Here is a 261,170-nt window from a genome sequence, read left to right on the forward strand (position 1 = left end):
AATGCTGGAATAACTCAGCAGGTCAGGCAGCATCACTGGAGGACATGGATAGGTGATGTTGCGGGTCGGGACCCTTCTGCTGACTCAGACTCAATGCTGAACCATCACCTATCCATGTTAAGTTCATAAATGATAGGAGCAGAATTAGGCCATTCTGCCCATCGTCTACAACGCCATTCAATCATGGCTGATTTATCAATCCCTCCTAATCCCATTCTCCTGCCTTCTCCCCATAACCCCTGACACCCCCTGACAGATGTTCTCCAGAGATGCTGCCTAACTCATTGAGTTACTTCAGCGCTTTGTGTTATTTTGTTTATTACTTCTCCAAATCTTTCTAACCTGGCTTTCCAACACGGTTACATTTTGGGGGTTACATACATCCAACATTACACATACATAACTTTCAACACATCTTCACCCTGGTACACACCTGCACTTCGTAAGCTGAAACAGACTGGTCGCCGACTTGAGCGACTCACAAAGAAATCATCTCTCACAGTCCACCATGAAGCTTACAAACTCCACCTCACTGACTACAAAGATGCCCTCATTGCTGCAAAATCTGCCTACCTCTCCTCCATATTCACCGACCCCTGCCTAAACCACAGAACCCTCTTCTCCACAGTGGGCAACCTCCTCAAGCCTCGAGCCAACACTCTCCCTACCTCTACTCCGGTTCTCTGCAACTCATTCCTCCATTTTTTCGTTGATAAAATCAGCACCATCTATCAATCTTTATCCCCTGTACCCGACTCCCAGCATCTACTCCACCACCTACCAAGGCCTCTCCTTTCAACATCTTCACTGACCTCCTTACCCCTCCTCCACACTGCTTCCTCTCCCAGTTTGACCTGGTCACCCCTACTGAAATCTCTAAACTCATCAGCTCTTCCAAACCCACTACCTGCTCCCTCGACCCTCTGCCCACTCCCCTGCTGAAGTCCTGCCTCCCCGTTCTCTGCCCCTACCTCACTAATCTCTTCAACTCCTCATTGTCCCAAGGAATTGTCCCCTCCGCTTTCAAAACTGCTGCTGTCACACCAATCTTAAAGAAACCTGGTCTTGATCTCTCCTCTCTCATTAACTACCGCCCAATCTCAAACCTCCCCTTTCTTTCAAAAACCCTGGAGCGTATCGTTGCGTCACAACTTCATTCCCACCTCCTTGCGTATAACCTACTTGAACCCTTCCAATCTGGCTTTCGCCCCCTCCATAGCACAGAAACTGCTCTCCTCAAAGTCCTCAACGACCTCCTCACCTCTGCTGACACTGGTTCCCTCAACATCCTCATCCTCCTCGACCTGAGCGCAGCCTTCGATACAGTGAACCATAACATCCTGCTCACCAGACTCAAAGACCTCGGCATTGAAGGTTCTGCACTCAGCTGGCTCCGTTCCTACCTTTCCAACAGATCCCACTTCATCTCTCTCCATAACCACAACTCTGCTACAGCCACAGTCACTCAAGGCGTTCCCCAAGGCTCCGTACTCGGCCCCCTCCTCTTCATCATCTACATCCTCCCCCTTGGTCAGATACTCCGCCACTTCAACCTGGACTTCCACTGTTACGCCGATGACACCCAGATCTACCTCGGCACCAAATCCCCCCACAACCCCCCCCCCCCCCCTCCTCTCCCATATCAACTCCTGTTTGTCAGCTATAAAAACCTGGATGCAACATAACTTCCTCAAACTCAACAGCGATAAAACAGAATTCCTCCTCATAGGCTCCAAATCCACACTCAGCAAAATCAATAACCCCACTCTCACCATCGACGGCACCACTGTCTCGCCATCTCCCCAGGCCCGCAACCTTGGCGTGATCTTTGATTCCACCCTCTCCCTTGAGCCTCACATCCGCCATGTCATTAAAACCTCCTTCTTTCATCTCCGCAACATCGCCAAACTCAGACCCTCTCTCACACCGCCTGCTGCTGAAAGACTCATCCATGCCTTCATCTCCTCCCGACTGGACTATTGCAACTCACTTCTCCTTGGCATCAGCTCCACCTACATCAACCGACTCCAACTGGTCCAGAACGCAGCCGCCCGACTCATCACCCACACCAAATCCTGGCATCACATCACTCCAGTCCTCAAACAACTTCACTGGCTTCCCATCTCCCACCGGATCACCTACAAAATCCTGGTCCTCACCTACAAAGCCCTCTACCATCTGGCCCACCCATATCTCACTGACCTCCTCTCCCCCTACCAACCCTCACGGTCCCTCAGATCCACATCAGCCGGTCTCCTCTCCATCCACAAGCCCAACCTCCGCAGTTTTGGGGACAGAGCCTTCTCCAGGGCAGCTCTCAGGCTCTGGAACTCCCTCCCCCAACTGATCCGCAATTCCGTGTCCCTCACCATCTTCCAGTCCTGCCTCAAGACCCATCTCTTCACCTCTGCCTATCCTTAGCCCCACGTCCCCCTCCCTTTTCATCTGTGCTTGAATTGCCTCATATTGTGTTTTGAACTGAATTCTGTCTTTAATTTGTATACTAGTCATGTCTCTACTATTTATTTCATTCCCCTTACATGTTTTTCCTCTACTTGCTAAATTTTTGTAAGGTGTCCTTGAGACTCTTGAAAGGCGCCCATAAATAAAATTTATTATTATTATTATTATACATACATACATACATACATACATACATACATACATACATACATACATACATACATACATACTTACATACATACATACATACATACATACAGACATACATACAGACATACAGACATACATACATACATACATACATACATACATACATACATACATACATACATACATACTTACATACATACAGACACACATACATACATACATACATACATACATACATACATACATACATACATACATACATACATACATTCATAATAAAGACCTGGTGTTGAACTAATGAAAGTAGCTTCAGTGCAGATTAACGTCAATAACTCTGTTGTTGCTTTTCTAGGCTCCATCTTGTCCAAGAGCTCTCAAGCAGTTATTGCTCAAAATTTGCCTCTGGTGAGATTTTCAACCGGTGGTCAGAACCATGGTTGGCATAATCTGTTCACAGTCGTGGCTCGAATCAAATATTATTTAAAGATCAGATACAGCTCTCCAAAACACAATGGCAGTCTGCTGGTCAGCATCAAATGAGCCCTAAGTAGCGGTGAAGTCTGAAGGGGGGTTATTACCAGAAACATCACCCACCCTTTTTCTCCAGAGATGCTGCCTGACCCGCTGAGTTACTGAGACAGTGACACAACGATTCATTGCCTTGATGACCATTTAATTCTTCACAGAAACTCCTCTGTGGATCAGCATCACATGATATAATAACACTGCCCATTGATTCTGCACTCTCGCTCCCCTGGGGGTAATCGTATTTTAGAAACTGTGTACCTTGTATACAAGCCTTGTCATTGCTGTCATTCGATCCAAGGAATTATATTTATACTGAACACTGGACTTACCCAATCCTTTCACAGCTAATTGAGTTATTTGAGGTTTGATTGTTGTTATAATGAAGGCAGCAACATTCACACTGTAAGTTCATGTAAATAGCACTGTGATTGTGATTGGATCATCTGCCATAGTGTTCTTGGTTAAGCGAGAATTACGACACGAAACACCTAGTTTATAAGATCATAAGTGATAGGAGCAGAATTAGGCCATTCGGCCCATCAAGTCTACTCTGCCATTCAATCATAGCTAATCTATCTTTCCCTCTTAACCCCATTCTCCTGCCTTCTCCCCATAAGCCCTGACACCCGTACCAATCAAGAATCTATCCATCTCTGCCTTAAAAATATCCACAGACTTGGCCTCCACAGCCCTCCGTGGGTCCCGATAAGGACAATTCTTGTGTTTTGTGCAGCAAAGCAAAGTTGTGGAAGTTCTGTGGTGGCGCAGCTGGTAGAGCTGCTGCCGCACTGTGCCAGGGACCCGGATCCGATCCTGATCTCGGGTGCTGTGTGTGGAGTTTCCACGTTCTCCCTATGACTGTGTGGGTTTCCTCCAGGTGCTCCAGATTCCACCCACACATCCCAAAGACGTGTGGGTTTGTTGGTTACTTGGCCTCTGGAAAAAAGTACCCCTAATGTGCAGTGAGTGGATGCGGAAGTGGGATAACGTAGAACTAACGTGAACGGGTGATCATTGTGAACGGGTGAAGCAAAGCAAGAATTTCATTGTCCTATACAGGGACACATGACAATAAACTCACTTGAACTTGAACTTGAACTTGAACTTGATTGGCATGGACCTAGTGTGCCAAAAGGCTTGTTTCCATGCTTTATCTTTAAACTAAACTAAAAAAGTTCTGTGCTTATCTGCCAACAGGACAGACATGGAGTAAAGGAAAATAAAACACCTTGTGCTGGAGGAACTCAGCAGATACGACGGTATTTAGGGAGGAAATGGACAGGTGACGATTCAGGTCAGCACCTTTCTTCATACTTCATACAGTCTGAAGAAGGGTCCTGACCCAAAATGTCACCTTTCCATTCCCTCCCCAGATGCTGCCTGACTTTTTGTGTTCCTCCAACACTTGTGAATCGGGAAATCCCAAAGGCAAGACGCCAGGTTTGGCCCAGAATCGAGCCTGGGGGATAAAATGAGAACAAAAAACTTGTTGAACAAGGTTGAAAAGTTAAAAGGGAAATCTGTTCCACCAACGCCAAACTGTCCTACTGAGTGGTGGTTAAAAATAAAGTTTATCACCAGCAACTGGTCTAGTGACATATAATTCTCTTCAAACAGTTTGTAGGGTTGTTAAGAGGGGCTATTTAGCAACTCATGCAAACTCAGTAATAGATCCAAAAGTTCCATTGGGAAGTGTTACGGAACTTAACGTGACTTGCATGAGTTATTTTGCTAGTTGTGGCTTCGCTTCACTCTCGCCTTCAATTTGCTTCCTTTGCCAGCTCGCAAAACAGCAAAGGTTCAACACGCCAGCCTTGAGCGTTTACTGTAACAAATAAAAAACTTGGAACTGATTTTGTTTCCCCCTTTGCCAGCTCACGTCACGGAGATCGACTATTGTGAATGGCCAACTCCGCCGAGACAAAGAAAGGAATTTAATTTAATGAGAATCTGGTCAGTTTCTCAGCCATGGCTTGTGAAATATGATTACAAATAGTAATACATTCACCTACTTGTCAGCAGATCTTTGAGATGCTTCAGAGTCTTGTTTTAATTAAAATGTGCAAAGTAATTAAGCCTCGAGCAGTAATTGAGTCAAGCAGAGAGGGTGTCACATTAAGATCAGCCCATACAGTGAAAGCCCCAAGGGTACTTCAATGATATAATTAATTTTAATGTATATATTTAGTATACATACACACCAACCAGCTCAGTAACTTATCCTGCGGAATCCCGACAAATATGTCTAATAGCATCTTATCTCTTTCCCACACTGTAACATAATCCGCAGTCAACGTTAATCAAACTTCAAGCTATTTCGTGATAACTCAATATTATTGACACATAATTTTCATCAATGAATTGACCAGTGTGCAACCCTTGCGGAACACTACATGTACCAGCAAATGCCTTAGTGCAGACAGGAACGCGATAGCCAGCATGGACATGGTGGGCCGAAAGGCCCCTTTCCGTCTTTTGTGACTCTGTGGACCTCACCCGCTAAAAAACGACAATTGCAGAAAAAAACAGAAGACAGATATACACAAAAAAAATGTAAGAAAGAACAAAATAGATTGCCCAAAGGGTGTCCTTTACTTAAAGAATACTTTTCAAAGAGGACTTTACGAAGAGTGCAACAAGATGGTCCATGCAAGAATGGTTGGAAGTCATCCTTCCCCTATGATACTGTTTGTAGCAACTTTATAAAGGTATTTTAAACTCAAATCAGCAGTTACACTTTAGGTAAGGTGTTTTAGGGCAGATAAATGAAATCAAGATTCCAATCAGCGATGATTTAGTTGAAAAAGTGTGAGGGACTGATGAGCTCATTTTACATCCGCTAGAAAATGCTTCTCTGCCCCTCATATTCCACTTGGGTAGATTGGGTTCTGAGTAAAAGCAATTATACAGGTGCTCCGATGCTCCAGAGGAGACAATGCGTTATTGAAGAAGGGTCTTGGACCTGAAAAATCACCCATTCCTTCTCTCCAGAGATGCTGCCTATCCCGCTGAGTTACTCCAGCTTTTTGTGTCTATCACCAAGTTATTCCAACCTCTCCTCACAGCTACCACCCTCTAATCCGGGCAGTATTCTGGTAAATCCTTTCTGCAACGGTCCTCCTATTCCTACCCTCACTAATGTATGGCACAGGGAATAATCCTAGGATTTCAACCCTAGAGTTTCTGTTTTTTAACCTCGCGCCTCACTCCCTATATTCCATTTGCAGATCTTTCACCTCCCTTCCTGCTGATGGCGTTGGTACTGATAAGGATCGCAACCTTTGACTGCTCGCCCTCCCCTCTAGGAATGTCCTGTGCCCTCTCAGAGACATCCTGACACCAGGGAGGCCTAACATCATCCTGGAGTCTCGCCCACAGCCCCCTGACCATAAACCCCCTCACATAGACCATTCCCTCCCTGCTGCACAACAGAGCCAGTCGTGGTGCCACCAGTCGTTCCCCTGAGAGACCATCTCCCCCCCCCCCACCCCTATTTGCATCTAAACAGTACGCTTGTTAGAGAGGGGAATAGTGAAAGAGGACTGTCCTTCCCTCTCCCGGCGGCCACCTATCCATCCTTCTGAACCTGTTATGCGACCACCACACCGAAACTCCTACCATAACACTTTCAGCTTCCTCAATATGTCCAACAGCTACTCCAACCAATCTTAAGAGGTGTAGCAACTGGGGAAACTTTCTGCAGACATAGTCGCCAGGGGCAACTGATTTAGTTTAGTTTAGTTCAGAGATAAAGCGTGGAAACAGGTCCTTCAGCCCACCAAGTCCGTGCCAACCAATACACGAGTACACTAGTTATCCTGGTACTACACTAGTTATCCTGCTAGACCCGTACACTAGTTATCCTAGTACTACACTAGTAATCCTGCTAGACCCGTACACTAGTTATCCTAGTACTACACTAGTAATCCTGAGTTCTCCCTAGTACTACACTAGTAATCCTGCTAGACCTGTACACTAGTTATCCGAGTTTTGCATCCTACATACCAGGGGCAATTTACAGAACCCAATTAACCTACAAACCTGCACGTCTGTGGAATGTGGGCAGAAACCAGAGCACCGGGAGAAGACCCACACAGTCACAGGGAGAACGTGCAAACTTCGTACAGACAGCACCCGTAGTCAGGATCAAACCCGGGTCTTTGTCGCTGAAAGGCAGCAACTCTATTTTCATCTAGTTTCATCTATATTTTCAATTCAATGGACCCTTAGCAGTTCATAACATTCCAAACCCTACCAACAATTATTTAGATATTCTGCATTGTTCATGATGTGGGTTGGGGAGTGGGCCTATGAAAAGTTTGCAGGTTTCTGTGAAGGCTACCTGCATAGTATTATGAATAGTTTTGTTGAAAATGCAGGTATGTGTTGAAAGAGTGTGCTCATGGCTAACTTACAGTCAAATCTATCGAAGAACTGGAACAAATGTGTGTGCTTATCAAACTGTTAAAACACCAACTCCCCAAAGCCTTCTGCCAATTTGCAATTGAATGTTAATTCAGAGCAGAACGATGGGTTTGACTGATATAACTAAACTGGTATAACAGAGCAGACTCAGAGTGTGACCTTGACTGACACTAAGCGTAGTCTCGGCGACCGTTTAGCCAAACACTTACACTCGGTCCCCCAAGGCCTACTGGATCTCCCGGTTGCTAACCATATTAACTCATCTTCCCATTCTCATACTGACCTTTCTGGCCTGCGCCTCTACCATTGCCAGAGTGAGGCAACATATAAACTGGAGGAACAGCCCCTCGTATTCTACTTGGGTGACTAACAACCCAATGATATGAACATTGAATTCTCCAATTTTAAATAATTACAAACAACCCCACCCTTTCCTTTGACCCCAACCCCCCACAATCCCTCTTCCCCTTCTTTTCCCCATCCCTGTGCCCCACCTGAACTTGCACCTATTTCTCCCCTCCCCATTCGCCATCCACCTATATTCCTTCATCTAGCTTCACAATGTGCTTCTCTTCAATCCTTTTGTCTCACACCTTCTGTCTTTTCATCTCTGGCCTTTGTCCAATCTTCTGCCGATCACAATCCCCTCTCACCTGTATCTATTATCTGCCAGGCTTTGTCCTTCCAGCTTTCTTCCCCACCCCACCCTACAATCAGTCTGAAGAAGTTCCCGACCCAAAACATCAGCTATCCATGTTCTCCAGAGATGCTGCATGATCTGCTGAGTTACTCCAGCACTTTGTGTCTTTTTTTCTTCAGTGTGTAACTCTCCCTGGTTTTGATCACAATGGAATCCTGTTGTGAGTCCCTCAAAGTAAGTTTTCTAAAAGGGAAATGATAAAACATGAATGAGTTTCTTCGAATGAACTGATTTATGTCAATTTGAATCTTTTTTGAAGTATTGATGAAATCATAGATCATTATGGCTCGGTCCGTCTGAAATTGCTGCAGGTTGTTGATGTGCACATGGCTTTCTGAATAGCCTCGCACACATTAATATTTGAACAACAAATCCAAGCGAGCAAAGAAACAATGTTATGTGAGCGTGTGGTAATATGCTCCATGGACAGGCTGTGGGAACGTGGGCAGTCAAGTCTGCCAGTGCTTATCAGAATCATCTAATGTCCTTGTGGATCCAAACCATAACGAATGAAGAGTCGGAACCCTCCCTCCAACTAAAAGTCTGAAGACGGGTTCCAGCCTGAAACATCACTCATCTTTTTTTCCCAGAGATGCTGCCTGACCCGCTGAGTTACTCCAGCAACCTTGTGTCGATCTTTGGCATAAACCAGCATCTGCGAAATGACCCGAAACGTCATCTATTCCTTTTCTCCAGAGGTGCTGGCTGACCCGCTGAGTTACTCCAGCATTTTGTGTCTATATTGGGTGTAAACCAGCATTTGCAGTTTCTTCCCACACATTTTGTCTGCAGTTTCTTCCTAAACATAATGAATGAACCAAGATCAGACAATGCGAGATACACCCAGCAGGTCAGGCAACATCTGCAGTAAGAGGAACAGAGTTAACATAACAGGACGTGTTTCTTTACAAAGTGAGTGGGTGCCTGGAGGCAGATAGGACAGTGGCATTTTGGATCGGTGCGTGGATATGCAGGGAATGGAGGGCAGGGGGAGATTAGTTTAGCTTGGCATCATGTTTTGCGTGGACATTGCGGAACGCAGGGCCTGTGCCTGTGCATCCATTATTGGAGAGACAGCATGCATCGCCGGAGCACCATCACCCGGCGAGAACATCGGGCGCCGTGGCGGCGACTGTGGAGGCCTCAATAGGCCCGACTCTGGGAGGACAAGAGGATGGGGACTGGACTTTGTGCCTTCCCCCACAGTGTTTTGGTGTTGAACTTCTTGAATGCTATGTTGTATTTTTATTAGTGTGCTGCAAGGACATCTGAATTTCCCCTGAATAAGGGGATTAATAAAGTTAATCTAATCTAATCTAATCTAATCTAATCTTCAGCCGCTTTCAAGCGAAGAAGTGATGCAGAGATAAATAACGAACCTGTATAATTGTTTTACTCAGAACCCAATGCGTTGTTATACAGTAAGACAGTGTTATTTATAATTTTTGTGACCTACATTGCAATGGTTGGAATGCTTCTTCACCTGGGGCTGGTGGGTTCAGTTCCACAAGTATTGGTGGCTTGAAGGACACCTCCTTCGTCATTCCAGCTTGCGACCTTTGTCATTGTCATTAACTGCAGGGCGTATCCCATCTGATCCTCAACAACCGCACCCATGTAAACCCTTGCGGCAAAATACCTGGGGGCACAAGTTCATATTGCAGTTCTGCCAGGTTGCACTTTGGCTCATGTTGCTACACTCACCACAGACCAGGGACTGCACCGTGGTGGTACAGAGCGAATGTTTTCATGTGTCACAAGTTTGCCTTTGCTTCGACTTTCATTCGCAAGATCTGTGTATTGCGGAATTTACTCCCCAACCCTAAATCCTCTTGAGTAGGTGGTGAGCTGCATTCTTGAACCATCCTTGTCTTCCAGGAGAATGTAATCCCATGATGTTGTTGGGTAAAAGGTTCCAGGGTACAGATGCAGCAATGCTAGGAGAACATAACAAATATGGTTTCAAGTCAGGGGTCATGGAGTCATGGAAACAGGCCTTTTGACCCAACTTCACCACTCCGACCAAGATGCCCCATCCACACTAGTCCCACCTACCCGTGCTTGACCCATAGCTCTCTAAACCTTTCCTATCCATGTACCTGTTCAAATGTCTTTTACATGTAGTAATAATACCTGCTTTAACTACCTCAGCAGCTTGTAAAAAAGTTACCCCTCAGGTTCCCATTAAATTTTACCCCGCTCATCTTCGACCTATATCCTCTGGTTCTCGATTCCCCTTCTCTGGGCAAAAGACGCCGTGCATTTACCTGATCTATTCCCCTCATGGTCTTGTCCACCTCAATACGATCACCCCTCATTCTCCTGTGCTACAAGGAATAAAGTCCTAGCCTGCTCACCCTCTCCCTGTAGCTCTGGCCCTCGAGTCCTGACAACATCCTCAGACCAGGCACACCTTGTGGTGTGAACTTGTAAGCGGTGGCCTTCACATGCACCTGCTGCTCGTGTCCCATGGTAGAGGAATACATTCGGAAAACCTTTGTGGTTCCCTGCATTGCCCCACTTCAATGTAAATTACCACGGGGAAAAAAGATGGGTGTGAAGAGGGAGCTGCAGATCAGTGTCACTCATGTCATGATTCATGCTTTTGTAGTTACGCCCATTTGCTTTTACAGCACTGCTCCCTGCCTGTTTTCACTTAGAATTAGTTCAAGTTCAAGTTCAAGTGAGTTTATTGTCATGTGTCCCTGTATAGGACAATGAAATTCTTGCTTTGCTTAAGCACACAGAAAATAGTAGGCATTTACTACAAAACAGATAAATGTGTCCATATACCATGATATAAATATATACACACATGAATAAATAAACTGGTAGTGCAAATAACAGAAAGTGGTTGCTAATAATCAGAGTTTTGTCCGAGCCAGGTTTAATAGCCTGATGGCTGAGGGGAAGTAGCTATTCCTGAACCTGGTTGTTGCAGTCTTCAGGCTCCTGTACCTTCTACCTGAAGGTAGCAGGGAGATGAGTGTGTGGCCAGGATGGTGTGGGTCTTTGATGATACTGCCAGCCTTTTTGAGGCAGCGACTGCGATAAATCCCCTCGATGGAAGGAAGGTCAGAGCCGATGATGGACTGGGCAGTGTTTATTACTTTTTGTAGTCTTTTCCTCTCCAGGGCGCTCAAATTGCCGAACCAAGCCACGATGCAACCGGTCAGCATGCTCTCGACTGTGCACCTGTAGAAGTTAGAGAGAGTCTTCCTTGACAATCCGACTCTCCGTAATCTTCTCAGGAAGTAGAGGCGCTGATGTGCTTTTTTGATAATTGCGTTAGTGTTCTCGGACCAGGAAAGATCTTCAGAGATGTGCACGCCCAGGAATTTGAAGTTCTTGACCCTTTCAACCATCGACCTGTTGATATAAATGGGGCTGTGGGTCCCCCTCCTACTCCTTCCAAAGTCCACAATCAGTTCCTTGGTTTTGCTGGTGTTGAGGGCCAGGTTATTGCGCTGGCACCATATGGACAGTTGCTCGATCTCCCTTCTATATTCTGACTCATCCCCATCAGTGATACGCCCCACAATAGTGGTGTCGTCAGCGAACTTGATGATGGAGTTCGCACTGTGGTTCGCTACGCAGTCATGGGTATAGAGTGAGTACAGCAGGGGGCTAGAGGCACGCGCTAGCATGCAGTTATCTATGCTATGTCTTTGGACCTTTATCATAGTGTAAGGCTTCAGTTATTAATACAGCCGAAACACACCGGGAGCTGAATCAACTGTCGAGTATATTCAGGACTGAGAATAAGGGGGAACAAGGGTTAATATAATTGGAATGGAATGCAGCTCAGGTAGTAGATATTTTTGACTGATAGAACAACGCTCCAGGAGCCAAATGACCTACTTCTGCTCCGATGTATAATGTTCTTATTTATATGTGTTCAGAGGGTGGGAGTAATAACCCCTGAAGAGACTTCGACTGAAGCCGGAGCAAAAAGAGGCAGCAGCAGAATGGTACTTAGAAAATTGACTGAGGACAGTACAGCACAGGAACAGGCCCTTCGGCCCATCAAGTCTGGGGCCGACATGGTGCCAAGTTAAACAAATCCGTTCTGCTTGCACGTGATCCATATCCCTCCATTCCCTGCACATTCATGTGCCTATCTAAAAACTTCCTAAACATCACTATCGTATCTACTTCCCCTGCCACCCCTGGCAGCACATTCCAGGCACCAACACTCTCTGTGTAAAATACTTGCCCTGCACATTTCCTTGAGACTTTTTACCACTTATCTTCAATATATGCTTCATATACTTAACATTTCCACCCTGAAAGAATGGCTCTGACTGTCTACCCTATCTATGCCCCTCATAATTGTATTTAATTCTATCAGGTGTCCCCTCAATATCCAACTCTCCAGAGAAAACAATCCAACTTTGTCCAACCTCTTCTTGTAACTAATAGCCTCTAATCCCGGCAGCATTCTGGTAAACCTCTTCCGCATTCTCTCCAAAACGTCCACATCTTCCCAGTGCAACAATATTAAGCCATGGGCATTTTTGGGAAGAATGGATCATAGCAATGGAGGGAATTGAGAACAAAAACTGGAAGTTTGGAAGATAACCTGCTGAGGCACTGAATGCCATTGGAAGCCATAAGACCATAGACAAAGGAGTAGAATTATGCCATTGTCCATCAGGTCTACTCTGCCATTCAATGGCTGATTTACCTTTCCATTCCATCCCCCATTCTCTTGCCTTCCCTCCGTGATCTTTGATGCCCTTACTAATCAAGAATCTTTCTGCTTTAAAAATACCCAATGATTTGGTCTCAGCAGCTGCCTGTGGCAATGAATTCCACATATTCACCACCCTCTGGCTAAATAAATTCCTACTCATCTCCATTGGAAAGGTACATCATTTTATTCTGAAGCTGTGCCCTCTGGTCCTAGATTCTCCCACAACTGGAAACATCTTCTCAACACCCACTATTTTCATTATTCGGTAGATTACAATCAGATCTAAACTCATCCTTCTAAACTCCAGCGAGGCAGGTCCAGAGCTATCAAACGCTCCTCATATATTAACCCAATCATTCCCAGGATCACTCTCATAAACTTCCTCTGGACCCTCACCAACGCCAGCACATCCGTCCCCAGCCGAGGAACCTGGGGTTGACATCAGGGCCAGATTCACTGCGTGAAGATATTGACTACAAAGTGCTGGAGTAACTCAGCAGGTCAGGCAGCATCTCTTGAGAACATGGATAGGTGACATTTCGGTCGAGACCCTTCTTCAAACTTCTGGACCTTTTTATTTACTGGTGGCGACCCTTTCCCCCATCTCCAACATTCCCCCTCCTCTTGGACTCCCCGGCTCAGTCTTCTACCCACTAGGATCAGCCGGCGTGACATCAACCATCTTGACTCTCTACTCCCCTCAGACAGCCTACTTTGATGATATAGGGTGCAGCTTTGGGAATGAACTGAGGCTGTGGGAGTCTGATGAACAGGGATCAGCGGGAGTGAAAATGGGGGAGCCAACCGGTAATTACCCCGTACACTAACGCTAGCCTACGCACTGGTGACAATTTACAATTTTACTGAAGCCAATTAACATACAAGCTTGTACTTCTTTGGAGTAAGGAAGGAAACTGGAGCAGCCGGAGAAAATCCATGCGGTCACAGAGAGAGCGTACAACTCCATACAGACAGCACCTGCAGTCAGGATCGAACCCGGGTCTCTGGCACTGTAAAGGCAGCAACTCTACCACTGCACCACTGTGCTACCCACTAGGCAGCATAGATGGGTCTCCTCAGATTCAGATTCAGATTCAATTTTAATTGGCATCCTTGGCATCCTCTCCAGTACAATCACACCCTTCCTGCTATAAAATTGACAGCAATACCTGGATAATGATGCAAGGCTCCTTTTCATGGTTCATCCCGAACAGCTCCGTAAGAGGACTCCCTGATTTACGGGTTGTTCACAGGGATACATTCAGGGACAGACATCAGGTGCTGCTGGAAGACCATCAGCTTGGTGAAAGATGTTCTTTGTTCTGCCTCACAGCAGAGTGAGATGTCATTCAGGGAATGTTGCCAACTGCCCCATTCCAGACTGTGGGAGCACGTGCTAAGGGACTCGCTGAAACTTGGTGCAGCTCTGTGGGGGAGGACCACAATCTAGGATCCGTCCGCTGCTGGACATTGAGAGGCAGAGTCCGGTGCGGACATCCTTCAAATAATGGAAGGGATATCATGCCAGGGGGGCCACAGAGTGGCAAGGGCTTGGTTTAAAGATAGTTGTGAACACAACTGAATATGACACAAATTACTGTGTAGACGCTGAGAATGTCTGAAGAGTTTTTACACTGTTCTTGTTTTGTATATATTTTTTATTCTGAATAAAGTTTATTTTGGGGGAAAAAAATCCCCTTAATAGAAGGTCCAAGTCAACAGAACAAATACGAATCTGAATCATAGACTGGAGTTGTGGCTAATGCAGATTTTTTTGGGATTCCACTTCACGATGCCAGCACATGCCTGTCATTTGGTGAACAGGAACACAGAAAATACTAACTTCAGACAACATATTAATCTGGGCAAATTTCAGTTTCTGCCATCCAATCCGAGGTGAGCAGTTCAACAAAGTTTGTAACATTTCACTCGCTACACATTTATCCCAATTAATGTGAAATTATATTCAGTCAGCAAGAATAATGGAGGCAACCATCAAAATAAAACACAAATGATAAATCATAAAGCCTTCGTGGATTTGTCTATTTTGGATGAAATCACCAAATTGTTGATGCTCCAATTCAAAGATATGATTATACTTTATTCTTTCAGGGAGAATGGAATCATTAAAGCAATTTGTTGCAAATGACTATTACTTTGCAGCAGAACAACTGATGCATTGTTTTGTGACAGGGAAGAACAGAACTGCAGCATCTAGTGTGACTCAGATATCTCTCTTACAATAAATACATCAGGGGTATTTACTCTTTGACAGTTAAAAAGTAGAAGTCAACTGAAGTGGTTGTTTTGATCTTCTTACTGAACCAGGTGTCCGACAAAAGTCTTTTCTACTGATATTTTAATCTTTCAAAAAACAGGCATACTGCCTTAACAGTGAAAGCACTAGCACTGTTTCAATACAAATATTGTATGGAAAAAGATCAAAATCACAAGCACAATTTGAAAAGTAAATCCAAGCTATTCAGTTTTATTCTTTACTGCAATTATCCTACCCACTGCTTTGTTGACAATTTTAGCTTAAGTCAAAGGCATCGATTTTTGTTTATCATGGCAGCGTGACATAAAAGAATCCTACTTGTTTCTTGTACAAAAAGGCTGCTCCTAGCAGATACCATCTAAGGAATGCTTGGCATTTTCCTTCAGTATTAAACAGTCTGCTGGATTCCATTGGGTTTTAGCATTAAAACGTTATTGTCCTCAAGAACTCTGTGTCCTTTCCTGTTGAATCCACTATCACATGATAAATTACACAATAAAACAAACAAAATCAAAGAGAATTTGTTAGCATACCAGAAAGGCTCTTTATCTTCAATGAAGAATGTTACCAGTGAAGAACTAGTATAGAGTTGTTTGGGTGTTTGGTGTTAAGACAGATGCGCACAGCGCATGTGATAGTATGCAGAGTTTTGCACTGTCTTTGTATTGTATGCAACTCTCTAGTTGGTGATAGTATGGTTCAAGTCGCCTTATAAGAGCTGGAAAGAAACGCTCTGAATCTGGGGGTGTGCGTTTTCACACTTCTGTTCTGCTTGATGGGAGAGGAGAGAAGAGGGAGTGACTAGCGTGTGTCTCGTCCTTGACAATGCTGGTGGCCTTGCCGAGGCAACGTGAAGTGTAGATGGAGTAAATGGAATGGATGTTGGTTTGCGTGATGTTCTACCCACAGGCAGGTACAATAACAACATTTAAAAGGCATTTGGACAGCTCCATTGATAGGCAAGGTTCAGAGGTCTATAGGTCAAACACGGACAAATTAGACTAGCTCTGATGGACATCTTGGTCGGCATGGACATGTTGGGCCGAATGACTCTATGACCTTGCTGGGCATTCCCCCCCATATATTTTCATTAAGGTCTGTTGTGATATGTTCATATTAACTATTTCCCCAGAGTTGATGCTAATATAACCCAGCCCATCGGATGACTCATTGACAACAGTAAATTGAAGCAAGAGTTCAGTGAATGATGTGGGATCAATTATATGGTGTTCAGTGAATTTTCTTTTAATTCTGCTTGATATGTGGTTTTAAAAGGCATTCATTACTTACATGTACCGTGAAATTGCATGTAAATGAATTTTGAAAGGCATGACCACCGGTGAATCTGACTGTCAGATGGAGCAGTAGGCCTTAAATTATTTTGACAGAAGAGATTCTGACTGAGGAATTTGGCCAAAACATGTTTTGGCTCATTGGTGAAGATTGTTCTGGGGTGTGTTTACTTAGACAAGATATGGAGGAAGAACTGAGAGTTAAGGCACTACCTAAACTAAAGGATGTGCTTCAAGATACTGTGGTTATACTGTTATGCGGTCAAAACCACTGGAAAATAATCTTTATTTCCATTAATTGTAGTAATATGCAGAGGTCAATTTATGAGGGGATTACAGCTTAAAGTACAAATGCATTTATTATACATGGAAAGAAAGACCCATTAGCTGCCATTAAATTATACCTGTGGGATGGTTCAGCTTGGTACAATGTGATAAGGTCATGTAATAGGAGCAGAATTAGGCCATTCAGACCATCAAATCTACTCTGCCATTCAGTTATGGCTGATCTATCTCTTCTTCCTAACCCCATTCTCCTGCCTTCTCCCCATAACCATTGACACCTGCATTGGTCAAGAATAGTAAGATTAAACGAGAACTTAGCAGTTTGAAGTTTGATCTGTATTTTATGAGGAGTTACGATGAGGGATTACGTGAAGAAGCCCGCCAGGACGCATGCGTGTCATTCTTCAAAGCAGCGGTGTGAAATCACAGATAACTGTAATGACTAAACATAGTAAGATTAGAGAAGAGATACCAGTTGAGTATATGATCAAGGGTGGGAGCGGAGGGCACGTAATCCCTCATCGTAACTCCTCATAAAATACAGATCAAACTTCAAACTGGTAAGTTCTCGTTTAATCTTACTATTTTACTTCGGAGTCACGTGAGTGACTACGTGAAGATTTTAAAGCTCTGTGATTTCATGCCGTGGAAACGAGTCCATGCATCACGTCTGCCTTGATGACTGTAGGAGGAATTGTGTTAACATACTTTGGACATGAATTCGACATTGAAATCATAAAATTTATGAACACAAAATTATAACCCCTTTTTATGGGTTTAAATTAATTTACAGAACTTAAAATTGTTTCTGCAAACGTTCCATGTTTCATTACTGGTTTGTTTTAAAATAGTTGGAACGTTTTTTCCCCTGACCATCCTGCTGCCTTGAGGATTTGGTCCATTGGTACATCCAACTGTATCGCTGCCGATGTAGCTGCAGCCCTGGTGGAATGAGATTTTAAAATATTAGTATCCACCCCAGCCTGTGTTAGCACCTGTTTCAGCCATCTTGAGATGGTCTGGACCATCACTCTTTTGTGTGGTTGCTTGTGGCTGACCAGAAGTGCCTTCTCATTGCCTCTTATGATTTTCATTTTCTCCATGTATAACGACAAATTTCTTACTATACAGAGACGGTCATCTGTTGGGTATGACCTAAATTGTATATTGAGGCCTGCTGATCCCTGTCTGTTCTGCTTTACTAATTCATAGATATGAAATGTAATATTTTCAGTTGAGGAAGTCATGTTGTCCAGTCTTAGTTTATGCAGTGACTGTACCCTCTGTGCCGTGACCAATGCCATTAGCATGACTGTTTTTAATGTCAGTCTGTGTAGGGACTGTGGTCACCTCGTATAGGCACTGCATCTTTTAAATCGATGCTGGCCATGAAGTAACCTTTGGAAATTAATTGTTTAGCAGTAACAAAGGTTTCCATTTTGAAGTGAATATATTGTACAAATATATTCAATTTTGTCAGGTCTATGATGATGCGACAACCACCATCTTTTTTGTTTTTGGTAAATATATTGGACACAAATTCTAATGGTTCGTGTTGAGTTTGCTCAATTACACCTTTTACGTAAAGCCGCTCCAGTTCAGCTTGCGCTTCTGATTTTTCTTTATCAGAAAGCACGAACATTCGGTTCGGTATATGTTGAACTGGAGGGCTGTACTTGTGTATAAACTCTATTGTATATCCCTGGATATTGCTTAAGATGTAAGTATCGGTTGTTAACATGCTCCATGCATTCAGAAAAGAGTGTAATCTCCCACCAACCTCCATGCTCCCTGTATTTTGTAGGGAACCAGACCCACCTACCTCCATAGTTACCAGTGGCAGGTTTACTTCTTTTTGTAGATTCTTCGCTGCTGTTGTTGCGCTGGTGTCTGGATTTGTGGTTTGGTTGGCGTTGGAGGTCCGCGCATCTTCCAAGAAGGCCGGCCTGGGCCATGGCCTAAAAAAGACTTATGTTTTGAGTACCGGGCCTTCGAGCTTTCACCAGTCATTCTTGTTCTGCTGGTGGGTGCGTAGGGTGCTGTCTTTGGCTGTAGTGGGTTTTTGATGGAGTCCCTTTCATCCACTGTGCGTGCAAATGCTGTTATCCCTGCTGTTAGGAGTTTCAATACTTTTTGTAATTTGACGTCCATACTTCTGACTCCTATTCCAATGTGTTTCCATATACAGGTGTTTACTATTGGAACATTCAGGGATATGCAGTTGCCCGGTGCCAGGTGTCTTGATGTGGTGTCCAGTACAGCCTGTTCTTGTAACTGGTTTAGAGACATATAGTCTATACTGGCAGCTTCAGAATCTATCTATCTCAGCCTTAAAAAATTCTATTGACGGCCTCCACAGCCTTCTGTGGCAGAGAATTCCACAGATTCGCCACCCCCTGAAGAAATGTCTCCTCGTTTCCTTCCTAAAGTAACTTCCGTTAATTTTGAGGCTAGGACCTCTCGTCCTAGACTCTCCCACTAGTGGAAACATCCACTCTATCCAAGCCTTTATTATTTAGTAAGTTTCAATGAAGTCTCCACTCATCCTTCTTAACTCCAGCAAGTACAGGCCCAATTCTGTCAAACGCTCATCATATGTTTACCCACTCATTCCTGGGATCATTCTTGTAAACCTCCTCTGGACCCTCTCCAGAGCCAGCACATCCTTCCTCAGATATGGTGCCCAAAATTATTCACAATACTCCAAATGAGGCCTATCCTACACATACTAAAGACATTTTACAATTTTACCAAGCCAATTACCTACAAACCTGTTTAAGAAGGAACTGCAGATGCTGGAAAATTGAAGGTAGACAAAAATGCTGGAGAAACTCAGCGGGTGAGGCAGCATTTATGGAGCGAAGGAAATAGGCAACGTTTCGGGGTCGAAACCCTTCTTCAGACTCTTTTGGAGGGAAGGGGGAATCACAGAGGGGGGTGCAGTTAGAGAGGAGGCCGTTAAACTGTCTTCGGAGGGAGGAGGAGAACTTCTTCAAAGTAGGCATACCTTGAGAAGATTTCGCAGTGGAGTAGACATAATGTTTAAGAAGGAACTGCAGTCTGAAGAAGGGTTTCGACACGAAACATTGCCTTTTTCCTTCGCTCCATAGATGCTGCCTCACCCGCTGAGTTTCTCCAGCATTTTTGTCAACCTACAAACCTGTATGGCTTTAAAGTGAATTTGTTTGCATCTTAGTTGAGTCTGAGATATTGAGAAATATTCCTTTCATTTCAAATGTGGAAGCAATTTTTCTCAAGATCAGAATCTCATTAAAGCTAAATGATTAAAGCTCATGCCCACTAACTAAAGCCAAAAAATTGGGTTAGGAAGCCTTTAATCGACTTGAATTGGTGTCAAATGCAAGCATTTGAAGTTTAGCTGCCTGTTCGCTGTAACTGAACTGATGCCTGATGTTATTAAACTGTGACGCGCTAAATATGCTGACTCACAAACTGTTCATAATACTTGCCATGTAATGGAATATGATTGTAACAAATGCAATGTTACCCGCAGCCTGCGACAGTAATTGCACCACAATAACCTTTGCCCCATTTTAGTTGTCTTTTAAGTAAAGCGTATATTGGAATACTGAGTGAATGTCGTGCTACGATCGTTAGGCATGAAGTAGAGAGGTGAAGATGATGAAGTTGAACAGAAAGGGTGGAAATGGAGGAAAATAACAGCCGGGGAGTGGTGGCAATTTTTGTTAATAGTGAAGAGCCCAGATATGTAACAGGGAAAAGAAATTGTGTCAGTAGCAGAAGCTATATCAACCTGCAAAACTAAGAAAATTATCCACAAAATCTGGTGGGTGAAGAAGTGTTACTTTGAGTCGTAGTCATACAGCATGGAAACAGGACCTTCAGCCCAACATGCCCCATCTATGCATGTCCCATCTGCCTGCATTTGGCCCAATTCCATGCATCCCCTTCCTATCCATGTATCTGTCCAAATTATTTTAAATGTTGTTATTGTTTGTGAGAAGACCTGTGCCCTCTAATTATTAATTTCCCTACCCTTGGGAAAAGGCTGTGTATTAATCCCATCTAAATCTTCATGATATTATGCACCTCTTTAAAATGACTCCTCGTGTGCTCCAAGGAAAAGCCTGCCCAAACTCTCCCTGTAATGCAGGTCACATGAGTCTTGGCAACATCCTCGTAAAGCTCTTCTGCACTTTTTCCCAACTTGATGACATCTTTCCTACAGCAGGAACACAATACTCCAATGCCTTGTACAACTGCAACCTCCCAACTGCTATACTCAATTTCAATGGACAATAGACAATAGACAATAGGTGCAGGAGTAGGCCATTTGGCCCTTCGAGCCAGCACCACCATTCAATGTGATCATGGCTGGTCATCCCCAATCAGTACCCTGTTCCTGCCTTCTTCCCATATCCCCTGACTGATTTCCTAACTGATGAACACCAATGTACCAAAAGCCTTGTTCATCACCCAGTCCACTTCTGATGCCACTTTCAGCGAGCTATGTGCATGTACTCCTAGGTACCTTTGTTCTATAACACCACCTTGTTTTCCCTGGAGCGAAGGAGGCTGTGGAATGACCTGATAAATGTATAAAGGATTACGCAAAGCATGGTTTTGATGGGTTGTCATTTTTTTGTTCCTACAGTAGGGATATTTTAAAAAATGATGGCGTACGTTTAAGATGCGACAAAGGAGTCTTAAAGATACCATCACCACGTTTGAGAGGCTTTTAGACAAGCACTTAAAGAAGCAAGGCGTAGAAGGATACAGTCCTAGTGCGAGCAAATGAGATTAGTGTAGGTGGGCAAAGAGGTCAGCGTGGACGTGATGTGCTGAAGAATCTGTTTCTGTGCTGTCCGGCTTTCTGGCAGGAGCTGCACAAATGCTTCTTATAGACAAATAGATAATGTGCGTCATTGGCATTTTCTGTGACTTCTATTTTTAATGTGTTTAGAAAAAAGATTGTTGTAAGCATAGCTATTTTGGTTTTGAGTGGGATGATTATTTTTCCGAGAGATTTCAATTATTCCCCTGCAGACAGCACCTCCACAGATTTTCTCAAAATTCCCAGTGTCCGATCTTTGCCTCGATCCGATGATAACAAGCGCACATTTGACACCACTGAATACAAACCTGCTCTTTTATTCCGCCATTTTTGTTATCTCCTCCCAACATGTGCCTTTATTGTTACTCTTGTGACCTTTCTGACTCGGTGTAGAATGTGATACATTCCAATACAACAAAGGGTCCCGACCTGAAAAGTCACCCCTCCTTTTCCTCCAGAGATGCTGCCTGACCCACTGAGTTACTCCAGCACTTTGTGTTTATCTTCAGTTACTAGGTCATCCCTCCCTTATCAAACACATTTCTCCATCATCATCTTGTGAAATGACCGTTCCTGCACCATTCTGGATATGGTGTTCATTCCATTGATAATGCATCACTTCCACGTGTCAACACATCTCATCATCCTTGTATCTCTTGGGTGGTCTTCTCCGATGTTTGGGTCTGGCCATGCCGCTGTCTCTGCTGGTACTGGTTTCTGATCTGTCACATTCTGCTCCATCAGTTCATCAGTTTTGTGTATTCCTGGCTCATCACGTTGGCAACCACGGGTCTGATCCCACATCGCCTCAACGTCAAGCTGCAGCATTCCTGGACTATCACAAAGGTGATACTTTTCCACATATGCAGTGTTTCTGTCCTATGTGACTCCTTCTGGCGACTGGACTGTCACCTTATTCCCTTGTCTGGACACCACTGTGTATAGTTATGGAAGGTAGGGTGCGTCCATCTCTCCATGCCAGCACCTCATCTCCTGGCATCACATCTGATGGTCTGGCACCTCGTCTCCTGTCTACATAGAACTTTGATGCCCCTTTCTTTTCTGTGTCATGATCTCTCACTTCTTGATCATTTGCCATGTCACTAACCCATGGTATCTTGTTCCGGATTTTCATTCCAAACAGCATTTCTGACGGACACTTCCCTGTTGTGCTGTGTGATGTAACTAGTATATGCTGCTACATATGACAAGAGGATCTCCCTCCAATCCTTGTCTTCTGCTTGGGCAATTCTCATCCTCTTCTCTAGAGATTGTTTCTGACGTTCGACTTCTCCATTAGCTTGCGGCCACTTTGGTGTGACTTTGCGATGGTAGACACCTGTTCCAACTACACAATCCTCGTCGCCAATGACAAATCTTTGCCTCGAACCGATTATAATAAATGCACATTCAACACTACTGAATGCAAACCTGCTCTTTTATTCCATCATTTTTGTTATCTCCTCCCAACATGTGCTTTATTGTTACTCTTGTGACCTTTCTGACTCGATGTAACATGGGAAACATCCCCATCAAACATCAGTTACTTTGACACCCAGCACCGCCTCGCTGCAACCCCACGGTTTTACTTCCCAAATTTGGCCACAAATAGTAGCACATCCCCTGTAAGCATCACAGGCTGAAATTATGCAGCAGCAATCAGAGTCATGGAGTCATGGAGTCATGGAGTCATACAGCATTGAGAACGGTCCTTTAACCCAACGACATCGTTCCGACCAAGTGCCAAATGTGATTGTTCAAAGAGTGACTAATGTATTGACTGTCAACATGTAAAAAGTAGTTTGAGTTAGCATGAACTGTGCATGCTCACCTACCTGATGTAAATATTACTGTGTAGAAATATATTCTACAAAATTATTATTATGTATTTTTCTGGAACAAAAGTGCGAAGAGCACGACTGGCTGTAGCTTTACAAAGAGCTGGCCAGATTTCAACTACTTCAAAGGCTTCCTGTGCTGTAATGACTGCATGATTTCAACCTCCCTCTCACACACAGAGATGAAAATTGTCCTATTATAAATCCATTGTGCTTGGTATTAATAACTTAATTTCACATATTCCATCATTAAAAATCAGCACATTGTACATTCAAGACAGCCAGTCAGTCAGTCCTAAGACTGGTGGTGGGTGTATGGAACGAGTTTCCAGAGGAGATAGTTAAGGCATGTACTATAACATTTAAACAGCATTTGGACAGGTTCTTGGATGGCAAATATTTAGAGGAATATGGGCCTAACGTGGATAGTTAGATGGGGCATCATGGTCAGCATAGGCAAGGTGGGCCGAAGGCCCTGGTTCTGTGTTTTGTGACTCTATGATTGTAACAGGCGTTCGGGCACCTTTGCTGTAGTAAATGACTTCCTACATTAATTCCTTCTTGAGTTCATTACTTTACTGGTCGTGTCTGCACATTATGTGAGATAAAACATTCGACAGATTTCCTTCAGATCACTTTCTCCTCCCGCAATGCAGTTTTGTGAGAAGCCTTGTTTACTTGCATTCATGAAAGTTCCTGCCAATAACACAGGGCTTAGAAACAACAAATACCTCCACTGCTCAACACCTTCTTCAGCTTGTTGCAACAAGTGGTGGAACTCCCACAAACGAAGGAGGCTGCAGAAAGTGGTAGACATGCCCAGTCCATCATGGGTGTTGACCTCCCCATTATCAATGGGATCAATGGGTTCTGCCTCAAGATGTTCTACTTAATATTATCAAAGACTCACACCGCCTTGGAGATGCTCTCATCTCGCTGCTACCATCTGGAAGAAAGTCTAGGAACTTGAGAACTGGTGCCTCCAGATACAAGAACAGCTTCTTCCTCATCAATGATCATGTTTTTGAACCTATTTAATCCTAATCAGCACTAAACTACTATGGACTTTGTTTTACTGAAGTTGCACCTTGTACTTTGATTGTACTATTATAATCTGCTTTACCTCATATAACTGATGTTTTATAGTATATTCATGTGTTGTGGTGTTGTGTTAATAGGCCTGTAAAGCTGCAGCAAGCACGAGTTTCATTGTTCCAGTCCCAGTGCACTTGACAGAAAAACACTCCTGACTCAATATTACTGCCCAGATTTGAAGGCTGACATGTTATGCTATCTTGTCTTTTACTGGTCTACCTGGCATTTGACCACCAGCCTAGTCTTTTGCTCAAATATCACATCACACATGAGCACCACTACTCTCTTGCCCCGGCATATAAGGCTGCAGGCCATGTGCAAGAAGATGGGTGTAATCCAGATGGGTGCCCACTAGTCGGCTAGGATGCGGTGGGCTGAATGGCCAGTTTTCCATGCTGTATGGCTCCATGACCCTCCAGCCACAAAATTAATGCTCAAAATTTAGGCCATCAAATAGCACCAGAAATGGAAAGCATTTTGCTTCCGAAAGCACTAAGGAGCACAATTACTTGCCACATTTTCCTTCCATGCCCTTTGATTACTGAATTAAACACTAATACATTTTCACCTAATTTATCAAGTATTCAATATCATTGTTTTCTGGAATATTCACTTTGGGATTCCCAGTATGTCAGGGCAGTTAATAATAGGGATTTTTATGTTAAATACTTCACTGTTGCAGTTATCTGCTCAGATTCCCTTCTGTCTCTCTAATAGTCTGGTTGTCTGTTTTATGCGGAAATTGACTACCACCATGTTGTATTTTTTGGCTTGTTTTGCAGGAGTGTTACAATCTATTGATTGAGACTGAATTTCTGCGTTTGAATCTTGCATTTGTTTCTCTAATCTTTTTGAGGGTAGGCCAGTCAAATGTGGGGTGTTAATTCTTTCATTGTTCACGTCTTTTATGCTATGATTGGTAAAGCCCAAACTAAATCTGACAAAAGTCGCCTGGCTACAATCAGTTCAACTTCTCTTCAAGTACTTTGTTGGTTCCTCTCCTTAATTAAAAGCACAAATCCAAACTGAAGAAGACAGAAGTGACATATTTGTCAGCTTGTTGCTATCTAACTGCCTTCTGTTTCTGTCATTGGCTCTTAAAAAGCCTCCTTGCAAATGCTTGCAGAAGATTGTCAACACCGAGATGCTGGATATCTCCTGAAAGGAAATGTTAATAACAAAAGGCTCATTGCTTGTGATCTCAGGAAAGGATTTGCCTGCTATGCATTCCAATCATCCTTCATTTGGCAATGGCACTAATGAGCAATAGTTTTATGTTAGAAAAGCTTCTAATCAAAAATATCTATAAATTTGCATTCTTAGCAAATTTGTTTCATTATTGCAAGCATGAAAATGAGCAATGTCCAGAGTGGAATGCAATTCAATGCTATTGAATCTTGCTACTTTGGAAACTCAACTGGGCACTTCTAGTTGGAAGCTGATCTTGTGCTGAAGAGGTTGAGTGGTGTGATTCCCACAAAGCATTCCCTGGCAGGGTTGCCTGTGAACGTGGACAACATTGCTCTGTGCTGCATCTGGCATTGGGCACTCTTGGGACAATTACAGTATGTTTTAATGGACTCCCAGCATATGAAGTTCCATTCTACATACTCACCTCCTCTCCTTTGGACATGCCATGCCACTGTCCCCAAACATGGAACCCAGTAATCTCACCCTCCACTCCTTGTTTTCCCTGCCTCTGGCTCAGACTCTCTGGTGGGAACAGAGAACAGAGAATAGTTTAGCACAGGAACATTCCCGTTGTCCCATAATGTTCGTGCCGGTCATGATGCCAATTTCAACTACACACCTGTCTGCACATTTTCAATATACCTCTATTCCATGCATGTTCATGTATTTGTCTAAATGTCTCTTAAACGTTGCTAACAGTAGTATTTTAAGTTGTACAAACTTAGTCTGCCATGCGCTACTCTCATACTAATTCAAGTCAAAAGACAAGAGTGACACAAAGTGCTGGAGTAACTCAGCGGGTCAAGCAACATCTTAGAAGAAGATGGATAGACAATGTTTTAGGTCAGAACCTTTCTTCAGCTTTCTTCCTCTTTCTTCATGAAGAAAGAGCCCGACCCAAAACGTCACCTATCCGTGTTCTCCAGAAACACAATCAGAACCCCCGAGTTACTCTATAACTTGTGTCTTTCCTTGGTATCCAGCCCTTGTTTCTACAAGAGTCAAGAGTGTTTAATTGTCATGAGTATCGAAACCGAACAATGAAATTCTTATTTGCAGCAGAATGCATCAGAAGCAAACCAGCGTGGCTTTTAGGATGAAATAAAGATGTACAGCAAGTGGTTTACTCTCCCTCTCTGATTTATAATAACAAAGGTGGATAAGCTTTTTCCATTGAGAGTAGGGAAGATTCAAACAAGAGGACATGACTTGAGAATTAAGGGACAGAAGTTTAGGGGTAACATGAGGGGGAACTTCTTTACTCAGAGAGAGGTAGCTGTGTGGAATGAGCTTCCAGTGGAAGTGGTGGAGGCAGGTACAGTGGCTTGCAAAAGTATTCATACCCCTTGAACTTTTCCACATTTTGTCACGTTACAACCACAAACGTAACTGTATTTTATTGGGAATTTATGTGATATACCAACACAAAGTGGCGCATAATTGTGAAGAGGAAGGAAAATGATACATGGTTTTCAATTATTTTACAAATAAAAAACTAAAAAGTGTGGCGTGCAAAAGTATTCAGCCCCCTTTACTCTGATACCCCTAAATATAATCCAGTGCAACCAATTGCCTTCAGAAGTCACCTAAATAGTAAATAGAGCCCACTTGTGTGTAATCTAATCTCAGTATAAATACAGCTGTTCTGTGAAGGCCTCAGAGGTTTGTTAGAGAACATTAGTGAACAAACAGCATCATGAAGCCCAAGGAACACACCAGACAAGTCAGGGATAAAGTTGTGGAGAAGCTTAAAGCAGGGTTAGGTTATAAAAAAATATTCCAAGCTTTGAACATCTCACGGAGCACTGTTCAATCCATCATCCGAAAATGGAAAGAGTATGGCACAACTGCAAACCTACCAAGACATGGCCGTCCACCTAAACTGACAGGCCGGGCAAGGAGAGCATTGATCAGAGAAGCAGCCAAGAGGCCCATGGTAACTCTGGAGGAGCTGCAGAGATCCACAGCTCAGGTGGGAGAATCTGTCCACAGGACAACTATTAGTCGTGCACTCCACAAATCGGGCCTTTATGGAAGAGTGGCAAGAAGAAAGCCATTGTTTGCCACAAGCCATGTGGGGGACACAGCAAACATGTGGAGGAAGGTGCTCTGGTCAGATGAGACCAAAATTGAAGATTTTGGCCTAAATGCAAAACGCTATGTGTGGCGGAAAACTAACACTGCACATCACCCTGAACACACCATCCCCACTGTGAAACATGGTGGTGGCAGCATCATGCTGTGGGGATGCTTTTCTTCAGCAGGGACAGGGAAGCTGGTCAGAGTTGATGGGAAGATGGATGGAGCCAAATACAGGGCAATCTTGGAAGAAAACCTGTTAGAGTCTCCAAAAGATTGAGACTGGGGCGGAGGTTCACCTTCCAGCAGGACAACAACCCTAAACATACAGCCAGAGCTACAATGGAATGGTTTAGATCAAAGCATATTCATGTGTTAGTATGGCCCAGTCAAAGTCCAGACCTAAATCCAATTGAGAATCTCTGGCAAGACTTGAAAATTGCTGTTCACAGACGCTCTCCATCCAATCTGATTGAGCTTGAGCTATTTTGCAAAGAAGAATGAGCAAAAATTTCAGTCTCTAGATGTGCAAAGCTGGTAGAGACATACCCCAAAAGACTTGCAGCTGTAATTGCAGCGAAAGGTGGTTCTACAAAGTATTGACTCAGGGGGTCTGAATACTTTTGCACGCCACATTTTTCAGTTTTTTATTTGTAAAAAAATTTGAAAACCATGTATCATTTTCCTTCCACTTCACAATTATGCACCACTTTGTGTTGGTCTATCACATAAAATCCCAATAAAATACATTTACGTTTGTGGTTGTAATGTGACAAAATGTGGAAAAGTTCAAGGGGTATGAAAACTTTTGCAAGCCACTGTATATGGACAGGAAAGGAATGGAGGGTTATGATCTGAGTGCAGGTAATGGGACTAGGGGAAAATAAGTGTTCGGCATGGACTTGAAGGGCCAAGGTGGCCTGTTTCCATGCTGTAATTGTTATATGGTTATATGGTTATAAAGGTTATTGCAGTAACCTCCAATGCTAATCTCACACCATCCCCTGCCCAATGACTTTTCATTCCTGGCCAAGACCCAATTTGACCCGTGACCATTAACAAGGACCCCAATCCAACCATGATCAATGCTCCCATCTGACCCCTGATTCAATCTTGACCCCCATTCCATGTCCCAATTCGCACCCCATGGAGTTATCCACCAATGAGTACGTTATTTTTCTTGCAATCAGAACACGTATAAGTTTTATAAAATACACATCTCATGCTGAGATTGGGGTAGCATCTGCTTGACAACTAATATCGTTTGACCAAACAGGAACATCATATATAAATTGTTACTAAGTTGAGGAAAGCACGTATCTTTTCCAAGCAAATTACATTTAAAACACACACACTCCAGACTTGATCAAAAGTTTACATGTCTTTAACAAATCTTATTCTGTTCTTATTATTTTGAGTCAAATTATGAACAAGTTTTTTTCCCTCAAAACTGTGTTCTTCAGCTTAATTATTGTACACTTGAGCATTGTGGTGACATTTTATGCCGGGGCTGAACACTGCATTGAGAGCAACAGTGAAGCCCTTGTCCCACTTAAGCGATTTTTCAGTGACTAAGCTGTTTTCACATGGCCACGGGATGATGCCTGTTGGTCATGAGTAGTCTTCTCAAGTCGCCTAAAGAGTTGTAACTTTTTTCTGGTCACCGCTGGATTTTGAAATGTTCAAAACTTTTTGACGACTGTGGGCTTGACGTGTCTTGTCTTCTCCTGTCATAGGTGCTGTCTTAGGTTGTCGCCAGGATGACGCAAGTTGTCGCCAGGTGACGTTGGTTGTCTCCGGGTGCTGACTTCGGTGAATTCTATTGGCGGCTTCCTACGTCAACCTACATCAACAGGCGACAGGTACCGGCGACTGAATAGTCTTGACTTGTCCCCGACAGGGACGTTGCTTGTCGTGGGTGGACGTAGGTGACTTTGGTTGTCGTAGGTTGTTGCCTGTGTGGTTGTAAGTTGTTGTAGGTATGGTCGTAGGTGGACGTCCTAATGGGACGCCGGTTGTCGGTAGCTTGTCCTAGATTGACGTCGACTAGGTTGTCGTAAGGGGGTCCAGTCGCTGCTTTTTCGGCAACCAGTTACAACTGTGGCAGTCGCCGGCAGACACTGAGGCCCTTGAGCCTCACAATCCTCACCACTGTCATGGTGCGAATTGAGCAGATGGAAATGGGATTAATGGGATAGCTCCCAGGAAGCAGAAGGGATCTGATGGGCCAAATGATCTCCATGCAAACGATTATTAGTTACAGACAAGAAATTGCAGGAATTGGCACAACTGCGATTAAACGTAGCACGCTGGAGGTTGCAGCCTGAATTGCTCAACTCTTCCAAAGGGCGGCACAGTGGTGCAACAAGGTGGCACAGTAGTACAGCGGTAGAAGGTACACAAAATTGCTGGGGAAACTCAGCGGGTGCAGCAGCATCTATGGAGCGAAGGAAATAGGCGACGTTTCGGGCCAAAACCCTTCTTCAGACTTCAGACTTCTTCTACAGCAGTAGAGTTGTGCCTTACAATGCCAAAGACTCAGGTGTCAATCCTGACTACGGCTGCTGCCTGTGCAGTGTTTGCACGTTCTCCCTGGGACTGCATGGGTTTTCTCCGGGTGCTCCAATTTCCTCCCACATTCCAAAGACGTGCCGGTTTATAGGTTAATTTGCTTCTGTAAATTGCCCCGTGTGTAGGATGCGAAAGAGGGAAAACATGGAACTAGTGTATGTTTAGGAGGAAATAAAGATGTACAACAAGTGGTTCACTCTCCCTCTCTGATTTATAAGAACAAAGGTTATTGCAGTAACCTCCAATGCTAATCTCCCACCATCCCCTGCCCAATGACTTTTCATTCCTGGCCAAGACCCAATTTGACCCGTGACCATTAACAAGGACCCCAATCCAACCATGATCAATGCTCCTATCTGACCCCTGATTCAACCTGACCCCAGGACTCGGTGGGCGATGGGCCTATTTCCTAATTCCCACTTAGGCAACTTTTTAGGTGACTGCGGGCGACTATGCAGTCACCACATGTTCGCAGGTGGTTGCCGGGGAGTCGCCTTCATGGTCGCGAGGGGTTCCGCATTCTGGGAACTGGTCGCTTCGTCATTATGGTCACCGCGAATTTAGCGGCGACCAGAATGAAGCCGCCATGGAGAGTAGCAAGATTTCTCGTGCCGTAGGTGGGTCGCCAGGAGGTCAAAGGTTTTCGTAGGCTCCCGTAGGTTGTAGCCGGTGCTGACCGGTGAATTCCATTGGCTCATTGGGGGAAAATAAATGTAAGCAGTAGTTTTCAGAACCAAGGATAAATGTTAAATGTTCGCCAAGTTTCGCAGCCGTGTGTCTCTGGCTTCTTAAAAGTTGTCTCCACTCCATCTTCCCCCTCACCCCACCTCTTTTAAAGTACTTACCATACACTGTGCTTTAGCCATCTTAATTACAGCGCCAACCTTCCTGTTCATCGCGATGTGTGCCTGTATCACCTTGGCTTTGCACCGTGTGAATTTCACTCAGACAGCGCACCCCCCGCTTGCCCTTTCCCCTGCCTGCATAACGGACTGGTGAAGGAAGCGATGTGTGTGTGTGTGTGTTCCACTCTGACAGTCGCCGTTCCAGTTGCCGGTTTTTCAGGCGACTGCCGGCAACGTAACAGTCGCCTGAAAAATCGCCTAAGTGGGACAGGCCCATAACTGTAGCACTGGACTAGAAAACTAACAGTATTCTGAGAAGCATTTTCAATCTGAAATGTTAACTCTGTTTCTCTGTCCACAGATGCTGAGTGTTTTCAAGCATTTTCTGATTTTATTTCAGTTTACCAGCATCTGATGGCTCTATTTTTTTTAATTTTCAATCCCTTTTCCTCGACCTTGTGGATAGATTTGACATTGGAAAGTCAATTAAAACAATTGACACTCCAATTGTGGAGTGTGAAGTTACAGCTGTTATTAACTAAGTACATTGGAACTGATGTGGAATCAGAGATGATTCTCTCACCATATACAGATTTTCATGGTACTGGAACTAATAAATCAGGTTCAATAATTTATGACTTGCTCTGTCTGAATTATTGCCAAATATCTCCCTAAAGAGGAAATTTCACGTTTAGGAACCAGTGCTGCAGATTTCTGTTTTCAAATGGTTGCTTTGGGAGCTTATATTCTATCTTTTGATCCTCTTGTATTTTCCTTTCAGCCCTGATATAAATTGATGTTCCTTGATTCAGGGCTCTGGTCATTTCAGTTAAGATTTTGCAAACTGATAGGAGGAAACCCAAATGATTGCTTTCTTTGCTCACATATGCCACAGCGTAGTCCCATTCGATCTACACTTGCTTATAGTAAGTCCCCACTAAGCTCTGTGGAACAAAGGTGGCACGTTGGCGCAGCGGTAGAGTTGCAGCCTTACAGCACCAGAGACCCGAGTTCGATCCTGACTACGGGTACTGTCTGTTTGCCGTTGGTACGTTCTCCCCCGCGACCTGTATGAGTTTTCTCCGGGAACTCCTGTTTCCTCCCACACTCCAAAGATGTACAGGTTTGTTGGCTAATTGGTAAATTTGTGAATTGTGTGGAGAATAGTGTTATGCCCCTGTCCCACTTAGGAAACCTGATCGGAAACCTCCGGAGACTTTGCGCCCCACCCAAGGTTTCTGTGCGGTTCCCGGAGGTTTTTGTCAGTCTCCCTACCTGCTTCCACTACCTGCAACCTCCGGCAACCACCTGCAACCTCTGGGAACCGCACGGAAACCTTGGGTGGGGCGCAAAGTCTCCAGAGGTTTCCGTTCAGGTTTCCTAAGTGGGACAGGGGCTTAAGTGTGCAGGGATTGCTGGTTGGCATGGACTTGGAGGGTCGTGGGGCTTGTTTCCACAATTTATCTCTAAACTAAACTAAAAAAAAACTTGCACGATGATGAATGGCGTATGCCACAAGTTATAGAGAGGCAAGTGCTGGCCAATTGTGGTCTTCATCTGCATTATTCTTGATGTACGTGAGCATCTCTGCCTGACTGAGTCTCAATATGTTTCATTACTGGAAATGATGTACTTCCTCTTCACAGTCTTGCCAGTAGAAATGTTACCCCGTCCCCATTTGACAATACCTCTCTGAACACTATATTCTCCTTTGAAATAATTCGTCCATTATATCATTACTTCATGTGTATAATTATACAGAGAGACAAAATATTTAAAAGCGTGATACAATTTCATAGGCTGAATGGGAATAAGTTTCCGATTTAGGTCTCCGAACCCGGGAATCATCGTACTCAAAAGGCAGAATTAGAATTTCCTTTTCTTTGTCTGTTAGCAACCTAAGCAAATAATACTCACAGTAAACATGACCTGAAACTCCATTACTGTTTCCTGCAGAGTGGATTTTAGAGCTTTGGTGCGAAGGGCTTCTCATTGACTTTTATTTTAATGGTGTCATTATTCACAGGAGACCAGTGTCATTATCAGGAAGGCTTCACATTTACACCAAAGTGGTCAGTCACTGTAGTTGACACCGGGGCATGAAAGCTGTGATGCAATTTCCCGATCTCACTCGATAAACAAAGACCACAAAACCTGCCACAGCCATTCTGGTGTGAAATTCTATCTAAAAAATACGTCACTGAACTGGATGACTTTTCTTAGGGCGCATTTGTAGACACATATATCTTTTGTAGCCCAGCGTATTTGTTTTGTCCTTTGAAGTATCACCCAAAGCATAAATGTTCTTCATTATCTGTTGAACTTCTAACAATCAAAAATACTTGTGTTGGGATTTATAAATTTGAAAGCAGTATCAAGTTCAAGCTTATTGCTGTGACATTAGGTGATGTGTATCCTTTGAGCTGCTTGTTATATAAAAATGAGCAGTGCAAAATTCTAAGAAAAAAGCAGAAAGCTGCAGAGCGTGTTAGATGTTAAACATTGAGTCTATTTCACTCCCCATGAACCCTGCCTGATGTGCTGAATATTTATAGCTTGACCTTTTTTTTTTAAGACTCCCAAATATTCAGAGGAAGCTGGAAAGGCTGCTGAGGGACAGTGCCCACTGGAGGCTTGTTCTTTTTATTTGGGGAGAGTGCCACAGTGACTCTTCAGGATCACAACCAAGTATCCCCAGCAGAATTTCTGGTCTCCCCTTTGCAGAAAGGCCGCGGAGGCTTTGGAGAGGGTGCAGGAGAAGTTTACCAGAACGCTGCCTGGAGCAGAGGGTATTATCTGTGAGAGGTTGGACAAATTTGAATCATTTACTCTAGAATGCCAGAGGTTGAGGGTACACCTGATAGAAATATATAACATTATTCAAGGCATTGATGGGGTAGACAGTCAGAACATTTTCCCTCGGGTGGAAATGTCAAAACTTTAATTTGAATGGCTAACAGCAAGATACAAACGTGAGGATCAAGGCAAGGCTAATACAGTGCCCTCTGTTAAAATCTGACAATGTGCACTTTAACCACATGTGATTTTTTTCTATTACAAATCTCAAATTAATAAATGATGGGTCTTTGTCCCAAACATTATGGAGGGCACTGTAGATATGCATGGAATGGATGGATTATGGGTCATGTGCAGGCTGATGAGAATATTTTCTCTTGGCATTATGTTTGGTACAGACATTTTGCACAAAGGGCCTGTTCCTGTGCTGCACTTTTCTTTTTTTTTGTTTTTTTTGTTTTTTTGTTTATTTTATTAGAAGCTAGTACAATACAAAACAATACAGTGGGACCTAATTTTAGGTGCCAACTATGTCATATGTAATTATACATTCTATGTACAACCTCTAGTTTTATGTTTTTGAAAATGAAATAAGAAAGACAAGAAAAAGGGGATTTTTTTTTTTTAATTGGAGAAGAGAAAAAGAGGAAAAATAGATAGTAGAAAATAGAAAAACGTGAAGTGTGTGTATAAGAAAGGAAAAAGTGGAAAGTAGAAATAGGAGAAAAAGACCCTTAAAAGAGAAATGTTCAAATCTTTATTCGGAGATGTAGATCTATCCACGACCTGACCTGAAATCAGCAATCTTTACGGTACCGCTGCATCACATGATTCCAAAAAGTCGATAAAAGGGGACCAACTCCTTAAGAATTGGTCATATTTATCTATTAGTCGGAGTCTCATTTCTTCAAGGCGTGCTATGTCCATCATATTCCTAATCCACATTTTAACAGTTGGAATAGCTGTATTTTTCCAAAATTTAAGTATCAATTTCTTTCCAATTATTAACCCATAATTAAAAAAAACTTTTTGGTCCTTATTTAAATTGATATCTTCTACTATTATTCCAAATATAATCCATTCCGTATTAGGTTCTATTCTTGACTTGAAAAGCTTTGTAAATATATCAAATATATCGCTCCAACATTTATTCAACTTTATACATCCTACAAATGAATGTGTTATATCAGCATTTTGAAATAAACATTTATCGCATCTGGGAGAGACGTTTGGGTAAAATTTATTCAACCTCGTTTTTGAATAATATAGTCTATGTAATAATTTAAATTGAATTAGTGCTGCACTTTTCTATGCTCCATTTTTTTTTTTAAGTTCTACGATGACATTTTCGATAGGCATACACTTTGAAGAGATCTGCGGCTACTCCCGTGGACTGAAAGAAAAGTAAATTCATTCTTGTCTGATGGAGTAAGTGGTTTGGATGACTTCCCTAATGAGCAGCCAGCTGTGAGACGTGACGGTGATTAGCAAGAACAGCCTAAGGTGAGGAAGCTGAGAGTGAGAATAGCCTCAATCTCCATGGGGAAAGCGGCCTGTGGGGATGTGTTTGAGGTTGCAGAAAATAACAGTGAAAACAAAGAATGCAATTTAAGTGTAGAGTCATAGTTATAGAGTCCTACTGCACGGAAACAGGCATTTTGGCCCAATTTGCCCACACCGGCCAACATGTCCCAGCTACACTAGTCCCACCTGCCTGTGTTGGGCCCATATCCCTCACAGCCTGTCCTATCAATGGGCGGAAATCCGGTGGGGGGGGAGGGGGGCACACGGCTTCCCCCATGTTTTGAGAGATGGAGAACTCCCCCCCCGTATTTTGTAATCCGGATTTTGAAATTTGGTGAAAAAAATCTATTAAAAATCTCCGCGTTCCGCGAGATAGTGCGGAGTGATGATCGAGACTGATGATCGAGGGCGCCGATTGGACGAGATAGATGTCAGTCAGCAGGCAGGGGGGGGGAAGAGACATGATGATTCCGCGCGATGATTGGAGGAGGGAGGTGTCGGTCCGAGGAGGAAGTAGGGGGGTGGGACTGAGGATAGAGCGCAGTGATTGGAGGAGGGAGACGTCCATGGAGCAAGGATCATAGAGCGGAGCTTGAATCGGCCCGTTCGCGGGGCCTTTCATTGCCCGGCGCTGCTTGAAATCCGCCGTGGGATCTTCCACCGCCCCGTGGTCAAATTGCTGCGTCGAGGCGATCGAGACTCCCGATGTTGAAGCCCCCACTAGGCGATGGAATATCCCGCGGCCAATTTTAAGCCGTGCCAGGCGATGAAAGGCCCGGCGAACGGGCCGATTCAAGCCCCACCATTCGGGGCAAACGTAGCTGCTGTTGCTGGACTCGAGCACCAACCAGGTCAGCTCCCGATATTACCGTCCATAGAGCCCACGGCCGAAGCCTCGCGCGTGCGTGCGTGCGTGTGTGTGTGTGCGCACGCGCGCGTGGCCGCCCAAAAAGCATGTCCCCCCCCCCCATGTTTTGATAGCGATTTCCGCTTTGGTCCTATCCATGTACCTGTCTGTTTCTTAAACATTAGGATAGTCCCTGCCTCAACTACCTCCTCTGGCAGCTAATTCCATACCAACCTTTGTGGAAATAGTTACCCCACAGATTCCTATTAAATATTTTCCCCTTCACCTTAAACCTATGTCCTCTGGTCCTCGATTCCCCTACTCTGGGCAAGAGACTCTGTGCACCTACACAATCTATTCCTCTCATGATTTTGTGCACCTCTATAAGATAACCCCTCATCCTCCTGCGCTCCAAGAAATAGAGTGACGAACCTTTTAAAAGCATGGAAATGGGGTTTATAAAACTTGGTGAATCTACGAGCGAATATTGACTATTATTTTCAGACCAGTGAAGAAATCTCACTGCAGACAAATTCTGTATGTTGCGCTACTCTTTACTCCAGTTTTACTCCAAAATGTGCCAAGGTAATTGAAAAAAATCAAGAAATCAATTGTCAAATTTCCTAAAAGAGGTAAAGATACCCAGAAATGCACACAACATTCTCTGCTTAAAATTCAGTCAATTTTCAACAGCACAGCACCTTTCTATTGAATTGTATAAAGGAACTTCCAGCCCCCTGTCTGGCGGTGTAACATTGTCCTGAAATTGTTAATGCCAAATTCATCAATATCGCTTTCATTATTAAATAAGAAAACTGTTACTCAGCAACCCGTCTGTGAGATTATAAACCATTCATTTCCAAGGCTTCTATTTTCTAAGGCTCAGTGCGATATCATTCTCTTGTGTGTTCACGTGGTTTACTGGAAATAATATTTTGCATTACCCCTGACTTAATTCCAGGAACAAGATGATCTTGAAAAATAAACAAAAATCCAAGGGAGATCAAAAAAATGATTTTGTGATTGCGAAACAATAACAAATAGGATGAACAAAAATCCAAGCAATGTTATACATGTATTAGAAGCATGTTGGCAGCTAAGATAAGGGTAGGTCCACTCAAGGACAATGTCGTGGTCATGTGCTCATCTTTCCGTACTCCTGGTCTCCCATTCCCCGCCTCCACCCCCTCCATTTCCTTCTTCCCACCACCCCTCCCTCTGGGTTCTACATTTTACTCTCTAACTTCCTTCCTCATCCAACTCATCATCTGCATCCTTTTGTCTTCTCCCCTTCATCTCCAGCCTTGGTCACTATCTCCACCCTTCTGTCCCTCACCTGACCCATGTGCCAATCAGCTCTCCACACCTGCATGGGTAGCTTTACTCAAAGGCACAGGCATGGTCAGCACAAACATGTGGGCCGAAGGGTCTGTTCCTGTACCTGTGTTCTGTCTGAGTGAGTTCATAAAAAAAAACAAATAAAAAGGTCAGCATTGGGTGGAAGGTGGGCATGAAACAAAGATTAGTGACGGTTATGCTTCATGAACTTTAAGTGCACCTTAGTTTTTCTTGTTGAAACCATTGTCTTTGTATGTTGGTCAATTAACCATATCATATTGTGTCTCTGAAAATGTGTTATCCTGATTCACGTGTGGTTATTGATTATTCCAGTATTATTAATTTGCTTTGATTAATATAAAAGGTTGGTTTTCTGGATCTCCCCCCAACTCTTACACTGATCACAAGGAGTAGTTGAATCAAGCATCTTTGAAGAAAGAAAAAATCTGGACAACATTTAACATATATATTAAAGGGGTTGATTTCAAAACAAAATCTATCTACTTCCTTGAGCCTTACCTTTCTTTTGCCATTACCTGCCGCAAGGGGCAACTTGCAGTCTGATAAACCGACCAATGCATCTTTGGGGAGCAGGAGGAAACCGTTGCACACTGAGCAGGAACATGCAGACTCCAAGCAGACAGCATCCGCAGTCAGGGTCGAACGTGAGTCGGGACCATTGTGAAGACACACCATTAATTACTGCTGGAGTCTGTGAAGAATTCTGATTCTTATATAGTGGACCTTTATCTAAATTTTCAATTAATTTGCCATTTTTAAGGGAATTAGCATTGTCCACTTTCTACCATGAGAATCATTGTAGTGGGAGAGTGCTCTTGATGTGGCCTCCTTCTCATCAGTGAGACCAAGTGTAGACGAGATGACCACTTTGCTGGACACTTGCCAGACGTCTGTCAGGGCCCCGTTGGAGCTCTCGGTTGCTAGCTATTTTAATTCCCCTTCTCATTTCCTTTACCAACCTTTCTGTCCTGGGCCTTCTCCACTGCCACAGGGTTTCACACAGACATGAAGAGCAACCCTCATATTACACTTGGGTAGCTTATAACCCGATGCATGAATATTGAAGTCTCTATTTTCAGATAAAATCCCTTCCTTATTATCTATCTAGGAACACCCTCATCTCCATGCACGCCATTCTTTCTTCTCCATTTACCGCCATCACCCAGTTTCTTTATGCTCCACCACCTGTCATCTCCCAGGTTTCCCATTTTCCCTCCCAGTCAAATCCCTTCCACCCACCATCCCACCCCCTGGTTCTACATTCCACACCCTATCTCCCTTGTCAGATTCCCCATCTGTATCATTTTGTCTTCTTAGCCTCATCTCCAGCCTTGGTGACAATCTCGACCCTTCTCTCCCCCGAGTACTAATTTGCCAATCAACTCCTCCTCAACTGCATCTACCTATCACTTGCCAGTTATTGTCTCACCACATGCTACCAGCTATCCCCCCTCTATTCCACCAGTCAGAAGAAAAGTCCCTACCTGAGACGTTATCTGCCCATTTCACTCCACTACCTGATCTGTTGAGTTCCAGCAATTTACTTTGTGCTCAAATGTCCAGGTACTACTAGACAATGCATAGTGACTCCTCAGATTGATCAGAGTTTAGAGGATACATTTCTAACTTGTTTTAAATCTGAAAAAAATATTACCTTCCATCTGGCAACGTTTACAATTTTTCATTTATCACTAAGCTAATCACTTTGCAAAGAGTTTGAAATATTAATGTATGGCTTTAATATAAACTGCAATACAATGAAATAACTGTATAATTTATGGACAATGTTGTTCGGAATGGCACGGTGATACAGTGGTAGTGTTGCTACCTTTCAGCGCTAGAGACCCGGATTTGATCCTGACCACTGGTGCTGTTGGTACGGGGTTTGTAAGTTCTCCCCGAGACCTGCGTGGGTTTTCCCTGGGTGCTCTGGCTTTCTCCCACACTCCAAAGACGTACAGGTTTGTAGGTTAATTGGCTTCGGTAAAATTGAAAATTGTCCCTAGTGTGTGTACGATAGTGTTAGTGTGTGGGGATCGCTGGTCGGCGCGTTGGAATGGGCCTGCAAGGATTTCTGAAGAACAATGGGCCGAGGAAGAAGCCATCTTTACACAATTGGGAACTCTAAAATGAAGTCAAATGCACCTGCCACAAACGAGGGACACATATATCAAAAATGGAAGTTTTCCCACATGTGGCACATGGACTCCGCTATGGAGGATTCATATTAGAACTTGGACAGGATAGCGTATTAAAAAAAGATGATTGGATATTATCGACAGTCTGAAGAAGGGTCTCGACCCGAAATGTCACCTATTCCTTTTCTCCAGAGATGCTGTCTGACCCGCTGAGTTACGACAGCTTTTTGTCTCTATATAACAACATAAAAGAGTTTGGTACCAACTTGGAACAAGAATCAGAGCAGATCTTCAAACCCACCTTTTGCATCACGGAAATGGTGGACAACCCCATTCATACATGTAGGGATCCAATTGCAATGGATAATTTGAAAATCAATGTCACAACATTAAAGTAAAAACATCTGCCTTCCAATGGCTTGGTGCCACAGTAAAAACTGGGACTGTTGTCATGCAAGGTCATTTTGCTGCCAGGCATGTAAAAGCATAGAACTGCTGATGCTGGTTTACAAAAGAAGACAGAGAGTGCAGAAGTAGCTCAGCGGATCAGGCAGTATCTCAGGAGAATATGGATATGCGATATTTCGGGTTGGAATGCTACTTCAGACTCATCAAAGTCAAAGTCAAAGTAGCCTTTATTGTCATTCAGACCTTGCGGTCTGAACGAAATGTTGTTGGCTTGCAGTCCTACATATAGTAAAAATGACATCCACCACATTGAGTTCACCAGGCACCTCCTCACTGTGATGGAAGGCAAAAGTCTTAAGTCTTTGTCTCTTCCCTTCTTATTCTCCCTCTGCGCCAAGACGATCCAGGCTTCGGATGTTGTGACCCCGCCGGGTGATGGTAAGTAATGTCAGTCCCGCGGCTGAATCCAAGCTCCGCGAATGGACCGGTTCAACTCCACGGCCCGGTGTGGTCGAAGCCGCCACCTTCCCACCAATTTTCTGCCTGACCTGCTGAGCTACACCTGTACTGTTCTGCTTTTGCTGCCAGGCCTATTCGGTCTGTTGCTATTTTCCAGGTAGATCACAACATTCAAAGATACAATATACATCAATGATTTGGATGAAGAGATTCAAAGTAACATTAGCAAATTTGCAGATGACACAAAGCTGGGTGGCAGTGTGAACGGTGAGGAGGATGCTATGAGAATGCAGGGTGACTTGGACAGGTTGAGGGAGTGTGCAGATGCATGGCAGATGAAGTTTAATGTGGATAAATGTGAGGTTATCCACTTTGGTATCAAAAACAGGAAGGCAGATTACTATATAAATGGCGTCAAGTTGGGAAAAGGGGAAGTACAACAGGATCTGGGGGTCCTTGTTTATCAGTCTATGAAAGAAAGCATGCAGGTACAGCAGGCAGTGAAGAAAGCGAATCCATGTTGGCCTTTATAACAAGAGGAGTCGAGTATAGGAGCAAAGAGGTCCTTCTGCAGTTGTACAGGGCCTAGAGAGACCACACCTCGAGTATTGTGTGCAGTTTTGGTCCCCTAATTTGAGGAAGGACATTCTTGCTATTGAGGGAGTGCAGCGTAGGTTTACAAGGTTAATCCCCGGGATGGCGGGACTGTCATATGCTGAGAGAATGGAGTGGCTGGGCTTGTACACTCTGGAGTTTAGAAGGATGAGAGGGTATCTTATTGAAATATATAAGATTGTTATGGGTTTGGACACGCTAGAGGCAGGAAACATGTTCTTGATGTTGGGGAGTCCAGAACCAGGGGCCACAGTTAAAGAATAAGGGGTAAGCCATTTAGAACGGAGATGAGGAAACACTTTTTCTCACAGAGTTGTGAGTGTGGAATTCTCTGCCACAGAGGGCGGTGGAGGCCGGTTCTCTGGATACTTTCAAGAGAGATGGCTCTTAAAGATAGCGGAGTCATGGGATATGGGGAGAAGGCAGGAACGGGGTACTGATTGGGGATGATCAGCCATGATCACATTGAATGGCGGTGCTGGCTCGAAGGGCTGAATGGCCTACTCCTGCACCTATTGTCTATTGAGTCTAGTAGGACGAGAGAGCAATGCCAGCAATATCTGTCATTCAACAATTTCTAGGGTTGCTGAAACAATGCCTCAATGAGAATATAATGGGAATAAATTCATGAATTCTCTCCAGCATGTGCACCAAATGAAGTTTATTTCCATGAAGGAAGGGTTTTGTGACCTCCGTTCAGCAGTGGTGGACAGAAAGCCATTGCCATTGTCTCCAGTTCCAGCCTGGAATAAATAGGCACATTACCACAATCATTCATTCCATCACTAGCAAAGCAATCGCGGTTGTGTTCTGAATTACAGTTGCAACTGCAGCCAATGGTCGATTTTAGTGAGGGTTTCCTTACCAAAGTGTAGCAAGGGAATCCCAACTAATGCATTCGTGCTTGGCAGAAAATTATTGTGCATAGGTCCATACCGTACCAACACCTGTAGAACTCAGCAACTTCAGACAACTGTAGAAAGTGCCACTCACATGTAGTAATGTATCAGCATCAGAAATTAACCAACAATTAAATTGACAATAGTTTCTGATATCTTTAAAGAAGGCTGGTGGAAATTCCTTCCAGCTGTTTAATATGAATCTAACTGCATATGCTTAAGCAGGGTAAACTGTTCAGTGCTAAAATTGCATTGCATGTACCAAAGCAGCAGTACATGCTAAATGTAATCAAGATCTATATGCTCTGCACATTTCTGCTGGATGTGCAGGCATCGGATATATAATTATATGAAAGCATGCAGGGAATGTATGGACAATGTGGCAGACAGTAAACTATCAACATTTTAAAAAAAGTGATGAACACTGCCCAGTCCATCACGGGTTCTGACTTCCCCACCATCGAAGGGATTTATAGGAGTCATTACCTCAAAAAGTCAGCCAGCATCTTCAGAGACCCACACCACCCTGGCCACACACGCATTTCACTCATGCCAAGGTATAGGAGCCTGAAAACTGTAACAAGTATTGGTTTTGTCTTTTTGCACCGTTATTGTTTGTAGTTTTTGTGTGTGTGTGTGTGTGTGTGTGTGTGTGTGTGTGTGTGTGTGTGTGTGTGTGTGTGTGTGTGTGTGTGTGTGTGTGTGTGTGTTTGTGTTTGTGTGTGTGTGTGTGTGTGTGTGTGTGTGTGTGTGTGTGTGTGTGTGTTTGTGTTGTGTTTGTGTGTGTGTGTGTGTGTGTGTGTGTGTGTGTGTGTGTGTGTGTGTGTGTGTGTGTGTGTGTTTGTGGAGTGCTATGTTCCTAGATCTTACCGTCCCCATCACAGGAGACAGACTATCAACTGACATCTATTACCAACCCATTGACTCCCATAGCTATCTAGACTATACTTCTTCCCACCCTGCTTCCGGAAAAGAATATCCCCTACTCCCAATTCCTCCATCTGTGGCAAGAAGAGGTATTCTATACCAGGTCATCGGAGATGTCCTCACACTTTAGGGAACAGGGGTTCCCCTCTTCCATTATAGATAAGGCTCTCACTAGGGCAGGGATCGGCAACCTTGTTCTGCATAGGGGCCGGGACGCATGTCTGTGAGCGGATGGCGGGCCACATCTTTCACGTGCACACATGGATCCCGCCCCCATCCCACCCCGGACGGTAGGCAACAAATCACGTGTCACATAGATCCCACCCCTTCGAGGATGCCACCCGGTGCACTGGCCAAAGATCATAGAGCGGAGCAAGATACTCCACGATGCAGTATATGCACTAGGCAAAATATGCAGTATCAACAATGCCAACCATTTGCACGGGTTTGTAACTGAAGGTGCTGGATACAATGGCAAGGAGGTTGTGTTAAACTTCATTAAAACATTGGTTTCATTAAGGCTGGGATATTGAGCACTGCACTGTACAGAGCAAAAGCATGGCAGAGGGCGCAGACAAGATTTACTAGAACAATGTAGGATGGAACTGCAGATGCTGGTTTACATCGAAGGTAGGCGCAAATTGCTGGAGTAACTCAGCGGGACAAGCAGCATCTCTGAAGAGAAGGAATGGGTGACGTTTCGAATCGAGCCCCTTCTTCGGTCTGAAGAAGGGTCTCGACCCGAAACATCACCCATTCCTTCTATCCGGGGATGCTGCCTGCCCTGCTGAGTTGCTGCGGCATTTTGTGTCTATTTCTTAGATCAGTTCTGCGACCTGGAACATTGGTTGCAGTGCTGGAGAATGTCTTTTAGGAGGAGCGAAGGCTGAGAGGAGACCTGGTTCAAAATCAGAGGGATTAAGGTGGAACGGGTTGCACTGGAGTTTGGGCTGTTTAATCTAATGTTTTGATTTCATTGCACAGCATTTTTCTTTTCACTCTCTTGTACAACTTATGTATAATTTATATTTTGGTGCGCATCTGAACTGAAACAGGTTACGAGAGAAACATAAACAATGGCAGTAAATCGACTGCTCTTACTGAAAGCATATGGACAGTAGATACTCCACCTCTCCCATCCCACCATCAGTTCAAACCAGTTATATGATTCCATACAATGCCTCCACGGGGTCTATATTCCACAGGTATACAAAGAATACTTGTGAATAGACACAAATTGCTGGAGTAACTCAGCGGGTCAGGCAGTGACTCTGGAGAGAAGGGATGGGTGACGTTTCTGTCGGCATTGCTCGGCTGTCGGCGGCTCCACCATTGCGGCCGCCAGCGCAGGCCTCCTTGCATCACCACGCCTGGGCGCCGCGGCCTCAGGCCCGGGAGGTACCGGAGATGACGGAGGTCTGCGGGCCAGATGAATACGGAAAAAAATACGCCTGCGGTCCGGATGATTTGGGGTTACGGGCCGCAGGTTGCCAACCCCTGCACTAGGGTCTCCTCAATATCCCGCAGCTCTGCTCTTGCTCCCCCTCCCCCCATTCGTGACAAGGGTAGAATCCCCCTTGTCCTCACCATCAGCTGTTGCAAACAGCACATAATCCTCCCATAACCCCTGATACCCGTACTGATCAAGAATCTACCTCTGGCCTAAAATTACCCATTGACTTGGCCTCCACACCATTCTGTGCCAATGAATTCCACAGATTCACTATTTTCTGACTAAAGAAATTCCTCCTCATCACCTTCCTAAAGGAACTTCCTTTTTATTCTGAGGCTATGAACTCTCCCACTAGTGGAAAACATCCTCTTCACATCCACTCCATCCTTTAGCGGGAAGAAATCTCACCTGTGGAACCATTTCCACCTGTCCACCAAAGTTATAGTGCGTGCATGCTTGCAAAGAGCAAAGACAAAAGGTTTAAGAAGTTCTGGTGCAAGCTTGCAAGGACCAAAGGCATAAAAGTTAAGAAGTTATGGTGCATGCTTGCATGAAGCAAAAGTAAAAAGCTTAAGAAGTTATGATGTTTAAGAGGGAACTGCAGGTGCTGGAAAATCGAAGATAGACAAAAGTGCTGGAGAAACTCAGCGGGTGAGGCAGCATCTATGCAGCGAAGGAAATAGCAAAGTTTCGGGTCAAGACCCTTCTTCAGACTGATGTGAGGGTGGGGGGCAGGGTGGGAAGAAGAAAGGAAGAGGCGGAGACAGTGGGCTGAGGGAGAGCTGGGAAAGGGAGATGAAAGCAGGGACTACCTGAAATTAGAGAAGTCAATGTTCATACCGCTGGGGTGTAAACTGCCCAAACGAAATGTGAGGTGCTGCTCCTCCAATTTAAGGTGGGCCTCACTCTGGCCATGGAGGAGGCCCAGGACAGATAGGTCAGATTCGGAAGGGGAAGGGGAGTTGAAGTGCTGAGCCACCGGGAGATCAGGTTAGCTATTGCGAACCGAGCAAATCGGGAGCAGTGCAGCGGTCGAGGGGCTCCAGCCCCAGGGCATCGGGAGCAGTGCAGTGGCAGTTGGGCCCCAGCTCCGGGCAACCGGGAGCATCGTAGCGGCCGATGGGCCCCAGCTCCGGGCAACCGGGAGCAGTGCAGCGGCCGATGGGCCCCAGCTCCGGGCAACCGGGAGTAATGCAGCGGCCAATGGGCCTCAGCTCCGAGTTTCCGGGAGCAGTAAGCCTGTCACCGTGCCCCAGCCACGAGAGACGGGGGAAGCGGCGCACCCAGAAGGGGGTAAAACGAGCAGCCCCCCCCACCCCCCCCAACGACACCTCGGGTTACGACACGGGAAACCCAACCCGTTGAGGAGGCCGGGTACCTGAGCCCAGGAAAGGTGAGGCAATTCACCGAAGCGGTGGGCATGAGGGAACAGGAAAACGGCCAGTGACTCTAAAGGACAATGGAGCTCAAACTGGCATCTTTAAACGTGCGCAGTGTGAAGACCACTGCGCGATGTGTAAATGCCTTACAGTACCTGGCCAAGGTCAAGGCAGATGTGACTTTTCTACAGGAGTGCGGGTTGCCACACCTCCGCTGCTATCGGAGGTGGTCGCGATGGTGGCCCCACGGATTGTCGGTGTGGTCGGGGGGCAATGATTGTCGTGCTTCCGGCCTGGGGATCTTGCTGCGGGGAGGGAACTTCGCCATCACTGAGGTCAGGGAGGTGGTTGCGGGGCGTCTCCTCATGGTGGATGTTATGTACCGTGGTTCTCCGCTCCGGCTGATTAATGTGTATGCCCCGCCCGTGTGGAGCGAGCGGCTGGCCGTTCTCCAGCAGCTCCCAGTGCTGTTGGCCACGTCCCGGCAGCTCGTCTGGCCGGTGACTTCAACTGCATCATTGATGCGGCTGGACGATCCGGCAGTGCCGACAACAGACTGGACAGCACGTCCAAGTTCCTGATGGAAACGGTAAAAGACGCAAAGCTGCACGACGCCTTCAGCGACCCTGCAGGCGGGTCCCAGCCGCGGTTCACCTGGTCGAGATCGGACGGTTTAGCCCGATCCCGGATAGACTTCGTCTTCACCACGAAGGCCGTCACGGTGAGACACACCGACCTCACGCCGGTGTTCTTCTCTGACCACTGCCTCCTTCAGGCTTCCTGTCACCTATAGGAGGACCGGAAGGCAGGCAGAGGGACGTGGAAGTTAAACGTGAAGCTGTTGACCCCAGAGAACGTTGAGGAGCTAAAGAGGGACTACGCACGTTGGAGAACGGTGAGGCCCCTCTTTGACTCCCCGACACTCTGGTGGGAAGCAACCAAGGAGAACATTAAGAGGTTCTTCATAGCCAAAGTTCAGAGAGCAAGACAGAGTCAGAGGGAATTGTGCCAACTCCAGACAGAATTGCAACAACTGCTCCTTCTGCAGTCGAGGGGGGTGGATGTGAGGGAGGAACTTAGAGAGGTGAAGGACCGGCAAGCTCGGCTCTTTACCTCTGAATCCTCCAAGATCATCTTCCGATCCAGGGTCCGCCATGTGGAGCAGGATGAGACGTGCTCACGTTTCTTCTTCCATAAGGTTCACAGGGGGAGCTCTGTGATCAACAGCCTTAGGGAGGAGGACGGCTCGGTAGCATCCTCGCAGACAGACATGATGAGGGTCTGCAAATCCTTTTACACGGAACTGTATGACCAAAAGGCCACAGACAGCACCACCTCCCAGAACGTCCTGTCCTCTATCACGGAGGTCTTGGAGGACAGCAAGCGGGAGAGTCTGGACCAACCACTGACCCTAGAGGAGCTGACTGGCTCCATCCGCTCCTTTGACTCGAGTAAAACTCCCGGAAGCGATGGCTTACCGGCCGAGTTGTATTCGGCTCTGTGGGACTGGGTAGGCCCGGAACTGTTGGAAGTGTACAACGACATGCTTCTAGCTGGCAGCATGTCAGACTCCATGAGGAAGGGCAGCATCACCCTAATCTACAAGCAGAAGGGGGAGAGGAAGGATATAAAGAATTGGAGACCCATAACATTGTTGAATGTAGATTACAAGATCCTGTCTAAGGCCATCGCCAACCGGGTCAAGTCTGCTCTGGGACGGGTGATCCACCCGGACCAAACCTGTGCTGTACCTGGCAGGAAAATCTCAGACAGCCTAGCGCTGCTGAGCGATACCATCGCCTATGTGCAGGACAGACGGGTGGATGCCTGCCTAGTCAGCTTGGACCAGGAGAAGGCCTTCGACAGGATATCGTACACGTACATGAGGGACGTGCTCTCCAAAATGGGTTTTGGGGAGGGAATCCGAAATCGGATCAAACTGCTCTACACCAACATCCGTAGTGCAGTCCAAATCAATGGGTGGGAATCAGACAGTTTCCCTGTAAGGTCTGGATTCAGGCAGGGTTGCCCTCTCTCTCCTGTCTTGTTTGTCTCCTGTATTGAACCTTTTGCCGAGTCCATCAGGAAGGATGCGAGCATAAGAGGAGTGACATTGCCAGGCAGTGGGGGCATTCAAGTAAAGACCTCCCTGTACATGGACGATGTCGCTGTCTTCTGCTCGGATCCAAGGTCGGTCCGCAGATTGATCAGCATCTGTGACCAGTTTGAGTCGGCCATGGGAGCCAGGGTGAACCGCAGGAAGAGTGAGGCCATACTCTTTGGCAACTGGCCCGACCGATCTTCCATCCCCTTCACCATCAAGCCTGACTTTTTGAAGGTGCTGGGGATCTGGTTCGGGAGGGCTGAGGCGAGTAACAAAAATTGGCTGGAGCGGATAGCCAAGGTGGGGAGGAAGCTGGAGCTGTGGAGGCAACGCTCCCTCTCCATAACCGGGAAAAATTTGGTCATCAGGTGTGAGGTGCTCTCGGGTCTGCTGTACTTGGCACAAGTGTGGCCTGTCCCTCCCTCCTACGCCACGGGGATCACCCGGGCCGTCTTCCAGTTCATCTGGGGGTCGAGGATGAACCGGGTGCGACGGGTCACAATGTACAAGTCGGCAGACAACGGGGGTAAAAGCGTGCCCAACGTCGCCCTCATCCTGATGGCCACCTTTGTGTGTGGCTGCATCAGGCGGAGTGTAGAGCCAAGGCACGTGGGCACTAAGTGTCACTACCTGCTGAGGTTCTATCTGTCCCCGGTGTTGCGAAGGATGGGCCTGCCGCAGATGCCACGCAATGTGCCAGTCAGCTGGACATTGCCGCCCCATCTGTCGTCTGTTGAAAGGTTCTTCCGGACCAACACCTTTGACCACAAGTCCATCGGGCAGTGGTCAGCACGGAATGTCCTGCAGGCACTGCAGGGAAAGGACTCGATGGATCCGGTGGCGTGGTTCCCAGAGCAGACTGCCCAGCTTGTCTGGCAAAATGCCTCATCGCCAGAACTGACCAACAAGCACCAAGACCTGGCTTGGCTGGCGGTGAGGGGAGCCCTCTCAGTTAGATCCTTCCTGCACCGTCGGAACCTCACTACCAGCGCACGCTGCCCCCGGGACGGTTGCTATGGAGAGGAGACGGTTGCCCACCTCTTTGCAGAGTGTGGATTTGCAAAACGAGTCTGGAGAGGTATGAAAGGGTCCCTGGAACGATTTATCCCGAACAGCTCCGTTACAGAGGACTCTGTGATTTACGGACTGTTCCCAGGGACACATTCAGAGACTGACATCGAGTGCTGCTGGAGGGTCATCAACTCGGTGAAAGACGCTCTTTGGTCTGCCCGAGCGTTGCTCACCACCCAGCAGAGCGAGATGTCCGTCAGGGAATGTTGCCGACTGGCCCACTGCAGACTGCAGGAGTACGTGCTAAGGGACTCGCTGAAGCTTGGTGCAGCCAACGCCAAGGCTCGGTGGGGGAGGGCCACAGTCTAGGGTCCTTCCGCTGCTGGACATGGGGGGCACGGTATGGTGGAGATGCCCCTCAAATTAAATTAAATTAAGGGAAGGTATCCCACGCCAGGGGGCCACATGAGTGGCACGGGTGGGGGACATTTTTATGGAACTTAAAAGACATAAACGGTATTGAATTGAACAATCTATAGCCGACGAAAATGTATTTGGAAGATGAAATTTCCGCACTGTGTACACATTGTATATATTTATTACTTGGACAAGGGCCACAGAGTGGCACGGGTGGGGGACTGTTTGGTGAAATTTGACAAATGTAAAAATATTGTACTGAGAAAAAATTTGTATAGTCTCCGAAAATGTCGGATGAATTTTGTTTGTTTGAATGGTTCAGGAATTGTATATATCTATCAATTGAATAAAGTCTATTTTGAAATTAAAAAATTAAAAAAATTTAAAAAATTTTAAAAATTGCGAACCGAGCAGAGGTGTTGGGCGAAGCAATCGCCAAGCCTACGCTTGGCCTCACCGATATAGAGCTGCTGACACCTAGAGCAGCGGATGCAATAGATGAGGTTGAAGGAGGTGCAGGTGAACCTCTGCTGCACCTGGAAAGACTGCTTGGGTCCTTGAATGGAGTCAAGGGGGGAGGTAAAGCGACAAGTGTAGCTGTTGCAAGGGAAAGTGCCAGGAGAGTGGGGTGATTTGGGAGGGAAGGGACGAATTGACCAGGGATGCTATGATGACAAGAAGTTATGATGCATGCTTGCCACGAGCAAAAGGCAAAAAGGTGAATAAGTTATGGTGCATGCTTGCAAGGAGCAAAGGCAAAAAGCTGATGTGGGCAGCAGCCTGCTCCCATGCATGAGTTAGTTGCAGGTCTGCCTCCCCACCTGTTGATCGGTGCACCTGGACGTCGCGTGCGGTCTCCGGGCCGGCCCGGGCCCGTACGTCACGCGGCGGAAGCGGCGCGCGCAGAGGAGGAGGGGGGGTAATGGTGGTGAAACAGGAAGCGGAGGCTTGGAGCCGTAAGGGTACAAACACCGCGCACCTCATGGATTAAATCTCCCGGACCCCCGCCAGGGCTCCCCCTCTTCTCACACAGGTCGGTGCCCTCAACTTTTGGGTGGGGAGGCGAATGGGACGGCGGCGCAGTAGCGGCGGTGGGAAGGGAAGGGAAGGGACGGGAGAAGGGCGAGCCGCCGCCGGTTCCGAGCCGGCTGCCCAGTCACTCGAGCCCCAGGCTTTGTAGGCCTCTGTCTTCAACCTCTTCCCCTTCCCCGTGAGGAAGTTCGCTCGCTCTCCGCGCCCTCCAGTGTGTCCAGCGGCAACAAATGGCTGGATAGCGTTGGATTGGGGATGAGTTTGGTACGGGATCGGCAGTTGCGAAACTACGCGTTAAAGTTTTTATTTCGGCTTGCAAGTTGAGGGGAATGATATCATCGGGATGCGCTGTCAAGGATCCTATTGTGAAACCGTCCGGGCTTTTGCAGCGGGACGATACGCGCCAGCTCCTCCTGTTATTTTGCAGCTTTTGGGTAAAAAAAAGAGCAGCGCAAATTTCTTTCTTTTTGCCGAGTTGCCTTTTGATGCAATTCTACCAAAAGCGTGTTTTATTTAATACTCCGGGCGATTCAGTTGACAAATGTTTTTCAAGTTGTTAAACCAAGGTGGTAATGTGATGAAGAGAGAGGATGAGACGCGCTTGCCGGTGCTCGCTCCCCGATTCTTTGTTGTAACTTTTGTTTCCGCTTATCGGCTTTGCATCAACTTGGGTGGGAGCGATTCTGGGTTAGTATGGAAGTTTAGGTGGGGCACAGCTAAGGAGAGGGAGGAGGGGGGGGGGAGAGGTTATTAGATGTTATCTGTAATTCAATGTTCATACTCTTGAATCATATACTTATCAAGTCGAATATGACGAGGTGCTGTTCCTCCAGTCTGCATCTGTCCTCTGGCAGTCGAGGAGGCCCATGACAAGAAGATGGGAATGGGAAGAAAAGTTAAAATAGCTAGCAACAGGGAGATCCAGTAGAACTTTGTGGACTGAACACAAGTGTTCGGAGAAACGGTTGCCATGTTTGTGCATTGGCTCGCTGATGTACAGGAGGCAACATCGGGAACGTGAAATGCAATAGAAGAGGTTAGAGGAGGTTCACGTGAACCTCTGTCTCATCTGGAATGACTGCAGGTGTTCCTGGATGGCGGTGAGTGAGGAGGTAAAAGGGACGGGTGTTGCATCTCTTGTGGTTGCAGTGGAAAGTACCAGGAGAGGGAGGGGGTGGTTTGGGTGGGAAGGGATGAGTGAACCAAAGAGATGAGGTGGGAACAGTCTCTGTAGAAAGCAGAAAGGGATGGAAATGGGAGGATGTGTTTAGTGGTGGGATCACATTGGCGATGATGGAAGTGTCAGAATGATGTGTTTGGCGCAGAGGTTGTTGGGATGAAATGTGAGGACTAGGGGAACTCTGTCTTTGTTTTGTCTTGTTGGGGAGCGGGGGGGGGGTGTTGGCGGTAGTAGTGAGATCAGAACTATGGGTCACACTATGGGTGAGGGATCCATCTATGACAGCAGGGGGATTTATTACCAATCCGAGTTTCACTTGCTGTTTTTCATGTCAGTACTACATTGCCTTCAGGGATCCCATTCTGCAAAATTTATATGCAGTACACGCCTACTATTTTCATTTCCTTCCTATCCCTCTGAAAGGATCTGATATAAAGGGAGTCTATAATTTTGTGACCTCCGATGAAGGCACATCTGACGTGCTGTCTTGTTTATGTTAGGCATGCAATGTTCTGAAACAAATCTGACCATGTGTGCCAGCTGACCTCCCATTGAAATACCACAAGGCTTTTTAAGTCGACACTGTCGACATTAGATCTTACCAAGTAGGGAAATCTTGTGAAGGCATTCATTCAACCAACATTTTGCAATTCCAATAAAATAATAAGATTGAGTTGGTGTAAATGTGAAATAAATGCAATTACATTTATATTTGTCTGGCCTATTTTCTCCAGGTAAAATCTTGACTAGCTCCCCTTTGAAGTACCCAGAACACACAAATATTCACTCGTACAATTTTGAGCCTTGAGTGTTTTTGTTTGGGGTTTTATTTTTTTAAAGCCTACAAATTTATTTTCATAAACAACTCAAGTACTATTTTTCTGAAGCTCTCCTATAAATACATTCAGCCTAAGATAGACAGGCAGCATCTCAGGAGAGAAGGAATGGGAGACGTTGTGGGTCGATCTGAAACCCGAAACATCACCCATTCCTTCTCTCCAGAGATGCTGCACCCATTCCTTCTCTCCAGAGATGTTGCCTATCCCGCTGAGTTACTTCAGCATTTTGTGTTTATCTTCGATTTAAACCAGCATCTGCAGTTCCTACACATAATAAATTCAGCCTGTTACATTGAACTAATAGAACCATTAATTTCTTATGTTATTTCTATCCGGTGAGTAGAATTTAATCTAAAATGTTTGTCCTACTAACCATTGGAATTACTCCCATAATGGAAACCAGTGTTTGAATTTTATCACCGTATAAGCAGTCCTCTTCAAAAATTAAAACTGTTATTAAAAACTACTGTTGATCTTTACAGAGGTAGGGAGTTAAGATGGGAGGGGGACAATTGAGAACGTATAGTTGCACAGTAGGAATATGGCCGCCTTTGCTGTTAGATTCTAAATATTGACATTCAACAGTAGAAGATATTTGAGTATGATGTGTGAATATAAAATCAATAGAGTCTGAAGAAGGGTCTCGACCCGAAACGTCGCCCATTCCTTTTCTCGAGAGATGCTGCCTCACCCGCTGAGTTACTCCAGGACTTTGTCTACCTTCGAGAATATGGCTTTGTACCTTATCATTAATTGTATTCTTTATCTTGGTCAGTCTTGCATTCTTGGAAGTGTCAACATCAGTCCATTGACAAGGCCATGCTGCACCGCCTTCCTTTTTTTTCTCCAAGTTTTCAAATCAAGCCAGGAAGTTCTGACCCTTGGCTGCCTCCAGCAGTTTTGAAGGCCATATAATGTTTATTGTAAATAATGTGTGGTTTAGAAGCTCTCTGTGGTAGTTCCCATCCTTCCTCCTGATCTTGGTAATGTGTCTCGGAATTGCGTGTTACCTCATTGGCACAGATTATATAGGTGGAGTTAAAATTAATTATCACTTAATTAACAGATTTTGTTGGGCTTGATTTCACATTAAGTTATTGGTGGCAGTCAATGGAAACTAATAGGAAAATCATTACATTTTAACTATGTAAAAATGTGATCCAACAGTGTCAAGACCTATACATATCTAATAGTCACAGAGCATTATGAAATATGCCCTTCGGCCCAACTTGTCCATGACAACCAAGATGTCCCATCGAAGGTAGTCCCATTTGGGCAATATTCCTCTAAACCTTTCGAATGGCCTACTTCTGCACCTATTTTTCTATGTTTCTATACATGTACCTGTCAAAATGTCTTAAATGTTACCTGACTCAATTACTTTCTCTGGCAGCCTGTCCGTTTACCCACCACCCTCTGAATGGAAAAAGTTGCCCCTTTGTTGCCTACTTTACATCAAAATTCTTTCTTCTCTTACTTTAAACTTTTACCCTAGTTCTTGATCCCACTACACTGGGTAAGCAACTCCATACTATTCCCCTCATGATTTTATCCACCTCCATAAGATCACTCCTCAGCCTCCTGTGCTCCATGGAATAGTCTTAGCCTGTCCATCCTCTCCCAATAGCTCAACCTCTTGTGTCCTGGCAACATCTACATAAATCTTCCCTGCACCATTTCCAACTTAATGGCATCTTTCCTATGGCAGGATGACCCAAACTGAACAGTGCGTTGTACAAGTAACATAATGTCTCAACTTCTGTACTCCCTGACCGATGAGGGCCAGCGTACCAAAAGCTGCCTTAACCAACCTATTTACCTGCGATACCACTTTCAGGGAACTGTGTACTTGTACTCTTAGATCCCTCTGCTCTACATCACTCCCCAGGGCCCTACCATTCACTGTGAAGGTTCTGCCCTGGTTTGACTTCCCAAAATGCTGCACCTCAAATCTGAATTAATGTCTGTTAGCTATTCCTCTGTCCACATGCCTCATAGATCAAGATCCCGTTATTCTTGATAACCATCTTCACTGTCTACGATTCCACCTATTTTAGGTGGGTTGGAAATGACACTTTTAGCAGTTGAACCATGATTAGACATTTGTAAGAAAAGTTGTGTAGGAGATGGAAAATATCATTCGCAAGATTGTGAACTGACTTTGTATGAATGCAATTCAGTTATTACTTTTCTCCTGTATTGTGTAATAGAAGTAGAGCTTACATATGTTTAAGTTTTGCCTTCCATCACAGTGAGGAGGACTCACTGTGATGGATGTTTATGTGAATTGAATTGTGTTGGTGTGTGTCTTGGTTCTTTTTTTGTATGGCTGCAGAAACCAAATTTCGTTTCAACCTCATGTGAGGTTCAAATGACAAATAAAAGGTATTGTATTGTACATGAAAATTGCTTCTGAAGGAAAGTGGTTCCATATTTCTTCACACACCTCGGTTGCAGTCTGAAACACTGAGTTCTTCCAGCCTCTAGCGTTTTGCACTTGGTTAAAATACCCTGTTGCTATTATACCGATAAATGCAGAAAGATGGTGTGATTAAAAAAAATTAAAAAAACATTTTGTAAGATGGCACGCCCGCTATTAGTACTGGTCTACAACACCAAGTTTCATTATCATAGGTTTCCTTGAAGTCCAGAGTATCACAGATAAGCCAACTCTGTACTTTCTAATGTAGGATGGGTATTGCTGAGTGGAAAGAAAACAATGATACACCGGGATAGTTTTTGTAAACATGGGACTATATTAGTGTGGCGTAAGAGGAGGAGTATTCTGCATTAGGTTATCATGTTTGTTTCAAATTGTGTTACCTTCCGAGAAAGTCTTACATTTATTGCTTACATTTGTATTTTGTTTGATGGATCGTGCAAGAAGCTGGGGCAAGGTTGTGGAATACAGTCCTCTTTGTTTCCTCTCTAATTCTCAACGAGTGTCTTAGTTTTCAACAATATGATGTGTCAGTAATGTGCTACCAACCTTGAACGTATACTTCAGTTTAGATTGGATTTTGATTCCTTAACCATCTTTTGGAGATCCGGGTCCTGGAGAAAGTCAAACTGATGTGGTAAATAGGTGGGTGTGGGATGGAGGGAATGGGAGTATGGAGAACTGGTATAATCTTCATGGTTCACTGTATCATTATTTCTCAGAGTTTTAATTGCTGACTTTTTTGTGCAGCAGACATATCCATTTGCAGCTGAGTCATGACAGGCTATTTTCATTTTATACTTAATTGCTAGTACCCATTCCATTTATTCTACTTTGTTTATCTTCAATTTAAATTTGTGCCCCAGAGGTAAAACGAGGGAGTCTTAAGGGCCTGTCCCACTTGGCTGTCATTCGCGCGCCATTTACACGACCTGCTAGCTTGTGGGTAGCACGGGACGGGCGCATAGAGTTGTGTGGAGTGGCGTGGAGGAGTGTGGTCTTCGTCCTGAACAAAATCTTCGCACGCCACTGGCTTGTCGCGTAACTGACGTCCAACGTGGTACAGGCCCAAGACCCTGGCGCGGCGCAACGTCTCGCCTCCAACAGCAGCAGAAGCAGGCAAACGATCGCCGAACTCGGCCTGGGGCTCACGGCCGTTGCGGATCCGGATCCACCCCCTCTTCTACTCCAAGAGCGGGGCCCAGAAAATTGGAGATGGATACAAAATTGGAAGATGGACACAAAATGCAGGAGTAACTCAGCGGGACCGGCAACATCTCTGGAGAGAGGCAATGGGTGACGTTTCGGGTCAAGACCCTTCTTTTCAGACTGAAGAAGAGTCTCAACATGAAACATCATCCATTCCTTCTCTCCAGAAATGCTGCCGGGCCCGCTGAGTTACTCTTACAGCTTTGTGTGCATCTTCAAATGACGTCGCGCGCTCCAGATGGCTGTGCGGTCGAATGAAATCGCGCGTGACCTTCGCGGGACCGTCGCGGCTCAACGCGACCACGAGGTAGCGTAATTTGCGCGCCAAGGACATGGAAGTGGGACAGGCCCTTTAATCTCTGAATGTTCCATGTGTTTTCTCTAGTATACAAAATAAATTGAGTTTGTTCATTTGACACCAATTGCCAAAACACAGTTCAGTGATGTTTGTAATGAGGGGTGACGGAATTTCAATTAAAGGATTTATTGAAATATCGCTAATTGTAGTTTTAGTTATGGTTTTATGGTAATATGGCATCAAAATCTCAGTTGTTGAATCCAGTACTTTCACATCATCTAGCCATGTTATTGTTATGTTAAATTCTTTAAACTTCTCTTGCTGTTGTCCAATGCTGGTGCAATTCTAGAACAATTCGTCTGCTGTAGAACAATATAGCTTAAGAACTGGCCCTTGACATTGTGTTGTGTTTAAAAAGTGTTTTAGTTCCAGGCACTGATCACCCATCTTAAAAATAAAACTTTAAACTCCTTTAAACTATCCCTCTCACCTTAAACTTGAACTGAAAACGCAAACTAGATTTGATACTATTGTTCATATTTAAAAAGGTAGTAAATAAATTCAAACGTGTCAGCGACATCTCAGACACTTAGTGATGTTTGCTTTTCTTATTGATATCCAATCAGCAAAGCATTCTAAGATTATTTAAATATTAATTTCTTCCAGTTTAGAAAACTAGATGGAAATGATTTTTGTTGGCAAAAAATTGCAATGATTGTAGTTGCATTCCAGTAGCTTTGTACCTAGCAGTTTATGTTTAGTTGTAAAGCATGTGTTAGCAAGTTGCTTAACTACCGCAACCAGTATTGCAGCTGAGCTTTAACTTGTCCTTCTTTGCAATCATTTGTGCAGGTCACCAAACAGTGGGCAAAAGCAGGAACAGTGGCCTTTTTAACACTGACATAGAGACTATACTAACATCCTGTTTGCCTCCCAGATAAGATTGCTCAACCCATAGCAACCAGAATCCAACTTTAATCCATCCATTGGGTTTCACTGCTTGGGCTATTGTGACCTTTCTAAATGATTTAACTTAGAGATTTCACAAACTTGCTGATCTCCACCAGAGAGGGATGTGTTTATATGTGTATGATGGTCAAAAAATGTTATATTAGCCACTTGCCGCATGTTGGTAGTTTCACTTCATGGGATGATCAAATTTTTTTTTTCTCTCCACCCATCCAGCTTGTTTCGTTCTAATAATAAACTTTACTATGTTTAGAATTTTGCTCTCCCAACTGTGCCTTTGGAGGGGAAGGTGGCTGGGCAGTGGCCCAGTTGTTTAACCTGTGTGTTTTACATATATCAAAAGTGGAACTTCAAGACCTTTAATTCTTGGGCATTTTATTTATGATAGAAAAAAACCTGATAGTCTTGTCATCAATTTTATTGAATTAAGATGTTATGAAGTAAACATCCACATAATAAATTGAATAGTTAACTGATTGGCCAGCAAGGGATTACAAGTGAAATGTTTATTTCCTCTTTAATACGCTCCCCCACCCCACCGACCTTTACACGACTGCCGCGGGCATTTTAAGATGTTTTCCGCAGGAATTGTTGCTTTTGTCAACAAAACTTCCTGTTGATCAATGGAAGGAATAGAATATCTACAGTCCCCGCCATAATGTTTGGGACAAAGACCCATCATTTATTTAAGGTACACAAAAATGCTGGAGAAACTCAGCGGGTGCAGCAGCATCTATGGAGCGAAGGAAATAGGCAACATTTCAGGCCGTCAGACTGATAGGGGGTGGCGGGGAGAAGGAAGGAAAAAGGAGGGGGAGGAGCCCAGGGGCTGAGGGATGGGAGGAGAGAGCCCGAGGGCTGAGGAAGGGGAGGAGACAGCTAGGGCTAACAAAATTGGGAGAATTCGATGTTCATGCCCGCACGATGCAGACTCCCCAAGCGGAATATGTGCTGTTCCTCCAATTTCCGGTGTTGCTCACTCTGGCCATGGAGGAGACCCAGGACAGAGAGGTCGGACGGGGAGTGGGAGGGGGAGTTGAAGTGCTGAGCCATCATTTATTTATTTGCCTCCACAATTTGAGATTTGTAATAGAAAAAAATCACATGTTAACCACATTGTCAGATTTTAATACAGGCCATTTTTACACATTTTGGTTTCACCATGTAGAAATTACAGCAGTGTTTATACATTGTCCCCCCCTCCTCCCCCCCCCCCCCCCATTTCAGCACATAATTCATAATTTTCTGACACAGCAATGTCATGCAAATAAAAGTAGTCATATTTTGTTGCATATCCTTTGCATGCAATGACTGCTTGAAGTCTGCGATTCATGGACACCACCAGTTGCTGGGCGTCTTCTCTGGTGATGCTCTGCCAGGCCTGTATTGCAGCCATCTTTAGCCAATGCTTATTTTGGGGGCTAGTCCCCTTCATGTTTTCTCTTAAGCATATAAAAGGCATGCTCAATTAGGTTCAGATCGGGTGATTGAATTGGCCACTCAAGAATTGACAATTTTTTAGCTTTCAAAAACTCCTTTGTTGCTTTAGCAGTATGTTTGGGATCGTTGTCTTGCTGTCGAATGAACCACCGGCCAATGAGTTTTGAGGCATTTGTTTTAACTTGAGCAGATAGATTGTGTTTATACACTTCAGAATGAATTATGCTACTGCCATCAGCAGTTGTATCGTCAATGAAGATAAGTGAGCCAGTACCTTCAGCAGCCAGCCATACATGCCCAGGCCATAACACCCCCACCACTGTTTCACATATGAGGTGGTGTGCTTTGGATCTTGTTTAAGAAGGAACTGCAGATGCTGAAAAATCGAAGGTAGACAAAAATGCTGGAGAAACTCAGCGAGCGAGGCAGCATCTATGGAGCGAAGGAAATAGGTGACGTTTCAGGTCGAGACCCTTCTTCAGACTGATGTGAGTGTTGGGGGGGGGGGCGGGCGGGCGGGAAGAAGAAAGGAAGAGGCGGACACAGTGGGCTGAGAGAGCTGGGGAGGGGAGGAGAAAGCAGGGACTACCTGAAATTGGAGATGTCAATGTTCATACCGTTGGGGTGTAAACTGCCCAAGCGAAATATGAGGTGCTGCTCCTCCAATTTACGGTGGGCCTCACTCTGGCCACGGAGGAGGCCTAGGACAGAAAGGTCGGATTCGGAATGGGAGGGGGAGTTGAAGTGCTGAGCCACCGGGAGATCAGGCTGGTTATTGCGAACCGAGTGGAGGTGTTGGGCGAAGTGATCGCCAAGCCTACGCTTGGTCTCACCGATGTAGAGCAGCTAACACCTGGAGCAGCGGATGCAAGAGATGAGGTTGGAGGACGTGCAGGTGAACCTGTGCCGTACCTGGAAAGACTGCTTGGGTCCTTCAATGGTGTTGAGTGGGGAGGTAAAGTGACAAGTGCAGCATTTCCTGCGGTCGCAAGGGGAAGTGCCAGGAGTGTGGGTGGTTTAGGTGAGAAGGGACAAATTCACAAAGGCAAATAAATAAATAATGGCTCTTTGTCCCAAACGTTATGGAGGGCACTATTTGTTAGCGACTAATTCAGTGTACACATGTTAAATAGTTTTAAAACAGGATAGCACAATTTTAACCTTTGTGTAAGAAGTGATGTCACATCCATGACTCGAGCATCGTCTGGTGTAACATTTATAGCTGCTCCTCGATCTACGATGGGGTTACGTTCCAATAAATCCATCGTAAACCGAAAATATCTCGTCGAAAATGCATTTAATACATTGGGATCCTGTGACCGGAATTGACTTGCGGCTCACTGCCGTTGCCGAGCGTTTGCCGATCGTAGAATCGAAATATTGCAAGTCGAAGCATTGTAAATCGGGGAGCACCTGTAGTTCAATGGGTTAGAAAGCTTCCAGTTTCTTATGTATTAACTTAGTTTTCAACTGGGGAATCAAAGGCATTGGGATCTAATTCCACACATCTATTCGTATCTGCCTGAAGAACAGAATACATTTGTAGCATGAAGATGAAATAGTTCGCAAGTACAGTATGCATAGCTTCATACAGGAATACTAGTTATTTGGATGAGATACAGATAACCCATACATCATGGGGGAAAAGGGGGGGAATTGTGTTCCTAGGAAAGTCTGTAACGTGGGCCTGCATCAATTGTCCATGCGTTAAGCAGCGCAGGTTTAAAAACAAAAGTTGTTTAATTTTTATCCATATAATTCTATGAGAATTAATTATATTTTATAGCTCAAACATTTGAGCAATAACTTGTAAATTCAGCAAGGGAGAATTTCTGTTTGTGTCATAGTCCCCCCCGTTCCCCCCGTTCCCCCCCCTCCCCCCCCTCCCCCCCCCCCCCCCTCCCCCCCTCCCCCCCTCCCCTTATCTTTCACCCCATCAGCTGTCATATACAAAACATAATCGTCCGAAATTTTTGCCACCTTCAACAAGATCCCACCACAAGTTACATCCATAACACTTTAATTCCCCTTCCCATTCCCACACTGACCTTTCGGTCCTAGGCCTCCTCCATTGTCAGAGTGAGGCTAAATGAAAATTGGAGGAACAGCATCTTGTATTTCGCTTGGGCAACTTACAACCCAGGGTTGTGAATTAATTTCTCTAACTTCAAGTAACCCCTGCATTCCCATTCTCTCCACCCCTCCCCCACCCAAGTCTTTCGTGCTCACCAAGCTGCAGTTAACAATGGTACACAAAAAAGCTGGAGAAACTCAGCGGGTGCAGCAGCATCTATGGAGCGAAGGAAAAAGGCAACGTTTCGGGCCGAAACCCTTCTTCAGACTGGTGCGAAGGAAAAAGGCAACGTTTCGAGCCGAAACCCTTCTTCAGATGACCTGTTTCCTTTATTATTGTTACTTTTTTGCATATCTTTAATTCGTTTGTTATATATGTCTCCACATCATCGTCTATATCTCTCATTCCCCTTTCCCGTGACTTTCAGTCTGAAGAATGGTCTCGACCGGAAATATCACCTATTCCTTCTCACCAGAGATACTGCATATCCCGATGAGTTACTCCAGCATTTTGTGTCTATCTTCGATTTAAACCAGTATCTGCAGTTCTTTCCCACACATTTATGTTACCCAAATGGCTATAATGCAGGGGTTGCAATCTGTGGTCATGTTAGTTTCATATTAATGGGTGACTAGAGTTTCATTATTCAAAGACGGATTTAGTTTATTTAAAAAAAATGTTTTTATGATTAATCACAAAAATCGCTGGGAAGTTAATTGCTTAAGGATGTCCAGGTAATGCAACACACTGATTTACATGGGTCAAAGGTTTGCTTCATCATTAGTGCCTACAACAAGCTTGTATTTCAGTCTTCTGAAATTGGACCCTTGCTGCCAGTCATGAAAACAAAGTGTGATTACTTGACATGGTGGCTCATGTCATGGGAGCTGAGTGAGGATTGCTCCTGTTTCAATTTTGTTTGCTTAAAAATCAGATTCCAGAACTGAGTTATACTTTGCACATGGTTTTTGAAGTCATCGGGTGACGCCGAGCCAGCAGTTTGTTTGTCATTTCACCCTTTTTGTTATTTTTAGTCTATTTAAAAGTATGTTTTTGGAGGTTTCTTAGTCTTTTTTTGTGGCGGAAGTCGGGGGGTGGGGGGGAAAGGCGAGACCATTTCCTGGTCGAGGATGTGTCTATTCTCTAAGTCGCATCTTTGCCCCCCTCGCGGCCTACCATCTGGATTGGCGTGGCCTTTCCTGCCGGAGACCGACCAGAGCTTCAGCAGCTGCGCAGCATTGAATTCCCATCGCGGAGCAGGCGATGCCTTACCTGGGATCACTGTGTTGGAGCTCCAGAGTGTTGGGCCTGCTGTCTAACACTGTGGAACAATGATTTACGGAGCTTCTAGCCGCGGGCGCCGCTGACTTTAACATCACCAAGTCGTGGGATCCTTTGCCGAGGGTCACCAGTGTTGGAGCTCTGCCCAGCTCAGCCTGTGGACTTCGGGAGACGGAGTCTCCGGTAAGAAGTGGCCGATTCCGAAACTCCAAGCCGCTGAGAGTGTTCTTCTGTTCCGATCATCCCGGCGAGAGGGCCTGAACATCGGGCCATCCGTAGCATCGACTGCGGAGGGCTCAAAGAACAATGAGGAAGATGACAACTTTATTGCCTTCCCTCACAGTGGGAAACCTTGATTCCGCTGTGTGGAGATGTTCATGTTAAATTCTATCGTGTGTTGTGTTCTTTTTATTCGTATGGCTGTCTGGTAACTCAAATCTCATTGCACCAATTAGTGCATGTGAAAATAAATGTAACTTGAACTTGAAGTCAAATTGTGGTTTTGCGTAGATTAAACCAACATTAAGTAGCATACATTTCCTAAAAAGATTACATTATTTGATAATATGCTCTTTTTCATCAAATGAATGGTGGGTAATCTTGATAATTCTGGGCAGGAGCCTGCATAAATGAGCCTGTATACTTACACTTGAACAAGCAGTTGATTACACGTCATTGATCAAAGTGTATTTTACTGTGTGTTGCCTAGATATTACAGCTCCATAGATTATAAGAAGTAGATCTTAGTACCTTTTGAATTTGGCAGTATAGAACAGATTGTACTAGAAAACATCTTCATGGATGCGTGGATTTAAGATTTTTAATGTTGAATGTGACCCAGATAGAAAAAATATTGGGTCATTTCAGCGGCCTCAGATGGTCTCTTCATAGAATTACTGCTAAGTCCACTGAAGTTTGGTATTGGTACAGCTACACCCATTTTTTTTGCAGAATATTGCAGACAAGTGTAATTAAACTACCAAGAATGTAGTACTTGCATATGTGGTGAGAGGGTGGTGGATATATGGAATGACATGCACATGGATTAAAAAGGTTTAGAGGGATATGGGCCAAACGTGGGCAGGAATGATTAGTGTAGATGGGGCGAAGGGCCTGTTTCCATGCTGCATGACATGTATCAGCATGGAATGGCCGAGTCAAATGCCACTTTCTTTGGGCATTCTGTGTAATTCTATATAGATCCTTCTTAAGCAGAGTTAAATATTCTTTCTTCTGAAGAAGGCAGGTGCACTACTTATCAATTTACAGATCACCTGAAAAATAGTTTTGGTTGAGCATTGCTTATCATTTCTCCCCATCCCCATACAATTGAAGAAACCTTAATCTTGATGTTGACTGTCACTTTGAGAAATAAATGGGTTGTGAAAGTTCATTGCCAGAGGTCTTCCTAACATTTTCTCTCAGTTCATTAACGTTTTGCCACCCTTATGGGCCTGTCCCACTTTGGCGACTGCAGGATACTATGCAGTCGCCACATGTTCACGGGTGGTTGCTGGGGAGTCGCTTTCATGGTCGTAAGGAGTTCTGGGAACTAGTTGTGGCCTCATTATGGTCGCCGAGAATTTTTCAACATGTTCAAAAATTAACGGCGACTAGAATGAAGCCGTCATGGAGAGTATTGAGAATTCTCGAGCAGTAGGTGGGCGCCAGGAGGTCGAAGGTTCTCGTAGGTTGTAGCCAGTGCTGACCGGTGAATTTTATTGGGGGGGAAAAAAGTATCAATAGTTTTCAGAACCAAGGATAACCGACCGGTAAATGTCCGCCAAGCTTCACAGCCGTGTATCTCTGGCTTCTTAAAAGTTGTCTCCACTCCTTCTCCCGCCCCCCCTCCCCCCCCCTCACTCCCTCTTCATTTAAAGGACTTACCGTACATTGTGCTTTAGCCGTCTTTTTACAGTGCCAACCTTCCTGTTCATCACAGTGTCTGTTTCACCGTGGCTTTGCACAGTGTGAATTTTTTAGACAGTGCTCCCCCTGCTTGCCCTGTCCCCCGCCTGCATAACGGGGAGCGATGTGCTTGTGTGTTCCACTCTGACAGTCGCCGTTCCAGTTGCCGGTTTTTCAGGCGACTGCTGGCAACTTGACAGTCGCTGGCAGTCCGTTGAAAAAAACACCTAAGTGGGACAGGCCCATAAGCTTTTCCTTCTCATTTCTAGGCCATTAAAACCTAACCTTATCACCACCTAATCGCTCCTCAATTTACCTTTGCCCATTTTCTGATTGCACTTTAATTACACTGATATCTAAATTGCATTACTGATCTTTATGTTGCAATACAAACAAGCCTTAGCAAACAAGTCCTTAAGCTCTGGAAACTGAAATTCAGATCAGTTAATGACGAAGATTTCCAGTGCTGCAGCAGCCAATATAATGTAGAATATATATTCAGAAGTTAGTGTTTTGTTATTTCTCAGCCATGTCAAGTTGATCTCAAACCTTTGTAAGAGTAAAACATGATAGAATTGGTAACATAACTATGCTAGTTTTGTTCAGAGATGATAAAATATTGTGGCAGTCATTTTCTCATGGTAATTTTTACCTTTTGCAATGACAAATTTTCTGCTATTTGCATATCTATCATTGTTCACAGGAATTACTGTATATACCAAAAAGTTAATTAAGCTGAGAGGGTTCACTTTTGCCATTTTGAACATCAAGAGCCATAAATTGAAGATTGAGTTTGAAATCTGTTGTGCAGTAACAATTTTATAGCAAAACAGATTGCTTAAATGTCATAACTAAATATTCTAGTATAAAACATTGGCACATTTAATTGACAGGAAAAGGCAGAACAATAAAAGCCTGGTCATTTTTCTGTGAAAAGTGATCAAAGGGTGCTGAATGTATTAAACTTCACGATTGTAAAATTAAATTTTGGGGGCAGAAAGAATGGCTGTAATTAACACTAATTATGAAAGGACACTTCCCTGGAATGGATGAGCCTGAACCTTTTGGCAAATTTGGTCTTTATCAGCGATGTCCATACAGGAATATTACACCATATATAATAGGGATTCGTATTGAGATGCAGCTTATGAGGAGCAGCATATCTTGTACACCAAGCAACAGCTTTTCATGTTGAATTTGTGCAAAATCTGTTTGGAAGATTCTCTCTGATGCTTACATAATGTGAGCTATTAGGCTTGCCTTGATCCTCAAGGGCCTGTCCCACTTGGGCGACCTAATCCGCAAGTTCTGGCGAGTTTGCCCTCGACTCGTACTCGCAGCATGGTCGACACGAGGTCGTAGGAAGTCTTCATAACTCTCCTTCATGCTCGAGAGTGGTCTCCGCGTACTCGAGGCCTCAGCTAGGTCGCGGCATTTTTTTCAATATGTTAAAAGAATGCCCGCGAGTAAAAAAAGGTTGCCATGGAAAAAATCAATTAGTCGTAGTAGGTCGGCATGTTAGACGTAGGTAATCGAGGGTAGTCGAAAGTAGTTGTAGATAGTCTTCATCATAGTCGAAGGAGGTCATCTTCACTCTCCACTATTCGGTGTCCAATTTTCCCGAAGTTAGTCGCAGCTAGTCGAAGCTGGTCTTCAACATTGTCGAAGGAGGTCTTCAATATGTCATTTTTTCAAACCCTTCTAAATTCATCAATTAGGTCGCCAAGTGGGACAGCCCCTTCATGTTTGTATCTTGCTGTTATCCATTCAAATTGAGACGTTCATATATACTAAGAAAAATGCAAGACTCTCATGTGAACTGCTTCAGATACATTCAAGAGAATCTTAGGTGCACAGGGCAGAGTAATTGCTTTTTATTTTTTGCCATTTCAAGGTAGTTGCATGTTAGATTTTTACAACAGAGAAACTGGTCTTTCAGCCCATTCTGCACTAATACCACTTATCTACATTTCTTAAAGACGACATGTACCGTCGTCTCCTCTTAGGCCTTTAATCTGTGTTTGGAGCATATTATTCAATTCTGTCGACACAAGGGACTGCAGATGGTTGTTTAAAAAAAAAAAAAGACAGTGCTCAGGGCCGGGCAGCTTCTCTGCAGAACATGGATAGCTGACATTTCAGATCTGGACCCTTTAGACTTGTGGGGGAGGGAGAAGCTGGAAGAGAGGTGGGGGCAGGACAATGCTTGGCAAGTGATAGTTTTTTACAGATGTGTGGGGGTGGAGTAGGTAGATGGCTAGACAAAGACCTGAAATGAGGATATATGTGTGAATTGTGAAACCGGAAGAAGGAATATAGATGGAAGGGAAGAAATTAGTCTGAATCTAGGTAGGGTGGGGGGAGGGGTGGTTGTTAACAGATGTGTTCAATGATATTGAAAAATTCAGTGTTCATTATTCAATTAACACATACAACTATTATTAAAGATTAGTTACAAGAAAATATTTTTTCATTCTGAATCTTAAAAACCTGGGAAGTTGGTAGGATGTCCTTCTAGGATACAAGCCGATACTTAAAAAATAAACAACTGCCTGTTTGAATCGGACATATAAATCACCTCAGAATATTTTGCGACATGTATAGAATGTTCAGCAAAAAGATGTTTGGCCCAAATCTTCTCTCATCCCACTTTTTCTACTCTATCAACATCCCAACTGGTCCTTTCAGTAACAGTATAGAGATTAATTGCATACTTCATTTTGACACGAGTCCACAATACAGAAATGTTCAGAACTGGTGGTCTTTCAAAAATGAGCATGTTAAGTTGTCAATAGAACTGTTTCTTACGTTGGGTCTAGACCTCCATTTTTTGATCAATGCTTTGCTCTATATCTGGCAACATTGGTCTGAACCTGATTGACTGTGACAGTGGGTGGCACAATTGGTAGAGCATTTTATTTTGTGGCTGTAATAACTGTTATCTTAATAACCCTGGTTGTAAATATTGATTGGACTCTTTCCAAAACTGCTTCAAATTCAAGTCCTCTGGATTGGGTTGAATTTTTGTCTAACGTTCTGCCTTCCCAATTGATTGTCTGAAGTACAGATTCCATGGACACTGTTAGTCTGGTACATTATGCATGCATCTCTAGGCTTTGATAAACTGTTTAAACATCGAGGCATCTCAGATCTGGCTTTGTTCAAAGAGCAGCTCTCTTAAAGGGCCTGTCCCACTTACGCGACCTTTTCGGCGACTGCCGGCACCCGACATAGGTCGCCGAAAATTTTCAACATGTTGAAAATTCAGCGGTGACCAGAAAGACACTACGACTCTTTGGAGACCTCTCACAACCATACAGGCGATCCCTGGCAACATGTCGCGGGTGACCTCTCACGACCATTGGAGACCTCTCACGACCATACAGCCGGTCTCCTATGGTCATGAGAGGTCTCCAAAGAATCGTAGCGTCTTTCTGGTCGCCGCTGAATTTTCAACATGTTGAAAATTTTCGGCGACCTATGACGGGTGCCGGCAGTCGCCAAAAAAGTCACGTAAGTGGGACAGGCCCTTAACTTAGACAATTAGATGGTAATAGGAATCTCAACAAATCTCTTTTGCCAGATAAGCTCGTTGCCATACTTTCATTTCTGCTCTTGTTGAGATTGGATTCCTCAATGGAACATCCTGGGCCTTTTGAAAATGCACTCTTTATATTGTCATTGTGGGAATCTCAAATACTGAATTCAACTGACAGATGTAGATAGGTTTATGGAATATTCACTATCAAAATCCTCCGTTATCAATGGATTCAATTGGCAAAGAATTCTGATAGTAAGATAGCAGATAAATAAAAATACTATTTCATAGATTAACCTTCTTGTATCTATATCATTTTGCGGGGAAACCCATTCAGTATTTTGTATGTTGATTGGGAAGAGGTTTGCTTAATTTGAATGTCATGTGGAAGAAATTAAAGTATTGTGAAATTGGAGTATTGGAATTTGTCTGGTAAAAAAATGTTGCATCTTTTAAATACTGCAATTTACTAAGCACAGGGAACAAATTTAATGTAGCTAAGGGACCCAGCTGTTTCTTCATCCTTTTCATCTTTTGACTACAGAAGTAATCTCATTAAATTGCCAATGCTTTTTGTCTAAATATAACTGAAGAAGGGGAATTGAAGATATGACCAAACACAAAGACCATTTTATTTGAAGCAAGACATTCATCAAATATCATCAAATTTCAGTATAATGTTAATTACACCCTAAATTGCATAGGTCAGGTCAGTCAGTAGCATTCTCTGCATACATTAAGATTCTATCCACAGTATTAGATGAACTACCGTATACTGGTATTTCTCGATTTATGAATTTTCACTATTAATACTGTGGGCTACATGTTTTCTGTCTGAAAATCTATTTTTCGTTATAATTATAATTAATAGCATGCCACTTTCTGCTCATTAGAATTCTGGCACAGTGTGTTCCTGCTTCAAGCAGCCTTTAAAATTGACAACATTTTGTCTGTTTGGAAAGTTGTTGGTTGCTGGAGGTTGTCTGTGATATCAGAAAGATTTGCAGTTCTTAGTTAAAAATGTTTAAGCAGATGAGGTCTTTATTTTCTAGATGAAGGGATAAAATGCTGTCGCTAGTTTTTGGGAGAAAGCGTATGAACAGAAAAGCAGCTTTAAGGCTGAGTGCTGTTTGATATTCCAACTGCTGTATTTTTCTCAGCAGTTAATTCGAGCATTAAAACCTCAGTGGCTTTAGTTCCTCTCTAGATTGTTTTCCCTCTAGGATATACAGAGAGCTATAGAATCATTCTTGATTGGGTCATGAAGTTTACAGTAGTGCCATGCACACAATGTTTAAATGTTTTCTTCATGTACCCAAAATCTTAGCAAATATTTGAACTTAAATTTAACTTTTATCAGAAGTTAAATTATTATCAAATAATACTTAAGATGTTTAAGAAGGAACTGCAGATGCTGGAAAAATCGAAGGTAGATAAAAATGCTGGAGAAACTCAGCGGGTGAGGCAGCATCTATGGAGCAAAGGAATAGGTGATGTTTCGGGTCGAGAACCTAATACTTTGATTTGCCAACATTGGATGGTTGGCACTGGTATCCCAAGGAGGAATCTCAGGTTGGGTTCTCAATTCAACAGTGTGAGCTCCATTTGAGATTATGAAGGACAATAAAGGAAGATTTAGGGGACTTGTCATAAAATGGAAAAGGACACCCTAATTAGAGACTTTGGGAAATAATTTAATTAATACTGTGCTGAGTGCTGGAGTCAGTGCTGAGATTGGGGTACAATGCAAAATGCAATTGAGATTTGGGCAGTTAGTAATTACACAATTGTGTTGACACGAGCAGGAATTGCAGGGGTTAGAGTTGTTTAAAATTGGTAGTGAAGTATTAGGGAGCACATCCAAATAAACTTGTGGTGGAATGAAGATCCAATTACTGAACCATTTTGAATGAGAATCCTTGTGTTCCTCTCTGCGGGCCTGGCTTCTATGCCTATGGTATCTATAACAATCTTGCACTACTGGCTGATTCCTGTCTTGAAATCCTATTACTTTTTGTTGCTTGCAATGAACTAATGGAAAATATTATTTGCTGGCACTAGCACTGTGTAGCCCGTTAACATTTAATTTGTTGTTTGTGTGCGTTACAATTCACCGTAATTCCTTGTAAGTAGATATTAATTAAAAGCGCAATTCTTACTTCGTATAAATCACTAGCCGTAAATAACATTTTGAAAATATCCTATCCATTTTCTTTGAAACTCCATGCACCACATGAAGTAATTTTTCAAACTACTATTAAGGTAAAATGGAGATATGAGACTGCTGGAACATCTTGGAAAATTAGCATGTGGAGGCAAATGGGTAATTGACATACCCAAAGGAATAGTTGACATTTTGGATTGCGAATGGTCCAAAATGCATGGTGGCGCAGTCGTAGAGTTGCCAGCTTACCGTGCCGAAGACCCGGGTTTGATCCTGTCTACGGGTGTTGTCTTAGCGTATATTATGTTCTCCCCATGACCTGCGTGGGTTTTCTCCGGGTCCCGCACTCCAAAGACATACAGATTTGTAGGCTGATTGGCTTGGTAAAAGCGCTGTGTCGCTAAACTAAACTAAATGTTGAGAGGACACATTGAAAACAGCCAATTTGGTCTTTATCCCAGAGTTTCAATATGTGTCTAATGAGCTTTGACCTTTCTTCCTATTTAACCTTGCAATTCATTTCTTTACTGGTGCATATCTTTATCTGGTCAAAGTCCCAGCTTTTTTAGTGTTTTGAGAATTTTAGATAAGAATTTTCAGAAACTAATCAATCGGCATGGTATTTACTGTGCATTATTTCCTTTCTATTGATAACCATTTTAAAAATTAAAAATATCCTTTGCTGACCAAAGACTTTTACGGACGTTGATTCATTCAGTTTGTGGACAAGCTGTATAGTAAGCTGGAAAATAAATGTTCACGCAATAATAAGTACAAAGATTATGACATTAGAAAACAGTTTTATGCACAGAACAAGCGACACATAATCTCATATCTTCAAGTCCTTTTAAACATTGGCACTCTAAGAAAATCATATACTGTTTGTATATAATTTATAGTTGTGATCGTAAAAAAATCACTGAACTTTCAAAAGGTATTTAAATTTTTCATGACAAATCATAATGCCATAATTGTGTGCAGAAATTTTGCGCTTATGAATGAAACATGTATTTGGAACAGCTGATTTTCTCACAATTGCGACTGCATTCTGGGAACTAAATATCATGATGTTTCAAGCCCTGTTTGAATGAGTGTAGATTGAAAATTGATCACAATATGTGAAATGAAAATTTCAGAAGTAACAGCTATTCTTGCTATGGTTTGTGTGAATGCAGTCCAAACCTTCTCTGAAAGAACTTTGCAACCAGAAACTAAATCGTGTTACCAAAACTTGAGCTCACAAAACATTCTTGGTCTCATTTTATCTCCTTCTCTTCTAGAACATGGTGTCCCAGGACTGTTGCTGATAAGATCTGTGTGGCCTTCATTTTTTGCCTTTGGTACTACACACATTTTGAACTTATACACAATGCAGCTGGACAGTGCCTAATGCTTGAAGTGCATGGTGTCATGGACGGGCAGAATTATCAGCAGAACCATCAAACTGACGCCGCAATGTATGGTCTGCCACATATCCAAGCCCCGTTCTGCCCCCGTGGAACAGAGGTAAGATTCCCTTAATAAACATTTATTTTGGAGAGATGTTGGTGGAGAATTGCATTCAGTTGCTCTCGGGTTGCTTTAAAGTTATATACAGCAAGTTGTCCACCTCAGCTGGTCCATGTGCCTGTATGTTGCCCATATCTCTCAGCCTTTCAAATCTCCCTACCTGTCCAAAAGTATTTTAAACATTATAATTGTACCCTGCTCTACAGCTTCCTTGGTAGTTATGTTCTATCTACTCACCATCCCTGTGGGGGGGGGGGGGCGGGAGAGAGCTGGCTCTTGGGACCCTTTTAAATCCTTCACCTCTTATCTTAAACTTGTGCCTTCTATTTTAGATTCCCTATCCATGGGAAAAAAAACCATCTATACCCCACGCAGAGCTGCCAAGTAGTACAGATTTTCTGTATTTTGTACAGAAATGCAATAAGAATACGGATGTATGGATTTGCTTTGTAAAATATGGATTTTATTTTTTAAATCGGTCTGACTTCCTGTTTCATCTTGCTGCTTAAAAAATGCAAGGATATAAAAAGTCATACTGTAACTAAAAATTATAGCAGATCTATTAGTATTTTAAATTTCCAAGATCTGGATGATTATTTTTGTAAGCTTCGATCTGCCTGTCCCGCTACAGGTTTAAACAGCGCTGGCAGTTTAGCGCGTGGAAATTTAAACGAACAGCACTATGGGTTCTAATTATAGCGCTACCAGCTGGAGCGCTATTGCCTTTACATATAGCGCTATGGCCATAGCACTATGGGTCACATACTGTTCGGGGAGAGAGAAGGAGTGAGGGAATAAGAGGGAGGGAGAAAAAAAGGAAGGAGAGAGGGAAAGGGGGAGGGAGAGTGAGGAAAAGAGAGGAAGGAGAGGGAGTGGGAGGCTTCCAAAATGGCTTCTACATCATCTGGTGCTAAAATCAGGAAGCAGCCATTCAAGTAAGGTGCGTAGGAAACATGTCAATTGGTAGCAAAGTTATGCATTCTTGTACACTTACATGGGTATGACCACACATAAAAAACATTTTTTTCAGCAAAATGGCACCGCGTAAAAATACTGATTTCCTCAGCAAAATACTGGTCTTCAGCTACAAGAATACTGAAATGCTCTGACAAAACTTGGCAGCTCTGCCCACGTGATATTATCTGTCTCTTTGTTTACCCACCACCCCAATCTCCAATGCTCCAGGGGAAAAAAAGACCCAGCTTCTCCTTTTAACTCAAGCCTTCCAATCCTGGCAATATCCTTGTGCATTTATTTTGCGTGTTTTCCAACTTAATGACATCATCCTACAGCTGGACGATTAAGACTGCACACAGTACTCCAAGTGCATTCTTATCAGCTGACTTTTACAGTTGTAACAGGTCCCATCGCCTGTACCAGATGTTCTAACTTATGAAGGCAAGTGTACCAAACACCTTCCTCACCATCCTGTATACTTGTCTCCACCTCCAGGCAACTATACACCTGTACCCTGTCTCTCTGTTGCATATATTACCCTCTGATGCTTGACCGTCTATTGTACAAGTCCTGCCCTGGTTTAACTTAAAGTGAAGTGAAACACTTCATTTGTCATCATCATCATCATCATCATCATTGTTGAAAACATTAGTGACGCAGTGGTGCTACACATCTCTGTCCTCCAGTTCCTGCGGACTTCCGCAGAAGCATAGGATTTTGGTGTGTGTGCTTAAGCATCATTCCTTACAATGCTATGTACGACAGTGATCGCAACTTCTACTGAAGTGTGGATGGAGGTTGGCTCGCTAGAAGCTCATCCACCCTTTGACAGGTCTTGTTTTTGGACCTGCTGAGTTAAAAGGAGAAGCTGGGTCTTTTTTTCCCCTGGAGCATTGGAGACTGGGGTGGTGGTTAAACAAAGAGACATATAAAATTTAATTCACCTTCCCATTCCTACACTGACCTTTCTGTCCGAGGTCTCCTCCATTGTCAAATGCAAATTGGAGGAACAGCATCTATCCATCCCCCTCCAAAGTCGCACTAGCTTCTCATTTTCACCCTACAAACAGCTAATAATGGCCTGTTTCTTTTATCATTGTTACTTTTTTGCATATCTTTCATTCATTATTCTTTATCTCTCCACATCACCGTCTATAATCTGTCGTTTCCCTTATCCCTAACCAGTCTGAAGAAGGGTCTCGACCCGAAACGTCACCCATTCCTTTTCTCTAGAGATGCTGCCTCTAGAGAGCTGAGTTACTCCATCTTTTAGTGCCTATCTTCGGTTTAAACCATCATCTGGAGTTCCTTATACATCATGGTTGATGCAGTTTTGTGCATTTCACGTGTTTATTGTATAGTGATTATCAAGTCCAGTGTGCCTAGATGAATGGGCCTTCTGACAGAAAGCAGACCCTTCCCACAATCTCTCTCCATTGACACAATTGGATTTGTCTCCTTTCTTGATGTTTATGATTATGACATCTCTGAGGAACTCTAATGTGCCTTGCTCATCTCGGACATGGGAGATGAGGTGATAATTGGTGGTGAAAGTTCCAGTGTCGTCCTGAATATCTGCGTGCTAAAATGTATTTACAATCATTGGTGAGGACATTGTGCGTGTGTGTAACTAATGCATGCAGAGCTGGAAGGTGGCATGGATTAGTTGATTTGACGTAAGCAATGTATTCTAGAGCCGTGTTTAATCTATCTTGACCTGGCGCGGAATGATACGTGTTCAGATCAGAAAGGCAATGTTCACCAAAGTTTACAAATGGATCAACATTCACTTTCAATTAATTGCTGGTTGATTTGATAATGTTTTATTCTTTCTGGACTTTTGCTGTAGCTTTGGCAACTGGAGCCAAGGCAACTGTCTTAAAATATTGAAGGGTCTTTTCCTAGGATCAACGCTTTTCTTAACCGATCAGATACCTGTTAAATGTTTATTCGTAAGATTCCTGTTGGCGAGATATCTACAGAAAACTTGTTATCTGACTCATCTGCACAATCCAGCATGGGCATTGTGCTTAAAACTGAATCGATGCTTTTGTAAGAAGTAGGCTAATTGATGCATTGATTCTGCTTCCTCTATTGCGTTGAAGGAGCCTTTCTGTACTCTGCACACAGGCGTGATTTGTCCTGGTTTGTTGTCGGCACTTGGCACTTGCTGGAGTGCAGCTGGAAGTAGAAGGTGAGGAAGGAAGGAGGCAGCTTCAATAGACCTCTCAACTCATCTGACTGCATGAACAGGCTGGAAATAGTCTAGAACAAGTTCAAAATACTGGAAAAAGTCGAGGATAATGCTCTTTCTTGATTAGTACGTGTGTCAGAGGTTATGGGGAGAAGGCAAGAGAATGGGGTTAGGAAGGGGAGATAGATCAACCATGATTGAATGGCGGAGTAGACTGGGTGGGCCGGATAGCCTAATTCTGCTCCTATCACATGATCTTATGACAAGCAATGTCTGTGAAGAGAGAAACAAATCTAATGATTATGTCTTTTATCGCGATTTTGTATTTTATCGGGATTGACTTTTCATTCTCTAAACCCAATTAATATAGTCCCAATTCTTCATTTACATATGGTTTTGTACCTAACGTTTCATTTGTTACTAATCAGTGAGCTACCCAGGCTGACCACAATATATTCCAAACTAAATTTCTAAATCAAAGCAATCCAAAACCCCACCTTTGCTTCCTGCCAGAGGCTATCGGGATACCCTGGGGCTGCAGCCTCAAAATGCTAGAAATATCACATCACGTTTATCTTTGTACATTTTCTTTGTGCTGCTTTTGCCTGTCCTAGTGTTCCATCTTATGGTACTGGTACATGCATTGGAGGGAATTGCTTTTGAGTATGAACACTGGGTCTAGCAATTTTGCTTGGACTGCATCTTCTGGCATTGAGGTCTGTGCTGGCTGACTAAGATCATGAATGCAGCTATTCTAAGAGAGTACAGATCATTCCTGTTCCATTAACCCACTACTGATACTTCTTTGCATCCTCAGTTCTGTTGGAGGGCAACTTGCTGTGTTGGGGGCACTGAGCAGGCCACCTTGGGCTCAGCTGGATTGGACCAAACCTAACTAATACAAACAGCACAGCAGCAAACAATGCAGTGAAAGCTGAGATGTTTGCCCTTTAGTTCTGCCTTATTGCTGCACCACTGATGTACCAATGGTTGCCAGATGCTTCCATTCTCCAAAAGCTGAGCTCCAAGAACTGTACAAAGCCAAGCATGAGGTTCTTGTATGATTTCTATGCTGTTTGACATGACGCATAGCTATGTGGCTATGTACTTAGCATTTCATTACGTTTGTAAATGCTGCTTTTTGTAGGTTGCCCTATCAAATCCTTGAGTAGATGGGTTCATGTGCAAACTTGCAGGCAAGGAACAGCCATCATGCATTATCTTATTCTATACCCTGACTGTAGTTCTGTCAGAATGGCAGACCTGTGTCTGGGTTTTATAAGATGTTCAATTAGCATTATTATATCTGTGCACTATTTTCATCGCCATTTTGTTTCAAGTATATGTCCAGTTCTCTTTTGAAAGTTAATCATGTTAAATCTGTCTTTCGATGGCTCTGCATTATGATTTAATATGACATTCACCCCTCTCTCTTATTCTTTTACTGGTAATCTTAAATCTGTAATCTCATTCTGTTTGATTTTAAGAGCGCCTTAAATTTTCTCCAACCTTGTTTTTTGTTTTAAGAAACAATCCCAGAATTTCCATTCTCGCTGCATGCCCATTGTTCTGGTAAATCTCTGCCTGTTTTGAACCATTCCTAGAGCATTTAGCCCAGTATTGGACACAATACCTAACCAGTGGCTTAGGAGATTTAGCTTAATATTTTTTTAACGAGGCATAATGTACAAATGCAAAGATCTCATTGACAATTTTTTTAAGCAACTTTCTCAGCATTCATACCCGATGTAGAAATATATCAACTCTTTTTTAAAAATGGTGACATTTAACTTTTCCACTGCCTTTTAAAATATATCACTTCAAAAAATTAGTTTTCATCTTGGAGCTATATGAATATGGTACCGTTTTAATAAAAGAATAAAACTTAATGTTCACTGGTTTTAATAAATGCTGGTCAAGGGCATGCCGCAATTGTGTAATCTGTGATAGAACACAGATCTGTGACCCATGACAAAGGCGCTGAGCACCAAAGCTTACCAGCCTTACTGCCCAATTAATTTGATGATTAGATCACCTCCCAGATGTCCACATTTGTGAGACAGCACGTTGGGTTTTGATGCATGATATTTTTCCCTCTGGGTTATATGTTCAATGTCTTTGGTTAATCGTGATTTGATGGAAAAGGGCATAAGTCAGTAGACCAATTTGTTAAGTGCTCTGTAACGACAATGAAGTAAATAAAGACATATAATATTTCTCTGGATGGGGAGTAGCAATTGTTAATAAAGTTAAGTGGATTTGCCCAGCTGTCTTGTAGTCATTGCTTATTCATGGACTGCACCTGCTCTGCATTTGCAGCACAGTGTTGTGCGTGCTTCACTTTTATTAATGGAGGGTTGCATGGCTATTTTTTGTGGAATATTCCTGCACTGTATTGATTCACTAAGATACGTTTCCTAACTTGCCAACTTTACTGGTGTTATACTTTATACATCATAATTTCTTAACTTGCAAAATACTATGTTGCCAAAGAAATAGCCCGTAATTTGGTGCTGGTTGCAGAAAGCTGAGGAGCATGTTCCTAATTAAGCAAATTGACATAAACTCAGACATCTAACCATTGGCTATTTAATAATAAGCCATTGCATACTAAAACTTTGATAATATAATGTCTGACATTTCTGTATCAGAAGAGCAAGCATTATGCATGTATTCATGGACCTGCACATTTGAGATCAGATGAGAATCACTCGATGTGTGGGCCTGGTGTGCATTTAATGTTAGTATTGCTGACAAAGAACAATGAAGGAAATGGGTCAGAAGTATGCATAAGTTTGCAGTTAGGGCCCAGAATTCTGTCAGGAGTGCTTGAATGTTTCAGCTTTATTTACAAGGTGAAACTCACCTGGTCTTAGTCTCCCACTCTGTTTAAGCTCACTGGGTTTTATGGTACTATATTGTATAAACTGTATGAAAAATAGAAAAATATGAATAGCATCCCTTAGTGTGGACAATGTAGTAATTGGACACCACAAGTCCAGAGTGCCACATTATCAAGAGTTTTACAGTCCCCTTTTTTTTTTCAGAGAGGACGCCAAGTTTGTATAACTGAGTATAATCTGCCAGAATAGAAGCAACATAAACTCTCAAGGAAATGCCCATGTTTTGTCGGCTAGTAATGTGCTGAATTGTGCTGGCTGGAACAGGGAACTCTCAGTTATTCAGAAGTGAACAGACTCGCTCTATCTGACACTCAGTGATATATGTCATTACATCTGTCACTTTTGTCATTTTATTTTAAAAAACAGTACTTATTTACAGGCTTTTTAGTAGTTTTTCAGTGTCTGAATTTTAGAGTCTTATGTTTAGAAAAAAAATGCATCACTCGTTTTAAAGGCATAGTTACATCCCAGCTTTGCCTCCTGTCAGAAGCTGTCAAGATGTTCTGGGGCTGTAGCCATGTTGGTACAGCACCTGAACACCTAAACCTCACTACATATTGCCAGTTGCCATATGCATATGGATGATTAGTTGGATCTGTCAGCCATTCAACAACTTCTCGATTTATGAAAGGGTAACATTGGCTTAAGCAAAACCGATTCTAGACTAGGTGAAATGCTTTACGGATATTTTAGTATTATGTGCAGTGTTCGGAGAATGACGAAAATAACTTCGCAAATTAAAGACATATATTCACAGTGTTAATGACACTTTGAGGTAGATACCACGGTGTCATCGGGATTCCACTGAGTCCCATTTTAGTGCTAGATTTTGGTTGCAAGATCTCACGTAGCTTCATGTCTGAACACTGGATTTTGGCCAGTTCTTTGATTTTTGCTTTGCATGGTGTTCAATTGAGAATGTGCAGTTATCGCAGCTGAGTGAGCAACAAAAGTGGAGTAAAATGTGTAGCTGTTAGAATTATGTTTCCAGTAGCACAATTTTGAGGATGACTCTTTTGCAAGAATCTCGGTCAACTGGCCATTGTTTGAGTCTGAAGGCCAAAATGTCAAAATGTTCAAATTTTTGCCTCTTGTTTGATGCAGGTATAGTTCAGAAACAGTGTAAATGGATAAGTGTGCACTTTACAAATTTAAAAAACTGCTGTAATTTCTAAGTTTGAGAAGAATTAATCATATGTTCTGCTAAATTGTTTTCGTCCCAAGCTAGTTCAAAAGCTGAACCAACTGACCAGTGATGTGTTGCCCAGGATCTGTGATGGGTCTGCTGTTTGTGATCCAATCATTAATATAGATACCAATGGTTAGTAAACTTGCAGATGACACCTAAATTAGTGATATAGTGAAGAAGGCTACAAAAGGTTCTGGATCAACTTGGGAAGCAGATCAAAGAATGGTATATGGATTTTGAGGTGATATGTATTATTTAAAAAATGCACAACTTGTTTATATCCCTTGAATGACACGGGTTGGTAAATTAACCCAGATTAAGATCCAGTAAATGGTTGTACCCTGGAGTGTGTATAGGCAGAGAATTAGGGGTACAGGTACACCGTTCTCTGAAAGTGGTGATATAGGGGTACAAAGTGATGGAGGAGTTTGGCACGCTTGCCTTCATTTGTAAGGGTATTCAGTGCAGCTGTTGGGACGTCATGTTTCAGCTGTATGTTAGTGAGGCCACATTTGGAGTAATGTTTGTAGTTCAGGTCACTTTGGTATCAGAGGAATGTCATTAAGTGGAAAAGATTTGCTGGGATGTTATCGGGACTCGCGTTTGAGTTATAAGGAGTGACTGGATAGGATATGTTTAGAAGGATATAGGACAAATGCAGGCAAATGGAGCTTGTTCAGCTGTTCACCTGGTTTGTATGGATAAGTTCCGCCTGGTTCCGTGCTGTATGACACTGGCTCTTTATTATTTCTGGTGAAGAAGAAGAAAGAGGCATGTGAAATGAACCCTGGTGACCTGCGTGTGGGTGCTTTTCTTTCCACTTGGAACATGCCAGCAAACTTCCGTCAAAGTTGAATGCTTGCAACCAGAGAGTTATGGATACAAATCCATGTGCTCTTGGCTGCCAATCAAGACTCGGAACAATTTTGGCAATACTTTTGAAAAATTGTAAATATATATAAAGGTAGTCAAAAACACACACAGGGCATTTCTATTGCGTTTACATTATATTTTTGATTTTTCACGTCCCCCAAATTTTTTTGTAACAACTGGGTGGAGGCTCTAAATTGTAATGTATTATTTAAAAAATGCACAACTTGCTTATATCCCTTGAATGACACGGGTTGTCGTTTATAGACCCAAATGCATCAATGCTTATTCCTGGTTCGAAATTATAGTGTGATAGTGTGGGCTGCAAGGATTGTTTTATGTAGTTAGTACAGGTGACCCTTGGGTTGTGTGGGTGGAGGGGGAGGGGGGGGGGGGTGGAAGGGCAGTGTTCCAGGGAAGTGATCGATGTCAATATTTCCCATGATGCAGAGTTGCCTCATCTGCGCACGCATTAAATTATTTTAAAAACAGTGTTAATTTTATGTACAAATTCCATTGGACAACAATGTTGAAGGATCACTCCAAAATCTTGACAAGCGCAATAAATTCAAGATTAACCTTTTTCGTTTGATTCAAATTTAATGTTTCGTTTCGCACAATTGATTCTCTGCGGCTAAGGATTTTTTCCACTGTTGGTAAACCTTATGAATTTAAGTGATTTTTAATTGTAACATCAGCATTTCTGACAATCATATGCAGCGTCACTATACATAAGACATATCTCCTTATTAAATTGGCTATTTTGGAATATTCCTTCTAGCCATGGCATGTTTTGAAGTAAACTTTCATGCACATTTTTTTTCCATTTGCCACTATTCTGTGAATGGACTCTTGGGTATTGAGTCGGTGAGAAGTTGTACTCGTATTGAATGGCATGTCAAAAATAAATGGTGGAGTGTCTTATTTCTGTTACTATTTCTTAGTCTAGTTTGTTTATTATCACGTGTACCAAGGTACAGTGAAAAGCTTTTGTGTCCAAACCAGTCAGCAGAAAGGCAATACATGATGATAAATATAATAAGTTGACTGTTTAGTGCAAGATAAAGTCTAGTAAACTTTGACCAATGATAGTCCGAGAGTCTCCAAATGAGGTAGATAATAGCTTAGGACTGCTCTCCAGTTGTTGGTAGGATGGTTCAATTGACTGATAACAGCTCGTAAAAACTGTCCCTAAATCTGGAGATGCGCATTTTCACACTTCTATACTTTTGCCTGATGGGAGAGGATAGAAGAGGGAGTGGCTGGATTATGCTGGTGGCCTTGCTGAGGCAGCGTCATATGTAAATGGAGTCAATGGAAGGGAGATTGGTTTGTGTGATAGTTGGGGCTACGTCCATAGTTCTCTGCAATTTCTTGCCATCTTGGCTGGAGCTTTTTCCAAACCATGCTGTGATGCATCCTGATAAAATGCTTTCTATGGTGCACCTGTGGAAGTTGGTGAGAATTGTTGGGGACATGCCAAACTTCCAAAGCCTTCTAAGGAAATAGAGGTGTTGGTGTGCTTTCTTGGTCATTGCTCTAATATGGGTGGTCCGGTTGATGATATTTACTCCTAGGAATATGAGGCTTTCAACCATCTCTAAGTAGGCGCTATCAATGCAAACCGGGGCTAGGTGTACTGCTTAGCTTCCTGAAACCCTTAAGAAATTAAACTGAAACTGAAAATTCTTATTTGCTTAATGGATTAAATTGCAGGAAGGAGAATGTTTGTTGCTTAAAGATGCTAGTTAATGCTTACCCAGCCAGTGTTTGCATTGTACACGTTTTATCTCTGAATATGGTTCGGCTGTAATGGTGATATCTTTTAAGGGATTTCAAAGTGGGTGTGCGCAATGTGAGGGCATAAATATGGAAGAGGTGGTCATTCAAAAAAAAAAAGCTGAACTAATAAATCTGTAGATATAAAACAAGTTAGCATTTTCAATGTAATTTGCTAATTCATAAAACTGAATGATTATCCAACTCTGTCATATTGCCCACAAGCAGAAAACTCTTGCATCAACAAAAATACTGTTGGTCAAAGATAGGTTTGTGACTACCGTGCTGTCGTTTCAGTGAAGGAACCACATACAGCCACGTGTCAAAGCTTCGGATGGGGGACTTGTCACATTCCTCTGAGTCTGGGAGTAAGCTAAAAGGGCAACAGATCTTCTTTCTGTCATATTGCAGTTTAATGTATTGCATGACTTGCCTTTTCAGAAACTGCCAGTATCATTCTTTGGAAGATTGACTTTGCTAGGGTTTTTGTTTCAAAGCAGCTGAAGCTTGTCATTAATATGATAACAAGTAACGTCCAGGCCTATTCAGTAGTTTTTAACCGTTAGTCTTATTTTGGGGATTTCTTCCATTAGAGTAAGTGTGAGTATATTTGAAATTTCCAGCCAATCTCAATATTAGTCCTCTATTGTAGCTGCAGCGTGGTACTGGATCAGTTTTTGGGTTCATTGCTGATGTCACCCACTCCACCCATAAAATCAGTCTCCTAATTTTTGGCATTTAATTATCTATTTTTGAACTTTCTTCCAGTTACATGACTCCAAATTTGTACTCTGAGCAAAAGACTGATGGCCCTGTCACACTGTACTAGTTCATTCAAGAGTTCTCCCGAGTTTGCCCTGATTCGAACTCGGAGATTTACGGTAATGGCCGCTCGTAGGTACTCGGGGCTCTCGTGGACATTTTTCAACATGTTGAAAAATCTTCACGAGTCTTCCCGAGCTTACTGCGTTTCCCGAGTACCTGCCGTTAGCGTCACGAGCCGCTAAGAGACGTCCCGAGCTCCGACGTATCCACTACGTACATTCAACGTGCTTCGACAAATTTGATTTTTTTTTTAAACGTCGGAGAGCTCTTGAATGAGCTCGTACAGTGGGACAGGGACATTAGCCTCTTCAAGCAAGTAGAACAGTTTAACATACCTTCAAGTACATTACCTAACGTCCTCTGTCTGACTATAGGCACAGTATTCCCTGCTTGATCTTTGCAGCCTTTCCTAAATAAAGGCTTAATATTAGCCGCAACCCATTCTTCCAGTATGCATCCTTGGCTAAAGGAAGCTATAAATTTTTCTTCAGAGGCCCCAACAATCGCTTTCCTTGCTTCTCGCACCCTTCTAGGATACACTTGGTCAGGCCTCGAGGATTTGTCCACCTCAAGATCACCAATACCTCTGATATTTTCCGACATCATTATTCTCGCTCCTGAATTCCCTAGTTTCTGTCGCATTCTGTGTCTCCACACATAATTGATCACACTGATACTTGAGGCAACCTATTCTCCCCAGTTACCCCTTTGCTTGTTATATACTTGTAAAAACTTTTTCGGATTCTCGTTGACCTTATCCACCAATGATACCCCTTATCCATTTTTTGCCCTCATGCAGCCCTTTTATACAAGGGTTTCCCTAAATCCCAACCATACATTCCTACCATGTACCTCCTTTTTGTGACCAGAGTGTCAATATACCTGGTAAACCATGGTTCCCTAATCCAGCCACCCATGTCCTTCGTTCTAACATGAACTCTCCTTATCTTATCAGGAGGAAGTCTCGTGTAACCCCATTTTAAGAAGGGCGTGCCCCCTCTCTGAAAGGCCACAATTAACCTCACCAATTGGCTATGGCTATTGCCAGGTATAAAGAAACTGAGCCAGCAATTCTGTGCCAACAATTTCCCACACATAAATAAACTGGGCCATGTTTCTACTTTCCAGCTCCAAAGTTCATTGATAAGCGCAGCTCAGAAAAAGGTCATTCAGTTCATGAATATGCCAGTTCTTCTGTTGATCCAACAAATGGCATTCCCCAATTTCCTCCCTTCTGATTTTTTGAAATTTTCAAGTGAATCTGTGATCTGTTTAGGATTTAGTTGCATATATTTGCATGCAATGACTGCTTGAAGTCTGAGATTCATAGACATCACCAGTAGCTGGGTGTCTTCTCTAGTGATGCTCTGCCAGGCCTGTATTTCAGCCATCTTTAGCTTATGCTTGTTTTGGGGGCTAGTCCCCTTCAGTTTTCTCTTCAGCATATAAAAGGCATGCTCAATTAGGTTCAGATCGGATGATTGACTTGGCCACTCAAGAATTAACCATTTTTTTAGCTTTGAAAAACTCCTTTGTTGCTTTAGCAGTATGTTTGGGATCCTTGGTTTGCTGTAGAATGAACTGCCGGCCAATGAGTTTTGAGGCATTTGTTTGAACTTGATCAGTCTATTATCCCGTGTCCCCAAAAAAGGGACACGGGATATTGAGCTGGATGTGTCTCTACTCTTCAGAATTCATTATGAATTACCATCAGCAGTTGTATCATCAATGAAGATAAGAGAGCCAGTACCTTCAGCAGCCATACATGCCCAGGACATAGCACCCCCACCACCGTGTTTCACAGATGAGGTGGTGTGCTTTGGATCTTGGGCAGTTCCTTCTCACCTCCATACTTTGCTCTTGCCATCACTCTGATATAAGTTAATCTTCGACTCATCTGTCCACAAGATCATTTTCAAGAACTGTGGTTGCTCTTTTAAGTACTTCCTGGCAAACTGTAACCTAGCCATCCTATTTTTGCAGCTAACCAGTTGCATCTTGCAGTGTAGCCCCTGTATTTTTGTTCATGAAGTCCTCAGTGGACAGTGGTCATTGACAAATCCACACCTGACCCCTGAAGATTGTTTCTGATCTGTCAGTGTTTGGGGTTTTTTCTTTATTATAGAGAGAATTCTGCCATCAGCTGTGTTGGTCTTCCTTGGCCTACCTGTCCCTTTGCATTTAGTAAGCTCACCAGTGCTCTCTTTCTTCTTAATGATGTTCCAAACAGTTGATTTTGGTAAGCCTAAGGTTTGGCTGATGCCTCTAACAGTTTTATTCTTGTTTCTCCATCTCATAATAGCTTATTTGACTTGCATTGGCACAACTTTGGTCCTCATGTTGAGTTTGCAAAGGTGATGGGAAGACTGGAGGAACGACAAGGAGCTGAAAGCTCTCTTATACTTGCATTAAGGAGGCAATTAAACACACCTGAGCAATTACAAACACCTGTTAAGCCATGCGTCCCAAACATTATGGTGCCCTGAAATGGGGGGACTTTGTACAAACACAGCTGTAATTTCTACATGGTGAAACCAAAATGTATAAAAATGGCCTTCATTAAAATCTGACAATGTGCACTTTAACCACATGTGCTTTTTTCTATTACAAATCTCAAATTGTGGAGTAGAGAGGCAAATAAATAAATAATGGGTCTTTGTCCCAAACATAACGGAGGGCAGTGTATCTAAACTAAATTAAACCAGGTGTATATCATCTGCTTCAGCTGTGATGAAAATAATAGATATGTCCTTACCAGTAAAACCTAGGTTAAATTTTGAGGATAATTTACACGTGCTTGTGTTAAAGGTGCATTAAACCGAAACACAAGATTTTTGATTTAATTTGTAGTTGAATTCGACGCATAATCCAAAAGTGTCCACTGGTATAAATTATCTAGATTCTGAAGCCAAGGGGTTTGAGTCCGGTTCTTGAAGTGTTAGCACTGGCAGCAAGAGGCCTCTCTACATAATGCTATTATGATTCCATTAGCGTTATTGTTCCTGGGAACTCGTCGGAAGCACCCAGTGCGTTTACTGTTCATTTGTGAATCTTGTTTCCATTCTGTTTAGCTAAAGGGCCTGTCCCACTTTCCCGAGTTAGTTACAAACTCTCCCGAGTTTTCCCCTTGATTCGAACTCGGAGAATGTCCGTAACGAGCTGTTAGGAGTCCGTAGATGTTTCATAGCGGCTTGTAATGCCAGCCGTAGGAACTTGGGGCATCAGGTAAGTCGGGACTTTTTTCAACATGTTGAAAAATGTCCACGAGTTAAAAAAATAGCCCCGAGTACCTACGAACGGCTATTAACGTAATTCTCCGAGTTCTAATCAAGGGGAAAACTCGGGAGAGTTTGTGAGTAACTCGGGAAAGTGGGACAGGGCCTTAAAGATTTGAATTACACTCCATTAATAATAGTGCATCACAACATAAGTAAAATGGATCGACATTGTTATGAAAGATTTCTGTCCACTTAATGTGCCTGATTTTCTAGCTAGATTTAGCAGTGGATGCATGTCAATTTATGTTTAAGTAACGTTTGCCCAAACAATAACAGGGCCTTCTCATGAAATTGTTATTCTGTACATACTCACCAAACTTAATAATGGATGGCAGACCCCACAATTTACAAAAATCTAAAGATTCTATTAGTAAAATATATAGCAACGTTATGCACCTATTGCTGAACCCCTTTTCTTCTATTTAGTCTTTTTTCATTTTCAACCCAGCCAGACAAGTTTGTAACAAATGTCTTTGTTTCCTAGTGCTGGGACAATGGCATTGCTTGGAATTCCTGCTTAGTTGTGGGAATCCATTTCTGCATGAGAAAATCAGGTAAAGGTGTTTGCTTCATTGTTCTAATTTCCATTCAATTGCACTCTAGGGTTTGTACACCAGAATGTCTTCATTTAAATTGGTGGTAAATGCTCTTGCGTGCCGTGGCATGACTAAATCAGGAGCAGTTGAGGCGGAACCTTCCTGTAAGATAGTGGATCAAAATAAAAATGAAACTACAGACCTGAAACCAAATGCTGCCAATTTAAAAGAGGTTTGATTGGTCTGAAAGAGGAATGATAGGTAGATTGCAACTGAAAGCAGAGCTTTACAGCTGGGGCACCCTAAAGCTGGAAAGGGGAATGCTGTAAAACACTTTTTGGTCAATAATGGTTGAAGGACGAACGGGAGGAAAAAAGTGGCATGAAGCAAACCAAAGGGCAACAGACGTGCTACTGGGAGAGCTGCTGCCAAACAGCACTAGAAATCCTGGTTTGATCTTGACCTCGGATTCTGTCTGTGTGGAGATTGTACATTCTGTTTGTGACTCCGTGGGTTTCCTCCTTGTGCCTCAGTTTCCCCCACATCCAAAAACATTCAGGTTTGGAGGTTAATTGGCCTCTGTAAATTGTGGCTAGTGAACAGGCAGGCTTTCATTAGATCATGTGATAGGAGTGGAATTAGGATATTTGGCCCATCAAGTCTACTCCGCCATTCAATCATGGATAATCAATCTCTCCCTCCTAATCCCATTCTCCTGCCTTCTCCCCCCCCCCCTAACCTCTCTGACACCCGTACTAATCAATTATCTTTAATCAATAATCTCTGCCTTAAATATACCCACTGACTGCCTCCACAGTCTTCTGTGGCAAAGAATTCCACAGATTCATCACCCTCTGACTGAAGAAATTCCTCCTCGTCTCCTTCCTGAAAGAACGTCCTTTAATTCTGAGGCTATGACCTCTAGACCTAGACTCTCCCACTAGTGGAAATATCCTCTCCACATCCACTATCCAAGACTTTCAGTATTCTGCATGGTTGTCGGTGTGGATTGGATGGGCCAAAGAGCCCGTTTCCATGCTGTATCTATCAAATATTCCAGATGTGAATTCTGTAGATGCAAACTCTTGATTAGCATGCAATTTGCCTTGAAGTAAAGATTAGTAACGACAGATCCCATTTCTTGTACCATATTGATTCAGGGCATGAATGGATTATGCCAGTGGTAAAGCTATTTTCCGAACATATAGCCAAATCTCTGCCATTCCACTTTAAATTGTTCTGTTTGGTTCCAAGGGCTTTCTTGTGTTCTTCTCTTGTGGAATTACAACAATCTGTCTTGAATTTTCATCTTGGTTTTCCAATTTCCTGGTTGGCAGCAGATCAGCAGCAACTGGAGAGACAGTGTAAACAAACTGTCTACACAATTTCTCCAGGATTTTCATCAACCTTATGACAAAAGAAAGCACACAGAACCCTATGGAGTCTACTCGGCATCACCATTCCATGAAAATAAATGTTTATGCAAGCTCTATGGCATTACAACAGAATAATTCATGACTCTGCAAAGAAATCACCAGGAGTGAAAGCACCCTGTCTTTGTACTGCTCTTTATAATATTTATATCACATCATTTTTGTTTTGATTCTGAATTTATTATCTAGGCTTCTGTGAATTTCCTTCCCATTGCCATCATTGTTGCAAGATTTTCCCTGTATGACTGTTTTGAAATCCTTGTTCAATGTCATAAAAATGTTGAAATATTCCACCAGTTTCAGGAATTTTTTTTCAGATTATTTCAACCCATAAATTTGCCATTTGTTTATAGAATAAAAACATTCAGAATTTGGCACAACCTGAGAAGCAATTAAAGGTAATGTGGCAAAAATAAAGGGGGAAATATGCTCACTGAAGAATGGGGGTCATTTGTGATTTTTCAAATCTGTATTGGAAATGTGTATTCCATGGAGTGGATTTAAAGCACAATTGTGTATCCACTGTTTACTATTCCAATGTACCAGACAAATAAATATACCCATTCCTATGTAACATACTATTTCAAATACATTAGGTAAATGTTAGTAGTTTCATGCTGCTGCACAATGAGGTGCATAGTCTGATAAATGTTGCCTAGGCAACACCATTTATGTAAGTCAGTCATTGTGTCATTTGGTGTTGGTGAGATTTTGCTGTGCATCTGCCATTATCGCAGACACTTATTTCAGTAAAACCTCATTACCTGTAAAATGTTTTGACGAATGGGTAAGATAAAACCAGTTTGTCTAATAATTGTAATCTGTAAATGTGTTTGTGAAAATTGTTGCTGACCTATTCACTACATCAGTGCTGTGTTTTACTATAAATGAGAAAGTATTTTAAAGATAACTAATTTTGTCTTTCACACCAACTATTTCATTCAAATAGACAAATTTTTAATTTAGTTTATTGGCAACTCATCTTTAAACTAAGTATTTTCATAGCTAAATCACCATTTTGGACAAAATAAACATTAACTCACAGGTTCATTGAATCCCTGTACCTCTTGCATAAATTGCCACTTTGTCAAGACCCTGTCCCACGATGCGAGTTCACCCAAGAGCTCTCCCGAGTTTAAAAAAAAAATCAAACGCGTGATAAGTAGGTAGAATGTACGTAGTGGGTATGTCGGAGCTCGTGGATGTCTCGTAGCGGCTCGTAATGCTAACGGCAGGTACTCGGGAAATGCGGGAACTCATGAAGTTTTTTCAACAGTGAAAAATTTCCAAGAGTTAAAAAATACTCGTGATGAGGTACCACGAGTTTAATATTTTTTAAACTCTGGAGAGCTCTTGGGTGAACTCGCATCGTGGGACAGGCTCTTTAGACACTTTATTAGTTTCTCTATCAATGCAAGCTTTTTAAAAACAGAACGATTCTTGATTCTGATTTGTGGAATAAATAAAATACTATGGAAGTCTATTGCTGGTGCAGCCAGTAACTTTGGCACAACATAAAGTTGGACTACGTGATATGCTCTGGAAACCTGATTTTAATTCATCCCTGGCCTTTGCCAGCATTACTCTCAACAAATAACCTCCAGTAGTCAAACAGTTAAAATTATATACATGACATCACAGGGCATGGTACCACTGCGCTGCCCAATTTTCCAGTTGATCTATGTTCCTCTGTATTCTTCGTAACTATCTCTGCTATCTACAATGCCATCAATATTTGTGTGAATAGCAGACTTGTCACATAACAGGCATTCTCATCTAGTATGATTCTGTAGCATTCTGCAGCAAGTAAGAATTTCATTATTCTGGTGCATTTGACAGTTAATATCCTTAACTCTTCATAGTGTACCATAGTGATCAGTGATGTGATTTTTGTTATATATAAATATATAAAACAAAGATTGCAACATCGATCTCTGTGGTTCGCCACTGGTTACAGACTTCCAGTCAGAAAAGCAATCCTCCACCATCCAATTTGTCAAGATACCCTGGATCCCATGTGCCCTGACTTTTTGGAACATTCTATTAAGGAGGATTTTGTCAAAAGCTGTGCTAAAGTCCATGTATACCATAGCACCCTGGGATAGATCTCATCATGTTCTGGGGTTTTGTCCACCTTAATGTCACCCATCTTCTATCCATATATGCTGCCTGTCCTATTGAGTTACTCCAGCATTTTGTGTTTATCTTTTGTTCCAATCTATCAATGTACACATCTCTTAACTCTCCATCCTCTCCATTCTTCCTGCTAGTCAATAATGACATGAAGTATTCATTCAGGACTCCACGCACGCATTTCCTTTTTGGTCCCTGAGGGGACTCTATTCTTTCATTAGCTACCTTCCTACATCTAATATATTTATAAATAAGTTTTGTTATGTTTTTTAAATTTGTTGGCTGGGCCATTTCACATCTTTTTGTTCTCCTAAGATCTCTCCTACATCCTCTAAACCTCAAAGAACGATTTCTTCTACCTGACGTAGGTTTTCTCTTTCCTGATCAAACCCTCAATTTCCTTTGGTAACTAATGTTTCCCTAATCTTACCCGTGCAGGGATATGCTCACTCTGAACGTTTACTATTTCATTTGTATGCTTTCTGACCTATCAGCTATTTTTTCCCACTACTAAGGGGTTTGGGTAGGTCTGTGTAATAGTTGCCTTAGCTTCTGATGGGCATGGAATTAGCATGAGATAATATTCATAGCATCAGCTGACATCCTATTAAAAGCATTTTGAATCCTTGGCTGTGTTCAAAGAGCCCCAGTGACAAAAGTAATGAAGCTGTGCTAGCTGCATTTACAAAACACTCAGTAAGCATCACATTGTAGAAAGGGGCAGAATTGCCATGGAAATGAAATAGATTATTATTGTCGCACATACCAAGATAAAGTGAAGAGGGATTTCAGTTAAGTGGATGAGATGGAGTCATGCTGCCTGAAGATGTAAAAACTGATTGGGTAGAAATAATAAAGATTTGGAATGATCGATTGGACAAAGTCAATAGATTTAATGAAGGAGTGAAAAATGCAAATACTGCAAACCGAAAATAAACATGGAAATTGGAAGTGCTCTCAGTTCATGGGTCACCCATGGGGAAAATAGTTACTGCTTCAGTTTGACCTTCCATCATGAATAATATTTGATGTACTAGATTTTATATGGCCACAATAGAACTTTTTCATGAATCTTGCCATGTTTATTTTCATTCAATTTGAACAAAGAAATAATTTCCAAAATTGTTCCTCTCCCTGGGGATCTTCCTCCTGCACGTGATTAATGGAAACACAATACCGTGTGAATGACACTACAGCCATTCAAAGCATTAAGTGAGATATTCTGCATGTCCAGATGTACGTACGATATTCACTAAACACAAGTGAATATTTGTTTTAGGTTATACACAGTTTTAGGTTAAATCTGTTTGAGCTATGCTTCTGAAAGATATCCACTCCGATGCTGAGGATGTTTTGTTGTTTTGTTCAGCCACCATATTTCCCCACACTGTTCCATCTCCTTCAGAAAGACTCATGCAAGCCTTTGTTGCGTCTTGATCCAAAAATTCCAATGTTGCCTTCAGGCATCCACTGCATACCCTTTTATAATTGAAGGTACACAAAATTGCTGGGGAAACTCAGCGGGTGCATCAGCATCTATGGAGCGAAGGAAATAGGCGACGTTTCGGGCCGAAACCCTTCTTCAGACTGATGGGGGGTGGGGGGGGGGGGAAAGAAAGAAGGAAAAGGGGAGGAGGAGGAGGCGCCCGAGGGCGGGCGGATGGGAGGGTGGGAGGAGACAGCTGGAGGGTTAAGGAAGGGGAGGAGACAGCAAGGGCTAGCCAAATTGGGAGAATTCAATGTTAATGCCATAAGGACGCAAGGTCCCCAGACGGAATATGAGGTGCTGTTCCTCCAATTTCCGCTGTTGCTCACTCTGGCAATGGAGGAGACCCAGGACAGAGAGGTCGGATTGGGAATGGGAGGGGGAGTTGAAGTGCTGAGCCACCGGGAGGTCAGGTAGGTTATTGTGGACTGAGCGGAGGTGTTCAGCGAAACGATCGCCCAACCTACGCTTGGTCTCACCGATGTAAATCAGCTGACATCTAGAGCAGCGGATGCAGTAGATGAGGTTGGAGGAGATACAGGTGAACCTTTGTCGCACCTGGAACGACTGCTTGGGACCTTGAATGGAGTCGGGGGGGGAGGTGAAGGGACAGGTGTTGCATTTCTTGCGGTTGCAACGGAAAGTGCCCGGGGAGGGGGTGGTGTGGGAGGGAAGGGAAGAATTGACGAGGGAGTTGCGAAGGGAGCGGTCTTTGCGGAAGGCAGACATGGGGGGAGATGGGAAGATGTGGCGAGTGGTGGGGTCACGTTGGAGGTGGCGGAAATGGCGGAGGATTATGTGTTGTATTTGCCGGCTGGTGGGGTGAAAGGTGAGGACCAGAGGGACTCTGCCCTTGTTGCGTGTGCGGGGATGGGGAGAGAGAGCAGTGTTACGGGGTATGGATGAGACCCTGGTGTGAGCCTCATTACCTTTCCCTGGGCGGATACCCTTTTATAATTGTCAGCTTTGCATAAAACTCTGCTTTCTGCATCTGTTCACATATTGCCACTGCACACTGACTTTCATTGGACGATAATGCCCAAGTTTTCCAGTTTCTCACATGGCATGAGAAGTTGCAATGCATTTTCAGCAGAAGCTACCTTGCCAAACATGCCACAGAGTTCAGCAGCCCCAGTGACAAATCCCAAAGCACAGGACCTGTCCAGGTAGACTGAACATTCTCTGCAGATACTGGATCGCTGCCAGCAGGGAATGTTAAGCAAATCAGAGGCTTGAAAGTAAGCTCACTCCCAGCTTCCCCATTTAGAGACCGGCTTTGGAAGTTTGGTGATCGCCTTCTGTTGGTAGCTGGAGCTGCTGGTCCATTGGCTCCAATTGAATTAAAACATTCTCATCTTAATTTGAAAACCATTAACTCTTCAATAATCTCGCCATCCCTATCTCTGTGGGATTTCTTCATTTTCCAATTCTGGCCTCTTGCTATCCCTAGTTCTACTTTTCACTATTAACAACATGCCTTCATCTACTAAGGCCTCAAATACAAATGATTCCATTATAACCTGTGTTTCCATGCCACAATTTGAACTGGGACAAATTATTGCTTGCTTGAGATCTGCAGGAACATTGGGTGCAATAACTATAATAAAAAAATATATACAATAAATTAATAGTTATTCTAAGTAAACTAGACAATGATAGTGCAAATCTCCAAGTACGTAGAGCAACCACAGGGCAGTACTGATGTGGGGATGTGGTTAGGGTGGTTCAAGAAGCTAATGGTTGATTGGAGTTGTTCTTGAACTGGAGATAACAATTCTCGGGTTCCTGTACCTTTTCCCCCCGATGGTATTACCTGCCCCCTTGACATCGTGCTTCCTGTAGATCCGTTCGATGGTGGTCAGTACCCATGAGGGACTGGGTAGGCTGACCACTTCCTGCAGCCTCCTTGAGTATTTGAATTTCCCAACTAGTCCATGATGCAACAAGTCAGCATAAACCTTTGGTTTCTATCGGTCATTACCTTTCCCTGGGCAGATATTAAGTGTGGTGGATGTGCAGGTGGCAGTGAGAATTGAAAATAGCATTGTATTTCACCATTTACTGTAAGAAGCTGCTATTCAGATACATCTCTTAACTGTAGCAGCTTTAAAATCAAAACTGCAATTTAAATATTATAAATTTGCTTGTAAAATGTTTTCTCAATCAAAACTAGACCTGGTGAGCAGAACCACCAGTTAACAGGAACAGTAGTGACTGTTTGTGTTTGCCTGCGGCTTGGGTCAGAAGGTGGGTGTCTGGGTGGAATTACCCCCAACCTTCTGTCAGCAAACAGCATTCACCTCCAGTGAACCAGGCAGCGTGGAGATTTTTTGTACATCTGTTCTGACAGATGACGGCAGGCTCTGTGAGTCTTTGAGATGGGACGAGGGTTCTATCTTTGCTGTGGTCTCAGGGTGAGGGGTTATGCAGGAGTGGGGGGTGGTCAATGCTAGGTTTAAGCAAAGCAAAAGCTGTCCTTTAACCCAAAGGCTGAATTTTGGTTCATGTAACGATCACATAACGGCAGACATTTTGACAGCTTGTTTTAACCATTGAAGAACCCTGAATTATTACTGACCACGATTCACCTTGAATGGGCTCAAACCATTGCTATTTTTGAAGGTCCCTTCCCGTAAGTTATCCGGAGTGAACCCTAGTCTGTGCATTGCTCTCAAGTCAGCCTAGTTGTAGAAGCACAACACAAGGAGAGGCCCTTCGCCCCACAATGTCTGTGCCGAACATGATGCCATATAACCCGTATTCCTCCATTCCATGCGTATCCATATGCTATCCAAAACTCTTTTAAATGCCACTAACATAGCAGCTTCAACCACCACCCTTGGTAGCAGGTTTCAGGTACTCACTGCCCTCTGTAAAAAAAAACATCCTCCTTTAAACTTTGCCCCTCTCACCTTAAAGGCATGCCCTCTTGGATTTGATTTTATCGTCCAGTGAAAAAGATTCTATCTACCCTATCTATGCCTCTTATAATTTTATATACTTCGATCAGGCCTTCCCGCATCCTCCAGTTCCAGAGGAAACAGCCTGTGTCTGTCCAGCCTCTCCCTGTAGTTTATACACTCCAGTCCAGACATCATTCTGGTAAACCTTCTTTCTGAAGCCTCCATATCTTTCCTGTTCAGTCTAAACATGGCTAAAGAGCACAAATTCCTCTCCCCAAAGATGACACTAAAGATTTCCATGACAATAATCCATGAAATTAAGAAGATTAGATAATTTGTACCCGGAACAACCATTTTGTGATCTACAAACACTCCTATTACAATACAATACAATTTATTGTCATTTGAGCCTCAGTGAGGCTCAAACGAAATTCCGTTTCCACAGCCATACAAACAAAGACAATTCCTAGACATACACACAATTTAGTTCACACAAACATCCATCACAGTGAACCTACTGTGATGGAAGGCAAAGTCTTTTCTCTCCCCTGTTCTCCATGTCTCTCCCGATGTCCGAGCCCCAGGCGGGCGATGATAAGTCCCACGGCCATTTTAGGCCGTGCCGGGCGATTTACGGCCCCGCTCCCGGTCCAAATGTCACAAAGTTGGAGCCCCCGGCGGGCGCTGGAATGTCCCACGGCCATGAAGCCGTGCCGGGCGATGTACGTCCCCGCTCCAGGTCGTTCCAACCCCGCGACACGGGCTGGAGAAGTCGCGTTGCGGGAGCTCCGGGAAGCGGTCTCTCTCTCCCCCCGGACCCGCGAGCTCCCGATGTCCCAGTCCAACGGACCTGCGGCTGCGTTGCTGGAGCCTCCGAGCCCCAGGAGTCGAGTCGCAGCAGCGAGTCACCACCGCTCCCCGCACTCCGAGGCCGGCCAGCCCCACGATGGTGAGTAGTCCGCAATTCCGCAGTCTCCCGAGCCCCCGGGTCGTTCAGGTTGGAGGCCGCTCCACGGTGCTAGGCCCCAACGACAACGGAGACCCGACAGGGAAAAGGTCGGGTCTCCCGGACAGGGAAGAGATTTTAAACAGTTTCCCCCTCCCCCCCCCCCGCCCCCCACATATACACATTTAAAACCAATATTAAAAAACACCAACACTACATTTAACTAGACAAAAAATAAAAAAAAGACAGACAGGCTGTAGGGGCCGCTGCAACGGGTGAGTCGCGCCGCCCATATATTGTGTCTCGTCCACATATAATGAACAGTAAAATGAAGTTTGGCAAGTTCAGCGCTAACAGTTGAGAGATGGCAGTTGTTGGTTGGTTGACCAACCCCATTACTTTTAAGGAGTATGCGTCATTTTGGGTCGAAATCTTTCATTAGACCAATTCCTTTTCTCCAGAGATGATGCCTGAACTGCTGAGTCAGTCCAGCATTTTGTGTCTATCTTTGGTGTAAATCAATATCTGTAGTTCCTTCCTACCCATTACTTTTGTCTAGGGTGTGTTGTAATTTTGCAAGATTTAAACTAATTATTTGGCATAGTCAATTCCAAAATCTGGTTAATTTAATAACTTGTACTAAATTACATCAGAATCATTGTTTCCCAGCTGATGTACTCCAGATAAACAAATATGCAGTCTTCAAGTGAGCTAAAATGTAGTTCTCAGCAGAGGAACATCTGTTTTTCAGTGGCTGATTATTGCTCACATTATGATTCGTGTCTGACATGATTGAAAAGGGATAATTGGAACATTTGAATTTTAAAAATAAATATTTATGTTGACGTAGTCTGTCACTGAATGCCACTGGAAAATAAATTATTTCATACTGTGATCTGGTAGATGGAATACATTCAGCAGAAGCACACAAACATGTTATGGTTTCCCATTCTATAAGCTCAGCCACTGGGATTCACTGTGTGAAAAGAGATTGAGGATAATTTGTTTAGTTTGTTTTTTTGCTAATTATTTTCTTTCTCCAATTTTCTTTCAGAATCAACTGCTGCATTCTAACTTTGATCTCTGGAACCATTTTGTATGCCCCCCTTCAGCATTTCCATCCACTGCACCTCTACACGATACCCGGTAATTATTAATTGTCAATAACCCGCTCTTTTGAGCATTACATTTACTCTTGGGCTTAAATGATTTCTTAAGCGTAAAATAGTTGAAAAAACAATAATATCTACATAAAGAGCATTTCATTGTACATGGTTCATAAAATGGCGGGTTTAAATCACCCAGAGAGTTACATTTTTGATAAAATTGGAGGTATGTAGAAGTACATTGTTCAGTTTATGATAGCTTTAGTATCAATGTGTCTCAACGATCTTGCAGTATCTAGAAATCAACTTTGTGTTGCGTTTTAATATTTTTGTATCTAAGATACCACATTGCCAGCAATGCCTTTTATGCAATGAGCATTGAATGGAAATCATGTGTCCAGTGTGTGAATGCTTCCATTTTTCTGCTGTTTACGCAGGCAAAAAAAAGGAGAAATCCAGTTGGTTTCATTCAAATGTTTCAGTGCATTTTCAAATTATGGGACGACATATGATTAGATTGAAAATACAGCAACATTCGAGGCCTTAAACACCTCGAAACATTTTAGAGCAAATTTTTTTCTCTCATTGTATTTACTTCAACACACAGCATGTGCTGCACCCAAAAGAACTTAGATATTCAGAAGTCATAAGGAAGGAGCTCGCTTGCTAAATTATGTTTTTAAAGCGTAGCTAAATTTGCCATTTAATTGTGATTTTATCTTCTCATCAATTTTTTTTGTTCCTTATTAAAGGCCCTTAATTTGCATATTTTGCCTTCCTAACCAGTTTTTTTTTTTTTGCCGCTTACGAATGAAGCATTGCAGATAAATTTTTCTCTGGAGTTCTGAAGATTCTGCAAAACCAAAATGAGTAATAAGAATGTGTTTGGACTGGAAATTATGGTTTTGATATCATCTTGGTTTGCTTGATGAAGTTAACCAGTCTTATTATTTAACATTGAAACAAAAAAAAAGGCAGGCAAAAGATGGGTCCAATGCATGGACCTTGATTGCAGGATAAGCCGACTTAGTGAAAGGACTTCATTTGGGGTTATATATTCTCAGATTTAACATATTCTAATTGATTAAATCTCCACTGTGAAAATCTAGTTTTTCAGATTTTAATTTTAGAGACTGAAGTATGTGTCTTTGCACAGTGTAGGAGAGGAATCCTTATGTTACCAGATAACATTACAAATTATTCCCACCTTCATAAGGACACTGACATGAAGTTCTTGGAATAAGAGGTGACACTACCATGGCACAACATTTTTTTGTACATGGATTTCTCCAGTAGAGACAGTTTTTTCTGTTTCTATCATTGTGGAAAAAAATTGAAAATTCTGAATGAAATTAAGTCTTCTGTTATGTTTCTCCTGGTAATGGCTTCATCCTTTATTTGCATTTCTACGGCATACCCTTCAGTAAAAGGAAAATCCTCACATAAGCCATCCTATGACGTTACCTAGCAGTGAATTCAGATAGCCGAACAATTGCATAATTTATACGTAGCTCATCCCTGCTTCTCTAATTTCCAGCCCCACGCAACTTTGTGCTTCCAATTACCCAGCATAGTATTTCTGTTCCCCATGCACACTCATCACAGTTTTGATGTTTTAGCCAGAATTTGCACTAGAACGCGATCAATAGACATTTAAATGATCAGACCTACAAACGTTGTGGATTCCGTTCTCCTGAACGCAGGTAAAATCTGGTACAATTTACTGCCTGTAATTCTGGAATCATTTTTAGTTCTTCATTGTCACCAGCCAAAGAGAACAACCAATTTTAACTGCTGGCAGACACAAATTTCTGCTAACCACAGGGGTTAACGTCACCAATTCATGTAGTACATGAAGTACATATTTAATTTGCCTTTTTTTGCCTCCAGTCTCTTCCCCCCCCCCCCCCCCCCCACATCCAAAACTGAGAATTAGAAAAAAGTGGTAGTTTAAAAATGCAGACATGAAGTATTCCATCCAGGAAACTACCTAGGAGTTGCCATGACTTGCCTTGTGATTAAAATCTGATTTAAATTTATTTGTGTTGAGTACTTCAAATGGAATTCCAAGCTTGTACAAAGTTTTATATTGTAGCCGTAGGAGTTAAATCATCAAACTTGTAAAAAATGGAAGGATTTCAAAGAAGATAATGTGGAAAAACATATTAATTGCCTCTGCTTTTAGTTAATTTATGTTACTTTGAAGCAGCTTTTAAATTCTGCCATGATGTGTTTTTATTGTAAATATGGCATGTTAAAGCATGCAAGTTATCTGCATAATCGTGATAATGATTATTTTTGGAATCTGAAACTATAATAAAGGAATGACTAACAGCTGAATTATGTTCTACACGACAGTGTGGTGCCACACTGTTAACAACATGCAAGTTATAATCTCCATTTTAATGGTAGTGATAAGCTTATTTTTAATGGGTGGAGTTAATTAAAATGGCCGAAAAAGCAATAACAGTCATAATCAGAATTGATAGAAAATGAAGACATTTTTAGTTAAGAAAAAAGACACTGAATGTGACATTTGTTATTTTAATTAATTTGATGATCTTTATAATGCAATACAGGAGTGTCATGTTGGTATACTGACTTTCGTGCCGATTTATAGACCTTAAACTTTAAAGATACAGTGTGAAAATGGTCCGTTCAGCCCACCTAGTCCGCGTCGACCAGCGATCCCCCGTACACCAGCGCTATCCTACATACTAGGGACAATTTACATTTTTTTTAAGGAAGCCAAGGCAGCATAGCGATAGAGTTGCTGCCTTACAGCGCTTTCAGCGCCCGAGTCCCGAGTTCGATCCCGACTACGGGTGCTGTCTGAGTGTATACATTTGTACGTTTTCCCCATGACCGTGTGGGTTTTCTCCGAGATCTTCAGTTTCCTCCCACTCCAAAACCCTACAGGTCTGTGGGTTTATAGGTTAATTAGCAGGTATAAGTGTAAATTGCAAATGATCCTTAAGAGGTGTGTGTGTGTGTGGTAGTGTTTATTTATTTATTTATTTTCAATGTTTTATTTAACACAACAAAACAAAAAAGAGAAAGAAAAGAAAGAAACAAAAGACATCAGAAAAAAGCCGCCAGACATAACAGTATTGGTGCAATCCACATGGTGCTACACAGTCAGGCATTGCAAGAGCATAAGTAAAGAGCACAGGACTACATCACTACAGATAATATGAAATTATGAAATTATTGGTCTTTGAGATGGTTGATAAATGGTCCCCAAACACTTAAAAAAGTTGTTGGGTACCTTGTAGAAGCAAAGGGTATTGTTTATGTGCAGGGATGGCTAGTCAGTAAAGCTACAACCTACAAACACTGTGCATTGTGAATAAATGGTCTTTCTATCTTGGTGACAGTACAGAATAACGTCTTTATATGAATTTAAAATTATGAGCAACATATCTAGATAGCTATTTAATTAGAAGCTATTTTTCTCGAAACTACCTGAACTTCGATTAGGTAACGCGCGTTAGGCTGCTCGGGAAGATGACAGCTCACGGTTTTGAAGGAAAGATAATAGCATGGATAGCGGGTTGGCTGGATGGCAGAAAGCAAAGAGTTGCATTAAAAGGCGCTTTTTTCAAGTTGGCTGCCAGTGACAAGTGGAGGGTTAATGCCGGGGCCGCTTCACTTCACGTTGTATATTAATGATTTGGATAAGGGGATTGAAGGCTTTTTGGCCAAGTTTGCATGTGATGTAAGCTAGGTGGAGGGGGAGGCAGTGCGGAGGAAGCAAGGACTCTGCAGAGGACTTGGACAGATTAGGAGAGTGGGCAGAGAAGTGGCAGATGAAATTCAGTATAGCAAAGTGCAAAGTCATGCCTTTTGGTAATAAGAATAAAGGTGTAGTTTATTTTCTAAATGGAGAGAGAATCCAGAAATTGGAGGTGCAAAGGGACTTGGAAGTGCTGGTGCAGGACTCCCAAAAAGTTAATTTGCAAGTCGAATCGGTAGTAAGGAAGGCAAATTCAATGCTAGCATTTATATCAAGAGTTCTGGAATACAAAAACAGAGATGTAATGCTGAGGCTCTATAAGGCGCTGGTCAGGCCGCATTTGAAGTACTGTGAGCAAATTTGGGCCCCATTTTTGAAGAAATATGTGCTGGTTCTGGGGGAGAGGGTCCAGAGGAGGTTTACAAGAATGATTCCAGGAATGAGTTGGTTAGCATATGATAGCGTTTGACAGCGCTAGGCCTCTACTCGCTGGAGTTCAGAAGGTTGAGGGGAGACATTGAAACTTACAGAATGATGAAAGGCATAGATAGGGTGGATGTGGAAAGGATCTTTTCACTGGTGAGAAAGTCTAGGACCAGAGGTCATAGCCTCAGAATTAAAGGGCACTCTTTTAGAAAGAGGGTGAGGAGGAACTACTTTTGTCAGAGGGTAGTTAATTTGTGGAACTCATTGCCACAGAGGGCTGTGGAGGAAAACTCAGTAGATATTTTTAAGGCAGAGATAGACAAATTCTTGATTAGAACAGGTGACAAGGGTTATGGGGAGAAGGTAGCAAAATGGGATTGGGAGGCAGAGATCAGCCATGATTGAATGGCGGTGTGGAATTGATTGTCCGAAAGGTCTAATTCTACTCCTATAACTTGTGAACTTATTTTATTTGAATGCATTTCAGAAACAAGATTCTTGCTACAATCTATTTTTTTTTTTCAACCGGTAATTTTATAATAGATGACACAAAAATAAAAAATAAATAGATAACGAGTTTAGAAAGGTCAGCAGAGGCATATTTTGGCATCTAAACCTGTTTGATTCTGACAAGGACTTGTTAACCTGAAACATTAACTTGTTTAAGAAGGAACTGCAGATGCTGGAAAATCGAAGGTAGACAAAAATGCTGGAGAAACTCAGCGGGTGAGGCAGCATCTATGGAGCGAAGGAAATAGGCAACGTCTCAGGGGTCGAAACCCTTCTTCAGACTAACTTGTTTCCTTTCCGCAGAACTACTTGACCTGCTGAGTGTTCCCAACACGTCCTGTTTCTTTCTCGCGTTAAAGCTTGCAAGTTAGCAGTTTTTTATTTTTATTTATGGGTTCCAGTACTCAATTGGTGATGCTTGCCTTATGCGGTCTTAATTCTCTGTGATTTTGTCAGTGATTAGTAGAGCCAGGATGTTTAGGTGCTAAAAAACTCTGAAATAGGCAGGCAAAAAGGCATAATAAAATTACAAAAAAGGCACGAAAAAAGGCAAATATTTCCACCACTAAAATATGGTTAAAAATGATAATATAAAGCTATTCTACATTAAATGACCAAAGTTGCCTGGTTGCACATAATTACTAGCATTATTTTCAAATTATCTGGTGTTAAACTAAGCCGTCTGTCAGACAGAATGTGCTTCAGTTGTAAAAAACTTCTTTCTACCTCAGCTGAGGTCACTGGTGCATACGCGAAACAAGCTCCCGACACTATATTCATATCGATATCTGGTACATTACAACTACCTTTGAGAACTTTAGCTATGTTTTGTATTTATTCAAGATCTTTGTTAGCTAAAATCACTCTCTCACATTTTCCTTGTATGTCTTTACCTACATCGTCAGGAATTTGACGGATATCGTCAGTTACTTTGTTGAAAACCTGCAAGTTATTCACTAATGTTTTGCCACATTTCTCAAGGGAAGTGATAGCTTGTGGGAAGTTTGCAAAATTGGAAGCAATAAACACAAGATCGCAGTGGAGGGACTTTTTCTGCATGATTTCACTGACGATCCTGACTGCAGCAGATTCTTCTTCAAAACAGTTGATGATTTATTTTATCTTTTCAAAATTTGCAGCATAGTAGAGTACAGCAGAGAGCCATGTACCTCACCTAGTCACAACGGGCTGAGGAGGTAGTGGAATCTCGGGTGCCAGTTCCTTGAACAACTGCACATGTGACAGTGCTTTGATGAAGATTTTCTTGACATTGGAAATAAGGCGATCGACATTTGGAAACAAGCTACGTATGTGCTTGACAATTCTATGAAGTCCTTGAGCTAAGCATGTCAAATGCAACATTTTGGGGAATAAAACTTCAAGAGCACGAGTAGCTTTTTTCATGTACGGAGCTGCATCAGTCACAAACAGAAGAACATTCTCGTTTGCTAACTGGAGCAGTAAATCTAGTGAGGAGACAAGCTTGGGTATTTCGCTTGGGTAGTCTACACCCCAGCGGTATCAACATTGATTTCTCTAATTTTAGATAGCCCTTGCCTCCTCCCCCTCACCCTTCCCAGCTCTCCTTCTAGTCCTACTGTCTCCGCCTCCTCCTTTATTTTTCCCGGCCCCCACATCTGTCTGAAGAAGGGTCTCGACCCAAAACGTCGCCTATTTCCTCTTTCCATAGATGCTGCCTCACCCGCTGAGTTTCTCCAGCATTTTTTGTCTACCTTCGATTTTTCCAGCACATGCAGTTCTTTCTTAAATAGATCTTGGAGAAGGCTGAACCAGTGGGCAGCGGCACGTGGCGCCCCCGGTTTTGCCCTGGTGGTGGGAATTTTCTTGTAAGTGATACTATGTTAACATGTTAATAATAACATTAATATTAATGTATTAACATAGAAAACGTCATTGTAATCACGGTACAATTAGAAAAAATAGCATGACCTTTTAGCAAAGTGCCAAAAAAAGGCTCGATCGTGAAAAGGGCATTATCTTGGTGAAATCATCAAAAAAGGCATGAAAAGCCACATGGCAATTATGACAAAATCCTGGCTCTAGTGATTAGATAGGTGAAATGTAATCTAGGTTATTTAACAATGTAGATATTCATTTGCACAACCAACCGAGCCAAATCAATTAATGATGCGTTATTGTCATGTGTGCACTGCACAGTGAATTTTTTTGCATAGATCACACATGCATGAGTTCCCATATTTTGGCGCCATTTACAAAAAGTGCAAAGTCTGTTCCACGAGCTCGATGTACTTGAGAGCTCACGATCCAAGCAGCTGCAGGGCCTCCTCAATTGCCCTCAACTGACTCAGTTCCTGAATTGACGTACCTCTCCTCGCCCAAATATCTTTTTGTCACGGGGGCGCATCCTGCAGCCATACTTGAAGGCACTGGAGGCAATATTCTGGTCCGTGGTCATGGGAAATGTACAAAAAAATTGAGTGCAATAGAGCCTTTGGAATGCTAAAATCCATGATATTTAGTTTTACTGGATATGGTAACAGTTAGTGCTACTGCTTTGTAATTCTAGTGACCTGGGTTTGATCACTACCTCTGATGCTCTGTGTGTGGAGTTTGCACATTCTTCCCGTGCTCCATTTTCCACGCACATCCCAAAGATGTGTTGGTTGGTAGATTAACCAGCCACTGGGGATTGATCTTTGTGTAGGTAGGTGTATGGAAAGGGAATCAGATGGAGTTGACAAGCATATATGGGAGAGAACAGGTTACAGTGAAGTAAGTGGTGGGTGGAGTTGACGGGATTCAGCATTGCACAACATGCCAAATGCTTCATGTGTTTTATGAAAAAATGAAATAAAACTGAATTTTAAGAGAAAACAATGAATTGTATAATACTGTGATTCTGTTTTAATCAGAATATGAAATAGATTGTTTTTAAAATTAATATCAACTTTTAGACATTGCTAAATGCTTTAAGGTGAGAGGGGCAAAATTTAAAGGAGATGTGCGGGGCAAGCTTTTTTACACAAAGGGTGGTGAGTGCCTGGAACGTGCTCCTGGGGATGGTGTCGAAGCAAATGCGTTAGTGGCATTTAAAAGATCTTTGGATATGTTTATGGATAAACAGGGAATGGGGGGGGGAGGGGGGGGGGGTGGATATGGGTTATGTGCAGGTAGATAAGTGATAAGAGATGGTCTTGGCATCATGTTCGGCATTGACATTGTCAAGTCTCACCATAATATCTGGAATACTGTTTTGTGCTTCATGATTAGCTGCACTGTCCTGTTCCATCATTGGTTTAGTGACATTTTACAGACCAATCCAGCCTTATTTAGTGAGAACAGTAAAGGCGTGTTTGGTTGAATGCTTGTATTCAACTATAATTCTATAATTTTATATTCCTCAGTTGCTACCCATAAATATCGCCTGTACTTGTTTGAATTTAATTTATTTTATTTTTGTTTTTTGATTTTGTTTTTTTGCAGTTATTTCCCTCCCATACTTTTCAATTCTAGTGTCACTAATTTTCCGTTGGATTAGAGGTGAGGCAAATAATTTGTTTCCAGCCATCTAAGCACAGTCAAGAAATTCCTTGACAATGCTGTCACTCTTCCAGGAACCCTGACAAAGCTCAAAGGAATTTCGTAGCCAGAATTTCCTCTTGATCAGCAGGGTTCTGCTTGATCTGATTTATGTTTCTCCACCTTGATTCTTCTGGACATCAACAATTTTCAACTTCCCATGAACTTTTAAAGACCATCATAGCAGCTGTGATTCAATTCAAATAAATAATTAACTCTGGAATGGGGGGGATGACTGTCAGCATTGTTGACCATAAAACCATGTGGTTGAATCAGATGGGATTTTATGGCATTGATATCCTGAACGGAAGGAGGCCCACCGTACTTTTGTACAACCTCAGATCCCAACAATGCATGTTTCGATCCAGGGGTCTCTATCTCAAAATAAAAGGTGTGCATTTCAGTCTGAAGAAGGGCCATAACCAGAAAGGTCACCTATCCATGTTTTCCAGAGATGCTCCGGAACTCACTGAATTACTCCAACACTTCATGTCTTTGTTTTCCCCCGACCTGGAACGATGTCTGTCCATGCCCATTCTACGCGGAATCTACTACATTAGGATCCTCGCTGAGATCCTCCAGCACTTTGTGTTTTGCTTATGATTTCAGCATCTGCAGTTTCTTACCTGATCTGTTTTATATGATCCCAAACCGCAGCAATGGCTAGATCCAGGGGTCTCTATCTCCAAATAAGAGTTGGACAAAACTAAGAAGAAACCTCTTCACACAGATGGCAAAGAATCTATGGAATTTTCTTGGGGTATATTCATGCCATAGATTGATAGATTTTATATATAGTAAGGCAATCACAAGATTTGACAGTACAGGAAAGGAACACCAAAGGTGAAAGATCAACAAAATGGCAGAGCAGGCACATGGGCTGAACAGTTCACTCGTGCTCCTTTTTGGGGGGTTTAATCTAAATTACACAGCACACCACAATGTTGAGAGTCGTTTAGAGATGGCTTACCCACATCGCCATGAATGAATGTACAAAAACATGAAGTTTACTGTTATCCCAACCAGTAAAGATGGAGAATCAGACTATTGACTGCTTTCAGTAATATATTGCTGCATTACCTGCATGATTTTATTGATTATCATATAAACCTAGGTACAGTGCCAGACAGAACAATGGTGCTCTTGAAAAAAGTTGTGTAGTCCATTTTGCAATTAAGTAAAATTGCCTTGATAATCCTGGACTCTATGGTCTTGAAGGCCTTACCAAAGTCTAATGTCAGGCCACCTGCAACGGATGTGAATTGTAAAAACAAAATGATTGTAATGCATGGAATGTGTACTGTAGCTGATTCCAGCAAAATAATAGTTATATGTATTGACAGGTTTATTCTCAGCTTTCATCAATAAAAACTAATGTAATTTAACCCTGTTTTGATTCAGTGTTGCCAAGCAAATAAAGTTAAAGCCTCATTTGCTAGCCATCACACGCAATGCATTCCTAGAACAATCTTTCTGCGGGAGGATAGATATTACCGTATTCCCAGCAACGGTCATATTGGCCGGTTAAAATTTCCTTCTCCTTAAATCTCAGAAGTTTTATATAGGGACATGAATACTGTAATTGCATGTCCATTTCTGAGAAGGCCTCTCAGTCATGATTGATTTTACATTGTCATGATATTCTGTAGCAGCAGGATGTGACCAGTTTGGCATTGTGAAGTGATTTTTCCCGGAGATAAAAAAATACAAACTACCCACATCTTATGTAAGTGAGACAGTAGAAACAAACACTTTTTGCAATGATTATTGATTGTATGCTTTACTTAAAATTACTATCAATATATTATTAGTTAGATGGCTCTGCAACTGTTTATAAACAGCATACTTTGTTAGGAATATAGAGTTGTAAACCACTGAAGGAGGCACTTTGGCCCACCACGTCCACATAAATCTTTTTACCCATGTACACTGATTCCATTTGCCTGCTTTTGTGTTGCATGCTTCTCAGCCTCGCCTATTTAAGTGTCTATCTAAATATCTCTTCATTACATCTGATAACATCACCTCCCTGGGCAGCATATTCCAGATATTAGGCACTCTCTGTATAAATATTTTTTTTAAACGTACCCCTCAGCTCGAATTTGAAGCTCCCATCTCTCAACTTAAAACTGTTCCCTTCTGTTTGTGACATTAAATATAATTTAAATGAGAGAAGAGAAAGTTCCTCATTATATCTTGTTGATGTCAGAACAATATTACTTTACACTTTCTATGCAAGCGGTGAACAATAAAAACATGATTGGTAAAACATTTAGCTGAGGAGGCATTGTGTTTTTTTTAGTTGTTGCAAGGGGAGTTTTTTATGCTGGAGAAGTTGCTGTGAAAAACATTCATGTGGATAGAGTGAATTTTGAGAAGAGATTTGAAAAGGCCATTTCCATTGACTTGTCTCACTTTGCTACACACACTCACTATTGTTGGAGTTTCATTGATCTTCCATCCCGTCAATATTTCTGTGCAAAAATAATTGCACAACTCTCTTCAGCTGAAATTTGTAAGACAAAAGCCGTCTCAGTAGGTTGGCACCATAAATTCCATTCCCTTACTGCTGACTCCACCTATACTGCGTTACTGACTCATGTACCAGACTCTTCACAAACTCTGAAATCTCTGTTGAAAATTTAATCTTGTTTTATATAGAAATCTGAATACACAGTTGAGACAGTTCTGTACACTTCTTTGCATTCAGGTTCAGTCATTCCAATGGTTTAGCTTAATTTAGAGAGACAGCATGAAAACAAGCTCTTCGTCACACTGAGTTCACGCTAACCATCGATGACCCATTCACACTAGTTCTATGTTATCCTTTCTAATCCACTGGGGCAATCTACAGAGGCCAATTAACCTAGAACCCCACACTTCTTGTGGATGTGGAGGAAACCGAAGCACTTGGAGGAAACCCAAAGTCATAATGAGAACGTGCAAACTCTACACATAAAGCATCCGGTCAGGATCAAACCTGTGTGTCGGGTGCTGTGAGGCAGCAGCTCTAGCAGCTGCGTCACTGTGCCGCCACTATCAAGCTTGGTGGATGGTTTCCCATCCTGTGTCAACGCCATCTCATGCAAGGCTCTACTTTTCAAATACTATCCCTATGCCCTTCATATCTGTTCTCACCGCCCGTCACTCACACTCGGTTTTTGTTATGGTTATTTAGCCTCCTTTCATTGTCTCACGACTGCTACATTTTCCAACTCTACAATGTCTAATTCCTTTGCCTACAATCCTTAGTGTTATTTTTCTCTTCCATGAGGTGTATCTTGAATGTAGTGATTACGCTCTGGATGAACATATCCTCCTTCATCTTCCCCCTCCTTCACCCCAAGACTTTTTGCCACCTTTTTTAATTGGCCTGCCTTGGATTGGTATGCTTTCCTCATCAGATGTCCTTTTTACCTTTAAGGTTTTGCATAAATAAAATGTGTTAGTATTACTGCTGATCCTTCCCTTTCCTTGGAAATAAGTCCAAACTTGTGCAAATTTCATCGAACAGCAAACAAATCAAAGATGTGTGCCAAGAAAAATCTTTGTTAACACTGTTTACATTTAACACTGACAGTTCATGTTAGCTTTACCCTTACATGATATCCAAACTCAGCCTTCAACTTGTTAGCCATTCTGAGATTATTGCTATATCAATGTCATGGTTGCCATGGCAGTGCCAGTGGGATGATTTTGAAGTACCCGTATTTCCCGGCAATGAAGACGCACCAGTGTCGAAGACGCATCCACATTTTGAGTTGCTAAATTTTGAAAAAAGACTGGCGGGACAGGATCAAGGGTTTGGTTTAGTCAGTAGAAAGGAAGATGTGAAACACCTTCAAGGAGGCAATGAGGACCGGGGAGCCTCCATCTTTGCCTGTCCCACAATGCGCTGTGGGGTTCAGGTCTGAGGGACGGGGACATCCTGGCCCAGGGAGATGACATAACGGGGAGGGAGAGAGAGAGCCCAAGACGGAGCAGCCAGCCTTCCATCCAGTAGCTACCTGCCAATCACCACCTCCACCGGTTACGCCTGTGCCGAAGGACACCGTGCTAGCTGGTGGGCGGGCCGGCAGAAGTTGCTGAGGTGGCGGCCGCTCGCAGCCACCCAAGCTACTGTGTGAGTTGGTGGCATGATCCCCGACCCCCCCCCCCCCACTCCCTTCTCAACGTTCCTGCCCTCCCCGCAACTTTACCTCTGGCGGCCCAGCCAAGTTTGCTACTTTGCCATGCTGACCCGGGCCAGACTCCCCACACAACTCTTCTTCCCTCCCCATCGGTACTGTCCTTTTACAGCCGCTGTGCTGAGGGATAGCCAAGTCTATCTTTCTTGGCTAACAATCTAACCTTCGGCCTCCAAGATGCAGGTAAATTTTCAGGTAAAAAATAGCGTTGTCTCTGCTGAGAAATACGGTAATTCACTATTACAGTCTTTTAACAATCAAGTTCCCCACTTTTATTGAATTGTTCATCAATGTGATCCAATAATTGTAGGTTCCCCAATCTGCAGACTCATTTTCTTTCAAGGAGCAGAAATAGTGACCTATTTTTAACATTCCACCCCAAGGGTTGCAGATCCGACATTGAATTAGATAATGCCACTACCTGTGACTGGAAAATCATTGCACTGTCACAAATAGTCTGGGGAAGCTTCAGATTATTTTACATGAGTAAAAAAACCCTGTTTTTGCAATCAGTATTGAAAACTATTACGTCTGGATAGGTCACTAAACACTTGGGTAATTACATTTTTTGCTTAATTCTCTATGAAGATATTTCCATCATTTGAGGTGGCAGTTGATCTTAATTTAAAAGTAAGGATAGGTACGGACAAATAAAACATTGTTCTCTGTGAAGGAGAATGCAGGGAATGGAAAATACAGTGCAGGTTCCATCATGCCCATTGATGGAGAATTTATGGTTTAGTTCAAAGGAAGATATATTGGAAGCATCATTGTTCGAAGTAGCATGAGAAGAATCAATCAAAAGGCAATCTGGGAAATGCTATGGAGTTCCTTCAGGGAACAGGGTGGATGCATTGTCAGTTGCGGGAGTTTCAGGTGGATCCTGGTTGATAAACTGTCCCCTGATATGAAGTAGACTAGGAATGGTAAAGAATATTCAGAGGTGGGTTGTATAGGAGAGAGCCCGGTGTAAATTGTCAATAACGGGAGTGGAACCTTTTATTTCAGCTTGGATACAGAAGGTGGTGATTTATTTCATCACCTAATAAAGGAGTGGGACATTTTCCCACAATAAGAAGGGCATAGCTTGGAACCACGTTACTTCCCATAGCTGTACTCAAAGAAATTAGTGAACTTAAAGGAAAAGTCGTCCATCACCTGATTTGTCATTCAGCTCTCTTTCCCGCCACGCTATCCACATCTTTGCATTTGTTTTCTTTGCCCCTTCTCCTTTTTCATCATAACATTTTGTTTTATTTCTAACTTTTCCCAGTTTTGATGAAAGGTGATCAGCGTTAACCTTTTTTCCCCCAGCATTTTTCTGTTATATTTTAGATTTGCAGCATCTGAATCATTTTACTTTTGGATCTATTATATGGTTTTTAAAAGTTTAATTTTGTTTTGTCATTGCAGGCAGTTATTTAGTTCACCAAGTGAAGCATTTTCAGATGCCTTATCCATTAATGGTCAAAACTATGAAGAGCCAAGTTTGGAACCGATAAATTTGTCTATGTTCCAATGTAGAAATGGCGAACAATTACAGGTCTGTAATCTTTTCCACATATATCTGTATTTCTAGCAAATGGAGAATAGTGGGCTTTTGGAATTATTTATTTGAACTTTAACATTTGAATTATTTAAACTTGGCGCAAAGTGAGTTTCAAGAAAGCATGGGAAATGGGGCCCCAAAGCATAAGTAAAACACAAAGTGCTGGAGTAACTTGTGGGTAAGGCAGGCAGCATCTGTGGAGTGAATGGACAGACAGCGTTTAGGGTCGGGACCCAAAATGTCGCCTGTCATTCCCTCCATAAATGCAGCCTGAACCTCTTAGTTACTCCAGCACTTTGTCTTTTATTCAAGATTCCAGCATCTGCAATGCCTTGTATCTTCACTTATGGTAATAATCTAGGAACCTGAATTTCTTGAGTCAACCCGACCTTGAAAAGAAGCGCAATTGAATTCAATAAATAATTTGTTGGGTAGAATCTGGAAAACACTATCTGGCATTTGATAAGGTGCCACATCAAATATTATTGTAGAAAATAAAAATTCATTGTGTAGTAGGTAACATACTGACATTTGTAGAAGAGTGGTTGGCTAACAGGAAACAAACAAAGCATAATTAAGTTTTTTTCTAGTTTGGCAGTAAATAACGGGTGCTGTGATACAAGGATTGGTGCTGGGTGGGGCCTCACATTTTGTACAAACGACATGAGGACAATTTAGGTATGGTTGCTAAATTTGCTCATGAAACAAAGAAGGTTGAAAAGTAAAGTGTGAAGATCGTATAAGGAAAGTACAGAGGGATCTACCGTAATAATCCATTGTCCGATGTGCTCAGGACTTTGGTGCTGAAGTGGCAGACTTTAGGAACTGCTGGTTGTTATTTCACTTGATACTGTCCATTATATAGTACTGCAATAAATTTTCCAATATATCCAATAAGTTTAAAGAGCGTGCAGAGAAGGGCCCATCTGAGTCAAAGGAGAACATGGGAACGAGAACTCCAGTGAGTTTCAAGAAAGCATGGGAAATGGGGCCCCAATGTATTTCAAGGAATCTGGGACCCCAAGGAATTTAGTGAGACTCGAGGCCCCGGTGGGTTTAAAGAGAGTCATAGAGGCATACGGCATGGAAACAAAGCCTTTGGGGACTGTTTCTACCTATCAACCACTCATTTACACCAATCCTACCTAAATCCCATTTTTTATTCTCCCCACATTCCTGCCAATTTCCCGCAGATTATGTGGAGATGGGGCTCTTGATGTTAAGGGGAACATGTGAACCTGGTGTGGATTAATCCCTGAAATAGGATCCATCGGGTTAGAGGGAGTATGGGAACCAGGATCCCATATGTTAAAGAAGCACTTTAATAATCGGACTTTAATAATTGGACATTTAATTAATCAGACACTAAATAATCGGGATTTCCAAACATCGGAGAGTGAAATATCAGAACTCTACTGTAGCTGGGATGAGTGAGTGGACAGAGATCTGGTTAACAGTGTGTAATATGGGAAAATGTGTTTTACATGAGAAAATCCTAACAATAGGAGTATAACAGAATCATGTTGAGAGATTGCATGGTTCTGATGTACGGTGTGATCGGTCTTTCCTTGGCATAATTCACAAAAGGCTGGCAGGCTGGTATTATGCAGGAAACTCACAGAATGCTGTTGCTTACTGCTGGCTGAATTGAATACAGACGTGGGGAGTGTACAATTACTCGTATAGGCATAGGTGTACACACTTTGGAGTGTTGTGGACAATATTGGCAGTCTTATTTAAACAACACCTTTAATGCATTTATGGCACTTAAGAGGTGGTTTAGCTAGATTAATCCCTGAAATTGGATCCATAGGAGATGGGTAGATTGAGAAGACATCTGATCGAAGCATGCACAATTCTGAAGGACCTTTATAGGCTGGACATGCAGAGCTCTCGCTTAACTTTTTTCCCCTGTTGCCAGCCGGCCAACCTTGGCAGCTTTTTAGGTTGCCAAATGACAGTTTAGGTGGTCATTTAAGATGGCTTGCATGACGCGCGCGATAATGTGCTTGGATAAAGTGCGTAGTTACCAGTCGGAATTATACTCAATGAAGCATTCACATATTATTTCTGCTTCAAATAAAGTCACAAACTAAACATTCACCAATCAAGACATGATATATCCCACAATGATATGTAGCAAAATTATAAAACAGTATCTCAACTCTTTTTACACATTGCAGTTAATGCAATTTCTATTAGTTTATTCCACTTCCAAACAAAAATGTGTTTGGATTATTCAGCGTATGATCAACCTGTGTCAATAAATCCTGGACCATGATAACATATATGCTTACGTATAGTTGTGAATGTTGCTCATTAAATAACTACAGTACTGATACTCCATAGTAAGAGCATTGATTTCCCGTTAAAATTAATTCTGTAATAACGTGTCAACGGTACCAGTGACAATCGAACACTGCGGTTTTAATGTTTCACGTGTTCACAATTTAATTAATCCATCTTTATGGATTAAAAAAAATAATAACATTGGGAATTAAAACACATTTGATTGCATTCCATTATCAAACATAGTCAATATTCGCTCTGAAGACATTTCCAGGACAATAGGGTCAGGGAAGGGGGTGTGTGTGAATCAGTGCGGGGTGGATAGATGGCCGGTGGGGGGGTTAGAAGGTAGTCGGTGCAGAATGGATGGATTGAGGCAGGTGAATTAGTACGTGTTGTTTGGAGTAGGTAAAATCGTGAGGGGAGAGCACGGGGGATATCAGTGGTGTTGAATGGGGGGGTTCAGTACGGGATGGATGGGGGTAGACAAAAGTGCTGGAGAAACTCAGCGGGTGAGGCAGCATCTATGGAGCGAAGGAAATAGGCAACGTTTCGGGTCGAGACCCTTTTTCAGACTGTTGCCCCCATTCTTCTTGAATGGGAGGATCAGTACAGGATGGATGGGGGGGGGGGGGAGATCAGCGCAGGATGAATTGGGGGGGGGGGGGGGGGGGTCAGTACAGGGTGGATCGGAGGGTCTGTGCAGGATGAATGGGAAATCACTACAGGATGAATGGGGGAAGGTGCAGGGTAAATGGAGGGTGGATCAGTATGGGATGAATGCATGGATTAGTACAGGATGGATGGGGGATCAGTACAGGATGGATGAAGTGCAGGATGGATGGGAAACTGGTAAGTACAGGGTGAATTGGGGAACCAGTGTAGGATGGATTGGGGGGGGGGGGGGAGATGGGAAGGGGAGCGCAGGGGATGTCAGTGAGGACTGAATAGAGGCGGGAATGGGGATCAGTGCCGGATGTAGAGGAGGGGTCCCAGGATAAAGGGGGGGTGGAGGGGGCGTACGAGAGAGAGAGATAAGGGGGGCGAGGTGGGGAGGAAGGAAGGTCAGCGCTCCCTGGACAACATCGCCCCGCTGCCTTGGCCGTTGGGATTTCCTCGCCACCGCCTCCCTCCTCCGCCAGCCAACAGCAAGTTGCGGGGCCGAGCGGTGCAGCTCAAAGATCCTACAGCTATAGGGTCTATGGTGCAGCTGCTTCAGAGGTCTCGCAGCGAATGACGGCTCCCGCAGAGCAGCAGCAGCGGCCGCGACAGCAATCCCGCTAACGGCGAAAACCGCTTTCAAAACAAACCCTCCCGCACGCCGAGGCTTCCCCCTCCCTCCCTCCTCCCGGCCTCGGCGTGCGGCAGGGTTTTTTTTTTTTTTAAGCGCCGTTAGCGGCAAAGATCCTATAGATCTATAGATGCTATAAGATCTTTGGTTAGCGGGTTTGCAAGCAGCAGCCCTTATCAGGGCGGGCGGGGGACGGGAGGAGGAGGAGGAGATGGAGCCGCTGTTCGGGGCCCGTCATTCGCTGCGACCCTTCGTCACCCCGTACCTAGTATCTTGCCCACGCAATACAGCCGTCACCTCCGACACAAAATGTTGCGTTCCTTTTCTCCAGAGATGCTGCCTGACCCGCGGAGTTACTCCAGTTTTTTGTGTGTATCTTCGGTACAAACCAGTATCTGGTTGCCAAGCCGGGCAAAATGACTCGGTGTTTAGGTTGCCCGGCGGCGCTTTGAGTGGTCAATGGCACCCAGGCAACCGTTAATTTTGAGCCCTGACATGGATAGAAGATATCCTCTTGTGGGAAAATATAGAATCTATTTAAATATAAGACAACAACGAGACAATATTTTTCTTTTAAACGGCTTTAGATTTGTGGAACTCCTTTCTTAAAGGAAGATGAAAACAGAATATTTAAATATTGTTAGAGTAGAAGTGGAAAGATACCATAAATAAGTGGGTGAAAGATTATCATGGGTAAAGAAGAGTTGGTTGTAATCATTTTAGCTGTAACTGCATTTTAAATGACAGAGCAAGCTTGAGGGGATGAGTGGCCAATTACTGCTCCTAATTCATGTGTTTGTACATGCTTTGTAGTCCACCCCACTGCAATCTGCTACAACCAGCCTGCACAATTTGTATGAGAACTTGGGTGGGGACAGCACATGAAATATCATCCTTGAGAGAGACCCAGAATATACTACGGCCAATAGTAACAGTTGGTCTTGCCGATGAGAAAGCCTGAAAGAAGAAATGGAGAAAGTTGGAGAATGGATGCAAGGAGCAGCTAGCTGAGATCTTGCAATTTGCGAAAGGTTCAAATGCTGAAGTTAATTCACAAGTTAAGGATACAAGAGAGAGAAAAGAAATCAACCTACTAAGAGGTTTGTCTTAAAATCTGGCAGTTTTGCGTGAATGCCAATGCCCAATATGTCATAGAGTCTTCTTCTTACGTATGCCGTGCACAGCCGAAAGTTGTCGGACAACTTGTTCTATTTGATCTTATTTGATTGTGCACACCAAGTTGATTGCATTCTTCGAAACAGGGCGGACCACGTGAAGGTTGCAATCTCCACCCTCTGTCATAGAATGATACAGTGTAGAAACAGGCCCTTCGGCCCAACTTGCTCACACTGGCCAACATGTCCCAGCTCCACTAGTACCACCTGCCTCCATTTAGTCTACATCCCTCCAAACCTGTACTACCCATGTACCTGTCTAACTGTTTCTTAAATGTTGGTATAGTCTCTGACTCAACTACCTCCTCTGGCAGCTTGTTTCATATACCCACGACCTTTTGTGTGAAAAAGTTACCCCTCCGATTCCTATTAAATCTTTTCTCCTTCACCTTAAACCTATGTCATCTGGTCCTTGATTCACCTACTGTGGGCAAGAGACTCTGTGCATCTACCCAATGTATTCCTCTCATGATTTTATGCACCTCAATAAGACCACCTCTCATCTTCTTGTGCTCCAAGGAATAGAGTCCCAGCCTACTCAACCTCTCCCTATAGCTCAGACCCTCTAGCCCTGGCAACATCGTTGTAAATCTTCTCTGTACCTTTTCCAGCTTGACAATAATTTTTCTATAACATGGTGCCCACAACTGAACACAATACTCTAAATGTGGCCTCATCGACGTCTTCTAATTTGAGGAAGGACATTCTTGCTATTGAGGGAGTACAACGTAGGTTTACAAGGTTAATTCCCGGGATGGTGGGACTGTCATATGCTGAGAGAATGGAGCAGCTGGGCTTGTATACTCTGGAGTTTAGAAGGATAAAAGGAGATCTTATTGAAACATATAAGATTATTAAGTGTTTGGACACACTAGAGGCAGGAAACATGTTCCCGATGTTGGGGGAGTCCAGAACCAGGGGCCACAGTTTAAGAATAAGGGGTAAGCCATTTAGAACGGAGACGAGGAAACACTTTTTCTCACAGAGAGTTGTGAGTCTGTGGGATTCTCTGCCTCAGAGGGCGGTGAAGGCCACTTCTCTGGATGCTTTCAAGAGAGAGCTAGATAGGGCTCTTACAGATAGTGGAGTCGGGATATGGGGAGAAGGCAGGAACGGGGTACTGATTGGGGATGATCAGCCATGATCACATTGAATGGCGGTGCTGGTTCGAAGGGCCGAATGGCCTGCTCATGCGCCTATTGTCTACTGTCTATTCTACAACTGCAACATGACCTCCCAACTCTATACTCAATACTCTACTATGAAGGCCAATGTGCCAAACGCCTTTTTGACCACCCTATCTATCTACCTGCAACTCCACCTTCAAGGAACCATGCACCTCCGCGCCTAGATCCCTCTGCTTTGCAATACACCCCAGAGTCCTACCATTCACAGTATAGTTCCTACCCATGTTAGACCTCCCAAAATGCAACACCTTACGAATTGTATAAAATTTACAAAATGAATTACAGCAGAAGTTTAAACATAGTATGAAGAACTTTAATCGGACTCTCCAAATATGTTGAAAATGTTGAGAAGGCGAAGCAGCATGGTTGGGGAGATTGATGAAAGACCTTTAACCTCAGCTGTTGTCTGCTTCTATATCCACAAATATTGACCTATTTTTCAGTAGTTACTTAAATTTCAAGCACCCACAGTATTTAGCATTTTCTATTATCTCATGGTATGTGTCGATAAGACCAGTATTCAACGCTTATCCTGTAATTAACCTTGAGAGAGTTGTGATATGTCGTTTTATCAACTAACAGGCAGGCGTGTGGTATAGAGGATAAACAGCAAAGCCCCATCCACTGCTGCTGCTCTCGTCCTTCCAGATCTTAGAGAGTAGGGTTTGTAAGGGGCTTTCGAACAGAATTTTCCAAGTTGCTAATAACGTATTTTGTAGACGATGCATAGGATACACATGGTGGTCCAGTGTGGAAGGAGTGAATTTGTTGGATGGTGGAAGGTTGCTTTGTTCTTGATGGTATTGAGCTTTTTAAATTTTACTAGACCATGTGGGTCCCGTCCAGTCCTGTCCCCTCAACGCGTGGTTGCACGCACGCACGCACGCGCACACACACACACACACACACACACACACACACACACACACACACACACACAAACACACATGCACAGAAACACACATACACACACGCACAGATGCACACAGAGACACACACACACACAGAGGCACACACACACACACACACACACACACACACACACACACACACACACACACACTCTCTAACCACCCCCATTGATATATTAATATTATTCATTCACTCCTTTTACCCATCCCCTGACCTATCCACTCACGTATAACCACCAACTCGCAGGCACAGCTAGAGAGGGAGAGGGGTAGAGAAAGAAATGACACAGAGGGACACAGAGGCCCAGCGAGGGACACAGAGGCACAGAGAGGGAGGGGGGCGAGAGGGAGTGTGAGGGTGGCAGAGAGGGAATTCGGGGGGCAGAGAGGGAGGGGGGAAGAGTTTTAGTGGTTGGGGGGGGCACGTCATCAGAGGGGGGGGGCTGGTTCCCGAACGCAATAATCCCTTGCTCCCGGCTGCAAAACGCACCCGTCTCCTACCCGTTGCTGGGGGGGCAGAGAGGGAGGGGGTTAGAGTTTGATTGTGTGGGGGGACGCGTTGTCAGAAGGGAGGGCTGGTTTTCAAACCTCGCTCCCGGCTTCAGGCTGCAGTCAGGGTCCGAGAACGGGTGGTCGGGGAGGGAGGGGCGACGTGATTCGCAGCGCGTGAACACAATGTGCAGCCATTGTGACGTCATCACGTCAACAGTGAAAGCCAGCGGTTTCATTTTCTAAGTTATTTGACATTTTTGAACATTTTGATGAATAACCCGAGAAATAATGCATGGATTTTTCAGATGAGGTAATTTCGGAATCCACGTGATAAAACTCTACAGGAATATGTAAAAATGTCACCGATGTTTTTTCGAGCAGATGTGATCACACGCACACGCAGAGTTTTAGGTATATAGGATTGGAGTCGCAATGACCCCACCAAGTGGTTTGCATTCCTCATTTGTACCTTGTAGGTGCTTGGAACACTATGGGGGTGAATCATTCGTTACAGGATATCCGGCTCTTGCGTGCCTTTGTATTTACGTGGCTGACCCATTGCGCATTCCCCCCTCCCTTCCACTACCAAGGTTGTTTAACAAGGGAGACAGCAACTGCAGTTCTGTTAAATGTTAAGGGGTATATTGCCAGCCTCTTGTTTATTGAAGGTGGTGAGAGTCTGACAAGGATTTTACTTGACACCAATCTGCTCAAGGTTGCTTGCTGTTCGCATGCATACATTGCTTCATAACGTGAAACGCTCAACTCAAAATGAATGTTCTTCAATCAGCAGCAAATGGTCCACTGATGATTTCATAATGAGGGTGAGCTCAGTGATGAGGCATCTCTAAATAACTGGGTGGAGAAAACCACCAAGAATCTCCCTTGCACAGGGCCTTGGGCATGTGGCGTTTCGCCAACAATAAACACAACACTCTTCCTATGTGCTAGATATGTGTCCAGCCAATGGAGACATTTTAATCACACGCTACAAAATGTTCATAAATAATTTAGCGAGTACCGTATTTCCTGGCAATGAAGATGCTATTTTTTACCCAAAAATAAGGCACAAAAATGTACCTGCTTCTTGGAGGCCAAAGGTTAGGTTGTTAGCTAAGAAAGATAGACTTGGCTATCCCTCAGTACAACAACATCAAGAACGATGTTGCTGGACTGAGGGATAGCCAAGTCTATCCCTCATTGCTGCCAGCTGATGGAAAGCGGCTGTAAAAGGACTGCGCCGCTGGGAGGGAGAGTTCCTTTCACAGCGTGTGGGGAGTCTGGCCCGGGTCAGCGTGGCCTGGGTTGCATAAATTGGCTGGGCCGCCAGGGGTAAAGTTGCGGGGAGGGCAGGAGCGTTGAGAAGGAGGGGATCGTGGATCATGCCAGCAACTCACTCACTCGCCGCTGCCGCGGCACTCCGGGCGCAGGGCCACCGCATTGTGGCTCGGGGAGGGAAGTAGATCAGGTGGCTGTGAGCAGCCGTCGGGACCAGACAGCGGAACCGGCCGCCACCTCAGCGCCTTCTGCTGGCCAACCCGCCTCTGGCAGTGCTCTCCATCTGAACACCTCTCTCCTGCTGCTCGCCGGCCTCGCTCATGTCAGCCGCTTCCCGCAAATCCTTAAATTCCGACTGCCGCCGGGAGCAGGACATGGCCTCGCTTGCTGCGCTGGGATTCACTGCCCGGTCTGTGTCTTTCAGTGCAAATTTGCATGGGGACATGGTTTGGAGGTGTGTGGCGGTTGTCGGTCAAGTGAGAATAACAGAGAGAATAAGAATGCTGCTGCCTAGTCAACAGACGCGCACAGAAGCAGCTGGTATTAGTTTTGAAATTCTCGTTATCCCTGGCTCGGAGACTGGACAGTGAGGGGACCAGTTCAAGAGCAAAGATCAAGTTCAAGTACACATTTATTGCCACATGCACCAATTAGGGTACAGTGGAATTTGACACCATGCAGCCACACAATCAAATAGAGCACAATACACAATAGCATATAACATGGACATTGACCACAGTGGAATCAACATTCTTCACTGTGGTGGAAGGCAATAACATTCAGTCAGTCCTCCTCCTCCTTTGTTCACCCGTGGTCGGGGCCTTGAACCCTCTGCAGTAGTCGCTACGGACCGCCCGATGTACAGGCCCTCTCGTCGGGATGATCGAAACTTGGGACGGATGGACACTCCCTTGGAGGTCCCGAATCGGCCGCTTCCTACCGGAGGCCACGGCTTCACGATGTTATAGGCCGCAGGCCAGTGGTTGGACCTCTTCTCCAGCGATCCCCGGCAAGGGATCCCAGACTTCGCGATGGAAAGTCCATGCCGCACCCGCGGCTAGAAGCTCCGCAGACCGCGGCTTCAGTATGTTGTAGTCCGCAGGCCAGCGGTCGGAGAGCTTCTTCTGGAGACCACCGGCAAGGATCGCCTGGCTCCGCGATGAAAAGTCCACGCTGCGCCAGCTGATGAAGCTCTGGGCCCGACTCCGGGAGCGGCTGCTCCAATCCAAGCTGTTAGGCTGCAAGGGAGGGCAAAAATGCAACTAGGAGAAAAGTAGCATTCCACTGAGGTAAGTGACTGAAAAACTGTCTCCCCCTTCCACGCCCCACCCCCCACACTAAAGCACACTAAAATACACTTTTAGACAGACTAAAAATAAAACAAAAAAGTCGAAAGGACGAACAGCTGCTGGCAAGGCTCGCAGCGCCACCCGTCAGAGTGGTGGAGCGGATCAGCGGGCGATGGATAACAGGACAGCGGGCTGTGGAGCTTAATCCTGTGTCAGCGCGAGTTACCTCAATTGGTCCCTTGAACTAGTATTGTCATTCAATAAGATCACAACTGATTCAACTTGTCCCAGTGTGCTCCCGTTATTCCCACCATCTCTCCACCTGCCGTCACCCTCCACCCCCCACCCATTCAGTCATTGGAGAATTGGAGGAGATCTGGAAGCCTTGGACAAATTGAATTGTTACTTTCTTTATTTTTATTTTTTATTTTATTTTTTTGAGCGTGAGAAATTCTATGTCCCGCCAGCCTTTTTTCAAAATTTAGCGACTCAAAATGGGGGTCTTCATTCATTGCCGGGAAATACGGTATTTATTTTTGTGTTCTTGCAATGTTCTCCTTCATGAGGATGAAGTGGGAAGTGTAAATGGTTGCTCGAGTCACAGAAACATACACGATGGAACCAGACCCTTCGGCCCATTCATACTAACCCCACCCTTTCATGTATATTTTTCCTTTTACATATTTGCTAAAAGTTAGCATGCCTGATATCACTTTTCCCGCTCAATGTCCAAAGCAGCCATGTAGCAGGCCCAAATGTCTAATCGTTACCTCATATATACAACATGCAAATCCAAAAGGAACCAGTAAATATTAACCAGAAATCACTGAGCTGTCTGTATCTATTGCTATATTACGGTGTTTCACACCGATTCTTAAAAAGATAAGCACAATATTAAATCGGGTTCATTAATCCAGTTAAATGACTTGCTCTGAAATCAGTTACGCATTCCGTATATTGCAAAAGAGATCACAAAAGTAAATTGAAATTGTAGAGAAAGTAGAAACAAGGAACCGCAGATGCTGATTCACAAAAAAGGTGCAAACTGCTGCAGTAGATCAATGGGTCAGGCAGCATCTCTGGAGAACATGGAGAAGTGATGTTTTGGATCAGGGCTTTCCATACGCTTGTTTTACCGTGGAATTTATTCAGTTCTTCCTTGATCTTTATGTTTCACTTTTGGTTGACTAATTTGAATGATCTATTTACCTGAACTGAAATTTGAAAAATACATTTTTATATAAAATTGTCTTTTGAACAAGAAATTATTTTAACTCTACTTTAACTTTAATAACTTTATTAGTCATTGTATTTATATTAAAATGATAGTTTTATGATTATTTAAGAATAAAAAAGAAAATGGCGAAGTTTTCAAGTAAATACATAAATAAATTATGAACAATTCAACATTTTCTATCCGAACCTTTAGTTTGTAACTACTTGTACCAATTTGTTTGGAGCTGCAGTGGTTAAACTCAGTAGTTTACAGTAAGTGGCACATGACTGACGGTAATTCTGCTTACCAAATGTGCATCATTTCCTGTAAATATTCTCTTCCTTAAAGCGGGTGTTAAGGCAGACAGATGACTAACCTTTGGTCAGATATGCAAATAGTGGGAACAGTAAAAGGAGGAGCCTCCCAGTGTGCTTTTTCCCCACTCCTTAATATGAAGAAATTGCTTTTTAATGGTGCTACCTTCTTCCATTGTTGTGGATGTAAACATTTCTGAGCTTTGCTTGGAATGGATTTCATGCATCTACATAAAAAATTAGAATCGGCCTGGAGAACTTTCAACAAGGTAACATTCACTTTCTAACTGTTTAATATTTTGAGGTGCCATATCAGGTTCTGCACGGGCACAGACCATAGTACGGTGATGTTTATACACGGCACCAAAATCTTTGTAAATTAAGCTAACCCCATACTTATGCTTGTTTTATTAACTGTATTTTATAACAATAGTGATTTTTTTGAAGTTCCAGGTGTAAGCAAAATCTGTATTCTGAACATATGAATCTTACAACGTATCTCAGTGGAAAAGTTATATAATGTCTATGTCACTTAATTGTGTTATTTAATGTTATTAAAGTACAATCGGAAGATTTGACTCTTGGAATAAAAGGTGAATTCTTGCTTCAAAATGTTATGACATAAAACAAAATCTTGTTGACACTAGTTTAAGAAGAATGTTTAAGTTTTATGCTGCAGAAAGAACTGACACTGTTGAACTTGATATTCAGTTCTCTGAAATGTCTCTGCTTTCTGTTTTCTCAAAACGTCTGAATTATTTACTGTCATTTTTTTAAAGTTCTGAAACATTGCTGATTCTGACAAATTGTTTTGAGGTTAATGAAAATATTGTCATCTGCTTGAACTGGGATGATGCCAAATGCATGGCATTTCTCTAATAGCCTTTGGTCAAGTTTGAAGCGGTTGGCAGAAATTGTGCTATTGGTGAGGTGGGGAGGAGGATGCTTGATGTTTCGGCATTTTCAAGACAATATATACCAAACCTTGTTACAAATGCAACAGCAGACAACTTTACTGATTTCCGTGCTCTCTTGCAGGAGTGTATGGTGATGAAACATTTAACAAAATGGTTTGAACTTTTAAAATAGAAAGGGTTTTTTTGTCATCTCATATTATTGCCATGGCCCACCATAACTCCGTGAAGACAGATTATTTCATGTTATCGCCTAAAAAATCTCATCACGTTGCAGTTGGCTGTGGGATCTAGATTGGAGATTTTTGCTGTTGTATCTGTGCTATCCCTTTCCCAGTGAGAGGAATTTGGTGACTTACAATGTGAATTTGATGGCTTACAAGGTATATGCAATTTAAAATTTAGCAAGGGAAATACTGGCTCTGCTGCATGTTTTGCCAATTGACCCAGTTGAAAGCTGCACCGCTTGATAAACCGTATAATTAGGATGCAAAGTTCTTGGGGATCTTTGAAAGAAGAGACTCTAAAGAGATGCAGTATAAAAGACTTTGGAGCAACCTCTAGGATTCTCTCTAAGGCAGGTGTTCCATTTTGCAGTCTCGACACTGCTGCCTTTTCCTCATGTCGTGATAGATCCCAAAGGTCACCAGCGGCAATCTGGCACATTACTCGATGGAGCCCAACCTCCACCTCTGACCCAGTGGTTGAATTTCATAGGTAAGGCCCATGAAGCTTAATGATTACTGATTGTTGCCAATCCTGTCTAAACATGTGAAGAGAAAATTAGAACATCATTGCTTAAATAAATACTTTCCCATTCTAAACTTTAAATCTAAAAACTGGCATATTTGTAGACACAACTTGCCCGTGTAAGTTAATGGATATATTGAGTCATAGAGTGATAAATTACAAAATAATGAAAGGCTTATAGAGAATGAACATGGAAAAGATGTTTCCAGTAATGGGACAGTCTAGAACCAGAGGGCACAGCCTCAGAATAAAAGGACGTACCTTTAGAAAGGGGATGAGGTGGAATTGCTTGACCCAGAGGATGACAAATCTGTGGAATTTATTGCCATCAATGGCTATAGAGGCCCAGACATTAGGTATTTTTAAAGTGGAAATTGATAGGTTCTTAATTAGTAAGGGTGTCAGAGATTACAGGAAGAAGGCAGGAGAATGGGGTTGAGAGGGAAAATACATCAGCCAAGATGGAATGGTGGAGTAATGGGGCCAAATGGCCTAATTCTGCTCCTGTGTCTGATGGTCTGAAGCACAGAATCAGCCCTTCAGCCCAACTCTTCCATGCCGACCCTGATGCCTATCCAAGCTGGTCCCATTTGTGTTTGGGCCATATCATTCTCATCCCTTTCTATCCTGGTAATACCCAAACATTGTAATTATGGATCTCTGGCGCTGTGAGGTAGTATCTCTACCAGCTGTGCCACTGTGTCACCCTGTGCAGTGGTCATTTGGTTGAGATGAAAGCAATTCTGGGCACTTTCACCTCCTTAGAATTGTACCAGTTATTGTGAAAACTTTTGTAATAGAAGTAAACATACTTTAAAATCTTTTAGAAACTGCCTGCGATTGCCAGGAAACTATACTATCTTTGGTGTCTATCTGTCTATCATAATGGCAAATTATTTTGAAATCGCTTAATCACCTGTGTGGGGAAAATGTGAGGTAATTGTACTGATGATAGCTAACTAACCCCTTTTCCCCACTGCGGTTTCAAAATAGCCTTTATTTTAGAGGGTGTGATTTTAGCACGATGTGGAGGAGATCTGTGCACGGAATCACACACTGCCCTATGGCTGAATTGTCAAGAATGCAGAAAGTGATGTTTCAAGAGCTGCTGTGTGTTCATTTTTCTTAAATGAACAGGATATGCACAGTTTGAAAATATTAAGTGACTTACATTTGGAGACTTGTGGTAAATGATTCGCACAAGGACGTCTATAAAAAATTATTGCGAAATGTTTGGTCCTGCCTACTGATTGGGAAATCTTTACTGGCAGTCATGTGCTTGGTTAACTCAAAGAGGCGGGCTTCCAATCGCAGAACCCAAAACCTTTAACATAATATTTAAATATACATTGTTATGTATTTATTTATATTTAAGTATTTATATTTGGACACTGTTGATTACATTTTATCCAGGACCTCATTCAATTTTGCAGTGTACTTTATAGGGCTCAAAGTCTTTTGAGTTTTTCATCTTTTTCTGCTTTAAACAAGAGCTAAAAGAAACCAATGGCTAGGGCAGCACAGTGGCGTAGCTGATAGGCCTGCTGTTCACAGAGCCAGAAACCCAGGTTTGATCCCGACCTCGGGTGCTGTCTATGTGGAGTTTACACGTTCTCCCTGTGACCATGCAGGTTTCTTCCGGTTGCTCCAGTTTCTGTGCGAATTTGTAGGTTAATTGGCTGCTCTAAATTACTCCTCGTGTGTGAGGAGTAGGTGAAAAAATGCGATAACGCAGAACTAGCGTGAATGGGTGATAGATAGTCCACGTGGACTCAGTGGGCCGAAGAGCCGGTTGTATGCTGTATCTCTAAAACCGATTGAAAACACGAGCACCTTTTCTGATGGTGGATAAAATTGACTCTTTAAAATATGTAGGTAACTTCTATTCAGCAATTATTACACACCGTTCTGTGAGATGAACTATTCTTGGTTCGCTTGAACCCTTAATAACACACATGCCTTCCTTAGGTGCTGCCTGACCATCGCTGAGTTACCCCAGTGTTTACCTTTCCTTAATTGTGTGGAGCCACAACACCTGAGCCACATTGAAATCATGAATCAAATATTTACATACCATCATCCTTAAGCAAAGCACAATGTTAATATTTAGAGCAAGCACAAATAAAGAATAAAATACTCATTCAAAAGCTGGAAATATTCGACGTCAATGTCCTGACCATCCTAATACAGAAGTTTTGAGGTGAGGAATCACATTCCACAGCATTTTGTCGTGTTTGGAAATGCAAACAGGATTAGTGCGAAGGTATCAGAACATCATAGAAATCTAAAACTACCTGTCTAAATTCCTTATTTCAGCTTCCCTTATGAACTTCATCAGGCTAGAGTACCCAGACACCAAACACTCATCAGTCCTTCCTCTCTGGAACATAGTTTTCCACTGCTTCTCATTGCACTCATTATAATTACTATTAGTTAGGCCCCACTACAGCCTCACCCCAGCTATTCTCATATAAATGTATTCACATTATCCTCTATTCCCTACTTCTGCATATGCTTTTCCAGCCTTGTAAATCGCATTAGTTTAGTTTAGAGGTACAGCATGGAAGCAGGCCCTTTGACCCACCGAGTCCACGTCGACCATTAATCACCCATTCATACTAGTTCTGTTATTCCCCTTTCCCACCCACGCTCTGCACACTAGGGACAATTTACAGGTGTCAATTAACCTAAAACCGCATGTATTTGGGATGTGGTTGGAAACCCACATTGTTACAGGGAGAACATACAAACGCAGGCAGCACCCAAGGTCAGGATCAAACCTGCGTCTCTGGCACAGTTAGGCAGCAGCTCTACCAGCCGTGCCACTGTGCTGCCCATAATCAACCCTCTCCATCAACTTGGTTTCCCTTAAGTGCAATTCACTTAAATCATTTTCTGTGGTAACAAGTTCCCCATTCTCACCATTCTTCAGGTAAAGGAGCTTCTACTGAATTCTTTAATGGGTTTCGTGGTATCATGATCATCATTTCTCTCTTCCACAGTTAGGAAAGGTTCTCTCTGTTGAGCTTGCAATTATACAGAAAACTCCATGCTGGGATAGTTGGTAACTAATTAAAAAGAAAAAAGGATGATCGATAAGATTTAATATTAAGAGAATATTAATACATTCAAGGATTACTGTAGAAAAGTGGCACAGAGGTAAAAGATCAGTCATACTCCTGATGAATAGTGGAGCAGGCACAAATGTGTTGTAGGCAATGAGGAGAGGGAGAGTGTAGATGTGGTTGTGAGCTCTATCCATTTTCAGAGAGGGGAAACCATGGTTAAGGGAAATGAAAGACATTTGAGAAGCACTGGCTTGGAAAGTCTTGTCATCAACACAGACGTGACAGAGCTAGAGAAACTGAGCACATGGTTTGGAGTCCTTCAGGCAGTTGGTCGAGGTGTAGTCAGCAGAGATATTGGGGTCTAGTGTCTCCCCGTCTGCTAGCTCTATATTTATCTTTTCTGCCATAGGAGGTGTCCCATCCCAGTTGGGAAAAGCTATCCCATTGATACCACCCCTTACTGCACCAGAACTGATGCAGTGTCCCATGAAAAGGAACCGCTCCCACACCAGCCTAGCCACCACATATTCCCCTTGTGCCATGAGATCAACTTGAGACCCGCTTTAATGCAAAAAAAAATTATAATTGGCTCTACAGTTTTTCTGTATGTATGCCTAATTAAATTCTTAGTTACCTCCAGTTATTATTCAATTCGTCAATTAAAAAGTGAGATATAATATAAAAATGAACTGCAGATGCTGGTTTATACCAAAGATAGAAACTAAATGCTGGAGCAACTTAGCAGGTCAGGCAGCATCACCTGAGAAAATGGATAGGTGACTTTTCGGGTCGGGACCCTTCCTCAGACTGATTGTGGGGGAGGGGGATGGATTGGAAGCATGAAAAATTCAACACAAATCGCGGCCAGCAACAAATAACCTCAGATAGGGAGGTTCCCTTGATAGGTTGTTGGCTAGGGATGGAGTGATCCCAAAAGGGATACATCATTGTGAACTGATTTATAAAGTGACCCATTTATAGAGAAAAGAAATGACCATCACTGAACCACCATGTGTTATACACTGGACGTTACACAGGGGGCGGGGAGCTGAATATGTTAATAAAATGTAACATTCTACAGGTTATAGATTTAGTAATATAGATCTCGCACATCCTGCAAATCTGAAACAGAAATGGAAAATGTGCAAAATGCACAAGGATTCAGACAACATATGTGGAGGGGGGAAAAAGAGCAGAATACTAATTTGGGTGCAGGCTTAACTTTCTAAATGAGATATTTGTCAGTCGTGCTTTTGAGTAGCCCAACTGTGATCCACTGCTTGGCAGAGGGAAACAAATTTAGAATGAGACAAGATGTGCCGGCATTAGAAGCAAACAAGATGATGAATGAGATCCAACAGTGTTATTTTGCAATGCACCAGATTTGAACTAGAACACTGGCAACTTACAGCCCAGTGGTATAAATATTGATTTCTCCTACTTCAAGTAACCCCGGCATTCCCTCTCTCTCTATCCCTCCCCCACCCAAGTCGCACCAGCTTCTTCTTTTCACCCAACAAACAGCTAACAATGGCCTGTTTACTTTATCATCGTTACCTTTTTGCAAATCTTTCATTCATTGTTCTTTATCTCTCTACATCATCGTCTTTGTTTCCCTTTCCCCTAACTAGTCTGAAGAAGGATATTGACCCGAAACGTCACCCATTCCTTCTCTCCAGAGAAGCTGCCTGACCCGCTGGGTTACACCAGCTTTTTTTTTTAATCTACAATGAAATCATAACGTGCTGCAGCTTTACAGGTGTATTACTCACAATAGAAACAATAAACATACAATATATTATCAGTTATTCTCGGTCAACTAGACAATGATAATGCAAAACCCAAAGTAGGTAGAGTACAAGTCCACAGTTGGTCAATGCTGAGGAAGTCACCTATCCATTTTCTCCATTGATCCTGCCTGATCCGCCAAGTTACTCCAGCATTTAGTTCCAATCTGTTGCTGCTGTCTGTTGTTGTGAAGAAGCTGTTCTTGAACTTGGAGGTAATGGTTCTCCAGCTCCAGAACTTCCATCCCAATGGTAGCAGGTACATTTGTTCTATGGCATTTTCTTAATGTGCCTCTTACATTTAAAGAGGGTGCATTACTTCTGTAAAACAGTAAATAAAGTAATATAAAAATAGGACTGAGGCCATGTAAGAAGGTAAGTAGACTATTACCTGAATGGTGGCCGATTAGGAAAAGGGGAGATGCAACAAGACCTGGGTGTCATGGTACACCAGTCATTGAAAGTAGGCATGCAGGTGCAGCAGGCAGTGAATAAGGGAATGGTATGTTAGCATTCATAGCAAAAGGATTTGAGTATAGGAGCAGGGAGGTTCTACTGCAGTTGTACAGGGTCTTGGTGAGACCACACCTGGAGTATTGCGTACAGTTTTGGTCTCCTAATCTGAGGAAGGACATTCTTGCCATAGAGGGAGTACAGAGAAGGTTCACCAGACTGATTCCTGGGATGTCAGGACTTTCATATGAAGAAAGACTGGATAGACTCGGCTTGTACTCGCTAGAATTTAGAAGATTGAGGGGGGATCTTATAGAAACCTACAAAATTCTTAAGGGGTTGGGCAGGCTAGATGCAGGAAGATTGTTCCCGATGTTGGGGAAGTCCAGAACAAGGGGTCACAGTTTAAGGATAAAGGGGAAATCTTTTAGGACTGAGATGAGAAAAAAAAAATTTACACAGAGTGGTGTACCTCTGGAATTCTCTGCCACAGAATGTAGTTGAGGCCAGTTCATTGGCTATATTTAAGAGGGAGTTAGATGTGGCCCTTGTGGCTAAAGGGATCAGGGGGTATGGAGAGAAGGCAGGTACAGGATTCTGAGTTGGACGATCAGCCATGATCATATTGAATTGCGGTGCAGGCTCGAAGGGCCGAATGGCCTACTCCTGCACCTATTTTCTATGTTTCTATGTGCTAAAAATGATATGCAATCATGTGTTTTGATGCTAACATTTCTTAAGTTGGATGTGGGCCTTTTGTTCACATGCATGTTTATTGGGAAATTCACATTGATGTTATACTTGACAAACGTAAAATAAAGATTAAGATCTTTAGAGGATATTTTGTTTAATTGAAGTTGAATGGTCAACAGCCAGCATATCCTCTGAAATCCTCAATGTAGTGAAAATATTTCCAAAAACAATATTAGTCCTTGCGGTGGCGGCCCAAGGACTAAAGGACAAACAACCAAGATCCTTGTGAATTAGCTGGTGCTGAAGTAGTAAATATTCTGGATTATAGAGTATTAATCATACCCAACATATTTTTTTTACATGTAATGCAGTAATTAATCGTTTCTTTAAAATAAACCAAAAACCAAAGTAGCGGGTGGCATGGTGACCCGGGTTCGATCCTGACCGCGGGTACTTCCTTTACGGAGTTTGTACGTTCTTCCTGTGACCTGCGGGTTTTCCCCGGGAATTCTTCCTCTCCTCCCACACTCCAAAGACGTACAGCTTTGTAAGTTAATTGGCTTGGTAAAATTGTTAATTGTACCTAGTATATGTAGGATAGTGTTAGTGTGGGGATCGTTGGTCGGCACGGACCCAGTGGGCCGAAGGGCCTGTTTCCACGCTGCAAATGGAAACATGCAAGGGAATGAAGACCAGATTAGATTCGGGCTGTATCTTTCGACATGTGTGTTTCAATTTATCACAAATCTATCCACACTCCTGGCTCCGGCAACAAACCTATTCCAATTCTCTTGGTCTCGACCGCTGCTTCCAGCCCCATGCCAGCCTAACAAATGGGCCAAGCATTGAGATTTCCAAATAATTGGATACCAAATTATCAGAGTTGTATTGACTGCTGTCTCCAGTGCATTATAGATATTTCAGATTTTGTCAAACCATTTAGAAATGATGCCAGATTTTAATATCTCTGTTGATTCGCTGGAATGATTTTAACAACGTTGTTGCAGGATAACTAATTCTCAGAATTTATGCTTATACTGCTCCTCAATGCTTTCAACTACTATTTGTTTTATCACTCAGCCCACATATGGAAATGTTCCATAAGAGATTGTTTTCCAAGGTTCAGTGCAGCATTAAAGGGCATAAGTGGGGCTCCAATGCACATGTTGATAGTAATGAGAGAGTTTGGTATTCCGAAAAACGCAAGGAATCATGGGATTTGTCAAAGGTCACTCGCTATAAAGAAAAAGCGAACCAAGAGCTGGCTGCATAAACTGTGTATAAATTCTTATTTTTATTCATGATTTATGTGTAAAAATATATTTAATCTGAGGAACGGAGGTGCCAGGTAGCAGGAGAGAGGGGTGGAATAGCGAGAGAGAGGTCGCAGATGCGAGTGGGAGACAGTGGAGAGAGACTGGACTGGCGGAGAGACATTCTCGGCAGTTGCGCGCACACAGACCTGCGCCTCATCCACAGCCAAGATCGAAACCGGGTCCCCGCCGCCGCAAGCGTTGTCAAACTGTCCCCATCCGTCTTTCCCCCCCGCCAAAGTCAGCACGGAGTGGAGGCGCCAAACCCGCTCCAACACCCGAGGAACCCGCTCCCCGAGGTTCTGGGGGCCCACCAGCCGCATCCCCTGCCCCACCCAGGGGCCTGTCGGCCAACCCCCCCGCCCACCCCGGTGAAAGCCGAGCACCATGTTGCCTGACCTGCCGAGCCACCGCAGCACCCCGTGTGCATACCCACCGATAACCGGCGCTCGGCCACCGCCGGCACCGAGGGGGACAACCGACAGCCACTGAACAAGGTGAGAGGAGCAGCCGAGCTGGAGCCAGCGCTCCTCGCTAGCGCCCCGCCAGTCCCAGGGCTGCCGGCTAACCCGGCGGGGCAGGCAGAGCTGAGCTGGAGGCAGCGCCTCCCCCCCCCCCGCGCCGGCTGCAAGTAAAGGGCCGCCACCGCCCTGCCAGCCCAGGGCCATCCTGAACACCTCTGGCAGCCCCTGGACAGGGACACCCGGGAGGGGACGGGAACGGCCCAGCAGCAACTCAACAGTGCCCGCAGCGCCGGAGACGCGGGCCCGACCACAGACAAAACGCAAGCCTGCACACAACGCAGCAGCACAGCTGCCGAGAATGTTTATAGCGAGTGACCTAGGACCTGGGCATGCGCAATCGGAATACCGAACTCGCTTATTCAATTTGAGGAGAAGAATTCAGGGCAGTGGCGTAGTGAGTGAACATCATAAAGTCAGAGGCTCTGCACCCTGCTTTGTAGCTTGGTAAGGAGGAACAAGCAGAACCAGCCATTGCCCAGGGATAACATTATGTATCTGGAGAGAAAAGACAGAACATATCTGATGATAGGCAGTTTTGCTTTGTCTGCTGTCATTTTCATAATTAGAAAATATTTCTCATCTGTGTGAATTTTGGATGAAGGTTTTCAAGAAATTTAAATATTTAAATTATTTAATTTAAAATTTTAAATATTTCTTTGTTGGTATATTTCTAAAAAAATAAAAGCTGAAAATACTGGAAATACCCAGCTGGCCAGGCACCCACTGTGGAAAGTTAAGCAGAGTTAATGTTTCATGGCAGTGAACTTTCTTCACAAAGGAGGGACGGGTATGCAAGCAAAGAATTTCACTGTGACTTGTGACGTGGCAATAAAGTGTTCAATTCAACTGGGAAAAGTTGGAAACCAAACATGTTACCGGTTGCAGAGAGAGAGGGAAAATGGGTGGAACAAAGAAGATGTTTAGGTGTGGAATGCTTGTGAATGGCTGCTAATCTATCTGTAAAAAGATGTAAAGGAAGATAACAGAGGACAATGTAGGGAGAAAAAATACATTTTGTGAATCAAATTACTGCCGTTGCTGAAAATCTGAATTTAAAATGAATACTGGAAGTGGCTTGCAGGTCGGGCTGCAACTGTGACGAGAGAAAATCTCAGTTCCTGTTGCAGCTTAACATGGCATCAGGACTGGCCTGCTGTGATACAAGCTGCAATGGCTAAGGGCCTGTCCCACTTTCCCGAGTTATTCACGAATTCTACCGAGTTTTCAAACTCGCAGAATGTTCGTAACGAGTCCGTAGGAGGCCGTAGGAGTCCGTGGATATATTGTAGCGGCTCGTAATGTCAGCCGTAGGTACTCGGGGCATCAGGTAAGTCGGGACGTTTTTTCAGCATGATGAAAAATATCCACGAGTAAAAAAATACCTACGGCTGGCATAACGAGCTGCTACGATATATCCATGACCTCGTTACGAACATTCTGCGAGTTTGAAAACTCGGGAGAATTTGTGAATAACTCGGGAAAGTGGGACAGGCCCTTTAATCAGCTGCAATTGTTGAATGCAGTATTGAGCCCGGAAGGCTATAATTTGCCTAGTGTGAGGATGTTGTTTCTCATGATCACATTAGACTTCAGTGGAACAGGGTAAAAGAGGCCAGGAGTTGGGTGATGAATTAAAGTGTAAAGCTGCTGCAGGGCCAGGGTTCCTCCACAGACCCCCACAGGCAATTAGCATCTATCTTGCTTTCTCATTTGGTAGGCAGATTACTTATTTGCATTGTTGCTGCATTAGGAGAGACATTTCTGAGGAGCAGAGTGGTCTTTCTAGTTTCCCTCACTAATGAACAGATGCAAGTTGGATCGCCATTTTTAAACATTTCTTCAGAAGAACCAGTTTCAGACAAAATAACACAGCTACTTCAAATTAATCTCATCTTTAAATCATTTTTCCTAGTTGCAGAATAACTTCCTCACATACTACTCAATTTTCACAAATACTAAATGTCAAGGGTCCAAATAACAGCACTGAGCTGAGAGTGAAGTAAATCCCATCTAAACTCAGGGTCTGCCAAGCACTGCTATAACAACCCTGGTCTGATGGGGGTCCTTAAAAGGATCTTAAACATTCAAAATCATTCATATGAGACCTCACCTGCTACATTTGCCCAGTTATCATTTCTTATCAAAGCAAGCTGCCTGCCGTGCAGTCGTTACTGAAATTGGGTTTCTGTAATGCACTGGGAATTCTGCTTTAAATGTGACATTGGTCAGCTACATTTACCAGGAGTTGAGTAACATAGCAGTTTAAAGGAGTTAAAAACAAGTGGCCCAGCTCAGTAAATATTTTTTTCAGTTGCTAGAGGAGGAGCCAGAGTTCTATTCCCCAAACCCTGGAGCAATTGCAGCTCTCTGGGCCATGGTCTCTTAACAGAACAAATAAATAAAATTGCACAGGTGATCAGTGAATCATTGCAAATCAGCAAGAGTGAATGCTGACTTCAGTGTTGATTGCATGTTCAAATTTACATTTGATTAATGATAATCATAATTTACACAACCCTATATCCTTGTGTATTCCTTCCTCCCTTAGGATGTAGACATTAATGTGGAATACAGGTACTCCCCCAACTTACGCAACAGGCGATTTACATAAGCATACACTTCCGAAAGCAATTCTTTAAACACATTGACACCTACGTGGTCTCCGCGTCGGAGCTTCCGTCTGGTCTCTGCTTCCCGCTCCCCCCTGGTCTCTGCTCGTGCCCCCAGTCTCCACCCCGGAGCTCCCATTTGGCTCTGCGATGGCACTTCACCTTGTTCTCTGCATTGGAGCTCCCACCTGGTATCACTGTTAGAGCTCCCGCCTGGTCTTCACGTCGGAGCTCCCGCCTGGTCTCCACGTCGGAGCTCCCGCCTGGTCTCCACGTCGGAGCTCCCGCCTGGTCTCCACGTCGGAGATCCCGCCTGGTATCCACGTCGCAGCTCCCGCCTGGTCTCCACGTCACAGCTCCCGCCTGGTCTCCACGTCGCAGCTTCCACCTGGTCTCATGCCAGAACTCCCTCCTGGTCTCGTGTCGGAGCTCCAACGTGGTCACCACGTCAAATGGTAAATTTGTGCTTGCGCAGCAACACTTCTGTTTCCAATTTACGTTGTGTCTGACTTACGTAAAGGTCTGTGGGACGTAACCCTTACATAAGTCGGGGATTTTAGACTTGGATAAGTCTACATTTCTTATGTACAAAAAGAAAATATTAGATGACTGGATTGTTTAAAAAGGTTTACATTTTTAAAGCAAAATACATAATTTTAACCTTTGCAAATATTGTCGGGACTAGATGTTCCCGATGTTGGGGAAGTCCAGAACAAGGGGTCACGGTTTAAGGATAAGGGGGAAATCTTTTAGGACCGAGATGAGGAAAACATTTTTCACACGGTGAGTGGTAAATCTCTGGAATTCTCTGCCACAGAAGGTAGTTGAGGCCAGTTCATTGGCTATATTTAAGAGGGAGTTAGATGTGGCCCTTGTGGCTAAAGGGATCAGGGGGTATGGAGAGAAGGCAGGTACAGGATACTGAGTTGGATGATCAGCCATGATCATATTGAATGACGGTGCAGGCTCGAAGGGCCAAATGGCCTACTCCTGCACCTATTTTCTATGTTTCTATTAGTGGTGATATCACATGGATGCAGTTATGTTACCTCATAAGAATACTGAGAATAGTACTTTCCAATTAAAAAAAGTCTACTTTAGTCAAGCAGTGAGAAGTGTTTTATCATTAACCAGACTTTCTATTTTGTTTTGTGTTTGCAGGATTCAAGTTATTTCGATGACAGTTCCCTTTTCTCCTCACCCGAATCGCTGCATGATATCGCGGATACCGAGGATTTTAATCTAGATGGTCTCACACCAAGTATTTGGGACCCAAGAATAGATACCGACTGTGAGGTCAGTACTGGTGAGATGTAGCTGTGTGACATAGCACTTTTAGTGTTGCAAATTCTTGATCTTGTTGGTACAGTGTTGTGCTATTATAAACAGTTCTTAATTACATGGGAATAATGTGGTTCTTTAATGTACAGTGTCCTCCATAATGACAAAAACCCATTATTTAATTATTTGCCTCTGTACTCCACAATTTGAGATTGTAATAGAAAAAAATCACATCTGGTTAAAGTGCACATTGTCAGATTTTAATAAAGGCCATTTTTATACATTTTGGTTTCACCATGTAGAAATTACAGCAGTGTTTATGCATAGTCCCCACATTTCAGGGCACCATAATGTAGGTATGTTGCAAAGCCTACCTGAAGCGTCGCTGAAAATCTGCCGCTGCGGGTGTGCGCGATTTTGGCGCCGTTTAGAGGGGGCGGGTTTAAAACGCGATTTTCTCTAGGCTGTTCAAATCGAAGATGTTCAGCCTAGTTAATTATTAACGAAAAATCACTGAAAGACCCCGTCGCAAAAGCTATTATTAGTTTTAAAGGCCTCGTAAAATAGTTATAGTAGTTTAAAAAGCAATCTCTAAACCCGCGACCACCAGCAACCGCAGGGTCTCATAAAGCAAATAATTGAAGTTAGGCTATATATTTTTACATTAAAAAGGGCTTCTAAAGATCCCTTTATACAAAGTTTAATATTGCGAGTAGCTCATTTTGGGCCCATTATATCCCGCAGTATTTTTCTGGGCATTTGGGGCACAAATCTACCGCAATGTGAACGTTCTAAACCAGCACGTTCACAGGATCCCACGAGAAAGCTGATTTAAATGGGCATTTATTTACAGCAATTGAACACTAAATTCCTTCCATTTGGTCTATAAATTAATGTAAATGAGATTTAAAAATCAAGTTTTATTGTGAATTATTTGTGAATATTATTTGGACATTTAGGCTATTTAAAAATGTTAATCATTTATTAAGAAATGGATAGATGTTTAGATCTAGTAATTGAAGTCTGAAATTAGCTACAATTAGGTAACTAACTAATTATATGCTTTAATTTCAGGTCATCCAAGTAAGATTATTTTATATTTGTTTCAGAATGCTTCAATCTATGATAACTGAAAATTTCATTCAGTTCTCTTAATTTTTAAGAAGGTTATGGGCTTTTGACTGTTCACGATCACAGCTTTTTTGTTATGTCCATAGAAAATCAATAGGGAGCAAGATGCTCATTTCCCAGTATGAAAATGGCCATAACTTTTTTAATACTTGAGATATGAAAGTGAATTAGGTGTCAAATTAAACTTATTTTTATGCTTTATCTGATGGGATAAATTGCAGACTTGATTTTTAAAATCTCAAAATTTTGTAACATTGCTACATAATGTTTGGACACAGCAATGTCATTTAAATGAAAATAGTCATGTTTTGTATTTTGTTGCTTATCCTTTGCATGCAATGACTGCTTGAAGTCTGCGATTCATGGACATCACCATTTGCTGGTTGTCTTCTCTGCTGATGCTCTGCCAGGCCTGTATTGCAGCCATCTATAGCTTATGCTTGTTTGGGGGGCTAGTCCCCTCAGTTTTCTCTTCAGCATATAAAAGGCATGCTAAAATGGGTTCAGATCAGCTGATTGACTTGGCCACTCAAGAATTTACCATTTTTTAGCTTTGAAAAGTCCTTTGTTGCTTTAGCAGTATGTTTGGGATCATTGTTTTCCTATAGAATGAACTGCCGGCCAATGAGTTTTGAGTCATTTGTTTGAACTTGAGTAGATAGGATGTGTCCATACACTTCAGAATTCATAATACTACTACCATCAGCAGTCGTATCATCAGTACCTTCAGCAGCCATGCATGCCCAGGCCATAACACCCCCACCACCGTGTTTCACAGATTAGGTGGTACACTTTGGATCTTGGGCAGTTCCTTCTCTCCTCCATACTTTGCTCTTACCATCAATCTGATATAAGTTAATCTTGTCTAATCTGTCCACAAGACCTTTTTCCAAACCAATGTTTGCTCATTTAAGTACTTCTTGGCATACTGTAACATGGCCATCCTATTTTTGTGGTTAACCAATGGTTTGCATCTTGCAATGTAGTCTCTGCATTTCTGTTCATGAAGTATTCTGCGGACAGTGGTCATTGACAAATCCACACCTGACTCCTGAAGAGTGTCGGACAGGTGTTTGGGGATTTTTCTTTATTATAGAGAGAATTCTTCTGAGAGAATCATCAGCTGTGGAGGTCTTCCTAGGCCTGACAGTCCCTTTGCGATTAGTAAGCTCTCCAGTGCTCTCTTTCTTCTTAATGATGTTCCAAACAGTTAATTTTGGTTAGCCAAAGGTTTGGCTGATGTATCTAACAGTTTTATTCTTGGTTCTCAGTCTCATAATGGCTTCTTAGACTTTCATTGGCACAGCTTTCGTCCTCTTGTTGATAAACAGCTATAAACGTTTCCAAAGGTGATGGAAAGACTGGAGCTTCTTATACCTGCATTAAGGAGGCAATTAAACACACCTGAGTAATTACAAACACCTGTGAAGCCATGTGTCCCAAACATTATGGTGCCCTGAAATGGGATGGGATGGGGGGGGGGGGGGACTATGTATAAACACTGCTGTAATTTCTACATGGTGAAACCAAAATATATAAAAATGGCCTTTATTAAAATCTGACAGTGTGCACTTTAACCACATGTGATTTTTTTCTATTACAAATCTCAAATTGTGGAGTACAGAGGCAAACAAATAAATGATGGGTCTTTGTCCCAAACATTATGGAGGGCACTGTAATCATCCAAAAAATGAATGTTCAAAATGCTCTTGAATCAAAGAGTGGACTAAAGTACCAAATATTCAGTGGAGAGGTTAGTAATGGATTCTGTTGGAGGCTGGAAATACGGTCAACAATGCCAGTCCCCCTGGCCATTCCCTTTTCACTCTTCTATCTTCTGGGAGGAGGTACAGGAGCTTGAAACCCTGGGCGTCCAGACTAAAAAACTACTTCTTCCCTAGTGCCACCCAGCCCCTGAACCAATCACCTCTCACACACCCCATTTCAAGAGGTGGTACCACATAATCTTACCCTTAACTCCAACTCATTGGTTATTTCGTTATTGTACTTTTATACCCTTTTGCACTACTCAGATTTTGAATTACAATTGTAGCTGTCTTATCCCTCATTTGTTCATATTTCATGAATCGTTCACCCCCATCCCCACTGCATTATTTTCTCCCTGCCTTTTCATCAGAAGAGTTTCTTAGTTAATGATGGCCCTTTTCAGCATAACTTTCTCTAACTACATATTCCTATTAGCACATTTTAATCCTCCCTTAGTTATTGAAGGGCTTCATGATAAGAGTTTTGCAGTTTATTTGGGTGTTATTGAATGTATTGATCTGTCTCTTGTATTTATACAGCTTTCCCTGGCATTTCCAACTCAGTCATTTTCAAATCATCTGCAAATCAGCAATGGCCCAACTCACCCGTTTCAGGTAATTTTGCTGCCAAATCCATAGCTACGTTATGCTATCTTAATAATCTATTGAAAAAAAAAGTTTATTTAAATAAATCTATATATAATAGTTTGCAATGTATTAACTGTCACAGAACACTAAAGACCTTGTTTTTGTGATTTAAACCATCAGATTGATCTCAAGTCTTCAATGTTAGGTTATCTCGATACCTTCAGTTGATTTCATACTTAATTCTCCATGTAAATACTGCAAATAAGGCAAAGCAAATATTTTGTTTGGTCATTAGTGGCTATCACATTATCCTGCTTGAAAATTCTTAAAACTTGGAACAGTTTGCATATTCATTGAGCTGGTTACTTGTTTTGTTTTGTTTTTTGCGCCATAACTGTACCATTTAACGTCCGTAAGCCGGTGAGAGACTATTGAGGGTGGTCTTGTGTAATTCTTCCGCTTCCTTGCCAGTCCCTCAGGATTGAGGTTGATCAACCTTCACTTTGGTTTTGCGGGTTCTGAGGTGATTGATGAGCTTAATGTGGGAGTGGTTGGCTCTTCCATAACTGGGGCAGGAGGTGCTTGACGGGACTGACGGGTGGATAATTTGTGAGACGCTTCATTCATTCGGTTTTCTACACTGTGCCTCTGAGTCTCCCTGTGCATGGCTTCAAGGTTCTCAATATCACCCTGAATATTTCTACTCCACTTTGAGCTGGAATTTCCAAGCCACAGTGGGAAATGTTGCATTTCTTCAAGGAAGGCCTAAGCACATCAATCAACCTTACTGTTGATTTAGATTATGGAGCAGAGTTTGTAACTGCAGTCACATTGTAGCTTGTCTTTCATCTATTAGCAATGGAAGAAATAATTACATCTGCCGTACAAATGCTCTGAAATGCTTCAATACGGAATTTATTTTACTGGGTAACCGCAATTTTTTGTGGAAAACTGATTGACCTTCATGAGGTGTTTCTGATATATTATTGAGTAACACTTTAAAGGCTAACTCTCTTTGAAAAGTCCTTTCCGCTTAGCCTAAACCGAAATAATTTCGCAATTCCAAAAGCCTCATCAGTTTAAAGCTACAATGGTACAAATGTTTCTCAGATTTTAAAGCTGGCAATGAATGAAAGGTAGAAGGTACGGTATATTGACAAAAAGCAAATAAAATTAATAGATCTCGATAAATTTTCCATATTCCGATGTTCATTCAGACGGTAATACATCTGGAAGAAGAAGAAGAAACTGATGATGAGGAGCCTGAAGAATTGGGGCATGCAGAAACATACGCAGACTATGTCCCTTCCAAATGTAAGTTGTGATGATTGCTGTGTGGTCATTTCTTGTGATAGATTTATGACCTTTCAACAACAGTATGTTTGGTTATTAACCACCTTATCACATCTGAAAGAGAAGCCAGAAGATTTATTTTTAAATTAAAATAAATTTGTGCATAAATATCTTGAAATCTAATAGTTTATCTACATCTTTAAATGGCTCTTTCATATTCCACCTCCTTGAAGCATTTCCGATTCCACTTCTACTTCTCACCTCCGATATTACAAACTCTCCAACAGTCTCCTCCTTTGCACATCCAATACTGTCCAGTCAAAAGACCCATCCTTAGCTTTCCCGCTGGTGATTATTGAGATGATTCCTTTCAGAGGTATTATTCGGCAACACGTTCTGCATTGACAACGATTGACATGATCTGAACTCCTCCGCTCATTGATCATAAGATCGTTATTCAGTTTCCCAATTTGACATTACAACCTAAATAAGCTATAATTCCCTCCAAATTTAAATCAAAAAGAACATTGCTTTGAATTACAGTCAACTTTCAGGACCCCATGTTCTTGCTCTTTCCCTGCTTCCATTTAAGCAGAATGCGCAAATGCCATAGCTGCTCTTTGGGTCAGCACTTACCTATCTCCCGGTACAGCAAGACACCACGTTTACTTTCCACTGGTTTTATCCCTACTTCTCCACATTTGTTGATAAAGCCTCGCCAATGCCCTGATTTCCTCAGGAGCATACACTCATGGGCTACAATTCATCAGGACTAACAAAGATTTCCCAATATGACCAGTTCATGGTCAAACCATCTCCCATTGCCTCGGAAATCAACTAGAAAAACTTTAGCCTTCTGTTAAGATCTTTGCATGGTTTTATCCCTTTTTCTTGAAGATGAACCTTCACCCACTTTCCTACACCACTTCACTCTTAGAATACTTAGTTCTGATTTTTTTCCCCCCATAATCAAATCTGACTACATCGTTAGGCATCAATGTTTCTCTCTTAAAAGCAAGAATGCAAATATTTTCTGTTAGAAAGCTTGCTTAAAAATAATCCTGGTATTAGATAGATATATTTGTAAAATAACATGAGTGTTGTTTAATTGTTTTAGAATGACTGTGTGTCCAATGTATAATACAGAAATATCTCAGATATTAAATTATCTTCTTATGCAGCTAAAATTGGAATTAACCATCCAGACAGAGTGGTTGAAACAAGTACATTGTCTAGTGTGCCACCTCCAAACATCAGATATACCCTTTGCCTTCCTCCATTGACAATTTCAAATGGTTCATTGTCTGCACTACAACTAGAGGCAATCATCTATGCCTGTCAGGTACAGTGTATTTATTGCACGTTAATGGAACATTGTGGTTGTGTTGTGGTTTAAATATGCCAAAATGGTTAATAAATATGTAAATTTAAAAAATATTCAAACTATTGTTCCACCTAAACTCGTGCCGATTTATCCCCTCCCCCTCCCTTCCACCTACATTCTATCCTTGGGCTTCATAATTCGCAACTCTTTAATCCTTTTGTCTCACATCTTCTCCTTTTCATCTCTGGCCTTTGTCCAACCATCTGCCAATCAAAAATCAACCCTCACCTGTATCCACTTATTACTTGCCAGGCTTTGACGCCCCAGCTTCCAGCTTTCTCCCACCCCCACTACAATCAGTCATTAAAAGGATCCCGACCTGAAAGGTCACCTATCTATGTTTTCCAGAGATGCGGCCTGACCGCTGAGTTACTCCAGCACTTTGTATCTTTTTATTGTAAGGCAGCATCTACAGTTCCTCGTCACTCTATTATTTTTTATATTTGTTCTTATGAAGTAAGTGACCCTACAATGTCACTTAAGCACGATTATTGCCAGCTGGTGGGCCTTCTTGCTTTACAGCAATTTCATTCCTGTAAAACAGTTGAATTAAGCATATCTGTCAAACAACCTTGGACTGAAATCATGTATTGGAAAGTTATTTTCCTTCCTCAAAATAATATTCTTTGTTTTTTGCGACAATCTAGAAGTTCTCATGATATTTCTTTATATTGCCATCTATCACGATAACAAATTCGGTTATACAGCTCATCATGTTGCCATTTGAGCTCATACCCTTGGGTCGCTCTTCCATAACTGTAAATAATACATTTTGTAATCTCTAAAAATTATATCATAAAGCATCCTAAAAAATGTTTGCTTAAGCATGCATGCTAGCTTTAGATTTAATAGGTATTAGTGGAACTGACTTCAAAAGGGCATCACAATACGGTTACATTAACATTATTGCGGACAGTGTGCACATTCTCGGATGTCATTTACTTTTGTTCAAACAATGGAAACCATAAAAGAAAATTAAATGTTGAAAGATAATGCTAATTTATAAATAATTCTGTCAGCTTACTCCTTAAAATGCATCGTTTCTGAGTGCTTGCTGTGAAAATTTATATAATGTAATCATTTTAGTTATGTTAGTAAGTCTGGTTGGGAAATAATTCCAAAATGTTCCAACATCCTAAAAGTACTTTGATCAACAATCCTTGTGTTTGAACCTTGACAATGTCTTGCCAGGTGATTCCACTCTGAAAGATCATAAACAAGCCTATTCTGGACAATTGTAAAATTCAGATCGGGACTGTTGATATAAAGTCAAGTCAAGTCAAGAGAGTTTATTGTCATGTGTCCCAGATAGGACAATGAAATTCTTGCTTGCTGCAGCACAACAGAATATTTTAGGCATAAATACAGATCAGATCAGTGTGTTCATATACCATAGAATATGTATATTCAGTCAGTGCTTAGCAATTTAGCTGATTTTTCTATCATATCCTAGATTGCCTGACCCTCATTCTATCCTAACCATGGATAAATTCATAAATCCCAGATGGAAAATCAAGGACCTAGTTAGAATCTATATTCATCCATCCATTTGGATGGCTTTTTTTCGTACATATATTTATTGTTAATATTCCAACGCTGGATAAACAGGAGGCGGTAGGAATGGAGGAGCTAAATACTATTAAGATCACCAAGGAGGTGGTATTAGGGAAATTAATGAGACTGAAGGAGGATAAATCCCCTGGGCCTGATGGATTACATCCAAGGGTCTTGAGGGAGATAGCAGTGGGGATTGTGGATGCATTGGTGATAATTTTCCAAAACTCCCTGGAGGCAGGAACGGTCCCAGTGGATTGGAAAATGGCCAATGTAACACCTATATTTAAAAAAGGAAGTAAACAGAAGGCGGGTAACTATAGACCGGTTAGTCTAACATCGGTGGTGGGTAAAATGTTGGAGACAATTATTAAAGAAACGCTAACGGGCCACTTGGATAAACATGACTTCATCAGACAGAACCAGCATGGTTTTGTGAAGGGGAAATCGTGTTTAACGAATCTGCTCGAATTCTTTGAGGAAGTAACAACTCGGGTGGATAAAGGGGAACCGGTGGATGTGGTATACTTGGACTTCCAAAAGGCTTTTGACAAGGTGCCACATAAGAGACTATTGCTAAAAATGAAAAATTATGGGATTGGGGGTAATATATTAGCATGGGTAGAGGATTGGCTAACGAATAGGAAGCAGAGAGTGGGGATAAATGGTTCATACTCGGGATGGCAACCGGTAACTAGCGGGGTTCCGCAAGGGTCGGTGCTGGGACCCCAGTTGTTCACGATTTATATAAATGATTTGGAGGAGGGAACCAAGTGTAATATATCAAAATTTGCGGACGATACGAAAATGGGAGGGAAAGTAGGGGATGAGGAGGATAGGAAGAGTCTGCAAAAGGATATAGATAAGCTAGGTGAGTGGGCAACAACTTGGCAGATGAAATTTAATACTAATAAATGTGAAGTCATTCACTTTGGGGAAAAAAATGATAGGGCAAGTTATTTTCTAAATGAGGAGGAGCTGCGTTGTAATGCAACGCAAAGGGATCTAGGGGTATTAGTACATGAATCACTAAAAGTCAGTATGCAGGTGCAGCAAGCAATCAGGAAGGCCAATGGAGTTTTGGCCTTTATTGCTAGGGGGATTGAGTATAAAAACACGGAGGTCTTGCTGCAGCTGTACACGGTATTGGTGAGACCACATTTGGAATACTGTGTACAGTTCTGGGGTCCATACTTAAGAAAGGATGTACTAGCCCTGGAGGCAGTGCAGCGAAGGTTTACAAGATTAATTCCTGCAATGAGGGGATTGACATATGAGGAAAGGTTAAGTAAGCTGGGACTCTACTCTTTGGAGTTTAGAAGAATGAGAGGCGATCTCATTGAAACGTATAAGATCGTGAGGGGCCTTGATCGGGTGGATGCACCGAGGATGTTCCCAATGATCGGGGAGGCTAGAACTAGGGGACATAGTTGCAGAGTGAGGGGGGGCTCTTTTAAAACTGAGATGAGGAAGAACTTCTTCACCCAGAGAGTGGTTAGTTTGTGGAATTCACTGCCCCAGGGAGCAGTGGAAGCAGAAACGTTAAATATATTTAAGTCGAAAATAGATGGTTTTTTAGCTGCCAAGGGGATAAGGGGCTACGGGGAGAGGGCAGGGATATGGACCTAGGTATGGTTAGTATAGTAGACCTGAGTGATCTCCTGGACAAATGTCGATCGCCTGGATTGGGGTCGGAGAGGAATTTCCCGGATTTTTTTCCCGAATTGGACCTGGGTTTTTATCCGGTTTTTTGCCTCCCCCAGGAGATCACGCGGTTCTTGGGGTGGAGAGGGGTGATAGCGGTATAAAGGGGAGGGTAGTGTCTTGTGTTCTGTGTCTTGTGTCTACTGTTTGTGGGTAAGTGTGTCTGTTTGGTGTTCAGCCATGAGTGAATGGCGGTGCGGGCTCGACGGACCTGGTGGTCTACTCTCGCACCTACTTTCTATGATTCTATGATTCTATGATTTCTGTGTGAAGAAAATTCTATTTCTCTGACGTCTTTTTAGCAACATGAAATACTGTTGGAAAATAACCATCGTGCAGGGTTTCTTATTGGTGATGGGGCTGGTGTTGGAAAGGGAAGAACAGTGGCCGGCATCATTCATGAAAATTACAGAAGGGACAGGAAGAAATCATTGTGGTAAGTATGAAGTAAACAGCAGCATCAAAAGTATAAAGAAAAGTTTGACAGTTTTTAAAAATACCTTTCTTATTATACAACTATTTTTGTCTGAAGAAGGGTCTCTACCTGAAACGTCACCCTTTCCTTCTCTCCAGAGATGCTGCCTGTCCCGCTGAGTTACTCCAGCTTTTTGGGTCCATCTTCGGCTTAAACCACCTTCTTACACTATTTTCATTTAAAGTTTGAAACTTTGGGGAAATAAAAGGTGGCATTGTGGCGCAGCTGGTAGAGCTACGGCCTCACAGTGCCAGAGACTCCTGCTGCGATCATGACCTCGGGTGCTTTCTGTGTGGAGTTTGCATGTTCTCCCCGTGACCGTGTGGGTTTCCTTCGAGTGCTCCAGTTTCCTCACATATCCCAAAGATGTGCGGGTATGTAGGACAATTGGATATTGTAAATTATCCCTAGTGTGTAGGAAATTGATGAGAAAGTGGGATAACGTAGACACGGTGTGAACGAGTGACTGATGGTCAGTGTGGACTCAGTGGGCCGATGGGCCTGTTTTCATGCTGTGTCTCAAAAAACTAAACTAAAACCAAAAAAAATTATGTCTGCAGGTATTGTGTGGTTCTACCTGAATGGTGAAACAGGTTCACAATCTTAATGGCATTCCACTTCCTTTGTGTTCAATGCTTAGAAATGTTGTTGATGCCAATAAGAGCACAGACAATAAAATGCTGAATAACAATGTAGATCACCAAAAAAAAGCATATTGTTGAAATGTAAGGTAAAGTCAGTGTTAATCAAGTGCAGTATGATCGTGTTATAGGTTCAGTGTCTCCAATGACTTGAAATATGATGCAGAACGGGATCTTCGAGATATTGCTGCAAACATTCCAGTGCATGCTCTCAACAAGGTACGAAGTGTAATCTTAGTATTTTAAATTAATATGTCTGGTGTTTTAAATTAATGAAGACCCCCAAAAAATGATGATATTTGAGGTAGGGTGAGGTATTTCATAGTGAATACAAAGTTCTTGGGACACGTCATCTTCCCCCACCTGACACACAAACTGAGGAATTTAACCAAACCCAAAAGACACAAAACTGATGGAATTAGTTTGGGTACCTTGTTCACACCACAACAATTTCATCTTTGCTGTAAAAAGTTAACTTGGAGAGAGTATAAGACAGGCCACACAACAGATCCTGGCAGCAGGTGGGTGAGATTACAATTAACCCTTAGATGCCTCGTGGCTGAATGAGAGGGAAGTTGGCTTGACACCAGTGGGTTCAGAAGAGCAACAAGGAATGCTTTAACTCGATTTACTTATTTTCCCTCTTCCTTTGGGTGTTAAATTGTGACTTGCATATACGGCATTATGCTTTCTAATCAGTTACATACGTCATAACATTCTATTGAATTGATACAGATAAAGTATGGTGATACAGCTACTTCAGAAGGTGTTTTGTTTGCAACCTACTCTGCACTGATTGGTGAAAGTCAAGCTGGTGGTCAACATAGAACAAGGCTAAAGCAGATTCTCGATTGGTGCGGAGAGCACTTTGATGGCGTTGTATCCTTTAGTACTTCCGATTATGGTGATTTTTTAATGTTATATGGGCATAATTTAGAGCTATTAATTGCCCGCCCCAAATTTTCCTGAGGGAGCCAACTGAATATCTGTTGTCTGTGATGTATCCTCGCTTTGAAACTTCTGCAACACAAAGATTCTCTGTCAATTTGCCCATGCAGTACAATGACACCTCAGATGATAAAGATCTAACAAGACCCTGGAAAAGTTGTATCACATCTCACTCCTTGGGAATCAATGAAGAAATCTACCAACATCTTCAATGTTGCAGATTGCCTTTGCAGTCTGAAGATTGGAATATGTGAAGATTGTGGTCAACCAAGCAGTAGTGATGTCTGCATCTATATACTTGCAGTCTATCAGGTAGTAGTGATCTCCGTGCATTATACGCATGTAGTCTACCAGGCAGTGTAGTGATGCCTATGCATCTATATGCTTCTGAGGCGCAGACTACCTAGAGCAGGGTGCTCAAGCACCAGTAGATACCATCAATATTGTCTCTGCAAAATTTTCCCACTCCACTGGCAAAGTAAGTGAACCAATGCCAGCGTGGCCAGCATCCCCAGTACTGCGACCCTAAGTATCCTCAGTCAGCTGTGATGTGTAGACCATATTGCTTGTATGCCCAATAACTTCCCTGTCACTGGCATTTGACACATGGGCAGTAATGATCTGGTATATCCCTGCTGCCCTTCTTAAATTATGTTTCTACATTTGCTGTCCTTCAAAGTCAAGAGGCTTCTCATCTGAGGCCAACGAAGGTTGGAATATTTTTCTTCGAACAAGTAATCCCCTTGATAAAAACCAGTGCAACTCATTGGGGCCTGGGGATTTATTCACCTTTGTGGCATCTAATACCATCTCCTTTTTAATGATGAATATTTTAAAATCTCACTGCCCTCCTCTCTGAATTCTCCAACTAAATGTCCTTCTCATGAATGAATAAAAGCATTCATCGAAGGTATCATATACAGATGGCCTTGTTGGTCGGCAATAGGCCTGCTCTTTCGCTAGTCAAGTCAAGTCCAGTCAAGTTTATTTGTCACATACACATACGAGATGTGCAGTGAAATGAAAGTGGCAATGCTCGCGGACTTTTGTGCAAAAGATAAACAACCAAACAAACTATAAACACAATCATAACACACATATTCTTTTACATAATAAATAATGGAAGGAAAAACGTTCAGTAGAGTTAGTCCCTGGTGAGATAGGCGTTTACAGTCCGAATGGCCTGTGGGAAGAAACTCCTTCTCAACCTCTCCGTTCTCACCGTATGGCAACTGAGGCGTTTGCCTGACCGTAGCAGCTGGAACAGTCCGTTGCAGGGGTGGAAGGGGTCTCTCATGATATTGTTGGCTCTGGAGTTGCACCTCCTGATGTATAGTTCCTGCAGGGGGGCAAGTGAAGTTCCCATAGGACGTTCGGCCGAACGCACTACTCTCTGTTAACCTGTCGTCATTTTTATATGGCGTGTGTGTCTATATAGTTCTAAGGCAGAGGAACTTCAAAGTACAACTTGATTGCTATTGTGTTATAAAGAGTTGTGTGCAATGGGTAAATTGTCACAATGCCCCAGTTTTATCAGTTCTTTTGCTTCAAGTCAAATGCAAGTCACTATAATTGCTGTATCACACAGAAAGATGAATATGTTCTTGTGCTTTTGTGCAGAATGGATGCCTGTTTATTACCTGTATGACAATCACTGTATATCAATCACTCTAGTTCAGATTAATTCACTAAAAGGTTCTGATGCTGAATATTATGACACGGTTGATCGTGAAGTGAATAATCTGGTAGAAAATTTTGAGTTTTCCTTGACTGTTATTGTGTCTTAGATTGTATTTGATGAATGTCACAAGGCAAAAAACGTCTGTGTGAATGGTAGTACCAAATCGACAAAAACGGGTCTGGCTGTTCTGGAGCTTCAAAACAGACTTCCATCTGCACGAGTTGTTTATGCTAGTGCAACAGGTATGTTCCATACAAACTGATATGAGGTGCCAGACACTAAGTGGAATGTAATATTGTAATAAATGTGGTGAGCTGGATGGTGCGAGACTGAGTTCACTTACAGTATAATCACTGCCATAGTGCTGCACTTGCCTGAAGTACATGCTGAGGCTGACATTGCTCTTCGATCACCCTGATCGACTGGCACAGGTTGCAAAGCTGGGAATGGAGTTTTATCTTTTGTCAGAACTATTTCGGGGTACAAATGCCACCGGTGGGATAGAGGGGTAGGTGAGAAAGGAAGGTGAGTTACATTTTTGATGTGGGAGTACATCACAACGTTGCTTAAGGGAATATTTGTAGGGAGGCTCGTCCTCAGAGGCTATATCAGCAGAACTGAGGCATAAAAAGGTGATCACTTTGATGGTATTGCACTATAGGAGTCCCAGCAGTGGAAATTAGAACAGGAAATATGGTGGAAGGTCACAGATAACTGCAAGAATAATATTGTGATAGTGGGAGATTTTAACATCCTATATGGACTGGGACTGCCATAATGCTCAGAGCTTGGATGAGGTAGAATTTGTTAAGTGTGTTCAGAAAAAATGTCTAAATCATCTAAAAGTTGTAGATGACTGCTTGAGAAATGGTTGTTGAGAGCCGTGCGGTAGTCTTTGTCTACATGGGCTTTAACAAGGTCTTTGACAAGGTATCTCATGGCAGGCTGATCTTGAAGATCGCATGGTTAGATCACATGGGATCCAGGATGAGGACTAGTTCCAAAATTGGCTTCAAGATAGAAGATGGCGGGTGGTGGTAAAAATTATTTTTCATACTAAAGGCCTGCAACCAGTAGTGTGCCACAGGGATCGGAGCTGGGTCCACTTGTTTGTTATTTATATTAACGATATGGATGTGAATGCAGGTGACATGGTCATATAATTTTCAGTTTACACTAATTTGGTGATATGGTCGAGAGTGAAGAAGGTTATTTGAGATTCAAGAGGGATCTTGTGGGCTAAAGGGCGAAGGAATGGCGACTGTTTTCTGGACTCATTCTCACTGAAAAAAGGAATGATCTTCCACTCGTGTTTAACAAAACTGGAGATACAAAGAACTGTGGCGACTTCGCTCGTGAGATTTAGTGGATTCTACGAAACTGCAGATGCTGGTTTATCCCAAAGATAGACACAAAGTGCTGGAGTAACTCAGCCAGTCAGCCCGCATCTCTGGATAAAAAGGACGGTGTTGTTTTGGGTCGGGACCCCTCTTCAGCCCGAGTTACTGAATTACTCCAGCACTTTGCTTCTATCATAAACAAAAGTGAGGTGTGATTGAGGTCTATCATGAAGGTGTGAGGGAAAAAAATGTTAGAGGGATCTGTGGGGCAACATGTTCACACAGAGGCTGGTGCTTCCATGGGGCGAACTGTCAGAAGTAGTACAGGTGGGTACAGCTACAACATTTAAAAGGCACTTGGGTACATGGACTGGAAAGGTTTGGAGGGATATGGCCAGGCACAGGCTAGGTTAGGCAACTAGGTCGGCATGGATGGGTTGGATGAAGGGCCTGTAACGTGCTGTGCGGCTCATTGTTTCTATGTACCCTATTCCCAGCCTCTACTTTTGACCCTTATGTACCACAGAAGGGTGATTGCCTTTCACTTTGTGTGTCTGAAATACAGTGCCCTACATAATGTTTGGGACAGACATCATTTATTTATTTGCCTCTGTACTCCACAATTTGAGATTTGTATTAGAAAAAAATCACATATGATTAAAGTGCACTGTCAGATTTTAATAAAGGCCATTTTTATACATTTTGGTTGCACCATGTAGAAATTACAGCAGTGTTTATACATAGTCCCCCCATTTCAGGGCACCATAATGTGCGGGACGCATGGCTTCACAGGAGTTTGTAATTGTTCAGGTGCGCAATAATTGCCTCCTTAATGCAGGTATAAGAGAGCTCTCAGCACCTAGTCTTTCCTCCAGTCTTTCCTTCACCTTTGGAAACTTTTATTGCTGTTTATCAACATTAGGACCAAAGTTGTGCCAATGAAAATGAAAGAAGCCCTTATGAGACTGATAAACAAGAATAAAACTATTAGAGACATCAGCCAAAACTTAGGCTTACCAAAATCAACTGTTTGGAAATCATTAAGAAGAAAGAGAGCACTGGTGAGCTTAATAATCGCAAAGGGCCTGGCAGGCCAAGAAAGACCTCCACAGCTGATGACAGAAGAATTCTCTCTATAATAAAGAAAAATCCCCAAACACCTGTCCGACAGATCAGAAACACTCTTCAGGAGTCAGGTGTGGATTTGTCAATGACCACTGTCCGCAGAAGACTTCATGAACAGAAATACAGAGGAAACACTGCAAGATGCAAACCACTGGTTAGCCGCAAAAATAGGATGGCCAGGTTACAGTTTGCCAAAAAGTACTTAAAAGAGCAACCACAGTTCTGGATAAAGGTCTTGTGAACAGATGAGACGAAGATTAATTTATATCAGAGTGATGCCAAGAGCAAAGTATGGAGGAGAGAAGGAACTGCCCAAGATCCAAAGCATACCACCTCATCTGTGAAACACGGTGGTGGGGGTGTTATGGCCTGGGCATGTATGACTGCTGAAAGTACTGGCTCACTTATCTTCATTGATGATACAACTGCTGATGCATTTTTGCAGTAGCATAATGAATTCTGATTATGCTATAATGTGTACAGACACATCCTATCTGCTCAAGTTCAAACAAATGCCTCAAACCCCATTGGCCGGCAGTTCATTCTATAGCAAGACAATGATCCCAAACATACTGCTAAAGCAACAAAGGAGTTTTTCAAAGCTAAAAACGGTCAATTCTTGAGTGACCAATTCAATCACACGATCTGAACCCAATTGAGCATGCCTTTTACATGCTTAAGAGAAAACATGAAGGGAATTAGCCCCCAAAACAAGCATAAGCTAAAGATGGCTGCAACACAGGCCTGGCAGAGCATCACCAGAGAAGACACCCAGCAACTGGTGATGTCCATGAATCGCAGACTTCAAGCAGTCATTGCATGCAAAGGATATGCAACAAAATACTAAACATGACAACTTGCATTTACATGACATTGCTGTGTCCCAAACATTATGGTGCCATGAAATGGGGGGACTATGTATAAACATTGTTGTAATTTCTACATGGTGAAACCAAAACGTATAAAAACATGCCTTTATTAAAATGTGCACTTTAACCACATGTGATTTTTTTTCTATTACAAATCTCAAATTGTGGAGCACAGAGGCAAATAAATCCATGATGGGTCTTTGTCCCAAATATTATGGAGGGCACTACATTATATCGTAATAAAAACGTATCCAGTAATCATTGTTCAAAATGTTTTGTTAATTTGTGAAGGTGCCTCAGAACCAAAGAACATGGCTTATATGTGCCGTTTAGGGATTTGGGGAGAAGGCACGCCGTTCCCTCAGTTTGAGGATTTCCTTCGTGCTATTGAAAAACGGTGAGTCTGCATTTAGCAAAACAGCTTATTGTTTAAGGCTTTAACCAAAATGTTAACAAATCCCAATAAAGTAAACCCAGATTGCATATTGCCCTGTTTAAAGATGATGACAATTTTTCTGTGTAGGAAAGAACTGCAGATGCTGGTTTATATCGAAGTCTTCAGTCTGAAGAAGGGTCTCGACCCGAAACTTCATTGTGCAGTTAATAATAATAATAATATATTTTATTGTCATTGCACATAAGCACAACGAGATTTGGTATGCAGCTTCCATCCGATGTCATAACTTAGATAACTAATAACATTTAGATTTAGATACCCCGAGAACATGGTTTGTAAAAAGAACATTACAACAGTAAAATAGTCAAAACAGTTCAAACAGACAGACAGACTTGCAGGATTAGGCTCCTCGGAAATATTTTGGGTAGAAACTATCTCTTGGTCATGTCATCTTCAGCAGTTCTTTGGGATTGAAGATAACTGTTTCCACTCTAGTTCAGTACCTTCTGAGGTGGCTAATGAGGCCCTGTGGAACTACAGATTCTTCTTCATATGGGGTAGCGAGTGCCTGAAGAGACGTAGGTAGTTTGTGACATGGTGCACTCTCTCCACGGCTTTCAAAGTGTGCTTCTGATGCATTGACTCTAAAATCTGAATTTTCGCTACTTCGAGTGGTAATGGACCAAAGATTCTGAGGAATCAGTGAGTGTTGCATTTCTTCAAGATGCCTTTGAACACAAATTGATTCTTTCCCTCTATCAGATAATGTCTTCCAATAACAGAGATTGAGTTGAGTATCTGTTGAGGATCAGTATTGAATATACACATAATGTGGCCTGTCCAGCGTAACCAACAAAGTAACTAGTTCTTCAATGCAGTGGATTTTGGCCTGGGAGAGAACATTGACGATGGATCACTTATCCTTGCAATGAATTTGGAGGAATTTCCAGGGTCAGCATTGGTGTTTTTTCCGCAGTGTCTTGAGGTGCTCCAGGTCTTAAAAGCAATTGAGAGGACAGGAAGCACTGTTGTTAAGTACATACAGGTTTTATGTAAGGTATGAAGTCTTGAATTTTAGATAACAGTTTCCTCAAACAGCCTGTGTTGGTGCATTGACCATAGACTTTAGAGATACAGCACAGAAATAATCCCTTCGGCCCACCAAGTCCGTGTCAATCAGCGATCTCCCATGTACACTAGCACTACCCTACACGCGAGGGACAATTTTACAATTTTTAACAAAGCATATTAACTTACAAACCTGCATGACTTTGGAGGTAACCGGAGCACCAGAAGAAAACCCACAAGGTTACAGGGAGAACAAACTCCTTACAGACAGCACCCGGAGTCAGGATCGAACCTGGGTCTCTGGTGCTGTAAGGCAGCAACTCTACCACCACACTGCACCACTGTCCCACCCATTGTGCCGCCGAAGGTTGGTGAATTTATTTGCCAAAAGTATGCCTTCACCGAGAATTATCTCCCAAGTTGTGTGAAATGGTCACTGTTTCCAGGGTCTGGCTGTGAATCTCTACCAGTTGATGGATGACCTTTATCTTGTGGATGTTGCGTGCAATATCCATTTTCTCAGTGAACGAGTCGCTGTTGATTTGGGTTCCAAAGCATTCACGAACACATGCTTCATTTGTATATAGCTTCTTGGGCATCAAGGTTTAGGTGACCTTGGTTCTGGAGTGTTGTTGCCGCAGGTCAAATAGTTTCCCATCAATTATGTAAACCTCCCTGCTACGGAAAAGTTGTTGGAGGTGAGGTGTCACAATGGGGCGAGAGAGGTGCAGTAATTTTGCCTTGTTCGATGCCATTCCTCACTGAGATGACCTCAGTTGTTGATCCATTGGTTAGTAGATGGTATGCGTGCCATGCAGTGAAAGTAAAGTGGAAAGGAATTTTGTGAGCAGCTGATTTTGTAGAGGTTGTTGCACTGTCTGTCTGAACTGATGGATTTGTAGGCATTAATGAGGTTGAGTAAGGTCATGTTTCGTGGCAAGTGTGGTTGCTTCAACTTGGAGTTGTCGTACGGTGAAAATCATGTCCACTCTCTCGAGGGACAGAATGCTGTTTGGGTGCTGTGAGGAAGCAGCTAAAAAGGACACTGGTGATGATGTTAGTCTGGTATACAACAGTGAACTCGCCCGGTTGCTATCACAGTTGGACTTGACAATCATCAAGTAAGGTCGTTGAGTTTATTGTCAAGTACGGTGAGGAATGAGTACAATGAAAATCTTGCCAGCAGCAGCATTGCAGGCACTTACACTTCAAGAACACACATAAATTATACAAAAAAGTATACATAATTTGATTTTTTTAAAAGAAGACTGTGCAAAGCAACAAAACAAAACATTTGTGCAACACTCTGCAAATAACAAGTTTGCTGCAAACTTCATTTAAAGCTGGCATATACTCCGCAATCATTTCAATAAAACGGATAAGCCCTTTAGATTTGGCTATGGAACTGTCTTCTGTGGTAGTATTTCATGCAGATGTAAAGATGACCTAACATGGGATAGTTTAAACTAAACCTACCCACAAATGCGACAAAAGAAGATAAGATGAACAACGTGAAAGTACATCACTGGACTTTGCTTTTGTGAGGCCCTCAGCATTTAAAAGCATGAGAAATATTTAACGAAAGTATTGAATTGCTTTTGAAGTATTGCTACTGTTGCATACCAAAGATAAATCAAAAGAATTCTGTTACAAGTAGCCTATTGCAAACTTTCTGGTCATTGTCCATAAGCATTAAAAACATTTTCAAAACTGACACATTTCTAAGAATTACTTGTTAACTCAGAGTACTCAGAAAAGTTACTGTCATACGTTTATTTGGGAACATTACGTGGAGAAGGGGAATGTTAAAGCAAATGAGAAACAATTAAGTTAAGTTACCCAGTTGAACAAAATTATGTTCTAGCTCAAAACACAACTGGGTGTCAAATATTTCTTGTTTTGATTGTTTCTTTTTAAAGGAATTTGCAGCCTGCTTGGTACTTTTTGAAGTGAAATCATTGTAAGTTAGGAAATGTGAAAATAGATCATGCATCGGTGAGAGAGAAGCAAATATTATCAGTGGTATGGTGGGAGGGATAGCTATAGTCCTGGTAGCTGCAGGGATTGCCTCGGCTTTTCTTTGAATTATGTTTTTAGTTTTTTAATATCCAACTGAGAGATGGGTGGGGACATGGTTTAACATTGATCTGGGAAATGGCACCTCCAACAATCCAGTTCCCCCTTGGTAATGCACAGTAGTGTCAGCCAGGAGTATGGTTTTAAGTCACCAAAATAGAAGGCTGGTTATGAAAGAGAATTCAGAAATCACAAGGAAACATGCTGACACTTCCTTACTGCTTTGAAGAAGTAATTACCACAGATTGCTCATTATGAAAGCATAACGGTTCGATACCCTGTGCACAGGTGTAAGTGGGATGTTGCAGGAATGTCGTCTGTGGCTCTGCCCATAGCTCGCCCTACCTTAATGCAGAGGTGGAGTTTATAATAGTGTGTTATCAGTCCAAACAGAAAGCAACCAGGCCCCTAACTGGGCTGAAGTTGAGAGCAATATACAAATATGTTCTGTACGTTAAAGACAATCTGCTGGCCGTTTGTATTGCCCCAAGCACACAGCCCTAGGCTGTAATTCACTTCACCAGTGTGCAATATACAAAATATAGTTAATGGAAGTGCACTGGGGAGGGTTTCAACCTTAAACTCTGAAAATCGCCTATGGTTTCAAATGGGTTATTTCATTCACATTATTATTTAACATCATTTGCCCTTCAGCCAAATGTATCTGTATTCAATGTATTCAATCTGAAAGGATTTAATCTTAAGTACAAATTGACAATGACCTAACACCTTCCATTATTTTTTAGTGGTGTTGGAGCAATGGAAATTGTTGCTATGGATATGAAAGTTAGCGGCATGTATATTGCGCGGCAACTAAGTTTTGCTGGAGTAACATTCAGAATAGAAGAAATACCTCTTGATGAAAGTTTCAAACTTGTGTACAACAAAGCAGCTGTGCTGGTAAGGAGTTTAACTTATTTCACAAATATTTCACATTTTTGATTTTATAAAGTATAAATTTCAGAATATATTTGGGTAACCATGCTAAAGTGTAGTTGTAATACTTCAAGGTTTAGGTTTATTATTGTCATTTTTACTGAGGTACAATGAAAAGTTTTCTTTTGTGTGCTATCCAAACTGATCAGATATACAGTACCATCAGTATTTTGTGATTACCAAAACTAGAAAATTTGGAGTGGTTTTCATCTTCATCAAGTAAACTAAAAGATTGAAATCTGCATAATTTTAATTTGATATTTAAATTACATAGAGCAAACAATTACCACCCAACCTGGAAGATGAAAATTATACTCATAGCGGTGTGACTGGAACATTTGGCACGACTGAATTTGTATGCTTCATCATTAAGTGGGGGGAAATATTCCACATTCCTGAACAAACCAACTAAACAACACAACTATTATAGAGGGTGTGGTCTGAAGAAGGGTTTCGGCCCGAAACGTCGCCTATTTCCTTCGCTCCATAGATGCTGCTGCACCCGCTGAGTTTCCCCAGCAATTTTGTGTACCAACACAACTATTATAGTTCTGTTTATTAACTAACACTAACTTCCTTCATATTAATGGGTTATGTTTCACCTGCACTCGTTGCAGACAATGATTGATTGATCAATGTGGGTGTTCGTTTACTGATTTGAGCTGTGAGCCGTGATATTTTGCACAGCATGTCGTCTTCACCAAATGGAAAAACTGACTGGGGCCGAAAATAGATTCAATATGAATTTGAAAGGGAGCTTGTTTTGGGGCATAACTGGCTTGATTTTCCAAGCACGTGGATTTTGATTGCCTGTCCCGTTGATTCAAAAAGTCGTTCTATTTTCTCTGCGGAAGGTTATTGACTTGGAGGGTGAGGTCATTTTATGATTTTTTGGGTTGACTGTTGTGGGTGAGAGCAGCAGTGCTGTTTTCTGTTTGCCTCATTGTGAGATATATTGACATTTGCAACATAATCTAAAAAATATATTAACATTTTAGTTTTTGAAATCAATTATATAAAGTGAACTGACAAATTGTATTTAACCATTTCCACTGCCCTGCAGCAATGTTTAATGCCAGAGATTATATTAATTGCATGATTTTCCTGTACTTGTAAAGATGAAAGAAAATATGCATGTACGGACCATCATTAGCTAAATTTAAACCCTGAGGCATTATTATAGTCGTTGCCAGATTGAGAATTCGCAACCAATTTTCCTCAACCTTCTGCCAGGGCTACAACTGTTTCTCAGCTGTTGGGATTGTATTTTCAGTGATGAATTCTATAATTATTTTGCATTGAAAATTCCCATATTCTCTCAATTAGCCACATGTCTAATTCAAGCCCAAATATATTTTGTGGTTCTGGTTTGTTCTCAAACAAGAGAGGTTAAGGAGAAACAGCCCAGATACATCATACTTGAATGTAAAACAAAGGAAACATCAAATTACAAGTTTGTTAGAAACTTACTAATGCCTACATTTTTATTTGTCAGTAGAGAAAGTAAGCATATCGTATATCATTGTCCCAGAAGTGTGTGACTGCATCTTGCATTATGAAGCAATACTTAATTATTCAATATATTCATGTTACATTTAAGAACTGTACAAGATATCCATTATCATTTCCAAATTGCAAGAACATGCAACTAAAAATTGCTTGTTGAAGGAATATCTTGAATTAATAAAAGCATATTCTTTCTCAGATTCTTTGGTTTTGGTAATCATGTAGAAATCACTTGACTTCACATCAAGACTATTGATGGCAAAGATGGTGTTCCTGAAATAAAGCAGACAATTTTTATGTGTATTTATATTTTTACTTTAATTAAATGGGTTTTCTTTTTTTAGTGGGCTGAAGCAATGAATATATTTCAACATGCAGCAGAATTAATTGGTTTGGAGTCCAGAAAATCGCTCTGGGGACAATTTTGGTCTGCACATCAACGCTTCTTCAAGTATTTATGTATTGCTGCCAAAGTTAGACGTTTAGTAGACATCGGCAGACAAGAAATGCAGAAAGGCAAGGTGAGGGCACTTTCTTTTTCAAGTTGTCTCATTGTTTAATGTAAATTGCACATGATAATGATTGACTTCTATTTTTGGTGCAGTGTTGGAACCTTTAAATTATGTTTATGTAAATGTTTCCATAGACATTTTTATGCATAGCACCAATAGTGAATGGACAGAAGAGAATCAAAATGACCAAGATATGTCGCTCTGCATGGTAGAATTATGCCAATAAATCAGTTCAAATGAAATCAATTCTTCCTCACTAAGAGTGTCTACAGATGTTGATGTACCATGTGATTTGTACAGGAAATCTTATTGACACAAATGGATATAGTTTTGTAATTGAATATCCAATAAATGCATGGATGTGTGCTTCTCCTGAATAATATGAAAATGGGCCTTTCATTGGCTGTATTTTGTAAAGTTTGTGGACTATAACTTTGCTACATATTCTACTTTTAACATAGAAGATAATCAATATTCAATTACATTTTGCTTACGCATGGGGACACAGTAGTTTAGTTTATTTAGTTTAGGTTATTTATTGTCACATGCATCGAGGTACAGTGAAAAGCTTTTGTCGTGTTCTAACCAGTCTGTAAAAAGACAATACATGATTACAATCAAGCCTTTTCACAGATGAATGCTAAGATGAATAACGTTTAGTGCAAGAAAAAGCCAGTGCAATCCGATCAAAGGTAGTTCGAGGGTCTCCAATGAAGTAGGTAGCAGTTCAGGACTGTTCTCTAGGTGTTCAGTTGCCTAGTAGGATTCCTGCTTCATGAACATTGTAGATACTATTCATATTATCTCTGTGAATGTAGGGATACAAGTACCCATTCAATTGTTCATGCTCAGTTCATTATTTAGTTAGGCTACAGCCGATCTGCACCACATCAATTCATTGGCCTTTGATTCCTACATCTTCAAGCCCTCACCTCACAAAAATAGATCTCAGTCTGGAGGATTCAAATAAATGTATCAGAGGCCTTCCAAAGAATAGATCCAGTCCTGTGCTTCTCTGAAGGAGCTTCCAACTAATGGATACACATTGGGCAGGAACAACTGGAATGGCTTGTCTACATTGCGGACTTGCCTACATTGCCTGCATTGTGGTCTGTGGAGTCCACTTGCCTACATTGAGGACTGTGGGGAGTGACTTTAAATGTGCGGACAATCTTCACCATGACCTAATTGCACTTTATTGTCTATCCATTCCAGTGTGTTGTTATAGGATTGCAGTCCACAGGTGAAGCACGGACACGAGAAGTACTTGATGAGAAAGATGGTCATCTTAGCCAATTTGTATCTGCTGCTGAGTAAGTTAAAGATGCCTTGCTGATTCGATGACTATAATGTTTGCTGGATTAAACAGATTCAGTTTGGGTAGATGTTGTGGCTATCTGGTTGCATTTTTGACGTAGTTTCAACAAGTTATAAAACAATATAATGCTTTTAGTTTAAAATTCAAGACATTTAACAACAATAAAATATAATGTGTTGTATTGTATATAAGTTAATATATTTTATTTTTATTGTGCAGAAGTTACTTAATGTTAATTTGAGATAAAATGGTCAGTTTACCCACAGTGATTCTCTTCTGAAAGTTGCAGTTACGTATACTAGCATGTAACTAAAATTGACCGTTGCAATAATATTTACATAAGCAGATCTGAATGCTAAAGCTAACATGTTTATAAATAACTGTGACCTTTAAACAAGTTTTTTAAAGTTCTTAGAATTTACAGGTTGTAACATTTTGAAGTTATATTCTCGGACAGTGTAATTTCCATAAAGTTACTAAATACAGGTGCACAACCTTTTATCCGAAGATCCAAATAACGAAAACCTCCGAATAGCGGACATTTTTTCGGTCCTTGAAGAAAGGTCCTTGAAAACGTTCACCGAGGGCGGCCTGCAGAGGTGACAGCGGAACCTCCGGTCGGTCCTCGAAGAAAGGGGAACTAAATCCCCATTCATAAAAGAGAAGGTGAGGGTATATTGCGCGGGAGGGTTAATAATTGACTATATGCTGCTGCCTGCCCGCTGAGGTAAAAAGTTCCCACGGTAGACTCACGATACACAGTGTATCGTGAGTCTTGCGTGGGAACTTTTTAACTCAGCGGGCAGGCAGCAGCAGATTGTCGCTCCCTTAAGTTTCACCTCACCTACACCCCTCTGCTTCCCAGCCATGTGTGTGACCCCTTCACTCCCCTCTCCAGCTCCCCGCTCATTGCACCGGCGCGGGGGCTTTGCACTGTCTTCACGTCGGCGATACCAGCAGGTCAGTGCCAGTCACCGGAGACGTCAGGACCAACGGGACACCGACCCCCAGGCCCACTGCAAGCACGGAGATCCCAGAGACCCACAGCCAGCAGCAGCCCAGCCCCGTTCCAACTCCAGAGGAAAACTGCAAACTGGCCGGAGACGTCAGGACCACCAGAAGCCGTTCCCCGAGCTGCGCCCCCTCATCGGGACACCGACCCCCAGGCCCACTGCAAGCACGGAGATCCCAGAGACCCACAGCCAACAGCAGCCCAGCCCAGCCCCGCTCCAACTACAGAGGAACCTGGATTGCGGATGACGGGGTGCAGCTCGGGGCGTCGTAGGGGCCCATCGGGGAGCGGGTTCCTGTTGGTCCTGACGTCTCCGGCCACCTGCCATCCTCCGGGAACTGTATCGCCCTTGCAGGAGAGTGGGGTTGTTTGCAGTTGCAGAGGGAGGGGGCAAGGGCGGTACAGTTCCCAGTCTCAGCTCCAGTCCAGGGGGGTGGCCGGAGACGTCAGGACCAACGGGACACCGACCCCCAGGCCCACTGCAAGCACGGAGATCCCAGAGACCCACAGCCAGCAGCAACTCCAGCCCAGCCCCGCTCCAACTCCAGAGGAATACGTAGGGGCAGAAGCTGATGGTGTGCAAGGTACGTCTTGTTCTTGGGGTGGCGGATGAGGGGGCGCAGCTCGGGCTGTGGGCGAACTGCCACTTGTCGCCGTAGCGGCCCATCGGGGAGCGGATTCCTCTGGAGTTGGAGGGGGAGGGGGGTATTGTGCTGTTTGATCGCTCCCTGCTATTCCAGGGACAGGGAGACACAGCGGCTTTTTAGACTGGTGGGCAATCACTTCCAAAGTTCTGCCCACACAGTCAGTACACCTCTCCTACACTGCATTTCATACAAACATTTATTCTGCAAGAAAAAACTACATTGAAGACTCAAACTCGCGACCGAGTAACTGCCGGGATCAAGGCGCAAACTCGTGATCTAGCTCGGGGATTCAAGAATCCCCGAGCTAGGCCGCCTAAGGGCATGTAGCCCCGCTAGGGTGACATGAGTGCAAGAGGTGATTCAGTGCTGCGGGCACATTTACAAATTCAGGAATTCATTCAACACACTGCATTTCATACAGACATTTATTCTGCAAGAAAAAGCGACATTGAAGACTCAAACTCGCGACCGAGGAACTGCCGGGATCAAGGCGCAAACTCGCGACCTTGCGGATATGAGCCGAGCACTCTACCACTGAGCCAGCCATTAAAATCTACGCTAAAAAATTTCCATTCCGAAGGCCGACAAATTCTGAATTACGAAAAGTGTCTGGTCCCAAGGCTTTCGGATAAAAGGTTGTGCACCTGTAGTAGTAATTTGGACAGACCAAGCCCGAGAATTGATTCTTCCTCATAATAAATTACCTAATACGACCCAGTTCAGCGATATTAAACCGTTATCGGTGTCAATGCACTGGAATAAGCATGAACATTTTGGCAACATTTCCATTTCTGCTCATAAGCCAACAGCACCCTTGTGCATGTGAGAGGTTGTAAATCCAGAATTAAACATCAATGCAGCTCCCTCACATACAGATAGTCGTTTGTCATCACCCACTAGGTCACCCATGAAAAGTGGTTACTCAGTGATGGGTGTCAGTTAGTTTCCAGGAAATGTCATTACTACTGAAAACACCAGTTTGGAAGAATCCCTTCTGAGCTCTGAGAACCAGGTTTCAAATCACACTTGGACAGTTCGATGTGATCAAGCTATAATTAGCGCCCAAAGCTTAATTTTTGTCACAGTGTCTATGCATTTCTTTTAACTTGTTATCAATGGAGAAAGCAGCTCACTTGAATGGTATTCTATCAATGAAACTGTACAATTATTCCCTACACATCCTTCCGACGGGCTTCTCCTAAATCTGGGATCTCTACCCTCATCAAATTAAAATGGGGGGACTATATATAAACATAGCTGTAATTTCTACATGGTGAAACCAAAATGTATAAAAATGGCCTTTAATAAAATCAGACAATGTGCACTTTAACCACATGTGATTTTTCCTATTACAAATCTCAAGTTGTGAAGTACAGAGGCAAATAAATAAATGATGGGTCTTTGTCCCAAACATTATGGAGGGCACTGTATATGATCTAAAGATAAATCGGAGTCTTGTGCTGTTAACTTGCTTCTGGTGGACCAATTTCATAGGAGTGCACAGCAGAGATTGGTCATTTTCGACTGAGGAATTTAAAATGAAGAAGAGAATTTATATATTTTGTTTTATCTAACAGTTTATGTTTTTCATCGTGACTTCATTTTATTTGGTATGTATTATTAATAAATCAGTTTTAAATTAAAATTCTAACAGGATCAACTTTTGCTTTCCCCTTGCAGAGGCGTCTTTAAGTCACTAATTCGGAAGCACTTTCCTTCAACAAAGAGAAAGAAAGAAAAGGGAGCTGGGACGAAAAGGAAACGTAAGATAACATTACAGATATTTTTTTCTGAGTAAAAATATAGATCGTGGTGAATTTGTCCTTTGTTCATTGGCTGCAATGTGACCCTACTTTCCACTAATATGTGGTTAGCAAGTTTAGGCTCAGAGTAACTAACACTGAAGAAACCAAAAAAGCCTTATTTTGTTGGGATGGTGGTCCTAACATTTGGGACAGATGCGAACTGTGCCAGAATTCTGCTCTCTTTTTTTTGGCTATTTTATATTGCTGCAGAGGAAATCATGGCTGGATCTTCTGCCTGCAATTCCAACTTAAGGAAGAAGTTTTCAAGTGAAATCCAAATACATTGATCACACTGCATTGTTAACACTAACACTAGCATTAGTTTAGTTTTTAGACTGTCCCATAATTTGTATGTGGTAGAAATATCACTACTATGCGAGATAAATCGATCAGTTGCTCAACACTTTAACTCCCCCTCCCATTCCCACACTGATCTTTTTGTCCTGGGCCTCCTCCATTGTCAGAGTGAGGCCTAGCATGAATTGGAGGAACAGCACCTCATATTTCGCTTGCACCCCAGCGGTATGAACATTGACTTCTCTAACTTCGTAGCCCTTGCTTTCCCTCTCCATCCGCTCCCTCTTCCCAGTTCTCCTACCAGTCTTACTGTCTCCGACTACATTTTATCTCTGTACCGCCCACAACCCTGACATCAGCCTGAAGAAGGGTCTCGACCCGAAACATCACCCATTCCTTCTCTGAAGAGATGCTGCCTGTCCCGCTGAGTTACTCCAGCATTTTGTGTCTTATCTAAAATAGACCAGCAATGGAGTGCCAGCAGTGTTTTAGTTAAATGATTTTCTGTTCTTGTGACGTAACAGTTTTGCACTAATATTGGTTATAAACTATATCCTTGCTTAAAAATTTTCCCCGTAGGAAAACAACGAGCCCGGCACTCGAAACAAGTTCGAAATGTTCAGGATTGCAACTATTTAAATAGTGATTTCAGCAGCTGTGATTCTGAGGTTGATACTGACAGTGATTTAAACTCATCACCTGCATCTGCCATAGAGATATCTGAAGAGGCTGATGTCATTGCTGTGGATCTTCCCTTTAATGGTTTTCTATCTATGGAAAAAGGTACTACCTAGTGTAAAAATTTCCCAAGAATGGATCGTGGAAATCATTAGTCAAATACGGTTTACAGTCTTGACTTTCAGTGCATTGAGATTGTGTTCCCATGCAATGTTAGAAGCTTATAAGGCAAACAGTTATCCACAGGACCAGAGGAAGGGAGAATCGTGCCAAGCCAATGTTTTAATCAGTCAAGCCTGGAAGTTCATCGTCATGCCTTTTCAATTGAGATACAATGTATATGGCATGGCAGGTCTAAAGAAAAGAAAACACAAAATAACTTTATATCAAAATTCACAGAGGACTTTGAATCAAGTGATTTTGTAAAAGTGATATCCTTTAAAATATTAGCTTGAATACATTGCATGTTTCGTGCAGGCAAGTTAATCAACCGAATTTACATTGAAAATAACAAGTCTCTGAAATAAAAATAATTGCTCTCCAGTATGGAGATACAAGGAAATGAAGATGCTGGAACCTCCAGTATGATTGGTGAGAAGAAAGTTTGGGGGAAAATGGTAACCATTCTGATATCAAAAATTAATCGATTGAAAAAATAAAAAAATGCCGGGATTTATCCTTCCCTTATCCTCCAGCACTGACTCCCGACCAAAGCTCTCACGAGCACAACATAAGCTGATTTAGATTCATCAGGATTCAATTTCCAGCACTGTCTGGCCAAAGGGACCACATTTATTTGTAGAATTTAGATCCTAGAGCAGGACTTTGCAGAAATAGGCCCCTTGGCTCACAATGTCCAAGCCAAAGATGATGCCATGACTTCAATCTGAAGAGGACCCACGACCCGAAACGTCACTCATCCTGTTTCTCCAGAGATGCTGCATAACCCGCTGAGTTACTCCAGTACTTTGTATCTTATCTTCAGCATCAGGGATAAAGCAGATTTAAGCATTGCCTCTGATAGTTCAGTATTAATAGATTGCATGTATACCTTTATTGTTACTGACTTGTCTCCAACCCTGGTAAATTATTTGTTTTAACAAATGAAAATGTTGGCTATTTACCTATTTACATTATTTCTTATGGAATGCAATTTTCTGAATGCCGTTCTTGGAGCAAGAGTAATGTAAATGTTCAAACATTCTGAGTGATCTTGCATGATTTTGATTGATTGATGAATTATTTTTCATCAGCAGCAACACTAGAATTTGTGGAAAAACTGAAAGGGGATCTGCTGGCAGAGGTTGAAATACTCGGCAAAGAACTACCTCTAAATACACTGGATGAACTAATTGACTTGTTCGGTGGTCCTGACTATGTGGCTGAGGTAATTTATTAAGACTGCTCATGGCTGAAGTTGCCTTTGTATTTGTTCTATAAGTGATTATCGAGCCTTTGTATTTGCTCTATAAGTGATTACATGCTATGGTACCAGAACACACAAACCCAGAATGTACACTACTCACTTGCAACGACAGCAATACTATAGATGATTTGCTTAGGAGGAGAAAATGTATTGCATTTTGTTTGGGCATCATATCCTTCAAAGTAGCACAGGGCGGCACAGTGCCGCAGCATGAAAGCTCCTGCCTCATAGCGCCAAAGACCCGGGTTCGATCCTGTCTACAGGTGCTGGCTGTGCAGAGTTTGTACGTTCTCCCTGTGACCGCGTGAGTTTTCTCCAGGTGCTTCGGCTTCCTCCCACATTCCAAAGATGTGCAGATTTGTAGGTTACTTGGCTTCTGTAAATTGCCCCTACTGTGTAGGATGCTAACGTGGGATAACATAGAACTATTGTACAGGTGATCAATGGTCAACGTGCACTTGGTGGGCCGGAGGGCCTGTTTCCACGCTGTATTTCTAAACTCTAAAAACAAACCAGCAGGTCATTATTCATCACTAGTCCTGCATACAGACACCTAACGACACCAATAATTAATCAATATTTTCAAGAAAATTAGAGGCAGATTTAATCATAGTTTTCCCCCTTTTTGTATCTTATTTATTTGCTGTTCCGCGAGATTGAAAGATCAGTCATTTAACTAACCTGTCGTCTATATACAATCAGTTGGATCACTGAAAAGCAATCAGGACCAGGATGCCAAGCTGTCTGTCTTTCCTTTTCCATTGATGCTGATGTCTACTGCTTCAGCTGTGTGGCTTGGCTACCTGGTGTCATAAGTGGATGACCCTGTGGATTGGATGGAGAATTAGAGACACATTATGTAAATTTAACTCGTGGCATTTGGTTTCTCATTCAAATGTTCAGTCCATAATATATACCAGTGGCATTGAAAACAACCGGAAAAGGGGAACCGTGGTGGAGACTCAAACAGCTCATGTTAGGAGAAAGGTCCAAGAAATATACCCATTCTTTGTGGGTCCCCATAATTTCAGAAGCCAGTCTCCAGCCAATTCAGTTACAGCTGAGAGCAGCCAAGGCGAAAGGACCAGACAACAGTCCATACTCAAGAGTGAACAGTGCCTCCAGTCAAACTGTTTCAGTTTGGCTATGACACTGCCATTCACCTGATGATGACCTAGGCATTAATCATCATAGTAATCCTGTGGTTAAAGCAGGACAAGTCCATACCAACAAACTGTGCAACAATCCAGTCAGTCCTAGTCGCTTATCGCTTAGTCCTGCAGATCATGTTCAGTTACATATGGGTTCTGGGAATGTGTGATCATATTAACATTTGCTGTATGTGTAAATCGTTAATTTTAATAGATGACTGGAAGAAAGGGTCGTGTTGTTCGCAAACCAGATGGCTCAGTTTGTTACGAGTCCAGAGCAGAACAAAATCTGACCATTGACCACATAAATTTAAAGGAAAAGGAGCGATTCATGAATGGGGATAAGGTAGGTTTGTTTCTCACTGTCGGTAAATAGATATCCAGTAAATATTAGTAAATAGATATCCATCGTGATGGATATGAGTGATGAGTCTAATCCCAACTTGCTTCAATAGCAAGGTGGCACTGTGGGGGCGGCACGGTGATGCAGCGGTCGAGTTGTTGCCTTACAGGCAGCAACGGGTTCAATCCTGACTACGGGTGCTATCTGTACAGAGTGTGTACGTTCTCCCCGTGCCTTTGTGTGGGGTTTTCCAACATTTCCGGTTTCCTCACACACTCCAAAGATGTACAGGTGTTTAGGTTAATTTGGCTTTGGTAAAAAATCATTTTCGCTAGTGTGCAGATTAGTGCAGGATACGGAGATCACTGGTCGGCGCAGCCTTGAGCCGAAGTGCCTGTTCCCGCACTGTATCTTTAAACCAAACTAAACTCAACCAGCCTAGTGTATCCCCGCATTGTTAACCATACCACAACCTGCACATTGGGGAAATGTCTCAGTGCCCATTGATACAGTGTATAGATTCTTCTGGTGAAGTTGCTATTATGGGGAAAATACAACACATGTAACAGTTGATAACAGTACATCTGAGTTAATTAATAAATATTCTTTTACATCTGTCAAGTTGGTGGCCATCATCTCAGAAGCAGCCAGTTCAGGAATTTCACTGCAGGCTGACAAAAGAATAAGGAACCAGCGGAGGAGAGTGCATATAACCCTGGAATTGCCTTGGAGTGCAGACCGTGCGATTCAACAGTTTGGTAAGGCTTGCTCACACTTGGCTATCTGTAGCAGTAACAAGCCCAAATATCAACAAATTTAATATTTTTCTTTATTATGCTTAAAACCAAAGACATTTTTGTCTGAAGTAGGTATTAATTAACCTTGTGCACTATCATTAAGTAGCAATTTGGATCAAAAAATGTTTTCTCAGATAGTAAGTGTTGATTTGTAGTCGTAATAATAATGGCCTCACTCCATGTCAGGTTATATAGAGTTTATTAGGAATAAGCAACACAAATTCTCACTTGAGAGTTCACTTTAAGACTAACAGAATGCAGCAGACCGCGACGCTAACAAGCTAGTGGGCGTAACTACAAATGCATGACTCATAGCATGAGCCACTAATCTATATCCCCCCTCTTAAAGAATCAATAACAATGTATAACTAAGCAAAGCAAATATCACAACCGATGACAGCCGTGTGTAAAGTTAAACATAGTCCGGATACTTCACGACCGGCCTGCAAACACAACCGGCACGTGTACGATAGAGGCCATCTCCATTCTGTTTCTCCGGGGACATAGCTGGTGATGTCACCGCCGTGGGGGAGTGGACCAACGCCTCTGGTCTGAAGAAGGGTTTCGGCCCGAAACGTCGCCTATTTCCTTCGCTCCATAGATGCTGCTGCACCCGCTGAGTTTCTCCAGCAATTTTGTGTACCTCTGGAGTAGAAGCAGGAGACTGTGGCGCAGGCGAAGATGGAACAGACAGAGGAACTGTCACAGGCATGGATAATTGTTGTGCTGGCAAGAGCATGCGAGGGTCACTAGATGCAAATTGAAATGAACTTGTACGATCCGGATAATAAGGAGGAGGGCTTGGCTCCTTCACAGGCAGAAGATGTTGTCCGTTTCGTCGGTAGTGCCGCCATCGGCTCTAACAATGTACAAGCGTGGCTCTGAAGCGGGATCAGAAACCACCCCAATACGGTCACGGTCTTTGTCAGTTTGTAAGCGGACCACCTGTCCTTTGGTCAATGGTGGCAGTCAGATTTAGCCCTGTGAGAGCTCTCCATGAGGTGTTTTGCACTTCTGACAGCCCGTTCAGCCTGACTGTGGATACTCAGGGCTGCTGGTGATGTGAAAATTCTGGTCTCCATTCGTATCCCGCTTCTGACACCATATTGATTTGTAGTCCTTGTAATAATAATGGCCTCACACCATGTCAGGTTATATAGAGTTTATTCGGAATAAGCAACACAAGTTCTCACTTGAGAGTTCACTTTAAGACTATCGTAATGCAGCAGACCGCGACGCTAACAAGCTAGTGGGCGTAACTACAAATGCATGACTCATAGCATGAGCCACTAATCTACAGTAAGATATCCAGTTTTAAAGTCTGTCCAAGTTAAACGATTATCCATGGGCCAGAGAATAGTAGTTTACCAGCAACAACCCTGACATTTGTAATCCTTGTTTATCCTAATTAAGTAAACACTTAATAAAAGTTTAATTCCATTTTCGTGGTTCAAGCAGAATACATATTGTTACTTTCTGATGTCAAACATAAGAACATAACAACTAGGAGCAGGAGTTGCTTATATGACCCTTAAGCATTGGCCTCATCCCCACTTTAACGCCGACTACCCAATGTTCTTCATTCTTTAACATTACCCATGGAGAGCCTTAACCTTTTGGCATTAGTTAGTAAATGTATGAGAGTTACCACATCAAATACTGACCTTTTAAACAATTTGTGAACAGTGTTATCCCAAGGTATGAATGCAATTGAATTTATGATTCTTGCATGAACTTCTTTTACTTTATCTTTTTCAGGTCGTACTCATAGGTCAAATCAAGTGTCAGCTCCAGAATATATATTCCTCATCTCTGAACTTGCAGGAGAAAGGAGATTTGCCTCCATTGTTGCAAAACGCTTAGAGAGTCTGGTAATATATTTTTTCTTCTTCAGTGCATTAATTACCCCTTTGCAGGTTCACTTATGGTTATAAGTGTTTTACAGCTTGTTCTCAGCAAAACTGAAACTGGATCTAGACTCTAGCGGAAACCACTTTTTAAACATTTTTAAAAGCAGTGGAGTTGCTGCCTCACATCGCCAGAGATCCGGGTTCGATCCTTACTGTATGGAGTTTGTCTGTGTGGAGTTTGTGCATTCTCCCCGTGACCTACGTGGGTTTTCTCCAGTTGTTCTGGTTTTCTCCCACACTCCAAAGCCATACACGTTTGTACAATAATTGGCGTTGGTAAAATTGTAAATTGTTCCTAATGTGTGTCGGATAGTCTCAGTGTGCAGGGATTGCTGGTCGGTGTGGGCCGTAAGGCCAGTTTCCTCGTTGTATCTCTAAACTAAACTAAACTATCACCTCTCAATTAATAACTATGGGCAGATCCTTCCTCTCCTTGAAGTGGCAATCTGCAGTATTTTTCTTATATAAAAAAAAGAATTGGTGGCACATTAGTGACTTAGACTGTACCTAAAATAACGTGCAGAGATGTTCATCGTTCTTGTGAGAATTCACCACCAGTGTTTCATGTTTTAATCATGTTTCATTATACTTTTCAAATCAATATATCAGTAATCCGGACAATGTTTGGCATCCAGTGCCTTTTCTGTAGTTAACTATTCAGATTATTAAGTATGAAATCTGCCAACTGCAAGACTTCCAATCCCTGAATATCGCTAGACTGTTTATGAGAGAACTACACGTTCTTATTTCCTGCCATCAACATTTTCTCTCAGTCCTGAACATGATGCCACGTTAAACTAATCTCCTATGCCTGCACATAGACATAGAAAAGTACAACGCAGGAATCTAAAAGCTTCTGAAACATCAGTATTGTATCTGCTTCTGCCACCACCACCAATGTTAAAGCTTTCCAGCACACATCACTCTGTAAAAGAAAACCGCCCTGCATATGTCCTTTAAAGCTTCCCCCCTCTGACCTTAAAGCTATGCAGTCTAGTCTTTGACATTTACACCCTGGGAAAAACATTTGACTGGCTACATGTGATTAATTTAGAATAAAGAGGTTTAAAGTTCAAAACGTATTACATCATCGACATTGCATAAAGCTATTTTTGACAGTATTAGAATTGCAAATCTCTTCCTTTGTTAGGGTGCTTTGACACATGGTGATCGGAGGGCAACAGAATCCAGAGACCTCAGCAAATATAATTTTGATAATAAGGTAATATCTTCATTTCACTGCCATAATTTATTTAACCCAAGGAAGTGTAAATCTGGCTAATGAATCAACCAAGAATTAAGTTTGGGCATATGTGCTCCAGAGTGATTTTGAGGTAATGAGTCCCCGCCCACCCTTTTTCTTCCTCTGGCTTCACAATTTGCACTACCTCTATCCTTATCTCTCACCTTTTGCCTTTTCATCTCTGGACTTTATCCATCTGTCTATCAAAACCCCCCTCATCTATATCTACCTATCACTTACCAGGCTTTGTCCTGCATTCCCACATTGACCTTTCTGTCCCAGGCCTCCTCTGCTGGCGGAGTGAGGCCTAATGCAAATTGGAGGAGCAGCACCTCATATTTTGCTTGGGCAGCTTAGAACCCAGTGGTATGAATATTTATTTATCTAACTTCAAGTAACCCTTGCTTTCCCTCTCCATCCCGCCCCAAAGTAGTTCTCCGACCGGTCTCTCTCTCTCTATCTCTCTCATTCTCTCTCCCCTCTGATTTTTTTTCTTAATTGTTGAGATGGTATAGGAGGATTTAAGAGGAGGAAAGATGAAAGATTTTTTTAACAAACTGCTTGTCACAAAATTAGGATTCAATTTTCTTATCAAATCCACATTGGATGCACAATGTTAAACCAACCTCAGAAACCTCATTTTGAAATTTACGCTGGAATATTTTTTTCTGATTATATTTTTCCTTCCTTACAGTATGGAACCAGGGCATTGGATAAAGTTATTAAAACCATATTAGGCCAGGTTGAGAATAAAGTGCAACCACCAAAAGATTATGTTGGAGGCCTAATTAATTTTATTGAAGGTAAAATATTCGTTTGAGACTTGCATGTAGCGTTAACAGTCCATTAACATTTAATCAAATATAAGTTTTTTGTATTCAAAATGCATTATTTAGAAACATGCTTGTTAATACATCAGTGTTAGTAAACTATGATTTACATCAAAAATAAAGTCAATGAAGCAATGAAGACATTATCTTTATATGTTAATAACATCCAGCTTTCTGTAAAATATGATGTTCAGCCAAGAAATTATCACATTGCATATATTTTACAGACATGAGGATCGGATTGATGGCTGTGGGAATATTCTGCAAAGAAAACCGCTATGGATACGTAAATGTGGAGAAAGGTGAGAAATAAATAAATGATTTTTAATCTTCGCTTGAGTGGTGTTCTACATACAGATCATATTTACATTACATTCACTTTTTTTTTTAAGTCTATAGTTGATTATGGTTGGGGATGTACAGTGTTTAAAAACCCAATGGTTGCTGGGAAGTTGTTCTTGAACCTGAAGGTCATGGTTCTCAAACTCTTGTACCTTCTTCCCGATGATTGTAATGAGCTGAGTGCATTGCTAGGGTGGTGCAGTGTTTGGTGATATCAGCTGCCTTTTTGAGGAAGTATTTGGTTGGTGTTGATGCAATTTACTAAGAAATAAGATTTGAACTAAGACGTTGCAATCATTTATATCTTAATAATAATCTTCCTCCGTAAAACGCTTTAATTAGGCAGTAATTAGTTTTATTTTCCACAATATTAATTATTTGGAGTCAGATACTGACACGTGAAGGAGACACTATCATATGCAACTTATGAAAATATACATGCTGATTGACTGAGAAACATCTGTCAGGTTCTAGGCATTCTCCTTCCCCAAATGTTCCCACCACTAACAAAATTATCTCCAAACCCCTCTCATTGCCATCAAAGCTCTTCCTTTTCTCAACCTCCCTATTTCCCCCAGAGTCGTGGCAACAATGAGGTTAATTCCAAACTCTGAGAGACTCGCAGATAATCTGAGAGATTCAATATGGACCAATTTATAAAGAAGCTTGCTCTATTGTTTTACGAGGTGATTTAAAATCTGTAGTGAAACTATGCTAACAGGCTTTTTATGTTTGCTTTCAGACTGTAGCATCACAAAATTCCTGAATCGAATTCTCGGACTCGAGGTTCACAAGCAAAATGCACTTTTTCAATATTTTACCGACACGTTTGATTATCTTATTGAGAAGGACAAAAAAGAAGGAAAATATGACATGGGAATTCTAGGTATGAAGAAGAGTTTATTAACACGAAGGTTTTACCCAAAATGTTCTAATTTGCCTCACACTTTACATCCATACGTTGTGACAAGTTGGTAAAGTTTGACAAATCAAATGAATCTATATATGTTGCACCACTCTAATTTAATATTAATCATTTAAATTACATTTCCTCCATGAAAATGTTGACATGCATGTGAATCGCTTGTGTTTGAGATTGAATCGACAAGGGCTTGCTGGTTTATTCAATCACAATTAACCAATATAAATAGAATACATTGCACTTAATACCTGAATAACAGAAAATCAAAACTGGTCTCCTGATTTGACATCCTTAATTACCTTAAGGACAAGTCAAAAGTCAAAGTGTTTGATTGTCACATGTACCCACAACAGAATAATGACATTTCTACTTGCTGCAGCTTTACAGGCCTATTCACACAACAACACACAAATAAATGTACAAGTTCATATGTCACAGGAGCGGGATTAGGCCATTTGGCCCATTGAATCTACTCCGTCATTCAATCATGGCTGATCTATCTTTCCTTCTCAATCTCATTCTGAATTCTCCCCGTAATCACACCCGTACAATTCAAGAACCTCTCAATCTCCGCTTTAATAATCCCCAATCACTTGGCCAATGCCAATAATCGGTAATGCGCTAAAGCAACAGTTAGTAATACACAGTAACCAGATTATAATAGTGCAAAACCAAAGTATGTAGTGCAACCTAAGTAAAATGTATAGTTAATCATGGTTGGTGTTGTGGTGTTCAAAAACCTGATGGCTGCTGAGAAGAAGCTGTTCTTGAACCTGAAGGCCATGGTTCTCAGGCTCCTGTACCTTCTTCTCAATGATTGGAGTGAACCGAGAATGTCTTTGATGATATTAGCTGTCTTTTTGAGGAAGTGTCTCTTGTAGATTCATTAAGGTGGGGAGGTTAGTAGCCATGACGGTCCGGGCAAAGTCCACCACTTTCTGCAGCCTCCTTCATTCTGGGGCATTCAAGCTACTGAAATAGGCCGTGAGGCAACCCGTCAGTATGCTCTGTACCATGTAATTCGGCAACATACCGATCCCCCTTAATGTTCTAAGGAAATAGGGTGCGCTGATGCGTTTTCCTTGTGATTTACATGTTGAGTTTAGTGCATTGAATACTTTTATTGAGCATTTTTTTCCCCATTTGATCAGATCTAGCTCCAGGAGTGGAAGAGATATATGAAGAACGGCAAGAAGTATTCTTAACACCAGGGCATCCACAGGATGGGCAAGTGGTGCTCTATAAGGTAAATCATGCTTCTGTTGATTATATAACCACAATCCATTTTTCAGATTTGAAGGTCAATTGCCCTTAGCAAATAATATGCTTGAAATAGTTCCATAAATTAAACGAGTAGAACTTTTTTTTCACCAAGCAAAAAGTGCAGACCTGCATATGCTTGAAAACTCAAGTAAAGCAAAAAAAGATGGAAATGCTCCATCGGCCAGGGAACATCAGTGGAGAGAGAAACAGTTCAGGCTTTCAGTTATTTAAGTAATTTATCTGAAAAAGTAACTTTTCACCTTTTGCTTATCAAGATTCTATCTTCCACCACCCTTAAATATATAAAGACTCCACTTTTTGTTGCTTTTTGGAGGAAGAGATTTACAAAGACTCAGATTTTCCGCAACTTTGTCTGAAATTGGCAATGCCCTATTACACAATTCTACCTTCTCCCACCAGAGGAACCGGCCTCTACACTTACGATCTCTCATCGTCATGCACGTTTCGTTCATTTCCTTCTCACAACATTTCCAGTGGTAAATCTTGTCTGCATCTTCTCCAATGCCTCCTCCGCATGCTTCCTGCAATGAGATGACCAGAACTGCAAACACCGCTCCAAATTGATATAACCAAAGTCCAATATAACTGGAACATGACTTACTGGCTCTTATACTCAATGCCCAAATGATGATGACAAGCATACCATACAACACTCTATCTAATTGTGTTGGTCACTTTCAGGGAAATGTGGATTTAGAGCCCAACATCCCTCTGTATATCCATGCAGTTAAAGATCTTGCCATTAACTATAGATTCTCTCATTACATTTGACCCGCCAATGTGCGACACCTCATCATTTTCAGATTAACCTCCATCTGCCTTCTCCACCCATTTCTGTAACTGATTATATCACACTGTATACTTTAAATGCCTTCCTCGCTATCAATTGCAGTTAATTGATTTTGTTTTATGCAGATAAGTGTGGATCGAGGCATGCCCTGGGAAGAGGCGTATCAGAAGTCACTCACCCTGACTGGAGACAATGATGGCTTTTACATTTCACACAAGGTGAGTAGCACATTTTGTCTCTTCATTACCTTGTGCCATATAACTAAAACTTTCAGCCAAGTGAGTTAGCTGAGATGAGATTTCTATCTGAAGCATAGATTCTGTGTGGCAGATTAAAGAACAGGTCAACTCAGCTACCTTGTATTTAAAACACACTCTTTTACTGCAAGATTATTTATATGTTTTTAAAATGACCTTTCAGTGTTTGTTTAAAGCAAGTCCACTTTCTGCGAGGCCGCCAAAGTTTTAGTCTTTATTCCGTCATTTCAGTGGCTTCATTTGAGAGAAGCTACTCTCAATCATCAGCAAAATGATGGAAGATAGTGTATGATAGTAACATCAAAGGACTCTCACGCTGCTGTTGCTGCTCACTGAGCCCCATTTGGGTTTCACCAGAACCAAACTTCATCATAACATCAATACAGAGGTGAATTTCAGAGATGACGATAATTGGCTTCAACACTGGGCACCGTTTGACTGAGGATAGCTTCAAGACACTCTACTATAAAGGAAGTGGAAGGCCGTCACAGAGCAAACACTCCAGTGGTTGGAGTCGTACCTCACGCAGTGGAAGATGGTTGTCATTGTTGGAATTCAATCATCTCAGTTCCCAGGCATCATTGCAATAGTTCTTTGGGGGTTGTTCTAGGCCTAACCATTTTCAGTGATTTCATCCTTTCATTATAAGTTCAGCAGTGGGAATATTCATTGATGATTATGCAATGAGACAGTCCAGTCCTGCACAAAGCAAGACCTGGAGAACGTTCTGGCATGGGCCTATAAGTGGCAATTAATACATATGTCACATATGTTTCTGACTTTGACCATTTCTGACAAGAGACAGTCTAACCATGATCCCTTGACATTTCATGGCGCATTACCATGCAGTGTTCCCCACCATCAGTATCCTGGGATCATCATTAACCAACAGCTCAATTGGATCAGGCACATGAATATCCATCTCATGATCACAAGAGTAGGCTGGAGATCCTGCAGCAAACGTTTCACCTCGTGACACCCGCCGGCCTCTCCATTATCTACAAAGTGCAAGTCAGATGTGTGATGGAATGCATTCGTCTGAAGCTCGTTATGTGGGAGAAAGCAGCCCATATGATTGACACCCAACTACTACCTTAAACATTAATTCCATCCGTCGCTGGCTTTTAATGGCTGCAGTGTTTGTCATGTACAAAGCACCCTGCCGATGCTAGCCTTGGCTACCCTGACTATACTAAACAAGGTTCTCCAGCACATGGGAACACCATGCAGGCATGCCATCATGTTGCACAACATCCTGATTTGGAAGTATATTGTTGGTTCTTCATCGTTACTGGTGCAAATCTTGGAATTGCCTATCCAACAGCGCTGCCGTGAATATCCACTCTCGAGGATCAGCAATGACTGGAGAATGGAGCAAACCACCCTATTCCCATGGGAAGTGATGGGTAATAAATGCTGACTTGTCAAAAATGCCAAATCCCCAAAATTGGATTTTAAATTTTTTTTAAAGCACTTCCTGCAAACAATAGAATACTGTGGCTACAAACTAGTCAGAGGATAGGACTGGAGCCATTAATTCATGGCACCATTCTACAGGCTGCAAATTCATGAGATCCGTTGGGGCTGGATGGGTTAGCAATATCTTCCATCTAATTCCATCCTGCTCTCTTCTTGCCTTCACCAATTCCCACGATGTTGGCTATGGAGTTACTAAGATGTCTGATTGTGGCAATGCTGACAAGTGGACTCACTGAAGCAAAACTTTATTTCCAGGGTCTTGTTGTGAGCGGCTTTCAGATGTTTCTTCAAGGAATAGTGGTTAGCGTGTTCACTGCCCAGAAAGTATGGAGCAGCAAATGACATGAATGTGTTGGGATGTATTTGTAGTACATTGCTTAAAATTTCAAAGCATTTTTATCAAGTAAAATGTATTAAATTTCTAATTCTTCAAACATACTGCCTTGGAACTTCCTTCTTACCAATTGCTTTTCTGTTACAGCTTAGAGGGAATGAGCCTTTTGCACTTTTGGCTGAGCAAATTACTGTGAAGAATTATGTGTTGTACAAACCAAATATTGGAAAACAAATACAACCAGAAAGTTTTGATAACTTGCGAAGGAAATACAAACAAGTAAGTATTATAATGACAAGATTTATATTAGTTTCGAGATATGTGGCGAGGAAACAGGGTCTTCGGCCCAGCAATTCCCCGCCGACCAGCGATCACCCATATATTATGTTTGATCCTACGTACTAGAGACAATTTGCAGAAGCCTCCAATTAACCTACAAAACGGCACGTCTTTGGAATGTGGGAGGAAACCAGAGCACCAGAGAAAACCCATGTGGTCACAGGAAGAACGGACAACCTGCATACAGACAGCACCCATAGTCAGGATCGAACCCGGGTCTCTGGCGCTGAAAGGCAGCAACTCCACCGCTGCGCCACTGTGCCGCCTCAATTCTGGTGTATTGATTACAAACACAAAACAATGAAGACCACTGAATCTTCCTCATTACTTAGTGTACGTGCATGCTAACATTCTGTGTTTTCTGTGCAAGCCCCCCCCCCCCCCCCCCCCACCCTATAGACCTTGTGATCTGTTTGTACTGCGACATTTTGTAGTCACACTCTGATTAAATAATAATTTGCCTTTTGATTTTTCCTTAACCTCTCATTTCCCACTGTATACTCCACTTCAAAACTTCTTGTCCACTCACTTAGATATCTGTATTTCCTTGCAGGCGTTTTGTGTCCTTATAACTAGCTCACCCTCACCCACTTTTTGTACAACCAGCAAATCTGACTGCAATACACACAGTCCCGGGATGTATGTCTTGCTTTGAAACAACAAGACTGACTGATACAGTAACGTATGCCAGGCTGACTGGTGGACTGAAATGGCATCTCCAACACCAAGGTTGATAGAATGGAATCAGTCCTTTCTAATCATAAGAGTAGGGTTGTCCTTGCACTGGAAGAGAAGATAACATTTATTTATTGGTACTTATTGATTTATTTTGTCTATTTAAGGTCAAACCAGAAGAGGCCAAAGAATTTTGGGGAAACCTGTATAATTTTGCTTTCCAGAAATGCAGTCATGCAGCTTGGTAAGACTTTGTCACTGAATAACTTCAGTGATTCATTTCCCTTGTATAAGAATCCCTCTGAAGCTTAATATAGCTGATTGGTAAAACTGTGTGGATCAAATATTTTGAGATGCATATCATGGCGATATGTTACATTACATCAATAAAGTTTTAAAAATAACTAGAACTTATGGTGTGCAAGAATGGAGTGCTGTAAAGAACATTGCCACTGTTCTTTACATGCAAAACAATTTTAATTTTTGTAAAAGAATGTTTCAAATTCATTGTGGATGTGCATTGTTGACATTTCATATTTGTAGTGGAACAGTGGTACAGATTTATAAATCTCCTCGGAGGAATTTCCAGAGAGTGGCAAATCTGTGGAATTCATTGCCACAAACAGCACCAGAGGCCAAGTCAATAGGTATTTTTAAAGCAGAGATTGATGGGTTCTTAATTAGTAAGGGCATCAAAGATTACGGGGAGAAGGCAGAAAAATGGGGTTGAAAAGGAAAAGTAGATCAGCCATGATCAAATGGCGGAGTAGACTTGAGGAGCCGAATGCCTAATTCTGCTCCTATGTCCTATGTCTAAAATTGGAGTGTCTCTTTGAGGTTGTCTGAGCTTTTAGCAACGGCACATCTAGCTTTGGAAAACCAAATCACCATAACCAAATTGCTGCCTTGTAGGATATTTTAACCCATCATCTATCTTCCTGATATACCATGTCGGAAAGGGTTCTTGATGTTTGTATGCTGCAATGTTGCAACTTTTCATTGGTGTATTTGTTCCTTTATTTCTTTAATTTTCCTTTTTTTTTAATGAATGTTGATATTCATTTTATTGGATGATGTTGACTCTATGTAGCAATCTATTTTTCCACTAATTTAAAATGTACCTGTATAATAAGCAAATCAAAAGGGGCTGAATTGAATTATAGTGGCTGGAGTTATGACTACCAACCCCATAGTTATTACATCTTTACTCTGGATGTGAGTAGCTTTCTGATCGGTGGTCAGCGTGGACTCGGTGGGCCGAAGAGCCCGTTTTCGCGTTGTATAACTAAACTAAACTTTGCCTGTCAATGATTATCTGGAAATGAAACCACCTCACTACTCTCTGTGCTGCTGTTGCCATTCCATTTGAACTCATCTTATAGATCTGATGGATGTGGAGGAATACAATGTTGTGTTTAACATCAGAACATGGAGGTGTCTTTTCAGGTCTTTTTTTTATTTTAACTGAGTTATAAATTAATTTAATTAGTTAAAATGCGGCATATAGAAATGTCATGGTTTTTAAGTCAGCTCTTGTGGCATCATAAGACACAGTGCAAGATCCTCAGCCCAGTTTACGTGCCCTTGAAATGGATCGCAGTTTGGAGTGGGTTATGACTATTTGAATGGCTCTTGAAAACTACAGAATGGGAAGGCAAATGCAAGAAAAGCGCAGGACTGAAGTAAGTATTCACGTGTCCCCATATATTTTCCAGGAATGGGAAGTGTAAGATCGTGCAACAGGGGAAGGAGTGTTTTCAAGGCATGCGGCTGCGTCATTACTACATGTTGTGTGGAGCTTTATTACGGGTTTGGAACAAAGTGGGAAACATTATGTCCGAAGTTACGAGTTCCAGTCACTTACAAATTGTGCGTCTGAAAACCAAGGAGCAGAAAAAGCAAGTTGGTAAGTAAAAGTTTTATTTTTCTCAATCAAATATAGTTCTAACAGATGTTCAGTGGAGAAAATTGTTCTTTCAACTTGCCCCTAGGTAGAGCAGTTAATCATAATTTTAGCTGTTCATAGAAAATAGGTGCAGGAGTAGGCCATTCGGCCCTTCGAGCCAGCACCGCCATTCAACGTGATCATGGCTGATCATATTGAATCAGTACCCCGTTCTGGCTTTTCAAAATCATTCCCCCATAGCCCTTGATTTCCTTAGCCCTAAGAGCTAAATCTTATTTTATTGTAATAAATTGACATCAGGTTTTATTGTGCATGTTCTCAATGCATTATTGTCTTTATTCTGGTACAAGGTGTTGATGAAATTAAAAATCTACTAAAATTATTACCAAGCATTTACAGTGATTTTTTTTTTTAAGTGAACTTGGTGTAATTGAAGGCAGTGATTATGTCTGTCAGTAAACATTATATACTGCATATCTGTAATAAGTGATAAACTCAAGAACAAAGCTAATCCTTTGTCATGAACATTGTGCTTGTCGTGAAGATTAAAACTGCAATTTACAATTCATGATGCGCAGTATGAACCGCATCTACTTTATCTGGTGGTGTGATATCCCTTCATTCTGCCTCATTTAAAATAGGCTGACAGGTTTTGTAATCATTTTCAAAAAGTATTATACAAAAGGGTTAAGGATTTGGATTATCATGCAGTAGCCACATTTAAACTGGAGCCTTTTACGATTAGAGTTTTTTCTTTATACGCTGTATTACAGACGGAATGTTTCCAGTGCCTTGAATCTGAAACACTAACTCTGTTAATTAATTTCCAAATGTCACACATTTTAAAGTTTTCATTAGGAATTACAATTTTCTTTAACATAATTTGATATTTTGCAGCAAATGATTTAAATAAACTGAGTCTATACCCCGTCTATGAGAAGGGGCCCAGAACTTGATTCTGGCAAGATTCAGCCTTTCCTCTGCTGAGGGCAGGCACTAACACCCAGCAGCAAATAGCTGAAGGTCTTGCCCTTCCTGGCCTCTTGGCATCCAAGACAAATCCACCTTCCCAACAATTAGACACCTACAGCTCCCTGTAGAAATTAGGCTTGTTTGTTTGTTTATGATTGTCACGTGTACCGAGATATATTGAAAAGCTTTTGCTTGCGTGCTATCCAGTTAAAAAAATACTATACATGAATACAATTAAGCTGCCCACAGTGCAAATACAAAGGATAAAGGGTAGAGTCAGATTAAAAATTCAGAGGGCTCCAATCTTTGCAGCTTAACTGTTAACCACTTCTGACAAAGAATCTTTAAACCTGGAACTCTGTTTCACTTCCCACATTGTGAACCTGCTAACTATTCCCAGCATTTTCTGTTTTTATTTTATTTTTTCATTATTTGCTAATTTTTTGATTTTCAGTTTTAGTTTTGGATGTTTTTAGGTTAGTTTATTGTCGCATGTACCGAGGTACAATGAAAAGCTTTTTGTTGCGTGCTAACCAGTCAGCAGAAAGACAATACATGATTGCAATCAATCCATTTACAGTGTATAGATACATGATAAGGGAATAACGTTTAGTGTTAGGAAAAGCCAGCAAAATCTGGTCAAGGATAGTCCGAGGGACATTAAAGAGGTAGATAGTAGTTCAGCACTGCTCTCTGGTTATGGTAGGATGATTCAGTTGCCTGATAACAGCTGGGCATTAACATCCACCTGAATCTGGTGGATGACGATGTTGATTTATTTTTATTTGCCAGTCTTGGCTTTCCCAACAAAGCACTTGTCAAGCCTCTTCTGTGGCCACATATTACACCCACATTCATTGCGTTGATGAACGGCAGTGAATAATTTGGCAATTGCCTGAGTTTTCTCTGTCCTGGCCCTCAAATTTGAACTCATGGCTTCATGCTGATAATCCATTATTGCACTTGGGTAGAGAATTACACACTTCTTATCCTGCCACAGCAAACATGCTCTAATTGAGACACGAAGTGCTGGAGTCACTCAACTGGTCAGGCAGCATCTCTGGAGGACATGAATAGGCGACATTTCAGGTCAGTACCCTTGAAGATTTGCTTCAGGCAGGGTCATGACTCGCATTGTCACCTATCCAGATCCTCCAAAGATGCTACCTGACCCAATGAGTTACTCCAGCACTTAGTGTCTTTTTTTGTGAACCAGCATCTGCAGATACTTGTTATAATTGAACACTTAGGAATCAGATTGCTACTCCCGCAGTCTTAAATAGTTTGTGGAGACGTAATCAACCTTAAGATTGTATAGAACTTAAAGCCACATTCATGAAGAGTATCAAGCAACCAAATTTACATCATTAGGGAATGGAAACTGTACTATTATAAATTACCAGTTAAGAACTTCATCTTCTGATAAAGGAATTAACCTCTGCCATGATTGTAGTTCACTAATCTGGGCAAACTCTCTTTCTGGCAATTTTTTTTTACAGGAATAAAGATTCCTGAAGCCTGTGTCTTTAATGTCGTTGAAGAGCTAAAGAAAATGGATTTTGCAGTAAAGAAAAAACAGGAGGAGAACCGACTGGCAAACCAGGTACTGCAGATGTGTCAGAGCAACCCACCAGCCAGTTTACCTGTGGCACAATCGTTTCACACCAATGTTCAGAGTTTATCAGATACTTTTGACCCTGTCAGTGTTTTACAGGAGTTGTTAGGGTATGATTACGATCAATATGGGGAACAAATGCCAAGTCAAGATCGACAAAGTGTTATTCAGTTTGGGCCAGCTTCACATATCTGGGAAGCTGGCTGAATAGCAAAAGGCTGGCATGCTGCTATGGTAAAGTGCCTGTCTCCAGTCAAAGTCCTACTTACCATTTTGATATGCAGGCTGAAAGTTGACCATGTCATAGATTTCCCCCTTCAGCGACACTGCCCGCACGTAAAGATCACCACTGGGACAAAACTCTTCTTCAGTCGTGTGAGTTTTGAAGGTACATCTCTTCAACCTTTGAATCTTTGACATGGCGTTATTAAGAGCTGACATCTTCGCCTCTCTTCTCCACTGCATGTTGGTACCAGTGTTGTGATCAACAGCACGCGTGTTGGATTAACACGTGTGTAAGGGCTGAGTCCTCGGCAGGGAATTTGCACAGTCAAAAGTCTACAAGAAGGGAAAATTGTACAAAGCTAACAGGTAATAGGATTCAGTGGTTGAAAGTGTGTCCTAACTCAGCAAACGGAAAGCCAGCTTCCCCAGCACGCTCCATGACACTTGGAAACCTGCTAGAAAAGCTGAATTTCTGAGGAACAGTTCCATTGTCTCTGCTGTCAAGTAACTGCTGTTCTGCGCACCTTTTACATAACACGTTTCTAAGAGGCTTAACTAAGCACTTAACAGCAGTGCGATTAGTGTAGTGAATTATTCCTGTAGTATTAATATGTTTAACAAAGTGCAACGTTGCAGTGTACAACTATATGACTGTAAATATAAACTCCATTATCTTTTAAAAAGATTGCAACAGGTTTTATACCATACCTAGTCTGGGAACCGCGGTGATATTTTTCATATCTCCACATTTATCATAAAGATTGTAAATTTGTTTCTAAATTATATATTTTAAGCATGTAATATAAATATATGTTGTGGAAATCAGCAAGACATATCTCCAGAGTCATGGACTCTCCCTGACCTGCAGATACTAGTCATGCCGCCTGCTGACTCTGACATGAACTCTTCGGCTGGAAAGGAACAACTATGCAATAGCTTACTGAAAGCGCTGGTTAAAGTTTTGTTATTCGCTTACATATGTTCCCCTTGTAATATTCACACTGATGCATCATTCTTTTGAAGACCCACTCCAAATAAATGGAAGTTTACAACCCTCATATTTACTTTTGGAATTAGAAGGATGAACTTGGGTTGTTTTCTCTGCAACTTACTTCCCCATGTGGGAGAGAAATAGTTATCTGATGAGAGATGGCTTTCTAATCGAAAGTACTTAAAGCATAATTGGATTGACAAGGGTGTGAATTCTGGCAGAATGGGAAATCTTTTAACTTGTTTTTATTCCTCTTCAAAATAAAGCGAGATTTTATGTTATTTAATTTACTTCCTTAAATTTTACCTATCACTTTATTATTTCTTTTATCACACAGCTCTTGGCTGCACTATCTTCTGAACTCTTTTGGTCAAAAAATGCCATAGAAAGTTCTTTGTTATCTCTCTTTCCTCACTGGCAGTGCCACTATAGAGCGTGTTTGAGTTCACAGACTCTAAGCTGGAAGATTTATAAATAAAATCTGTTGCTCATGTTTTGATGTTAGTATTGGTATTATAAACCTACCAATCCATTTGGAGTGACCCAAAGATTAGTTTTGTGAAAGTCAGGTAGATTGCCACATTTGAAGTTCCTTTCACTGTGCAGTCTTTCAGAACTGGGAGTAATCAACAGGGGCTCGACACATCTCATTGCTTCAGTAATTCTTCAGTTGACTTTAATCTAACACAACACTTGCTCAGATTCTGTAAAGTTATCATGATCCACTGGGTATAGAGTGGAAACAGATATACTCAGAATTGTAGATTTAAATCAGTCTGACACAATATTAGCACCATAGCTGCCTACAGTATTTTGGTTAAACTGGCATGCATGAAGTACAATAAGTATATAGTAAAATCTTCAGGATTACAATAAAGCAATGGATCCAGTCCTAGCTGCCCAACTCAGTGCCTACAAATATATCTTCTGCCCCCTTGATTACTCCAGAGTTCTGATGGATGTAAATTAAAGCAAATAGAAACTTTCAATGAAGCATATTAAGTGGATCATGGTATTCGTGCTTAAGAAAGCCTGGGAAGTTGGGTGAGACCAGGACCATCTATGGATAGAATACACAGTGCAATTAGTGACCTTTAACCGTGGAAAGCGACAACTGTGAACAGGTGCTTTCTGTTTGTCAGAAAGTTTCATGTAACAGCCGTTGTGCCTCGGTGAACTAAAGAGCACCTCTAATGGACGGTCATGTGGCAGTGATGTTGCTGTTGCTTGATCAGGGAAAACATTGGACAAGTTCATTAGAGAATGAAGCATCAAACTTGATATGTTGCATTTGTCTGCAGTTGATACGAAGGTCCCTATTATTTGATATTTAATGGATCAAAAATAGATGATATAACATTTTCTTTGACCTATTTAATCAATTGTAAGCATAAAGCCCAGAAGATCATTGTCGACATCCTCGGAGCTTCAGTACTCTTTGAAGCTCGACATTAGTTGGTCAATAGCCCACAGGCTTGGTTCCATTTGCTTTTTTGGCACACAGAAAGGAACATCTAATAGAGTTCATGTGTAGGTGGCAGGGAGCAAGATGATGAAACGGGGAAGATGTATGTAATGTTTTCTGACGAGAAGCAACCGACTATAGAAGTTCCATTAAGTAATTGTTGACAAATTTTTTAAAGAATCAGGGACTGCTGTAAAGCATAAAAACTGCTTAGATCTGCCATGAGAAATTTTGGATGCACTGCAATATGAGAAACTAGAGAATCTTGTTATAGTGCCCTTCTATTACAACTTTCACCGAGTATTTAACCAGGATAAAAAACATACCAAAGCATTCACCTTCTATTAAGTTACCTGCTATAAAACCTCTTTGCCTCAGGAACTGATCCAATGGCCCTTTTCTATCTTTTTTATCAGGGTTGTCTGCATGAATTAAGATTCATGTTGCTTTTTGTTCGTTAAACAGTAGATTTTGACTTTTTTACATAAATTATTTTGTTAACCGATATGGTTCTATTGATTGTAGCTATTGTATATGCTGTGGGTATCTGTAAACAATGCAAGCACTTTGCCTACTTACAATTTACTGGGTTATCTTTGTTTTCTATTTGTATTTATAAATGTAGGAAATGAAGCAGTATATATGTAAAAAAAATTATCAAAATGTGCCTTAAACTAATTATTCTTAATTTTCTACTTTCAAGGAAGGAATATAGTAGCATGCTTTTGTTTTTATGATAAATAAAAAAACTACAATTATCCTTTTTTACAAATTGCAGTTCACTGTCTCCAAATATGTGCTTATTGTTAGCAATAATTTTTCTGTAATGTTTTAAGAGAATGGTCTATCAGATATATAACATTTGCTTTTCTAGTACCAATACCTTGCCAAATCCCACAAGACAGTTGCACTACACATCTATGTAACCAAAATAAGCATCCTCAATTAAAAAAAAAAAATGGTATTACTGTATAGCATAAAATAAAATTTCTGTCAAGATTTTTTTATGTCACTGATTGATTCAAGGTTAAATTCACTTTTGAAGAAAGCAATGAATGGAATGAATGAGCTATCACATCTCTTGCAGGTAACTACTTTTGCTCTTTATTTGAAGTGGTCTTAATTCTACATTCTCCTTTTCCAATCAGCTCTTGTGAACAAATTGCCACAAACGGCTATGAAGGCCAAGTCAATGGATATTTTTAAGATTGACAGATTCTTGATCAATAAGGTTGTCAGAGGTTGTGGGGAAATTCAGTTCCAGCCACAATCCAGTCTTGGGAGAAGAGGGCCACATAAAACCTTTAGGTAAACATACATGGAATAAATGTTGGCATTGGATGAAACGCTCATGGACAAGTACTAATACGAGGACATTCACGGGACATTTAGTCCTTTTGGATGAATTAGCTTGGTGTGGTGCTGCCTGTCAGCATTTGATTTCAGGAGTGTTTTTAATTGAATCGTTTGAATTGGAAGATATTAGCAGAATAACCAATGATCTATTTTATCCTTGGGAAACCGAGTCAGCAGAAAGAAATAGAAATATTAAAAATCATCACAAATACTTCAAACCCAAAGAATCTGTTGATTTATAGCAGTAGAGCCAAAATAAATGATTTAAAATTACAAGCATTGTCCACTTCAAGTTAACAGCGATGCTCATTGTGAGAAGCTTGTGTCAAAATACCACAATTATTTCTTATAGCAAGTAAACTTTACGAAAAGCAAAATAAGACACATGGGTGCAGTCACATTTGGAAGCCATGAATGTATATATTTCCAAACAGACCTCAAAGCTGTAGGAAGGTTGTAACTACATAGTGACACTTTTCCTGAAACAGCTGGAAATACCACCTGCCTCTAAAAACATGCCATTCCCCTCAAATCCCAAAACAACATTGCTGCCCTTTATCCATTGCACCATTATGAAATGTAAGGAAATGACAGCAATTCTATCTGGTGCATTGGCCACCAGCCATCCCACCTCTACTGGCCATCTGAAAATAGATTATTGCATGCAATTTTGATTGTTAATGAGAAATGATGACTGACATACTTTATTAGCCAAGTATGTTTTGTAACATACGAGGAATTTGATTTGCGATAGTCATACCAATAAAAAGCAACAAGACACATAAAATACATTTTAACATAAACATCCACCACAGTGACTCCTCCACATTCCCCACTGTGATGGAAGGCAAAAAAGAGTTCAATCCCTTCCCTTTGTTCTACCGTGATGGGGGGCCTTGAGCCTTCCGTTGACGGGACGATCTTGGCTCCCGTAGCTGGCAGTCGGGCCCTCCGCATCGGGGCTATCAAGCTCCCGCATCGGGGGGAACTCAGCTCCCCCGCGTCGGGCGATCGGACCCCGGGCCGGGCCTGGACAAATCTGCAACTTTGGAGCTTCCCGACATCAGTCTCTACCCAAGACTGAGCTCGATGGTGAAATCCGCAGGCTGCAGTTGGAGCGTCGATCCCAAGCAAGGGATCGCAGGCTCCAATGGTAAGTCCATGGCCCGGCAGTGGGGCTCAGTCTCGAGGAAGGCCTCCAGATCCATGATGTTAGGCCGCAGAGGGACCGGAGCTTTGATCCGGAAAACAATCGCATCTCCAGCAAGGTAAGAGATTGAAAGAAAGTTTCGCCCTCCTGAGAATATAAAAATGGCCTTTAATTAAATCTGACAATGCGCACTTTAACCACGTGATTTTTTTTTTTAACAAATCTCATATGGAGTACAGAGGCAAATAAATAAATGATGGAGGGCACTGTACGTTTGCGGTTCTACAATTCCTCGTGAATGCTCAGTTTTGATCAGCCAAATTATTTGAGTCCATTTCAACTGCATGTTTGTAGCACCACACTAACCATGGAGAACATCTTTGGAGAAGGCAGGAGTTTCTCTCCACAAGGTCCACGTGCTGATGATTTCAATCACTATTACCAGGGATAAATGTATCCATCACAGGTAGATCAGCAAGATTTATTCGTAGTGTTGGTCTGTTCATTCACCACCTGCCCCAGCCCAAGTCTGACAGATCTGTCCTTCAAGACCCAAACAGCGCATACCACGACAGGGCTACCACAACCTCAATGTATGAGAATTTGGTTGCATGCTCAGCAATCCAGTTTTATTCCTGTTTTGAACAATAACGATATTAAGGCGAGACACATGTTAAGAATAGTGATCTTCATTGGCAGCTACAGAGTCAGACACTCGCTCGCTGAGAGTGAGCACTATCTTAGTCCTTGCAGTTGCAGTCGGGCACACCCGTGACTCATGTCATCTTCCCGTCAAATGCAGTCACGTGACCGTTCCAGTTCTACTAACAAGGGTTCGTTCTATAACTGGCCTAACCACCAGATGGCACCACAATACAAGTGAGTACATTGATAGGCCACTGGAGGGCATTTAGGAGTCAACCACAAAGTGTGAGTCTGGAGTTACATCCAGGACAGTCAGTAGGATGGCAGTTTCTCCCTTGAAGGTGTCTTAGTAAATTGGTGAATCAGATGGTGTGGGTTTTTTTGCCATTGGTTATTGTTACCAAGATTAGTACCTCTTTCCTAGGTGACAAGGCAGGATTTAAACTTGACTGGATTTCTCCTACAGTAATGTGACTGCTAGTGCTGCAACTACATAGGTTACACTAAAAGCAATAATCACATTTGTTATAGTGAAAGAGTGGGGAAAGCTCTTCGAGTCATGTTGAAAATATTCCATCCGCACCCACAGAGGCAACAGGGCTCTGGTCTTTGCCTCTATGCTGGCTTTGACTAAACCAGCAGCAGGCCACACCCTGGGAGAACAGTTCATGACATTCATCCTAGGAACAAATTGTTTCTCATGTCCTTAAAAGATGGCTTGGGGTAGGTTGTAGTTTAAATATTTACATCTTGACCTTAATCCAGATTTATGAAGTTCTAATATTATCCTCTTGAGCTGAAGTGGCACATTACAGACATGTGTGATGCCAAAAGGCTAATGTGAACAATCTTTCCAACTGGAGATTTAACTGTTGCACTGAAGTTGTACCCGTTTTTATTCAACCTGGGATAGTGAAAGTTAGTCCTCACCTATTGTTTCAATCCCCCAATCCATCCATTGTAGAACTCCAACCAGGGACCCAAGCAGAATTTAAGGTGATGCAAATATTCACCTTATTCAACCTGGTCTATTGCCTTTAGTGCTGACCTCTGTAGTCTGCAAACAGTGGCCATCTTGTGCTCCTGGTTGAATGCTATTTCAACTTCCTGTACCCAGTGACCTGTCTGTCCTTGGTTATCTTCACTGCCAGCGCAAGGCTAAATATAAACTAGATCAGTGCCCCGTTCTGCTTGGGTAGTCTACAGCCCAAACATTGAATGCTCCAGTTTCAGGTTCACCTACACTAGTGTTAATTTCATTTTCCTGATCTACCCAGGTCTCCTCAGAACATCTCACCAATCCCGTTCCCCCCCCCCCCCCTCCCCAATTCCACATTTATCTAAATTAAACTCAATTTGCCATTCCTCAGCCCACTTGCCCAGCTGATCAAGATCCAACTACAATTCTTCATCATCTTCAGTGTTGTCTACAAACTTATTAATCATGCCTTGTACATTCTCATCCAAATTAATATATATGACAAATAGCAATAGGTTTAACACCCATCCCTGAGGCACACCTCTTGTCACAACCTTCCATCACCACTCTCTGCTTCTTACCATGAGGCCAACTACACAATAAGGCTGACAAAATCCAAATAGGGTTGTGGGAAGAGATTTGGGATGTGACGCAGCATTGAGTAAAGAATTCTGATTTCAATGAAAGTGCAAAGAAAACATATGAAATACTATTGTCAAATGTGATCAAGACAATGAACTTCAAAGATTGCTTGAGTGTTATGATTTATTGCCATTATTAAGGAATTCAACAGTGTAAGGTAGTTCTGTACAATTATCATTGTTAATGGAATATACAGCAGAGATTTGCCAAGAAACTCAATGTGTTCAGAATTTCTTCCTGGATGCACGCATCATCAGGTCCACTGTCCCTGCAGCAGGTTTGCCAGCAGACCATCATTGGCCAGGATTAAAAATTCACCACATCGAGTTCAAATTCCATCAACCATTTCCACTGGTTTTTATAAATATTTAGGAAGATCCTTTTCAATCACCTGTTTGAACCAAAATTGTAGGATGTTACATTCGCTCAGGACTTGTTTGATCATTCTCATTACTAGGTTACAACATCTTCCACACTCTGACACATAACTTCCAAGGGAAGTTTTTACTATAAGATTATTTTCCAAAGATCACCGAAACCATTTCACCAATTGGTTCAGGTGGATAAAATGTTCAAGAAGGAACTGCAGATGCTGGAAAATCGAAGGTAGACAAAATTGCTGGAGAAACTCAGCGGGTACGGCAGCATCTATGAAGTGAAGGAAATAGGCAACGTTTCGGGCCGAAACCCTTCTTCAGACTGATGCAGGGGGGGGGGGGAAGGAAGAAGAAAGGAAGAGGAGGAGCCAGAGGGCCGAGGGAGAGCTGAGAATGGGGGGGGCAGCAAGGGCTACCGGAAATTGGAGGTCAATGTTCAGGCCACTGGGATGCAGACTGCCCAAGTGGAAGATGAGGTGCTGCTCCTCCAATTTCCGGTGCTCACTCTGACAATGGAGGAGGCCCAGGACAGAAAGGTCAGATTTGGAATGGGAGGAGGAGTTGAAGTGGATAATCTACTTCCCCTGGCACTGAAGGCCAATGCCATTTATAAATGCATCAACCTCATTTACTGGGCTCTCCAAAGGTGGCAGCGTCATTGGGGCTGTCTCCTTCTTTACCGTTTGTTCACGATTTGTGGGATCACCGAGTAGTCTACAGCCTGCACATCGCCATGTATCACAGCCACATCATTGCAGTTCCCATTCTCAACTGTACAATATCATTAACCCAGACGATTACAAGTTAAGTACCATGCCACTTCTCACGGCACTTCATGGAGTCGCCATTTAAAGGTGCTGGACCTGATCTAAACTTGTCATTTGCCACAAAATGGAGAATGTACTCAGGCGAAGACAAGATTGAGTCCTCACAAGGACATAGTATTGGGAGCGACCGTCTGAATCAGGCAGATCCTTCTGCTACAGCTGTTAGCTACGTTTCTAAGTTAGCTGGGACTATTCATCATTACTACAGAACTAGTCTTCATAAGCATTAAACCATCCACTTTGGGCAATACTTTAGTGATAGTGATCAGGAACACTGGTCTGGGTGGTCAGAAAGGGGCACAGTACAAAAGGTCAGGTATATTCCAACTCGTACATTGAGCAGGCTTTAATTATAGTTGTTACTTTAAAGCATTCCATCTGTTTGGACAGAGCAGTCAGTGGGTGTTGTGTACACCAAAAAGGTGGTGTACTATGCATTTTCCATGAAGAACTTAGTTTAAATGTACTTACCAAAGGATCATCCATTGGAGAATACCGCTTGACAACTTGCCCTTCTTTGTTAATAAGAAACTAGAAATAAAGAGAAGTCACTCGGTCACCTAAGACCATCATCACTACAAAACTGTGTAAAATGTTCAGTATTAATATCAAGAATTGTTTATTGTAACTTCTGCACTCACACACCACATACCTTGGTGAAGTTCCATTTGATAGCACTGTGAAGATAAAAATGGGAGATTTTGATTTTCTTGAAAGCATTTCTCATCATTTTAAGTAATTCCATTCATCTTATTTGTCAAATAATCCCAATATTTTAAATATCAACAGTAGCTTCCTTAACTGGAATTAGAAATGTAGCTTTCACTTGTGCATAACATCATAAGCCACCACCACCGTGGTATTTTGAATCCGAAGTCTTATAGGAAAAGAACAATGCACCAGACTATGGGCAGAGTTTTTCTAATCCCACTCTCCCCAGTAAAAAGGCATCGGCTACTAACATTATCCTAGCCCTCACATTGGTGAAGCCACATTTAGAATATTGTGTTCAGTTTTGGTCACTGGAAAGATCGTAAAGAGGATATTAAGCTGCAAAGGGTGCGGGGAAGATTTACGAGGATGTTTCCAGGATGCGAGGTCCTGAGCTATAAGGAGAGGTTGCGCATGCTGGAACTTTATTCCTTGGAGTGCAGGGCTGATCTGAGAGGTGTACAAGATCATGAGACAGTATAAATGCATAGTGTCTTTCACCCAGAGAAGCAGAATCAAGAACCAGAGGACAGGTATGGGGAGGAGTGAAAGATTTAATGGGAACCCGAGGGACAACTTTTTTCTTTACACGCAAAAGGTATAGGTATACGGAACGAGCAGCCAGTGGAGGTAGTTGTGGCAGGCGTTATCACAACATTTAAAAAACATTTAGACATTTGGATAGGATAGGTTTAGAGGGATATAGGACAAATGCAGGCAGGTGGGGCCACTGTAGATGGGGCATATTAGTGAACATGGGCAAATTGGGCTGAAGGGCCTGAATCTACGCCGTATGACTGACTCCTCCAAACTGAATCTTGTCACTTTAAAATGGATACATACTTCCCTAGAAGCCCTTTTCCTTTTGGCTGTTCCTTCATCCACTTCCAGAGAGGGGAAGCACTGTCTCCATTCACATCAATCTTGCTGAACATGTTGAACTTTACGTGAAATTTATCTGCAAATTCTTTGATTTGTCCCTCATCTCCAGGCTCCTGTAAACAGGATTCACATTAGTTCCAACAACATTTGACATTTTCATTCTATGCAGTTTTCTAAACAAACTGTAAAATTGAAATTCAGTCTTTTGATTTTAATGTTTACATTAGGATTTGCTGAATTTCAAGGCATCTCTATGTCTAGTCATTTGTGATAGAATTGGTCTGAATGACTTGGTCTATATGGTCAAAGCTAATACTCAAATGTGACAAGTCATAAAACCATGAATTTCCATGAAAAGTTGGAAATCCAGAGATTTGAATTGAGGCATTTTTTTAAGCCCAGTTTGTAGTTATGAAAGATCAGCATCCTTCAATCCATCAGGAAAACGCATTTAAGTACAGGTGCACAACCTTTTATCCGAAGATCCAAATAACGAAAACCTCCGAATAGCGGACATTTTTTCGGTCCTTGAAGAAAGGTCCTTGAAGACGTTCAACGAGGGCGGCCCGCAGAGGTGACAGCGGAACCTCCGGTCGGTCCTCGAAGAAAGGGGAACTAAATCCCCATTCATAAAAGAGAAGGTGAGGGTATATTGCGCGGGAGGGTTAATAATTGACAATCTGCTGCTGCCTGCCCGCTGAGTTAAAAAGTTCCCACGGTAGACTCCCGATACACAGTGTATCGTGAGTCTTGCGTGGGAACTTTTTAACTCAGCGGGCAGGCAGCAGCAGATTGTCGCTCCCTTCAGTTTCACCTCACCTACACCCCTCTGCTTCCCGGCCATGTGTGTGACCCCTTCCCTCCCCTCTCCAGCTCCCCGCCCATTGCACCGGTGCGGGGGCTTTGCACTGACTTCACGTCGGCGATGCCTGCAGGTCAGTGCCAGTCACCGGAGACGTCAGGACCAACGGGACACCGACCCCCAGGCCCACTGCAAGCACGGAGATCCCAGAGACCCACAGCCAGCAGCAGCCCAGCCCCGTTCCAACTCCAGAGGAACACGCTCCCCGTAGGGACAGAAGCTGATGGTGTGCAAGGTACGTCTTGTTCTTGGGGTTGCGGATTAGGGGGCGCAGCTCGGGCTGTGACGTCTCCGGCCACCCCCGTGTACAGGAGCTGAGACTGGGAACTGTGGGGTTGTTTGCAGTTGCAGAGGGAGGGGGCAAGGGCGGTACAGTTCCCACTCAGCTCCAGTCCAGGGGGGTGGCCGGAGATGTCAGGACCAACGGGACACCAACTGCAAGCACGGAGATCCCAGCGACTCACAGCCAGCAGCAACTCTAGCCCAGCCCCGCTCCAACTCCAGAGGAACCCGGGTTGCGGATGAGGGGGCGCAGCTTGGGCTGTGGGCGAACTGCCACTTGTCGCTGTAGCGGCCCATCGGGGAGCGGGTTCCTGTTGGTCCTGACGTCTCCGGCCACCCCCCTGGACAGGATCTGAGAGACGTCAGGACCACCAGAAGCCGCTCCCCGATGGGCCGCTACGGCGACAAGTGGCAGTTCGCCCACAGCCCGAGCTGCTCCCCCTCATCGGGACACCGACCCCCAGGCCCACTGCAAGCACGGAGATCCCAGATCAGCAACTCCAGCCCAGCCCCGCTCCAACTCCAGAGGAACACGCTCCCCGTAGGGGCAGAAGCTGATGGTGTGCAAGGTACGTCTTGTTCTTGGGGTGGCGCAGCTCGGGCTGTGGGCGAACTGCCACTTGTCGCCGTAGCGGCCCATCGGGGAGCGGATTCCTCTGGAGTTGGAGGGACAGGGAGACACAGCGGCTTTTGAGAATGGTGGCCAATCACTTCCAAAGTTCTGCCCACACAGTCAGTACACCTCTCCTACACTTGTCTCCCGCACTAAGATCATCTCGCAGAGAATGATCCCAGCCTAACCCTCCCTATTCTCTCCTATTCTGCAAGAAAAAACTACATTGAAGACTCAAACTCGTGATCGAGTAACTGCTGGGATCGAGGCGCAAACTTGCGACCTTGCGGATATGAGCCGAGCACTCTACCACTGAGCCAGCCGTTAAAATCTACGCTAAAAATCTCCAATCCGAAAGCCGAAAAATTCCGAATTACGAAAAGTGTCTGGTCCCAAGGCTTTCGGATAAAAGGTTGTGCACCTGTACAAGGATGTAACAAATGTACAAGCAGTTTTACGAGGATGTTGCCAGGTTCAAGGGCCTGAGCAATAGGGAGCGGTTGAGCAGACTAGGACTCTATTCCTTGGAGCACAGGGGGATGAGGGGAGACCTTATAGAAGTGTACAAAATCATGAGAGAAATAAATCGGGTAAACACACGAGTCTCTCATAGGGGAATCGAGAACCAGAGAACATAGGTTAATAATAATAATAATAATAATAATATCTTTTATTGTCATTGCACATAAGCGCAACGAGATTTGGTATGTAGCTTCCATCCGATGTCATAACTTAAATAACTAATAAAATTTAGATTTAGATACCCCGAGAACATGGTTTGTAAAAAGAGCATTACAACAGTAAAATAGTCAAAACTGTTCAAACAGGCTAAAGTGCAGATGTGTCTGTGTGACGTGACCATCCGAGGGAGACAGTCCATGGGGGGTCGGGGGCACTCAGCAGGGCCGTGAGGGGGTTGAGGTCAAACATTAAGGTGAGGGGGGAAAGATTTAATGGGAACCCAAGGGGTGACTTTTTTTTTTTACATAAAGGGTGGTGGCTGCATGAAATGAGCTGCCAGAGGATGCAGTTGAGGCAGGTATTATCGCAACATTTAAGAAATATTTAGACAGTTACATGGATAGGATAGGTTTAGAGCAATATGGGCCAAACACAGGCAGGTAGGACTAGTGTAGATGGGACATGATGATAGGTGTGAGCAAGTTAGGCCTATCGTGACGTTGTACGACTCTTATGACAAGAAACAAGCAAGATTGCTGCAGTTTCCCAGAGCTTACCTGCTTGCCAAACTGATTGCAAGGAAAAGCCAAAATCCGTAAATCTTTCTCAGAGTACTGAGTGTAAAGCTGAGTAAACTGAGTGTAATTTACGGAGGACTTTCCTCATTTGGAGGCTACATTTGTGATGATGCAGACAAATCCCCTAAAACAGAAAAAGAGACAGATTTTAAAAGACCACTTTTTTTGGGGTGGGAAGTGCAGCGAGAAGAGTCAACAGAAATATACTGTGAACTACATTCCAGGGCAGTTATCATATAAATCATTACATGTTACAAGCTGGCAAACACAAAGACCAGCCAAAACAATTTTGCAATCTCAAGAAACCCAAGGTCAGAGCTAAAGCGCCAAAAGAAAATCTGGCTTGTTAAAACTTGCTCAAAGATTTTGAGATCCAACCGGTTTGAAAGCTAAATAAACTTGTAACAACACTATGTAGTAAGAGTATACAACGTCTCATAACTTCCTTGTATTAAAGCAAGCATGCTGTATGGTTTTAAAGAAGCCTCGACTATTTATCGTGATAACTTCAAAGATTTTTGGAAGTGAACCCAGAGGTCTGAATATCCCTACAATCACTAAAGATCCTACCTTTTAGACTTTTGTATTCGTACTTCCAGTATATACTGCATTACATTTATGAAGAGAAGGAATGGGTGACGTTTCGGGTCTAGACCCTTCTTCAGACATTCCTTCCCTCCCGAGATGCTGCCTGTCCCGCTGAGTTACTCCAGATTTTTGTGCCTATCTTCAGTTTAAACCAGCATCTGCAGTTCCTTCCTACGCATTACATTTATTCTCTGCATTACCGCTCCTTCCACCAGACTTTCTCCTGGTCTGTCTCCACCCTCTTGGACAGGAGTTCAATTGTTCAAGATTGCTCCCGATGTTGGGGAAGTCCAGGACAAGGGGTCACAGCTTAAGGATAAGGGGGAAATCCTTTAAAACCGAGATGAGAAGAACTTTTTTCACACAGAGAGTGGTGAATCTCTGGAACTCCCTGCCACAGAGGGTAGTCGAGGCCAGTTCATTGGCTATATTTAAGAGGGAGTTAGATGTGGCCCTTGTGGCTAAGGGGATCAGAGGGTATGGAGAGAAGGCAGGTATGGGATACTGAGTTGGATGATCAGCCATGATCATATTGAATGGCGGTGCAGGCTCGAAGGGCCGAATGGCCTACTCCTGCACCTAATTTCTATGTTTCTATGTTTCCTTTCGGACCCACATACACAATTGATGCCTTTCTGATCCACGCCGCATCTTCTCAAATACTCCCTTTGGGATTTGTGTACACGAAAGATTTCAAAGCAGCTGAAACATTCAGCCTTCAAGAACTTAAAACAATGAATGTTTACAGACCAGCTAGCTTGTTTATGGGCCAGAGGTTCGACAGGATCATTAATTCTAAACTGATTACAGTTTATCATGAAAAACTCCACTCACTGTTAACATTCCTACATGAAGGAGAGAGCAGTGTAGGGAGCAAGAGGGATCCGCCCGTCTCATTTCATTGCAAAACATCTGGCAAGAGAAGACTATGGTTGCGATCCCATCAAAAAACCCACAGTAGCTTTAAAAGATTGCCTTTTTCTGTCATGTGCAAGCCCAAAGTAGGATGAGTTCGTGGAAAATTGCATTAGTTCGGGGACCTGCAAATCATTCATCACACCAGCCATTTTAGATGGGGCAATTACAGTTCAAGTTTCCTTGCCCTCTCACATATTTCATGTTCTAACGTGTCTGACAACAACTTTGGAGACTACTGTTTAGGCCAAAGGAGTCAATGCCAGCTCCCAGGAGAACAATCCCATTCTTCCTTTAACTTCCCTTATTCCATGAAATTTACTCCCCCACGCACACCCATCGGATCCCCTTTGATTCCTTTTGGTGTTAATCTCCTCTGATGGGGCAATTTGCTCATCAGTACATCTTTGGAATATGGGAGGAAATCAGCTTTGCACAGACAGCAGTGAGGTTTGGATTGAACGCAGGTTCCTGGAGTGGAGGCAGCAACACAACTGCCTTGGTACAGATATTCAAACAGAAATGTGAAGCAAATATTACTGGATGTTCAGAACAGCCTATTAATTAGGATTGCGATACTGAACAACAAACTCACCTATATTTTTCCAGAGAGACTTCATTGCCATCGATGTCTTTGGCATTAAACTCATAAATGTTTTTGGCCTTATGCCAATCTTTTGGCTGTGCACTCTGCAAGAGATTTAGAATTTTAAAACATTAAAACGTACATGTCAAAACATATAACCCATTTCAATTCAGAGATGGACAGCATGGAACAGGCCCTTCAGCCCAAATCATCCTTGCCAACTAAGATGCTAGTCTTTGCAAATCGTATTTCCCTGCATTCCTCCAAACCTTTATATCAACGTATCTGTCCCAATTTATTTTAAGTATAGTAATATATAGTAATAGTCCCCTACTGCTTCATCTGGTAGCTTGTTCCATACACCCACCACTTCTATTTGAAACCTCTCAAGTCACATCTCAGTAAATCGAATCACTCCTTGTAACTCGAGTCCACCCGGGCAGGCAACATTCCTGCAAATCTTTCCTGCGACATCTCTACCTTAATCGCATCCTTTGTTAGCCACATTTTAATACTAGTTACTATTTTTGAATATGAATATGGATCGAGTCAGCACCAACACTGGAGTTAAAATTCAAAACGTTTGATCTTTCCCAGTTTGGAGCTGACTAGCTGACGGCAAGGCAGCGAAAGCAGTTGTTGGGAATTTCTGGAAAGCCGCATGTTGAATAATCAGCAACTCCTTAACAATATTCAGTACCCTGGCCACTGCTCTTTACCCCTCACTGTTCAAAGTCTAAATACCCTCCAAGTAAACCACCAACATGCTCAAACTTCATTCCATTCCGTACATTACACTGGTTTAGACATGGGACAAACAGCACGGAAGCAGGCCCTTCAGCCCAGTGTCCGCCCCGACCAGTGATCACCCCGTACACTAGCACTATCCTACACAGCAGAGAGAGTTTACAACTTTACCAAAGCCTATAAACCTACAACCCTGTACATCGTTGGAGTGTGGGAGGAAACCAGAGCACCTGGAAAAAAAAATCTGTGTGGTTTACAGGGTGTTCTCCATAATATGGAGAGCAAAAGCAGATTAGGCGACCTCTTTGTGGTGGCACTGTTCAGTCCACAAGCTTATAGTCTCTCACCACAAACTCTACAGTCCCCATCTATAACCTTACCTCTCACTCCCCCCCCCCTCCCCATCCTACACTTCCACAGCCCTGGGTCCCACACATTGCACCTTATCCTTTGACCAATCATACTGCAACATTCAATACTCAATGTGGTCAGTCTTCACAAACCCACTCACATTTTAAAACTATTTCCTTGCACTATCATCCCTCTGCTCGTTTAACCCTTTTGCACACATTTTCTTTCCTTGCTCTACACTTACATCTTCCAGTTCTAATGAAAAGTCACTGATCTGAACAGTCCCCCTCCCTCCCACTCACTGTTTTCCTTCATTCATCCTTGCTCAACCATCTGAAAGTATTTTAATAGAAATGTACAAAGGTCAGTCTTTCACAAGCCACTGACTCGGCTCATTATAAAATCAAGGATCAAAGGTCAGTATGTGACCAGGACAGTAACAGAGGAATTATTCTTGGGCCATTGATGTTTTCACTTCAAACCCCAAATACCATTTAATCTCTGTTAGACTAAATTTACGTTTAGATTACAAATAGAAATTTCAAAGACTTGCAGGTTTTGTAGGTTAAATGGCTTCTGTAAATTGTGCCTAATGTGTAGGACGTAGAACTAATGTATAGATGATCGATGGTTGCCGTGGTCTCGGTGGGATGGAGCTTGCTTACACGCTGTTTCCCCAAACTCTACTAAAAGGCTAACTTTTAAAGTGACTGCAGTTCAATTACTTTCCTGCACAGAGGCACATCCATATTACTTTAACTTAGGTCAACCAATTCACCAAATTGAAGTCTTGCTGCGATCAGCTTTATCAAGCAATCACTTCCTTCAAATGAGGGCAAAAGCTAAAACTCAAAAAAACTTGGATTTTAATCCTTGGCATTTGTTGGAGATAACACATTTTAGATTGTTGTAATTTACACTGTACAGCTCCACTCCTAGTTAAAAGGGTTTAGTTGCTAAAGAACAGCTCCACTCCTAGTTAAAAGGGTTTAGTTGCTAAAGAACCCGTCATCGTGTGAAAATCAGTGGCCATTGACGATGAGAAAATAAATCAGAAGCCAGTCTATCTCCTCCCACAAAAATGCAGGGGATCAAAAGCTCTTGTTTTACAGTCCAAAGCACGTCATTGATGGTAGAGCACCAGTCAGTCCGATTTCCCTTCCCTCATTTGCAACAGCTCATTTATTGCAGATTCCACCCAATTAACCTGGTCAAAGACCAACTTATTTATGGAGCTACATTTGAAAGATGTGTCCAACCGCATGTCCCACCCTTGTAACAAATCCGAACTTTGATACGCAACATATGAACTGGAACTTTGTGGTGTCAGAGATTTGTTAAGTAAATGTCCAGTAAGAACCGATGGGAAATGCTGCTGTTTCAGTTTAGATAGACACAGCGTGGAAACGGGCTATTTGGCCCATGGAGACCACACCCAGCATCGATCACACTTTCACACTAGTTCGATGTTATCACACTTTCGCAAAACTCCCTAAACATTAGGAACAATTTTGTTCCAATTAACCCTTAACTTTCTGTATCAACCTCTCCCCTGACTAAGTCTGAGGGTCTCGACCCAAAACATCACCCATTCCTTCTATCCAGAAATGTTGCCTGTCCCGCAGAGTCACTCCAACATTTTGTGTCTATCTTTGGTGTAAACCAGCAGTTCCCGGAGTCCAGCGATATGAATATTATTTTCTCTAACTTCAAGTAACCACTGAATTCCCTCTTCAATTTCCCGACAGGGTTGAACTGTAACGACCAGGTTCAGGAACAGCTTCTTCCCTAGTGCCATCAGGCTATTAAACACCTCAACAAATAAGCTCTGAATTACAACAGACTATTATTATTATTATTATTGCACTATATTTATTTATTGAATATGTGTGCATGTGTGTATATATACACACATTGAACTTTTTTTTCTCCCGTTATATACTATGTTTACATATTTGCAAGAATTTCATTGTCCTATCTGGGAGATATAATAATAGAACATTCTTGAATAGAGTGTTATCGTAGCATATCCCTCCCCCACCCAAGTCTTTTGTTCTCACCTAGCTACAGCTAACAATGATCTGGTTCCTTTATCATTGTTACATGTTTGCATATCTTTCATTCAATTGTTTATTATCTCTCTCTACATCATCGTCTATATCTCTCATTCCCGTTTCCCTTGACTTTCAGTCTACAGAAGGATCTCGACCCAAAACGTCACCCATTCCTTCTCTTCGGACACACTGAGTTACTCCATCTTTTGTGTTTATTTTCGGTTTAAACCAGCATCTGCACTTCCTTCCTACACAACCTACAAACTCACATGGCTTTGGGATGTGGGAGGGAATTGGAGCAGCCACAGGGAGAATGCGGAAACGCCACACAAACAGCACCTGAGGTCAGGATCAAACACGGATCGCTGGCGCCATGAAATAACAGGTTTAGCAGCTGCATCACAGTGACGTCCTGTTCTGGTGCTTGGTGCAATAAAATGCAACACTTATTTTGCAGATTTATACCCATAGATAATGTTTTCAAAACACCAAAAACTGGCACATCAGATCAAATGTATTTTAGAATGCGTGTCTCGGGAGTGGACCCTTGGGAGCAGCCCCTAAACCTTGCTCTGCCTTGAATAAGATCACAACTAATCTGATTGGACTCCTTTCCTGCCTGTTCCTGTTTATCCACAATTCTCTTTTGCCACTCCATCTTCAATTTAAATATGTTCAATGGCAATCTCCACAGCTGGGCATAAAGAATTCCTCTGTCTCCATCTTACAGAAGCACGGGGCAAGGAACACCAACAAAATCTTGCGTGGATGGGATGAAATGCAATCTTTATTTCAATTACACAGGTGCCCTGTTAACTCGCAGAAGAATTTAATTGATCATTTACACAGAAAAGCTATTGCATATGATAATCAGTGGGACACTAATGAGATTAGGGTTTAACTTGTAATTTGTGGTGACTTGGGAACAAAAAAGTTGAAGATCTACATAATTCTTCAGTCAGCCACCCACATTCTACAGTACAAAATGTTTACAAGTTAATAATCAAACAGTGTGCAGATCTCAGACAGAACCATGATGCCAGTCTAATCTCCCAATGCTGTACTTGCAAAGCTACAGCAGGAAATTCTTCTCTACATAGAAACATAGAAATTAGGTGCAGGAGTAGGCCATTCGGCCCTTCGAGCCTGCACCGCCATTCAATATGATCATGGCTGATCATCCAACTCAGTATCCCGTACCTGCCTTCTCTCCATACCCTCTGATCCCCTTAGCCACAAGGGCCACATCTAACTCCCTCTTAAATATAGCCAATGAACTGGCCTCGACTACCCTCTGTGGCAGAGAGTTCCAGAGATTCACCACTCTCTGTGTGAAAAAAGTTCTTCTCATCTCGGTTGTAAAGGATTTCCCCCTTATCCTTAAGCTGTGACCCCTTGTCCTGGACTTCCCCAACATCGGGAGCAATCTTCCTGCATCTAGCCTGTCCAACCCCTTAAGAATTTTATAAGTTTCTATAAGATCCCCTCTCAATCTCCTAAATTCTAGAGAGTATAAACCAAGTCTATCCAGTCTTTCTTCATAAGACAGTCCTGACATCCCAGGAATCAGTCTGGTGAACCTTCTCTGCACTCCCTCTAGGGCAATAATGTCCTTCCTCAGATTTGGAGACCAAAACTGTACGCAATACTCCAGGTGTGGTCTCACCAAGACCCTGTACAACTGCAGTAGAACGTCCCTGCTCCTATACTCAAATCCTTTTGCTATGAAAGCTAACATACCATTCGCTTTCTTCACTGCCTGCTGCACCTGCATGCCTACTTTCAATGACTGGTGTACCATGACACCCAGGTCTCGCTGCATCTCCCCTTTTCCTAGTCTCTAGAAGACAAGCCAGTTGATCCACTGGGTCTGTGTAAGAATAAGGCTGAGTAGATCACACCTTACTTGCCACTTTCAGGGAGCCATGCACCCGTCCATGAAAGTAAATCCGAGCTTGCGAACATCATGCTCGGGGGCGAAGTAGAGGATTTTTAAAATGAGCCACTGGATTTTCTCATTGAGAGGCACAGCAGTCAACACAGAGGAAAGGTATAGCGGAGCAGCATATTGGCAGAAGCCATGGTGGCGTGCAGTGCTTTGTTGTAAGTGCCGAGGCTTTGGCTCAAGAGACTTTGACGAGGTATCTGAGCAGAGGATGATGTCAGGTTAAGGTACGGTGTGTTGTTTTTTTGTGTATACTTTTTCCTTGGTCATAGTGCAGTAGAGATCATAAGGTCATAAGTGATAGGAGTAGAATTAGGCCATTCGACCCATCAAGTTTACTCTGCCATTCAATCATGGCTGATCTATCTCTCTCTCCTAACCCCATTCTCCTGCCTTCTCCCCATAACCTCTGTCACGGTGGCGCAGCAGTAGAGTTGTTGCCCTACAGCGAATGCAGAGCCGGAGACCCGGGTTTGATCCTGACTACGGGTGCAGTCTATACAAAGTTTGTACATTAAGGGAGTTGTGCCCAAAGTGCAGGCAGAGAGTAGGTGGGTGACTACCAGGAAAGGGAGTAGGCTGAGACTGCAGCAATTCCCTGTTGCCAATCCCCTCAAAAAACAAATCTATACCCTTTTGGATACTATTGATGGGAGTGATCAGTCAGGAGAGAGCAGCAGCGGTCAGGACTGTGGCACTGGGCCTGGGACACATGGAAGAGTGATGGCAGAAAAAGCATTAGTGACAGAAGACTCGTTAGTTTGGGAGGCAGACAGAAGGTTCTGTGGCCATAAACAAGACTCTAGGATGGTGAGATGTCATGCCAGGGTGTCTCCAAGCAGCTGCAGAACAATCTCATGGGGGAGGGGGAGCAGCCAAAAGTGGTTGTGCGCAAATGGCACAGGTACGACGTCCTGACTAGTACGGGTGTCAGAGGTTATGGGGAGAATGGGGTTAAGGAGGGAGAGATAGATCAGCCATGATTGAAAGGCAGAGTAGACTTGATGGGCTGAGTGACCTAATTCTGCTCCTATCACTTATGACCCTATGAAAAAGGGATTGAGTCCCTGCAGAATGAAGATAGGGAGCTAGGCAAATGTTAAAAAGCAGGGACCTTGAGGGTAGTCATCTCTCGATTACTCCCAGTACCACATGTTACTGAGGGTAGGAACAGGTGATGTGCGGGGGAAGATTTTCATTCCAACAAGGTGGATGCCTGGAACACACTGCCAGGGGTGATGGTGGAGGCAAATACAACAGTGGTGTTAAGAGGCTTTTAGATAAGCACATAGATATACAGGTAATGGTAGGATAATGATCATGTGCAGGCCGATGAGGTTAGTTTATCTTGCACAAACATTGTGTGGACCAAAGCGCCTGTTCCTGTGCTGTACCGTTCAATGTACTCCCAAATCCCTCGGTTCAGCAACACCCTTCAGGGCTCCACTATTTATCGTACAGGTTCTGCTCTGGTTTTCCATAGCAACATGCAACACCTCACACTGGTCACAGTTAAATTCCATTTGCCATTCCTCAGCCAACCTTCCCAACTGATCTGGATCTTGTTGTAAACTTAGATATCCTTAATCACTGTCTACTATACCATCGGTTTGTATCATTTGCAAGTTTACTAACAATGCAAACTATTGTCATCCAAATTATCAATGCAGATAAACAACAGTAGACCAAACACTGACCCTTGTGACAGGCCTCCACAACTACCCTTTGGCCCCTTCCACCAAGCTGATTGTATATCAGCCTGGTTAGCTCACTTATTGTATATTCATTTGTTGTGTCGCTGCATTAATGTGCGTGTAAAGCTGCAGCAAGCAAGAATCTAAAGGTATGTCTAATTTGAAGATATTCTCTCCGACGAGAATTCTCTTGCTGCTCCCCCTCTGCGCTCCCTCTCCCAAATCAGTCTCGGCACAAAACGTCACCCATTCCTTCTATCCAGAGATGCTCCCTGCCCCGCTGAGTTACTCCAGCATTTTGTGTCTATATTTGGTTTAAACCAGCATCTGCAGTCCCTTCCCACATGCATTTCATTATTCTGTTCCCAGTACATTAAACACACTTGACAACAATTCAAGTTATTGTCATTTAAATCAAATCAAACTAAACAAACAAGGACATGTTAGGGCAAACTAGAAATATTTGCTGACATCAAAAAAGATCATAAGATGATTATGCAACTACTAACCACTGCTGTTTAATTCCATTTTACAGGATTTGCATAAAACAAAATGTTGCTGACGCTGCCTTATCCCTGCTCATATAAAGGAACACAATTTGCTGTCCTCCAGTCTTCCAACACATCTGAAGAAAGGTCCTGACCCAAAACATCATCCTCCAGTATTCCAGCACCTCAGATGTGGCTAACAAAGATGCAAAAATTCGTCAGGACTTCATCTGTCTCCTCCCTTGCTCCCCAGTGTAATGCGAGATAATCTCATTCAACCCGGCCTGGGGATTTACACTTCCCGTGACAGCCAACGCCCGATTTTAGGATTTAGGATTTAGGATTCACTTAGGACCTCACCTCATAACCGGGCTCCACACATCGATTGGTCCTGAGACCTAATCTATCCCTGGCTTGCATTTTGCTCCTAATGTATTTATGGTGTGAATTAGGATTTTCCTTGCCAAGGATATTTCGTGGCCCCTTTTCCCCTCCTCATTTCTTCGGAAAGAACCCATTTATCTTGAGTACAAAGGGGGCATGAAACCTACAAAAGGGCAGAAAGTGCTGGAGGAACTCAGCATCCCTGCAGAACATGGATGGGTGACGATTCCCTTATTCAAGAAGGGTCTCCACCTAGCTATGTTCTCCAAGGATGTTTGCTGCCTGACCCGCCAGGTTAATGCAGCACTCTGTCCTTTTGTGTATTAACCAGCATCTGCAGTTCTTTATTTCTACATTTTTGACTGGCCCATGAAATATCTTTTGCAACCTGAAGATGCAATATAATAATTAACCTGAGGTTGTGAAGTGATAAACTCTCAGTGTGCAGTAGTCTGCAGTTATTAATCGCAGTGCAATTAAACGCTTGTTCACTTCTGAAACCCAGATATATGCCGAGACCAGTTTCCACGCCCAGTTGCTTCATGCGGCTGGGCCAAAATGAGACTGGCTGAAGCTGCTCCGGGTAGTATGTCCTTGGGCTGCCCGGAGAAGGTCAGCGGCCCCAGCAGCTTGCATTTGCTCAGCAAGTCGTGTCCACATGACCCAGCGAGGCGTGTAGCAGCAGTAGCAGCAGCGCCGGAGCTGGAGCCAGGCCGGGCCGAGGGGAGTCCGCACCTCATCCCCGGGGACCGCACACCCGGCGCCAGCCACCCTCCCCCCGACCTCTCCCGTCCCCCTCCCCGCATCTACCAGCCGCCGGGCGAGCGAGCGAGCGACTGGGAACGACCCGCTTGTGCTCCAGGCAGCAACACATCTCCCTCCCCGATACAGGGGGATGAGGGGCGCGCAGAGAAGAGGGGAGGTTCGGTGGCGTGCACTTACCATTGCTGCCGATCGCACTGCCGATGGAGCCAGGAATAAGACTCGCTTCAGGAAGCCTCGGCCAATACTGAGCATCAAAGATCTTATAGCTCTGCTGTAAGATCTTTGCTGAGCATCGCCGAATATCGCAAAATAAATGAGTCACCATGGGTGGAGTTATCGATCTGGGCCGCCTCCACACCCACCACTGGGAGGGGTTATCGAGCTGAGCCGTCTCCACCAATACAACTTCTCCATCTCATTCCTAGCCAGAACATTTATTATGACAACTCAAATGTAAAAGGATAAAAAGTGGCCCTGCAGTGACATCAAATATAATTACTTTAGTTTAGAGATACAGCACGGAAACAGGCTCTTCGGCCCACAACGACCAGCTATCCCCATACACGAACACTATCCTTACACACGAGGAACAATTTACAATTTTTACCAAAGCCAATTAACCTACAAACCTGTATGTCTTTGGAGTGTGGGTAAAAACCGGAACATCCGAAGAAAAGCCACACAGTCACAGGGAGAACATGCAAACTCTGTACAGATAGCACCCATAGACTGGATTGAACCCAGGTCTCTGGCATTGGAAGGCAGCAACTCTACTGCTGCCCCACTTCAATGACTGCAGATCATGTTTAAAAATGTGACAAAGGAGGTGATGAGAGAAGGGCAGTGACTTTAGATTCTTGGTTCTTGGTCCTCCAAAATATTCCAAATGGAATTTAAACTGGAGGTGGTACCTCATGGTGGTACCCCAACTCCCCCTTCCCCACACCTCTCTCTCCCCCTCCCCTCTGTCCTCCCCCCCCCCCACCCCTCTCTCCTCCCCCTCTCCCTCCCTCTCCTCACCACTCTCCTCCTCCCACCCCATCCTCTCTCCCCCACCTCCTTCCCTCTCTACCCCACCCCCTTCCCTCTCTCCCTCCGCCCCCTTCCCCTACCCCTCTGTCCCTCTTCCACCTCTCCCCCTACCCCTCCCTCCACACTCTCTCCCCTCACCCCCTCCCTCCACACTCTTCCCCCTCCCTCCCCTACTGTTAGAAATATTTTCCCAACAAACGACAGTCACAGAAATTTAGATCCAACTGAATGTTTAATACATGAGAGAGGATCGCACAGAGTACAGGCCTCTGTGGGAGTCTCTCTCCCGAAGCAGTGCCCGAACTCATTCTTTTATACAATGGAGTAAACAAGGATGTATCGCCCACAACTTAATCTCATCATGCAGGGTACAAAGTACAAACCCACAGTCAGCACATTATGTCATCCCAAGATAGACTTTCCCATACATGATTCTTAAAGGTACAGTCCCCCGATAACTTATGGAATGAATTTTTATATAATTTCCCCCCTGTTTATACAATTATCCAACAATTTATTAACAATTTCCAAAAATTCCCCCGTCCCGAACGCATCCCCGGTTTCATCACAACATTGCACTTCTTTTGACTTTATGCAATCTGTTCATCTGCGGGGGTCCGTTCAGGCCATGAAGGTCTCCCTTAGGTCAATGACCACTTCTTCCTCAATTCCTTTCTGAGGAACCAACTTGTACACCATCTGCATTTTGTTTTGTAAGGGCTGTTTCTATTAGTCTGTGAGACAACCCTTGAACATTCCTGTAATCACTATGAAGGATGTTAGTGCAGAAATTACAATATTTTTCCATTTCCCGAACCAGCTTTCTGCCTTTAGTTACATGCAATATTACACATCCCAATTGAATTGGCAACAAAGACCAATGTATTAACAAAGCTCCAAATATCATCTTTTGAGGACCTGTGTAGGAACACTTATACCCAGTTGTGAAGTCCTTGGGGACACGTCAGTGAGGATACATTCAACAGCTTGTATTGCTTTCTCATTTATTCCAAGAATTGATTCTCAGTTATCCAATTTCATACATCAAAGTGTACCTTCCCTTTAGACTCGGGTTAATAACCAGCATTTTATTCCGTATTTTTGTAGAATCTAAGTTACTTATGGATACCATTTTATTTTTTAAAGATCCAGATAGTTTAGAATAAACACAAGCATTGAATGTATTAATTTACCTATAAAGAAGCAATGGTGATAAAATGGTACTGCAAATTTGCATAGATTTCGCGTTTGTGACTCATTTCCACAGGCTGCACTAAACAGAGTCTAGTGATCCAGAGCACGAACTAAGTATTGAAAAATTATTAGATGACAGCAAAATGTTCAAGGCTTGAAAATAAATTAACATTTCAAATTTAAAAAATATTATTTGCACTACAACTAAAACCAATTGTACAACCAGAACAAGTGCAATTTCTTAACTCAAATGCTCTTTTTAATGTTGTTTCATTATATGGTAAGCCCAATAGTGAAACACTGACCCTTAGTTAAGCATTCAAAAAGAAATCCCAAAGAATCTTACAGGACATGCTGCTGCACATTCTTCCATCTTCAGATAAAATGCCTTTTAACTTTCTTTGTTCATTTATGGTCAGCAATATGTTTTCAGCATAGTTTAATCTGCTCTTCCCAAACTTTAGTCAGACAATGCAATATTTTCATGTTAACCAATCTCATCAAACATTCCAGTATTTTATTAGCAGCTTTTTGTGAACTACCCTAGCTCTCTGCTCTAACCACAGTCATAAATGCACCTTCAGTATTCAAGTTGTACTACTCTTCATCTTAAACCAAGAAAAAAATCCTATTTCAAGAAAACCTCAAGTACTATCTTAATTTACACAAGGGTTATAGCTGGGTTCCTCCAAATCATTTTACCCCCATTGTAAAACAAGCTTATCAAATCTACTTGGCGACATTGTTTCACAAATCCTAAAACAATGAAATATACACATATTAGGCTTCAATTTTCTGCTAAGGTTTTCCTGCAACAACGTACATTCAACCTGGCACAGTGCAGACTAAATTTAAGACATGAATGACAATGTACTGTGCAATGAAGCTACACATTAAATCACATGTAGTATTTGCAATATGCCGACATTGCACTTAGATTTTGCAAGATGTAGCTGTACAGGCCAGTTTTTGTTTTTTTTTTTTGTTTTATTCTTCCAAAAATATTCCTGTGAAAAGTCTAAGTTGCAGAGTTCACACTGCCTTGGAATGATGGGGTTGTTGGATGATATCTGTTGCGCTTTGATTATGTTGTTGCTTTTAGCTTTAACAGATGTAGGCAAGAACCCAATTTCAGCATTATTAGGCACCCCTCCAGGGATAAGTTTATCTGATTTTACCTCCCCACCTCCACTTGGCTGTTCTGGAAGAATCCACCGCCCCCACGAATTGCACTTGGATTGGGGGTTGACCAGGACGAATGGGCTTAGCAATCTGTGCGGAGTGCACTCTACTTGCCATGTTCTTTGCTCGCACAGCTTGATTGCTGCGATCCACTTCCTGCTGGTAGCGTTTACGATCTCGAGCTGCATTCTCCTTCGCATCCTTCAATGCGGACTCCAAAGCCTTGACCCTTTCAGCTGTAGCTTGAAGACGTTTCTCCAGTTTTGGAAGCTCACACCGAAGGTCTGCATTGCCTCGTACCAACTGCTTGTGAACCTTGGTGAGCTGTTCAAGGTTGTTTTCAAGAAAGGAGATCTTTTGCTTCTGCGCAGCGCTCCCACCAGTATCGTCAAAATCCATTTCAGCACTCTTTTTGACTCTCGTGGCCAAGTCTTGAACAAAAAGCTTCCTAAGATTATGGAGTGTCTGGAACTCTTTTGCCACAATCTCATCAAGTCCTTTGAGATCCTGACTAGCTTGCTCTCGCCGATCCTGCATAATGGTTAATCCATGTAATTTACGACTTTTCTCCTGATCCACACTTTTTAGCTTTTCATGCTCTACTTGTAGCCGTATGTTTTGAATATTTTGTCCACTATTTGTATCATTCCTCCTGTTGAGACATGGGTTACCCCATGGCTCATTAAACATGTATATTTAAATAGTGATCTTGGTAAGATTAGTTTTCCCTCATCATTCCTCCATAGTCCGTCTTCCCCTCTATTACTTCGGCCAGATAAACTTGTTTGGTTGTGGTTTTTCTACTTTTTGCATTTTCTTCCACATGTACTGCTCAGTCCTTAAATTGCCTTAACCCTCCGGTTCTGTAACCCACCATGTGCTTCTTAATGTACAAGCTTATTTCTGGCCGCATGCCGTTTAATAATTCTATTTTTAGTTGTTGGGCGAATGGTCCGTCATCCACCCACTGGACGGGCGCCACTATCCCGCTATTTGCCTTGAATACTTGACTTAATCTGGCGAAATAGTGGCGCACATCCTCGTCCTTTGTCTGCACACATTCTCTTATTTTATTATAGTCAACCATTTTTCGGTAATGGCTGTTCCATAGCTATTCTCCTTTGTTGGTAAACATTATCATTAGGTTCCCATTCGAAATGCAATCCTGCCGCGTTATGGGGGTTCCAATCCCCTTCTATCAAACACCAATCAAAACCGAACATACTTCGCAAGGCTTGTTCATATTCAACACTATTTAACCGATAACTCACGACCAGGTTTCCAAAATCCCGTTGCCACCTTGTGAAACTCTCTTTGGGGTGTGTTATCCCTTCTACTGCCCTCTTAACATCCTTGAGTGTCCATGCCCGATATACATATACCGGCTGGGCTGCTCCTCCTGGATTAGGCATGGCTATCATTGGCAGGATATTTCCCTCCCCTTCGCCCACTCGGTTAAAGGTCGGGCGAGGCGGGCTCATTAGGGTCCCCATTCCCTCTGTTATTTGTTCCATAAATGGCCCCAATGGTTTAAAATAACTTCCTGACCTGGTGATGCTCGGATTTTGTAAACCTGATATGGGTCCGTGAACTCGGGCCTTCGCGGTCCCAGCTTTGCTCCTTTCTCCCGGTGGCAGGGCCACTCCACCTTCCTGAAAATAGGGAGGGGGGTGGGCACTCGCCATCCCGGTTTTCGCCGGCAAAGGCGCGACGCATTTTGAGGCGGCGATCGATAGAAGACCTCGTTGTCTCCTTTGTGTAGGTAGGCCGTCGTCTGTTCTTTTTTTTCTTTTTCTCCTCCTGCCCGTTCCTCCGTGCTTTGGCTACACCGAGCCAAATTCTCAGAGCTGCGGACTCCGGCTGCGGGAGGCGGCTGATCAGGAGGTCCGGGCCGCTGAGGAGGAGGATGTTCACCGTCGGGGTTCGGCGTCGGCGTTCCACCAGCCCGGCGTGAGGGCCTGAACATCGGGCCACCCGGGGCGGCGACTGCGGGTGCTAGGAAGACCTCGACCACGAGTGAACATCTGGGAAGAACGGAGGGGAGGCTGGCTGGTCTATGGTGCCTTCATCACCTTGGTGCCACTGTGTTATGTTGTGTCGTGGACTTTCAGTGTTTGTGCTTTTTTTTAAATTCTATTTTATTTTTAATATGTTTTATTATTTATTATTATTTTTTATTTTTTATTTTTATGATACTGCCTGTAAGGGAAATTCATTTCGTTGTCTCTAACTGAGACAATGACAATAAATTTGAATACAATACAATACAATACAACACCGAGCCAAATTCGTGCCTGTTGGTAGCCTAATTTATCTTTGTTTATACGTTTCTTAACAGCATCATTCAATATTGCGGACATTAGTTTAGAACAATCGTCTACCAATAATTTACCACTAAACTCATAGTCCCTTTTCCACTAACGTTTACAATTTTTTTTTTGCTATCTATAAACATGCATTTTTCATCGCCTTCGTGACTTTTTTGAGTTTGTCGAACCCATACTCCCCTCTCGTTTACACTGTCAGTACTTACAATTTCCTTTTTCCTCCTTCGTCACACTTGACAAGGGTTTATGAAGTCCCAGACTTCCGTGGCCGCGCCACACGAGTAGCCGCACTACTCGAGGACAATAATTCACAACAATTGTCTCTTACCCTTACTTCGTTTTTTGTTTTTTTTTCCTGTACAGTTTCGCGAGAGTACAAAGTGGTTCGTCAAAATCAAACAGTTTACCTTTTCAGTTTGTCGAGCCCATTCTGATTCCCTCCTCGAGACATACGACGATACTTTTTCCCTGTCAAGTCCAACTTGACTCTGAAGTCCCAGACTTCTTTGGCGACCCGGTCGCTGGAGTAGTCCAACTACTCTCTTCAATTGTCCCAGACAATTCTGTACGTCGTCTCTGGTCTCCGAGGAAGGTAACAAAATACAACTCAGCAAAGTCAAAATTACTTAACCCGGGGGCCCGTTCCTACGGAACATTCAGTTTTATCTCGGTCGTGTCGATTGGACCCCGTCACTCTGTTTCCACCTTCCATAAATCCTTAAAGTGAGCGCTCTTGGTTTATTGGAAGAAGGCAACAGAGGTATTGGGGCCCCACGTTGGGCGCCAATTATGTTAGAAATATTTCCCCAACAAACGACAGCCACAGAAATTTAGATCCAACTGAATGTTTAATACATGAGAGAGGATCGCACAGAGTACAGGCGTCTGAGGGAGTCTCTCTCCCGAAGCAGTGCCCGAACTCATTATTTTATACAATGGAGTAAACAAGGATGTATCGCCCACAACTTAATCTCATCACGCAGGACCACAACTTAATCTCATCATGCAGGGTACAACTTAATCTCATCATGCAGGGTACAACTTAATCTCATCATGCAGGGTACAAAGTACAAACCCACAGTCAGCACATTATGTCATCCCAAGATAGACTTGCCCATACATGATTCTTAAAGGTACAGTCCCCCGATAACTTATGGAATGAATTTTTATATCACCTACCCCATCTCCCTCCTCCCCTCCTCCACTCCCCCACACCTCTCTCCCCCATCCCTCTCTCCTCCCGTACCCCACCCCTCTCTCCTCCCCCTCTCCTCACCCCTCTCCCTCTCCCTGCCTGCAATCATACACAATAATAATAAATAACAAAACATACAATAAACACAAGTTAACACCACCACAGTGAGTTCACCAAACACCTCCTCACTGTGATGGAGGCAAAAGTCTTAGTCTCTGTCTCTTCCCTCCTTGTTCTCCCTCTGCGCTGAGGCGATCCAGCACATGTGACTTTCAGAAGTCACAACTGACTCCATGAATACCAGGGCAACATGGTGGCACAGCGGTAGAGTGGTTGCCTTGCAGCACTGGAGACTCGGGTTCGATCCCGACTACAAGCGCTGTCTGTACGGAGTTTGTACGTTCTCCCCGTGACCGCATGGGTTTTCCCTGAGAACTTTGGTTTCTTCCCACACTCCAAAGACGTACAGGTATATAGGTTAATTGGCTTGGTGTATGTGTAAATTGTCCCTAGTGTGTGTCGGATAGTGTTAAAGTGCGGGGATCGCTGGTCGGCGCGGACTCAGTGGGCCGAAGGGCCTGTTTCATTGCTGTATCTCTAAACTAAACTAAACCACATGTAAGATAATATTGAATGACATCACACCTCTGAGTATTGACTAGTCCTGAGCTACCAAACTATAGACTTGAATTTGTGCACACCCTTTTATTAGAGAGTCAAAAGTGGTTCTTTTTGTCATATGTACCAAAACAGAACAATGAAATTCTTACTAGCAGCACAACAGGTTTGTAAACACAGTTCTCAATAGATAACATATTAACAAACAGAAATAAAATTTCAAGAAATTAAAAAAAAAAACAATATAGTGCAAAAACAAACCAAAGCCCAAATGCAACCCCAGCAGTTCGAAGTTTAGTTGGTTCGTAGTGTTCAGTAGCCTGATGGTTGTTGGGAAGAAGTCGTTCCTGAACCTGGATGTTAGTTTTCAGACTCCTATAACTTCTTCCCGATGCAGGAGTGAAATGAGAGTGTGGCCAGGGCTGTGTGGGTCTGACCAGATGTTAGTAGGAATATTAAAATGTTCAGTCATTCTATATTTGTAATGTTAGTAAAATCTTCAGCAGAGGGCTACAAAGATCAAACATTGATTTTCTCTATGATTAGACACGCATGTATATATGTAACATCAATACACAGTTCTGAGAAATTAGTTTAAATGTAGGAGGCTGACTTTATTCCACCAGTTCCTTGATCAGATTATAAATATTCTTTTAAATAATGTACAAATATGCAAAAAGGTATAATCACGTGGCCACAAAATGAAAACAGATGTATAGGATATGAGAGTTTAATTCAATTTCAATTCAATTCAATTCAACTTTAATGTCATTGCACAAATACTAAGTATGGGTACAACGAAATACAGTTTTGCGTCAGTCCGTAGTAGTAGTGCATATAGAAATTAAAAAAAAAGAAGATACAGAATAATCAAAAATACAGAATAATTAAACAATGGGGACGGAGGGACCAGAGTGTAGAGCCGCCGATATGGCGTCCTCTGTAGACCTGTTGGCCCGGTAGGCAAACTGATGGGGGTCCAGTGTGGGGGGGAGGCTGGCTTTGAGGTGAGCCAAGACCAGCCGCTCAAAGCACTTAGCAATGACAGGGGTGAGTGCCACTGGGCGGAAATCGTTGAGACTCCCTGTTAAGTTATCCTAAGTTAAGTTATCCTAAGTAAAGACTGAGGGAGTCTGCTTCCCTTTAGGAAGCAACGGATAAGAAAGTATGTTTTTGTTTTATGCAGCAGTCCACATGATTACAGAGCCACTAAGAACAAAATTACTAACCAAAGCCCGGAAAACACTATCAGATTTCTCTGATCAAGCTGATTTCTTATTTCTTTGTTATTTTAGATGAAACTTCAGTATAAACGTTTACAGGAAAATTAGCTTTTTATAGTTAAAGGACTGGACACAGTTTCAGGCTTTCAAGAGGTATTTACTATATTTACACCTCACCTCTCTTTTCAGTTTCACAAAAAATAGAGGCAAGCCCTGGCCAATCTTCAAATATCACTGACATATGTATCTGATGAGTCTTAGTCATAGAGTCATTCAGCGTGGAAACAGCCCCCTCAGCCCAACTTGCCTACAACAACCAACATGTTCATCTCCACTAGACCCACCTGCCTGCATTAGGCCCATATTCCTCTAAATCTGTTCTATCCATGTACTTGTATAAATGTTTCTTAAATGTTGCGATAGTACCTGCCTTAACTACCTCCCCCTGGCTGCTCGTTCCATACACCCACCACCCTTTGTGTGAAAAGGTTACCCCTCAGGTTCCTATTAAATCTTCCCCCTCACTTTAAACCTATGGTTCTCGATTCCCATACTCTGGGCAAGGGTCTGTGCGTCTACCCAATCTAATCCTTTGATGTTTAGTGCAAGATAAAGTTCAGTAAAGTCCGATCAAAGAAAGTCCAAGGGTCTCCAATTAGATAGATGGTAGCTCAGGACTGCTCAATACTCAAGTAGCTACACTCAACTACTCACTATCCACACTAATGCAGGCAAGCAGTTCCCACGCCTGCTTTGCCATCCCTTCCATTATATAAAAACACACTGCACATACATGCAGCAAAACAATTTCCAACTTGGAAAACAACTTTCAGCATCCCTGCCCCAGATGTACCACATTGGGCCCAAAGATCATGGAGCTGCTTGTGCCTGGCGACCAGCACGCACTGCGCACGCGCAATCCTGCCAAGGCAGCTCTGAGTCTGCGCGGCGGAGCGGCTGACGTCACAGACCAGCGCTGGCCGGGTCGGGCGGCTCTGAGTCTGCGCGGCGGCTGCATCATGGACGACGAGGAGGAGACCTACCGTCTGTGGAAGATCCGCAAGACCATCATGCAGGCGAGTGGCGCGGCCTGCTGGCTGGCTGGCTCAGAGGGCCCAGTGTACCTGGGGGTCTGGTGCCCGGTTTGCCCGAGGGATCTGGTGTCCGGTGTGTCCAGGGACCTGGTTGCCGGGGCCGGTGTGGTGTGCCCGATGCCCGAGGGCCGAGATCTTGTATCTGATGTGTCCAAGACCCAGTGTCCCCGGGGGTCTGGTGTCTAGTGTGCCCGGGGGAAGCGGCTTTACACGGGGCTCGGGCTGATAGTTGACACATATGTCCATTTGTAGTTCGGCTGTGTTTTCACTGATGGATGCACATAGAACAACACAGCATATGAACAGGCCCTTCGGCTCACAACGTCTGTGTCGAACGCGATACCTGCACATAATCCACATTGCTCCATTCCCTATATATCCATGTGCCTATCCAAAAGTATTTTAAAAAGCACCATTGTTGAGTATCTGCCTCAACAACCACCCCCAGCAGTGTGTTCCCAGCACTCGGTACCCTCTGTGTGAAAGAAAATCTTCCCCACTCACCTTAAAGTGATGACCTCTAGAATTTGGTTTTTCCATTTTTGGATAAAGGTTGTGACTCTATCTCATCCATGCCTCTCAGAATTTTAAATACTTCTATCAGGCCTCCCTACAACCTCTGGCATACCAGATACAGCGATCCTAGTCTGTCCAAGATATCCCTGTAGTTAATACCTTCTAATCCAGGCATAATTTTAGTAAACCTCCCCTACACCCTTTCCAAAGCCTTCCCATCCTTCCAGTAATGGGGCGACCAGAACTTCACCCAATACTCCAAATGCATCCGAACCAAAGTCCTATAAAGCTGCATCGTGGCTGCCTGTCTCTTATACTCAATGCTGCAACCTATGAAAGCAAGCATACCATATGCCTTATTTACTATTCTACTTGTGTTGCTACTTCTACGGACAAGGACCCTGATCCCACTATATATCAATGCTGTTGTGCCATTTTCCACCTTGGATTTGACCTTTCAAAGTGCAATACCTCACACTTGCTCTGATTAAACTCCATCTGCTATTTCTCCACCTATTTCTGCAGTCAATCTGAATACTGCAACATATCTTGACTGCCTTCCTCACAGTCCATGATCCCAGCAGTCTTGGTGTCATCTACACACTTACTGACCACTTACGTTTGCATCCAAGTCATTAATAAATATCACAAGCAGCAGTGGTCCCGGCATTGATCTCTGCGGTCCCAGACCATCAGCCTGAATATTGGCATTCCACCACACCCTTTATCTTCTATCAGTAGCCATTTCTGAATTCATATGACTAAGTCATTGTAAATAGGGTGGATGAAAATGTTATGTGGACATCTTTAGGCAAATCATATGGGATGGAAAGACATTCAGTTCTTCTTGCTTGCACATGTGATCACTCTTTCCCAGTTGTGCTACAATTTCAAGAACACATCCAGTTCTCTTTTGAAGTCATCTTTCAGCCGATATCTTGCAATTTATCTGCTTTCAGTTTTTTGTGTCCCTCAACATCTCCATGATTTCTTGCTTTAAACGCCCTTCTATATATTTTCTATCCTACTAAATTTCTGCATCAATTAAAATGCTTCCATGCTCCATGTTTACTCCAATATTAAGCATGCATTGCATGTTAATTGTCAACCAACATTGCAGTAAAATTAATCTCTCAAAAGTTCATTCCAAGTACTCATTTGATCTGCATCCACTTGTAAATGCTTACAAACAAACTCAAACTCCTGTAATTGTAGATTGTCAGGAATAAACTTTCTTCCATTGTATATGCACTTGTATTTACAGTGAACACCATTACTTTTGCTATTATATGGGGTAATAGAAAACAGTCATATTGAGGGAAAGTAAGTAAATTAATTGTTATCTGTTGTAATCCCCAGCTTTGCCATGATCGTGGATATTTAGTGACACAGGATGAATTGGACCAGACACTGGATGAATTTAGAGGTCAATTTGGAGATAAGCCAAGTGAAGGAAGACCGCGGCGATCAGACCTGACTGTGCTTGTTGCTCATAATGATGATCCCACTGATCAAATGTTTGTTTTTTTCCCAGGTAAACTAAATTATTTGTGAATTTATTTTTTGCATCTGGGTTTTGGTGGGAAATCACTTGTAATCCTTGCACTGCTTACGCAACTGACCCTCAGCCCTCCCAGTCAATGCTATTATTACCAGCATGGGCAAATGAGCATTGCTGTTAACCCATGTATATGTATTTTTGTCGATTAGTGACCAGAGTTCCCAGCAGCAAGGAACACTGGCATCCTCACTGTAGCTTCTGGATCATTGAAAAGTACAGACACAAAGTGCTTGAATAATTCAATGGGCCTGGCAACATCTCTGGAAAACATGGATAGGTGATGTTCAGTTCAGCACTCTTTCTCCAGAGCGACTGCCTGGCCTGCTGAGTTATTCCAGTATTTTCTTTTTATTTGTAAACCAGCATTTGCAGTTCCTTTTTTCTCCATTTAAAAAAAAAGTACAGCACAGGAACAAGTCCTTCAGTCTACCATGTCTATGCTGAACATATTCTGTGGAAATCATAAATCTCGAGTTTGATTTTTAGTTTCTGAGGGGAGTAGTAGTCTGGTCTATACGGACGTTATTCTTCTATTTCTGTATCTATGTTCTGTCGATATTGTCAGACAATATAACAATCTAGGAGCAAGTAGCCTATTGACTTGGATTAGGGTGGTGGGGGGAGGGAAGTCTTTTGCTCTAAATCCTTGTTCAACATACTAACAAGTAATAAGTGTGTTGGTCTTTAAAACAATGGCTCCAACTAATTTCAGAAAAGCATAAACAGCTGCAGGATGGAATAGGGCATGTATGCACATGCTGCCAGATAAAGAAATCCGTTTTCTGCCTATTAATTATGACCCATTATAATCATTGTTGTTCTTAATAATATTCTTGTTGGTGTGTATTTTTACAGCAGAGTAAAAATCTGAGTATTTGCCCTGAGAGAAAAAAATGTACTAATGTAACTGAAGCAGATGATTTATAAGCAGTCAAACTTTAGTGTTTTGAGGTAATTGTTCCTATTAATTGTAGTATATGACTAAAAGACATAGGAGCAGCATCAGGTGATTCAGCCCATTGGGTCCACTCCTCCATTGGATCATGGCAGCTGTATTTTTCCTTCTCAACCCCATTCTCCTGCCTTCTGCCCTTATGTTTGCCATTTTTAATTAAAACATTTTTTAAATATTTTTTCCAGAGGAACCCAAAGTAGGGATTAAAACCATTAAAATGTACTGTCAGCGCATGCAAGAAGAAAATATTACCAGAGCTATCATTGTGGTACAGCAAGGGATGACGCCATCAGCGAAACAGGTACAAAGTAACAATTTGTGTATATTATAGAAACTTCGTTTTTTTGTTTAAATATTAATTGTCAAATAAGTAAAAGGAATGATGGAAAAAGTAGCTAAATCTTACAGAATGATATGTAAACATACAAATGTATGGCATTGTAGAAATTGAATGGTGTTATCAGCCTACGGTAACAAAACAGTTCCAGTTCAGTCTGATCATTCAGTCTAGATATTTATTATCTATTGTAATGGCAATTTCTAACTTTTCCAATGTCCATCTTTCCGTTGCCATTACTACACAGGGAGGTAGGAGTGATCTTATGCAGACAAAAAAAGAATAGATCTTCCAGTTGTTATTTCAAGCGTAATTGGTTCTTTATTGAAGTAGTTGTACAAACAAAGAAATGAACATACTAGGTTCTCCTTATTCTCATACAAGTTGTAGTTTTTTGTTCTTACCATCGGATGAGAACTGTTAACTCTCCACCTCCTGAGCCAGATCTGGTCTGTTTCACTCCCTTTCCACGATGTTCTTTGTAACGCCCTTCTTTGCATCAAATGCCCGCCCCCAAGTGTTCAAAATAATACTGCTAGAAATATCTAGACAAAATAATATAAATATGCCAACAGTAGCTAGCCTAAACATAAATGGCTCCTACATCTATTCAAGGCAAACAAAAATGAATGAACTAAAGCCACAGTAAAATGCTGTGCACAGTGGCACGTTTCTCATGAATACTGTCCGTGGTCAATTTATGGTTCGACATGATGGACTCCAAGGGAACAGGTCCTCCTCCTCACTCACCTGAAGAGAATAGGTCACTGTCAAATATGTTGCTGTGGATCCCTGTACGTCAGAATGCAATGTATTGTAAAATTATGGAATAACTCGCCAGTCTATCAGTCAACATTTTTTTTCATTGTTATCTCCTGAGTGACCTGCTTAATGCACAAGTGTTATGCACAGTGAGGTAAATATGTCTTAGCAGTAAAATACTGTTTTAAGTTATTCTAACCCAAGTGTTAATGGATTTATTTGTTTTATTCTTACTTAGTCTCTGGTTGACATGGCTCCTAAATATATCCTTGAGCAATTTCTGCAACAGGAACTCTTAATTAACATTACAGAACATGAGGTAAGTTTGGAAAGGTCTTTGGAATTGAATTACCCCACCACCTTCTGTTATATAAAATGAAAGTTTCCCCTCTGGTTCCTATTAAATCATTCCCCTCTCATCTTAAACCTATGCCCTCTAGGTATATCTTTGATTCCCCTACCCTAAGAAAAACACTGTGCATTCACTCTATCTATCCCCCCCCCAAGATTTCATCAGCCATCTGTAACCACTCCTCAGCTGCCTGTGCTACAAGGAATAAAGACCTCCATGACAAACCCCATTGTACACTATCTGGAAAAGCAGGATTAACAAACCAAAAAGTTTATTTTTCACATTCCATGCTTTCATGCTCACTTGACCATAACAGAAACTGGTTACTTCTAAACGTGTCTCAACGTGCAGTGCAATCATTTCTAAAGGTGCTTAACATTTCCTCCAAGTTAGTTTGAAAATGATTAAAAGTTGTTTATTCTCCTTGCTTGAAAACCTTCATTTGATCTTCAATAACTTTAGATCTAACTACATTTTTATTCTGTTAACATGAGCTGATGCGGATAAAAGTCGGATAAATATTCAACATCTTTCCAATCCATGACAAAACCAATAAAATCCACACTGTACTTAAGCAATGCCACATCTTCCTTGAACTCTATATTACCAACAAGCAGTTTCCAGGCAGGCAGAGACAATGGTTAAAGATGGCCTTGTATCTTTTTAAGAAATAATGTGGCATCCTTGCCACCCTGTGGGAACCCTGCAGAAACTGGCAGAGAAGCATCTGTACAGGACATATTAGTTGCTTTCTAGTGAGTTAATTGAATTATTTAATTTTAGGTAACGGACCAACAATAATCCTTTCCCCATCCCCTTCCACCTATATCCCTACACCTGACTTCATATTTCATGCCTCTTCTCTCCTTATCTCACAGTCATTTGTCGTCTTCCCATCTCTGGCCTTTGTCCGCCCATCTGCCAATTAAACTCCCCTCACCTGTATCAACATATCACTTGTCAGGCTTTGTCTGGCTCTGACTTCTCTTCCAGCATTCTCCTCGCCCAACTACAATCAGTCTGAGGAAGGGTCCAGACCCAAATGTTGCCCATCCATGTTCTTCAGAGATGCTGTCTGACCTGCTGAGTTACTCCAGCAGTTTGTGCCTTTTTCATTAGTCACATTAATACCTACAGGCACCTGTTGGAAGCAGGTCATCCTCAACTATGAGGCACTGTCGAAGAAAACAAATACGTGAACCAATACCTTCTCATGCGCCCATCACATTTATATTTATACTGATCCACATTTTGGTTCTAGTGTAAGAAGCATTGATTTAATAGAATAAGCAATCTAAGCACAACAATAAAATCACAATGTCCTAAAGACAGCAAACCATTGACTTAATATACTTGAAACTTCCACTGCAATACAACATCAGGACGGCCGATATTTCTGGCTGTTGAAGGTCCTTTGATGCTGGGAGAGCTGTACATAATACATAAGCTGCAACACAGTGTTTGAAAATGATAACTTATTTTCTGGTTGTCTGACTGTTCCAGGGAAAAAAGTGCAATGAAATGATTATTTTAAAAGGAGAGGACCATTTTCCACCCCCTGACCCAGTGTTATATTAATGTATTTGGCATAATACGGACTGTTTTTGAATAATATAGGTTATCTAAAGTGGTTTTGATGCTTTAATTTGATTATGTACCATAGCTTGTTCCAGAGCACATCGTTATGACAAAGGAGGAGGTTACAGAGCTGCTGGCACGATAGTATCCTTTCAAAAAAAATTTAAATATCAATATTTCAACAGTGGCCTTTATGTATTGTGCTTCATCATTGTTACAATGTTTGTTTGATAACCAAAATTAATTGTGTGATTTGAACTTGTGAATTTTCATTTGGTGCCATTTGCTGCAGATGACATGTAAATAGATGCTATCGTAGACAGTAATGATGGTTATCAATCACCGTGGGATCTTGATCAGTTGGGCAAGTGGGCTGAGGATTGGCAAATAGAGTTTAATTCCGATAAGTGTGAGATGTTGCATTTTGGGATGTCAGGACAGGACATTCACAGTGAATGGCAGGGCCCTATAAAATGTTGTAGAACAAAGGAATCTAGGAGTACAAGTACATCGTTTCCTCTCTTCTTTCTTGTCCATCTTCCATGTTTCAAATGTTGACATCACTGTCATCGTCCGTCCTGAAAAGGACGCAAGCTTCCGGCGACTATTAGTGGGAGCCATCACTTGTTGCAATAGATGATGGTGGTAGCAGAATTAGCTCGGGATACTTTAGAGGGATATTGGCCAACATGGGCAAATGGGACAAACAGATGGGGCATCATGGTCAGCATGGATGATGTGGGCTGAAAGACCTGTTTCTGTGCTGTATGATTCTATTCGTCATATGCTTTGCAGAATATGTGGTCTGGAGCATGTTTTTCATCCCTTTTCTTTGTATCTTAGCATATTTATGCACCATCTCCCAATCTTAATATAAACTCTGAATTTCTATTACATTTTCCTTTTATGAAATTCTGAAGCAACTTCTTTCCTCGATGCAGCGCTGCTCCTTGCCTAAGATTTTCTCTCCAACATGTAACACTCAATATATCAAAATTCAAAGCATTGTTGTTTATATTCTCTGTATTTATATTGCTATTTATATTCTGTCATATACCCCTGTCATAGATTTATATAGAATGGAAAGAGGTACTCTGGCTCAATTCGTCCATGTTGACCAAGGTGCCTAACCAAGCAAGTCTCACTTGCCTGCGTTTGGCTCATATCCCACCAAATCTTTCCAATCCATCTACCTGTCCAAATGTAATAGTGCCCACCTCTACCGCTTCCTCTGCAGCTTGTTCCAAATACCCTCCACTCTCTTCAGATCCCTTTTAAGTCTATCCTTTATCAACTTAAACCTTTACCCTCTAGTTTTGGACTCTCCTATCCTGGGGAAAAACTTGTGGCTATGCCCCTCCTGCTTTTACAAATCTCTATAAGGTAACCCCTCATCCTCTTGCGCTCCAAGGAAAAAGATACAGCTTCTCCTATAACTCCAACCTTTCGGATGAGGCAATAAATCAAATCACTACCTAAATACAATTACTCTTTAACATCTCAGCAAAATTGATAAAGCAATGGCCTACTGGAACAAAATGTTTATTGTTAATCTACACGTTTCTGCGTAATCATTGTACACCTTAATAATTTTAACCAGTAAGTTAAAGGAGAGCCAGTTGCCGAGAATACAAGCAGGTGATCCAGTGGCACGATACTTTGGATTGAAAAGAGGACAGGTTTGTTGCAAACATGCAGTTTTTGAATTGGATTTGTTCTGTCGTGCTTCATTGTTGTTGGCAAATGTGGATTATTCTCTTTTCATAGGTGGTGAAGATTATAAGACCCAGTGAGACTGCAGGAAGATACATCACTTACAGATTAGTACAGTGAGGCGTCGCACAGATATTTTTGGTAACTATTAACCTGCTATTTTTTTTCTCCTGCTTTTGGCACTCCTCCTACATCCAATATTTATCAACTAGGCAAATGATTTTATTTGCAGCTCAAACCTAGAAACAAAGAACTGCAGATGCTAGTTCATACATAAAAGGACACACAGTGCTGGATTAACTCGACAGGTCGGGCAACATCTCTGGATAACATGGATAGGTGGTATTTCGGGTCGATGGGAAGGTCCCGACCCAAAACCTCATCTATCCATGTTCTCCAAAGATGCTGCCTGACCTACTGACTTAACCCAGCACTTTGTGTCCTTTTGTGCAGCTCAATCCTATTGGTTTCATTTTGTTATCCCCCCACGACCTGCCTTTCCCAATGCCTAAACATCAGCTCATCTAAATCTCTGCTATATGCTATTGTGCATCAAGTTGTCTCACAGAATGAAATGCTTCAAAATCCATGGAAGTTGTGATATTGAGTTTTTAAATCTAAGAAATACAATACTCCCCTCTCCTTTCTAAATTAATCCTTGGGAATCAAGACATAATTCTGGGAAAACTAAAGCATTCACCATGGCCGTCTAGCATTCCAGTGCGGTTCTGGTCTGGCCAGGATTTGTACTGACCAAACCTACTACCCACTTGATGTGCCCCCCCCCCCCCCCCCCTCAATTTACACAGCATTTGTTAGATATGCTTAACTATATGATGTGATGACCAAGGGGAATTGAGCATACTTGCTCCTCACACACATTACTTTTATAGGGCAAATAAATGACGATTGTCTACCCCCTCCCCCCTCGTGTCAGACTTGTGTCTGAGACTCCTGGGCACATTAGAAAGACATAACAAGGCCATCAGATGTGGCTTGTGGAATGGATATGATGCATCACTAATCTGTGTTATCCAGGTAAATTCAATATTGTACAGGCAACTTGCTAGTATTTGTATTTTAATGACTATGTTAAGACTTTTGAGATTTCATACTACTTTGGATACTAGAATTATGAATGGGAAAAGGAATGGAGCTGTGTCAGGCTTTTATTTGCTATTTTGTATCATAGTGAGCAGACCTTTTTTAAAGTAACATGCAGTAGATTTTCATCAGTTTACAAAATGAAGTGCTTGCTGTGCTAATTGGAAGAAACTGTTGCACGCCAACCTTACTTTCTGACTTTATTTGGTCTAATGCTAATTTTGCAATTCATCTTAATGAGTTCAATCATCATGTATTAGCTCAAACTCAACAGCGATAAGACAGAATTCCTCCTCATAGGCTCCAAAGCCACACTCAGCAAAATCAATGGCCCCACTCTCACCATCGACGGCACCACTGTCTCCCCATCTCCCCAGGCCCGCAACCTTGGCGTGATTTGATTCCACCCTCTCCCTTGAGCCTCACATCCGCCATGTCATTAAAACCTTCTTCTTTCATCTCCGCAACATCGCCAAACTCAGACCCTCTCTCACACCGCCCGCTGCTGAAAGACATCCATGCCTTCATCTCCTCCCGACTGGACTATTGCAACTCACTTCTCCTTGGCATCAGCTCCACCTACATCAACCGACTCCAACTGGTCCAGAATGCAGACGCCCGACTCATCACCCACACCAAATCCTGGCATCACATCACTCCAGTCCTCAAACAACTTCACTGGCTTCCCATCTCCCACCGGATCACCTACAAAATCCTGGTCCTCACCTACAAAGCCCTCCACCATCTGGCCCCCCCATATCTCACTGACCTCCTCTCCCCCTACCAACCCTCACGGTCCCTCAGATCCACATCAGCCGGTCTCCTCTCCATCCACAAGTCCAACCTCCGCAGTTTTGGGGACAGAGCCTTCTCCAGGGCAGCTCCCAGGCTCTGGAACTCCCTCCCCCAACTGATCCGCAATTCCGTGTCCCTCACCATCTTCCAGTCCCGCCTCAAGACCCATCTCTTCACCTCTGCCTATCCTTAGCCCCACGTCCCCGTCCCTTTTCATCTGTGCATTAATTGCCTCATACTGTGTTTTGTATTGAATTCTGTCTTTACTTTGTGTACTAGTCATGTCTCTACTATTTATTTCATTCCCCTTACATGTTTTTCCTCTACATGCTCAATTTTTGTAAGGTGTCCTTGAGACTCTTGAAAAGCGCCCATAAATAAAATTTAAAAAAAATAAAAAAATAAAAATAAAAATAAATTTATTATTATTATTATTAGCTGGAGCATCACAAAGCTTATATAACTAGACTATGATATTATTTTTACATTTTCTATTGTATAATTATTTTTTATATCTTTATTAATGACAACAAAAATGTCCATCCATTTAATGTGTATCAGAAATACGGAGAAACAACGGCACAATAATCTTTCTTTGTGTTAGGCGTGAAAATGGCAGACAATCCAATGAGAAACATTGAAAACTTCGTTCGTGCTTCGTTGCTTTGTGCTCGTTCCTAACTCGTGCCAAGGATGGTCTTTCAGTTAGTTCTATAACTGTATGTGTCCTGTCATTTGTTTTTTTTTAAATAAACTTTGTAAAATATTACAGGCCTTGCGTATAATTGAGTTTAAAAATTGACTCGTCATGTTGCAGCTGCATGAAACTTTACACCAGAAATGTTGCCTGGATTGAAATGTATTAGCCACTAGACTAAGTGGGACCCGTTGGGTCCCAGCATCACACGGGAGGGCTGGTCCCCCAACGCAATATTCCACCTCTCCACCAATTCCAATATTGCTGGCCAGTGTGGGGGGGGGGGGGGGGGGGGTTTCTGGAGCGCTAGTATGTATGTTGTGGGTCAAAGGGACTGGCTTCCAGAGGGCTAGTATGGACATTGTGGGCTGAATGGATTCTTGGGCTGGCAGCTCAGTCACTCAGGCTGTTGTGCACTGAAGGAACTGATTTCCAGAGGGCTAGTATGGACATTGGACTGAATGGATTTTTGGACTTGCAGTTCACTAAGTCATGGGTGGTGGGCTGGCATTTCACTTACTCATGGCTGGTGGGCTGGCAGCGCAGTCACTCACAGCTGGTGGTGGCAGTTCACTCAGTCACCCCTCTTCTCTTCTCCCCCCCACTCTGCTCCATGCCATTCCCCTCCCCCACACGCATTCAGTCCATCTCCCCTCAATCTCCCCCCATGCACTCTTAGTGGCTCTCCACACACACACACGCATTCACACAGACACACACACACACACACACACACACACAGATACTCAGACACTCACGCAGACACACACTCAGACACACATACAGACACTCATACACAGAGACACAGTCAAACACTCACACACATACACACACTCATACACAGACAATCACACTCATCCACAGACACAGCAACTCATATATACGCACGCACAGACAGACGACGCGCACACACACACTTTGGAAGCAATAGAGATACTATCTGCAAGCATTTTAGAACCAATAGACATTTTTTTACAAGCTTTAGAACCAATAGACATTTTTTGCAAGCTTTAGAACCAATAGTTATTTTTTTTGCAAGTTTTAGAACCAATAGTCATTTTTTGCAGCTTTAGAACCAATAGACATTTTTTTGCAAGCTTTAATAATAATAATAATAATAAATTTTATTTATGGGCGCCTTTCAAGAGTCTCAAGGACACCTTACAAAAATTTAGCAGGTAGAGGAAAAACATGTAAGAGGAATGAAATAAATAGTAGAGACATGACTAGTACACAAAGTAAAGACAGAATTCAATACAAAACACAATATGAGGCAATTAATGCACAGATGAAAAGGGAGGGGGACGTGGGGCTAAGGATAGGCAGAGGTGAAGAGATGGGTCTTGAGGCGGGACTGGAAGATGGTGAGGGACACGGAATTGCTTAGCCCACGTTTACAAAGACTATGAGTATATATATACTCAACAGAAACTTCCAGACACTTTAAATGAATCAATAATAACACTTATTCCTAAAGCTGATAAAGATCTGGAAGACCCGGGATCATACAGAGCAATTGCACTTTTAAATACAGATCAGAAAATTTTAACTAAAATACTAGCGCATAGATTAAGTACAGTGATGAATAAATTAATACACCCTGACCAAACAGGCTTTATTCAGAAACGGTACTCATATTATAATCTTAAGAAGATTATTTAATATTATATATTCCAAGAGAATTATTAATGAAGATCTAGCAATAATTTCACTTGACGCTGAAAAAGCATTTGATCAGGTCGAATGGCCTTATTTATTTTCGGTGATGGAAAATATGCAGCTAGGGGAGAAATTCTGTACATGGATAAAACTGTTATATACAAATCCCATGGCTAGAATATTTACAAACCAAAGGTTGTCACCTAAATTTAGCCTATCTAGAGGTTGTAGACAAGGATGCCCATTATCTCCATTATTATTTGCGCTTGCTATTGAGCCACTGGCAGAAAGAGTTAGGGGGCATCCGGAAATACATGGGTATAACACAAAGGACACAGTGAATAAAATTTCTCTATACGCAGATGATGTATTAATTTACATTACAAAACCAGAAATTAGTATTCCAAACTTATTAAAGCTAATAACCCAATTTGGTTCACTTTCAGGATACAGAATAAATTGGAATAAAAGTGAAATTATGCCAATAAGGGAACATAACAAACAGATAATACAACAATTTCCATTTAAAATAGTAAATGAAAAATTTAAATATCTAGGTATTTATGTAACTAAGATATATACATCATTATTTAAAGCAAATTTCCCCCCATTACTGAACAAACTACATAAGAATATTCAATACTGGAAAACACTTCCTATCTCAATGGTAGGCAAAATCAATGCCATAAAAATGATTTTTTTACCGCAAATATTATATCTTTTTCAGACAATTCCGATATATCTGGCAAAAAACTTTTTTTTTAAATTGGACTCTATTGTTAATGATTTTATCTGGGATTATAAGAATCATAGGATAAACAAAAGACACTTGTGTAAATCAAAAATAAATGGAGGCTTGGTTTTACCCAATTTTTTGTTTTATTTCTGGGCAGTTAACATTAAAAATATGAATTTCTGGTTGGAAGAAATAGATCATCAACCAGACTGGTTAAAAATGGAAAAGGAAGATTGTTTACCTTTTGATATCGGTTCGATATTATTTGCTACGTCTAAATTAAACAAAAAAATTTATAGGGAAAACCCTATAATATTTAGTGCTATACGAATTTGGAAACAATTAAAAAAGACATTAAAATTAGATAATTTATCACTTTTTCTTCCAATTGTGAATAATCCTTTGTTTAAGCCTTCATGGTTGGACGGGGGTTTTACACAATGGAAGAATTATGGAATTAAAAATATGGGACAACTTTACAAGGAAGGCACTTTTCTGACATTTCAGGAATTGCAACAGACTTATGGACTTCGAGGAAATGATTATTTCAGATATCTTCAACTTAGAGATTATGTAAAATCGAACTCCCAAAATTTTCGAATTAGAAATTCAGAAATTCTTGATGAATGTTGGAACAAACATCCTAATACAGAAAAATTAATATCTTATATATATAATATCTTATTAGACAGTGACATTCCTTCGACGGACTTACACAGACAAACATGGGAAAAAGAATTAAATCAAGTAATAACGAAAGATACTTGGGAAGAAAGTTTGCAACACATACATCAGTGTTCACTAAACGCCAGACATTCTCTAATACAATTTAAAGTAATACATAGGTTACATTATTCAAAAACAAAACTACATAAAATTTTTCAACATATCTCACCTATATGTGATAAATGTCAACATTTAGAAGCTACATTATCTCATATGTTTGCAAACTGTATAAAAATTTAAAAATTCTGGGTAAATATTTTTAGTATAATATCTAAAGTAACCAGCACACAATTGGACCCAGATCCAAAATTAATAATACTCGGAATATTAGAATTAAATCAAACACTTAGAACAACACAAAGAAACTTTATTGATTATAGTTTAATAACAGGAAAAAAATTAATTCTAACATTTTGGAAAGGCCCTACGGCCCCCACAATCAAAATGTGGATTATAGAAATGACGGAGACCTTAAACGTGGAAAGAATCAGATTTTCCCTGTTGGACAAACAGGAATTATTCGTTGGAACATGGTCTCCTTTTATTGATTACTTAAAGGGTCAGAATGGTTCAGCACAGGAACCTGACTAGCACGCGGGCTAAAGAATGGATGAAATACTATACTCTGAAATGTACGAATATATCTCGAATGAAGTCTTTTTTATTTTAATAAATTTTTCCATTCTTCTTTAACTATCTTTTTCCTTTTTGTTTTTTTTTTGTTTTTGTTTTTCTTCTCTTTCTTTTCTTTCTTTACTTCATCTATCTCTTTAGTTCTATCTAGTTTAAAAAAAAAAAAAGGCAAAAAGTATTGGAGACAATGTAATAATAATTGACAATATTATCAATTTAAAAATGTAAGACTGTAATGATGTAATTAGGTTATGTACCTATCTCCAATAAAAAATATTTTCAAAAAAACCCCCCAAAAAAACACAATATGAGGCAATTAATGCACAGATGAAAAGGGAGGGGGACGTGGGGCTAAGGATAGGCAGAGGTGAAGAGATGGGTCTTGAGGCGGGACTGGAAGATGGTGAGGGACACGGAATTGCGGATCAGTTGGTTCCAGAGTTCCAGAGCCTGGGAGCTGCCCTGGAGAAGGCTCTGTCCCCAAAACTGCGGAGGTTGGACTTGTGGATGGAGAGGAGACCGGCTGATGTGGATCTGAGGGACCGTGAGGGTTGGTAGGGGGAGAGGAGGTCAGTGAGATATGGGGGGGCCAGATGGTGGAGGGCTTTGTAGGTGAGGATCAGGATTTTGTAGTTGATCCGGTGGGAGATGGGAAGCCAGTGAAGTTGTTTGAGGACTGGAGTGATGTGATGCCAGGATTTGGTGTGGGTGATGAGTCGGGCGGCTGCGTTCTGGACCAGTTGGAGTCGGTTGATGTAGGTGGAGCTGATGCCAAGGAGAAGTGAGTTGCAGTAGTCCAGTCGGGAGGAGATGAAGGCATGGATGAGTTTCAGCAGCGGGAGGTGTGAGAGAGGGTCTGAGTTTGGCGATGTTGCGGAGATGAAAGAAGGAGGTTTTAATGACTTGGCGGATGTGAGGCTCAAGGGAGAGGGTGGAATCAAAGATCACGCCAAGGTTGCGGGCCTGGGGAGATGGGGAGACAGTGGAGCCGTCGATGGTGAGAGGGGTTATTGATTTTGCTGCGTGTGGCTTTGGAGCCTATGAGGAGGAATTCTGTCTTATCGCTGTTGAGTTTGAGGAAATTATGTTGCATCCAGGTTTTTATAGCTTTAGAACCAATAGACATTTTTTTGAAAGCTTTAGAACCAATAGACATTTTTTGCAAGCATTTTAGAACCAAAAAAGACACATTCTGCAAGCATTGTAGAACCAAAAGAGACACTTTTTTGCAGATATTGTAGAACCAATAGACACTTTTTGCAAGCATTTAGAACCAATAGACATTTTTTTGTAAGATTTAGAACCGATAGACACTTTTTTGCAAGCATTTTAGAACCAAAAAAGACACATTCTGCAAGCATTGTTGAACCAAAAGAGACACTTTGTGCAAATGTTTTAGAATCAATAGACACTTTTTGCAAACATTTTAGAACCTATAGACACTTTTTGCAAGCATTTTAGAACCACTAAGGGCACTCACATTTGAGTAGACATGTGTTATTCACAGCTCAGAGAAACGTGACCCTCTGCCTTCCTCCATCTTGAAGAGACTGTGAGGCACACCACTTCTGGGTTTTATAGACCCTCCCCCTCCCACCTTTGCAAGCATTTTAGAACCAATAGAGACACTTTTTGCAAGCATTTTAGAACCAATTGTCATTTTATTGCAAGCTTTAGAACCAATAGACATTTTTTTTGCAAGCTTTAGAACCAATAGACATTTTTTTGCAAGCATTGTAGAACCAAAAAAAGACACATTCTGCAAGCATTGTAGAACCAAAAGAGACACTTTTTGCAAACATTTTAGAACCAATAGACACTTTTGGCAAGCATTTAGAACCAATAGACACTTTTTGCAAGCATTTAGAACCAATAAGACATTTTTTTGCAAGCTTTAGAACCAATAGACATTTTTTTGCAAGCTTTGGAACCAATAGACATTTTCTTGCAAGCTTTAGAACCAATAGACACTTTTTGCAAACATTTTAGAACCACTAAGGGCACTCACATTTGAGTAGACATGTGTTCAGTGTTATTCACAGCTCAGAGAAACGTGACCCTCTGCCTTCCTCCATCTTGAAGTGAGGCACACCACTTCCTGGTTTTATAGTCCCTCCCCCCTGCCGCCAGCGGGGGCAGCAGAGAGAATGGGGAATTTTGTAAAAACATTAATATCTCTGTCATTTTTAATCGACGGGAAAAATCCTTGGCACACATGCGGCGGAGGGGGGCTCTGAGCAAGGTGGCCAAAATTGACGGCCGTAGGTGGCGGCGTTCTCTCGGAAATCGCAGCACAGACGGCCAAAAGCGGTCAAGAACAGAGATTTAGTAATATAGAATAGATAAAGAGAAATTTAGTAGGAGGAGTAGGCCATTCGGCCATTTGAACCATTACCGCCATTCAATGTGATTATGGCTGATCATCCACAATTAGTACCCCTTTCCTGCCTTCTCCCCGTACCCCTTGATTCTGCCAGCCCGAAGAGCTCTATCTAACTCTATTTTTAATGCATTCAGCGAATCGGCCTCCACTGCCTTCTGAGGCAGAGAATTCCACAAATTCACAACTCTCTGTGTGAAAAAGATTTTCCTCATTTCGGTTATAAATGGCCTGCCCCTTATTCTTAAACTGTGGCCCCTGGTTCTGGACTCACCCAACATCGGGAACATGTTTCCTGCATCTAGCGTGTCCAATCCCTTAATAATTTTATTCGTTTCTATAAGATACCCTCTCATCCTTCTAAATTCCAGTGAATAAGCCCAGTCTTTCCTCATATGACAGTCCCGCCATCTCGGGGATTAACCTCGTGAACCTACGCTGCACTCCCTCAATAGTAAGGATGTTCTTCCTCAAATTAGGAGACCAAAACTGCACACAATACTCCAGGTGTGGTCTAACCAGGGCCCTTCTTCGCTTTCTTCATTGCCTGTTGTACCTGCAGGCTTACTTTCAGTGACTGATGTACAAGGACACACAGGTCTCGATGTACTTCCCCTTTTCCTAACCTGACACCATTCTGATAATAATGAACCTCAATTTATCAATCAATCAATCAATCAATCAATCAATCAATCAATCAATCAATCAATCAATCAATCAAGCACTTTATTCATCCCCGAGGGGCAATTTAAAAGGCGCATTACAGTAGCTTTTTAAAAAAGAAAGGGACACAATCAACGAAGAGACAAACATTCAAAGCTACTCTCTGCACCAACCGGTCGACCGCACGAGCAGTGACCCGGCAAGGATTGGGTTGTCAGCAGCGATACAATAATAAAGAACACACAAAATGCAACACAAACATCCACCACAGCATTCATCACTGTGGTGGAAGGCACAAAAATTTGGCCAGTCCTCCTCCATTTCCCCCCCGTGGACAAGTCCAGAGTCAGTCCAGGATCGGCTCTTCCTCACCGGAGACCGCGGCTTTAAGTTGTTGTAGGCCGCAGTCCGGCGATCAAGATTTAAAGTCCCCGCCGCAGCCAGAAGCACCGTAGACTGCAGGGCCGGCGGTCGAAGCTCCCCTCCAGGGGTGATGTTAAGTCCATGCCGGCCCCGCGGTAGAAGTTGGCCGCGGGCCGGCAGTGATGGCTTCTTCTTCCCCCGGGTCCCCCACGAGGGATCCCGGGCTGTAGACCGCGGCTTCAGGCTGCGACTTCAGGCTGCCGGCTGCCCCGGGCCTACTCATCCAACCTGTCTATGTCACCCTGCATCCTCATAGCATCTTCTTCTCAGTTCACACTGCCACCCAGCTTTGTGTCATCTGCACATTTGATAATGTTACTTTTAATTCCTTCATCTAAATCATGAATGTATATTGTAAATAGCTGCGGTCCCAGCACCGAGCTTTGCGGCACCCCACAAGTCACTGCCTGCCATTCTGAAAGGGACCTGTTAATCCATACTCTGTTTCCTGTCTGCAAACCAATTTTCTATCCATGTCAATACCCTACCCCTAATACCATATGCTCTAATTTTGCCCACTAATCTCCTACGTGGGACCTTATCAAAGGTTTTCTGAAAGTCCAGGTACACCACATCCACTGGCTCTCCCTTGTTCATTTTACTTGTTGCATCCTCAAAAAATTCCAGAAGATTTGTCGAGCATGATTTCCCCTTCGTAAATCCATGCTGACTTGGACCGATCCTGTTACTGCTATCCAAATGCGCCGCTATTCCATCTTTGATAATCGATTCCAGCATTGAGTATCCTGGGATGCAGACCATCAGGCCCTGGGGATTTATCAGCCTTCAGTCCCATCAGTCTACCCAACATCATTTCCTGACTAATGTGAATTTCCTCCAGTACCGCCATCACCCTAGGTCCTCTGTCCCCTAGTACATCTGGGAGATTGTTTGTGTCTTCCTTAGTGAAGACAGAACCAAAGTACCTGTTCAACTCATGTGACATTTCCTTGTTTCCCATAATAAATTCACCTGTTTCTGTTTTCAAGTGCCCCACATTTGTCTTAACTAATTTTTTTCCTCTTCACATACTGTACCTAAAGAAGCTTTTATTATCCTCCTTTATATTCTTGGTTAGCTTACCTTCGTACTTCATCTTTTCTCCCCGCATTGCCTTTTTAGTTACCTTCTGTTGATCTTTAAAAGTTTCCCAATCCTCTGGCTTCCCGCTCATCTTTGCTATGTTATACGTCTTCTCTTTTATTTTTATACTGCCCTTGACTTCCTTTGTCAGCCACGGTCGCCTCTTTCTCCCCTTGGAATCTTTCTTCCTCGTTGGAGTGAAATGATCCTGCATCTCCTAGATTATTCCCAGAAACACCTGCCATTGCTGTTCCACCGTCACACTGTTGGGGTCCCTTTCCAGTCAACTTTGGCCAGCTCCTCCCTCATGCCTCAATAGTGCACTTTGTTCAACTGGAATACTGTGACACTTCCGATTTTACCTTCTCCCTCTCACATTGCAGATTAAAACTTATATTATGGTCACTACCTCCTAATGGTTCCTTTACCTTGAGTTCCCTTATCAAATCCGGTTCATTACACATCAGATTGATTTTCTTGAGCATTAGAGAATCAGTGGTTACCTAGATAGGTGTATTGTGAGCAAGGGAAAGTTTAAAGGAGATATGCGGGGTGAACTGTTTTCACGATAGAATGATGTGTCCTGAAATACATTGGTGGGGGATGTGGAAGCAGATATTATAACAGTGTTTAGAGGCGTTTAGGCACATGAATAGTCAAGGAAAAGAGGGATACAGATTCTGCACATGATGAGATTAATTAGATTGGCATCACCGATAATGCCACATGGCGGGTCAAAGGGCTTGTTCCTGCACTGCGCTGTTCTACGGAACATTCAGTGACTATCCTTTGCACATTCATTACATGATACAACACCTGCACCTCAACCATAATTGTTTGAGCACTATTCCTATCAAAGATGACAAGATCTGCAATCTCTCTTGCCCCCAACACATGAATTCCTGTGTTTAAAAACAAAAAAGCTTCCGGAGGAACTCGACAGGTCAGGCACCATCTGTGGAGGGAAATAGACAGATGACGTTTCAGATTGAGACCGATCCCACAACATCTGTCTGTTTACCTCCAGATATGCTGCCTGGCCTGCTGAGTTCCCCAACACTTTGTTCTTTGCTCAAGATTCCAGCATTTATAATCTCTTTTCTCCAAGTAATTTCTGCCTCTATATTGGCATATAGTGACACAGGCTTTGAAAAAGCCTCATTCAAACTTGCATATTATCACTTGAAATTGATTACTTAATTTTTAGAGTGGTATGCAGCTTTGAAAAAAAAATTATAATAAATCTAAGCAGGCTTAATGTTTGACTTAAGATTTATCTTAAAAAAATCCCATGTGTTAGATCTCAGGTGTATTTGGAAGTATATCTGTAGCATCTAAGCAGCAACCTGGAACAGATGGGCAGAATGGCCTGTCCCAGTTCTGTAAATTCCACCAATACACCTGATTTGTACATTTTGGGTACGCCTTGACATCACATATACAATCTGTCGTTTGATGATGTGCCCTAATCACTCTATTGTGCCTACTCGTTATTAAGTTCACTAGGGGGCATGTCTGAGCAATTTGCCAGGCTTCCGCAGAAACAACAAGTTGCAGTACAATTGGCAGCAAAAATCTCTAGATCTGATGCTTCAGATGTTGTCGTACATGCTTTAGCGATAAGCTAAATTTCCATAGTTCTGTTTTCTAAATTTTAATAGCAATGTCAAGACATTTGCAAGGAATAATAAAAGTTAGAGCCACGAGTTAACGAGACAGCATGGAAACAGGCCCTTCGGCCCATTGAGTCCGTGCCGACCAATGATCACCTGTACACTAGTTCTATATTTTCCTGGTTTTGCATCCTAGACACTCAGGACAATTCACAGAAGCCAATTAACCTACAAAGTCTGGAATGGGGGAGGTAACTGGAGCACCCGGAGAAAGCCCATGCGGTTACAGGAAGAACGTACCAACTCCATAGAGATAGCACCCGTAGTCAGGATTGAACGTAGTTCTCTGGTGCTGTAAAGCAGCAACTCTACAACTGCGCTACCAACCCATATCTGCTTGCACATTATCTATATCCCTCCATTCCCTGATTATCCAAAAGATGCTTATTCAAAAGTCTCTTCAATGCCACTATTGTATCTGCCAGCATCACAACCACCAGATGTATATTCCAGGCACTCGCCACTGTCTGTGGGGGGAAATAACTTGCCCAACACATCTGCTTTAAACTTAGCCGTTCTCACCTTAAAGCTATGCCTTCTAGTTTTTGGTATTCCCATTCTGGGAATTCTACCCTATCTATGCCTCTCATACTTTTATATACTCCTATCAGGTCTACCTGTAACCTATGGCATCCCAGAGTAAACAATCCAAGTCTGGTGAAGCTCTCCCTGTAGTTAATACCCTCTAATCCAGGAATCATTCTGATAAACTGTACTCTTTCTAAAGTTCCCACATCCTTCCTGCAATGGGGCATTCCGAGCTGCACACAATACTCCAAAGGCGGCCTAACCAAAGTCCTATAAATCTGCATCATGACTTCCTGACTCTTATACTCAATGCCTGGACTAATGAAGGCAAGCATACCATATGCCTTCTTTACCACTACTATCTGTGTTGCCACTTTCAGGGTGTTATAGACTTGGATCCCAAGATACCTCTGTACATCAATGCTGTTAAGAATTATGCCATGTATTGTATACTTTCCCCTCACATTTGACCTCCCAAAATGCAACACCTCACATTTGCTCGGATTAAACTCCATCTGCCATTGATCCACCGCTTTCTGTAGCTGATCTATATCCCACTGTATACTATGACAGCCTATTGCATAGTCCATGACCCCCAGCAATCTTGGTGTCATCTGCAAACTTACTAACCAACCTGACTACATTTACGTTCAAGCCACTTATATATATCATAAACAACAGAGGTCGCAGCACAGATCGCTGCGGAAATCCACTAGTCACAGACTAGTTGTCAAGCTGGATAGGGTGCAGAGAAGATTTACAAAGATGTTGCCAGGACTCGAGTGCCTGAACTAGAGGGAGAGGTTGCGTAGGTTAGGACTATTCCTTGAGTGCAGGAGGATGAACGGTGATCTTATAGAGGTGTCACGAGAGGAATAGATCGGGTAGACGCACTGAGTCTCTTGCCCAGAGTAGGGGAATCGAGAATCAGAGGACATGGGTTTAAGGAGAGGGGGAAATATTTAGTGGTAACCTGGGGTGTAACTTTTTCACACAAAGATGGTGGGTGTATGGAACGAACTGCAGGAGGACATAGTTGAGGCAGGTACTACTGGAGGAGGCGCTGTCCTGAACGGCTGCCTGTCCTGCAGCTGTCCGTTTTTTCCCCTTCTTTTTTATTATTTTTAGTTCGTTAAGTGTACAGTCAGGGGGTCTAAATCTTTTATGTGTGGGGGGTGGTGGGGGGGAAGGGGGAAACTGCTTTTCTAAGTCCCTACCTGGTCGGAGGGGTTGCCTTCCTCCGAGCAGCGTCTTCGACCTGTCCACGCGGCCTACCAGCGGGTCCTGGAGCGACGTTTCCCTGAGGGGACCGGGCCAGAACATCGGCTTTGGCGGCGGCGCAGAACGTCGGCGTTGGCGGCGGCGGCGCAGAACATCGGCTTTGGCGGCAGTGCAGCGCTGGAGCGCTATTGCGGAGCGGGCGATGCCTTTCCTGGGTCGCCGCGCTGGAACTCCAGTATGCTTGGTACCGCCGAGGAAAACATCGTGGAGCCGCGGTTCTGCGGAGCGGCCAGCTGCGACGTTGAACTTACATCTCGCCGAGAACACCAGTGTGCGGAGCTCCGTCTGGCGCGGTCTGTTGGCTTGGAAGCCGCAGGCTCCGGTGGGAAGGCGGCCGTTCCTGGCACCCCAAGCCGCTGGGGGTTCTCCCGACGCCGGAGTACCATCACCCGGCGAGAACATCGGACGCCGTGGCGGCGACTGTGGAGGCCTCAATAGGCCCGACTATGGGTGGACAAGAGGATGGGGACTGGACTTTGTGCCTTCCCCCACAGTGGGAATCACTGTGGGGGGATGTTTTGGTGTTGAATTTCTTTATGAATACTGTGTTGTATTTTTATTAGTGTGCTGCAAGGACATCAGAATTTCCCCTGAATAAGGGGATTAATAAAGTATCTATCTATCTATCTATCTATCTATCTATCTATCTATCTATCTATCTATCTATCTATCTATCTATCTATCTATCTATCTATCTATCTATCTATCTATCTATCTATCTATCTATCTATCTACTATCGTAACATTTAAGAAACATTTTGACAGGTACATGGATAGGACAGGTTGAGAGCAATATGGACCACATGCAGGCAGGTGGATGGGACATGTTGGCCGATGTGGGCAGGTTGGGCCGAAGGGCATATTTCCATACTGTAACTCCAGACCTTAGGCCTCAATATTGTCCTTCCACCACAACCCTATGCCTTCTCTTAGCAAAACAATTTTGAACTCATACAAGCAAGTCACCTAATCCCATGCATCTTAATCTTCAGGATCATAGAAACATAGAAAATAGGTGCAGGAGTAGGCCATTCGGCCCTTCGAGCCTGCACCGCCATTCAATATGATCATGGCTGATCATCCAACTCAGTGTCCTGTACCTGCCTTCTCTCCATACCCCCTGATCCCTTTAGCCACAAGGGCCACATCTAACTCCCTCTTAAATATAACCAATGAACTGGCCTCAACTACCTTCTGTGGCAGAGAGTTCCAGAGATTTACCACTCTCTGTGTGAAAAATGTTTTTCTCATCTCGGTCCTAAAGGATTTCCCCTTTATCCTTAAACTGTGACCCCTTGTCCTGGACTTCCCCAACATCGGGAACAATCTTCCTGCATCTAGCCTGTCCAACCCCTTAAGTCTACCATGAGGGACTTTTTCAAATTTTGAATGCTTAGCGTCTTTCACCTAATTCTAAAGTAAATCTGAGGGGAACTAATGGTGAAAACACTGTGGTCTGTGTGTAACAATGATTGGAGCCTGGTGCTGCACAAGAACTGCCTTGCAGGTGCCATGTATCTCTGTAGCCTTGTGCTTTTAAAAAGTGAAATGATTGCTGCAAAAAAGTGAACCAACATTTTGTGTGCAGAAATACCACAAAATCTAACTGTCGACGTGAAACGTAACAGGAGTGTGTGTTTATTGTATCGTGTTGTCCTATTTCTTTCAGTTCCTATTTGAACATTCATCTGAGCTGTTGCAAACTGTGGTTTTGTGCAATACTATAGCATTTATACAGCTTTAGTTCCTCCTTACTTTAACTCTTGTTGCACATATGTTGCACAGGCCGCGGTCTACAACCAGGAAGCGGCCGTTCAAGGTGGCCCAGCCGCCGAGAGGACTCTCCCGACGCCGGGGCAACGGCCAGGAACATCGGGCCTCCGTAGAGGCAATTGCGGTGGCCTCAATAGGCCTGACTTTGGGGTGAACTTGGGGTGGGGACTGGACATTGTGCCTTCCCCCACAGTGCTATCCACTGTGGGGGGATGATTTTTTTTGTCTAATTTAATTTTGTAAGTCTGTGTCCAAGATGGCTGCCGTGAAGAGAGAGTGGACGCTGGCGCGCTTTGGCTGCCGCTGCTCTCTCTTCACACTGTGTTTTTGATTTTCTGTTTTTTGGATTGAATTCTGTTTTTAATTTGTGTCTCTGTGATGTCTTTATTACTTATTTTATTCTGATTATATGTTTTTATTCCTATTTATCTATGTAAGGTGTCCTTGAGATGTCTGAAAGGCGCCCATTAAATAAAATGTATTATTATTATTATTATTATATTTGTATTGTATAAGACTGTCAACTGGTAAACTGATATCCATGCATAACTTTATAGTAGTTTCTCTGAAATCTCTGAACACCGAGGAAGAGGAACCCAACTGTACGTTGTTTCTTTTAAAAAATAGTTTATTTTCTAAGATGATTACATATCTTTCCATGTCATTTGGTTTTACTGATATAATTTAAGAGGACACTTATTTACTTCCCCTCACCCCTTCACACTCAGATTTGTAGAATCTCTTCAGGGTTACATCTGAGGCATTTAACAATGAGACGTTTGCTTTCTGTTTTCCTCAACTTCAATGGTCCTAATAGCAGCCTTCTCTTTTCATCCTCAACTCTAAATCCTACAGCTACATAGTCATTGCTTACTCTCAACAGATACCAAAATGCTGGAGTAACTCAGGGGTTCAGGCAGCATCTCTGGAGAGAAGGAATGGCTGACGTTTTGGGTCGAGACCATCAGACTTACTCTTGCACCACTTCTAAGAATTAGTCTCGGCCTCAGTCACATCTCTTCCAACGATGTCTTCCTTTTCCAGCAGTTGGGCGTTCCCTTCCACCGCAGTTATCAGGCCCTGGAACTCTGGGCATCCTGTATCCCTTAATTCTACTCATCCTTCCGTTCTCTACCAGGGTCATGTTCATTTTATATGGCAATAATTAATTTCAGTGGCCATATCTACCATCTCCAGCATGGACTTCATAAGACCAGCATATTACAGTGGAGGTCCTGGACGTTTTGCACTTGAGATGCATCATGTGCAATGAACCATCTTTGAACTATGTGACGCATAGATTTCACAGATCTCTCACTCTCCATATCTATGATTCTCCTGCTCAGCATAAAGACAATGCACTCACCTTAATTATTCCCCTCATGATCTTATACACCTCTATGAGGTCACTCCTCACCTTCCTGCACTCCAGGGAATATAGTCCAAGCCTGCCCTTCCTCTCTCTACTGATCAGACCCTCGAGTCCTGGCAACATCCTCAAATATTTTCTCTGCACTTGTTCCAGTATGACTAAGAGGTCTCACGAGATCTTCAGTGAGTGAACAATGGAGGAAATTACTTGGTCAAATGCCGCACCACAACTTTGTATGGATATAAAAGCTACAGTGGTTCTTAACCTTTGACGCAAAGAGTCACCTCATGGACATATGACAGGATGGCGCAGGTACAGGCCCTTCAGCCTACAATGTCCATGCCGAACATGATGCCTAATTAAACTACTCCCTTCTGCCCACACATAATCCATATCCCTCCATTCTCTGTTTATCCATGTGCCTATCTAAAACCCACTTAAATGTCATTTGTGTAGCTGCTTCCACCACTACCCCTGACAGAGGTTTCATGCATCCGCCTCTCTCTGAGTAAAAAAATGCCTCTCACAGCTCATTTAAACATTCCCCTCTCACCTCTACTATCTCTTTACCTATGATCTGCTGCCCCTACCTACAATTTATAGGTAGCTCCTTACCCAATGATCTACAGGCAACTCTAAGTCCACCAATGTGGCTGTCTTGCAATTGCTTCTTCGGTTCTGCAAAAAACTTTGCGGTGGGCAATAAATGTCAGCCTTGCTAGGAACACACAGACTCCATGAACAAGTAAATGAGAATGGGTTGCAAGATGCACTGGCAAGTTTCAACTTTGCTTTCTGAGTTTTGCTAATCCATTTCCATAAGAAGTATCTTGACCAATCATCAATTTAGCCAACAATAAATGGGGAAAAATGTGTGCACTTCTGATCTTTCTTTGATTATATCTTGGGTGTTTGATTGTCATGGGTCTCTTTTGGTGAGTTTAGAAATACAGCGCGGAAACAGGCCCTTCGGCCCACCGAGTCCATGCTGACCGCACACTAACACTATCCTTCACACACTAGAGACAATTTACAACTTACAATTTTACCAAAGCCAATTAACCTATGTATGTCTTTGGAGTGTGGGAGGTAACCTGGAGAAAACCCACACGATCGTGGGGTGAACGTACAAACTCTGTACAGACAGCACCCGTGGTCAGGATTGAACCTGGGTCTCTGGTGCTGTAAGGCACCAACTCTACCGCTGCGCCACTGTGCCGCCTCCCTTGGGAAATAGTCCTATTGGAACTCATTATCTGCACTCATGCCAGGGGTGAGTGCTGAGGAGTTATGAGTTGGTCACTACTAATGTGTCCCCAGCATAACTTGACATCTTAATGCACAATGGATGAAAGGAAATAAAATGCATGATGCAATACTCAGAATCATTGTGTACAAGCGTTGCTGAATTACAGAATGTCAGCAATTATTGAAGTCTGCTCAAGGAAAAATACGCAAGTTTGACTATTCAGAAACAACCACAATGATTGTGACAGATAAAGTTCATCGTCAATATTAGCACCTAAACTTTTATTTGGAGTGAATTCAAAACCAATGCCCACAAACTACAAACTGGTGCATTTTCAGGCAGTTGACCTTTGATTACACTTCTGATTATTGTCTAACCAAGTTGGCTCCATTGAAGTAAGTGTGTTAGCACCTCCATTTTCTCAGAGATTTGTGTGTCACCGAATACTCTAGCAAACTTCTACAGACTTCAACGTCTGCTGCCACACAGCACAAAGCTGCTGCCTCACAGCACCAGAGACACAACTTCAATCCTGAACTCAGGTGCTGGCTGCGTGTGGAGTTTGCACGTTCGCCCTGTGACCACGTGTGTTTCCTCCAGGTGCCCTGGTTTCCTCCTGCATCCCAAACACATGCGGGTTTGTAGGTTAATTGGCCGCTGTAATTGCCCCAAGTGTGCAAGGAGTGCATACGAAAGTGGGATAGAATAGAACTAGTGTGAACGGGTGATCGATGGTTTGGCATGGACTTGGTGGGCCGAAGGACCCATTTCTATGCTGTGTTTCTAAACTAAACAGATATTCTATAGAACGTATCCTGACTGGTTGTGTTGTGACCTGGTACGGTTCCAATGTACAGGAATACAAGAGCCTGCAGAGCGTGGTGGACTCCATCAGGTACAGCCCTGCCCTCCATTGAAAGCATTTGGATGGGGCACTGCCTCAAGAAGGCACCATCTATCATAAAGGATACCCAGCATCCGGCCATGCTCTCTTCCCACTGCTACTGTTGGGCAGGAGATTCAGGAACAGTTACTTTCCCACAACTTCTCACTAGATTCTTGAACCAGCCTATGGACCACCACGGACCACCTCTTGCACTACCATGGGATTTTTTTTCTAACTGTGTTTTGCACTCATGTCTTGTTTTTTACAGTCTCTTTGTTATCGCAGTCTTGTCGAATTTATGTGTGATTTATACATTTATGTTTTTGTCTGAATCTATGTGCCTGGGTTGCTGCTGCAAGCAAGATATTCACTGTACTAATGCATCTGACTACACTGTATTTGAATGTATTAATCGCTTAATGTAAATGTAAAGCTTGACAGAAACGTTAATATAATCTGGAAATAAAAATATAATACAATAATATAAAAATCTAAATATTAGCTTTATTGGTTTACAGAACTTTAAAACAAGCATAGATTTCAGAATAGAATGAAGCTTTAAAGTTCCAGTTGCAGCCACGGAGCTGGAATTCAATCTGACATATCTATGATAAGAGGGGTCAAATTTTGAATGCTGAGCGTCTTTCACCTAATTCTAAAGTAAATCTGAGGGGAACTAATGGTGAAAACCCTGTGGTCTGTGTGTAACAATGATTGGAGCCTGGTGCTGCACAAGATCTGCCTTGCAGGTGCCGTGTATCTCTGCAGCCTTGTGCTTTTAGAAAGTGAAATGATTGCTGCAAAAAAGTGAACCAACATTTTGTGTGCAGAAATACCACAAAATCTAACTGTCGACGTGAAACGTAACAGGAGTGTGTGTTTATTGCATCGTGTTGTCCTATTTCTTTCAGTTCCTATTTGAACATTCATCTGAGCTGTTGCAAACTGTGGTTTTGTGCAATACTATAGCATTTATACAGCTTTAGTTCCTCCTTACTTTAACTCTTGTTGCACATATTTGTATTGTATAAGACTGTCAACTGGTAAACTGATATCCATGCATAACTTTATAGTAGTTTCTCTGAAACCTCTGAACACCGAGGAAGAGGAACCCAACTGTACATGTTGTTTCTTTTAAAAAATAGTTTATTTTCTAAGATGATTACATATCATTCCATGTCATTTAGTTTTACTGATATAATTTAAGAGGACACTTATTTACTTCCCCTCACCCCTTCACACTCAGATTTGTAGAATCTCTTCAGGGTTACATCTGAGGCATTTAACAATGAGAAGTTTGCTTTCTGTTTTCCTCAACTTCAATGGTCCTAATAGCAGCCTTCTCTTTTCATCCTCAACTCTAAATCCTACAGCTACATAGGCATTGCTTACTCTCAACAGATACCAAAATGCTGGAGTAACTCAGGGGTTCAGGCAGCATCTCTGGAGAGAAGGAATGGCTGACGTTTAGGGTCGAGACCATCAGGCTTACTCTTGCACCACTTCTAAGAATTAGTCTCAGCCTCAGTCACATCTCTTCCAACGATGTCTTCCTTTTCCAGCAGTCGGGCGTTCCCTTCCACCGCAGTTATCAGGCCCTGGAACTCTGGGCATCATGTATCCCTTAATTCTACTCATCCTTCCGTTCTCTACCAGGGTCATGTTCATTTTATATGGCAATAATTAATTTCAGTGGCCATATCTGCCATCTCCAGCATGGACTTCATAAGACCAGCATATTACAGTGGAGGTCCTGGACGTTTTGCACTTGAGATGCATCATGTGCAATGAACCACCTTTGAACTACGTGACGCATAGATTTCACAGATCTCTCACTCTCCATATCTATGATTCTCCTGCTCAGCATAAAGACAATGCACTCACCTTAATTATTCCACTCATGATCTTATACACCTCTATGAGGTCACTCCTCACCTTCCTGCATTCCAGGGAATATAGTCCAAGCCTGCCCTTCCTCTCTCTACTGATCAGACTCTCGAGTCCTGGCAACATCCTCAAATATTTTCTCTGCACTTGTTCCAGTATGACTAAGAGGTCTCACGAGATCTTCAGTGAGTGAACAATGGAGGAAATTACTTGGTCAAATGCCGCACCACAACTTTGTATGGATATAAAAGCTACAGTGGTTCTTAACCTTTGAAGCAAAGAGTCACCTCATGGACATATGACAGGATGGCGCAGGTACAGGCCCTTCAGCCTACAATGTCCATGCCGAACATGATGCCTAATTAAACTACTCCCTTCTGCCCACACATAATCCATATCCCTCCATTCTCTGTATATCCATGTGCCTATCTAAAACCCACTTAAATGTCATTTGTGTAGCTGCTTCCACCACTACCCCTGACAGAAGTTTCATGCATCCGCCTCTCTCTGAGTAAAAAAATGCCTCTCACAGCTCATTTAAACATTCCCCTCTCACCTCTACTATCTCTTTACCTATGATCTGCTGTCCCTACCTACAATTTATAGGTAGCTCCTTACCCAATGATCTACAGGTAACTCTAAGTCCACCAATGTGGCTGTCTTGCAATTGCTTCTTCGGTTATGCAAAAAACTTTGCGGTGGGCAATAAATGTCAGCCTTGCTAGGAACACACAGACTCCATGAACAAGTAAATGAGAATGGGTTGCAAGATGCACTGGCAAGTTTCAACTTTGCTTTCTGAGTTTTGCTAATCCATTTCCATAAGAAGTATCTTGACCAATCATCAATTTAGCCAACAATAAATGGGGGAAAAATGTGTGCACTTCTGATCTTTCTTTGATTATATCTTGGGTGTTTGATTGTCATGGGTCTCTTTTGGTGAGTTTAGAAATACAGCGCGGAAACAGGCCCTTCGGCCCACCGAGTCCATGCTGACCGCACACTAACACTATCCTACACACACTAGAGACAATTTACAACTTACAATTTTACCAAAGCCAATTAACCTATGTATGTCTTTGGAGTGTGGGAGGTAACCTGGAGAAAACCCACGCGATCATGGGGTGAACGTACAAACTCTGTACAGACAGCACCCGTGGTCAGGATTGAACCTGGGTCTCTGGTGCTGTAAGGCAGCAACTCTACCGCTGCGCCACTGTGCCGCCTCCCTTGGGAAATAGTCCTATTGGAACTCATTATCTGCACTCATGCCAGGGGTGAGTGTTGAGGAGTTATGAGTTGGTCACTACTACTGTGTCCCCAGCATAACTTGACATCTTAATGCACAATGGATGAAAGGAAATAAAATGCATGATGCAATACTCAGAATCATTGTGTACAAGCGTTGCTGAATTACAGAATGTCAGCAATTATTGAAGTCTGCTCAAGGAAAAATACGCAAGTTTGACTAATTCAGAAACAACCACAATGATTGTGACAGATAAAGTTCATCGTCAATATTAGCACCTAAACTTTTATTTGGAGTGAATTCAAAACCAATGCCCACAAACTACAAACTGGTGCATTTTCAGGCAGTTGACCTTTGATTACACTTCTGATTATTGTCTAACCAAGTTGGCTCCATTGAAGTAAGTGTGTTAGCACCTCCATTTTCTCAGAGATTTGGTGTGTCACCGAATACTCTAGCAAACTTCTACAGACTTCAACGTCTGCTGCCACACAGCACAAAGCTGCTGCCTCACAGCACCAGAGACACAACTTCAATCCTGAACTCAGGTGCTGGCTGTGTGTGGAGTTTGCACGTTCGCCCTGTGACCACGTGTGTTTCCTCCAGGTGCCCTGGTTTCCTCCTGCATCCCAAACACATGCGGGTTTGTAGGTTAATTGGCTGCTGTAATTGCCCCAAGTGTGTAAGGAGTGCATACGAAAGTGGGATAGAATAGAACTAGTGTGAACGGGTGATCGATGGTTTGGCATGGACTTGGTGGGCCGAAGGACCCATTTCTATGCTGTGTTTCTAAACTAAACAGATATTCTATAGAACGTATCCTGACTGGTTGTGTTTTGACCTGGTACGGTTCCAATGTACAGGAATGCAAGAGGCTGCAGAGCGTGGTGGACTCTATCAAGTACAGCCCTGCCCTCCATTGAAAGCATTTGGATGGGGCACTGCCTCAAGAAGGCACCACCTATCATAAAGGATACCCACCATCCGGCCATACTCTCTTCCCACTGCTACTGTTGGGCAGGAGATTCAGGAACAGTTACTTTCCCACAACTTCTCACTAGATTCTTGAACCAACCTATGGACCACCACGGACCACCTCTTGCACTACCATGGGATTTGGTTTCTAACTGTGTTTTGCACTCATGTCTTGTTTTTTTACAGTCTCTTTGTTATCACAGTCTTGTAGAATTTATGTGTAATTTATACATTTATGTTTTGTCTGAATCTATGTGCCTGGGTTGCTGCTGCAAGCAAGATATTCACTGTACTAATGCATCTGACTACACTGTATTTCAATGTATTAATCGCTTAATGTAAATGTAAAGCTTGACAGAAACGTTAATATAATATGGAAATAAAAATATAATACAATAATATAAAAATCTAAATATTAGCTTTATTGTTTTACAGAACTTTAAAACAAGCATAGATTTCAGAATAGAATGAAGCTTTAAAGTTCCAGTTGCAGCCACGGAGCTGGAAGTCAATCTGACATAGCTATGATAAGAGGGGTCACATACTCTGAGTGCCTCATTCCCAGTGAAAATGCCGGGACACTGGGGTTAGTGATGGTCACTTTTTCCGGGCTGTGTGCTCCAGGTCCTGGCTTCTGAGTATAATAGGTGGGCAACTCATGTCGGCCCAGCATTGAGTACGCCGGCTGTTTGCGGAGGTAAATATTGGGGTCAGTGCGGTTGTACCTGCCAGGGCCAGGGGTTTTGGACAGATCTTCTCTCCTTGTCCTCCCAGTAACCGAAAAACAAGCACTGGAGGGCTTGGTCGGAACCTTTGGTCCCATCAGGGATGGAAGCGTGTAGCTATTTGGAGCAGGCACTGTGTCCAGCTTGCGGTACCTGGTTCGGGATCCCATTGTGTAAGCTGGCGACCTGTGTTCATTGAGGTGGGGTGTGCACTCTGGATTATATGCCCCTGGTCCAGGTGTTCCTGGTATCTTGGAAAGATCTAAATAATCAAAAAAAAAATTCTAGTTGAACAGGGAATAAGACTATAGGAGCTGAGGCTGTTTCTTAGATTGAAATATTTCTGCTGTCTTTTGTTTCATTTTTGTTTCCTCCATTTTCCTCCTTGGTTCTTCTTAAGAGAAGTAGTGGAGGCCAATTCACTGGATGTATTAAAGAGGGAGTTAGATATAGCTCTTATGGCTAACGGAATCAAGGGATATGGGGAGAAAGTTGGAACGGGGTACTGATTTTTGGATGATCAGCCATGATCATATTGAATGATGATATTGAATGATCATATTGGATCAAAGGGCCGAATGGCCTACTCCTGCACCTACTTTCTATGGAACAAGGGCTCTGACTGCCTTGGTCCTTTAAATGCGGACCATTTGTGATGCATTGAATAAGATAGATGATGAAAAGTGGTCTTTATAAAGTCTAAAGACTTGAGAGATACAGTGCGGAAACAGACCCTTCGGCCCACCGAGACCGCGCTGACCAGCGATCACTCCCACCACTCTCTCACTCTCCCTGACCTCCTCCCCTCGATGTCCATGTTCCCACCACATTGACGGAAGCTCGTGAAATCTGCTAGGAATGTTGGTGAGGTGGAAGCCTTGTTATTATATCAAAGATTTTATGAGAGGTTAAGAGGTGCTCATGAGCAATACATGCAGCGTGTACGAACCTCACATCAAACAGCCTAAAGGACAGTCAAAGGCACTTCCATCACTGCTTATAGTCACGTCACTGTCAAGTTATTCTTATAATAAGGCTCGTACAACGACGTAATCGGAATCTGTCTTTATTTAGCAACTCTGTACAGCAGCAGCAGGCTCGTGTGCATGCCCGGGCTGCAGGCTCGTGTGCATGCCCGGGCTGCAGGCTCGTGTGCATGCCCGGGCTGCAGGCTCGTGTGCATGCCCGGGCTGCAGGCTCGTGTGCATGCCCGGGCCTTTCCTCACACTACCCTGGTAACCACGTCACATCCGGTTACGCCCACAGCGCCAACTTCAGGCCGGATGCCGTCACTGCAGCCTGACCACTGGCAGCAGCGCCCCCTTCCGGTTACTACAAAATAAAGGCATTCCTTACACTATTATTCCATAATACCACATCTCCCTTTCTTTGAGAACAAAGGGTGCACTACCTTTGTCTCTGCAGGTCTTAAGGGGTTTATTCTGCCCTTTTGCTGGAAGACCTGTCCCTGATCTGTCCCTGTTTCAAGCATGCAAAATAGCAATAAAATAACTTACGCGTTACCATACTGTGAACTATTACTTTAGCTGGCTGTGTTCTTCAAAACTAAAACTCTCAGGTTTCAGGTAAATGTAACAGGTTTAGCAGAACAATTTCACAATCACATTTCACTCTCTTTTTCTTTACTGTAGAAAACAAATCAATAAATCACCAATCAAGTCTCTTCGGCTTTCTAACCTCTCCCACACCTGGTCCGCACAGTCTCTGTGGTGGGGCCCTCTCTGCTGGGTGATGTTGTCACTGGTGGAGCTGGCTCTGGTGTAGGTGAATCTTCTCCCACCGGTGGCTCATCAGCGTCGACTACCCCACTGTTGGCCTGCAGCGGCACCAAGTGATGCCGGTTCCTCCTCAGTGTGCCCTGAGGCACCTGGACGATATAAGAGCGAGGGGTATTGTGTGTAGATAGCACTGTGCCCTGGACTCGTGCATCGGTGATCCACACATCCTCCCCAGGTACGAGTGGCTCCAGATTTCTCGCTCCGTGCCTCTTGTCGAAGGATCGTGCGTCGTTCCTCCTCTTCTCCCTTTCTTTGGCCCCCAGCGTGTTGTCGTCAGGCAAAACTGGATTCAGCAGGGTTGGAAGGGCAGGAACTGTAGTGCGGAGGCGGTGCCCCATCAACAGCTCGGCCGGGCTATAGCCGTTCTGTAGAGGGGTTGCTCTGTAGGCCAGCAATGCAAGATATGGGTCTGATGCCTTTGTTAGCAGGTTTTTCACGGTTTGTACAGCGCGTTCCGCCTCCCCATTGCTCTGAGGAAACCTGGGGCTGCTCGTGATGTGCACAAAGCCATACTCTGCTGCAAAGGCTTTAAAGTGGCTACCTGAGAACTGGGGCCCATTGTCACTTTTAAGAAATTCACAAATTCCATGATGAGAAAACATGGATTTCAGGTGCACCACCACATCTGTGGACCTTGTTGGTGACAGCAGCGCAACTTCCACATACCTTGAGAAATAATCTACTATTAGTAGATATGTCTTGTCTTTCAGCGTGAACAGGTCAGCTCCCAAGGTTTGCCAAGGCCTGTCTGGCATCTCCGTTGGCATCAGCGGCTCTTTGACGTTCCTTCTCTCTTGGATGCAGGTTCTACATTTCAGCACCATGTCATTCAGCTGGCTACTGAGTCCTGGCCACCATACCGTCTGTTTGGCCCGGCCCCTGCACTTTGTCACCCCCAGGTGTCCCTCATGTAGTCTCTGCAGCACATCAACTTGTAAGGCTGGTGGGATGACGAGCCTCGTGCCCCGCAGCAGCAGCCCATCGTGCACAGTCAGCACTGCTCTATCAGCCCAGTAATGTCTCAGCACTCCCTGCAGTTGGCTTTTGTCGGGCCAGCCGTCTGTGCAGTACTCCATCAGTGCAGAGCATGTGCTGTCTGCCTTCAGGTGCTCACGTAGGCTGCTCAGATAATCTCCACTGACAGGAAAGTTGCTGATGACAGAGTCTACATAGATGTTGGTGTCCTCTAATAGGCTTGTGTCTGTGTGTGTACTTGCGGCTCTCAGAGGAGCACGAGATAAGGTGTCGGCTGTCCACAGGCTTTTGCCAGGGACATGATCGACTGTATAGTTGTACCTCATGAGTCTCATCCTAAGTCTTTGGACTCTTGGTGGGAGGTCATCCAAAGCTTTCCCTCCCAGCAGACTCACCAACGGCTTATGGTCAGTTTCCAGCTCGAATGGTCTTCCCAGGATGAAACAGCTGAACCTTTCACATGCCCACGTTGCAGCCAATGCCTCCTTCTCTACTTGAGCATAGCGCTGCTCTGTTGGTGTCATTGACCTGGACGCATATGCCACAGGTGACCACATGGCATCGCTCTTCTGCAGCAGGACTGCCCCCAGGCCAAAGGAAGAGGCATCAGCAGAGATCTTTAGAGCACTGTTTGGGTTGTATAATGTGAGCACTGGTGTGGATGACAGCTCTGTTTTTAACTGATCAAAGGCGGCCTGCTGCTCTGTCCCCCAATACCAGTGGTTCTTCTTGGACAGCAGGTCCCGTAGCACTTTGTCTTTTTCAGCCAGGTTAGGCAAGAAGCGGCCCAGCTGATTGACCATGCCCAGAAAACTCCTGAGTTCGCTGACATTTTTGGGTGCATCCATCTCTTGTACTGCTCTCGTCTTCTCTGGATCTGGCTTCACTCCATCTGCTGAAATCACATGACCCAGGAATCTGACTGTGTGGCGTGTGAGCTCACATTTGTCCATGTTGAGCGTAATGCCGGCCTTTTGTGCCTTCTCTAGCACCGCATGTAGCTGCACATCATGCTCCTCCTGCGTCTGTCCCCAGACCAGGATGTCATCCATGTGACACAGTACCCCCTCCAGGCCACCGGTCACTTCTGTCATCATCATCCTTTGAAAGTGCTCAGGGGCTGATGCTATGCCAAAGGGTAGACGGTTAAAATAGTAGCGCCCAAAAGGCGTGATGAAGGTGGTGTATTTGGCAGACTCTTTTGTCAATGGTACTTGCCAAAAGCCCATGTTGGCATCTAATTTGCTGAATACTGTTGCGCCAACTAGCATGCCCAGAGTGTGCTCGACAGAAGGCAGGATAAACTTTTCTCTGCATACTGATTCATTCATCATTGTGAAGTCCACACAAATGCGAACATCACCTGCTTTTTTCGGCACCACCACCATCCCGGCACACCAATCAGTCGGCTCCTCAATCTTGGTGATTACGCCCATCTTCTCCATACGGTCTATCTCCTCCTTCACTTTTCCCATAAGCGGCAGAGGGACTCTGCGTGGTGTGTGGAGAGAGAAGGGCACAGCCTCTGGCTTCAATTTAATTGAGTATGGCCTCCGAACAAGACCCAAGCCGCTACACAGCTTCGGATATTGTTGTTTCACTGATTCCAAGGTGATGCCGTCAACCCTGCACACAAGCTGAAGCCATTCTATGGCAGGCCTTCCTAACAGTGCAGTGTGCAGGTCTTTTACTACATAAATGTTCTCTATGGCTGTCTTTTTGCCTCTGCGCAGTGTTTCTCTGGCTACACCCAGGACAGAGAGTGCATTGCCCCCTGGCCCAAACAATGGGCGTGTCGACACTGCCAGGCGCTTCACATCATGCCCCCCTGTAATGTCATGGTACACCTCGGCTGGCATAGCGGTGACATCAGCACCAGTGTCTATTTTAAAGCACACTTTTTTTTGTCTCACTTGTAGCTGCACCGTCCACGGGTCTTTTCCAGCATCCACGGCTCCCAGGAAAAAGCTCTCTTCTTCCTCTGTAGTGACAGCATTCAGAGATTTTGCACTGTTTCTGCACACTTTGCCATAATGTCCCTTTTTGCCACAGTTGTGACACACAGCATCTTTAGCAGGGCATTCCAATTTTCCATGCGAGGGCATTTTCCCACATCTATAACAGGCCTTTGAACCTGGCTGTGGCCGTGTATTAAGTTTATTTTTGCCTGGTGTTTGTGCTTGTGGCTGAGGCTTTGAGGGAAATTTGGGTTTTCTGTAGCTTTTAGCATGCACAACATCAACATTAGAGCACTTGCTAGCACCGCTATTTTCTCCTCTAAAGTCAGACCGCTGTCGTCTAACTTCTTCAGACTGCCTTGTCTTTGTTATAGCAGTTCCAAGGGTTAGGTCTCTGTCTAGCTGTAGCTTTTCTGACAATGAGACGTTTCTCAGCCCGACCACTAACCTGTCGCGGATCAGCTCGTTCTGTAACTGTCCATAGTTGCAGTGTTCAGCTAATCCGTATAGAGCAGTGATGAAGGAATCCACCGTTTCTCCTGGCAGTTGCACACGCTGATTGAACTTGGCTCTTTCGTAGATTACATTCTTTTTAGGCACAAAAAATGCATCAAAGCCCGCCTTGACATCCGTGTACATCCTCCTCTCATCTGCAGTTAGCGTTAGCCCCTTTAACACATCTTCGGCTTCATCGCCCATGCAATACACTAACGTGTTCACCTGGTTTTCTGCCGACGTCGCGTTTAAGTTGCTTGCAAGCCGAAAGCGGTCGAATCTCCTGATCCAACGCTCCCATTCTTGAGGCATGGTAAAATCGAATGGCTCTGGAGGTTGTATTGTGAACGTAGCAGTTGGTGTAGGTTGCGCCATATCTGCCGGCTCGACTCCCATTTCCCGCCAAAACGATACACCTTCCACTTCTTCTTCTTTTTTTTTTCGCTTACAAGTCTCCCATTTCTGACACCATGTCAAGTTATTCTTATAATAAGGCTCGTACAACGACGTAATCGGAGTCTGTCTTTATTTAGCAACTCTGTACAGCAGCAGCAGGCTCGTGTGCATGCCCGGGCATTCCCTCACACCCCCCCCGGTAACCACGTCACATCCGGTTACGCCCACAGCGCCAACTTCAGGCCGGATGCCGTCACTGCAGCCTGACCACTGGCAGCAGCGCCCCCTTCCGGTTACTACAAAATAAAGGCATTCCTTACACTATTATTCCATAATACCACAGTCACTAATTGACATCCTTGGGCTTTGAAGGATTGGGCTCTGTTCAACTCTCGGCTCCTCAATTAATAACTCCACCAATACTGCACAACTCATGTGTTTTACCGAAGTACAGGCAACCAATAAAGTTTTTGCTACATTTATATTGGAGGTTATTGTCTTCAGCATCTTCGAGGTCAGTTGCAGAAGGTGCCCCCCCCCCCCCCCCCCACTCCAAGGACACAGAGGTGGTCAGGTGAGGAGAGGTACGTCAGATCGCGGGCCTGCAGCAGCCTGGGACTAACCTGGGCTTACCTGAACCAGGGGCGCTCCAGTACTTCCAGCATTAGTACTGGACTTTGGACTTTTTATTTTTCTTTGTAAACGGTGGCAAAATATGGCGATTGTGCATTAGTGGGCTGTGCAAAATAATTTCACTGTGCTGTGCATACGTGACAATAAAGAACCATTGAATTTGTGGTGGGGTGGCGCAGATAGTAAAGCTGCTGCCTCACATCGCCAGAGACCCCGGATCAATCCTGACCTCGGGTGCTGACTGGGAGGAATTTGCACGGCGACTGCGTGGGTTTCCTCCGGGTGCGACTTTACTCACCGCAGGTTTTCACTCGAGCTGCCATGGAGTAGGATGGAGTTCCATTCCTGCCGAATCGAGTGATCTTTGGATCAACGTAGTAGCGGGGTCCGGGGCTGCAGCTGTTGTAATACACTGACAAGAGAAAATGCTGCATCATTTAAAGACTTCTTGTCACCTTACCCTCGTTCCAGTCCCATTTCCTTTTCATTTGTTAGCACTTAGAGTCACAGAAAGATACAGCAGGGGAACAGGCCCTTCGGCCCACCAAGTCCGTGCTGACCATCAACTAACCACTAACACTGCTCCTGCATTAATCACATTTTGCATTCTCCACACATTCTCATCAGATTCTATCCCATTGGGGCCAATTTACAGAGACCAATTAACCTGGAAACCCGCACATCTTTTGGGTGTAGGAGGAAACCAAAGCACCCGGGGGAAATCCATATGGTCACAGGGAGAACGTGCAAACTCCTCTCAAATGGCAGGCGAGATCAGGATCGAACCCAAATCTCTGGCTCTGTGTATGTAGACTGAGCTAATTTTGACACCAGCATTACGACCTGCTTTCAAATGATGCAGCTTCACGGATATAAACCTGGACACTCTATGCATTTCACGGTATAGTTCATGTTCATAAGTCAGAGGAGCAGAATGAGGTCATTCGGCCCATCGAGTCTACCCCAACATTCAATCGTGACTCATCCATCTTTCCTTCTCAACTCCAGTCTCCTGCCTTCTCCCGACAACCTTTGACACCCTTACTAATCAAGAACTTGTCAATCTCTGATCTAAAAATATCCAATAACTTGACTTAACCAGTAACCAGAACCCTGGTCTGTGGCAATTAATTCCACAGATTCACCACCCTGACTAAAGACATTTCTTGTCATCTTTCTAATACCCTTTTATTCGAAGCCCTCTGATCCTAGACTCTCCGACTAGTGGAAACATCCATATCCACTCTATTCAGGCCATTGGATATTTTTAAAACAGTGATTGACAGGTTCTTGTAAAAACTTGCCTCCCACACCTCCTTTAAACTTTGCTCTTCGAACCTTAAAATTAAGCCCTCTACTCTATGATATGTTCAACCTGGGAACAAGGTTCTGACTGTAAACATTATCTATACATAATCTTGTATACTTTTATTAGGTCTCCCTGCAACCTCTTGATGTGTAATATCACAGTAAGAATTGCACTGTCTCCTGTGTGCTTTGTAACTGCAAGTAGTTTAGTTTGGTTAGAGATACAGCGTGGCGACAGGTCCTTTGGCCCATCGAGTCCATGCCGACTGACGATCACCCGTACACAAGTCCTATGTTAGCTCACACGCTAGGGGCATTTTACAGAAGCCAATTAGCCTACAAAGCTGCACATCTTTGGAATGTCAGAGGAAACCGGAGCATCCGGAGAAAACCCACGTGGTCACGGCGAGAACGTACAAACTCCGTACAGACTGCACCCGTGGTCAGGATTGAACCCTGGTCTCTGGGGCCATAAGGCAGCAACTCTACAGCTGCACCACTGTGTCTACCCTTTTTTTTTTTCCAATGTCGGGAGATGTTTCCAGCAACCATCAGCTTCCAGATAACAAATAAATAAATTAGAGGCAAAACAAAACCACCATTCAACAATGATAACTAGCAGTAGAGATTGTTTGTTAATCATTTTGGCATGCAATAACAGAGTATTTATGCATTCCTCTTTGCAGCATATTTTTGACTGCATTAAAAACTCTTTGCTTTGTCGCATTTCCCTTAGGTTTTTTTTTTGTTGCAATGATTACTTACATGCACTGCTGTGTTTTCTCCCAAAAGTGTAGGCTGGATTCATGTGCTTGGTAAGATCGTGGCCCATAAACCCAATGGCGGGAGGCAATCCGTATCTCCCTGGTCCAGGCCCTTTACAAAGTCACAGAATAAATACTCTCTTTGAGACAATTGCAGAAAAGATACCTCTTGAATGAAAGACAGTACATCAAATGGCCCTTCTTGTCACCTGCCATAAAGCAGGGACCTTTACCATGTACCCTGTGTAGTCTGCCCTTGATCGACAGTGGGAAACAAGGGGTCGCTTGGTGGAGGGTGAGTGGAGGTCAAAAAACAGAAGGAAGAGGGAATTGCAAGATTTTAATAGAGTTGCTGCCTTACAGCGGTAGAGACCAGGGTTCGATCCTGTCTATGGGTGCTGTCTGCACGGAGTTTGTACATTCTCCCCGTGACCTGCAAGGGTTTTTCCCGGGATCTTCGGTATCTTTCCACACTCCAAAGATGTACAGGTTTGTAGGTTCATTGGCTTGGTCTAATTGTAAATTGTCCCTAGTGAGTGTAGGATCGTGTTGATGTGCAGGGATCGCCGGTCGGTGCCTACTCAGTGGGCTGAAGGGCCTGTTTCCGTGCTGTATCTTTAAATGAAAATATTTGTCAATTGGTGCATACGTGCACAGTAAATAGTTCAGAGGAAATTGTCTAATCATTTTTGTTTCTTTACTGTCTTGACGGGGAATAGTGTGGCTTAGTGGATGTATCACAGGTTGGTTCATGTATTAACTCAGGGTAGACAAAAATGCTGGAGAAACTCAGCGGGTGAGGCAGCATCAATGGAGCGAAGGAAATAGCAACGTTTTTTAGATTTATCATTGTCACATATACTGATGTATAGTGAAAAACTTTGTTTTGCGTGCTAGAGAGAGCCAAGACAGTCCAGAGTGTTTTGTAAGCATATGTACTGAAACGGATCATTGAAATTCTTACTTGGAGCAGCAAAACAGAAGCGTGAACATAGTACTCTTTAAACACCAGAATATTCAACAAAAAAGTTCAGTACACACATGTAGATATATATATATATATATAAATTCTCACCTTGGTGGAAACATTGGAAGACAGATCCAGAGGGTGAGAGTCAGTCGTAATAGTGAACCAGGCCGTTAGGCAAACATCGTTTGTGCTATTCAAATTTGCTTACTGGGATCGTCCCATTTGCCTGCATTTGGTACATAGCCTTCTAAACCCTTCAGCTCCATACATACATCTGTCCAAATTTATTTTGTAAGTTGTAATTTTATCCTCCACTGTAGGAAAGGATAGGTGGAGCCAACCAGGCCGCCTTGATCAGACAAGGTTTGAAAATTTTATTTGGTTTAGAGATACAGAGCAGAAACAGGCCCTTCGGCCCACCAAGTCCACGCCGGCCAGCAACAACCCTATACATTAGCACTATTCTACCCACTCGGGACAATTTACAATTTTTACCAAAGCCAATTAATCTACAAACCAAGGAGGTCTTTAGAGTGTGGGAGGAAACCGGAGCACCCGGAGAAAACCCATGCAGTCACGGGAGAACATAAGAATTCCATACAGACAGCACCTGAGATCAGGATCAAACTAGGGTCTCTGGTGCTGTCAGGCAGCAACACTACCGCTGCACCACTGTGCTGTCCCATGCCAAAAGGATGGATGACCTACTCCTGCTCCTAAATTCTTTCCTTCTACACCTTCCTACTGTCAAATGCAGTACTATGATTCCTTATGTCCTTCGAAAATTCTTGAATGCATGTAGTGATTTAACTTCAGTTGTTTCCGTGCTACAAAATTTCACCATTTCACCCTCTGGTTGAAAGAAGTCTTCCTTATACTCCCTCTGAACATCTCAATGAGGAATTGACCACGCCTTAAAAACAAGAGGAAGGAATCTTAAAGCTGATAAGTACATGAAAAGGATAGGTTTAGATGTATATGGGCCTAACATAGGGTGGTGGGACTAGTGTAGATAGGGCATGTGGTCAGCATGGGCAGGTTGGGCCAAAGGGCCTGTTTCCATGCTACTGACTATGACTGTAATAAAAAAGTCAGCAAAGATGTATTGGACTGAGTGTCATGTTACTGTGCTGTATGACTCTATAACTTTCTAATCTAATGCAATGATCGCATAGGGCAAAGTCATTTGGAGTGAGATGGCATTAATGGCATAATGGAGGCAAACATTACCTGCAGGAGTGACAGTGCTTGAGAAATGCAGAGAACATTGTCAACCATCAAACCCCTGATACAAATCTCACACTGGCTCAGATCGTCTCAATGATCTCTACCTGTGCGTTCCTACACTTGTTTCACTGCCTCATGCGACTTGTGTTAAGGCAGGATCAGTGTGTTTTCAGTTTTATTTTTTAAATGAATGAATAAATTAATAAGTTTATTGGCCAAGTATTTACATACAAGGAATTTGCCTTGGTGCTCCGCACGCAAGTGACAACATGACATACAGTAACAGTTAGGAATTACACATATAACATTAAACATTGATAATAAAACATTATCGATTAAACATGTGAATTAAATAAAATACTAGAGCAAAAGGAGGCTACAGATTTTTGGTTATTGAGTAGAGCTACTACTTGTGGGAAAAAAGCTGTTTTTATGTCTGGCTGTGGCAGCTTTGACAGTCCGGAGTCGCCTTCCAGAGGGAAGTGATTCAAAGAGTTGACTAAGTATCAACTTGGCAGACACTCGTGCTCACTTTAATTATTTGCCATCACTGGTTTCAAAGCCTGACCCTGGGTGTGGGCCAGATCATGTCTTGGCTGCCTGAAGTAATTTGTTGATAAATATATAATCTGGATTCAGCAATGCTGCACCGCAGGAGGTCTTTCATAGATGTGACAGAACAAGACTTTTATCCCCAGGAGCCAACAGGTCGTTGGTGGAAACAAGAAAACAGACAGACGATTGATAATTAATGGAGAGTTACATTTATAGTTTTCAGAGGGAAAGGTCTTACTTTAGTGTCCACACTGATGCAGCAGTGGTGCATATTACCAATGCAGCAGTTATAGAGAATATATTTCCAGAGATGCGTGGGTAGGGAGGAGCTGCAGATGCTGGCTTAAATCGAAGATAGACGCAGAACGCTGGAGTAACAGCAGGTCAGTTAGCATCCCTGGAGGAAAGGAATAGGTGATGTTTCGGGTCGAGAGCCTTCTTCAGACTCCAGAGATGGTTGTGCATTAATTTAGGCTTGATGCAAACTGAGATTGGAGCAACACTCTGGCCAGAGATGTTCATCCTACATAGGGAGCAGCGGAGCTTTGAACATTCTGTACTATTCTAAGAATTCTCTATTCGCTAAGATCCCTTACATGTTTGTGAGAAGGAAGTAATCCTCACCACGTGATACTTTCTCAGTTAAATGTGTTCTCTGACTAACAAATGGCACCAGAGCATCTAATTAGTTAAATTAGCACTTTTTAGTTTAGTTTAGAGAAACAGGGCGTAAATAGGCCCTTCGGCCTACCTCGTCCACGCCCACCAGTGATCCCCGTACACTCACCCTATCCTACACACTAGGATTTACAACTTTTACCAAAGCCAATTAACCTACAAATCTGTACGTCTTTGGAGTGTTGGAGGAAACCGGAGCACCCGGGGAAAACCCACACGGTCACAAGGAGAACGTACAATCTCCGTACACAGCACCCATAGTCAGGATCGAACTCGGGTCTCTGGTGCTGTAATTCAGCAACTCTACCACTCCGCCACCGTGCCATCCTTTGTGCCACTTCTATGTGGTTGGATGTTCACAACCTCACCAGGGAATTAATAGACTATTAACATAGAGAATTGAGCTAACTTGTACATTCCAGTTAGATTTTGCAACTCTCATGGCAGACAAGGCAACTGGTGCATGGATCTGACTTTGTCACAACTCTGAGGTACCTGAGAACATGAGGCAAAGTGGTAGGGAGTGGTTTGGGAGTAGAATGGGGAGGTGCCGATAAACAGCATTAGGATTACATCATTAGCTTCCATCCAGGGAAAGAGACACAACTTCGGAATCTCCATATCAATACGTAATGCATACATCGGCTGCTCTGTACCTGAAAAGCACAGTGGAGATCCCCTAGAATGCACGCAACTCTCTAAATAAACTGCACACATGTGCATGCATCATATGACTTTAGACTTTAGAGATACAGTGGGGAATACATACCCTTCGGCCCACCGAGTCCACACCGATCAACGATCACCCCGTACACCTCCACTGGGAATAATTCACAATTTTACCGTATCCAATGAACCTACAAACCTGTAATTCTTTGGAGTGTGGAAGGAAACCGGAGCACCCGGGGAAAACCCTTGTGGTCACGGGCAGAACGTACAAACTCCGTACAGACAGTACCCGTAGTCGGGATAGAAACCGGGTCTCTGGCGCTGCAAGGCAGCAACTCTACTGCTGCAACACCTCAGGATGTTGTTTTCTCCTTTCTGAAAATCTGTACACGTGATGAATGCATGTAGATGTAGATTTAATCTGCCATAGGTTTCCTGTGTCACTTTGATCAAGTCAAATGAACTTGTGTCATTGGTGTTGCAGTGATGCCACTTGACTTATTTCAGGAGAATCTTGTGTACATTCTTTCACTTATATATTCTCCTTTGCATCGCTTGCTGGAATTAAATGATTTACATCTATATTTCTGATCTTATTTCCTATTTACACAAGCTGTCTCTGTATCAGATTCACATCAGAATCGCACT

The 261,170-nt window shown here is 42.7% G+C and overlaps 4 protein-coding genes and 1 long non-coding RNA gene across 11 annotated transcripts in view; 3 read left to right on the forward strand and 2 right to left on the reverse strand.

The window, feature by feature from the left end:
* The first annotated feature begins 50,492 nt into the window (after nucleotides 1–50,492).
* Nucleotides 50,493–185,859, forward strand: sbno2 (strawberry notch homolog 2). 6 transcript variants are annotated; one of them, XM_033046545.1, is made up of 32 exons: nucleotides 50,493–50,621; nucleotides 71,241–71,466; nucleotides 95,956–96,047; nucleotides 109,841–109,970; nucleotides 134,691–134,825; nucleotides 138,248–138,322; nucleotides 139,513–139,609; nucleotides 140,770–140,930; nucleotides 144,533–144,666; nucleotides 145,478–145,565; nucleotides 146,082–146,225; nucleotides 148,082–148,217; nucleotides 151,601–151,706; nucleotides 155,597–155,750; nucleotides 157,637–157,813; nucleotides 159,020–159,117; nucleotides 162,462–162,544; nucleotides 163,463–163,666; nucleotides 164,815–164,948; nucleotides 166,353–166,484; nucleotides 167,104–167,239; nucleotides 169,037–169,149; nucleotides 170,339–170,410; nucleotides 171,126–171,234; nucleotides 171,489–171,563; nucleotides 172,346–172,489; nucleotides 173,677–173,771; nucleotides 174,725–174,817; nucleotides 176,817–176,948; nucleotides 177,851–177,927; nucleotides 179,399–179,589; nucleotides 182,061–185,859. In XM_033046545.1, exons 2-32 carry the CDS (start codon nucleotides 71,350–71,352, stop codon nucleotides 182,381–182,383), a joined length of 3,957 nt encoding a protein of 1,318 aa, XP_032902436.1. In that variant the 5' UTR covers nucleotides 50,493–50,621; nucleotides 71,241–71,349; the 3' UTR covers nucleotides 182,384–185,859. The 6 variants fall into 6 exon arrangements, with proteins under 6 accessions (XP_032902436.1, XP_032902435.1, XP_032902439.1 ...); XM_033046544.1 differs by having other exon boundaries at nucleotides 50,496–50,621; nucleotides 164,818–164,948; XM_033046543.1 differs by having other exon boundaries at nucleotides 50,502–50,642.
* LOC116989309 lies at nucleotides 71,550–84,693 on the forward strand. Its single transcript, XR_004416213.1, has 3 exons — nucleotides 71,550–71,560; nucleotides 74,615–74,620; nucleotides 84,532–84,693. It is a non-coding gene; the product is annotated as an uncharacterized LOC116989309 (long non-coding RNA).
* A 3,875-nt stretch (nucleotides 185,860–189,734) lies between the features above and the next one.
* gpx4 (glutathione peroxidase 4) lies at nucleotides 189,735–206,212 on the reverse strand. The gene is made up of 7 exons (XM_033046550.1): nucleotides 206,137–206,212; nucleotides 197,541–197,635; nucleotides 195,422–195,566; nucleotides 192,388–192,539; nucleotides 191,486–191,510; nucleotides 191,305–191,364; nucleotides 189,735–190,020 (listed from the first exon to the last, which is right to left on the reverse strand). The coding sequence occupies exons 1-7, from the start codon at nucleotides 206,209–206,211 to the stop codon at nucleotides 189,988–189,990; spliced, it is 585 nt and encodes a 194-aa protein (XP_032902441.1). The 5' UTR covers nucleotide 206,212; the 3' UTR covers nucleotides 189,735–189,987.
* A 9,470-nt stretch (nucleotides 206,213–215,682) lies between these two features.
* Nucleotides 215,683–226,266, forward strand: polr2e (RNA polymerase II, I and III subunit E). Of its 2 annotated transcripts, none has more exons than XM_033046552.1 (8): nucleotides 215,683–215,806; nucleotides 217,700–217,874; nucleotides 219,042–219,157; nucleotides 220,194–220,274; nucleotides 221,971–222,029; nucleotides 223,486–223,564; nucleotides 223,653–223,739; nucleotides 226,059–226,266. In XM_033046552.1, exons 1-7 carry the CDS (start codon nucleotides 215,750–215,752, stop codon nucleotides 223,716–223,718), a joined length of 633 nt encoding a protein of 210 aa, XP_032902443.1. In that variant the 5' UTR covers nucleotides 215,683–215,749; the 3' UTR covers nucleotides 223,719–223,739; nucleotides 226,059–226,266. The 2 variants fall into 2 exon arrangements, with proteins under 2 accessions (XP_032902443.1, XP_032902442.1); XM_033046551.1 differs by having other exon boundaries at nucleotides 226,102–226,266.
* Nucleotides 226,267–247,794: 21,528 nt separating this feature from the next.
* Nucleotides 247,795–261,170, reverse strand: part of LOC116989312 (outer dense fiber protein 3-like protein 2) — a 15,959-nt gene continuing 2,583 nt past the window's right edge. Inside the window, exons 2-4 of the mRNA XM_033046553.1 lie at nucleotides 256,425–256,535; nucleotides 254,650–254,763; nucleotides 247,795–248,357 (exon numbers count right to left, since the gene is read on the reverse strand). Coding sequence (XP_032902444.1) covers nucleotides 247,879–248,357; nucleotides 254,650–254,763; nucleotides 256,425–256,535 — 704 coding nt within the window. The 3' untranslated portion in view covers nucleotides 247,795–247,878. The remainder of the gene's footprint in view (nucleotides 248,358–254,649; nucleotides 254,764–256,424; nucleotides 256,536–261,170) is intronic.

The sequence above is a fragment of the Amblyraja radiata genome, chromosome 29, assembly GCF_010909765.2.
Source record: "Amblyraja radiata isolate CabotCenter1 chromosome 29, sAmbRad1.1.pri, whole genome shotgun sequence".
Classification (NCBI taxonomy): domain Eukaryota; kingdom Metazoa; phylum Chordata; class Chondrichthyes; order Rajiformes; family Rajidae; genus Amblyraja; species Amblyraja radiata.

Coding starts and splice junctions, on each gene's coding strand:
- sbno2 (XM_033046545.1), top strand. CDS start 71,350: ATGCTTGAAGTGCATGGTGTCATGGACGGGCAGAATTATCAGCAGAAC. Junction 140,931..144,532: donor CAATCATCTATGCCTGTCAG/GTACAGTGTATT, acceptor ACGTCTTTTTAG/CAACATGAAATACTGTTGGA. Junction 163,667..164,814: donor TTTTCTATCTATGGAAAAAG/GTACTACCTAGT, acceptor ATTTTTCATCAG/CAGCAACACTAGAATTTGTG.
- polr2e (XM_033046552.1), top strand. CDS start 215,750: ATGGACGACGAGGAGGAGACCTACCGTCTGTGGAAGATCCGCAAGACC. Junction 217,875..219,041: donor AATGTTTGTTTTTTTCCCAG/GTAAACTAAATT, acceptor TATTTTTTCCAG/AGGAACCCAAAGTAGGGATT. Junction 220,275..221,970: donor TTAACATTACAGAACATGAG/GTAAGTTTGGAA, acceptor TATGTACCATAG/CTTGTTCCAGAGCACATCGT.